Here is a 259,044-nt window from a genome sequence, read left to right as displayed (position 1 = left end):
CACATTTGGCAGGAGTTTATATCCAGCATCACAAAAGTTATATAAACGTGTGCATTTACTTTTTCCTAATAATAAGCATTGGCACTTCACCAGGAGATACTTGGTTAAAACAACAATCAAACACACAACTGGGAAGTACAAAACACTTTCTAATTTTTGGACTGGCCACAGACAGGAGACTGTGGCTTTGTGACTAAGATTACAGGACCTTTGCCTGAGTTTTGCAATAGCGGCCGGTATCTAGTAAGGATTCACTTTAAATTCACTCTGGTAAGGATTTAGCTTAAGGATTTACACTGTCAGTAGTGCCTAGCTTCGTGTCTTTGTTTGACCCGCTGCCTCCTGTATTCCCCAGCTAGTACAGATGTTTGGTTTTTGCCTAGCTACTTACTAAGGAAGGCCAATGAGGTTACGATGATCCCTGTAGGAGGGATAACCAGACATTTGTTTTAGAACCTGTCAGTGCTCTGGCTTCTGATGATTTTCTTGGAAGTTACAACTATAATGAGAAAGTAGGGCTTTCTCAACCACAGAGATAATTATGAATCACACTTAGGAAAGTGAGAAGGGGACCTAATGGGTGGTATTCACTTGATTGTCTTAATATTGCTAGATTCTCTTGCCCTACATTTGTTTTTAATATTCTTAATTAGGAAATAATTCTACCATTTTTTTAATGGAACTCTCTCCAGATTAATGGGTGTTGGCATGAATAATATTTGGTGGTTTTAGAACTTAGTAGCATAAGAAGGAGGAGGGTGCCGCTGTGGATTGAATCTAGGCCTTTGGTTCGCTTGCTTTTGCTGTTGTTTTGTTTGCATTTTTGAGTTAGTGTCTTTGTAGCCCTGATTGTCCCGGACTTCACTATGTAGACCAGGTTGGCCTTGAACTCATAGAGAATCCACTTTTCTGCCTTCTGAGAGCTGAGACCAAAGGTGTGTGTCACCACACCTGGTTGACTGTGTCTTCTGGCTCGGTATTTTGAGACAGGTTCTCAATGTGTAGCCTAGGTTTGGGCTGCTCTTGAATTCAGGATCTTCCTGCATTAACCTTTCTAAATGGGAAACTATGGGATGACAGATTTGCATCATTGATGAATATTCATTCATATTCTCTCACACACACTCCACTCAGATTATTGTCAATGGTCTCTTACACTTTCAATAAACTTCCCACTGAGTGGTTATGAGTACAGTGTGTGTGTGTGTGTGTGTGTGTGTGTGTGTGTGTGTGTGTGTGTGTGTATACTACAAGGGGTTGGAGGGGATATGCAAAAATGGAGCCCCTGAGTTTTTTGTTTAACTGCATTATTAATGAAATATTTAGCTATAATATGCTTTCTTCAGCCTTACCGCTCTTTTACGCCTGATAGGTATGAAAGCATAAATACAATCACCTAGCTGGAGAGATGGCCCAGTGATTAAAAGCACTCATTGGTTGCTCCTCCAGAGGACCTGGGTTTGATTCCAAGCATTCCCATGGTGGTCCACATGAGTTTTAAACTCTAGTCCCCTAGGATCCGATGCCCTCTTAAGGCCTCCATGGACACTGAATTCATGCAAAACATCATATACATAAACTAAAAATAAAGATAAAAAGTACAGCCATCCATATGAACATTGGTGTATTTATTCAGACAACATGGCTCCATTCTTAGCGCTTATCCTAAGTGTCTATTGTCAGCATAGTCTTCTGCTAGTTTCACAGGGATAAAAATGAACACAGAAAGTCTACCCACTGTGAACATGTTACATTGAAATTTGCAGAATTGATATCTACAAGGCACTTAGCATTTTTCAAGCAAGGAATTACATGAGAGAGCAATGTGGCTAGTTGCCAAGGTCCATTGCATTCTGTTTGTTCGATGGTACTGGGGACAGCTTAGCATACTCAAAATACAAGTCCTACTGCGAAAATATGGCCCCGGTCAGGGACCCAGTTTTAAACGCCACTTGACTTGGATTCACCACTGTAAAAATGATGTATTTAGATAAATATTTAGCAGAAGCAACAAAAGCACTGAGAAAAACAACGGAGAGATGAATGCATATGGAAGGACATTTTCTAAAATTCCTGGCCAGGACACAAAAATAGATTCCTCTAAATTAAAAACAAAAGTCTAAAGATTGAAGAGCAAAAGTGAAGAAGCAAGCGTGCTGCCCTATGGCATCCATGCCATCCGCAGGTCTGGTGGCTCACACAGGTGGGATGGAGGCGGGAGGAGTTGGTTATCCTTGGCCACATAGTAAGTTTGAAGCCAGCTTAGGATACATGAGTATCATATGCAAATGAATCAAAAAATTTAATGCTTTTAATTCATACTTCCAGACTATCAGATTCAAAGCTATGCAGGATTATTCGTCTTCCCAGCAAGAATCAACTCAATTTTTGTTGTCGTTGTTGGAACAATTTTCTACATTCTCTCATGTCATGTGACCCTCACCACCGCTTTGCAATGTAAAGAAAACAAACATGAAGAAAAATAGCTCCAGTTCAAAGTCCCCCAATGTTAGCTCCCTTCTTTTTTTCTTGTAACAGTTTAACTATGTGTCCTGATCATTCCCAGAGTGGAATCTGCCCTGCCATGTTTATTTAAGGAGAGTCAACAACCAGACTGATGAGGAGTCCCCTCCACTTGCCAGGAAGAGAAAATCTAGTGTTGACCTGCTGGGTAGGAGCCAGTGCCATAGACCTGGTGTCTAGCTATGAGAGACACAACTGTGACCCAATTAGATTTGAGTGAGTGCCATAAGCCTAAACTTAACTCGCCCTCTTCCTTTGGTGTTTCCCAATGAAACTTAGGTGAGCTACTTTCACCCTGTGCCAGCAGCCTTCCGAGAAGGCTGTCCTGATGGCTCCGATGGGTGGGTGGGTCCATGGCATTCTACAGCAATCCAATCATAGGTGCAGTACCACTGAACCAAAGCTCATGGTACAAAGCCAGTAAGTATTCATTTGTATTTGGCCTGTTTTCCGCTGTTATTTAAGGAAATAGCAATCAGCAGGCCTCTGCTGTATACACCATGCTGGAGAGTGATTATGAGCTGTGCTCGTTCTGTGGGATAGACTAACTCAGTGACAGTGCCCATCCCTAAAGAATCTGCAGAACTTTCTCCAAATCAAGATCACGAAGGCTATGTTCTCAGATCATACTGTGGCATTTATATACTAAATTAAATTTAAACTATTTGGAACATTACGTTTGGAAATAAATAACATCCACATTATAACTCTTGGACACAAAGAGGGAAGTTATGAAGATTTCAAATTGGAGAAGGGTCTTCAAACAATGACAAAGTTACGGGAAAGCTTGAGCTCCTTAGAATGGACGAGGCCCTGGGCTGACTGATCACAGCACTACATAGAAAAGGGAAAGAGAAAGGGCAGGGGGAGGAAAGGGAAAGTATCAGAAATGAAAACCTCAGAGATTCTCAAACTGTTTGTGGTGAAGAACCATTTCTTATTCACTTTCTACTCAGTTATAGATGTGTTATAGAATATAGTGAAATAAGTTACTAGATACCCAGTTATAGATGTCTTATAAAACACAGTGAAATAAATTACTAGATAAGTAAAATTAAAAACAAAACTATACAAAACAGTTGGGTGTGGTGGCGCATGCCTTACATCCCAGCACTCGGTGGGCAGAGGCAGGTGGATCTCTGAGTCTAAGGCCAGCCTACTCTATGATGTGAGTTTCAGGACAGCCAGTGTAACACAGAGTAACCCTGTCTGAAACAAACAAATAGCAAACGAAACACAAAAACCAACTAACCAACCAAGTAAACAAACAAACAGGCAACATAAAACACCGGCCCCAATTTTTGTTAGATTCAAAAGACAAAATGTTTCACTTCAATATATATCAGCTAAACAAACATGATATAGACAAAAGTTTTAAAATGATAGTCTTCAATTTTTGCATTTAATACAGATTAGTAACAGATAAGCTGAGGCCCAGTCTCTTCAGTACCACTGATTTATAGAAAAATTTCATTGTTAACTTAATACAATATATACATATAATTTATGACAAGCAGGAAAGCAAATAACGTATCATTTGTTAAATTTACTATAGTGACTGCTCATTAAGAGGAGATGGAAAAGGGAATCTGAATAAGAAAGAATCAGTAATTCTAGAGATGGACCCAGCATAGACCAAACGGAATGGTGTGCCTGGGATGCAAGTGTCTTCAGCCTCTGCCTCACACAATGGGGGAGTACATCTTAGAAAGAGGGGAATGAAGTGGAGTCCTCTAGTGCTCCTTGTTACTTCATCTTACTATCTTTACCCTTGTCACTTCACTCTCCTCTATTTTTAAATCCTTGGCTCTTCTGTTTCTCTCCTCTTTCTGTCTCTGTCTGTCTGTCTGTCTGTCTCTGTCTGTGCCTTTCCATCTGTCTCTGTCTGTCTGTCTGTCTATCTTCCTGTGTCTGTTGTCTGTCTCTGTCTATGTCTTTCCATCTGTCTCTGTCTGTCTGTCATCTGTTTCTGTCTGTCTGTCTTCTTGTCTCTGTCTGTCTGTCTTCCTGTCTCTGTCTCTCATATATGGCCATATAAGTGAGGATAATGTTCATGTGCTGTGGTGTATGTATGGCAATCACAGGACGACCTCTGGTTCTCATCCTCACTTCCCACATTATTTGAGACAGAATCTCATACTCCAGGCTGCCTGGGCAGTGAGCATCCCGATATTCTTCTTTCTGTGCCTTTCACCTCTTCATAGCCCTACAGATATGTCCTACTAAACTAACTCTCTCTCTCTCTCTCTCTCTCTCTCTCTCTCCCCCTCCCTTCCTCCCTCTCTCCCCATTCCTTTTCCCCTTGAGATACTGTTCTGTTTTATAGCCTAGGCTGGTCTTGAACTCATGATCTGCCTGTCTTAGACCCATCGCCCCAAGTGCTAAGATTATAAACATGGGTCACCACACCTGGCTAGTTCACACGCACAGTCCTGAAATTGCCCATAAATTACAGCCACATTAAAGGACTGGTGAAAGGTATAGCATCTCAGAGGTATATTCAAAACTCTCCCATTTGGTCAATAAGTCATTATTCTTGCCTGTGAACACAAGACATCTTCCTTACAGTTGTATGACTTGAAGTCATGGAACTAGAACTTTTTTTTTTTGGGGGGGGGTGCCGGGGAATGAGCCCAGGTTGTCATACAGGCTACTGAGAGTTCCATCACTGTCCTGTATGTAGTCTACTTTCCTTTATGGAAGCTTCCGGCTGTAGCTAAGGGGTGGAACTTTGGGTGCACACTTGACATTTAGCTTTTCTATTTTGAAGCTTTTCAGTGTCCAGCACAATAAATGAGACAGCAGAGCAATAACTGCCAGTGATTCTGAGCCAGCGAGGGAACCGGCACATCTGTAGAGGGTCCCAAGCTCTGAGCTCCTCTTCAAAAGTTTTGTTGATTTTTCAAGAAAAGTGTTTAATCTTGACTATTACTCACAGAGATGTGGTCTAATTGTGTCTAGAAGTATTTCTTATGTCTTATTTCTGAAACTGTAACTTTCAAGATTTACCTGTAGAAATTAATAACCAAACAAGCATACATTTGAAGTTGACCCACTTTTTGTAACTCAATGGGTTTCAAAATGAATGATAAAATGAATATGAGCTCATTTTAGTGAGTCAAGCATTGCAGTGATGTCTCTACAAAAATTTTTATTTTTAAATGAGGGGTCATAAGAATCAGGAAATGAGGGAGTTTAAAAAGAAAAAATTGTGGAAAGTAAGACATTCCAAACTAAAACTGATCTTTTCTTTTTTATTTTTATTTTATTTTACTTCCCAACCACAGTTCCCTCTCCCCCGCTCCTCTCAGCCCCTCCCCCACACTTCCTGTCCTCCACCCCATCCACACCTCCTCCTTTCCTTGTTAGAAAAGGGCTGGCCTGGTGGATATCAACCAGTCATGGCATAACAAGTTGTATGTGGTAAGACTAGGCAGCTCCTTTCTATTACAGCTGGACCCAAAGTCAGGCAACTAGTCAGAGACAGCTGTTGCTCCCACTGTTAGGTATCCCACCTGAAGACTGAGATATACAACTGTAACATATGTGCAGAGGGCCTAGGTCAGTCCCATGTAGGCTCCCTGGTTCATGGTTCAGTCTCTGTGAGCCCCTATGAGCCAAGGTTAGTTGATTCTGTAAGTTTTCTTGTGTCCTTGACCCCTTTGGCCCCTACAATCTTTCCTTCCCCTCTTCTGCAGGATTCCCCAAGCTCCACCTAATGTTTGGCTATGGTCTCTGCACCTGTTTCCATCATTTGCTGAGTGAAGCATCTCTGATGACAATTGGGCTATGCTTAAATCTATGAGTATGGCAGAACATGATTGGGAATCATTCCATTGACTACTACCACTACTACCACTACTACCACTACTACCATTACTACCACTACTACTATTGCTGCTGCTGCTGCTACTGCTACTACTAGGCATTCATGTTTGCTTCTATCCTAGGACTCTAGATATCCAGCCTGTGGGTCCTGGCCCTCCAGACAATTTGAGGAGTGGGCTTCCTTTCATGGCATGGGTCTCAAGATGGACCAGTCATTGGATGGCCACTCTCATAATATCTGTACCACCTTTACCTTAGCATGTCTTGTAGGCAGGACAAATTGTAGGTTGAAGGTTTTTGTGGCTGGGTTGTTTTCCCAATCCCTCCACTAGAAGTCTTGCTAGGTTACAGGAGATGATGGGTTCAGTTCCTGGGAGTTTCCATTGCTCTAGGTTTCCAGCTCGTCCCAGAGATGTGCCTGCCTTGAGTTCAGGTATTCCTCTCAGTACTCTCTTCCTCTATCCTCCCAACTCCCAATCCCTCCTGTTCCCATCCCCACCACCCATCTCCATCCAGTCTCCTGTCCTCATCAACCTGTGATGTCTATTATTTTCCCTTCTCAGTGACATTCTCAGATCCCTCTTTGAGAGCTCCTTGTTACTTATCTTCTTTGGGTCTGTGGCTCAAGACCCAGCTATCTCACTCCCAGGCATATACCCAAAGGATATTCCAGCACACCACAAGGACATTTGTTCAACTATGCTAATTGCAGCTTCTTATTCATAATAGCCAGAAACTGGAAACAACCTAGATGTCTCTCAACCCAAGAATGGATTTCTTTTTTAAAAAGTGGTACATCCACACAACGGATTATTACCTAGCTTTTAAAAAAAATGATATCATAAAATTTGCTGGCAAATGATGGAACTAGAAAAGATCATCCTGAGTGTGGTAGAAAGACAACATATTATGTACTCATTTATACATGGATATTAGCCAGGCAGTAGTGACATACGCCTTTAATTCCAGCACTTGGAGGCAGAGGCAGGTGGATTTCTGAGTTCGAGGCCAGCCTGGTCGACAAAGTAAGTTCCAAGACAGCCAGGGCTATACAGAGAAACCCTGTCTCGAAAAACAAACACACTCCCCCCCCCCCAAACAAAACAAAACAAAACAAAAACAAAAACCAGAAAACAAAAAAACCCAAACAAGACAAAAACATAAAAACAAAAAACAAATAAGTGGATATTAGCCATAAAGAATAGAGGATCTTTTCTTAATACAATGAATCAGGTACTCAGCACAATAACTCGACTCAAGTTTTTCCAGACTTAGTTGATCTCTAAAAGTATGTGCTAGCTGAGTCAAGGCCCCGAGATCTCAATAACTCCCACCTAGAACAAGTAATTGGTTCCTTCTGCTCACCTCCTGGCTCACCCGTGAGACGAACAGATTGTCTCTCAGTTCCCTGCTCTAAATAACAGCTCTGTGTGATATACTGGCTACAGGAGCTTGGAGCTGAAGGTTCCTCTCAAAGAATCTCCCAATAGCTTACTCTAGCAGTGTGTATTTAGTCTATGATGTGCCTTGGGTATATGCTTGGGGCTCTGTGACTTGTGTTTATGTTCTTATAGCGAACATTAGTTTGTTGCATCCATCATCCTGAGCTGCTGCATTCTGAGTGTTTCATACCCCTTGGAGGGTAAGAACCATGGACGGTAAGAGCCATGTCTTTTCTTTCCCTCCAGCTCCCCTGGGCTTGGATACTATGTAGCCATAACATGTGAACTCGGCAACTAACAGTAATTGAGGGAAAGCAATGCTTTTCCAAGGGTTTTCAAAAAAGCCACGGAATGTCTCATCTTAGGAAACGAAATGTTTATTGCAATGCACGTAGATAAATTATCGCCAGCATAAAACTGCTAATGGAGTTTGCACCATGGATCCCATTAACTCTGAAAATGAAGTGAGGTCCTGAAAGTCCATTGTCCCATAGGAAAAATAGTATAGTTCTCTGCTTGGATAAAGTCCTTTAAAAAAGCAAACCAGCTTTGAAATGTTCTTTAAACGTCTCCAGCCTATGAATATATAATAAAACAAAAGATATATTAAAAAATATAACTTGTTTTATTTCGTAAAAAAGAATTAAATATTAATGATGTCGAGATAAAATAACATGAGAAAAATATACAGGTCAAGTTCTATAATTTTCTCCTATTTTATTAGTATATACTAAAAATACTCAAGAAATAATAAAACAAAACAATAATTACAGCTGATTATAAAGTAAACAAAGAACAGTAGTTTTACTTTTAATGTTTAGAGGAAAGGTCAAACAAACTGTCTCTTCGAATAAACAATACTTAATAACTTTGACTCAAGTAATTTAGAAATACGGTTCAAATAGATTTTAATTTCCATTTAAGGCTAGGTATCATGTTAAGAAAGACAAAAATTAATAAATAGAGTAAAGAAAAATTGAGGAAATCATTGGAACTCTGTACAGGCCAATAGGAGTTAATAGTTAATTTTTTATATCTATTTTAAAAACTTCCAGGCAGATGATTGATCAGTATTCAATTTCAACTTCATGATCCACGCTGACCTGTTTGGATCCCCCCATGTGATGCTGCTGTCCTTCTCCGATGGAGAGTCTGTTGAAGGGAATTATCTTCATGGTGGTTTCCTTCATAGAATACCAGCGGCTTTTCCAGGTCGCCCAAATAATGCCGTCGTCGAAACCATTAGTAGTAGATGATTTTGAGTAAGTACCACCTGCAAGGAGCCAGAGGCACATGCATGGGTCGTTTTTTCCTTTACATTTCCTTAGCTGGTTAAAGTTCAATTCGAATTACCGTGAAGTCTACAGCACTTCCTCCTAATTGACAACATCCCTAGAGATTGATTCCAAAAGCCAATAAGCAATTTTGGTGATCATGTCAATACTTAAAATTTATCCATTTTTTTGTCAGGGCTAGAACACCTCTCTGTCTGTCTCTGTCTGTCATCTCTGTCTCTCTCTGTCTCTCTCTCTCTCTGCCCACCTCCCTTAGAGTATATGAATTTGTGATAGGAGCCACAGATTCCTGATCAGTTTGTCTGACAGCGCATGACAACATAATTGTTTGGCTAACGGAAAATGCTATCAAGGGCTTTAGGGAGTTTCTCTAGAAAGTCATTCACCATGAAGTTTCTCATCAATAGATGGGGATCACATTCCAGAACTTCTTAAAAGATCCTTTAGTATCCCTGGAGTCTCTCCATACAGAACTGCTAGGTGATGAGTGGAATCAGTGTTCTAAACTCCTTCAGCCTTACAGAAACCATCACCCCCGCCATGCTAAAACAAGCACCTGCAATCCCCGGTCTAGACCCTTCACCCAGGCTTCCGTGACTTTTCACTCTTATTACTAAATTTGTGCCTCTCACGTCATTTCTTCTGACATCTATCCACTGCCCACTGCTGTGTCTGACATACAGTTCACAGACAGCTGAGCCAGGGTAATGTATCCATCCACAAGCACAGGCATGGTGTGCTAGTTCATCTACATTATATACATGGTAGGTCCAAAAGAGACACCATGGCCCCAAATTCCAGCTGAGATAATAAGAATTTCAGTGCAATATCAAAACCCTGATGCTTCCTAGGAGTTGGGGGACCTATGGAGGTAACCACCGTAGGCAAAAAGCTTACTATTATTAAAGATAATGCCAGTTGGATAATGAGTGGTATCCAATTCTGATTTCAAATGAAGAGTGATAAAATAAAAGACTTATTGTGCTTACTATAGTGTTTCATCTCTCTGCTTCTGTCTGTTACCTTCTATAAAACACCTGTTAAACAAATACTCATAACTGAAGAAAAAAGTACCTTGGTGATAAACTCCATTGAGGTGGCCTGCGTGACATTTGTTCATCCACCAGCCGGATCCATCCTGTTCCGCACAGTTGCCTTCAAACTTATCGTTGTCGTTGTCCCAGGTACTGAACTGCATGCCGTTGTGGGATGTGAAAAACTTGTCACTGGGGTCATCGCCGAAATCGTAGCCGTCGAAGGCATCCCCGGCATCTCCACCAATGAAGTAGGCATAGGTCAGGCGGTATTTGTCAGACTCGGGACCCACCCTGAACATGGCATAGTCCGCAGTGCTGTGGGGGTGGAAAGGAGGATCTCAAGTCACAAGGCCCAAAGAGACGAATGGAAAGACGTTCTCTGCAGCTCTAGGCAATGCCGGTGTGCACAGTCCAGAGCTCAGCCCCGCCACCCAGGATGCATCTAAAAGCCTTCAGCCAATCCCAGAAAAACTAAAAGCCACTTCCTGGCTTTTTAGTTTCAGAATCTTGAGACCAAATGGAAACTTATGGGAAAATCAAATCCTTTCAGCATTCATTTAACCTTGGTTAGCACTGCAACACATTATCATAGGTCACGTAATTATCTACAATGAGTGAACCCCGTGCTCCATATTGGAAGGAGAGGGGTTTCAATATCCACCCATATCACTTAAAGGGTAGGGGCGTGAAAGGGTTTTCTTTTCCAAAGCAATGGTGTGCCGGCAAAAAGAGACTTTCTGGAATACCACAGAAGCCATGAATCCCATGTAATGCATGAAACAGGGGCCTCAGGAGCCAGAGAGACCTCCTCTGGGAAAATCAGTAAAGGAAGTATAGTTTTGCAGAGCAGAGAGAAAAATGGCCCTTTGTGACTAGAGATTTCCAGAAAATATTTAATCTCTTTCCCAATACTTCATCCTTGGGAAATGGAGGATGCTCACCCAGGGAAAGGCTGCTGTTGTCTGTGATAGGTTGGAGGTTAAAATCAAGTTTAAAAAAATGTGTTTGGAAGCAGAGCATGTTTCAGTATTTCCTATTTAATAAGAAGGCTGTGTAATTTTTTTCCCACTCACATTAGGTGTTTAAAACCCAAACTCCAGATCATTTTTCTGCCTGGCAGGGCTGCAGATTCCCCGCAGGAGTCAGTTAATTATAAGGCAGTCCATGATCTGACAGAATGAGCACTCATTACCTGAGTGGGAAATCTGAATGCTTGGATTTGACTGAATTTAATTTCATGCTCAATTTCTGACTCATTGAACAACGCCCCATAGCCACCAGGGAATGCTTCCGAGGTGTGTAAATTGCACGTGTGAATGCCCCAGCACCCACATCCACCTTGGGGGAGTCCTGGCCTAGCTCTCTCTTTGGACTGTCTGAAAACCAGATGTTAGGAGAGAGCCTGTATAGGCTCTGTGCATTTGTCAGGTTGTCTGCCATTGGTTCACCACCAGCTGCAAAGCTCCATTTAGCTGATAATATATTTGTAGCTGATAAATGTGGTAGCTGATAGCTAGGACAAAAAGTTACAGTCCCTTCTGTTCCATACCTGGTTCTGCCATTCCAGTCTTTGAGCTGTATTCTCAGTGCATATGGAATTGTGGACTGCATGCTTATCAAATGAATCTTCTCATTTCCCAGCCAAAACTCTGTGGTGCCAGTAGGCGACAGGTGTCCAAATCCTTCTTTATACTGAATCCAGTTCTTCTTGAAATCCAAACTGCCATCAATCCTCTAGTTGCACAACAGTATGGGCAAGAGGACAACAAATATGATTGGTGCTTATAAAGAAACAACATCCAATGTGTGGAGGATATGATTCGGCCAATTGCCAGCTAACTGAGCTCTCCTAAGCTGCCTCCATCTCACCGGCTGTCGAATAGAATGATGATGCTCTGAGGAACACACACACACACACACACACACACACACACACACACACACAGAGGTAGGGACATTTTTATTGTTGTTTTTAGTTTTGTTTTAGTTGCAAGTTTTTTAAAGACACATGGAGGTCTTCAGAACTCACAAGCTTACAAGGTGAAAAGGCCAATTTTTCAGTGGGTACCAGGCAGGCAGATGCCCCAAAAGGCTTTGTCATGAGCTGCCCTACTGTATCCTCAGAGAGCCTGAGGATTATTGTTAATGGCCAGCCTTAGCTCTTGATCTGAGGAAAGAGGCTTCTGCCATGCCGTGTCACTAAAGGAATAGGTTTATGTGACCATATAATGTGTAACAACAGAGCCAGCACAGTATTGCATCAGAGCACAGCAAAATCAGGCTGCTGGATTCAAATCCTGCCTGTTACTCATTACTTAGGTGGTCTCATGCCTCAGAGTCTCTTCTGTGAGTTAAGGTGAGACTAATCCTCATCTCAAAGAGGCCACGGTGAGAGCTGTGTTCACAGGGTGCTTAGAGAAGCCTCTGGAGCGACGTTGGTCAGTAAACAAACAAACAAACAAACAACATATGCAGACAGAGGCTATTACCTTCTGCAATACGGTCCAACCATTTCCAGATCCGTCGATTTCACAGTACACTAAGAACTGCTGCTTAGCTTTCAAAGGTCGAATGAAGTAAAGTCCACTTTCTTTGGCGCCCTTGTTGGCAATTTCCTGACAATCTGATGAAGAAATCGCAAATAAAACTGCTGCAGAGGCTCAAACCCCAGGCAGAGCATTAACGTGTTGACAGCCTCCCTAGCTGACCATCAGCATCCCTTCCAAATTATTGATGAACACCCAAGGAGCCTCTGGGTAGTCGGAACCCCGAGATCTAAGGTCAGGTGCTTTCCAAGGCTGCTATGCACTGCAAGGTGTACAATTGTTTTTATTTTGGCCGTCTGCTTGGATGACCGTAATCCCAGGATTAACTTCGCCTGTACCTTTTCCAGTTGTGTCATGGATTTGCACAGAGTCCTTGCAAGGCTCCTGGCACTGGGCTTCAAGCTGGGCTACCTTCTGTTTTAGGTTTGTGATCTTCTGGTTATTTGAATTATAGATTTCCTGTAAATACCTAGAAACAGAGCAATGCAGTAAGAGGGGATAAGCATTCCTTTTGGAGGGACATGGCTTTATTCTTCCCTGTTAGAAAGGCTGCTTTATTTTCTGGAGAACTCCTTTGTGATAAATTACTTCTTTCTTGGGAAATTGTAAAATTAAATTGATTGATGCTTTGGGGAAAAGAATCGAACGGGGCAGGCAGGCGGTCTCAACTTTGAACAAAGTCCCTGTCAATAAACAAAGGTCACTGCAGGTGTCTTTGCTGACTCCTGCCTTCTCTGTAAGGGGAGTTAGGTAATTGAGAGGTAGGTCTGGTTAAGGGGAATCAGCAGTAGCTGCTCATGTGCGCCATTTGGGGATTTTTATTTATCCTATAACTCGCATGGGAAAAGTACCTGGGACATTGCTATACATGACAGGGCAGATACTTTCCCTTTCTGGTTCCATATTTCTAGAAAAAAACCCGGGGAAAGTGAGAATTCTGGCTTGGTCATTCTTCACATGGTTGCTTATAAATACTGACATGACACAACAGATAAACCTGAACAATGCACAGACCACCAGGTCTGCTTTTGAAGTAAAGCAGTGGGACACATCATTGGAGCACCTTGTTTCTCTGTCTTAGATATTTTCTCACAAGAGTTTTCTTATGCTTTAGTGATGAGCAAATGAGAATGCTAATTGCAGCAGCAATACGCACTGCCTTCTGACTGCAGAAAGAGGAGAGGCACGTTGGAGGTCACTTCCCCAGCTACCGTCTGGCTGGGTTTCCAATGGTGCTGGGAGTCCAGTTTGGGGGAGAATTGGGAAAGGAGTTAAAACTATACCTGCGATGCCATGCCCAGAGTCCCTGGGAAGCTAGATGTGAGGACAGGGGACACGGAATAATTCCAGGCCCATGACCTATGATCAAGTGGCTCCAAGACACTTCCCTTCTACTTCACTTTTGACAAGATTTTTCTATAGCAGTCAAGACCCTTCTTCTGTCTGTTCTCTGATTTACTAATGTTGACTTGGTGACATGTTTGTGAAGAGGATTTCCACACCTCAATTCCCATATATTTGATTTTATATTGTAAGGGGGCTGGGGGACATTCAAGTAAATAGAGCCAGAATGGCATTCAAAGGCATCTACAATAACCTTTCTCCAATGCGATTATTATTTTAAAATTACAGGCCCGTGCAACTCATTTTTCACTAAAGAACTCCCATCTCCACTGGGAGATTTGATACTATAAATGAAAACTAAATTCCAAGGTCACTTTCTATGAAATGTGGAACATTAAGGAAAAGTTCCAGGTGCCTTGAGGAGCACATGAAAACCCAGACACATACCGAATGCTTGTCTCGTGGGTTAACAGCAGCGCTTCGTATTTCACAATTTCTTCTACCATCTTCTTAGACTTCTGAGTGGCACTGTCTATCATACCTGTAACAGGGTCAGAGACAGGAAAATCCCTTAAGCAAATAGTACAACGGAAAGCAGAGGAGGTGACTCCTCGGTGGGGTTTCCTCTCACCTGGCTTTGGGGGTTGGTCTGGGTTGTAGTAAACCTGAATTGCTTTGATCAGTTCTTTGGCTTCTGTGGTTCTGTTTTCAGCCCGGAATAAGATGTCTTCCAGCGTTCGGAGATCATTGTCCACGTCGGTTTGGTAAGAAGACAGGAAATCTGCGATACCACAGGTGGTTGGGCAGAAACTACCCTGCAAGTCAATTTAAGGAGGTAATTAAACACCTTAGGAGAGAAGTCTTAAATACAATCCATAAATATTAAACCATTCCCCAAAAGCTTAAGTTGTCAACTGATAAATGAAAGTGCTACCCTGTTTTCCCACCCTTCTCTAGTTTCAGGATAGGGGGTGACACTGAAATTACTTACGAATCTCTCATCTAGGATGCAACAGTTATCTCTGGTAGCCACATACTGTTGGAGAAAAACAAAGATATTTTGCTACTGGTCCCAGTCATGTCTCTCTCTCTCTCTCTCTCTCTCTCTCTCTCTCTCTCTCTCTCTCTCTCTCTCTCTCTCTCTCTCTCTCCCCTTTATAAAAACGTTTTAATAATAAAACAGTATGGCTTCGGAAGGACACTTACTGCCAGGCCCGTTGGAGAGAACAGTAAAAGCAGGCAGCAAAGAAGGAAACTCGGGGGCTGCAAAGACCAACTCATGGTGTCTGGGTGACCAGGTGCTCCCAGCTCTTTACAGCCAGCACTGTGACCTCTTGGGCTTCTCCTTGGTCCTTTATGTGAGCTCTCAGTCTGGGCGGGACTAAGGGTGGCTGGAACTGGTCACAGGGTCTCTTTACCAGAAATGTGAGCTCTTTCTGCTCATTCTGGCTCTCACTCGTGCTCTGAGGGATTCCCAGATTTTGCGCACAGGTTTAAGCTCCTCCCTTTGGGCTCAGCCCAACCTGTCTCCTCAGACCCACAGGTATCTGCAAAAGCCAGCAAAACAGGGGGGGGGGGGGTGCTGCTCCGAGGGCTGACAGAGGCCGCGTGTTGCAACTACTTCCAGTACACCACCTCCAGGAGAACAAACACAGGGTTCTGACCTCCCACAACAAACCAAGCTTATCCAGAAGTCTGGCCTGTTGCAGCCACAGGCATTACTGAAAGACCTGTCTTTGCCCAGGGGTGGGAGAAGGGAACTTTTCCTCCTTTCATGTCTAAGGTCTGTATTTCCAAGGGTGGATCATGCTGGAGATGGGTTCCTGTCCCTCCTCTGTGATATCCTTTTTCTTGGGTCAGTTTTGACTGAGTTTTGGGCTCAACTCTTCTGATGACTGGAAGACAGGTTCCCTCCCATCTGCCACCAAAGAGAAGGAGCCAGGAGTTTACCAGTTTGTCCCAAAGCCCCATCTAGTTCCTGGAGGAAAAGCCTGGACTCAGAGAAACCCACCTGTCACACATCTCCTTAGAAGCCTCTCTGAAGGAGAAGGGACACAGGGAGACACTGAGAAGGTTCATTGAGTTTGTGGGGAAAGGGCACTGTCACCTCTCTTTGCTAATGACAAGCAGCTGTGGCACTGTGACAGATGTGTGCAGTCACTCTCCTCCTGTGACCAAGCTTGCTGTAAACTGTGAAGAACTATGTAACTGGGAGAAACGCACTAACATGAAAGAAGTGCTAACATGCTGGTATTTGACTTGAAGTTTTGACAAAGTACTGTCTCCTTTGACATTAAAACAAAGAAATGTTTATGCTCTGTAGCTAGTCAGAAATCATTTTAAGTAAGGGAACTCATCAGACCAAATATGTAGCCCTTTCTCTTCCTGACCAGATTGGCCTCCACTTCAGTCACTTTTTGCTCCAAGCCATTTGTGATATTCTTACAGAATAGCTTGGACAATGCCACCATTCACCTGCTTAAAGACCCCGTAGCCTTTAGTCACTTCCTATCTCCTGTTTGTTTTTTCTTCCTATATGTTCTACTTTTTCCCCCCATCTTGTTTGTCAATGTGCATAGGAACTACTGCATCTCTGGCTGTCAAAACAAATAAAACAAAAAACAAACAAACAAACAAACAAAAACAAGCAAAAACCCCCAGAAGCCCTGTTTTCTGGAGGCTAGTTCCCTCTAATAGAGCATTACCCCACAGCCCCAGCTCTGGCTCCATGTTTTGTAGGAATTATAAGAACCTTGCATTATATAACCCATTAATCTATCAATGGAAATTCAGTGTTTGGCCACAGCACCCAGTAGACCGAGTGACAGTTAATACTCAACAATTATTGAGTGACTTTAGTTGATTGGGCTGGAAGGAAGTCTACTTTTAATGTTAATACTCCTGGTACTCTCAAATTTTCCAAATTGCAAAAGTAAGCGAGGTACCTTATGTGCTGTTAAATGAAAGAGAAAAACATACCAACATTTGCCTTTAAAATGATAAAAATAAAAGCACATAAAAACACAGAGGCACACACCTTTGATGTTTTCAATAGAACTCGCTGGCAGTTATTATTATTATCATCATCATCATCATTACCTTTTACAGCCAGAAATTTTGTAGTTCCTATGAATGTCAGCAAGCCACAGCAAATGTTTTATGCAACTTGTATAAATAGGAATTTCCTTATTTCCATAGACTTTTATTGGGGATTCTTATTCTTATGCTGTATTCATGGAAAATGAGCTTTGTTGCAACTACAGACAGTTCTCTTCAGTAAATGATCTGTTGTGATTAACTACCATCTAGAAGGCTCGGCAGAATCAGAGCTCTGGGTTACCCAGTTGAGGTATTGCTCCTCCTAAATGAAGCTTACCCCTCATGGATTAAGTCATAAAAAGTAGACTCTTGCCTTGAAGGAAGGTACTGGAAAGCATCAGAGCCTAATGTAGATAGATCACGTGCTTCTCCCATGGGTTTTTGCACCAAAGAGTGGGAAATATGGACTTGAATTTCAGGCCACAATCATTGCCACAGGTTGGCTGGTAGGTACTCAGTGTCATGAAGTTTGATTAGCTGTATCAACATGAATAACATAAAACCAATATGCTGAAGAGATAAAAGAATGTATTTTACTCCATAATTTTAGAATTGAAAACATTTTTAAAAAGATGTACCTATTTTGATTCCATGTACACGAGTGTTTTGCTTTCGCACATGCATAGTACCGTGTGTGTGTGTGTGTGTGTGTGTGTGTGTGTGTGTGTGTGTGTGTGTGTGGTGCTGGAAGAGTCCAGGAGAGAGTTCCCTGGAATTAGTTACAGGCTGCCATGAGCCACTATATGGCTAAGGAATAGAATCTCGATCCTCTGTAAGAGCAGCAACTGCTTTTGATCAGCAAGTCATTGCTCCAGATTCTAAATTGAAACATTTTTATTTTCTTCTTTTTGCTAGATTGGATTGGACTCTTAATTGTGTTATCAGAATTTTAGAAAAAAAAAAAAAAAAGATGTCCCTTTGGCCAGTTTTGAGCCCTAGGTCTAGTGACCTACATTGGTCTTGCATTGTTTGGTGACCATTGGTTAATTACATTTTAACTAATGGCTCCCCTCTATGTTTGTGTCAAGCTTTTCTTGAATACATGATAAATGATTAATAAATTCCTAGGAGAAAAGGGCATTTAAAAAAAATCAGATTTCCTCTACTTCCAGGTTTGTTTGTAGAGAAAACAGCAGATGTATCATGTGAACCAAGTAACTTTGTGTGATTCGGAAGGCACGGGTTTGTCTGTGAGAACAGCGATCTTCCGAGCTTCCTATCAGCTGTCTGTGTTCTGAGCTGAGATTACATCTGCTATGAGAGCCGGGCTGTGGTGGCGCACGCCTTTAATCCCAGCACTTGGGAGGCAGAGGCAGGCAGATTTCTGAATTCGAGGCTAGCCTGGTCTTCAGAGTGAGTTCCAGGACAGCCAGGGCTGCACAGAGAAACCTTGTCTCGAAAAAAAAAACTAAAATAAAAGAAAACAAATAGAAAAAACAAGACAAAACAAAAAACATCTGCTATGAGTGGTCTTCCCATACAGTGGGGACATCTGAGAGTCTCCTGTCTACTGTTCTCAGCTTGACTCCAAAAATTATCCGCTAAACTTGACTCGGAACTAGTTTACTATCAGAGATGACTCAGCCTAGCTGTTTCCACTTGTGTACAAGTGAGGCCACAAAAACCAACAAACAAAATGAAGAACAGAAACATCAAGTTTTACTCAGAAGAGTGTGCTAAGAAGCAGTCAGTCAAGCCTGTAAGACAGGGAGGAAAATGGCCAGCCCTCTACTGGGGGAAAAACCTTGTCATTTTTTCACTTCAAACATATATATATATATATATATACATATATATATATATATGCATGTATATATGTATGTATATATGTGTGTGTATGTATATATATGTGTGTATATATATATATATATATACACACACACACACATGTACACGTACATGTATACGTATATGAGGTGGAGTCTACATTAAAAAACCTTGTCATTTTGTCACATCAACTATACACGCACACATACACACACACACACACACACACACACACACACACACGTACACGTATTATGTATATGAGGTGGAGTCTACATTGAAGAAGAGTAGATGATGCAATGAATAGAAAACATCACATCCACAAAGCAGCTCATCATGTCTGCATAAAGTCCACACTTCCTTTTTTTTGTTTTGTTTTTTGTTTTTTGTTTTTTTGTTTTTTTGTTTTTTTTTCTTTTGAGACAAGGTTTCTCTGTGTAGCCCTGGCTGTCCTGAAACTCACTTTGTAGACCAGGCTGGCCTCGAACTCAGAGATCCGCCTGCATCTGCCTCCCAAGTGCTGGGATTAAAATGCATGTGCCACCAACGCCCAGCTAAAGTCCACACTTCCTTTATCCTGCCATCTTGAATGGGAACAAACACGTAGAGGATTGAATTTTTTTCTTCAGTTCTCACTGCTAGGGAGGGCTACCACCCTTCTGTGACTGCACTTCTGTATTTCAAAGTGAAATCTGTGTAAGAAGGGCTGGCTATGTGTTGACATCTTGAAATACCTGGCTTCCTGAGGTCACAAAAGGGAATACACTCCAGCCATCTTCCAAGGCAGATTGCTGGGTCTACCTGCTCTACCTCCTAGTGTGTGTTTGTGTGTGTGTGTGTGGCGGGGGTGGGGGCGGGGCTCTGACCTCCGCTTCATAAACACATCAGATTTGCAAAACTCATCGGTCAGAGGCCCAAATATTTACTGATTGTTTTGTAAGAGAGGCAGAAGTGCAAGTCAATTTGGTCACTAACCGCCACAGCTACAAGTTTACTGAGCGCGGCCTGTCTGCCACGTTCTCTGACTGGGGCAAGCTCATTTGTGAGGAAGTAGAGTGAACTCCGATGTAGAACAGTCTGTTTCACCTGTTATAACCCCCCAACAGGAAACTCTGTTACAAAGGTCCAGGAAACCCATTGCTTAACCAGGCATTTGCATGCCTGGGTCAGAAAGCACCTGGGTATCCCAACTGGGTGGTTCCCAGTGGATCTCATGGACTAATGGCCAATTTAGCCATTAGCGCATCACTGGTCTTTAATAATGAATCGTTACGAGGGTTGAAAGACATCTCTTCATAGTGGCAGGCTGACAAGAAATGACGTAAGGTTATCCTTAAAGCAAGCCTTTAAAATGCTTCTGTGCCCTTCAGTTTGGTTACAGTTTTCCCTTCAAGTGGCCACTCATCCTTACCCATACACTGAGCACCGTTTTCCAGGCCTATTCAATATGAGAAACGTGAAGACCCCGTGGTCAGGATTAAATTTGAGGAGAAACCAAGAGGCAATAAAGGACTGACGAAATGGCTCCGCAGATGAAGGCCTCTGCTGCCAAACCTGAAGACCTGAGTTTGAATCCCGGAAGCCGCAGGATAGAAGGAGAGAGAACCACCTTCCAGACAGATTGTCCCCTGATCTCCGCATGAGTCTTGTGGCACTGGCACATACATATTGAAGTTATGTGTGCATAATTTCCTAGAAAAAAATTAGATTTTTAGAAAAAAATAGAGGCACTGAACTAACAAATACCATATAACATCAAATACTGAGAAATGCTATGAACAAAACTCAAGGGAATGAAGAGACTTAGGGATGTTGTTTTGGGTAAACTGTCCAGGAAAGCCTACTGATGAGGTATATAGCCTTTGCTGGGTTTGTAGAGGAGTTAGTCAGGAGATTTGGGGCTGCTCACTCTCGCCACCTACAGGCCATCTTTGACTATAACACTATATCTCTATTTTTTATCACCTACTTTTCTATGTGCTCTCAGAGGGGCTGTCAAACACTTGACAAGCCCTGGTAACAGAGTAAAAATAAAACAAAAAGGGGGACCACGTGGAAATAACCCAGAAACACCAGTGAGTCCTTCCATATGTCACACTGATGGAGCTTAAGTGATGTGCTTATGGTCCCCAGAAAACTTCAAGGGGAGCTGGCAACGGACGGAAGGAGGGGGTGGGTGAGCCTGTGCTCAACCTATGTGGGCACTTGGATTCCATCTCCAGTACAAAACAAAACAAAACAAACAAAAATAACAAGCAGAGCCTCCAAGAACTCTGAATCTCTTGTCCAAGTAACTACAAACTGCTAGCCTTGAGGTTAAGATCCTTTCAAAGATGAATGTATGAGACCAAGAAGAGAGATAGCACATAAAGGCTCCTGCCCACATGTCTGGTCACCTGAGTTCCACCTCCAGGACCTGCACCATGAAAGGAGAGAACTCACTCTTGCAAATTGGCTTCTGATCTCCACACCTGTGCACACACACTAAATAAATTTTAAAATTAAAGAAGTGTGTGTGTGTGTGTGTGTGTGTGTGTGTGTGTTGAGTGTAACTTGTTCACCATATCTCCCAAATTGGATTGAAATGTCACTGTCTCATCAAAATTCCAGATAGTGTTACAATCGTGTAACAATATATTAACTAAGACACATTTCATGTAAGCGGCCTAAAGCAGAGGAGTTTTTAATCTCTTGTCTGAAAGTCTTAAAACAGTGTACTCAGCAAACACCTGTTAAATGAATAAGATTTAATTTCCTAATCCAGTGGTTCTCAACCTGTGGGTTGGGACACTTTTGGGGGTCAAATGACCCTTTCAGAGGAGTCACCTAACACCATCTGAAAAACGCAAGTATTTACATTACAATTCCCAACAGTAGCAATAGTAGTTATGAAGTAGCAATGTAAGAATTTTATGGTTGGGGTCACCGTAACACGAGGAACTATTTTAGAGAGTCGCAGAACTAGGAAGGTGGAGAAGCACTGAGCCATTACTATTAGATGTTACTATGACATGCACAAACCATTAAATGCAGTTTGGGGCAGAGAAAATGAACATGAATCTGTTTCCAGGACGAGTCAAAGAAAGGAAAGACAACTTATATTAGCTTGAAAAACAACTGTCCCCAGAAAATCTGTCCACAGTTACCCAGAAGGTGGCTCCCATACAAGTGGCATCCCGATGTCACCAGATGCAGAGACACAACCTGACATTGCTGGCAGTGTAGCCCAGGGAGCCACCCCAGAACCTGGGCATCTGGGTCTGACGTAGAGAAGCATTTTTGGAAGAGTCAGAGTGAACCAAATTAAGCAGGTCTGTTGATTAAGTACAAAGAAAGTTGCATGGGAAGAGAGGCTCACAGGTAGTAAGCACTCAGCAGTGAGTCTGCGTGTGGTGCCGGGGTTTGAAATGACTTAATCTACAACCAGGTCAAGATGTTAAGGAAAGTATCTGCTACCACGTTGACTTTTCCTGAACGGTGAGTTCTGGTTCGTGGCGGATCGTGCAGGGCTCCAGCGGGTGCAGGGAACACTAACCGTGCTGAACACGTTGAGCAAAGAAAGCCTTCCTTTGAAAGTAGGTCACAAAGAGGGTAGACTTGAGGCATGGTCTTTTGACAATCACGCTTGCAATGTTTCTCAGAAAAGTGGAGACAGGGAGGTCTGGTCAGTTCTGGTGAAACTCCTGGGTGTCAGCCAGGAGGACAAGAAGAGCCAGGGTGAGAGTGGGGGTGGGAGCACACCTATTCTCGTGTCTCTTCTATCTGTCCCCTAGCTATCCTGACACAGAGCAGATAGAGGCATGCACTGAAACTTTTTGACTGAAAGGGACGTTATGTGCTTATTTTTCAAAAAGGCAAAGAGAAACTGTAACATTTTAAAACAAACCCCAATAGACTGGTGCCCATAAAACAAGCCTCTGGAGCCCTAGAAGGCCGCCACGCTAATAAACAAACAAGCAAATAAATATTCAGGAGCTGCTGTTATCCTGTTCCCTTGATTTGCTGTATGAAAATAAAAGGTGAGAAGGCTACACACTGGCCTCTGGGCTGTATCTGCTTGCTTGGAATGAACGACTCTCTATAATAGTGAGCAGAATCAAGCTGAATGAACATTCTAGGCGTGGCAAGCAAAGGAATTTATAGCATGGTACTGTGGAGCTTTAGCACCAACCTAGGCAGATGGCTTTAAGTGTGTGGTTAGAGAGAGCCTGAACGGTAGAGAAAGCGGGCTGATCTTCACCTAACCCAGTCCCTGGTGGAGTCTGCCTTCGATCTTCACCTAATCCAGTCCCTGGTGGAGTCGGCCTCCGCTCCTTTACTGCAGCCCTTCTCATTCACTTGGGCCCACTTAAAGCTCAGGCCACGGCCTTCCAAGAGGTTGATTCACACACTCCCCTACTGACTTGGAGCTGAGCCTCAGGCTGCTCCCCTGCCCTCTTTTGCCCTATGAGGGGGTAGGCCAAAACCACCAGGCAAGTTCTGACCCGGGCTCAGTTTAGGGTCCAGATTCTGACCCTACTAATGCTAGCAACAAGGGGATTTTGAGAATGAGCAGCCCGTGAGTTGATGGGGGTAAGGCCGGCTTCTGAGATGTGAAAACATAAAAGAGCCCAAGAGCAGAAGTCAGATCTGAACTGGAGAGCTTAAATAGGGCTGGGAGCGTAGCTCATTGGTAGAGGATGTGTGGGTCCTGTACCCTCCGTAGCCCACCAGCTCAGTCCCCAGCATGCAAAACAAACACCGCCAACCAATTAGAAAAAGAAACAATGGCTGGCTCCTGCCTCAATTCCTTGCTGATGTAAAGACTGTCAGCCCCACAAAATAATAATAATATTTCATAACACAGAATGGATTAGTCGTTTTCAGTATTTCAGCTTCTGTGGAGTCAGAGATGGGGAGGCCACCAAGGTTTTGCAAGTTAATGTACTCTGTGAAGTGAATCTCTTCATCCGAATTTCTGAGCAGCATGGAAGAATGTACTGTGCAGAATTGCGGACGGATTGTCTAGCACATGTCATTCCAGACCTCTAGGGTTGCACAGGCTTATTAGACTTAGTGATCAGAATACCAAGAACGTGTAAGACCTATGGCAGACAGTCTAATATTTAATGCTATACTGCCACCTTCTGGTGGAGTGATTTTGAACACTAGCTACAAATGTCACCTTCCTACACCCAACCTGCTGCATAGATTGTTACAGATTAAGGAATCTTCTCTTTGTTCTTTTTGTATGCGTATGAATTCTTGTATGAATGTAATATTTCTCTATTTACATTAGGTCATGAGATGGAGCGGTAGATATCATGGCATGGCCTTTAAATCAGAATTTTGATATACTTATGCGTGGGAGAGACTAGGGTGTCAAACTGGCCCTGATGGAGTCACAGATTCACTGTGCAGTTGAAGGTCTGTCCAGCTATTGTTAGCAGGTGTGTAAAAGTGCAAGAACCCCCATTTATGTCAGCTTTTTCACTATTGATTTTCCCCCAAGAAGCTGGCACCCTCAATCCAAAAGCTTGCTGACAGTAGAGTCATGTTTTTACGAATCCAGTTGTTTGGAACACATTCCAAATGAGCATATTTTTAGCCGTGTAAAACCCACTTGCTTCACGTACAGAAAAATACACCCAATATCTGCTGGCCAAGGATAAGACCTCATTCAGCTTCAGCTGTTTCATGTTCACTGACACAGAGCCACCTGATGGGCTGATGAAGGACATCATCTAAATATTAATGCCCCCTTCAGTTTCCCTTCTCCCAGAGCTCTTTGCTCTCCTCTCCTTCTTGGTAGTGTTTCATACCCAAATGGCCAATAGTCTTGAAGGTCCCATACTGTATGGATTCGCCTGTTACCAGAGATGTTAGAATCAGAGTCTGGGCATTGGGAGCCCGAACAGGCTAGTCTCAGCCACAAGTTCTCAATAGGACTGTTAAGATGGAATAGAGTACAAATCAGAAAGAGATGACTGAGTGACTATATGGGGAGAAGAACCAATGAGCAGTCCAGTGACATCCCTGGGGTCCTGACATCCCTGGGGTCCAGTGACATCCCTGGGGTCCTGACATCCCTGGGGTCCAGTGACATCCCTGGGGTCCTGACATCCCTGGGGTCCAGTGACATCCCTGGGGTCCAGTGACATCCCTGGGGTCCTGACATCCCTGGGGTTCTGACATCTCTAAGGTCCAGTGACATCCTGGGGTGTGGGACGCCCAACTTGCCAGCAAGTAAGACGCCACAACAGGATCTTTCTGCAACACGTTTATTGGGAGAGCATGGACTGCGTAGGCGAAAGACCCTGAGCCCCAGAAATGGCGCTGCTAATATAGGCCTAGGAGTGACGTGTCCATACCTGATTGGTTATGCTACCAGTACCTCATTAATATGCCTCGGGCCAGGCAGTGACTCGGCAAAAAACTCTTATGCACATGCGCACATTGGTTGTTTACCCATATTCATGGGTGTTGGCTTATTGAAACCAGCGCCATCTTGTAATGGCGTTTGGGGCTTCCCACACTGGGGTCCTGACATCCCTGGGGTCCAGTGACATCCCTGGGGTGCAGCGACATAAACATGAGGCTTATGTTTAATGAGAAGGAGAGGCGCATGCGTCCCTAAGCAGTCCTGGCCAGGCTGTGGCTCGGCCCACTATCATCTGTTCAGCTCTGTTTTCTCCTGCAAGGTAGTCAGACAAGTTGCGAGAACTGTGTGAGGTCTCTTTCCAGGAGACAAATCCTTTTCTGTGGCTAGCACCAAGGTTGTAGCCCTTTCCTCTTCCCAACATGGAATCCTTGAAGGAAATTTAAATTCGTGGAGATCCACATTCTCTGCAGTCTGATGGCCGAAGAGCAGTGCACAGTGTCTCTCTCTTCTCCCTTTAAAATCCTGTTGCTCCCAGGATGCTCGCCCCACCCCACCGTGCAATCTTGTCAAATGCTGCCCCATTAAGCCCACCGATGACAGCTTCTTTCAAAAACATTTTTATTTTAAATCAGGATTCCACTCCTCAAGAGCCTCTAGAGACTTGCACCATCATACAAGAGAGGCCTCACCTCACGCAAGAGAACGCAGGAGAAAGCAGAGGCAGTCATAAAGAAGGTAACCTGAGCAGTTTGTGTGGTCATGGCCCTGCTTGTGCTTCCTTTCCACAGAGCAGCACTGTTTCCCGAAGAGGCACACAGAGGATTTGAGGCCACCTGTGTCCCTGGACTTCCATTCCCAGGGTGTCCTGAAAGGCACAAGAAGGATGACTCTGAGGATGAGTACTTTAGGGCCATGTCATCCTAGCCGTGGGCCAAATGGCCAATCCTAAGTGTGTGTGTGTGTGTGTGTGTGTGTGTGTGTGTGTGTGTGTGTGTGTGTGTGTACTCAAAGGGGCAATTAGGGGCAAGGAGGGACAATGTGGGTCTAACCTGGAAGCTCACAGGGTCAGTGTTTGAAGGTCAGTGTTAGGAAGGGCTCGCCCTCAGGCTACTTGGGAGACTGGGGGAGGAGAACAATAAAAGTTCAAGGACTGCCTGAGTTTAAAGCCCACTCAAGCAACTTAGTGAGATCTGGTGTCAAAATAAAAGCTACTGATGCATCAGCAGGGCTTAAAATGCATGGGGTGGTGGGATGCAAGTCTCCGTACTGGAAAGCTTTTTCTCATTGGAGAGTGAATGGTTATCTAAGGTCAGGCCTCTTTCCTTTTTTCTTTTCTTCCCTCCAGTTCCACTTAAGAGCTCTGTGGCCTGGAATAACCTCTACTCTTGTTTCTTCGTCTTTAAAATGAAGAGAGTAGTGCCTGCTCTCTAGGTTTGTTGAGACACTTCAACCAAATCAGAGGTGCGTTTAGCTAATGGCGAATGGGGGCTATTTAGCATGAACACTGGGCTAGACTGCCTGGTTTCAATGCCAGCTTTATAGGTTAACTCCCATCTGGAAGGCTTTGAGACACACACCTCTCCCCCATGTCCCTCAACTGTAAGCTCAGATAATTGAAACCTGTCTAGCAGGACTGCTTTAAGGAATTTAAAAAATGTAAAAACTTATTTAATTATAAACAAATAGTGCATTTAGTTTCTGGTGAGCAATAAAAATTCAGCAAGGGGCCCTTCCTGAACATCAGGAGTCACCCTGGAAGATGCAAAGCACTATTTGTTCTCATCTTATTACAGAATTTTATCTCTTCTAATCTTTTTCCTCCCTAAAGTCAGTCTAGGAAGAGTCACAAACAAGGGTCTACAACGGATCAGAGGGAAACTATGTGTGTGTGTGTGGGGGGGGGGGTGCGGTGGATTGTAGTAACTACAAGAGAATAGAACACTTTGTGATCCTGGGTGGCCTAGACAGAATTCCCTGGCTCCATGGTGAGAATTTGGGCTCCATCATTTTTGCCTTGCTGGATTTTCCTTCTCAGACGCTGAATTAAACGATCTATCTTATCTATCCTATCCTATTCTATCCTATCTATCTATCTATCTATCTTTAATTTTTTTCCAATTCAGTCGTTATGTTATTCCCCCCTCACGGCCCACCCTCGGACAGTTCCTCATCCCATTCCTCCTCCCAAGTTCATCTTTAAGCAGCTTTAAATTGCCTGCGACGTTAACTCCAGAGACTAAAAAAGGCCTCTAGTCGCCCAGGTTTTCTGCTGAGCCTCACGAGACTGAGACCGGTGCTGCGGACCTTTCCGCACCGGGTGCGCAGCGCGGCTGGCCAGCAGGAGGCGTGGGTCCAGCCTGAACAGGTTATCCTCCCGGAAAGCGCCTCCAAACGCCGGCCAAAGCTGAGCCTGTGACTGTCGCGGGTCACGCCCCTGGCTGGTGTGGCTATGGCCAGCTCAGGCCCCAGGGCTGCAGCGCCTCCAGGTCCTGGGAATACTCCTTGACTGTATCGGGTAAGGCGAAACCACCTGCACCCCAGGCCCACCCGCACCCACACCCACTGCGGGACCCTCTCCAAGGAAGTTGAGTGCATTTGGGACACACCAAAATCCAATAGATGGTACCTGGGCTCATAGGAACCGTGTGTCCAGCTGTGCACCCGCCTCTCACAGCTGTAAAGCGTGTGGGCAGGGCGGGCTCCCAATGCTTCTTTCCCCACCTCCCTTTTCCTGCCCAGTGACAATCGGTCCCTTCTTCCGGCCCTCATCTTTCTCGGTTTCCATTCCTGCTAGTTGCCTGCCCCTTTTCTGGCTAATCTCTTTACCTGGTCCAAAAAAGCTTGGCAGAGGCTTGGCACTGAGCAGCCACAGGGACAGTGTAAACTGTTTTGGGGACCAGCAGTTGAAAATTTGGAGAGATGGCAAGGGACTCTTTAAATTGTTTTTTTCCAAAGACATTGGCTATCTTAGGGCTTTCTTGTCACTTTTGCTCACTAAAAGAAAACAAACAGACAAACAACAAATCTAGCCTAAGGCTGGTGATCTGATGTGCGACCTCCCCACACCCATGCCTCCACGTGCCCACTTCCAGCCCTTCCTCCCCGCGCCCCCCTGCTGGTAGAGGCTCTAGGCAAGCCTGGGGGCTGAGTGCTTCTTTAAAATTCAGGTAACCTGTCAAGGAGAGAATTTAATGACAAAGTTTTCCTCTGGTCGCTGCCACTTGTCTGTCTGTCTGTCTGTCTGTCTGTCTGTCTCTTTTTCACACACACACACACACACACACACACACACACCAGTAATAAATTAGACAATCTGCAAAATTTAAAAGTCTATCCTTGTGCTCCCTCTTTGTGACAACCCTGTAAAGAAGTCAAATGAAAGGAAAAGGTTTGCCATTCAGATTGTCTTCTGCATCCATTAACATCATTTCGGTAGTTGGGCCTTTGGTGTTCTTTATTTGAATGTTCTTTATCTGCTGTAATAGAATAAACAGAGTGTTGTGAGTACTTCTTTCTGTTGAGCTCCTGGGCCTGCCCGAGGTACAATGGCTGTCCCATTTGATTTGAAGTGCCCTTGACTCTGTTCTCCTTCTGCATTGTTCTGGAGCCACTCGATGGCATACTGACGTATATTTCTTTTAGTTTAACCTCTGCGGTCTCTCTAAGTCCCCCAATGAATCGGTTATCATGGGAAGGGTGACGTTACCTGTTACTGAGTAGTCTGAGTGTGGGATTGGGGCTGGCAGAGTTCTGCTGCCAATGGCTGTGTGAGCATGCTTCCTTAGAGCATTTACTTGCTCAGACACTTGCTTTCTCATTTCAGGGACCTCCAACAACTGCTCAAGGACTGCTGAATTCTAGGGTCAGTTCAGGACACTCGCCTTCCTCGTGTTGCTTAAGCAAATCAATGCTGCTCTGTCTTGAATCTCATGAGGTTTTCTTGCCTCTGGGAACATTTTTACAGCCTTCCTGGTAGCTCTTTTCTGAGTGCTGACCCTTTGAGGCACCGGGTCTCTGGCTCCCAGCTGTTATATGTACCATAACTATAGACTCCAGGTTTGCCCCTCCAACACGAACATGTCTTCCATTAAACACCCCTGCTCAGATACCTGACTGGGTTTTGATATCTTCTGTTACAGAGGTGCTCATGAGACTGTCCTATTGAGTGGGCTGCTGTTATGATCACCAGGAGTGGGTTCTTGTGATAAAACTGGCCTCACCTTGCACTCTCACTGTTGGCCAGAGGTAAATGAGGCATGAAGGTTCTTCTCAGGTGACAACACCTTGACTCTGGACTTCCCACCTTTAGCACTGTAAGGTGAACACATCTGTTCATCATAGATTACTCGGCTTTGCGGTATTTTGTTACAGCAACACAAAATAAAACATTGCTTTCTCTTTCCATTTTCAGGCTACACCCTTGCAGCCAACTTGACCTCTACCATCACTTTAGTCAGGAGCACTTCACTAATTGAACTAAGTAATTTGTCTCCTGCCTAGTCTTCTGGCTTGTTTTGTTTTGTTTTGTTTTTCCACATAGCTTCAAGAGTACTCACGCAAGTTATTCAAGCTCTAAAATGTATGAAAACCAGTCGTTGGTTTATCTCACACAGAGACTTAAAAGCATGGTACTTTATTCTGACATCCCCTTTGCCTTCTGTTCTGTCTCCTGTCTTCCTTGCTCATTGACACTGCGGGGACACCCACCTCCTTGCTAGTCTTTATTGCGATAGGCCAAATGCATCCCCAACTCAGGGACTGCGCACACATCGGTCTTCCCATCTGAAGTCCGCCTCTTGACAGCAGCTGGTTGACCCTCACGTGCCCTGCAGTCAGTGTTCACTGCAGTCTTTGCTCCACCTTCAAGCTGCCCACCTCAGGCCAGTCTGTTCTCAAGGCTGACTTGATACAAGCTGTCCTGCCAATCCCCAAGCCTTACCTTGCTTTGTTTTTCTCTACACCCCTTGCAAAATAAGACATCTTCCTATTCCCTGCCCAGAGATGACATAGATTTTGTCAGCTTTGATTACTGTTATTTCCAGGGCATTGAGGTTATCAACACTTATTTATTATTTTTTTAAAAAATTAATGCTATTTATTATACACATTATGTTTATTTTGTATGTTTATTTGTGAGTGTATTGTGAGAGAGTATGCATGTGTGTACATATGAGTGTATGTATGAGCATGCATATGCATGTCTGTGAGTGTATGTGTGTGTCTCTCTGTGTGTCAGTCTGCATGTGTGGATGTGTATGTATATGTGTGAGTTTGTGGATGTGTGGATGTGTGTGTGGGTGTGCACATCCATGTGTGTATGTCAGAGGAAACTTTGAAAGGTAGATTCTCTCCGACATTGTGAGTCCCTGACTCAAGTTGTCGGCTTAGTGGCCGGCATCTTATCTGCTGAGCCATCCCCTTGCCAGCCATCTTTATTGAATGAGTGAGTCTACGAAGTGATATCTAACATAGTTAAATCAAAGATCACCCTGGGACTGATTTCAATATTGGGAAGAACTTAGTGTTTCTCGTCTAATCTGATTTTCAGTTCTGGTTGTGCACTGTTTTTCTGTTTGTTGGATAGACATAATATACCCCAGTCGTGAAACAAAAGAGACGTGAAGCATTTAGCCATGAGGAGGCTACACAATAACCAGCTATGAGAAGCAGGTCTCTTCTGTGCCTGGTGGCTAGCTCCCCAGAGACTAGTATTTCATAACGTTTCCCTTCTTCCAACTCTTGTGAGCACGCCTGTCTGCCCGACCACTAGACATGTCTGAGCCTGACTGTGATTACGGAGTGGTCAATAGTGTCAGATTGTGAGCTGAGCTCCGACCAACGGGATGAGATGCAGTCAGTTCCTGTGATAGAATAAACGTTATGTGGAATTTCTCGAACTGCAGTGTGCTTGCTTGGCTGGTTTGGGCCACAGAGCACCCATTTAAAAAAAAGAAATTCCGTTGCAGGATTGCTTTCGTTTTTAAAAAATGTGTTTCTTTGTGTGACACAGTGAGAGTTTCCCCCATCACAGCCTTGATGCTGTATGTGGCCCTGCATGTGCTAAGTTGCAAAGCCCAGTATCTACATAGAGAATGGGTTTTACTGACAGTAGCTAATGGATGGATGTTAGTCTCAGTGCTCATGGCTTGATAAAGATTCGAAAATTAGTAATTGGGGTCTCTATACCACATACCCTTACATTATTTTGGGTCTCAAAAACAAAACAAACAAAACAAACCCCATGTACCAACTCAGCCAGGTAAGGTAGCTCAAGGGATAGGCACACACACACACACACACACAACCGTTCACCATTTCCAGAGCATGCCTCCATATTAAATGAGTCCTCACTGCTTTATTTGAGCCCAGTGCTCAATACTATGCTGTTTTGTTATGCAGTAATTTCCTCCGAATTGAAACATCTCCTCCTGGAGGGAGGAGGGATGGCCCAGAAACTCTGGAAGTAAATAATCTTCACAAGGGAGGGAAGCTCAAATTTACAAGATGAGCAGGGGCTTCTACCAAACTAGAGGCTCCCCCCAGTTCCTGCAGGGAGCGCAGGAATGTGGCTTCCAGAGTCTTTGTCCAGATTGGACTCTGATGATATCTGTTCCTTGGTTTGTGGCGGGTGCCCTATCCCAAAAGAGTAGAAGTTGTTCATGTCGCCCTAGGGAAAGTCACATAGAGGCAATAGGACAGATCCTCCTATTTTCAGGGAACTCAGTATCTACTGTGTCTCAGCCTTTAGGCCTAGACCATATGGGCTATTTGGGGCTAGAAGAGGCTATCTAGTTACAAAAGTCTGTCTAGATTCAATCTTAAAAGCTGTAGTTGGAAGACAGCATGAAACCAGACCAAAGCTGCCCTCAGGATTTCTCTGCAGCATCCCTGGTCTGGCCTTGCTTGCTGTCTTGTGCTGGTTTTGAAAATGCAGCACATGCGGCTGTGAAGTGGGGCTCACAACAAACCATCTTCCCTCCCTTCAGGGAATCTGTGAGTAGCCCAAAACGGAAGAGGAAGGTTCAAGAACACCGAACCTGAGGAAACCAAAACCAACCAGAAGTTGAAGGAGACCTCCCTACCCCCACCCCCAGCCCCACACAGCAGGAGTTCCCTTCTTGGACCCCAGATTAGTCAAAAGCCTCTCTGTCTCTGTCTCTGTCTCTGTCTCTGTCTCTGTCTCTCTCTCTCTGTGTTTGTGTGTGTGTGTCTGCTTTCTGACTGCGGCAGAAAAACAGCAACAAATGACCCTTTAAAAAGAGGGGGGTTCTGTATTGGAATGGGCTAGGATTCAGTGCTATATCTTAGTAGGAGATGTTAATTAGAGTAGCCAGAGGGGGCTTTTGATTGTTGGACTTGAATACTTCGATAGCTGGACCTTGGTACTCAGCCTCTGGAAGGGGAAGTGGCCAAATAAGGGAATAGACCTTGGTGGCTAGCTAGCTACAGGAATGTAAGCTAAAGTTTGTAGCGAGTCAGAGGGTACGAGAAGGGCAAAGCTTTCCAGAGCCTCGCTGCCCACTCAGGAGCTGCCTGCAGTTCCTTCAGGAAGTAAATTTTCCTGAGGCTTGAGGGGTGCTCTCAGTAAAGGAAGTCACTCTCCATTTGTTAGGGACCATTTTCAGCCTAGGTACTCCTAGAATTCACGAGAGTCACACATGAGCAGGAGGCACCAGGTCCCTCTATCCTCTAGCTGACAGCTGATTTGTTTGGAATCTTCCACCAGGTCTTTGACTTGCTCAGATGCCCTTTCTTAAAGAATGCAGATTTGGTTCTAAAACTATGAAGACTAGCAGGTGTCACTGAGGAACGTGCCCACAGGAACCTCTGCAAAGACTCAGGCACCAATTCACAGTGCAGCTCAAGTCTCCATCTCGGGCCATGGTGGCCATCTGAGTGACCCGTTGTCCACAAGGCAGGCCATGTCAAACTCTTGTGGCAAGCCCTTTGCTTTTGCATGCTCTCTCTCCCTTCTGACAATTCCCTCCATGCCTGATGGAACAAATCGTTTCTTTTTTCCTTGTTTCAGTTTTATTCTTGAGTCCCTTTTGCCAACCTCTTGACATGAAAGTCTTAGTGCGAGGTTTTGCGTCTTTCTCTGAAGTCTCTGGGGGGAAAGGTTCTGTTTTGTGAGCAGGCCTGTATGACTGCCTAATTGGAGGTTGGTGGACAGAGCTGTGCTGTGTGCCCAGTCGCTTCCCACTTTAAAGTACTTGCCTACTCTTTCTGGGCACTGGTGCCCTGGGGAAATAACACAATGAATGTTGGGGCCCTTTAGTTTTCAAGTTCTTCTCCTCATATATTTTTTTGTTATTTGTTTATTTTTGAGAGTATAATATAATTACTTCATTTTCCCTTTTCCTTCTTTCCTCCAAACCCTCCCACCTACCCCTCCTTGTTCTTTCAAAGGCATGGCCTCTCTTCTCACTGATTGCTGTTAAATGTATATATATGGATACAATGAATTTCTCTACACATGTACTGTGGTGTGTCTGAGTTTACTGTTCTATGACTGCAAAAGCTATCCAACTTTCTTATAGGGTTTATTGTAGTTGCATCACACAGGAAGGAATGTAAATGTCATATCTTAGTCGTTAAACAAAACTAAGCTAAACAACCCCCAACATAGCACTTATTTTTCGTATTGTGTATGACTGTTGCCCACAGGCTTTACTAAGTAGAAAACATTTCCACTTTGGCAAATCTTTCCCTAAGATGGTTTTGAGTTGGTTTCAAGAATTTCAGCATTTCAAGACAAAGAAGCCTATGTCCATTAACAAGGAACTGAAGACTTGGGCAGTCTAGGATTGCATGATATCTTATACAAGGCGAGCACCACGAGGAAAGAAATCGTTTAAAATAGAGGGCAGCTCACAGATCAGAGGTCCTGTTCACTTATACCCCTCAGCTTTTGCTGAGGTCCCCTCTGGTGGACACACAGTCTAGATGCTGCTCTCACTTCAGACACAGCTCCTGTTTAGGGGGAAGCATCATCTCATGGCTGTCCCTTAGTTTCTCAGGCTTAATGCTCTGTATGGTTAAGACCCCCTCTGTCTGACCTTTTAAGATAGGAGGGTGACATCAAAATCATTTTAGATGGGTGCAGGAAAGGCAGGGGCTTTCCAAGAGCGAGCTGCCCTTCCCACGACACAACTGACCTCTTGGTGTGTTTGTATCCCAGCAAAAGCTGCAAACAGCAGGGTAACTTTTTTCAGAAGCATTTCTGAACTTGAGATTAAAATGAGTCACTCACGATCTTTGCCATCTGAGGGGAATCATTTCTGCCGTCGAGTACTGGCTATAGTTTCTTGAGATAGTGAGAGCAGGACAAACTGCCACACCGTGCAAACAATTTGGGGGATCGAAATTAACATTAGAATACAAGCAGCATTAGACCAAACCCACTACATATGTATGTATATATTCATGTGTGTGTGGTATGTGTATGTGTATATGTATATTTATGTGTGTATCTGTAGGTATGTATGTGTATGTATGTATGTATGTGCATATGTATATGTGGTGTGTGTGTGCATAGGCATGCGTGGTGAAATCAGTTTTCTTCTATAATCACTCTCCATGTGATTTCCATACAGAGATCCTTCCACTTTCCCAGAGCTGCTGTTACGGTGCATGCTGCTGTGCAGGTCTTTGGACCTGGGTGTCGTGAATCAGACTCAGGTCTGCATGCTTGTACAGTGAGGGCTTTACTGACTGAGCCATTTCCCCAACTCCCTGAATTGTTTCATTTTTGAAGCTATCTCAATGGTAGCTACCTGTGTGATAACCACTGCAGAAGTAAATTAGACAGTTTAATGACCTTGAACAATGTTTGTGTAATTTTCTTTTAATAAAATTGGGGTACAAGATATGAAACAAGAAAATATCTACATAAATAACTTTTCAAAAACCTTTTGAAATGCTAGATTATATTATTATTGGAAAGGTCATTATTATTAGGTCCTCTGCTTATTTATTGTCCATAAACTAACTTATCTTAATGAACTATAATACAACTAACTATAAAGGGCTTTGTTCATGACAATTGCATGGCTATTATAGCCTTGCTTATGTAACACATTCAATAAGGGAGAGGTCTAAATACCCAGCAATAAAGAAATGGTTAAATAAATGGAAAGAAGTCCAAGAGGTACAATCTTAGTCATCTGTGGTGCTAGTTACACTGTCGTTTGGTTCATGTGTAGTCACAGTGAGTGTTGTTTGGTTCATGTGTAGTCACAGTGAGTGTCATTTGGTTCATGTGTAGTCACAGTGAGTGTCATTTGGTTCATGTGTAGTCACAGTGAGTGTTATTGGTTCTTCTGGAATAAACCTTTTTATTTTAATATTTATGGCCTAGGTGCTGGACTGAGGCATGGGACATCACTACAGAAGTTCCAGTTAGAGCAGAGATTCACTCCAGTTGTGTAACTTACTACAGAATATGTAAGTCTTAATACAGTTTTCTCATCATTTTGTGTGTGTGTGTGTGTGTGTGTGTGTGTGTGTGTGTGTGTGTGATACCTAGTCTATGTAAGAAGCTGCCTTTATTGGGTGAAATTAGAAGAGCCTGTTCCCATAGTAAGATAACTAGAGTAGTTTTCTCATTTAAACTTTAACAGCAGTCTGGCCACAAAAAATCAAAAACAAACAAACAAAAACCCCCCAAAACAAAACAAAACAAAAACAAACAAAAAACCAGATACTTTTGAGTAACTAGGCCAGCCATGTTCTCTCCTACTGTGATCTTCATTTTAAATACCTGGAGTTACTGCTATAACCATTCTTCTGAATGAGTCACTGTTAGCCAGTCTAAGGTTTAGCAAATGGTCAGGATGGATAATGTTAACTTTTGTATCTTAATCAAATGGAGTTACGAGTCTTGCACATCACAGAAGAGATGTTGGTCTAGTTCATTCTTTACATTGTTACTTCACTACCATAGTAAGAAAGTCCAGTTTATAATTTGAACATATCAGATTTTTTTCATTGATTGATTTTATTTTGAGACTCACCTGGGATAGTATGTGTAAAGAACTTGACTGTTATAATTGCCTAATATTTTATATAGATTTGCAAATAATATACAGTTGATTAGCCTGTATTAGTGCCTTGAAGCTAGCCAAAGAAGAAAATTTTAAAGTAGTGTCCCATTTTTTTCAATATTTGTTTTATTTATGTGCATGTGTGTGTGCGTGTCTCTGTATGTATGACAAGTGTGTGAAGGTGCTGATGGAGGCCAGAGAGTGTGTTGGATCCCCTGGAACAAGAGTTACAGGCAGTTGTGAGCTTCCCAATGTGAGTCCTGGGCACTAAACTCAGGTCCTCTGGAAAAGCAGCCAATGCAGTGAGCTGCTGAGTCATTTCTCCAATTTCCCCAAACATTTATTTATTGTGCTTGTGTGTGTGCTTGGATGTATGCATGTGAGTGTGTGTGTGTTTGTGTGTGTGCACATGCCACAGTGAGGTTGACTACCAGAAACTGCTGACTGTAATAGATCCAGATCCAAGACCATTTCGTCTTTGTCCAGCACTTTGATGTGCTGGGTGAGCAGAGATGGTCCCTGCCCTGTGTGCTACGGTGACTCTGGGTGGCTTTTCTGAGTACTCCTTTTTGAGGCCCTGAACCTGTGTCTCTGATAAGGAATAATCTCTTCTTTAGAATGGGTTATATAATCAACAGCAGGTTAAGGTGTATCAACAGCAAGAGCAAGGGGAGAGGGAGGGAGGGAAGAGAGAGGGGAGATGAGGAGAAGAAGGTAAGAGAGAGAGGAGAAAGAAAGATTGATAGGAGATGTTTTGAATCAGCAATAGTCTTGATATAGTACATTCTGTTTACTTTTATTTCTGACAATTTCAGACCACTACAGAATTGGGAAGGGCTGTTTTTTTCTAGTTGATTGGATCTCTTAAAATATTTATTTTACATATTGACCATTTTATACATGTATATAGTGCATCTTGAACATTCACCCTCATTTTCCTCTCATAAACCCCTTCTTCCCAACAATACCCATTCTTACTTCCATGCCTTTTTCTGTTTGCATAAACATAGTTGGGAGCTCTTTATTGTATTTTATTTCTTTGATGTGTTTATTTTATGTATGTTAGTACACTGTAGCTGTCTTCAGACACACCAGAAGAGGGCATCAGATCCCATGACAGATAGTTGTGAGCCATCATGTGGTTGCTGGGAATTGAACTCAGGATCTCTGGAAGAGCAGTCAGTGCTCTTAACTGCTGAGCCATCTCTCCAGCCCCTAGGAGCTCTTTAATGAAGCACAATCAACTTGGTGGTAGGTACACCACTCATAACTCTGGCTTTTAGGAGCAGGGGTATTCTGGACAAAGATTCTCTGTGTAATAGCTCTGACTGTCCTGAAACTTCCTCTGTAGACCAAACTGGCTTCAAACTCAAAGAACTGCCTGTTCCTACATCCCAAGTGCTAGAATTAAAGGTGTGGGCCACCACCATGCTCAGCTGACTTTATGACTTTTTATTTATTTATTTTTTTAAAGCTGTCAGTGTTTATTGGATATTTTCCTTTCTTACATTTCAAATGTTTTCCCCTTTCCAGGTCTCCCCTTCGGAAGCCCCCATCCCACTCCCTCCCCTGCCTCTATGGGGGGTGCTCCCTCACCCACCCAGCCACTCCCATTTTCCTGCCCTGCCCCTACACTGTGGCATCAAGCACCCTCAGGCCCAAGGGCCTCTCCTCCCACTGATGTCCAACAAGGTCATCCTCTGCCACATATGTGGCCAGCGCCATGGGTCCCTCCATGTGTACTCTTTGGTTGGTGGTCCAGTCCCTGAGAGCTCCAGGGCATCTGGCTGATTGACACTGTTGCTCCCTCCAGGGGGCTGCAAACCCCCTCAGCTCCTTCAGCCCCTTAGGGTTGTTTTTACTATTCTCATTATCCACTAGGGGGAGTGATATGGCCATTTAGAAAATAAGCAAGGGCTAATTGTTTACTGTATACTGAAAAACAAACAACGACATTTACAAACCAAAGGAGGTGGGGATGGAGGAGAAACACAAGGTGTTCTCAAATTTGTAGAAACATCTCATAAATTACAGGAAACAGTGGCAGTTTGATATTTTAAAGCTAACTTTCATTTTGAAGTTTGTCATTTTAGAGAGATGGAATGTCAATGAATGCAGTTACACTGCTCGTGCTATCTATGTGCTGAAGAGAGCTGACATCACAGGGTCCCGAACCAAGACGCCAGTGTGCTTTAGGTGAGAAGGTGTGGTCTGAAACTAGTTGGAGGGAGGGAGCCACTTTCACAGAAGTAACCATTGAAGATAATTTGAGGCAGGATCTCTGCAGCCTGGGTGAGGATGGCTTGGAAGGAATATATGAGCTAGCTTGCTTTGGAGAGGCCTTGGAAAGGGGGCAGATGGTCATGGCACACAACTGGATAGAAACGGACAGGGAGAACCACTGAAGACATGGAGAAGAACTAGGAAGGAGGAGACTTTCAGGAAATGCCCACGGAGTTCTGGTGTGTTGGTGGTAAAGAGGCAGGGGATCTGGAGTTTGAGACAAGCCTGCCTCAGGCAAAGAGAGAGAGAGAGAAAACAGAAAGGAAGGGAAGGGGGTTGGGGGTAGAGTTGTGGGGAAGGCTAAGAGGATGGGGCTGAGTATATAATAAGCACAGAAGCAAAATGCTTCACTCTTGGTTAGAAGGGCATTGCGTTATTGCAATTCCTTATGCTTGTAGCAGTTCCTTGGCCAGTTCATAGTACAGTCCAGCAGAGCATCTAATGCCATCTGCAGACAGCCATCAGATGGCCTCCTGGTCAAGAAGTCACATGGACAAGTCCACATGGTCCATCAGGGCAGGTGACGGGGCATGGTAAGAGAGCATGGCTTTCATCTTGCCACTCTCACTCCCATGCTGTGACTATAAGAGTCAGTTAGTCTCTGTCCTCCTCCATCCCATGGCCTGCTAATTGGGTGGTTGGATTAGATCAAGGTTGCTAAGTCAGCATCTGGGGATGGCTCTCAGGGAATCTGAGGCACGTCAGAAATTATCAAAAATATTTTTTTCCACCTGAGATAAAGATCCAACGTTTGGTCACATCCCCAGAAAGGATAATTTTACCTTAACGCTAAGAACTCCTTGTTATTACAAGCTTGCTGTTTCTAGAATTCCAGAATGTTCTAGCTTTAGCCATCCCAATATATTTCATAGTTTCCCTCAGCAAGCCACCAGAAAACACTGAAATGCAGAGGAGAGGGTCTGGTAGGGGTTGACCTGCAGGCTGGCAGGATGGCTCAACAGGTAAACTCTCTGGCAAGCTACTCATTCTGGGTTGGAGTCTTCGGAGCCAAAAGGTGGAAAGAGAACTGAGTTCTCCAAGATTTTCTCTGAGTTCCTTATGCGTTCTGTGGTATGTCTGTAAACAGCCCCAGTTAAAAGAATAATTAAAAGTGTTAACTAATCATCTTGATCAGTCCTCTCTAAAGGATTGTTTTTTACAGACCCAGTGTATTGTTAAAATTAAAATTAATCATTTCATTAGTAACTCACATATACCTTTTAGAACATACACTTTTATCTTTACTAGCCACACATTGGATGGTCATAACAACCAGGAAGTCAGTTTTGTGGTCATTCTGATGATCGGGAACTTCTGTTGCCTCTAGCATGTTTGCTTCCAAGATGGGGGTGCGTCATGGTGGAAATAGAAAGAGGTCATGGAACTTGAGTGGGAGTTACACTCAGAGTAAATGGGAGTGAACTTGAATGGGATTTACCAGAAGGCTCTAGTGAGGCAGTTGTGATGTCCTTCGTAAACCCTCCAGGAAAGCAGGGATCAATTTGGAAGTGGAAATGGAAATCAAGTTGTCATTGGAAATGATGTGATGACAGGCGATTGAGGAACATGTGACAGCTTCCTGAGCAAGAAGTCTATGTCGCTGGGTAAACAGCTGTAGCCATCTGATGTGTGATTTTGGTTAACTCTGACCTCTAGAAACTGATTTCTAATCTGTTGTTATTTGATAAAATTGGTGTCGGCTGGGCTGCCAAAACTGGCAGCTATTTGGACTGTTTTCTGTCCCTATGTCTCCTTGCTCTGTAGAAATTCTCTATACACCTGGCAAGGGATATTATCCCTTTCTGCCTTTATTCATTTCCCAAGATACTGTCAGAGAAAAATGTTTTAAATTTTGATGAGACTCAATTTATACATTTTTACTTTTATAGATCATGTTTATGGTATCGAACCAAAAAAAGGAAAAACAAACAAACAAATAATAGCTTCTGAAAGCCTAATAGTTTTAGATTTTATATTTTGGCATATGATCTGGTTTTATTTTTATAGATGATGTAAGACACGAACCAGTACAATTATTTTCCTCTAGTTAAAACAAAATACAACAGTCTGCATACTTTATGGGAGGAAAGACATTTATTTCTTTGGGTTTGAAGACTTGTACCTATAATCCCAGAACTTAGAGGGCTGAGGCTGATAAATTGCTAGGAATTCCAGGGCAGCTTTGACCACATAGCTTGTTCTAGGACAGCCTAGGCTACATTTGAGACCTTGAAACAAACAAGACATTTACTCTCTGGGCTGGGAAGCCCAGAACATGCTGGCTTTGCTGGGCCTCTAAACATAGTTACTTATCACAAACATATATTTGTGTGTGTTACTGTCTGGTGGTCGTTCCACATGAACTCAGATGGTTTTATCTAAAAGAAGGAATTCTGTCTGGGTACACTGACTATGGTGGGGAGTCAGACTGAGAATTTCTCAGAGACTCCGATAAAAGGACAAAGGGAATGCTCTGTGTTCTTGTCCAGGAACAGACTTGGCACGATCTATTCTGGGGCTTGGGCCTGGGCCTCCAGTTCCTGGGAACCTTGCTTTCTACCCTGCCGGGCTGTAACCGGCAGTCCGAAGGCAGACGAGCAGCCTGTGTTTTCTTTGCCAACATAGTCTGATTAAGTTCTCTGCTGGCCTTGATCTGCTCTTCCCCGTACAGCTTGTATATAAAGGGCTGTATATTTTAATAAACTGGCTTGGCATAAGTCACTAGCTTATACGAGACCTTTTGATCCCAGCCACTGCTTTTGTCTTCTGTATTTCCAACCCTGTCCTCCCACTTGATACCCTGCCATCCCAGACCCTTATCCCTCCAGGTTTGGATCAGAGTAAAGGATGGTTGGTTTGGCAGAATTAATATCTTTATTATAATTTCATATGGCTTTGACAATACATTTTCCATTTTGATCTTGTTTTTTCCATGTTTGATCTTTAGAGACATTTTAGAATTGCTGAACTAAGGCTGCTAAGATGGCTCAGCAGGTAAAGATACCTGCTGCCAACTCCTGACAACCTGAATTCAGTCCCGGACCCACATGATGGAGGAAAAATCAGCTTCTAAAAGATATCGTCTGACTTCTACATGCATGCCCCACCCTCATATGCATGCACACACACACACACACACACACACACACACACACACACACACACACACGTAGACACACATGCATGCACTTGTGCACATGCACACTCAGAACACATGCACACACCCACACATGTAATAGCTTTAAAAAAAACAGTGAATGAAAATGCATGAGCTGTCATTATTCTTTGTCTCTAACTTTGTCATTTGACTTTTTAAGTTGTAGTGATTTGCAACAATGAATTACTGTTCCCTTATAGTCAGAGAGTAGTCTTTTTGCTATTCATCATGGTTATATTACTTAAACACTATGGTTAACCATCCATTACCCTGTATTTCTTACTGGAGGAAAAAAAAAATCAGTTCTTTTGTTAAGGACTGTCTGAAATCTGAGGCACAAGTTCTGTCAGCGTGGGCTTACAACAGTCTTCCAAGCTACTGCAAGCTGCTGGAGGAGAGTAGGGAATCTGGCCAAGCAACTAGCATATGGAATCAGTCAGGGTCACCAGAGACCAGAGGGATCTGACCGGGCAGGGATCTGATGATGTGTCATCCTCATTAGCCATCGAGGCCTCCATGGTCTTGTTCCAGACCGCTTATCCTTGAACTCTGTGCCACGCAGCTGGGATGCTCATCTCTCATGTGCAAAGGAGCCAGAGACTTCTTCCAAACCTCTGAAAATGAGCATGTCGATTTTCATACTAAGCATGTGTTCTGCTCAGTTATTTCTCTCCCAGTCACAGACAATTTCTATAAGCACTTATCACACATTGGCCAGCTGTCTTTTGTTTTTCAGAGGTATGATATTAGATGTATAAATAGTGAATATAAAAATACACAGCTTTGGATAATTGTTCAACAAATGTATTGCTTGGCATGATGTGTTTTCACGCTGGTGTGCTCATTTAAATGAGAGCTACTTATTTTAGGCTCAGGAATGCCGATATCTGGCTTCTTGTTGTTGGTTTGCCGAGGTTATAGAGCCTTTGTATAGCCTTCACGGAGGAAGTATGTTACTGAAGGCAGGCTAAAAGGTAGCCTCACCTAACTCCAGTCACTTTCTCTGCTTCCTATGTGTGGATAGAAATGTGAATTCCCAGCTTCCTGTGTCTGCTGCAACGCCTGCCCACCATGTTGAACTTTTAGCTTCCTGCTAAAATAAAGGCTTTCTCTGTAAGTTGGTTTTGGTCATGGTGTTTTATCTTGGCAACATTAAGTAAGAAATAGACCCGGCTTTCCTCCAGGCTGCTCAGCACAGTTTTGCATAGTTTCTGATCAGCACCGTCCAGGCTTTCCCAAGGAAAAGGATGCTCTGCTTTGCCATCCTCGGCCTTCCCTCCTACTGGATTTGACTTGTATCTTTTTCTCATGTTCTCCCACCGAAGTCATTTGACATTATTCTTTCAATGGCATGAAATTATTTCAATTTTGTGTTATTTATTATATTTATTTCACATTTATAGCACTGTCATAGGCCTTTTCAAGATAACAACAATATCTGATTGATTTCTGTGTCCTTTGTAATCTTTAGCATGGCTTCTGGCAAGTAATAAATACTAGGCATTTATTGAGGGAACATCTCAGTATAAGTGCTCTGTCTATTAAAACTCATTGGTAATACATCGTGCTCCAGAGAAACACACGTCTTCTTAGAGTGTCTTGTGAAGCTAAGGACCTGCATTTGGCAATAGAATTTGAGACACCATAGGATGCACTTTAGTTCATTTAGAACCCTTGGCTGAATTTTCCTGTGTAGCTGTACTCTAGAAAGGGAATATATCTGAAGTTGGCACTCCTTATAATTCAGATGAATGGCTGAGGTTTGGATATGGGTTGTTTGCCAAAGTTTCCTGTGTTGGATGTTATTAGACGCGTTCTCACGACCGGCCAGGAAGAACACCACAGACCAGAATCTTCTGCGGCAAAACTTTATTGCTTACATCTTCAGGAGCAGGAGTGCAAGAAGCAAGAGAGAGAGAAAACGAAACCCCGTCCCTATTAAGGAGAATTCTCCTTCGCCTAGGACGTGTCACTCCCTGATTGGCTGCAGCCCATCGGCCGAGTTGACGTCACGGGGAAGGCAGAGCACATGGAGTAGAGAACCACCCTCGGCATATGCGCAGATTATTTGTTTACCACTTAGAACACAGCTGTCAGCGCCATCTTGTAACGGCGAATGTGGGCGCGGCTCCCAACATCTCCCCCTTTCCTTTTAATAAGAGCAAATAGGCCACCCATATTAATGAGAGTGGAGATAGAGGTCAAATCCCCAGTGTGTAGGTAAAGGAGCCATGTACAGGATTAGCTCTTAGGCTCACAGGCTTTTACCCAGAGCAACCCTGACCTGCTCCCGTGTCGTTTTGCCTGGGGGAAGGGAACTAGGACACTGAACCTTCATGAAAGATGACATGTCTCCCTAGAATAGGCTCATATATGCCGCAGAGCCTCTCCATTGCAGTGCTTAGCCGTGCAACTCTCTCGGGCTGCTGAAGCACACTCACTCTATCCCATGCAATGAGTCTAGCCTCGTGAGATGTAAGAGCTGAGTGGCCAGCGACCTATTGCCTAGGCATAGATAACCATATATCAGGGGGAGCTCCATGTTCTAGTCCTGCAAGCGCCTGGGCAATAACCACCTTGTCTCTCCTAGTTTGGGCCTTAAGCTTACAGACCAATCAAAGAAGCAACACTAATCCACAGCAAAGTGTATCTCCAAATAATATTAATCCCACCCATTTTTTAAAGAAAGAAAATGCTGAGGAGATCCAATTGGGTAATCCTTTGGTCAGGGACAGGTCCAAGCGCGTGGAGTTGACCTGAAGTCTCAATTCCCGAAGGATCTGTTCAAATTCAGCCGTCCAATTCTGTAACATATACTGAAAAAGACTTTTTGACAAATTAGCTGCCCTAGTAAATTTAACATACTGAATGGAAGTAACACACAATCCCGGAAACTTTTGTTTACACCCCAGCTGAGCTATTTGCCATAATACATCTAGTTGTTCCTAGACAAGATCTATGAGTTGATTAACCAGCATGAGACCTCTCTGTATCTTGACATTAGCTGAGGCCTGTTTATCTATGACTGTAGTCACTGAGGCTGACAAAGTGTTAATGGTGTCAGTCGTCTGGACCTGTCCAGACAGAGCCAAGGCTGTCTGAATTAAGGCTAAACCCAGTTCCTAGTTAGTGGTAAAAAAGCAGGAGAATACTTGAGCATTATACATCACCGTCATTGGGAGTGGAAATATCGACATTATCCCCCAACGCTGCTCTCTCTTTATTATTGACGCCCTGGACATCACCAAGACGAGGGACATCAGTATTCCCTTGGTCAGTCTGGATTTTTCGGGTGAGTCTTTCTGGTATCCAAAATGGGTTGTCTTCATTCTGTGGGAAAACACAGACAGCTCCCCTGGATCTTATCAAGATAGGATCCGGGCCATACCATTTATTATCAAGGACATTTTTCCATTTAACCATCTCATTGGGCCTATCTGGCTCTGAACAATGACGTTCAGCCGCAGTATGGCCATGAGCATCAATATTTAAAAAATTGAGTGTAAAGAGTGCCAAAGACACAGACACTCTTGGTGCTCGGGGTACAGTCTCCTCAAAAGTTCCCCTCTTCTGTTTTATAAGATAGGCTTTGAGGGTGCGATGCGCACGCTCAACAATACCCTGTCCTTGAGGGTTGTATGGAAGTCCAGTCAGGTGGGTTACGTCCATCTGACGGCAGAACTGTTGGAATTTTTGAGACGTATAAGCTGGTCCATTATCAGTCTTAAGGAGTTTGGGTTTCCCCCAAGCACTCCATGCCTCAAGACAATGTTGAATCACATGTGAGGCCTTTTCTCCGGTTAACGGAGAAGCAAACATGATGCCAGAACATGTGTCAATGGACACATGGAGATATTGAAGTTTTCCAAAGGAAGAAACATGTGTAACATCCATTTGCCAGACCTGTAGAGGTCGAATACCGCGTGGGTTAATTCCCACATGAGGAACTGGCAAGAACTCACAGCAGCTTTGACATTGAGTAACAATGTCACGGGCTTCTTTTCTTGTCAAGGAGAAACGACTGCGTAATGTTTCAGCCGTCACATGAAAATTGTTATGAAAATTTCTTGCAGCCTCTACCGGGGATGATAGGGCAGCAGCCACCACTTTAGTGGCCTTATCTGCCAAATCATTTCCCAGAGCCATGGGGCCAGGTAGGCCTGAATGGGCTCTAACATGAGTAATATAAACAGGAGATCTTCTAGATAACAAAACTAATTGTATCTGCTGAAAAATATTGGCAACTCTACTGGAAGGCTTAATCACTCCAGCCACTTCTAAAAGATTTACTGCATTAACCACATAACAGGAATCTGACACAATATTAAGGGGTTCTAAAAAGGTTTTTAAAACTTCTAAGACCACTAAACATTCTACCACTTGAGGTGAATTTTCATTATATTGTTTGGATACCACTTTACCATTAGCCACATAGGCACCTATGCCAGTTTTTGATCCATCAGTATATACCACAATCCCATTTTTAAGTGGGTTTCTTACTGTTATTTGTGGAAACACAACAGATTGATTTTGGGCAAACTGTAAGATTGGATGTTTTGGATAATGGTTATCTATTTTTCCTGAAAAGGAGGTAACTAAAACTGCCCAATCATTAGATGTGGCTGCCAAGGTTTGAACCTGTGCAGCGGTATAAGGTACAATTAAAAGATATGGACTTTGCCCAAAGTGGGTGATTGCTGCTTTTAGGCCTTTAAGGGCAAGCTGTGCAATTGCATCAGGATACCAATCTATTATTTTAGCTGGGGATACGTTTGGATGGATCCACAACAATGGCCCATTCTGCCACAAAACTGCAGTTGGCAATTGTGCTGTCTTAAAGACACACAAACTGAAAGGTTGCGAATCCTCAATACGTTGTAATTGTGCATTCTGTAAGGCCTTTTCCACTTTTTGTAAGGCCTGGTTAGCAGCTAGAGTAAGAGTCCTAGGGGAGGAGATATGAGGATCTCCTTCTAAAATACTAAACAAAGGCCTTAACTCAGCGGAAGGAATCTTTAAAAAAGGTCTAAGCCAATTAATATCTCCCAACAGCTTTTGAAAATCATTTAAGGTATGGAGGTGATCTCTTCTTATCTCTACCTTTTGGGGCACAATCTTATCTGGGGACACCACAGAGCCCAAGAATTGTCCTGTATCAGAAATTTGGACCTTTTCTGTGGCTATCTGTAAACCCCACTGACTTAAAGTTTTAAGTAGAAAAGGATATGCCTTTTGTAGCATGGTAAGGTCTTTATGGCACAGGAGGATGTCATCCATGTAAAGGAGCAAAATTAAAGAGGGGAATTGTTCCCTCACTGGCAAAAGAGCTTCTTGTACATAAAGTTGACACATAGTAGGACTATTGGACATTCCCTGTGGTAAGACCTTCCATTGATACCTCTTATCAGGTTCCATGTGATTAATAGAGGGGATGGTAAAGGCAAATCTGGGCCTATCCCTTGGACACAAAGGTATAGAAAAGAAACAATCTTTAATATCTATAATAATTAAATTCCAGCCACGTGGTAAGGCGGAAAGTACAGGGAGACCCCTCTGTACTGGGCCAAATAAGTTCATTTGCTCATTAATGGCTCTGAGGTCATGGAGCAGTCTCCACTTTCCTGACTTTTTCTTAATTACAAAAATTGGAGTATTCCAAGGTGAGGTAGATGGCTCAATATGGCCTAGTTTTAATTGTTCCTCTACCAGTTGAATCACAGCTTCTAGTTTTTCAGAGGATAGGTGCCATTGAGGAACCCACACTGGGTCCCCTGTTTTCCATGGTATGGGTCGTGCTGCCCCAATGGCCGCTAAGGAAAACCCAGACCCTGTCTGTCTTGGTTTCCATTAGGTGAGATGGGCTCTATCCTTCCCTGTTCTTGATGTCCTAACCCTTTTCCTTCTTTATAACCCATCTTTGCCATGATATTTTTTGCTTTAGTTGAATACCCTCCCGATGGGGCGTTTTCATTGGACAAAATAAGGCCCAAATGCTGCATAATATCCCTTCCCCAGAGGTTAACCGGGAGTGGGAGCACATAAGGTATGAATTTCCCTTGCTGTCCTTCAGAGGATTCCCACGTCAAGGCAATGGAGCTTATAGTGGGACATGATTGATAACCTAGGCCCTGTAATGAATGAGATGACTCTGTGGTGGGCCATGCTTTGGGCCACCAATGTGTAGAAATTATACTTTTATCTGCTCCGGTATCAAGGATGCCTTCAAACTCTTTTCCGTTGATCTTAAGGCGGAGCTTAGGTCTATCATTTAAAGATACAACCAAATAGGCAGAATCATTTCCTGAGGAGCCCATTTTCTTTATCTCAGGTCCTGCAGATTTTTCCCTGGTATTATCAGGGAGGAGCAGCAGCTGAGCTATCCTATCTCCTTTACTAATAGAAAAAACGCCCTTAGGGCTTGAGCACAGGACCTGTATTTCAGGGGAATGTTGACAATCCATAACTCCAGGGTGGACTACTAAGCCCTGCAAGGTGAGTGAACCCCGGCCGAGAATAAGGCCCATGGTTCCCGGGGGCAAGGATGGTATAGGCTCCACTGGCACCGGCTGAATACTCATTTGAGGCATTAATAGGAAGTCGGAGGCGGCACGCAGGTCCACCCTTGTGGGTCTTCCTGGGTCGCCTCTCTGACTGCTTCCTGGGTCCTGACAAACCGGTTCCCATATCTTTGAGGGCCCTGGGACCGAGGGCCCGATGACCCGTTTTTTGGCACATCAGTTGATTGACTATCAGGTGGGGGAAGGACTCTGCCCTTTATATCCCTCACAGAGCGACACTGGTCAGCTCTATGATAACCCTTGCCACACTTAGAGCAAAGAGTGAGAGTCCCTCCCTGTTTATCTGGAGCTCTGCAATCTTTCTTAAAATGCCCAGGCTTTCCGCAGTTAAAACATGTCCTCTGATTATTTCTGCCCATGGAGCGGTTTTGGGATTGAAGGATGGCAGCCGCTAAACCTGCATTGCTGAGAGGTCCCCCAAGCTCTCGACAGACCCTGAGCCAGTCTTGTAAGCCTTTGTTCTTTCTTGGGGCTATGGCCGCTCGGCACTCCTTTGTGGCTTGCTCATAGATTAGCTGTTCTATCAGAGGCGCAGCTTGCTCTGACTCTCCAAAAATACGCTCTGCTGCCTCTGTCATTCTGGCCACAAAATCTGAGAAGGATTCCTGAGGTCCCTGGATTATCTTTGTTAACTGCCCAGTGGTTTCACCTGCTCGAGAGAGCGCCTTCCAGGCCCTAATAGCCGTGGAAGAAATCTGGGCATAAGCTCCCCAATGGTAGTTTGTCTGATCAGCAGAATAAGCTCCCTGACCCGTTAACAAGTCAAAAGTCCAATCTCTCTGCTCTGGAGTCAAAGCAGCTGCGTTTGCTCGGGCCTGCGCTTGTGCAGCTTCATGCCAAAGAGCTCTCCATTCCATATATTTGCCCATACTAGGGAGAGCGGCTTTTACAACCGTTTGCCAGTCAGCAGGAGTTAGTGCCATGCCGGCGAGCCTGTCTAACTGCACCAAGGTAAAATTAGCATTGGTTCCGTATTTACGGACCGACTCGGCAATTTCTTTAATTTGTAAGTATTCTACCGGAGCGTGGACACGCCCACCCTCGGCTCCTTCAAAGACCGGAAATGCCTGTTGTATTTTCCTTTGTTCCTCTCTGGGAATGAATGAGTCTGCGCACTGCCTCTCTGCGCACTGCCTCTCTGCGCACTGCCTCTCTGCGCATCTCTCTGCGCATTGCCTCTCTGCGCATCTCTCTGCGCATTGCCTCTCTGCGCATTGCTGACGCACTACGCAGGGCGGGGGCTCCGCATAGGGCGGACCTTGAAACCGACTGCCCTGAGGCCAATCAGCAAACTGGCCTTCGCCAGCCGCTTTTGGCTTCCTTAACTGATTAGCTAGCACTTTACCTGGCTGGTACCCTTTTTTCTCATAATGAGCTGCTTCTTCCTCCCAGTCTGTTTCTTCAGAGGAGAATTCTTCATCTGCTTCAGAGCTACTAAGAGCTGGCTCCCCGGGCCCATCCAGCGATGAGCACAGGCTCCTTTTCCTAGAGACCTCCGCTAATTGATCTTTCTTCTTTTCCCTTTTTCCTCTTTTTCTTCTAATCTCTCTCCAGGTATTCCTACCTAACCTTAACTTTTCCTCGGGTTCAAGACCCTTGGAAAGGCCTGTATACTTATTTTGTGTACCATATTTCCTCTTTGTTCCTACTCTCTCTCCCCACTTTACTTCTGATAGCTTGTCCTGAATTTCATCTAGAATCTTCAGCCCTATCTTAATCACTTGATAACATGTGAAAAGGAACAAAAGGGCTCCTAACACCAGAAAAAATTCAAGGCCAAACATATTCCACTTTACTTCTGATAGACTGTCTTGAATTTCCTTAGAAAGTTCAAGATCAGACTTACCTCGTAAAGCTGTACTCACTGGTACTCTCGTTCCCCAGCTGAAAAGTTCTGAATTCATACAGTTGAATCCTTCTTAACAGTCTGCTTTACGGGAACCTTTATTACCGCGACCCGCAGTTCTGGTTCTGGAATGAGGGATCTTCCTTGCGCCAGTCCCGAGTTTTTTCTCGTCCCGGAATTCGGCACCAATTGTTATTAGACGCGTTCTCACGACCGGCCAGGAAGAACACCACAGACCAGAATCTTCTGCGGCAAAACTTTATTGCTTACATCTTCAGGAGCAGGAGTGCAAGAAGCAAGAGAGAGAGAAAACGAAACCCCGTCCCTATTAAGGAGAATTCTCCTTCGCCTAGGACGTGTCACTCCCTGATTGGCTGCAGCCCATCGGCCGAGTTGACGTCACGGGGAAGGCAGAGCACATGGAGTAGAGAACCACCCTCGGCATATGCGCAGATTATTTGTTTACCACTTAGAACACAGCTGTCAGCGCCATCTTGTAACGGCGAATGTGGGCGCGGCTCCCAACAGTTGGAAGCTTGGTGCCTAGTGTGGCTCTGTTGAGATGACAAGAACTGATGTGGGGCGAAGGGGAAGATAATTATGTCAAGGCAGGCACCACCCTCCTGAATGGTCAATTCTGCCTTGTGGGAAAGGTCAGGTTTTAGGGACTCTCCTGAGAGAATGGGCTGCTGATGTGTTCAGCTGTCTCTGCTTTCTTTTCCATGCCTGCTCCTTCAGTAAGAAGTGGTTCCATTTTCTTTTTCTGCCATGTATTGATATAGTCAAGGAGTCGTCACCAAGACACAGAGACTGTGCTATTTAGAATCTCCGGACCTCAGAACAATTAACAACTGTAATCTTTCAATGTTGTCCACCATCAGATACTGTACTACAGCAATACCAGACAAAGAAACATATACCTCAGTAGTATTTTCCAGAAAACATTGATATTTTTATTTTGAGACAGGATCTCTCTATGTAGTCCAAGAACTCACTATGTAGAACAGGCTGACCTTGAACTTGCAGAGATCTGTCTGCCTCTGGCTCCCAAGCTGCTGGAATTAGAGGTATACTCTACCATGCCCAACAATTTAATGTTTTTAATATGACAATTTTACTCAAAAGAAGAACCATAACATTGGTTGCTGATCTGAATCATACTAGCTAACGCTATCAAATTTAAATACCCCAATTTTGTTGCAAATGACTATTTCCTTAGACTTTCATTTTGTGGTTAAGCCACCCATAAGTGCCACAAGAAGAGGGCACCAGATCTCCTGGAACTGAATTTGTGGATAGTTGTGAGCTACCATGGTAGATGTGGGAGTCGAGACCCAGACCAGCACCCTGTATAAGAGCAGTCAGTGCTGAGCCACTGCTGGAGCACCCATATACGCAGTTTCAATAAAAAAGTTTAATACAACATAAAATTCAACAATGGTTTTCTTTTATATATTGTACATCTTATAAACAGAGACTTACTATGGCTTCTGTAAGGACAGTGTCTTGGGCATCTCTTCCCAAACCAGTGTTGATGCCATGACATAATGCACAAGGTCTTTGAAATGTTATAACTTTTATTTATGGTGCTGAAAAACATCGTGGTCATAATGTAAAATAGCTCCAACTAGTATATTTGTTCTTTATCCAATTCAGTCTTTTAAAAAATACCAAGAAAACCAAGTAAACTCTACATGAACCTTTGCCCTGGGAATGACCTGCTCCGACATGTTTGAACTCAGGCTGAACTCGCACATGAACTTGAGAAAGTTACCAGATGGGAAATAGGAAGATTGCTCAAATATTTTTGGATGTACTACTTGACATCTTGCACAGAGAGAGAGGCCAGCTATCTATCTCCACTCTTTACTTGGAGACCTTTGTTACAGGCTGTTTTCTTTTTTCTATGCATGAGCTGAGAGGCTGGGCTGTACTTTTCTGCCTGACTTGCATTTTAAGCCAGTGCTTGTTAAATGCGTTTCAGGACATGGCTGAGTCACAAAATGTATCAAATTTTAAGGGAGTTTTATTGGATTTATTGAGATAATACTTCTTAAAAAATCACATACTAATGATTTTCAAGGACTCACATCTTGTACAGGAAGGAACTAGAGTGACCTTTACTTTGAATAGCTTGCGGCACAATGCACATATGGCTTCTTCAGGTCGCCTGGGAAAGAGTGTAAACTGTGCACTGCTAGTCAGGCCGAACAGGCTCCTGGGAGTGGTTTCAATCTCAGGCTTCTCCCTGCAGTCAGCAAACTCATGATATAGAGAAGGTAAAGGCAATTGGACTACGAGCCCAAGAAGTCACAGCTGGTTTCTCTAATTCACAAATCCTGCTCTTTCATGCTCCAACAAACAAACAATCAAACAAAGCAAACTGCATGGGAGGGGGTGGCTGGAGAGGCAGTTTGGGGCCACAAGTGAGCGAGCGAGTGCTAGCGGCTTTTCCAAAGGAATGGAGTGCAACAGTTCCCAGCACCCATGTCGGGAGGTGACCCCAGCACTGGGAAGGTTGGATGCTTCTGGCCTTTGAGGACACCTGCACTCACACCTGCACAGACCTAGGCATGGACACACAAACACACACACACACAGAGACACACACACACACACATACACACTCAATGTTAAGAGACAAAATCCACTTTGTGGGGGTCAGATAGCTGCTAAAGATAAAACTTTCATGAACCTATACTATTTGTTTTACCTTTGCTTTAGGACCTTAAAGAGTTTATTTCTGGAACTAGGTTGTAGCTCAGTGGCAGAACACATCCTGGTTATTCGGCACTGTGTCTCACACTCAACACCTCTTCACGGCCCCCCACAGAAGTTATTCGTGTTCAGTAAGTAGTATGATTAATTGACTTAGATTGAAATACGAGTTCAGAAAGTTCTCAGAGTACAGAGATAGTAACTAATGTTGCTGTTTCTCTTGAAAACTTCATGTTGTTTGCAGAAAGCCACACACCTACAGCACTGACCAAATAATAGCCGTTCTGCCGGGTAGCTGCTGATAGATATCTCCATCCCTAGAATCAATTGCTACCACCCACTTCATTCTCAGACTGTAATTTATTCACCACGGGTAGTATTTTGGACGGTATTCAGGTGAAGGAGAGATTATAGTTAATGGCCCGAGATGTGTGAAGGGGTGCACAACGGCTCTCAGAAGATGAGGATGTGAGCTGCGGTAAGCTGTAATTAATCCAGCTTTTCTGACATCTGACGATGACAGTATCATTGGTATGGCAGATAGAGATCTCTCTATTACACAAGGATGTGCGCAAAGACTTAACAGGCCTCTGTGAACCTCTCAGTGAGGTCATTGAAAGGAATGGCAAGGTGAAGCCATTTGTGTTCAGCACTTACTCTCTATTCTTAAAGGTTTAATTAACTTTTGTGTGTGTGTGTATGTGTGTCTGTGTGTGTGTGGCTGCATGTCTGCATGTCTGTGTGTCTATGTATGTGTGGCTGCATGTCTGCATGTCTGTGTGTCTCTGTGTGTGTAGTGCAGGGCTATTTAAATGCTAACCAAGTGCTCTACCACTGAGCCACATATCCCAGTTCTTAAGTTCATTGAAAAAAATAAAATGGCAAGAGCTATTTATTTAGAATAGCAGATTTTGTGTTAGGATAAATGACGTGTTCCTTTCAAGAGTCAGGTGCTGAGAGTTGAACAGCTTTAAATGGTCACAGGCTTTTTTCCTTCTTCCTTGTTATTTTATTTATTTTTATTTTTTATTGATCTGTGTCCCTTGAAATTGGAGTTACAGTTGTGAGCAACATGTGGGTGCTGAGAATAGAACCCGCATCCTCTGAAAGAACAGCCAGTGCTCTTAATCTCTGAGCCATCTCTCCACTCTCCCTTCTTCCCTTGATAGGCTTGTTCTCTCAAGTTAATTGCTTACATTTTTAGATGGGAAAGGAAGCACATACAGTTTTCTTCACATGGGAGATGGGCAAGTATATTAATTTCATATACAGAGTAAACAGAAACTATTTTGGATTAATTGACATGAGTAAATTTAACTATATGATGGCAATTTCTTAAATATGAGCATATAATTTTTTTAAAGTTAGATGATGAATGTATTATCTTTGCACCAAATACAAAGCATCATACAGAAAGATTTTCTTAATTCTAAATTCTAAAATAACACATTGAACATGTATTTGTATGGTATTAAAATAGTGAACTGTTAAAACCATGGTATAGAAGAGATAAAATTTTGGTATATATATATATACATACACACACACACACACACACACACACTGTAATGTAAATTTTCTTTGTCTTATTACTTTAACAAGGGTTCTGGGGGCCAAGAGATACTGTTGCAAGTAATATTATATTAGCTTAGAAAAACCAAATTAACAGAAACTTAAGAAAGATTGGAAATTTTTTATTAATAATTTTCATGTAAATATGAGCCTTAGGAACAGACAAGGAGCAGTCATGTACAACAAAAGCTGGTGTTAGCATCAGATGGTATATCACTTTTGCATCTTAATTTTTTTAACATCTGGAATGTTTCCTAATAATTCAGTGTTTCTTAATGTTTGAAAGCACCCTCTGCCATTATGTGCACGTTACAGTATAGTTAACTCCTCTGCCTGTTTTGGACATTTCAACAGCAAGGGAACTTAAAGCCACAAAATGTTTCTCTAAGTGAAGAAACAAAGTCCAAGCCAGACTGGTAGCACATGCCTGCACTCCCAGTTCTTGCAAGGCTGAGGTGAGAGGATCCAGTCCAAGGCACCGACGCTGGGATATATAGTGAGATCCCATCTCAGAAAAAAAAGAAATAATGATATATATATATATATATACATGAGAGAGAGAGAGAGAGAGAGAGACATTAAGAGAGAAAAACAGGGAAGGGCCAGGGAAGAGGTGGGGAAAGTCAAAGGAGAACAAATGTAGTTGGAATTATTTAGTGAGAGAGTTTTTGGAATCATCTTCTACTTCTGTGTATGAGTGTTTTACCTGCATGTATGTCTTTGCCCGTGTGCCTGATGTCCTCAGAGGCCTGGAAGTGGGTTACAGCTGGTTGTGAACTGCGTTGTGGGTGTTGGGAATTGAACCCAGGACCCGTGAAGAGCAGCCAGTGCACTGAACTGCTGAACCATCTCTCCAGCTTCAGGTGACAAATCTTAATTGTTCAGAAGACAGAATTGGTTCAGAAGTAGCTTTTGAAGGATGAACTTATTAGAACGAACTTTTCATCTCTGGTTACTTTTGCAGTGTTGGCCTTCTGGTCCTCTGTGATGTCTTCCAGTTTCTAACTGGGTGGTGCTCTTGAAAGTTTTTGTATCTGATTTTAATCACCACCCAGAAGAACAGTCCTACGGTCTGCAGCTACACTTGGAGTTGTTTTGCCAATGCACACTTGTAGGGTACAGTGTGATAATTCTGCGCACCTGTAAAATGTACAGTGATAAGTCAGGGTGGCTCACAATTCCATTTGCTCAAACAGCGTTTCTGTTTTCTTGGGTTTGAAACTGGACTCTTCTTTCTGTCTTCTTTGAGGCCTGTCACAGATTGTTGGAGAACACAGGTGTCCTGGCACACCTCAACTCCAGAGTCTTGGCTTCCTTCCAACTGTGAGAAAACTATTTTCTACCACGTGTCTTAGCTAGAAAAGTAAGGCGACTCCTTTGATAAAAATGATTTTTGGGTTTGTGTTCTAATTTTCTATAGTCGGATTTATGTTTCTGTTATAATCTTCTCAATTCATTTCAGAGCTTCCATTTACCTTCAAGTAACCATGGTTTTATTATTTCATGTAAAAGATAACCTTTTACATAAATTTATATGGACAGAGTAAATTTTAAAGCTTTTAAGTAAAACTTCTCAGCATTTAGGGGGTTATCAGGCCTCAGCACCAGAGCTCATGCCTAGCACACACAAGCCTCCCCACCCCAGCAGCAACTTCACAGACCAGATTCATTAAAAAATTCCAATAATTAGTATGACGCACTTTGAGAATTTTAGGTCATGTTTTAAGTAATCCAAGCATGGGGCAAGTATCGTATTAAGTTCTGGGCAATCTGGGCTTGCCTCAGGAGCTGTTTTCCTTACATACACTTGTGTTTACAGCAGCGTTATTATAGGCAGGCATTGTATCATTGCTTAGCTCACTATTCACATCTTTAATTCTTTCAAGGATGTGTTTAGAACTTGCAACTTGCAGTAATTTTATTCAGCATTGCATCGTTTTACATCATCTACATTCTATGTAGATATTTGTGTCTTTGGTGACCTTTTTTCCATATGGTGATCTTTATAAACAAGGAGGAAGATGTTTGGGAATGCACACTGATGGCCGCAACAGTAGCAATGGACAGTAGCCGGGAGACCAGGCTGTGCGGACACTCCTGTGACTACTCTCCCGGGTTGAGTCCTTTACTGAGCACGACAGTAGGGAGAGTCAGAACTGGCTCATGTGTTTCCATGTAAGAGGTAGAGAAAGTGAGGGAGTGCAGAGAGGCCAGTTAAAGTAGGTTGCAGAGCTAACGAGAGGTCAGGCTTTGGGTTAGTTTTAGTTTTTGTACTTCTAGCCACTAAATGTAAGAGTCAATCAAAGCACACAGTCAGTTTAGAGAGAAGCCTTTCTGACTGAGTTATGGAGACTTAGATAAGTGGGATGATCATTGGTCAAGGGCTGGAAGGGGATAAACAAAAAAGAAAAGGTTGTTCATTGAGAACCCTACAGTAAACCGACTCCAGGTATCTATGTCCTAGTCTTTATTGAGACATGTATCCATTAGACAATTGATCTTCTATATAAAAGAGTCAGCTCCACAAAAGCTTGGCTAAATATTTTAGTTTTAAATTTCAGGGGACAAGATTCTTGGCTCCACTGTTCTCAAAGACTCTTAGTCCTTTTCTGATGCTCTGAGGGGAGCAGAGACCAGGGACATCTTCTACTGTAGTTTGTATGCTGGAGTGTGGTTATGTCAGGATGTAACTTAGAAGTTATTTAGAATTACGTGGAAAAATGTGACTGTCCAGTCCAGAGTCAGAAACTGGGTGTAAAATGCAGATATTCCAATATAAGCAGACATTAGTTACCCTTGGCTGCCAGGATGGTATAATTGCAATATTTTAATTTGCCGAATTAGAATTAGGATATGAGAAGTATAGAATGAAAGACATTGACAGTCTATTGTTTATAAGGTGTTCATTATTAAGATATTTGGAAACTCTACCTGCTACACCTGTTTTTCATGGTGTGACTATGAACTTCAGTTTAGACACATAATTACATTATCAAATGCATTTATGACGTTGGATTTCTGGAGCCTGACAGTAAACATGATGGGAAAGGTAGAGATTGACTTAATTATTCATCTAATTAAGATAATTACGTCTCATATTTGTACGTGAAGATGAGTTTCACATCTGGTGCCACGTTTTCCGTCACGGATAAAGAAGTGGTTAGGAGACAGATATTATCTAAGCTTTGCTGGAAAGGAAAATTAAGTGATGAAGACATAGGCCAGCTTAATTACGGACAAGCATGTGTTTAGAATAAGGATCTCCACTGAGTTCTTAGGGTCAGATTCTGGACTCTGGGAGTCCAAACAACGAAGGCCTGATCACCTGTCCTCAGTAGGCCAACTTAACAGACAAGCAAGAATGAAAATCAGAGAAAGGAGGTTCATTCAATGTGGCCAGATCGGGAACAGGAATCAAAAGATATAGTGATCTACCTATCCACTTCCCACGTCAATCTTCAGGCTCCCGAGTTGGGGTTTGGTTTAAATAGAGAGCAAGAGGGATACATAACTACACAGTCCTGATCAAGAGGCGGGCCTGCTCATTAGCCACCTAACGTTTTGTTGTTGCAGTCTCCTCTTTAAGGTGGTGTGTCAATTTTCAGGACCCTGTGAGATCTCTTCCTGGTAGACAAATTTCTCCCCTGGATGGTATAAAACTATTCATCTTTTCCTTTTTTCTATTTCTTTTATGAGACCACAGGGGAAATTATACTTTTGGGGGAATCCATTGTCTCAATCGCCTGAAAGTTTATCTCTTTCTGCTCAAAAGTTACAAGGGACAGAACTAGACTCTAGATTTCTACTCTTTCCAGTGACCTTCCAAATGGCAAGATGTTTGAAAGAAGATGGTTGGATATATAGATTTTAAATGAAGTTAGGCTACCTGGGTGCCATGCTCCCTGCCAAAAAGCCATGGATTATCTAACAAAATTCTAAGTACCAGGTATGAGAAACCTCCTTCCTAGCTGTCAGTCAGGGGAGTTCACAAACTTCACAAAACAAATGCAGGCTATTGTTGTTGGCATTGGTTGCCTCCTCCCTGAAGTGGAAGGTAAGGACCCATTGCTGAAGTCACCACACAATGCAGACACGGGACTCAGAGAAATCAAGCTGGAGATGACCTAAAAGATTCCTCCCTACAGAGTGGCTTTTATAGTACTGGAAGATGCTATGTAAATTGACAATAGAGGAGAGCAATCAGTAGTCCTACCCAAAGTAATGCTGATGGGCCACAGCAATGACCAGCACAGCAAGTTATCCCTAAAGATGCAGTAGTGGCACTTATATCTTACTGGTAACCAATGGCTGTTTCATTGGATTTAGGGTCCACTTAACAGGATGGGAATCATACCTACTCCTACTGTGAATGTATCCAACTCTCCTTGGCTAGTCAGGTCATGGATCTCAGAGGAGAACCTACTACCATAACCTTCCTAAGCCAATAAAATTCATAACTGCATTCTGAATACTTACCTTCTACCTCCAGATAAGTGTAGCTCTCACTCCTTTTCAAAGTAGCTCCATCAAGTAGGAAATGGAGATTATTAGAGACGTCCACAGATGGTCAAACTGTGGGAAACAATAGACTGTGGAGTCTCCAAACCCAACTGATGCATCTACAATGCAGCTCCTACAGCCAAGGATCATGAAAAGTTTAGGAAAACAGGGCAGAAAGATTGTGAGAGACAGAAGACTCACAAGTGAGATTTTGTTTCTATGACAGGAAGCTACACCACGAAATCCCCATAAAATGGATATGTAGGCCAGACCTGAGCAATGACAGCTCCAATTAACAAGACAGTGCAGATGGGCAAGATCTCATTAGGCTGTGTCCCTAGATGAAGAGCCATGGGCACTTAACAACTGAGGACAAGGAACAAATGTTCTTCCCCAGGAATAAGTAGCCTAATAGGTTGTCCAATACCAAGAAGTCAGCCCTGAAATATATATACATATGAGTACACTAAATGTACTCAGAGGGTTGTAGTTATGTACTTATCTATGGAAATATGTGTATATATTATATACATATATGTGTGCGTGTGTGTGTGTGTGTGTATACCAAAATAAATTTAAATTACACACTTAGAATTCTGTTTCAGATTAGAATTGGCTCATTACTATCTGTCCATTGACTACAGACCTATTATATGCACATATCATACATATTATTTAGAAGTTGAAATATCTCAATTATGCAATACAATTTAAAGTTAAGTTATTTAAAGCCAGCACTGGAATCAATTAAATGAAGAAAAAAAAAATGAAAGAAACAAAGGGATTTGAGAAAAATAATTTTAGCACTTTTTTTCAAGTTGTTGAGTTGGATTCCTATGATAAAATTATTAATTTACTGTGAAACAAAAAGATTCACAACTTTTTTTGATAAGTTATTTTGTATATACATGTATAACTATAAAAATTTATAATATTTTGTTTAATAATGATCATGTAAGCCACATTATTATATGACTCAGAAAACAGTATTCTTACACAGCATGCAACTACAGAAGCATACCTTTTCTTGAGGCACACGTTTGTTAATGTGCACAAATAGTCTGTAACAGGGGCCTCAAACATGACATTTCAGTTCATTATAGATGCGGCAGTTAATATGTTTCCTAAGGAAATTGCTCTACTGTGGCTCTCACACTTCATGTCTAAACACTTCCTTTCTTATCAGATGGTCAATTATAATACCCATATAATACCTATGGAGAACTTGTCTATGTGGCAGCACTGGCTGGAATGGGACAGAACTCATAAATCTTCTTCAGACATTTCAATCTCTGTAATCTCTCTAGACATTTGCTAAGTCAGCCATCCACATCATATTTATTCCAGGCTTATCAAGGCATTGAGTACTGCGCTGAGTATTGTATATTCTGGGCTCATAGTGAATTAGGGACAACAATCCAAAGGGCTCTGGTAAATTTCTCCTTGGGTTTCCTCTGCTCCTGCCACCATTCCTCTCTAGTTCCTGTTGCTCCAGTGTATCTATGTTTCCATAATGGTCTCTCCCTTAGTGATCTCTACAGAGGTTTCATCATGTTTGGGGCTCATAGCCCCCAAGCACAAAGTGTTCTTTACTACAGAACACCACTTTCTGCTTTCAACCAAAAGAGAAAGAGTTTGGTTCATTCTTAGGTTGCCAAGGGGCTGGGTTTTCAAAAGCTTCAGTTTAGCCAGTCTGACCAAAAGAAAACAAAAAGGAAAGAAAAAGTTTTTTGAGACAGGGTCTCACTATGTCATGCTGGCTGGCTTGGAACACTCTATGTAGACTAGGCTGGTCTTGAACTCATGTAGATCTGTTAGCCTCTGCCTCATAAATTCATAAATGCTGGGATTAAAAACATGCACCACCATGTCCCTGCATGAAGAAAAATGCCCCACCCCACCCCCATGCACAGGGGAACATAACAGTTGAATTGCCATGGTTACAGATGGAAAAACCAAGGCTTAGAGAGAGAAAGATGAAAGATGGGAAAAGGAAAGTCTCTTTTTGTCTCCAACGAGAAGAGTAACACGTGCCAGAGTTTCCAGAGATATTGTATCGCAGGGAACATTCTTCTCTATTCCCTCCGATTATTCCTTCTGCATTGTTTAAAAATGAAGGGCAATGTGCATGTTGGCTTTGTTAGATTTTAAAGTTAAAATGATCAAGAAAGAACACAGACATATTCACCACAAAGTGAGTAAGGCCTGAAGTTCTGAGCTCACATAAACAAGATGTTTACAGAAACATTTTCTTGAGTGTGAAGACTTGGCCAATTTTGGAGGATAGTCTATGTGTAGTGCTATAAGTCTCTTTTGACGTTATGCTTTAAGCGTTCATCAAACTTCGCCAATAAGATCTGTGGTCCAGCCTGGTGTCCATGTAGGTCTTGCTCGCACAGGGATAGCCCATGAATTATCTTACCCCTAGACATCCCAGCTCACACACATGACCCTGGAGGCAGGGCCAGAAGGCTAGCGTCCCTGTCTTTACTGAGTATCACTGATGTGGGTGGCAGATGTACCACCATAGCTGCCTTATTCTTAGGGTTTGGTTTGGTTTTTGTGGTACCTGGTTCTGAGTCTAGCTAGGCTCTTGCAAGCATTCTGCCACTCAGTATCACCCTCAGCCCATCATGTTCTATTTCTGACTGCACAAAGTTTTAAAGCATCCATATCTCAGATCTACAGCAGGGCTCTTACAACCTGGATCTGCTCCTTATCTAGTAAATACCGGATCTACTGCTTGATATTCAGTGTTCACATTCCAAAATAGCAAAAGAGAGAAGAGGCTACTGGCGGCTTGCGCTGGAAAAGAAGCTGACAAATCACTCTCTAGGAATAAGACTTATCAGAGGAGAGGACCCTGAGACCACGGAAGGGCCATGAGGTGGAAAAGCATTAGACATCATGAATGGGACTTAAAAAAGGAAACAGTGTTTCTCTTCAAAACCTGGAAAATAGATGCATTGAGAAGGTTAGCTGAGGACCACACCATGGCAGTAGAGTAGGTAAGGAAGAGCAGAGGAGGGCCTTCAGAAAAACCCCAAACAAAGGAGAAATCTATATTTGTGCAGGAGGCAGAATTAGCTCCACATCACATGATTTGTCTGGGATAGCTTGAGTCACATGACAGAGTTATGGTCTGGGTAGGAACATAGATTAGAGTTTGTGAAGGCACAGCACAACTGGAGTCCTTGCCACTCTTGTCACAGAGAGCTACAGAAGGGCCCGGCCTGTTTCTTCAGGCCATTGGATCTGGCCTCTTGGGATGCATTTTTTTACAGTCAGCCCCTGTTTTGTTGGGAATAACAAGATTCTATCCTCTTGATAGAGGAGAGAAGAGAGGGAGAGGGAGGGGTGGGGAGAGAGGGGCTAGGAGACGCAGAATGTAAAAGTGTCCTTCAGATGCAGAGCAATCCTACGAGCAGCTCTGCCGTGCTGGCAGTGAGTGTGGCTGCTGTGTCACCTGCTCCAGGTTTTTGCTACTGTACTTCCTACAGCCCCCATTGTTTTGCTTTTAACTAGTGATTGTCATTTTGATTGTATGAAAGTCAGAGAGGTAATCTTTCAGAGTCCATTCATCTACATCTCTGGGCAAAGGAAGGCTGTCAGCTTGTTGAGTCACCATTTCCTCTTAGTTTCTGATGCAGCTTAATGCATAAGTGACGCTGGATTTCAGGTCAGAGAACTCAGGGTTCTCAGACTTAACCCAAATCCTATTTAGTGTTTTCTCTGGGCACCAACTTTTCATGTACCACACACAGCCTGCTTTCACAGTTCAGTCTAGGACAGTTAGCTAGCTATGGACTGCACACAGCCTGCATCCACAGTTCAGTCTAGGACAGTTAGATAGCCATGGACTGCACACAGCCTGCTTTCACAGTTCAGTCTAGGACAGTTAGATAGCCATGGACTGCACACAGCCTGCTTTCACAGTTCAGTCTAGGACAGTTAGATAGCCATGGACTGCACACAGCCTGCATCCACAGTTCAGTCTAGGACAGTTAGATAGCCATGGAACTTCTCCCTGACATATGAGTTCCCACCTTCTGGGCTTTCAAACCTGTTTCCTGGATGCTCAAAGTCCCAACATTTCCAGCCTCCAAATTCTGTCTACTGAACGCTCCTGTCCCTAAAGCTCTCCAACCAATTTAAGCATAAAGAGACAATTTTACTTAATGATGGTTCTTAGATGGTACATAGAACCCCGGGAGAATCATACAACTTGTTTTGTATGTGAGTCAAAATAGGAACACAAAACTGTAGTTGTGGGGAATCACCACTGTTCTTTGCAGGAAGGGCACTAGACTGCCTGAGAATATAGCTCTCTCTCTCTCCCTCCCCCCATCTCTCCCTTCCTCCTTCCCCCTCTCTCTTTCCTTTCAAAAGAACCATGTGATTGTACCATTATGCTTCCTAAAAGAGGTCAATGTACTCTGCTTCCCGTTTCTCATTCACATCCTGGGAATATGAATCTGCTTGTTGCTGGAACATCGGCTACATGCCTGCCCTAGCACTGGAAGACTGGGAAAGGAATTATTCTCCAGCCCCTGCAGTATAGTAAGGCAAGACCCAAAGGCATCAGAATGAGTATAGTGTGGGTGAGTTTAAAGTCAGCAGCAGTATTCTTCATTGCAAATTCATTGTGTGACTTGGGGCAAAAGATACTTAGCCTCTTTAACTAATCCATAACTAATCCATAATGCGCCTAAGGATTTGGGGCCCTCTGAATTCCGGGAGTCCTTAAACTAATTCAATTCTGTGTCTGTACTAGTTAGAATTTTGGCTTCTGGTAACAGAATCCTTATGTGAACTTGTGAGAGGAAGTCAAAGGAGTTTATAACCTCACAGCAGCAGGGGCAGGGGTGACTCTGGCTTTAGGAAAGAAGGTTGACTTTAGGGGTGTCTGACTCTGCTGGCTTCTCATTATTTCCCCACTGAACCAAACAGTGGGGAGGACTGGGGTGAAGCTGGCTTTAGGGGTCAGAGGCTGACATCGGCGTTGTCCCTCAGCCCTGGCTTCTCATTATTTCCATACTCTGCTACAGAAGAACTAGCCTGTCCATGGAGTTAGAAAGTAGTCCTCAAGAGTGCCAAATCAGAGGCAGGAGAGTGCTCAGCAGTTAAGCCAGCTTTCACTCTTTCAGAGGACCCAGATAGGCACAAGCTGGACTCATTACAGAGGAGGGAAACTCAATTGAGACTATGTCCCTACCAGAGTGATCTGTGGGCAAATGAGAGACACAGGTTGTAGGGCCCAGACCACTTAAGTGGTATCACCTCTGGAAAGGCAGTCCTGGGGTATATAAGAAATAGGCATGAGCAAGCTTTAAGGAGCAAGTCACTAAACAGCACTCTTTCATGGCCTCTGCTGCAGTTCCCATCTCCAGACTCCTGCCCTGACTTCCCTCAGTGATGGACTTAGAAGCTGTAAGGGGAAACAAGCTCTTGCCTTCCCAAGTGCGTTTGGTCATGCATTTTAACCGGACTATAACATCCGAGTTCAATGCCTACCATCTACACGATGGCCAGCTTCAGGGAGAGGGATCTGACACTCTCTTCCTGCTTCCAAGAACACTGCCTGCATATGGTACACAGACATAGATACAGGCAAAACACCCATACCAGAAAAATTAAATTCCAAAGATAAAAAAGAATGTCCACTTGTGTCCAAGTATCAAGAGTCATGGAGGAAAGAGAGCTCTGCTTCTCAGAATCAATTTTTGAGGTCCACAAGGGTGTTCATTAGCTGGACTTGGTTGCTTCTATGTCAGGGAGCCGAGAGCACTGCACAGGAAGGTTGTGTCTAGTGTGCTCTGACACATGTGCAGAGCTTCTCTGTTACGGCTGGCTTGTGCTAATGGAAGATCCAAACACCATCCTAGCTGTTGTTAGAGTCTAAAACCGAATTCTTGAGAGAAAAGTCAAGTACAGAGAATGGCGCTCCACCTGTAACTAGTCTGCAGAACAACTTCAGGGAAGGATCTAAATCTCAAAGTGGAGGCACGTGGAACTTAAAGGGACAGACTAGCTTAACATTGTCTGCCAGATGTTGTCCCTATGCTATTACCATGCCAGTCATGGTCAGCTTGTTAGACCACTGTTAGAATACAAAAGTCTTTTCTCTTGAACTTTATGTGTGTACACACAGCCCAGCCCCATATACATATATATATATTATACATATATATACATATATATACATATATATACATACACACATACATATACATTTATGTATAGACATACAAACATTCTTTGATGTTGTATTTGTATTTAGACATTTTTCTTTAGAAAGTTATATTATTGTAGTGAGATATATTTTAGTGATGACCATAAAGATGACAACATAATTGTGTAGTCCCGTGCTCTGGGAATATAACTGGATTAAGACAAAAACCAATTTACTATTTTCTCTTCGGAATTAAGGACTAAGTAGCTTACCTTACAGTTTTTCTGAGGTACAGATAGTACTTTGCACAGCAAATCACAGTTATATATTGTTGAACACGTGGGAGGTTTCAGCTTGGATGTGTCAGAGCGCAGATGTGTCTCTTGATTTTTTGAATTGAAAGTATGTGCATGTTAACTGGTGACAACCAATTGCGGTAAATCCCGGCAGTGATCTGCATGTCTCAATAACGCCACATTGTTATTCTGAATTCACTTGTAATGACATTATGTAAGAGTTTATTTGGAAACTGTTTTATTATTTGCTGGCCTCTGCATATCTAATGAATATTAGAGATCAGGTGATTTCACGGGATTCTCTACATGTGTGTCAAGTCAAGCCCCTGAGAGCATTTCACACTCCTTTCCATGTGAAGAAATCCATCCCTATGGGTATAATTAGGATTTCATACATATTCTTTTGAATCAGTCTTTCTACAAATAGCCAGCATGCATGATATATAGTTAATAAAGGGTTATAATTTGTTTTTTTAAAAATAAAATTTATCCACTGTAATAAAGGGAATGGAACTGTTTTTTTGGTTAGGTGAGAAAATTATTTTGATTGCTTAATAGCATTCATGTTATTTTTCCATGGTACGTAAAGGTAAGTGAAAGTCTTCCCCTTTTTAGGGCTTTTATCCACAGTCTTTGATTAATGCCATGCCACATGGGGAATTGTCAATACCAAGCTAAAATAATGGGATTCGAAATCCCACTATTAAATGTAATTGAGAGAAATATATTTTGAAAAAGATCCCCAAGAAATAATATCAAAATGGATTAAATAATCATAATGTCAAATGCTATGCAAAGACCAGATGAGATGAAAACTGAGAACTTCCCTTTGGATTTTGTAACAAGAATGTTGCTGGTGGCCTTCGCATAGCCTTAGAATCCAGACACACTGTTGCTTGAGAAATGACTTGGAAATAAGGAATTAGGGACAGGGGATGTGAAGAGCTTTCATTAAGAATGTCTGTGAAACAAAGAGTAAGGATAGCAAGTGGCCGGAGGATGATGGGAGGTCTGAGACAAGTTCAGCTTTTACTTAATGTGGGCGGGAGATGACTGGATTTAAACAGTGATGCTGTGAAGTTACCAGAAGTGAGCAAGAGCTTGAAGATACAAATGGGAGCCTAGGGGGAGGCCTCTGAGTGAGTGGGAGATTATGGGGTTCGCAGTCTGGAAGCAGACTTTCATTGTAAAAGAGGGGGAAGCATGGCTTCCACAGTGTACTAGTTAGAAGTGCTTCCCAGTACAAAGAACAGAAAACAAGTTCCTTAGCAAAGACTCATTTTCCCACAGGACAAGCAATCTGTGGGCACGAGTGTTTGCCCTCTCACATGGTCACCTGTAGCTGCAAGGGAGTCAGGCCAGAGAAAGCGTTGCCATGCTCATGATGTGGAAATGAAGCGAAGTGCTGCAAATGGCAGGTGGGTCCCTGAGCAGCATCTACACAGTACAGCACAGATGGGAAACCTCAGCTGGTGGTAGGTATGAAGGGCTTCCCATCTGATGAATATGTTATCTTCAAAGCTGAAGGGAGGCTTTGTATGTGAAGTGAGAAATGGAAAAATTGATTGAGATAACATCAGGACATACTCTCTGTGGCGGATTGGAGAAATTGAGGATGAAACAGTGACTGCTGAGGCACCCCAAGGATGCCAGGAATGAGAGATTCATAGGGACCATGCCTGTAGCCTGCCAGAATGTTGTTCCCTATTGAATGTTACAGTGTTCAGGGTTCGGAATGCCTCTGTTAAAGCTCTTGAGTTTGGGTTCTGTCCAGTGGAATTCCTGTTTGTTTTTTTTTAAATCATTACTTGATTATTGTTTTATACCATATAAATCATTACTCATTTGGTTTTAGATGCTTTCTTGGATTAACATATGGTAATGCTGAAGATTTCACTCTTGTGCTTTTTCAGAGCTTTTTATCTTGAAAAATGTCAAATCTTCTGAAAATTTGAAACAACATAATGGTGATAAACATGCATTATCCACTAACATTTACACACACACACACACACACACACACACACACACACACATTTTCCTTAAAGCTATCTAAAGCTTATTTTCATATAATTAGTAGGACCGGTATCTCAGGTGTTTCTGGGCTAACTACACTGATTACATTTTCATTGACTATTCTTTTCATCGACAAAGTCCTACTTCTCATCCTGACGGTCAACTGTTCTGCCTTCCATTTTTGACTATGGCTGAGCATCAGGAAGCATCTACATCATGTATCCATTCACTCAACCAACTAGAGCCTACACTCGAGTTGACAACAAAAGCCATTACTGCCATCAGTAGATATTTTCATAAACAGAGCAGCTGTTTTAGAGTATGTCAGAACTGCTAACAAAATATAGCTCAGTGCCTGAGATGCAGGCACTCCATAAAGAAAATTTAACTTATGCAAAAGTGGAAACCCTAGGATTATTGTTCCTGGAAGGGGATGCTGCAGGTCAGTGAGCTTTTCTAAGTGCAAACATAAGCCCTTTATCAAGGAACTGGACTTCTGAAACATGTAGATAACAGAACAGACAAGAGCAGAAAACATGCACATTGAAACCATTTGCCAACCATAGAGAAAGCCTTGAGGATATTTAGACAGGAACAGACTTCTTGAAGGATTACATGGTATCTTTTACATTTTCATGACACTTTAATCTTTTAATAAATAAAACAAGGTAATGGTGACTTAAATAATTTTGTGTACATTTTACCATTATGTAAGACAGTAAGATGCTGCGTGTTCTGGTGGGAAGGCCATGCTGCTTGGTGCACTGTACTGGCCTAGCCCACAGTCTCCCACATGGCACCCCAGGTTCACTGGACTGGCCTAGCCCACAGTCTCCCACATGGTACCCCAGGTTCACTGGACTGGCCTAGCCCACAGTCTCCCACATGGCACCCCAGGTTCACTGGACTGGCCTAGCCCACAGTCTCCCACATGGCATCCCAGGTTCACTGGACTGGCCTAGCCCACAGTCTCCCACATGGCACCCCAGGTTCACTGGACTGGCCTAGCCCACAGTCTCCCACATGGCATCCCAGGTTCACTGGACTGGCCTAGCCCACAATCTTCCACATGGCACCCCAGGTTCACTGGACTGGCCTAGCCCACAGTCTCCCACATGGCACCACAGGTTCACTGGACTGGCCTAGCCCACAGTGTCCCACATGGCATCCCAGGCTCACTGTAGTGGCCTAGCCCACAGTGTCCCACATGGCACCCCAGGTTCACTGGACTGGCCTAGCCCACAGTGTCCCACATGGCACCCCAGGTTCACTGGACTGGCCTAGCCCACAGTGTCCCACATGGCACCCCAGGTTCACTGGACTGGCCTAGCCCACAGTGTCCCACATGGCACCCCAGGTTCACTGGACTGGCCTAGCCCACAGTCTCCCACATGGCATCCCAGGTTCACTGGACTAGCCTAGCCCACAGTCTCTCACTGGCATCCCAGGTTCAGGGTTTCTTTAGTCTCACCTGTCTTACGCAGAGTCAGGTATGAGTCCTGGCCTTCAGCACTGGCCTCCACTGCTTCAGTGAAACAGCTGACATTTTCAGAGCTGGGATCATTTCCAATTAGGGAAAAGAGGGACGTGAGACTTCTCTGCAACATGTGCGCCATTATCCTGGGCTCTGTCCTTTGGTGCTGAATGCAGTCCTCTTAACTTTACTTACATCAAAGCTGACTGGGCACCCTCTGCACTGTTGTGCTTATACCTGGCCACCAAACCTGACTTTCTAATAGTGCCTGATTGAAACCGTGGCTGCTGTTTTGGGCCTCACAGCTCTGGTTCTGGCTCAGGGGCACATCCACTTCAGGGCTAAGTCACCATTTCTTACCTTCCTTACATCCCTCTGACTCCTCTCATCTCAGATAATGGTTTTGCATCACAATTACTGAGGTAATGGAAGAGAATTTCCTCTCTGTCTCTTTCATAATCTGTAACTGACCACTGCTGGTTTTCTTGACTATCTTCAACACGCAAATCTAACCACCTTTCACCAGCTCTACACCATCCATCCAATCAGCTTTGCAAGAGTCTCTGACAGCACTCAGTGTTTCTACCACTGCCCATGTGTGTACATCTGCAAACACACACACACACACACACACACACACACACACACACACACACACACTTATTAAAACAACAGCCAGGATGATCTTGTGGCACCAGTCAGATCTCATGTCCTCCCCTAAGAACTCTCAGAAGCAAAGACAGGAGTATTCCTAAGCCCCTCACCCAGTTCCATGACTTTAGCTCTGCAGATACTCCTCATTCCACACAGCCATGTCTTGCTTTTCCACTCATATCAAGCATGCGACTGTCATAGTACTTCTGTCAGCAATCTCTCTTTCTGAGTGATTTCTTCTCTTACGTATAATACAGCAGTTCTTTCCCTAGAGCTCCCACCCCACTTTTGCTACCCTTTGCACCCATCACTTGACATTTAGTTTCTTAATTATCTTTCATGGCCAACCCCGTTAGAATGTAAGTTCTAGCATCTGTAGGGTTAAATTTTTTGTTTTGTTTTGAGGCAGATTGTCATGTACCTCAGGCTAGCCTTGATCCTTCTGGGTACCTGAGGATGACCTTAAACTTCTGACCCCCAAGCCTTCTCCTTCTGAATGCTGGGATTGCAGATGTGCACGACCATACCTGGCTTATGGGTTTTTGAAATCAGAACATCATGCCTAGGAAGCAAGCACTGAACCAACAAAGCTAGACCCCCAGCCAACATTTCAGGATCCTTAGGAAATGGAGTTCATAATGTCTTTTAAAAATAAAATGTTCAGACTTAAACTTTTAAATATTAGCTGTAAAACACAAACATTTTAATATTTATTTAACTTAATTTCTTCCCAGCAAGTATTTTTCCTAGTGACTATAGCTATGATGTAGGACCTGGGTGGGTGTGAATCTCATGAAAAAAAAATCTCATTATGAAAGTAACTGAGCTATTTAGCATTGGTATTCTAACAAGAAAATTGGATTTTAGGTAAAAGACAGCCGCTAATGACTCAAAGTGAGAAATGAACAGTATGACTAGTCTATTGCTGTTTTAGAACTCTTCTTATAGTCAACCAAAATTTAGAGAAACTCTATTTGTTTTGGATTCTTTGTAAGATCCACCAAAGACCTGATTTTTTTTTTTTACTGGTGTATGTGTGTGTGTGTGTGTGTGTGTGTGTGTGTGTGTGTGTGTGTGTGTGTGTGTAGTGAGGTGTAGAACCTGCAGCCTTTCACATACTAGGAAGTGTTCTACCACACAGCTATATTCCTGGCTTTGATTTGCTATTTTGACATATTGGTATTTGTACTGAGACAGGGCAGGAGGATTCCCAGCCACTTCCAATAGGTCACATGCTTGTCCCCATCTGACCCTCTGTGATCATGTGGTGTCAGGAATGTGCTTTGTAAAACAGGGCTATTAGAGTAAGGCAAGGTGGTGCTTTTGTTGACACATAGGCAGCCACTGTTAAGTACACATCAGGTTGCTTGGTCTGACACATCAAGAGTTCTCGTCATACTGACTTCAAGGCTGGGTCCTTACCTGAGCTATGTAGGACTGTGTCCAAGTCACTCTCTTTTGCTGGGACGTTCGGAAAGCCCTTTTAGTTCTTGGAGTTTATTCTCTGTGTGGCACCCTGTCTTGCTTATATACAGCAACTGGAGTGAGTTTGTGTTGGAATCCTACTGCCATTAATACAGACATTGCCTGGGGGAACCTGTCCCTTTCTCTGTCTCCATCCAACTCAACTGCTCCCTGATGGTGCCATGCCCAGGTCTTTGGTTCTCCCTCCGTCCCTTCTTCCTGTGAGCTCTATTCTAAGTCCCAGGATATTCTCTTCAATTCAAAAGTAACCTCCGTAGAGAGGACCTCTGCACCCTATGATTAAAGTAGCCCACTCTAGCTCACTCTCTGGCCTCTGAGCCCACTGTTTCTGTCCTAAAACTTACTAGCACCTCAACGTGCTATTTCTGTGCTTATTGCCTGTCTCTCCCATTACAATGTAAGCTTGCAGACTGTGTCATTCCATCAGTGATGACTCTCCCACACTGAGCAGCGCAGCGTCTGGCCTACAGTAGGTGCTCAGTAACTTATGTGCCTTGGATGGATGAATAAATCAGAGGAAAAACAAACTGAATGGAAGAATGGTGCATCCAGTTAGCTGCTGCTCACTTAGGAAACAGGGATGCCTTGCAATGCTCTTTCTCATGATATGGAATGAAGAATTCAAAGCATAACTGTTTAATAACTCCTATAGTAAATTAATTCTGGCTCTGGATGCTGGTATATGTCTGAAATTCCCACACCTTGTCAGGCAAGGCTGGAGGATTATAAGTTGTTAGCTAGCCTGGGCTACACAGCAAGACTCTGTGAAGGATCGTGCTTAGTGGGTGAGTTTCCCTTCTCGTTGGAGTCAAAAGTTTAAAAATAATTTCCAAGCAAGTCAGCAATATAGACAGTAAACAAAGAGAATTAAACAGTAGACAAGGAGAATAAGCCTCAGGCATAAATAATTTATTTTTCACTCCAAAAAGAAAAAATTTCATTAAGTTTATTTTTTACAGATTCTGAACTAGGCAATAAAAGTCACCATGCATCTTCAGTTAGATATATTATATTAAAAAGACAGAAATAAATTGGTCTTATACATTATTAGAAATCAGGCTCAGATATAACTGAGTCTCAGTTAATGCCAAAAATACATACACAAAACTGGACTGTGTGTGTACTTGACTGTTGATAATTATTTAAATATCAGTGCAACACTTTTTTCCTACATATTTTCCTTGTGAACAGCCATAAAATTCCATGTGACCCAGATAACAGGCATCCGCATCAGGAACTTACTGCTGGGGCACTGAAGCAAAGCTTAATAGCTGTAAGTGATTTCACTAATAGGAAAGGAAGAAGACATACCCACCCGGCCCCCACCATTGACCCTTGTTTCACATTAAAATGACCGTAGTTTGACACCAACGTGACAGCTGGTTCAAACAGCCTGAGATTTCAAAGTGCTTGAGTACATATAAATATTATGACTGATCGCAGAAAGTGTTGGAAGACATTTTAGGAAAGGTCCTCGGCTTAACAGCTTACTGAATTCTCCCTTTCCGTTGGAAAAGAAATACCACAATTTTTGTTTTATCTTTTGGATTTACAGGAAACATAATAAAAATAATAACAAACCCCAGATAATTGAAACTCAATAGAACCAAGACTGCAGGTTAAGTCTAGATGCGAACTGCTGTTGTGTGCAGCACTTTTCGGTTCAGATTCCTGGAGTTTGATGACGAGGCTCACTCTGCTCCAGATTAACATCTACAATGAGATGTCAATAGTGAGAGCACAGACACTGCCTCCTGCTTTACGTTCTGGGCAGAGACCACGGGGCAAGACGAGCATTTGGGAGTCAAAGGCATGCGGGGCACAGTTCTGTCTCTCTTGTGCTTGGGACTCATCCTCTCCAAGGTACACCCGCCTTCAGGAGTGAGCTCTTGGAAATGCTCTTTACCTTCAAAGCTCATTCAAGGGTCGGTCTCTCTCTCTCTCTCTTTCGCTCTCTCTCACTCTCTCTCTCTCTTAAACATTATACACTAGTTCTTTAGTTTTTGGCACAGTATTCTGTGGACAAGGAAAACGTGGGATGACTGAGGAAAGTTTAGGGAACTAGAATGGTAAACAAAAGTCAGAAAGATACGGTTTGTTATTGGCTGAGATAGAAAGTTTATCAGCAGGACAGAGTTCAAACAGAAGTGTTCCCATGAGGCTCTGAACAGTTTTAAATGCCTTAGCTTCTGTTAAATGAAGAAGTAGCTGAGAGTGCCTGAGGACATAGCTCCACTGGTAGTGTTAGCACATATGGGGCCATGGATGTGATCCTAGCATCGTTATAAACTGGGCATAGTGGCACATGCCTGGCATCCCAGCACTGGAGAGTTCAAGGAAGGGAGGTCACAAGTGCAAGGCCATTCTTAGGCACACAAAGAGTTCAAGAGAGTCAGGGCTGCATGAGAGCCTGTTTCCAAGCAAAAAAACAACACAGAACAAGCAGATATAAGAAAAAAATTGAGAGAAGTTGAGAATGCCTAAGGGCATTCAGTCCATGGATTTAAGTATCCAGCAGACTCAAAGTAGAGCCATTTGAGCAGGCAGGTGAGCATGCAAAGAGAAACATGTACATAAAACAAGCTGAGATGCATGGTTTTAACTCTGTGCTTCTAATATATATAGCAGTAATGTATGCACATGGCACAGGATACAAACAACACAGCAGAAGATCATACGAATGAAGTGAGCTTTCACGACAGGTCCCAGTCTTGTGCATTACTCCAGAAGGTGAACTCATTCCTTCACATCCTTCCAGAGACACTCTATGCAGGAACAAACCTTTCGATACAGCTGTCCTTTTTCATATTAAAGGCAGCCTTCATATAGTGCCTTCACTTTTCAAACCAGGACATGTAAGTCCTATGGGTCTACACCTGCCTTTCTTTCCTAAAGAGATTTCTAAAGACTTCATTGCCTCAGTCTTTTCCCCAGATGCAGGATGTGCACATCTGCCAGGTTGCTGTTGGTGGAACACAGAACTGATTGGCAATAGGGTAGAGTGCACAGGTATGCTCTTGTAATACATTCCCGGTGGGGTTTGCGGCCTTGTAAAACATAGGTAAGGTGCTATGCTGCCCAGGCTGGCTTTGAACTTTAAGAACATTGCTGTCGTTGTCTCTGAAATTGCTGGAACTTTCGCATGTGCACTGGGCTTAGTGCATACTCCTTTACTGAACTTGCCGTATACACACACATGTAGTTCACACTTTCAACAGAAAAAAGCCCTCACATTTATAGGGCATATTATTATTTCCCCCTTGTTTCTGTAATAAAATTCTCTGACAAAAACATATTAAAGGAGAAATAATTATTGTCTTGCCGTTACAGTTCTAGGATAGATTCCATCATGGCAGGAAGAACAGTGAACAGTTAGGGAAGAGCAGGAAGTTGGTTGGTAACAGTGGATCCATACTCAAGAGGCACCAAGAGAAAGCATGTTGGGCTCGCCTGTCTATATAACCTGAAGTCCCACCCCCCAGTGACATACTTCCCCCAATGGGGTCCCACCTCCTAAAGATTCCCTAAACTTTCCTAGACAGTACCACCAACTGGAGACCAAGTCATCAAACACACCAGCCTATGGGGGACATTTCACATTCAAAACATATCAGAGGTTTAGAATACAGTCACAGGGTCCTTTGCTTGGAAGCGTTCTGAGAATTTCTTTGTATCTAGGTTAAAGCCAGGTCCTGGTTTCTATGCTCTGCTTGGACAAGGTTCTGTCTCTTCAGATCTGCTCCGGTCCACATTCCAGCCCTGCTGGGGATGCCTATGTCGCCTCTTTCACCTTGCACTGAGATGATACCCAGACCTTTGTTTATTTTCTTCCTCCCCACCAGCAGCTTCCACGGAGTCCAGCTTAGGATCTCTGATTGGTTGTTTTCACAGAAGGACAAATGCTACTTGTTTATCTGCATTTTGACTAGTGTCTCCCGTTACCATTGCTTGTCAGTCAGCAATAACAGAAGAAGCATGTCTATTGAGATTACAGAGACCAGTTCTGATCCACTCCAGTGACTGTGGCTTCTGTATACACACATTCTGTATACCACATTCAAGCATGCTCATCCCAATAGGTTTCTTGTGATGCACGCGCTAGGGATTGACCTGAGGGCCTTGTGTGTCCTTGGCTAGGCCAGCACTGGGCCACACCTGTAGCCTGTTTGCCATTAGGTTTGATGTGCAGTTGTCTTTTATCCGGAGTCTGTAGTTTGACTCTTCAGTTAATAAAAGTTTTTTATATGCTTGGTTTTTAAAATTATAAATGTGCTAAAGGGTATATAGGAGTAGACACATTTAGTCATTTTTTTCTATTTTATAACTTGTGTGAGGGTTATATTTTAAGAGAAAACTAAGATTTTCTGATTCAGCCTGCAAACTGAAACAAAGTTCTCTTCAAGAAGAGCACCCCCAAAGCAAGTACTCCCCCCAAAAAAGAAAAAAGCCTTTCTGTAACACAGAGAAAGGTCTTCAGTGGGTCTTAAACAGCTGATTCCATAAATTAGATATATTCATATTTGTTTTTTTGAGATAGAGTTAAAAAAAAAAGCCAGGAATGCCTTTAATCCCAGCACTCGGGAGGCAGAGGCAGGTGGATTTCTGAGTTCAAGGCCAGCCTGGTCTACAGAGTGAGTTCCAGGAGAGCCAGGGCTACACAGAGAAACCCTGTCTCGAAAAACAAAACAAAAAAACAAACAAACAAACAAAAAACCCAGTATTTTAAGGAGACCAAATCAAATTAAACTAACTGAATTTAGTAAACGTGGTGAAAATTATTTGTCTTCTCAGGTCTTAGCTGTCTGAGTTGTAGTAATAATTTGCCCGTATTCTAAAAGAATTCTTCATTGCTAAATTATTTGTTTCTTTACTCACTACTGCTTATTAAGCAGGGACTCTGAATTTTAAATATGTTTTCTGAAGAGCTAAGAGTGGCCCTATAAGAAAATTAATTCCTCCCATTATTTTTGATCATCCTGGAGCTTTATAAGAAATTTCCAATCTCATAAGAAGGAAGTGATTTTCTGTGTTTGGATTTCCGTGGCAGCAGTTGGAGGGTATCCAACGGTAGTTCTCTCACAGTGAGGCTTTTGTGTACTAACTCCTCCCACCCCAGGTTTACTGCAGGTTCTAGAAGCAGGGGGCAAGACAACTGTATCGACCAGCAGTCCAGCCTCCTGCTCTGCCTTGTCCATTAGCTCCCCTGCATCCTAGATGTGACTTTGCTGTGTATTTTAAGCAGTAACTTTGAACTGAAAGCTATCAGGGGCTTATCCATGGTGAACGAGGCAGGTGAACTGAGGGTAAAGTCCCGGGAGATAAGAGACTTTCCTAGCAAGTCCCATAACAGCACTTAGCTAATCAATTTCTGCAGCCACCACTTCTGGACAGGGAGATTTTGATTCATTGACATGGATACTTATTTAATGGCACATAAAATTAGAGGAAACTTGTCTCTGCCCTGGGCATCTTCCTTCATAGTACATTGCCACTGGGCAAGTCTTTCTGCACACAGAGAGTGAACAGGCTTCTTATAATTTAGTGGAACCTAGCTGCTTCGTGTTCTAGTCTGTTGAGATGAGATAAGCTATGCTATGTTTGGATTTCTGAGTTCCAGTATGTACTGGTGTCAGTAGTTCATGGAATCCTCTTTCTTTCCAAGGCAGATAAGGAAGAAGAGGCCTCGAAAGTCTTCTGTTTATTCTTTCACCTCCCAGGCCCTGAACAAGGGTTTCCCACCCACTCCCTTCCCAAGTCTGCCCTTGGCAGGGTCTCCTGTGGTCTGCATTGTCCTCAAGGCAGTAGCCCACTACTGTCTTCCTCTGACCACTTGGCATTTGTAATCACCTCTTACTTTCTCCATTTGGCTTCTGTGTGGTTGTTTCCCTGATGTCTGGTACCCCTGCCTCTTCAGATGGCTCTCCCTGTCTCTTCCTGACTTCATTAGTTGTCACCGGCAGACACGGGTCATGGCCCCTTCTTTTCTTCCTACACTTCCTCCCTCTATCGACTCTTCTTGTCCTTGACTTTAAATACCACTACTATGCAAAATTTCTTTCCCCAGCTCCTGTGTCTATCTTGGACCCCACACTCATATACCTGCTCTCTCCTTCACAAGGTTGTTCGGCAGACATCTCAAACCTAACCTGACACCAACTGACCCTACCTCCACCCCATTCATCTGGGCCCCACTCTTTTCAGTAGTGACAGCTCAGAACTGAAAGCCTCCAAGGCACCCCTAAGCCTTTTCTTAGTTTTTGTTTTGTTTTGGCCTGCGTGCAGTCCATCTAGGATAGCTGTGCTGCTATCTTCAAACTATGTCTGGCCATGTTCTGTCAGTGTGTGATGTTTAATCCTTACTGTCAACTTGGTGAGATCTGGGACCAACTAAAGGGCATGCTTCTGCAGTGGGTCTGTGAGGGCATGCCCAGGAAGTATTTAGTGATGGAGAAGACCCTTCCCTAGGGTGGGCTGTATCTCACAACAACATGTAAAATCTAAGGAGGCCCAAGGAAAAGAGAGAGATGCTTGCCCACTTCTGCTGCTTGTGGTGACCTATCAACCCTGCTGCTCTGGTTGCTGTGTGCTGTTGCATCTTCAGTATCATTAGGCTTCAACTCAGGCTAACATAGGCTGAAGACCAGCACACCTCTAGGAATCTTCCAGGCTTTTAGCAGCAGTTTGGAATTGCTGAGACATGTAGCCTTGTGTACTGAGCAGCTGTGGAGCCCTCAGCCTCTCCCAGGGCACAGGCCATGGTTGGATTACCCTGACCCTATTAGTCATAAGCCATTCTAGTAACTACATCCCTTCCAGGAGTATGTATGTATGTTTAACTACACACACACACACACACACACACACACACACACACACTGACAGTCAGCAGTGAGATTGCCCTGGTGACTACACACATACAAATGACACTACTATTTCTCTTGTTTTAGCTGCCATTACCTGTGGCTGGAATTGCTTCAATGGTCTTTGGCCTTGTTTCAACTCCCCTACTATGCTCTATTCTTAGATGAGTGACTCTTTAAGTGTGTAAGCAGCAGATGCTATTCCCTTCTCCAAAGCCCTTCACCTACAGCAAAAGCCAAAGCCCTTCAAGTGACCAGGCAGGCTCTGTTTTGGCCAAGTTAGGGCTGCTATTCTGGTCTTCTGCAGCACTCAATGGCCTTCCTTCCTGGATGCTGCTGTCACAGGACCTTCTCTTTTCCTTTGACACACCTGGTGTCGGTGCCCTCTTGAAGTCACCAAAGGGCCTACTTCATAGTGTCTAAAGCCTTCTAGGACCTCAGGTCTCCCTTCCAGCTCACCTGACCTACTTGATCTTGTACTTACATTCTATCTTATTTAAGCCTGCCTCCCCATACAGAGTCCCACTCACAGAGACAAGCCCAAGGGCAGGAAACCCTCTTACTGCTTGTTGCTGTCCCATTGATGATGAAGGGCCTGTACAGGTGTTTCTAAGGTAAATGCATAATTTGAAACTCTAGTGTTTCTTGGAACCCGGCAGGGGGTGGGGGGGGGGGGAGGCGAGGTCTGTGTGTCCATACTGTATCTGCTGAGAGCTGAAACTGCAACATTCCAGGATCTGATATGTAGGCTGACCAGTCAGCAAACACTAACTGAGTGGCTTGGAACTAAAGATGGGAGAAGGAACAAAAGATGCTTCTGTGATCAGAAGCTCAACCCCACCTCCCCTAAAATTTTTATTATATATATATATATATATATATATATATATATATATATATGAAAGATAAATTAAAATAATTTGTATTAACATATAAATACTAATACTAATTTCACAAAAGGAATGATTGCTCTTTCCCCTCCCTCCCTTCCTCACCTCTTCTCACCTCTTTATATCCTGGCTAGGCTAGAGTTGGCTATGTATACCAGGATTGGCTCCAACTCAGTTACCTGCCTACCTCTGCCCCTCAAGTGCTACTGTTAATGGTGTGTGCTACTATGCCAGCCAAGTAAGAGATTCTTCTCTGCCCCCTTAGGCCTGAGAGAAAGAAGCAGTATGGCTCACACTTACCCCACTTTTCTTTCCTCAGTTGCACCCTGTCTCTCACTGCCAGAGGTAATTGCTAGCCTAAGTTTGGTGTTTACTACTTCTACGATGATTTTTCTAAAAATGGATTCCTAAAACACAATAGGATTTTGGGTATTTAAATGATACCAGAATGAAGATTCTTTTGCTTGCTTCACACACATTATCTGTGTTCAGATATATATCTAACAGTTTCTATTCATTGCTGTATAGCAAGCCACTCACTTGTTCATTCCATTGTTAGTAGTTTCCAGTTCTCCTTGATTTGACAAGACTGTTCAACAGAATTTTCTGGAAAAGTGTATATGACTCTATCTGTATTTCAGTAGGACCATATCCATTAGACAGACAGATGTAGCTACTGAGAACTTGAGGTGGACCTAGGAGACTAAAGGCTTGAAAGTATAATTTATCTACTCTTAATTGATATAGTAATATGATCAATGAATGGAAAAGTACAGAGCTGTCTTTGGATTTTATCTTGGGAGTACTGTCAGCTGCTATATTTTTGAGGGAATCTTTCTGGAATAAGTACTCCCACAACGAGAGTGGAAGAGAGGAGATGCCACCAGTGGACCAAAGCCAGGACAGTTCGTGAAAGGCATCAATGTTGGGTCCATTTTGCACTCTCATTTCTTATTCTAAAACCACAAGGTGGGGCAGGCAAGCAGGCAAGATTTTACAGAGCACAGATGTCAGTCAGCAGGTTGTTAAGGGAACAGCTCATTGTCTCAGCTATTTCTCCAGGTCATTGTGTTCCAGGTAGCAGTGAAGTCATGCTTGGCAGACAGGCCGCGCCAACAGTGCTTTAAGTACATCATTGAATACATCGATAGCTCAGTATCTAATAATTGGCCTTTTCTGTCTTATTCTATTTCATCCTCATAACAATCATATCATGTCACATCATTTATTATCTTGAATTCATCAATAATTACTTTTGTATACATTTAAGACATTACTGTGCTGTCCTTACTGTGATGTGAGATAGGAGTATAAGAAATCTCATTTTAGTAGTTATTTCATGGTGTCAGTGACCACAAATGTGTCACTTAAAAAACAGAAGGAACTTGCTTGTGAATGCAGGCTGGTAGACATGTGTGATATGGGTAAGTCAGAACCTGTCAGGGTGTGCCGTTTGTGATGAGGACAGGTGAACACTTTTATTATTTATGTGTATGGGTGGTTTTCCTTCATGTATGTTTATGTACCATGTGAATGCCTGGAGGATGATGAGGGCATAGAAACCCTTGGAACTAGAGTCACAGACAGTTGTGAATCTCATGTGGGTGCTAGGGATTGAACTCACATCCTCTGGAAGAGCAGTCAATGCTTTGAACTGCTGAGCCATCTCTCCAATCCCAGGGAGATTCTCAACAAAGTTCTCAGAAAACAAGTCTAATCTTCTCTTTTCCAGTAGCTGAATCTCTGAAAAGATATTGCATCTGAGATGAGCTAGCAAAAATACTTAGTATCTATGTCAACCACAGCTATGCTGTACTCTTAGGTGACTACAGATAGGACTGTCAACTAGTTAATGCTCTGCTACCTGTTTAATTTTTATTTTATTTATGTGTATGGATGTCTTGCCTGCATGTATGTCTGCTCAACATGTGTGTGCTTGTTGACTGCAGAGGTCAAAAGAGGGCATCAGATTCCTGGAACTGGTGTTATGGTTGGGTTTGAGCCAACATGTGGGTGTTGGGAACTGAACCTGGCTCCTCTACAAGAACACCCTGTGTTCTTACATCTCAACCAGCAGCCCTTCGAGCTCTCCAGCCCCTGCTTGACCTTTTAAAGTCAAGGAAGGTATAGAGAAATTCCTTTTTGGATGAGACTGCCATTCAATTTCAGGACATATAGTATAGCTGATCTTTCTAAACGTAGCCTGCTCCTCACAGGCGTGGCACTGGTCGTGCTAAGACTTTTGGTATGTTGAACATACCCAGCAGCAGGCCATCAGCTCTTCTGATGTGAGCCTGTGCACATTACTGATGAGGGTTTTTGCTCTACAAAGTAACTTCCACTGACTTCCAAGGTTTCTAAGGGTCCAAATCAATTTACACTCCCACTGGCAGTGGAAGACGGACAACATCTCCAGGTGCATCTGTTTTTATAGCTACAGGTACATTTATCCTAGGTTAAAACTTTGCTAGCCTTGGTTACTGTTGTTAATCCTCATAGCTGGTTGTTACAAACCATGACTTACTTATGTCCCAATTCTGTGTGTCACCATTCTGAAAGGTACAGTGTCCCTATTTCTCTGCGTAAACCCAGATGGGCATGCCTGCTAGCCTGAATGACCCAGGTGACCTGGGTGCAGGTGTATGCCTGCCATTTTCTTAAGGTGAACCTAAATGATCCTAGTTCCTTCTCCTCACACTAAGGATGTGTATCTTCGTTTCCTCATGGGCCTCCTTAAATCCCATGTATATCTGAAAAGTGCCTCCCAGGTATTCAGAACTGGCAACTAAAATGTCATGAAATATGGGTCTGATTTTCTAGGACAAATGGAGAGTGAGGTCGGTGGAGCCAAGTCCATTCCTAGTGACAGGAGTGCCAGTGGAACAATCTGTACACTAATGGATCATAACTACAAAAGAATTCTGGTGGTCACAATGACAAAACTCTCGACCAGTCAGTGGTTCACAGTAATAGGCCGACTTATCACAGTCCTGGTTGTCTAGGGTTGGGCAGCTCTGGTCAACGTTGTGAGCTGCTGGGCATGCCTAGAGGGCTCCATACCTTTCAGTCTAAGATGGAGGGGGGGGGGGACAAAGAGGGATTTGATTTCCAGGCAGACTTGGAACATGCCGGAGACTTCTTTTCACGGCATGTTGAAAGCTGCTGTGTGATACACCTGCGAATTTTCTAGAGGTTGACACGTGTCAGGCAGCTCAGCTCAAACCCAAGATTGCATCTTCCACTTCAAGGGCTAGCAGGAGGTGAAACGGCAATAGGTCTGCCCAGCCTCTGCTGGGACCGGGGCTTCAAGGAACATTTTATTTTATTTTCTATAACCTAAACATGGTATATGTCTAAAAAAATAAATGTCAAGACTTAATGGAATAAACAGGATGGAAGTCCTTTTGTCTTTGTATACCAGTACTTATTTTCCTCTCACCTGGCACATTAATTCTGCCCACATGCTCCAGCCCTGTGTGACAGCACAGAAGACAGGCCAGGTTGGTTTGACGGATGGCCTCTGATGGCTTCCAGAAGCATACAAGCAGAGGGAGGAACACTTTCAGCTGCTTCCATGTTTTTCTACAGAGCTGCCAGACCCAATGCTCTATAATCATTTTCTAAAGCACACCAACTGCTTCAACCTAATAAATGAAAACATCATTCCAAATATTCATTGGAAGGAGGCTGTATAGGCAAAAAAAAAAAAAAAGCAATTAGATGTTGTGGCTTGTTGAAATCTAAGATTAGGATGAATATATTAGCAGTTGCCTGTTATTTCACTAGAACAGTACACAGTAATAAAAACTAACAAATTTCATCAACCTTCCCTTAGGAGTATGCATGCATCTACAACCATTCAGTAGACTGCGAGAAGTCAGGCACAAAACAACAGGTACTACAATTCCCTTAATGTAAAGTTCAAAAAGCAGGCAGAGGAAAGTTAATGTGTGGCAAAACAATAAGTAAAAACTTAAAATCAGGACCCTGGGTGGCTCTTAGGAAAGATAACAGAGCTGCTTTTGAGGACCAGGCACCAGTCTCTGTCTCTGTCTCTGTCTCTGTCTGTCTGTCTGTCTGTCTCTCTCTCTCAGTGTTGTGGGAGGCTTGTGGCTGTTGTTTTCTGACAAATCATTGGGCAGTACATGTCTTTATATGCATGTATGTGTGTGGCACGTGTTCATATGCCATGGTACACATGTGGAAATGTTAAGGACAGCTTGTGAGACTTGGTTCTCTCCTTCCTCCATCAGGGTTCTGGGGACTGAACTAAGGTCATTAGGCTTAGTGGCATGTACTTTAACCTGTTGAGTCTTCTCTTCAGCCCAACTGCATTCTTAAGTAAATTCAAGTTGAACACTATGCACATTGGGAAATTTAATTTATGATTTTAAAGCATATATTCATAAGGCAAGAGTGACCTATTATTTTCCCTTAATTTAGGTCTCAAGGTGAGTTCAGCACAACAAAATCTGTTAATGTTTTATGATTAAGTACATTTTCCCAGTATTAATCTATCTGTAGTATCAATGTATTAATCTGTGTTTCTATAGCTATTAAACTACATACGTTGTATTATGAATTCTACTATATATAAAATATACTTCCATAAAACATTGTACATTTTGTATTTAAAGAGCTAACAAGCAGTCAATAATACCTAGACTCTTGCAGCTCCCATTACCAATTTTAGTAAGGAAATTAGGCTAAATAAAACAAGAAGCAGAAACCAAAGAAAAATAATCCTTTCATTTTAGAAAAATAAATAAAGCCTTCATTAGTGAATTCTTTGGTGTAGGTGAGTGTTAGCAATCTAAATTTTATTTTTTTAAATGTGTGATTTTAAGAAACTTGAGAGCTTTTCTGCTGAGGTCAGGAACAAGGCAAGGGGGTCACCTTGTCACTCTTCATTCTCTATTACACACCAAAAATTCTAGACAATATAATATGACAGGAAGGGAAAGTGAAAATTTTAGAAAAAAATATATGCTCAAAATTTAAAAATGTAGGCAAATAAAACTGTAACAAGTAAAACAAGCGACATAATTGTCTATGTGAGAAATCTGATGGAATCGACACATATTTCTCTGACCTAATAATTAATGAAAGCAAATTCTCAGTGTAGGTGGTTGATATACATACACTACTATATAGTGGGGAAAGAGGAAGGTCAGTACAGAGCAAAAGGAAGGGAAAGATGGCAAAGTAACAGTAAGGATAAATACAGAAGGAATCACACTAATTTTAGTTACATAAAATTACACACAACACATACATGTCCACACACACACATACCCCACATGCATTCACAAAGTTTAAGTGAAGTTAGTCCACTTGGACTGACAATACTCCCCACAAGAGCCATTAGACTGTATTGAAAACCCTACTACTAATACCAGGAACACCTCTGTGTAGAGCGCATGCAGGCAATATAGGCTAGTGCTGTTGCCCTTGGTTGTTTCTCAGAGGTTGAACACAAGTCTGTATTGCTTGGTGAAGACTTCATTTATTTTGGACACAAAATCCAGAGGACATGATCTGGATCCACCGTTAGCACTAGCTTTCATAGTACCCAAGGGTGTTGTGTGAGCTTCCAAGGGAGGGGAAGAACCAACAGTCCTAGCCAGCGGTGATGCCTATGAACCACAAGACGGAGAGCCTGGCATGCAGTAGTGGCACTTACGTCATGGCAGTAACCAGTAGTCTCCAGCTGGACTTAAGGGATGCTCGACAAGATGGAAACCAGGCTTGGCACTGTAAACCCAGCCTTTGGCTGGCAAGATCATAGATCTTAGAGAAGAACCCGTTACTGCCACTTTACTAAACCAGCATAGTCCCTAACTGCATTCTAAATACTTGGGCTTACAGAGAATTGTATCTTCATCAAAGACATTTCTCTTTGCAACAGACACAGACCATTACCAAACTCCACAACTGCTCACAACGCATTGAACAGCTGACCATAAAGTACCCAGTCCCAGTTGGTACATCTATAACACAACCTCTGCACTTCAGACTCGGGAAACATAGCAGAAGAGGGGCAACAACGATTATAAGAGTGAGTCAGAGGGTCAGGGAATCTGCTGTGAGAATGCGTCTCCTAGAAATGACAGAGATGATTTTTGTCATTGATACACCTGTGATACCTCAACGGTGTGGCTGCCTAAACGTGGCTTGAAGAAGTACAAAACCAAAAGACATGTTAGCACAGAAGGGAAAACTGGAGTGTGGGCAGCCTATCAGGGGAGGTCCCACCCAAACTGACTCTCCCTCTCCCAGAAGCCATGAACTGTCAGTAGTTTAAAGGGCTTCTCTTACATACTAAGATGAAGAACTTGAATGTGTCTCTCATAGGCCTCAGGGAAACCAGGAATAACTTGAATGATAAGTTTGTTTGTAGCTGCTCCTGCTTGTGTCTGGATTGTGTTGAGAGATAGTCTCCTATCAAACACGCAGAGGCCTCTACTTCCCTGTATTTCTTAACATCTGGAAAGCGCAATCCCTAAGCAAGGCCTGGTGACTAAGGGCCTGCCTCCAACATCGACAATAGCAAGAAGAACAGTTAACCCAGAAGTCCCCTGTATATTAAAGTAATGGTGCATAGTTTAGGGCTGGAAACGTAGCTCAGTGGTAAAGCACTTGTGTAGCATGGGTGAAGAAGCCCTAGGCCCCATTTCTAGCAGTGTGAAAAAGAAGGGAGCACCATTGGCACAGTTTAAACCACTACTTTTGTCTTGCTATCCATAAGCAAGAAAAGGCCATCGTTTGGATCAGGCTAGACAGAATGGGAAAAGCATAAGGCCACCATTTATAGAGGTGGGTCAGTTTAAAGATGTGTTTACCCAGCCAGCATTTATGGCTTATCTATTCCACATGCTCCTAGTTTGAACTAGGCATGAATCAAATCAGAGGCTCATTTAATCTGCTCATTTACTGAGAGGGCAAATGTTGCATGCACTGACTGTAGTAGATTTTATAACACAGAGAAGGAAAAGTCGGGGTCTTACCCTCCAATAACCACATAAACAACTCAGTTGTACAAATCACCCTAAAAGGCATGTTGTTGCAGGCTGCCTGCTACTGTGTGATTTGACTGTCCATGGGTGCAGGAGCCAGACTCACCACACCCTGATAAACATACAGATGACAATGCTCCTTGCACAGACAGCTCTATTGTGTGGACCTGGCCTTGGAGAATACATGTTTCTCAGACCTGACTGAATTCTTGGAGGACTGGGAGAGCAAGTTGGAAGTGCTTTTCTAGGGAGATGACAGATGAAGCAGCCATCAGTCATTGATTCTCAAGACACAAAGAGCCTTTGATTCCAGGTCATCCCTGGGGGGATATATATATATATATTTGTTATATATATATATATTTGTTAGTTCTTCCACCTTGTTTGCCCCTGACTACTAGGTTCATTTGCTGTGACTGCCAGGTACCTGACTTCCACCCTACCATCAGCAAGCAGAGACAGGACCTCCTGAGAGGGCTTGCCCAGAAGCAGTACAGCAGTGGGAACAGGTTAGGCTTTTTGCACACTAAGTGGGATGACAAAGCCATTCTTCTCCCCACCCTGTTGCTGCGTGTCTATGGGTGCACACATGTGTGGGCGTAGATATATGAGAGCCAGAAGTCAGTCTTGAGTGCCCTTCCTCAGACATTATCAATGCTGAGTATTTTCGGGACAGGGTGCCTCACCATAGCTAGGAGCTCACTGAATAGGCTAGGCAGCCTAACCAGCTTGCCCTAGGAATCTGTCTGTCCCCATCCATCATGCAGGGCTGCTATTGCCAGCATATACCACTAAGTCAAGCTTTAAAAGAAAAGTTAGTCCTGAGGATAGAACTCAGGCCCTTGATGCTTGCAAAATACGTGATTTACAGAGTGAGCTATCTTACAACACACAAAGCAGTATTCACGAAGACCCAGAAAGCTTCAAAGACAGAACTTCTAAGTTGGGTGTGTAGAATATATCAATTAGTGTTGGAATTATAAGTTCAGACTTACTTATGAAATATCTTGTTTCTATATCCCAGATGAAAACAAAACAAAATAACATTTCTTTGATTAACATCCACATAATGGGAAACATGTTGCATCTCTTTGTAAAAATTGGATGTATTTATTTTTATGTTGTGTGTGTAAATGTTTTGCCTGCATGCATGCAAGTCACGCAGAGGCCAGAGGAGGGCCCTAGACCCCTCCCCGGAACTGGTGATCTGATGGATTACAAGGTGCCAGGAGAGTGATGGGAACCTAACCTGAGTTCTCTGCTGGAGCACGAAGAGCTTTTCACGTGTGAGCCATCTCTCCAGCCTCCGTGTCTTTGAAAACAAACAAAACAAAACAAAACCCAAAGGTACCACCTTTATCCTGGTGACATGGGACACACCATGTTTACCACGATGCATGCAATCCTTATGTTCACTTTGATGACTTGTGTTCTCTATAAAAGCAGTTTACTCATTCTCCCTCCAAGGTATAAAAAGCGAGCGGGAAATGTGCACACTACTTTGCAGGAAGAACTGATGTGGGGATTGGGTATGTTAAAGCCTGGGTGTGGCTCATGTGAGTTAGCTGCAGTTAAGTATATTACTCAGTGACTAAACTGATGCTCATGGAGAAAAAACTGATGAGCCTCGAGTTCTGCTTGGCCAAGGCAAATAAAGAGATTATTACTGCACAAAGGATATGCTAAGGATAGGCTTAGCATCATGGAATTCTAAGGGTTTAGCACGAATTAACAGGAGTGATCTTATCCAATCTGGGGAGCCCTCACCTTCCCATGAGGAGCAGAAGGGCATACAAAAGGAAATTACTATGGGAAATAGTCACACGGGGTGTTTTCATGAGAAAGAAAGAAGGGCTTTGGAAGTCTGTCAGTGTTCAGAGCCGGCTTCAGCCAACTCTGATCTGTCATGGTCTTCTGTGATCAGCTCGGCTTCTGACACTTTCGCTTCTCTAATTTCCACCATGTGGATGTTGCTGAGAATTCCTTTGCTGTGGTGGATGTCTGCTGTTATTGCTTACTTGGGAGAAGCACCATTTCCTGTGGGATCCTTCCTTTCCTTAATTACAGTCACTCACCTTAGTGTGAGAACTTGGTCTTTGCTATGATCTCTTAAACATTCACAGTGCCAGTGCTCCCACTCTTTTCCCTTCTTTAGCTTCACTTGTGACTGATTTGAATGGACTTATTGTCCACTTGCTGCCGCAGTCTCCTCTTTATTGCATCGCTGTATCTGTCAATAACTTATTTCTGTACAATATCACATCAGTTTATCATTGGGAGTCAGGCAACACAGTTCTCTCTTTGTGTGTATACATGACTGTGTGTGTAGTGAACATTAATTATGAAGTTGCACTCAGTTAATATGTCATGGTGAACTAGAACTGGAATTTTGTTCCTGGAAGACTCAAATGATTGCACTAACTAAATTCATGCTATTTTCATCTGTGGGAGGGAAGACTGCCTGTGTATGCAAGACACAGGAGCTTGAAGCAGTTGGTCACACTGCATATAATCATGTGATTCTATTGCTAGGCTCCAAGTCATTAGGTTTAGGGACAAGTGCCCATGTGTTTTGGTCTTGTTTGGTTTGCATGTGCATATGGGGATAATTCAGGGTTGTTTGAATTTCTGTTCATTTCTGACATCTGAAGGATTTTGGCTCACAGCACTGGAGGTTTTAGCCCATGGTTGCTGAGCTGCACAGCTTCTGATGTGTGGCAAGGCAGCACACCACGGTGGAAAGGAGTATGTGTTAGATCAATACAAAGAAGAGTTACAAAGGGGACATGGACTCCAAATGCCCTTTTATAGTGTGTTCCTGGTGATGTACCTTCCTTCCTTAGTGCCACCACACTTGTGAACACCGAAGACTGGCAACTAAGCCTTTAACATGTAGGCCAATGTGGGATGTATCCAAAGCCTGGCAAATTCATATGCTGTAATATGAACCCTTGGGGGAACAAAGCCAGTTCTAAACATCCTTGGGTCAGAAGGTCTATCTATATCTCACTTACTCTCTGCACTGGCCCCTTGACAATGCTCTCCTTCCCTTGGGTTTGCTACATGGTGCAGGCTTTCTTTGTTATCACAGAACTCTTGTTTCTTAGCCCTACAATGCACCTGCTTTGTCCTGTAAAGAGAACCTCTTGGGCTTTGAAAAGTCTCTCCTGTCTCTCACCAGATTCTTCCCCTTTAATCAGTGCTGCTAAGTAGACCGCTGTGCTTTAGTAATAGTAATAAAAACAGGAGCAGTCCTGGTACCAGTGTCTACTGAGCCTATGCACTGGAATGAAACACAGTGCCGGTATCTGAATTGTTATAAACAAGTCTCCACTTCATCCCTTCCTTGCAAGCCTTCCCATTCTGGCTTCAGGCAGTGAAGCAGCAGCTGCTGGATTCTGTTACCCGAGGTCAGCCCTTCACTACTGATAAGAGATAAGAAGACTGTTGAACATTTTTTCAGGTACTTCTCAGACATTCTATATTCCTCAGTTGAGAATTCTTTGTTTAGCTCTGTACCCCATTTTTAATGGGGTTATTTGATTTTCTGGAGTCCAGCTTCTTGAGTTCTTTGTATATATTGGATATTAGTCCCCTATCAGATTTAGGATTGGTAAAGATCCTTTCCCAATCTGTTGGTGGCCTTTTTGTCTTATTGACAGTGTCTTTTGCCTTAAAGAAGCTTTGTAATTTTATGAGGTCCCAATTGTTGTTTCTAGATCTTACAGCACAAACCATTGTTATTCTGTTCAGGAAGATATGCCCATATCTTCGAGGCTTTTCCCCACTTTCTCCTCTATAAGTTTTAATGTCTCTGGTTTTATGTGGAGTTCCTTGATCCACTTAGACTTGAGCTTTGTACAGGAGATAAGAATGATCAATTCACATTCTTCTACATGATAACTGCCAGTTGAGCCAGCACCATTTGTTGAAAATGCTGTCTTTTTTTTTCCCACTGGATGGTTTTCGCTCCCTTGTCAAAGATCAAGTGACCATAGGTGTGTGGGTACATTTCTGGGTCTTCAATTCTATTCCATTGACCTACCTGTCTGTCGATGTACCATGCAGTACCATGCAGGTCTTTTTTTTTTTTTTTTACTTTTTTTTAAATCACAATTGCTCTATAGTACAACTTGAGATCAGGCATGCTGATTCTTTTATTGTTGAGTATAGTTTTTGCTATCCTAGGTATTTTTGATATTCCAGATGAATTTGCAAATTACCCTTCCTAACTCTGTGAAGAATTGAGTTGGAATTTTGATGGGGATTGCATTGAATCTGTAGATTGCTTTCGACAAGATAGCCATTTTGACCCTATTAATCCTGCCAATCCATGCGCATGGGAGATCTTTCCATCTTCTGAGATCTTCTTCAATTTCTTTCTTCAGAGAATTGAATTTATCACACAGATCTTTCACTTCCTTAGAGTCACGCCAAGGTATTTTATATTACTTGTGGTATATTATATTATTTGTGAAATGTTATAATATTTATATTATTATTTTATATTATATTATTTTATATTATTTGTGAAGGATGTTGTTTCCCTAATTTCTTTCTCAGCCTGTTTATCCTTTGTGTAGAGAAAGGCCACTGATTTGTTTGAGTTAATTTTATATCCAGCTACTGCACTGAAGCAGGAGTTCTCTAGTGGAATTTTTGTGGTCACTTATATATACTATCGCATCATCTGCAAATGTCCAACATCCTTAGTCATTAGGGAAATGCAAATCAAAACAACCCTGAGATTCCACCTCACACCAGTCAGAATGGCTAAGATCAAAAATTCAGGTGACAGCAGATGCTGGCAAAGATGTGGAGAAAGAGGAACACTTCTCCCTTGTTGGTGGGGTTGCAAGCAGCAAGGAAATCAGTCTGGCGGTTCCTCAGAAAATTGAACATAGTACTACTGGAAGATCCAGCAATACCTCTCCTGGGCATATATCCAGAAAATGTTCCAACTGGTAATAAGGACACATGTTCCACGATGTTCATAGCAGCCTTATTTATTATAGCCAGAAGCTGGAAAGAACCCAGATGCCCCTCAACTGAGGAATGAATACAGAAAATGTGGTGCATTTAAACAATGGAGTAGTACTCAGCTATTAAAAACAATGAATTTATGAAATTCTTAGACAAATGGATGGACCTGGAGGGCATCATCCTGAGTGGGGTAACCCAATCACAAAAGGACACACATGATATGCACTCACTGATAATCAGATATTAGCACAGAAACTTAGAATACCCAAGATAAGCCGGCCGTGGTGGTACATGCCTTTAATCCCAGCACTCGGGAAGCAGAGGCAGGTGGATTTCTGGGTTCAAGGCCAGCCTGGTCTACAAAGTTAGTTCCAGGACAGCCAGGGCTATACAGAGAAACCCTGTCTTGAACCCCCCCCCCCAAAAAAAAGAATACCCAAGATAAAATGTGCAAAACACATGAAACTCAAGATGAAGGAAGATCAAAGTGTGGATACTTCTTTCCTCCCTAGAATGGGGAACAAAATACCCATGAAAGAAGTTACAGAGAGCTGAGATGGAAGGAAGGACCATCCAGAGATTGCCCCACCTGGGGATCCATCCCACAAACAATCACCAAACCCAGACACTATTGCATATGCCAGAAAGATTTTGATGACAGGACCCTGATATAGCTGTCTCTTGTGAGGCTATGCCAGTGCCTGGCAAATACAGAAGTGGATGCTCACAGTCATCTATTGGACAGAACACAGGGCCCCCAATGCAGGAGCTAGAGAAAGTACCCAGAAGCTGAAGCGGTCTGTAACCCTATAGGAGGAACAACAATATGAACTAACCAGTACCCCCAGAGCTCATGTCTCTAGCTGCATATGTAGCAGAAGATGGCCTAGTCGGCCATCATTGGGAAGAGAGGCCCTTGGTCTTGCAATGATCATATGCTCCAGTACAGGGGAATGCCAGGGCCAAGAAGTGGGAGTGGGTGGGTAGGGGAGCAGGGCGGGGGGAGGGTATAGGGGACTTTCGGGATAGCATTTGAAATGTAAATGAAAAAAATATGTAATAAAAAATTGTTTTAGGAAAAAAAAGAGATAAGAAGGCTTTGCATTCCAGAAAATACCAAGCTACTTCAGTGTGCTTGATGGTTTGTGCTTTAAGGCACAGGTGGTATAACAGGTCTTCTCCTTTGTAATGCACAAACATTGCAGCACTCAGCTCAACCCCCCTTTTGATAGTTAGCCTGTGCTATTCTTTACTCTGAACAAAACAAAAGCCCAGAGCCCAGCTTTAGCCCCCATTCCCTCTAGAACACCAGTTTGCCTTGGCCTTTTACCAAATAATCCTTTTAGCACTCTTTCCCTTGGTGTTCGCTGCATTATGTCAAGTTTGACTTGTGAAAGTTCAAGTGTATAAGGTAATGTTTCACGATTCACCATTTGATTTTCTGTTACTTTGCATCTTGTAGTTGCATGTAATAGCTACATGGTATTGTGGGGTATTCTTCAGGGAAGGCTGCTCAGATATGGGTTTTAGCCAAAAGCTGCTGGTGATGATACTGGGTATTCAGGACCCCAGGACACTTGTGAGCCTTTCTCAGAATGAGCTTTTAAGCAAAGCAAAGCAAAGCAAAGCAAAGCAAAGCAAAGCAAAGCAAAGCAAAGCAAAGCAAAGCAAAGCAAAGCAAAGCAAAGCAAAAAGCAAAGCAAAGCAAAGCAAAGCAAAGCAAAGCAAAGCAAAGCAAAGCAAAGCAAAGCAAAGCAAAGCAAAGCAAAGCAAAGCAAAGCAAAGCAAAGCAAAGCAAAACCCAACCATGTCCTGGGTTGACATACTTCATTTAACCAAGGTAGTTAGCTAGAAGCCTCAAAAGCAAAACTTTTTAAAGAGCCTTTCCCAGAACTGTGGACTGTGATGGATCGGGCCATTTTTTCATTTTTGTTAGGTGATGGTGTCTACATGCTGAATTTTACAGCCAAAGTGGAAGTTTCACCATGAAGTCAGTTGTACTAGGGTGTCGGGGCCTACTAAAGTCTGGGGCCCTGTTTCAATGGTATCTGTTCCTTTTCAGAAATTAAAGGAATGAGGATGGCTCAAAAGGAAAAAGCACAGGTTTCAACATCTAGTGACAAGAGCCCCTGTGACTGTGTGTGCTGTATGAGCAGCTGCTTTAAGCTTCTGCAGTTGTGGCTTCTCTGCCGTGGTTGACTGTACTCTGGAACTAAAGAGCCACATTACCCCTTGCTTAGGTTGCTCTTATGAAGGTATTCTATCACAACAACAGGAAAAGGATAGTTATTTGGATTCTAGGGCTTTACCTCTTGTTTACATCCTAGAAGACATGAAAAAGCAGAACACACGGTTGTTATTCTCCAGAATGAGTTGGTCCTGCTGGGCAGTGGTGGTGCACGCCTTTAATCCCAGCACTTGGGAGGCAGAGGCAGGCAGATTTCTGAGTTTGAGGCCAGCCTGGTCTACAAAGTGAGTTCCAGGACAGCCAGGGTTATACAGAGAAACCCTGTCTTGAAAAAAAACAAAAACAAAAAACAAACAAACAAACAAATAACCAGAATGAGTTGGTCCTGCCAAACAGACACTATGTACACTTGTTACATTCTTAGCATTTGGGGCACACATAAGTCAATATGTAAGATGATAAACATGCTAAATTGGGTCGTTTATATACTTAGTCTGTAGTCTGGGAAAGCTGTGTGACATGGGAAATTTGCCATGGGTAAAGTGACATGTCTTAGGGTTTCCATTGCTGTGAAGAGACTCCACGACCAAGGCAGCCCTTATACAGCCATTTAATTGCTTATAGGTTCTGAGATTCAGTCCATTATCATCAAGCCAGGAAGAATGGCAACGTTCAGGCAGGCATGTAATGGAGAAGCTGGGAGTTTTACATCTTGCTCTGAAGGCAAACAGGAGAAGACTGGCTTCTGGCAGCTAGGAGGGAGGTTTCAAAGCTCATCCCCATGATGACACACTTCCGACAACAAGGCCACACCTCCTAATAGTGCCATTCCCTGGGACAAGCATATTCAAACCACCGCACATGGGCCAGGAAGACTCTTGATTAAAAACAGTGCTTAACAGACATGTCTTCCTATGCTATTAAAATACAAATCTCAGTAGAGTTTTAAAATGCAGGTAGAGGAGAATGAAGGTTTTTAGACTTAGTGAAGAGATGGTGCATATAATGATTTATGTCCTCTGTGTCACAAACCTTGATATAATTGTGTCATATAGCAGAGAAATTCTATGAGTGACTTAGAATCCTCTCTTGGCTGCTCAAAGTGACATATAGATACTAAAATATATAATTTTTCTGAAAATTAAAGGTTTTTTTTTTTTTTGAGACAGGGTTTCTCTGTATAGCCCTGGCTGTCCTGGAACTCACTCTGTAGACCAGGCTGGCCTTGAACTCAGAAATCTACCTGCCTCTGCCTCCGAAGTGCTGGGATTAAAGGTGTGTGCCACCATGCCCGGCCAAAAATTAAAGTTTTTAAAGCTATAAAAAATATAAAGTATATGATACTATATACATACTAAAAGTCTGTGTTGTAGTTATGTTAACTGACATGATTACATTATTTTCTTTAAAACAGTTATTTTCAAATGCAAATTACCCATTATTTTTGTTTTATTTCACTATTTCATTATTATTCAACTTCATTTTCTGGAAATTGACTTACACAATTCATATACCTTAACAGTATCACCAGATGATTAAGAGAATTAGTTGTATTAGTTTATATTTTCCAGTCAATACTTAGAACACCAGAGGCTGCATGAAGTCTATCAGGCGCCACTTTTATGTAGCAATTCTTCCTGGAGGCTTTGACTTGAGGAGGACCTATTTAAACACAGCTCAAGATTTAAAACAATTCATTTGTGTTTTTTGCTTGACTAAGAGCAATGATGAACCTGTGCATAATTTCTGGAGGTTTTTCATCTGGAAAGAAAGGCTTCATATTCATTCTACACTCCATCTTACAGGAGGCCTTGGCAGCCTTGCATATTTGCAAGTGTGCTATGTATAGTTACTGGAACTGAGATGTGAGAATTCTCATTGATGAACAAGAGATAGATCAGGACACCATGTGTCGTAGCTTTATGCAAGATTTTGAGGAAGACAAGCAGGTAGCCAAACCAGACAGATGACCATCTGTGTTTAAGTGGGAGGAATGTCTGAAATGGGCTAAGGTTGCACAATGGAAGATTAATTGACAAAGTGTAATTCACTACACTGTGGTAAAAAACAGGTCAAAGCTACTGATAGGTTGAAGTCCATTGGCTTTGTCAGCAAGGTTGGGCCCAGGAAGGCAAGGTAATCAACAGACGAATTGGTTATCAAGGTGTACTGAGGCACACTTTATGCATAAAGCAGCCTGATAAGTAGGACCAGGGGTCCAGCTCTCAGACATTAGAAGTTCTCAGAGGCTATTTTGATAAGAGGCTACATTTATCTGGGTCCTTTTCTCTATTTGGCAGTTTTAAGTCTCCCACATCCATCAACAGTGATGTTTGCACATTGGACTTCTCACAGCTTTGTCTGAGGTTACAGTCAGGTGTAGGTTCACATTCCCAGACCCCATTTCTCCTTTTGTTAGATGGAGGTGGTCCTCTTGGAGACCTCAGGAAGAACTTGCCAAGAGGCCAGGGGCTCTTATTTCCTTTTGGCCTCCTTTAGCTGGCCCTGCTTCACCTTCAACATCTTGGGTGAAGAGCCAGGCCTATAAAGCCAGATGTTTTCTTGAGGTGTAGTAGAACAGAGCCTATTAAAGATCTTAGAATCAGCATCAGGTTGGTACAACTATTTAAAATGCTACATGAACGTTAGCAATGCTCATGTTGAGACTGGAACTACAGAGGTAGACTGAGAACGGTATGCTCACAACCAAGGGAGGTAATGCGGAATATTCCCACTACTGTATCTTTATCAAAGCTTTTATGATTACTAAAATCTGATCTAAGGTTCCTAAAAGTTCCTGGGGGAAGTCAGATATTACAGCAATCTGATTCTCCTGTGTTGTCTGGTTATAAAATGTCAGCTGAGTGATTCTCGACCCAAGAATTTGGAAATGAGACTGGGTGGTTTTACTTATTACAATCCCTGGGGGGAAATATCAGTATGTGAGTTTCTCACAGTATGCACTGCAAAACCCTGAAAATGATAATAATAATAATATTACCCTGGCTAATGGGGAGATGGCTCAGCGGTCAGCGGAGTCACTGTGTGAGCAGGTCAGACTTAATCCAGATCCTTAGAATCCATGGGAGAAGTACACATGGCCTCACGTTCTTGTACCCCAGTGCTGGGGAGGCAGTGAAGACAGAAACCAGTCTAGCTGAAAGGCATGCAGATCCAGGTTCAGTGAGAGACACTTTTCCAAGGGCATAAAGCAGAGAACACAGAGAACGATTCCCAACATCCTCCTTTCAGTGGAGCATCATGTATGCATGTGCACCTCACAGAAACACACACGCATACACACAATAGGATTCCTAGGCCCAGAATTGTCAGGACTGTGGTGATCTCTTGTTGGCTTCCAGGTACAATCCTAATAACTATGCCCACCTCTTCTCCTCAGACTCCCCTCCGGCGTACCTAATGCTATGGTTCCTTGTCCATCTGGTCTCCCCAGACTCTTCAGAGAAGTCGACAAAGACTTGAATCTCCCCCTCTTTCCATGATGATTCTTCATCTCTGCTCACACCGTTCTCCTTTCTCTGGATCTTCCTCTGAGGAACCTCGTGCTGAAGCCAGGCCCTGACACTACTGTAAGATTGTGGAAACACAGGTAGGGATTGGAGCCTAGGGGAGAAGTTCGGGAAGTTGGCCATAGGTGTGCCCTTGAAAGGGACATAGGACACTGGGGCTTCCTTCTTCCCTGTGCAACTCTGCAGGCATGGGGTCAGCACCTTTCTGGACCTTAACTTTGAAGTGACATGCTGTCTTAGCACAGGTATGAAGCAGTAGTGCCAAGTCACTGTGGACTTCAATGGCCCCTTTCCTCCTTCTGGGTTTGAGTACTCCAAAATGAGAGAAAAGTCGTAAAATGTGTAGCCCCTGGAATGTCTGCCTCTGCCTGGCTTTAGTTTGGAACTTGGCATCCATAGCTGCTTCCTGTGGCAACTGGCTCTGTTTCCTAACCATAGATAATCTGCCAAGTTCCTCAGAACCCAGCTTGTACCTGTAAGGGTGGCTGTCACTCACTCTTATGGCTCCTTGGACTTTTCTTCAAATTAGCCCTTCACAAAACATCACTTAGATTACTCTTGCTTCAGTTTATCTCTTGGTCTCCCACAGAAGACACATCAAATAAATGACTAAATTTCTCCAAACTCAATTTAGTATTTCTTTTCGGTCTGCTTATGTCCAGAATTGTGACTGCTCTATGTCTGGGTTCCTTTCCCTCACCTCCTCCATACACTGACAGTAGACACTGGCCCTCCTCTACCACTTCCAAGTTGACCACAATGCAATCGAAGATATTTTGTGTTCCTTCTTTTTCTCTCTCCCCTCTCCCTCTTCCTCTTCCTCTTCCCCTTTATCTCCCACGTCTGTCTGTCTGTCTGTCTGTCTGTCTGTCTCCCCCGAGGATTGATTCTGGGCTTCCCTCATGCTATATAGGTGTTCAATCACCATGCACACCCAAAACCCTGACATATTTTTATAGTGCTATAGTTTGATGATTGTTTTTATATATGACTATCTCCATGACGAGCCTAAGAACTCATTAGAGCAAAGACCGCTTTAACCTTATTATTGGTATACAGCATCTAGTAGAGTGCTTTGAAGGTGTTCACTAGAGGTTGGTTGGGGTTGGAACTTAATGGTAGAACTCTTACTTTGCATGAGTAACCCTCCCACTTCAATTTCCAGCACTGGAAAAAATAGTTGTGCAAGGAACAGGTGTGAGTGACCTGAAATTCCTTTGTGTATGCACAGTATATGCTAGACCATTTATGGGGTATCACCTCTTTGGGGGCTGCATATAAGATATTTACATTGTGATTTATAGCAGTAGCAAAACTATAGTTTTGAAGTAGCAACAAAAAATATATTTAAGGCATGGATCATCACAATGCGAGGGATTTATTAAAGAGTCACAGCTTTAAGAAGTTGGAGAACCTGTGTAGACAGTGCTTAGAACAGCTAGAGATGGTAAACACGCCTCTTTCCTTTTTTTTTTTTTTAACAGTGTCTTACACTGACGCCCAGGCTGGCCTTGAACCCTCAGCTATTCTATTGCAGTCTCCTGAGTGCTAGGATTGCAAGGATATGTCATCATGCCCAGCTTTAAACAAGGTGTCTCCCCACCACTCCCTTTTGTTTTATTTTGAGTGACTTTTTCTTATTTTATTTTATGATTTTATTTATTTATTTATTTTTAATATTTTTTTATTACGTAGTTTACTCAATTACATTTCCAATGCTATCCCAAAAGTCCCCCATACCCTCCCCCCACTCCCCTACCTACCCATTCCCACTTTTTGGCCCTGGCATTCCCCTTTACTAGTGCATATAAAGTTTGTGTGTCAAATGGGCCTCTCTTTCCAGTGATGGCCTACTAGACCATCTTTTGATAAATATGCAGCTAGAGTCAAGAGCTCCGGGGTATTGGTTAGTTCATAATGTTGTTGCACCTACAGGGTTGCAGATCTCTTTAGCTCCTTGGATAATTTCTCTAGCTCCTTCATTGGGGGCCCTGTGATCCATCCAATAGCTGACTGTGAGCATCCACTTATGTGTTTGCTAGGCCCCGGGCTAGTCTCACAAGAGACAGCTATATCAGGGTCCTTTCAGCAAACGCTTGCTAATGTATGCAATGGTGTCATCGTTTGGAGGCTAATTATGGGATGGATCCCTGGATATGGCAGTCTCTAGATGGTCCATGCTTTTGTCTCAGCTCCAAACTTTGTCTCTGTAACTCCTTCCAAGGGGGGTTGTTTCCAGTTCTAAGAAGGGGCAAAGTGTCCACACTTTGGTCTTCATTCTTCTTGAGTTTCATGTGTTTTATAAATTGTCCCTTATATCTCAGGTATACTAAGTTTCTGGGCTAATATCCACTTATCAGTGAGTACATATCATTTGAGTTCTTTGTGATTGTGTTACCTCACTCAGGATGATGCCTTCCAGGTCCATCCATTTGGCTAGGAATTTCATAAATTCATTCTTTTTAATAGCTGAGTAGTACTCCATTGTGTAAATGTACCACATTTTTTTTTTGTATCCATTCCTCTGTTGAGGGACATCTGGGTTCTTTCCAGCTTCTGGCTATTATAAATAAGGCTGCTATGAACATAGTGGAGCATGTGTTCTTCTTACCAGTTGGGACATCTTCTGGATATATGCCCAGGAGAGGTATTGCAGGATCCTCCGGTAGTACTATGTCCAATTTTCTGAGGAACTGCCAGACTGATTTCCAGAGTGGTTGTACAAGCTTGCAATCCCACCAACAATGAAGGAGTGTTCCTCTTTCTCCACATCTTTGCCAGCATCTGCTGTCACCTGAATTTTTGATCTTAGCCATTCTGACTGGTGTGAGATGGAATCTCAGGGTTGTTTTGATTTGCAATTCCCTGATGATTAAGGATGTTGAACATTATTTCAGGTGCTTCTCAGCCATTCGGTATTTCTCAGGTGAGAATTCTTTGTTTAGCTCTGAGCCCCATTTTTTAATGGGGTTATTTGATTTTCTGGAGTCCACCTTCTTGAGTTCTTTATATATATTGGATATTAGTCCCCTATTTGATTTAGGATAGGTAAAGCTCCTTTCCCAATCTGTTGGTGGCCTTTTTGTCTTATTGACGGTGTCTTTTACGTTGCAGAAGCTTTGCAGTTTCATGAGGTCCCATTTGTCAATTCTCGATCTTACAGCACAAGCCATTGCTGTTCATTTTTCCCCTGTGCCCATATCTTCGAGGCTTTTCCCCACTTTCTCCTCTATAAGTTTCACTGTCTCTGGTTTTATGTGGAGTTCCTTGATCCACTTAGATTTGACCTTAGTACAAGGAGATAGGAATGGATCAATTCCCATTCTTCTACATGATAACCACCAGTTGTGCCAGCACCATTTGTTGAAAATGCTGTCTTTCTTCCACTGGATGGTTTTAGCTCCCTTGTCGAAGATCAAGTGACCATAGGTGTGTGGGTTCATTTCTGGGTCTTCAGTTCTATTGGATTGGTCTACTTGTCTGTCATTATACCAGTATCATGCAGTTTTTATCACAATGGCTCTGTAGTACAGCTTTAGGTCAGGCATGGTGATTCCACCAGAGGTTCTTTTATCCTTGAGAAGAGTTTTTGCAATCCTAGGTTTTTTGTTATTCCAGATGAATTTGCAGATTGCTCTTTCTAATTCGTTGAAGAATTGAGTTGGAAGTTTGATGGGGATTGCATTGAATCTGTAGATTGCTTTTGGCAAGATAGCCATTTTTACTATATTGATCCTGCCAATCCATGAGCATGGGAGATCTTTCCATCTTCTGAGATTGTCTTTAATTTCTTTCTTCAGAGACTTGAAGTTCTTATCATACTGATCTTTCACTTCCTTAGTTAGAGTCACGCCAAGATATTTTATATTATTTGTGACTATTGAGAAGGGTGTTGTTTCCCTAATTTCTTTCTCAGCCTGTTTATTCTTTGTGTAGAGAAAGGCCATTGACTTGTTTGAGTTAATTTTATATCCAGCTACTACACCGAAGCTGTTTATCAGGTTTAGGAGTTCTCTGGTGGACTTTTTAGGGTCACTTATATATACTATCATATCATCTGCAAAGAGTGATATTTTGACTTCATCTTTTCCAAATCGTACCCCCTTGATCTCCTTTTGTTGTCGAATTGCTCTGGCTAGGACTTCAAGTACTATGTTGAAGAGGTAGGGAAAAAGTGAGCAGCCTTGTCTAGTCCCTGATTTTAGTGGGATTGCTTCAAGCTTCTCACCATTTACTTTGATGTTGGCTACTGGTTTGCTGTAGATTGCTTTTATCATGTTTAGATATGGGCCTTGAATTCCTGATCTTTCCAAGACTTTTATCATGAATGGGTGTTGGATCTTGTCAAATGCTTTCTCCGCATCTAACGAGATGATCATGTGGTTTTTGTCTTTGAGCTTGTTTATATAATGGATTATGTTGATGGATTTCCATATATTAAACCATCCCTGCATCCCTGGAATAAAACCTACTTGGTCAGGATGGATGATTGCTTTAATGTGTTCTTGGATTCAGTTAGCGAGAATTTTATTGAGTATTTTTGCATCAATATTCATAAGGGAAATTGGTCTGAAGTTCTCTATCTTTTTTGAGTCTTTCTGTGGTTTAGGTATCAGAGTAATTGTGGCTTCATAGAATGAGTTGGGTAGAGTACCTTCTACTTCTATTTTGTGGAATAGTTTGTGCAGAACTGGAATTAGATATTCTTTGAAGGTCTGATAGAACTCTGCACTAAACCCATCTGGTCCTGGGCTTTTTTTGGCTGGAAGACTATTAATGACTGCTTCTATTTCTTTAGGGGATATGGGACTGTTTAGATCGTTAACTTGATCCTGATTTAACTTTGGTACCTGGTATCTGTCTAGAAATTTGTCCATTTCGTCAAGGTTTTCCAGTTTTGTTGAGTATAGCCTTTTGTAGAAGGATCTGATGGTGTTTTGGATTTCTTCAGGATCTGTTGTTATGTCTCCCTTTTCATTTCTGATTTTTTTAATTAGGATGCTGTCTCTGTCCCCTCTAGTGAGTCTAGCTAAGGGTTTATCTATCTTGTTGATTTTCTCAAAGAACCAACTCCTCGTTTGGTTAATTCTTTGAATAGTTCTTGTTTCCACTTGGTTTATTTCGCCCCTGAGTTTGATTATTTCCTGCCTTCTACTCCTCTTGGGTGAATTTTCTTCCTTTTTTTAGAGCATTTAGATGTGTTGTCAAGCTGCTAGTGTGTGCTCTCTCTAGTTTCTTTTTGGAGGCACTCAGGGCTATGAGTTTCCCTCTTAGAAATGCTTTCATTGTGTCCCATAGGTTTGGGTATGTTGTGGCTTCATTTTCATTAAACTCTAAAAAGTCTTTAATTTCTTTCTTTATTCCTTCCTTGACCAAGGTTTCATTGAGAAGAGTGTTGTTCAGTTTCAACGTGAATTTTTGAGTGCCTTTTTCTAAAGCTACCATCTGCAGTCTTTTCCTTTAATGTTTATCACCATTTTCCTGTAACCCAAGTTGCAAAACTCCATTTTCCTGATCCTGTTCTGAGCACAGAATCTGAGTCACCTAGTCTGGTAATTCTCCTTCAGAGATTTAAAGTATTTCCTTTAATTCACCTTAGCTTTTAGAACACTAATAGATGCTTCCATTAAGAACAATGTTTCCCAATCAGCCTTCCTGTAGCTCACCACAGTCTAGTAAAAGATATTCAGATGAAAAAGAAACAACTACAAGACCTTCCACACTTTGTTAAACTCTTTCCTGGGTGAGTCAGGTTCGGCTCACAGAGCTCACAGAGCTCAGCAGACTAAGCCTCGGCCCCCAATTATGATGTACATTATATTTCCATTGCAAGTCAGGAGCAAGACCACTCGTGTTAGAGATTCAGTGGCTCAGGCTGATGCAGTCTGGACAGATGGAGAAAGCTTTAAAGTACTTGCCCTGGCCAGGAAGTTACACATTTGCTGGGTTTGTAGAAGTGTTTATCTTAGGCCCATGTGCTAAAATCTTGGTCCTTCACACAGTATGCTGCTGAGAGATGGTGGAGCCCTTGGTAGGTGCAGCCTAATGCAGGAGGTTAGGCTGTCGGGGCTATGTCCACTGTGAAGACAGTGACAGGTGGTTCCTCTTCCTCCTCTCTTCCTTCAAAGCATCTCAAGTGAGTAGCTCACTCTGGCATGCCATTCGATGGTGATGTGCTGGCAAGCCACAGGCCCAAGGCAACCATAACCCAAAACCATCATTCCTTCTTTTAATTTGATTATCTGTAGCATTTTATCATAGTGTTAGAAAACTACCACACATGTCACTTCTGCTCCCTACATAGTGGTTACAGTATCATATGATAGTGCCCCATCACAAAAGGTAGGAAACACAAAGGATCACAGGGCTGGAAATTCTTGGCCAGTGATACCAATAACTGTCCAACATAGCATCTATGTTCTTTATGGTCTTTACTAGCTCATTTTTGAGTTAAGCTTTCAGTGTGATGGTTAATATTGTCAACTTGTCAGTATCTAGAGTCATTACAGAACACAAAGCAGTGGGTGTTTCTGTGAGCAATTTTCTTTATTAGATTAGCTGAGGTAGGAAGATCCACCCTGACTGTGAGCAGCATCATTCCATGCTAGGTTGTAAAGCAACCTGTGACCCTGCTTAGCTTGAGCCACACACATATCCCTTCCTACCATCTGGGACCCCCACATGCACTGAGCTGCACAGAAACCTCTCCTTGAGAAAAGCAAGTAGTCACTCTTCCCTAATAACATTTAGAATCCCATAGTAACTACATTTTGGTCAAACACATCCTGGAATGTGTCTGGGAACTGGGGACAGCAGGCCAGTTCAGTCTAGACGAGTTTGGGGGACATTAGGAAAACTGGGTCCTGTTATTGAACCTTTATAAAAATAATCTCCATTATCACCTTATATGTAGCATGACTGGGTGATCATGATTAAAATTAGTTGCCTCATGGGAAAGGATATGTACATGAAAAGTGAGCAAAGGCCCAAGGCTGTCATTCAATAATGCAAGCAAGCAAACAAGCGAGCAAGCAAGCATACATCTTAGTTAAGGTTTTATTGCTGTGAAGAGACACCATGACCAGGACAACTCTTTTTTTTTTTCTTCAATTTTTTTATTAGATATTTTCTTCATTTACATTTCAAATGCTATCCCGAAAGTCCCTTATACTTTCCCCCCACCGTGCTTCCCTACCCACCCACTCCCACTTCTTGGCCCTCGTGTTCCCCTGTACTGGGGCATATAAAATTTGCAAGACCAAAGGGCCTCTCTTCCCAATGATGGCTGATTAGGCCATCTTCTGCTACATATGCAGCTAGAGACACGAGCTCTGGGGGTACTGGTTAGTTCATATTGTTGTTCCTCCTATAGGGTTGCAGACCCCTTCAGCTCCTTGGGTACTTTCTCTAGCTCTTCCATTGGGGGCCCTGTTTTCCATCCAATAGATGACTGTGAGCATCCACTTCTGTATTTGCCAGGCACTGTCATAGCCTTACAAGAGACAGCTATATCAGGGCCCTGTCATCAAAATCTTACTGGCATATGCAATAGTGTCTGGGTTTGGTGGCTGATTATGGGATGGATCCCTGGGTGGGGTAGTCTCTGGATGGTCCATCCTTTCGTCTTAGCTTCAAACTTTGTCTCTGTAACTCCTTCCATGGGTATTTTGTTCCCTACTCAAAGGAGGAATGAAATATCCACACGTTGGTCTTCCTTCTCCTTGATTTTCTTGTGTTTTGCAAATTGTATCTTGAATATTCTAAGTTTCTGGGCTAATATCCACTTAGTGAGTACATATCAAGTTCTTTTGTGAGTTCTTTTGTGATTGGGTTACCTCATTCAGGATGATATCCTCCAGATACATCCATTTGTCTGAGAATTTCATGAATTCATTGTTTTTAATAGCTGAGTAGTACTCCACTGTGTAAATGTACCACATTTTCTGTATCCATTCCTCTGTTGAGGGGCATCTGGGTTCTTTCCAGCTTCTGGCTATTATAAATAAGACTGCTATGAACATAGTGGAGCATGTGTCCTTATTACCAGTTGGAACGTCTTCTGGGTATATGCCCAGGAGAGGTATTGCTGGATCTTCCAGTAGTATTATGTTCAATTTTCTGAGGAACCACCAGACTGATTTCCAGAGTGGTTGTACAAGCTTGCAGTCCCACCAAAACAACTCTTATAAAGTACAACATTTAGTTAGGGCTGGCTTACAGTTTCAAAGGTTCAGTCCATTATCATCATGGCAGAAAGTATGGCAGCGTCCAGGCAGACTTGATGCCAGAGAAGGAGCTGAATTTTGCATCTCCATCTGAAGGTAACCAAGAGAGATTGTCTCTTCTGCAGGCAGCCAGGGGAAGTGTCTCTTCCTCACTGGGTGGAGCTTCAAGGCCTATCCCCACAATGGTGCACTTCCTCCAACAAGGCCATACCTACTCCAACAAGTCCACACTTCCCAATAATACCACTTTTTGGGCCAAGCATATTCCATGGGGGCCAAATCTATTCAAACCACTAAAGCAAGCAAGCAAGCAAGCACACAAGCAAATAAACAAACAAAAACAATTACCTACCATCCACCCCTTGCAGCCAAACTTATCCTCCTGGAGCCACAGTAAGCACTGCTCCTTAAAGGGCATCCACTCTCTGCTTCTGAATGGGCCCTTTTTTATCTTTAACATGATGCCAAGAATCTGAAAAATGAGACCATAGAGTCCCAGAATGAAGGAGAAGGAGAAAGCTAGCCCCTGCGTCATTCTTTCTGACAGAACACAATGTGATTGGATGATATCCTTACTGCCACAGTGAACTGCATCCTCCACCTGTCAATCACAATAAACTTTACATTGCTTTGATCACATGTTTTGTCACATCAATGAGAAAAGAACAGCTTAGTCAACTTTGGCCATTCCAGCAGTCACTCAAGGATAGTAAATATATGTTGCTTACTCACTGTATTTGACACTGTGATAGAGCTGAAGAAACAACTGTGAGCAGGCTCCAGGGAGGGAGACGGATGCTGAGCAGTGAAGTTCATTGCAGGTACAGGATCACAGAGAGTAAGCACCAATCCCCATACTCCTAGGCCAGTCTAGTGTGTGTGCTTGCCTGCTAGCAAGAGAGGGGGCAAATGAGTCAGGAGGGAGGGGTAGAGTGGGAGGGAAAGTAGAGAAGGGGAGAAGGAAGGAGGAGAGGAGAGAAAGGGAGCAATAAGAAGAAAGAAGGAATGAGGAGCAAGGAAGAGAGTGGAAAAGTCAGAGAGAAATAGAGATACAGGGACTAGTAAGAGAGTGAGGTGGGAAAAGAAAGAGGAAGGGAGGGGCAGAAAGACAGGAAGGGAGAAAAGGGGTAGAAGTGGGAGAGGAGGAGGGAGGTGGGAGAAAGAAAGGGAGGGAGAGGGAGAAGAAAGAAAGGGAGGGAAGGGGTAGAAGTGGGAGGGAGAGAGGGAGGCATGGAGAGGGAGGTGTCTTAGTCAGGGTTTCTATTCCTGAACATCATGACCAAGAAGCAAGTTGGGGAGGAAAAGGTTTATTCGGCTTACACTTCCATACTGCTGTTCATCACCAAAGGATGCAGGACTGGAACTCAAGCAGGTCAGAAAGCAGGAGCTGATGCAGAAGCCATGGAGGGATGTTTTTTACTGGCTTGCTTCTCTTGGCTTGCTCAGCCTGCTCTCTTATAGAACCCAAGACTACCAGCCCAGAGATGGTCCTATCCACAAGGGACCTTTCCCTCTTGATCTCTAATTGAGGAAATGCCTTACCATGGAGGCATTTCCTCATCTGAAGCTCCTTTCTCTGTGATAACTCCAGCTGTGTCAAGTTGACACAAAACTAGCCAGTACAGGAGGTGAGAGAGAGAGAGAGAGAGAGAGAGAGAGAGAGAGAGAGAGAGAGAGAGAGAGAGAGGCAGAGAGAGACAGAGAGAGACAGAGACAAGACAGGAAGGGAGGGAAGGGGTGGAAGTGGGAGAAAGAGAGGAAGGGAGATAGAGTGAGGGATGGAGAGAAAGGCAGAGGCTGGCAGGGGAGCCCATAAACCAACACACCAGAGCTACTACTATCTTGAGAAACAAGGAAAGGGCATCAATGAGAAACAAGGAGATGGCAGTGGGCAGGTATCCCAGGGAGAAGTGAACAGGGGAGGGGCACTCTCTGAACTCTGGGGACAGAGGTCACTTGCAAGTGAGGCTAACAGGTGAACCTGAGGAGGAGAGCCCCTGACAGAACTTGGAACAGTGTGTCTTGAAAGAACTTGAACTATCCCCATCCCCTCAAATGCATGTTTCTGAGCTCAGTACATCTTTTAGTTTTCCCTTCCTCCCCTTGTCTGCTTTTTACAGTGGAATTGTCATTTCTATCGCACACAAATAAACATCTCTGTGAAAGTATCCTTATTTCTGACACCCAGAAACATCAGTCTGCTTCTACACTTTCCTGCTTACCTAGTCTTTCTTGCTTCTTTTACCGGTGCCTCTTGGTCGTGTATTAAAGTTGCCTTTGGACACCATGAGCTCCTTGAGGGATACAGAGCCCCTGCTGGCTTGCCTCTAGCCAGCTTTCCAGCATCTCCTGCTGGGCACAGTCAGGTGCACAGATCACATCTCCACAGAACTTTAGCAAACACTGAAATTAGTGTGCAGCCATGAAGATAATTCCATTTTTTTCAATAAGAAAACATTTTTAGTCAATTTATTTAGTCAATATTAATTTAGATTAATAAATGTATTTACTTGGGGGGTCTAATTTTTGTTTGGGGCGCTTAACATGTTGAATAATTAAATTGAGTAGTTTGAGGTTCATTTACTTTGCATAGGACTCACAGTGTTCTATTGGTATGTTAATGGAAAGTAAAGCTACTAGAGACAGCAAGATGGTTCTGGGAGTGCAGTGGTTTGAATAATAAATGCCTTCCAGAGTCTTGGGCTTTTCAGGACTTGCTTCCCCCAGTTGGTGGTACTGTCTGGGTTAGCTTAGGAAGTGTGGCCTTGCTGGAGAAAATATGTCACTGGGGTAAACTTTGATATTTTAAACAAATGTATAAATAAGTAAACAAATAAATAAAGTCCTTAGTAGAAATTTTGACTTTTAAATTTAATTTTTGTGGGAACTCTGGGTGCTATAGTAAAATGTTTTTTTCTTTATAGATTTACTTACTAATTATACTTTTATGTAGCTAAAGATACAGTCAAGTGTTTTGTTCATGCATATGGATGCCCTTTATAGTTATGTTATTAAATAAATATATTTTAGGAAAGTTATTTTCATGTGTCTAACTTTAGTATTCTCTTAAAAAGTTCAAATGAAAACAACAACAACAATAACAACAACAACAAAAAACAAGCCCTCCATTCCTAAGTAAGGTAATTAGCATCATATAGCATTTTTTTAGGAGACAGTGATGGGGATCTGGATAAACTGTCTGGAATAAGACTGGAGGGATCTAGACTATGTTGCCCTAACATACACTAAAGGGGCATTATTATTAGTTCTGAGAAGGTGTGCACATGGCCTAGCTGTGAAGAGCAACCCTTCATTGCTGGACTCGCACTCAGAAATAGTTTGTCTGGTGTGTCAAGGCCATGGTTTGATCACCAGGGTGGAGATCTGGACTTAGCAAAGATTCTACTTTAGTAAAAGTGTCTATGAGTCACATGACCACCCTTTCCTACTGTAATCTTCCTTTTCCACCTTCTAGAGAGCCAGGCCTTTCCCTTACATCCCAGGCTGGCCAGGCAGCTCTAATCACCTGGTGGATGTTGTTCTCACCTCAATCAAAGCAAATTTATTATATTAGGCTGCTATTCTATCTCTAATTTTGTGATAGTCAATATTTGAATAAAATACATAATGGCTCCTAAGATTGCCATTATCCCTCAAGTATTCAGCCACAAAAGAAGTCTGATCTTGCACAAGTAGTACTCAACTATAGATCCTCTCCAAAGATGGGGGCATAGCGTGGGCAGAACAGCATCCTGAAGCTTTTGCGGCTCAAACTCAAGACACTTCTTAGCTTAATTACTTAAAGCAGTAGAATATGTTTATCATTTGGGGGTCCTCCCTCCTGTTCCCCACCCTCCCTGCTTGTTACTTAGCATTCATTTGTAGGGTGGTCTGGGTTGGAGCTCTATTATCTGCTACTACACTAGTTACCTGGTATTGCTCTAGCTTAGTGTTCATGACCAGTCTGCTTTAATTAACAGGAGTAACCAGCATTAGTAGCCTGAGTTGCCGAGTTTAATTATTACCTCAGAACACGATCATTTTAAAATTGATGAGCACCGTTAGTATTTGTATAATCTTGGAATCTGTGACAGACTTTTAAATCCTAAGAAATATGTAAATCTAAAATTATGATATCTGGTTTTATTAAGTAGAGCTTGGCTTCTGTGTGGTCAGCAATGCCATCACAATCCACTGCCCTCTGCAGTATCCCTCCTCACCGTGCTCAAATTTCCCAAGGACAAAGGGCATGATTTGTAAATCCTCCTAGTAACCTCCCCATTGGGTGATGCATCCGGTCCTGACACGTCATCTGTGTGCTAAGAATGACACTTGGGCTGCATCTGGATATCATGGAGGTGCTTAATGCTTGGTTAGGCTGTTCGCCAAAGCCAGATGAGCTCAATTACGTCCTGGACAAGTCAACTTGAAGAGTGACCACATCTGTCCCTTAGGATATTTGAAGACTTCACAAAGAAGGAAAGAGTATTGTTCTATTGTTTTGAGCAAATCTGTATGGTGCCAGCCATCACCAGCTTTAGTCAAAAAATAGACCTGACCTTCACTATAATGTTGTAAGACTTAGCTTCATTGGTTCCTTCCTAATGTGAGATTCTATGGAAATCTACATTCTCCTTTTCATTTATCAAACATGAACAGGAAATCCTCTTTGAAGTTTGGTTTCTAGTGAACACTGAAGCCAACTTTAAAACATTAAAGGAAGTAATTACACAAGACCCGCCTTGTGTGTACGTGGACCAGGTCAGCCCCAACTCTCTTCTGTTTTTATGAGCTTTTGTCAACATTGAGGTATGTCTATATTTTGAAACAAAAATTTTAAAGAATTTTTAATAGCCATACCATTCTATACATACTTGCTTTTATTTTCTTAATTTTTTTCATGTAACTCAAGAATGAACCTTTTAAACAAAGAGTGTTAATGTGCAAATTAAAGTACCTATTCATTTTGAAAAGTAATAAATGCCAAGACTTTCTAGTTAATTATTTATACCTACAATATGTAACTGCATGCTAGGGGTATCTGTGTGTGTGTGTGTGTGTGTGTGTGTGTGTGTGTGTGTGTGTGTGTTGTGTTGTGTGTGTGTGTAAGAGAGAGAGTGAGTGATTTAACATTCCAGGCCTGCAATACAGTATTGAAGAAACCATGTGCTCATGGGTCTCATTGCCTTACTTAGGAAGAACTGCCGTTGCATTACCCAGAACTGCGGGTAGCTGCTGGGACTCCTTGCCTGTCTTTTCTCCTTGGTCACTGCTTGCCTTTGTGTGCACCATTTGTCAGCTACTGTTGTTCTCCACATTCTTGGTCTCAACTCTGGAAACCTTCCAATAGCTTTTCTTTTATTCTTTCATTATTACCTCCAAACTCCTGTTTCTTTTGTTCCTTTGCTTCTTATTGAACCTAACTCCACCACTGACTTATTTCTGAGGGTGCAGCTCAGGGTCTGGTGCACAATACTCATGCTCTCTACCATTGAGATGCACCTTTCCTATGTCTGGCCAGGTAAGCTCTGTTGTAGTAGGTATTTAAACTTTATGGGGGTGTGGATTCTAGCCTGATTTTGATCATTCAGTTCCCTGATAAAAGACACACAACCTTTATATTTATAACACTCTTTTAATGCACTAGAGGTGGGCAGATATCTTACCATCTATGATATTATATCTACTTTCCTGCCAACAATCTCACAATATGACTTGCTATGTGCCAGTCTAGATTGCTCTTACCTCCAATTGGCCAGCCCTCATGGCCACATTTTTAAGATTCTTACCCCATGGTATCTTCTCCTCTCTCCACCTTGTTCACCTTCCTCAGACCCCAAGCCTGGGACCCAAAACCTCTACCTACTTCCTACCCTGTTGGCTGTTGGCATCTTTATTTACCAATCAGGGCTAACTTGGAGGGCAAGGTTACATAGGTCCCTTGGGTATGTCACTTGGGTACAGGAAGACTCTCTCATCCCTGGGGGCAACCAGGGCTTGAGGGCCAGTATTTAGCTTTACAATACATAGGAAAAGTCCAAACTCCAACAGAGCTCTCTGCTTCTAGTAGAATGTTGGCTGTAGGTATAGCATGGTGACTGTGATATCTTGACATTACAGCAGCTGGGGTTACCCACTGGAAACACTCAAGCCTATTAGCATTCTGTAGTCAAGGGCGTGGGGGCAGATGGTTAGTAGGACCTTACTTCAGATGCTAGCAGCCCACCTCCAGGTGTGTTTAACCCTGAGCTAGCTGCATGTGGTTTTGAAGGGGTGCTAGAACACAAAGAAGGGAGGAGAGTGGAGCTTGTTTGTTTTGGTAATTTAGCTGACCAAGACATTTACACTGCAAGCAACTCCATTAAAGTCATTGGTTTACCAAGATGAACTTGGATGGAATAATGTAATTGGTCTTTTGATCTGCTGTCTGGGTGAACAGGCATTTCTGCAGGTCTTACCAGGCAACATCACGGGAACCTCCTGTCTTCTATCCTGCCCACACTTCCTACTTTTTCCCAATCTATTCCTCCTATTTGCCTCACTAGTTCATCTTCCTGAATTTTTTGTTCCTGTCAGGTTTTCACAGTGCCTAGCTACCTGGCTAAAGTGCTTAACTAGAGGTCTTTGCTAGACAGCAAGCTTGGGAGGTGCATGCATCTTGGGAGTCGGTGAGGCTCACAGGGAAGATGAGAGCCTGCAGATTTTTGTTCATTTTATTTTGTGGCGCTGGGGAGTAATCACAGCACCTTGTACATGCTAGCAAGTACTCAACCCCCGAGCCACAGCCCTCGTCTGCCTTTTAGCTTCTTACAAAATCATTCTTACTGCGTCTTCCATTCATTCTTCTACCTGTGTGAGCCTTCTTCTGGGGCAGAGGGGCAAAGCGAATTTAATAATCTTTACACATTTTAAATCGGGAAGCCTATTTATACTTTATTGTGCAGTTATCTCTTGCTTCTAGTATAATGTACTTATTAAGAAAAACGATGGGTGTTTACTCAGCACCTGCGTGTAGTGAGCCATTCAAAGCAGACAGGAGATAACAAATTCAGCAGGATGCAGAGCATAGTGCATGCTACTAGAATGCTCTGTAAGGAGTTCAAATAAACAAAACAAGTCATATGAAATCGCAGAGAAATGCAACTTTTAGTATGGAAGTGGATCAATTCGCACTAATAGTTGAGAGGCAATGTAAAGTTGAAACAGGAACTCAAGGGAAAATAAGCGAGTTATTGGTGTTTAATTGAATTGTCAGGGTCCAAAATTCTCTGCGGGAAGATCTCAAACTCAGCAAGTAGGCAAAAGACAAAGACTGTTTATTCTGCAGAAACAACCAGCATGTAGGGGTGTCAATCATTCTCCAAAATGGCAAACCCAAAGGCGGGGGGGGGGAGCTCTCCAGAAGGATTAGGTAATTAAAATTGGGTGCCGGGGGGGGGGGTCACAGGTGGTCAGTGGTTTGCATTCCTATGTCATGAACATTTAACCATAGGATGAGATGGGGTGTCCAGTACAGACGGCCCATTCTGAGATAAGATATTTCCCAATTTTTGTGGTTATCCCCAGACTGTTCTTTGGGAGGGGGTTTTATGACCCTGTTTCTGGATTTTATGGTTTGTTTTTGGATCTGCTGCCTTATGGCCTAGTTCCTGGGACGTATGGTCTGTTCCTGGAGCTATGCCTTATGACCTTCTTTTTAAAATCAGGACTGGTCCTTAAGTGGAGACAAATGAGGTTTATGTCATCCTTTCAAGAATAAAAGAATAACCAAGGCACCCATAAGAATATGCATGCTATAGATGACAGAGTTGTTGCTTGGTACATGAACCCCTACCCTGTTATAATGGATTGTTTGTGTTGTTTGTGTCCTATCTCCTCTACTATGTGAGCTCCTGAAATATCTCCCACTTCGTATTGCCAGCATAAGATCACACATCTGTTTATTGTCAGTTAAATAGTGAAAGTGAACACACAGTGTAGATCTTGAGTGGGGAATGAAGCCATGCCTAGATCTTAGTTCCTTATGCTCACTGGGCAAGGTCACATCAAGAATACTGAAGATCATGGTGGGAGAGGCTAGAGAAATGGCTCAGTGTTTAGGAACATTGGCTGCTCTTGTAGAAAGGATCCAGGTTTGATCCCCAGCACCCACAGATGGGGATCCACAACCATTTGTAATTTTACTTCCAGGGGATCTAATACCCTCCTCTGGCCCCTTTGGGACCTTGGTGCTATTCATACTTGTGTATGCAGAAATGCCACTCATACAAATATAAAAATGCAATGGATTTTTAAAGCCATTTAGACTTTGACAGTGTATGTAACAGGACCTGAGCATGTATTGAGTTAATCAGTTGAATCAATAGGAACCATTTATTGGTGTGTTTGTGTGTCCGTCCAAGAAAGCTGAAAGAGGATGGTCAGAATGCTTGCAATTGAAGTTACCTACTTCTAGATGGTTGTTGGTTGTTAGCTGCCATGTGGGTGCTGGGAACCAAACCAAGCTCCTTTGCAAAAGCAGCAAGTGCTCTTGTCTGTTTAAATATCTTTGTATTCCAAATGGTTCATATTTTTAAGAGGAAGAATATCTAGATGAGTTTGATGCTATTTCGAACAAACAGAACCCTGGAATTTCAAGTATTCATGTCTCTGGTGTGGTATTTCTAGCACGAGAGGAAATGAAAATAAGCTAGGGAGGTTCTGTAGTAACTGTAATTCACAAGCTCACACATCTTTACATATAATTGCAGTTGTGGGACTAGAGAGATAGTTCAGCAGATAAGGGTAGTTTCCATGATGCCTGATGACTTGAATTCAACCTCCTGAATACACATGGTGGGAAGAGAGAACCAACCAGCAGTTTCCAACCTCCACAGCATGTTAGTGCCTGTGCACGCGCGTGCGCTCACGCACACACACACACACACACACACCACAGAAGGAGTTTAAAACTGTCAAAAATTTAATTCCAACATTATGAAAGTCTGCTTCATCTCAGTCCCATACTCATTCAGTTGTCTTATTAAGTCCACACACCACTTGATTAAATATATAAAAGAAAAAACGAGTCAGTTTCTATTGCTAGTCACCAGTTACAAAAGAAATAGCAACATAAAAGGTAGGTTCTTTATTTAAAATGAATCTCTTATTAAAATGACATCTTTGGAAGTTGCTCTTAAATGTGACCTTTGTAATCCCAGTTCCAGGGGATCTGATATCTCTTCTGGCCTTTGTGGGCACTTGCACACACATGGAACATATGCTACATACAAACACATATACTCAGGGACACATGTATAAACCTTAAAGAGAGGCATCCGGGGTCTGACTGAGAGTGCCAATCCCGTCTTGGTGACTCCAAGGCACTGATATTTTCTCAGATCTTGGATGTCAGGAAATATCAACATCTACAGCTAACACACATTCAAAAGGACATGCAAGCACTCCTGTGGAATTCCTGACAAAAAGTACTACCTGAAGGTCTGCATGAATAAACATCAAACCCACACTGATGTGTGTTTGAAAAATCAAGTTTTGTTTTGCTCCGGGAGAAAATACCATGACAAAGGCAGAGGACATCAGCTATGTAACAATGGATGGGCAAGGCGCCATTCAGATTGTTTCCTGTAATGGCCATTACTACAACAATCAGGAAATTCTGAGGAAGCCTGAAGTTTACATGATAATACTGCTGATAGTTCTTTGACTTTGATAATTATAAAAGTGTGATTATATACAGAGCAGGGTTGAGGGACAAGTGGACATCAAAGCTACAACTTGCTAACTGGTTGGAAAAATGTGTGTGCACACATGTGTCCATATATACAGGTGAAGGGTAAAGTGTGGGAATTCTTTGGACATTTTTTTTTCAGATATTTAAGAGATCTATTATGAAAATTAAGGACTAAAAAAGTGTCTTCCTTTCTCTATTGATTGGGTCCTTTCCATTTTAGGGTTGAACATCTTGAGTGAGTTCAGCTTTGACATTCACTTCATGTGCTTTGTTTCTGAGTTAAGTATTTAGATGCTACACTGGCCAGAATATTGGAAAAATGGTCTATCTAGAGATCCTCAGTGGCCTCTTCTAGCAAGTCTCAGAAGGAGACAGCCCATAGCTAATATACTTTAAGAAACAGAGAGGGCAACAGAAACCAAAGAATTGCACACCCATCTAACACACACAAGAGCTGATATCAGCATCTAGACTTATAATCAGCCCAAATACACATGTCTATTCGCCTGGACTTTGTGTAGAATCAAAATAACAGCCAGGACATTATATCTCTATTAGAGCAAAACAATCCTTCTACAGTGGACCCTGAAAAATGCAACTTAGCCAAAGCCCATGCCAGGGACGTCAAAATAGCTGTAATAAATATGCTATATGTATTTAAAGATGATATGAATAAATCCATTAATTTATGGAACACAAAGCATAGAATGAAATTTAAAAAATGTTCAAGACATGGCGGTGAAAAAAGAATCAATGAAGAAACCCCAAACTGATGGAAAACAAAATGAAAACTGTAGGAAGTCAAACGGGATCCTCAGAGGCGAGTCTCAGTAACAGAAGACAAGAGAAGGAAGAGAGAATCTTACACAGTGAAGATAAGATAAAAGAAATGCTGATACCTCAGTCAAAGAAAATCTGAGCTCTGGAGCAGACCCAATTTAAGAATAATAGGAACAAAGGATGCATGAGAAACTCAGGTCAAAGGTACTAGGTATCTACATAGAAATCAAAAACAAGCAAACAAGCAGACGTCTTATTAGGAACTTAATAGAACTGAAAGCTCTAGGGTAAAAAGAAATAGCACCCAAAAGGAGAAGGTGGCAATAAATAATCAAGCTCAGGGTTGAAATCAGTAAAATAGAAACAAAATATTTACAAAGAATCAATAGGACAAAGAACTGGTTCTTTGAGAAAATCAGTTAAGACTGACAAACCCTTAGCCAATTGACTAAGAGACAGCCTAAGCAGACCCACACTAGCAATCCCTGTACCCAGGAGTAGGACCAACACAAAACCAACTCAATGCAGTTTTGGACGTACTTTATCTCAATGTTTTGTGACAGCATTTTTTTTAACTTTACAAATCTTTGAGGAAATATTACATAGTTTGTGTTTTTATAGGATTCCTGTATATAAAAGGTACATGTCTCTATATTTATATATGTGTCTTGTGCTTTTTATTTGACTCTTTTTCTTCTGCTTTCTAAGGAAGACAGTAGGGTGTGGATCTTAGTAGAAGGGTAGATGGGGAGGAGCTTGTTAGGGGAGGGGAACTGAAATCAGAATGTATGAAATCAGTATTGTATGAAAAATTTGTTTTCAATAAAAACAATGAAATATATATTGAAAAATTTGTTTTCAATATAAGCATGTTTATATTTCCATTTAGTGCTCCATCATGAGGCTGAGTGTGGGCTTCCTTGAAGATAAGACTAAATAGTCCTTTTAGTTGGCAAAATTTGCAATTCAGGTTTTGTCTCTTAAGGTGATTGATGAATTAGCTGCTCAGTATTTAATATTACATGGGTTTAAATGATACATAGAAATCTACTTTTAATTATATTTTAATCTATAGTTAAGTATCACAATAAAACAGTGATTTTGTATAATAATTTTTGTTTAAAACTTTGCTGGTCATGGTGCTATATGCCTTTAATGTTAGCATCTGAGAGTCTGAAGCAAGCAGATCTCTGTGGCTTCAAGGCCAGGGCTACAAGTGAGGCCCTGTCTCTAAGTAAATAAATACATTTTGACTTGGGGTCCAACTTTTCTATATTTTTTTATCATTAATATGATTCTCCCACTCACACCTCACCATCAAACTCATTTAGTCCTAAAGACTGTCAACCAACAACGAAAGAGCTTATAAAGGCCGTTCTAATAGATGTGGACAAGTGCTCTCAAGACATGGCTCAGGGGTCTCTCACTTTTCTGTTAGCATGGCGATCAGGCCTCTGCACCCTAGTGGATGGCACCACTCAGCAGGTTTGGTAGCTTCTTCAGAAGCTGCAGGACAAGATGGGGGTGGGTATCTTCTGTTTTGTTTTTCTAGTACTAGGGACAGAACCCAGATCCTCACACATGTGCTCCAGTGAGCTACACGTCCAGTTCCAGACTCTTTCCACCCACAGCCTTACACGTTGTATCTACTCCCTCTGTTCCTGGCAGGGGAACAAAACCCTGCCTGCCCTTAGCCGTGATTCTACCTTGGTCTATGGTTTCGAACCCACTGCTTCCCACTGGTTTTCTTTCTTTTTTCCTATTTCTGAGACAGGGCCTCAACATGTCGTCCTGGCTGACCTGGGTCTCAGGATGTGGCCTCTCACTCACAGAGATCTGCCTGCCTCTGCTTTCTGAGTGCCGGGATTAAAGACACAAGTCACCATGCCCAGCACTTAAGGTGTTTTTCACTGTCGTGTGGCTTTTGTCTCCCCATCTCACCCCCTTTATTGTTCATAAAACCGCGTAGAATCCCCACTTAAAATAACTTCCATTCGAGCCTATTTCTTTTTTGCAAAGTTTCTTGAAATAGTATAAACTTTTATTACTGTGTTTGCATGTGAGGGCCCGTAGCACCCAAGTGGAGCTCAGAGAACCTCCTGCCGGTGGCTCTCGCCTACCATGGACTCTTCAGATGGAACTTGGGCGGCTTCCTAATAATCTGTGTACCTCTCCTAGCCCTTCCTCCCTATACCAGTAAGAACAATGTGTTGAAAGAGGACCACTGGCCTTAAGACAAGTAGAAAAAGCACTACAAGTGACAATGGTGTGGGAAAGAAGTACTGGTTGATTTTGTTGAACTTCCAGGAAGGGGACAGTGCATGGCAGAGCAGGTAGACGGTAAGGAAAAAGATGATTGTGGATGGGTTGATGAAAGATCATGCCTACTTCTTCTTTCTATCCATTTGAGGCAGTGGGGAGATGTGGGGTGTGCTGCAGTGAGATTTACAATCATCTGTGAAGTGAACGAATGACCAAAAGTGCAGCGACATGGACAGATTGCTTATAGCAGTCAGGGGGCAAAGGCTCAGGCCTCCAAAGAGGGGTGGCCTCAGGCCTCAGCCTGGTCTAGGTTCCATCATGGCAGAGATCTCAGCCGGGCAGTGGTGATGCATGCCTGTAATCCCAGCACTTGGGAGGCAGAGGCAGGTGGATTTCTGAGTTCGAGGCCAGCCTGGTCTACAGAGTGAGTTCCAGGACAGCCAGGACTGCAGAGAAACCCTGTCTCAAAGAGAGAGGAGAGGAGAGAGAGAGAGAGAGGAGAGGGAGAGAGAGGGAGAGAGAGAGAGAGAGAGAGAGAGAGAGAGAGAGAGAGAGAGAGAGAGAGAAAAGAGATAGGAGAGAGAGAGAGAGAGAAAAGAGATAGGGGAGAGAGAGAAGAGATAGGAGAGAGAGAGAGAGAAAAGAGATAGGAGAGAGAGAGAGAGAAAAGAGATAGGGGAGAGAGAGAGAGAAGAGATAGGAGAGAGAGAGAGAGAGAGAGAGAGAGAGAGAGAGAGAGAGAGAGAGAGAGAAGAGATAGGAGAGAGAGAGAGAGAGAGAGAGAGAGAGAGAGAGAGAGAGAGAGAGAGAGAGAGAGAGAGAGAAAAGATAGCCTGGAGCTTAAGCTTTCTTAGTTTTGTGGCGCTTGTGGCCTTTGTCTGGGGGAATTTACTCATTTACATAATGAATTAGCACAGAAATTCAGGCGGGTCTGAGCACCCAAAGCCCAGCCCTGCAGAGCCCCAGCAGCCTCCTTAGGCAGCTCCCCCACCCCCTTCGACTGTGCCTGGGTTCTGCTGCAAGCGTGCACCGCCTTGCAGAACCATAACGTTCTCTTTCCTTAAGTCTCCCTGGACGGCAGGGAGCTCTTTACCAAAAGCTACCAGTCGTTGTGTGAAGCGAAGCTGGGACCTGACATCAAAGAAACTTGGCTTGACTCCTGCTTTGCTGGAGGGCGTTGGGGTTTTTTTGATGACCGTTGGAAGGCGCGCGCTCAACAGGCACTGGAGCCTTGGAGCGTCCAGACTGTTGGGTTCCGATCCTCCGCGCTGGGGCACTGGACGAACAGAGAGCCATTCCACTTCTCCGCGTGCCACCTGAGAGCTCATGGATGCTTGCGTGTTTAAAACGACAAAGATCAGTTTAAGTAGGATCTGCAGGAATTCGCGGAGCCGGCACTTTGGCGAATCAAAGCAAATTCTTTAGTAAGCTGAGGGCCACGGTATTATTATCGGTTAGAGCGGGTCCCATACCGAAATTTTACAGAAGGCGCTTCTCACCGCCAAGAAAGGTGCTCCATTCCTGGCAGGTGCAGGATCTTTCGCGCGGCCACGCCTCTGGCATCTCTCCTACGCTGGCTGTTTAAAGGTCTCCCTAGTGAAGCAGAGCGCTCGAGGAGAAGTCAGGGTGCAGAACGCCCGTGCCCAATCCGTGTTCTCCGGCCTGTGACCGCATTCGGCCCGCCCTCTGCACCTCTATAAGAGCCACAGCGAAGAGCGCACCCAGAGCACCGCCCCCAGGCACACTACCTCTTCAGCTCCTCAAGCGCGGGTGCCACTGTTCCCACAGCCGACCGACACTACTTCCTTTCTTTGACCCCCTGCACTGGGTGGCTGAGCCAAGCACTTTGGCTTCTCCTCTGATCTCTTGCTCTCCTGGCTCTGGGCAGCCGCAGCGGTGCTCCGCAGGTGAGCAGCGCTGCAGCGCGGCGATCCGGAGAGCTCACCTCGTACAGAACAGTTGCAGCCAGTGGTTGGTTGCCTTAGGATGAAGAACCCAATGCTGGAAGCTGCGTCCCTCCTCCTGGAGAAACTGCTCCTTATTTCCAACTTCAAGCTCTTTAGCGTGAGCGTCCCGGGAGGAGGCACAGGGAAGAACCGTCCCTATGAAATCAGCTCTTTCGTCCGGGGCGACGTGTTGGAGGTGTCACGGACCCATTTTATCCACTATGGGATCTACCTGGGGGAAAACCGTGTCGCCCATCTAATGCCTGACATCCTGTTGGCCCTGACCAATGACAAGGAACGCACTCAGAAGGTGGTCTCCAACAAGCGTCTCCTCCTGGGAGTCATTTGCAAGGTGGCTAGCATCCGTGTGGACACAGTAGAGGACTTTGCCTACGGAGCAGACATCCTAGTCAATCACCTAGACGGGACTCTCAAGAAGAAGTCCTTACTCAATGAGGAGGTGGCACGCAGAGCTGAGCAGCAGTTGGGACTGACTCCATACAGCCTACTGTGGAACAACTGCGAACACTTTGTGACTTACTGCAGATATGGCTCTCGGATCAGTCCACAGGCTGAGAAGGTAGGAGGAGACTTGCAGGAGCTGGGGTCGGGATCCGGGAGCTTTTTGGACATCTCCTCCACCATACCATTCTTAGGAGTTGTAGATTAAGTAAGGAAAGCTCTGGTGTTTCTAGGGGAGATCTGGTAAACAAAGGGCAGTTTGCCTCGCAGAAAGGCTATTTCAAAATGTGCAATAAAAGGGTGTGGCCACACAGGCTGCTTCCAGAGATTCCAAAGTGCTGCTTGTTACTGCTGTACTAGTCATCTTGGTCTGCACACACAAGGTAGTTCAAATGATCAGGGGCAAGAGACTGAAGGACTTGGAACTTTTCCCACGAAGGGTAATTGGCAAGAAGGTGTCCAGTTTTCTCTTCTCCTAGATGCACAGAGTGAATTCCCTTTACTTAAATAGGCTCAAAATTCCTGCTAGAAGACATTCCTGGTAGACACCTTTTATTTCTAGTTTGACTCGGAGAGATTTTTTCCTTAGTGTGTAACTTCTTCTTAAGTGATTTTAATCCCCATATCCTGTTCTCCTTCACTGTTAAGCATCTCCTAGCCTTTAGTACCAAAGGTAGGTTGGATTTTAAGTTCCCCAAAGATTAAAACAATTCATTTTTCTGGAAGGTAAATTTTATGGCTACTTGGGGGTGGGAGGACACAAGTGGTAGAAATAAGCTACAAATCCAAAGAGGGGGGGGGAATAGATGAACTCACAAAAGATAGTTTAAGTTTTAATTCTGCACTTCCGTTAATAATTGGATGCTTTTTAGCCTTGACTATAATTAAGGGGGTATTAGCACTTACTATTCTTAATGGAATTCTGGTCAATCACACAAACTTTTGTGTTATTTTGTATGTTTAGGTGCATTTTTGAACCAAATGATCAGGTCATCACAACCTACAGCCTAGATTTGATTCATTAATACTTTGAGTAATTTTTTGACCCAGCAGAGAATAAAGCTATTGAGCTTTTATATGTAGGCATTTTAAATTTTTGACAGATTTTTTTTAAATTGAACCAGAATTAACTTATTCTAGGAATCATTTTATTTTATTTTATTTTCCTTTTCCTTTTTTTTTTTTTTTTTTTTTTTTTTTTTTGGTTTTTCGAGACAGGGTTTCACTCACTTTGTAGACCAGGCTGGCCTCGAACTCAGAAATCCGCCTGCCTCTGCCTCCCGAGTGCTGGGATTAAAGGTGTGCGCCACCACGCCCGGCTTAGGAATCATTTTCTATGGTAAATAAAACACAATTAGGATACTATGCACTGATTCAGAACCTCCCCTAGTCTAGCGCAGGCCTGTTTACAGGGAACTTCTCCACATTCACAAACCCTGGCTCCAAAAGTGTCCAAAAGGAGACCCACCAGATGTAGCTAAGAACTAAGCCAATTATTGCTATAAGAAAAAATAGTTTTCCTATCCAAATTGAGAGCTTCACTTTCATAGCACATGTGTAGCATTGCATCATATATCTCAACAGAAAAAGGGTACAAGTGCTTTCTACAAGCAGTAAAATAGTAATCTCAGAAAGAATTAATTGGGTAGTTTCTAATTTGGGGAAATGGTATGTTTCACAGCAGTGAAGTGTTATAATTAATGAAGCTTCATAGTCTCTAGTGAAACTGAGTTTCTGTGTTTCCCTTTGAATGGCCTAACAAACAATCTAGCCCCAGTCTAGACGACTAGATTTCCTCGGGGGTGGCGGTGGGGGGAGAAATCTCACCCAAATGTTCTAATTCTAAGAACATTTTTTTTAAAGTAAAAGAGGCATTAGTTATACATGATTTCTACAAACTTTTTCTACTTTGAAATTTTTTTGCTTTGCCTACATGTATGTGTGTACAAGTGCAGGTGCCCTTGGAGGCCAGAGATGTGGCCTCCTGGGAGATGGAGGTACAGGCTGGTGGTAAGCCATCCAGTCAGTGCTGGGATGAAGTGGAGACCTCTGCAAGGATAGCACAGATTGGTAATGGCTAAGCCATCTCTCCAGATCCATGCTTTTGAATTCCTAGAAACATAAACTACTATTTGTTTCTGGGTCTGATTGTTGAAGTCTTTCACAGGTATTGTATCTTACTTTGGCATGGCAAAGCCATCTCTTTTTAAAATAAAATTTTATAAAAGAAATCTCTTCAACACTTTCCCTTGGGTGAAAATTTCTTGCTAATAACAGTGCACATAAGTAGGCCAGTGAGAAGAGTCAGTGGGTACAGGTGATTACTGCTCAAATCTGATGACTGCAGTTTGATCTCTAAATCCCACAGTGGAAGGAGGGAACCAACTTCCTAAAGTTGGCCTCTTGAATTCACTCAGGTGTTACAGTACTGATATGGGTGCATGCACACCCATATTCGAGCACACAGACAAACACACACACACACACACACACACACACACACACACACACACACACACCTCTCTAATAAATAATTTAATCAATTTCTGAACCAGTGACTTTATGTCTTTGAGAGAATGCTCTTTTATTCTGTAAGTTGTTCTTTTTAATTATCAACAATTTCGTATATGCATACAATGTATTTTGATCACATACTCTTTCTAAAATTCCCTTCCTTCTCCAGCTGACCTGTTTCTACTTTACAAATTACCCTCCTAGTTTCATGATGTTTTGTGTATGTGACTCACTGAGTTTCGTTAGTGTCTTGGTCAGCATTCTAGTGCTGTGAAGAGATACCGTGACCACAGCAACTCTTATAAAGGAAATCACCTAATTGGGGTTGCTTACAGTTTCAGAGGTTAGTCTAGTATTATTGAGGAGTAGAGCATGGTGGCAAGCAAGTAGACACGTTGCTGGAGAAGTAGCTGTAAGTTCTACAATCAGATCTGCAAACAGAGGAAGAGTGAGCCGCTGGGCCTGGCTTGGGCTTTTGAAACCTCAAAGCTCACCCTCAGTGACATACTTCCTCCATCAGGGCTACTACACCTATTCCAACAAGGTCACACCTCCAATTCTTAGGCATTCAAATATATGAGCCAATGAGGGACATTCTTATTAAAGCCACCAAAACAGTTAGAGTTGTTTGAATGAGCATGGGTTGGGGGTTACTTACTGAAGTTTAGGCAACTAGCCAGTGAAAAATGGACTCTCCTCCTTAGGTACCCATTAACTTGCCATTGTCTCCTCAGGAAGTGGTAGGACCTCCCAAGACCCTTGAAGACTTGCTTCTACTCCATGCAGGAGTGGTGTCTTGGTTCAGTGAAAGCAGCTCCAATGCAGGGAGCCATAGCTGCTGAGAGTTCGTGGCTATGCTGTGACCAGGATACGGCATGTATTTTCCCCACTCTTTCTACTCTTTGATGCTTTCTCCTCGACTCTTCCAGCACTGCTTTTATACATGCTTAGAAATCACAAAGTTGAGGCATTTTATACTGACACTGAGCATCACTGTACTGTAAAATTTAAGTCCATTTGGTTTTAACTTTTACTGTTATGCTTTTTCTACTAGCAGTCTGTTGTCTGACTTGTTATTGCCAGAATGAATGCAGATAATCGCTTTTCAAGTGACTCACTGTTTGCAAAAGTAAACTTCTTGACACCTACTACTCTCTACTTAAAACAAAACAAAACAAAAACAAAACAAAACAGAACAGAACAGGGTCCTCATGTAGCTAAGGCTAACCTCAGAATCCTAATTTAGCTGGAGATAACCTTGGACTTCTGATCCTCCTATTTCTTCCTCCCGCAGTCATGCCTCACCACATCCAATGTAGACAATGCTGAGGAGCACACCTAGTGTTTCCTGAGTCCTAGGCAAGTCTTACCCACAGGGCTACATTGCCATCTTTCTTGGGCTGGTGGCCAAGTAGATAGATAGTAGGGGACTGAGAGAGCAGAGGGAGAAAGAAAGGAAGAAAGTGAGGAAGACATAGAGGGAGAGACAAAGGCAGAGACGGAGGTACTTGTTCATTTAGACATGCATGCACATCTACACACAGAAGAGAGAGAAAAGGGTCTGTGGCCTAGGTTTGCCTCTAGAGATTCAAGAACCACCTTGAACTTCTGATATCCCTACTTCTACCTCCCAAGTGCCAGGATTATAGGTATGCCTAACCACACTGCACTTACGTGGTGCAGAGAATTAAACTTATAGCATCACACATTGTAAGTAAGCACCCCAGCCACTGAGCATGTCTTCACATCCTTATTCAGTCTGATTCTAATCACTTTGAGACAAAGCACTCATTACTCTATATCTTGTTAGTTCATAGAAAGAGATTAGATGTTTGCCCTACAAAGAATACTTGGATGGCTAGTAGGCTTTCAGACTTTTCTTGATATAATAATGTGTTATGTAAATATTAAATAAATTTACATATTATTATGTTAATGTAGCACTATGTAAAACTATGAATAGAGATGACCTTACATTCAATAGTGGACTAAAACACACACAGGCAAACTTGGTTGAATGACATTTCACATGCATCACTAGGTTATTTACTTGTGCACAGAATACTCTTCTGTCACTAATAGCATCCTATACACCTAACTCCTGTATCTGTAGTTAGTCCTCAACTGACAAGTCCTCAGAGGTCCTTGAATGTATTAAACCTGTTTATTGTATTCACCAATAATTTAGAAATTCAGCCAGGCAAAGTGGTGCACACCTTTTGACCTCAGCCCCCTAGAGGCTGAGGCAGGAGGTACTTGCAGTTCAAGGCCAGCTTATTTTATATAGATAGTTCCAGACAACCAGAGATAATATAGTAAAACCTTGTCTCAAAGCAAGGAAAACAAAGAATTTAAAAACCAGGGCTGGATTTTTTCAGGATGGTTAGCAGTTAAGAGTTCATACAACCGTTGCAGAGGACCCAAGTCTGGTTCTCAGCAGCCACCTTGGGCAGATCACAATGACTGTAACTCTAGCTTCAGATGTGTCTGTGGGGGTGGGGGAGTGTTTCTGGTCCTCTGGTCTCCATGAGCACATGCTCTCATGTGCACCTGCCCCCCCCCCCGCAAAATTAAAAATTAAAATAAATCTTAGAAAGCATAGACTTTAGAAACCTTCCCAGCTCAGGCGATTCCATGAAGTCCTAGAGCTCTGAGTCAACCTGAGCAATAAAGCAAGACCTCATCGCACATACATTACAATATTCTAGAAATGGATTTTGAGTTTAGTATGAATAACAAAACTCACGTGAAAATGAGTTGTTAAATTCTAGCAATGACAAAGATAACTGTCAAGAAATACAGCAGTGATAATAATCACTATAATATCTTATATTTATGCAACTCATAGAACACCATTATTTTTTAAAAGATTTATTTATTTATGTGAGTTCATTGTCACTGTATTCAGACACATTAGAAAAAGGCATTAGATTCCATTACAGATGGTTGTGAGCTACCATGTGGCTGCTGGGAATTGAACTCAGGACCTCTGCAAGAGCCGTCAGTGCGATTAACAGCTGAGCCATCTCTCCAGTCCAAACACTATTCTTTTACTTGAAAGATTTAGTTTATCTCCAGGGCTAACCTGGTATTCCAACGAAGAAGAAAGCCTAGACTAGTTAAATGTATTATTTGATGTTGCACAACAAATACGACAGTCAGACACCTAAACATAGGACACCATTGTCAAGCAAGATTGCTTTTTATATGAAAAAGTGACACAGTAGAATGTATCCACTAGGGGCAGGGAACATATTTAATGTCTTTATTTCCAGGAGCCAATTATGTGGCACGTAACTGATGAGAGAGAGGATATGGCAACTCAGTGTGACTATGTCTTTAGACTTTAAGATTTATATAAAAATATGATCGTATCATCAAATTTTAGAGTAATAAAGTAAAAGAATTGGGTAATTTCTGTTTTTTTTTAAACCTGTATTAATTTAATGTTGTTTTTAACCTTTACTGCTGAGTAACTTGTATGAAGCTCATTCTATAGTTTTCTATAACATTTTACTTATTATTTCCTAAGTCACTTTCATGAAGTTCTCCGGGTGGACACAGAACAATCGGGAAGACTACTTGGTCTGTGGTATATGTGGTTCTTTTTAGCCATGGTTCCTAACAGTCTTAACTCTTGTTTTCCAGTTCTATGACACCGTGAAGATAATCATTCGTGATCAGAGAAGCAGTCTTGCTTCGGCTGTCTTGGGATTAGCATCTATTGTCTACACAGGCCTGGCATCATATATGACCCTTCCTGCAATCTGTATCCCATTCTGCTTGTGGATGATGTCTGGCTAGCTTCCAGTCCACAGGTCAACGTGTATGTATTTTGTGTAGAAATGTGTTTATATTTATAGAGCACAAAACATTATAAGCATTGTTGTTAAAAATGTGGCCCACAACACTGTGTTCTCGATAAAAAACAACAACAACAACAAGAAACCAAGTGATTAAGAATCATACCACGTGCTTGCCATGTAAGCCAAACAAAGTCTTTCTGAGTCCTCTCAGGCAGCTCTGCTGCAGAGCACCACGAGCCCCTGGAAGCGTGTGTCAGCCTGTCAGAAGTCAGCAGCCGGAGGAAGTGGCACCTGAGGTGACAGCCACAGGAGATTCTGTAGGTTATTCTTTTCCTCCTGTCATCATCCTGCTGTTAGGCTTATCTGTTGAGATCACTAACTTTATTGTAATGTATTCTTATTTAATGACTGACATTAAAGTGAAAGTTTCCCCTCATTTGGATGAATATATGTTTGAAAATTAGCTAAAAGGAAACCAATTAGTCTTTTTAAAAATTCGCCTTTCTTTATGTAATAATCTAATCTTAAGTAAGTCAAGAATATTATTTTCATGTTTTGAGACCATTGTTGAAAGAGTTTACTGAGAGTGACTGTTCAGAAAGCAGTTACTAGCAATGGAGAAACAGTGACAGACAGTAGCTATTTATATTTACTTTTGAATAGCCTGATACTGTATTGTTCTTCCTTCCTTTTTGTATGCCTATATGACCAATTTAAAAGATGTAAATGAATATAGGATTGAGATGATTCTGGTATTAGATATGCATATGTGTCATATAAATACACAATATCTGCACTCACATAGATTGATAGGTAAACTATATTTCTGGTTGCTTTATTACACTAGCGCCATTTATTAATGAGGATCTACAAACATAAAATCAAGCCCAGTGTCTTTTCCTGTGCCCTTGAGTCTGTATGTGAATATGTGTATAGATATATTTGTCACTGGATAGTTACTTTTAAAGCTAAATTTACTAATGTCCTTTTAAAAAATGTCAGATTTGCTTTACAGTCATTTTTCCACTTTTAGTATCATTTATAAACACAATAGAGGTGTGTCACAGCAGTATAAAAGCCTAAATAAGTAGGGCCAAAAATTTATTCTGAGAACTAGTAATGTCAAGCATTGAAGGTGTGTTTCCTCACTCCACTGGGTCAGAGTGGAGACCTAGCAGTGTTTAAAGCATGCCTCCAAGACTGTCACGAAAAATGACCCATGTTGGAGTCACATTTCTGGTACTGAACTGTTTTACCAGAGGAGGTACATGCAACACCTGTACTTAAAAGGTTGAACCAGCAGATTGAGAGCTCCAGACCTGTGTGGGCTGCAGCACAATACTGTCTGCTGTCTGTTAACTGTCAAAAGTTACACAGCAGGCATCGAAGAGATGACTCCGCACCGAAGAGCTATTGCTACTCTTGAAGAGGACCAGGATTTAGTTACCAGCAGCTCCTGGTGGCTTATAACCTTCTGTAACTCCAATTCCAGAAGATTCAACACCCTCTTCTGGCCTCCATGTGTACAACATACATGGTAGACAGACATACACACACACACACACAATTAAAAATAAAACTTAAAAAAAAATCACAGAATAGCCAAGCATGTAATCACACCCCTTGGGATGTGGAGGCAGGAAGATTGGGAGTTCAAGACTAGCCTGCTCACACAGAGGGTTTAAGACTTGTTTGCATTGCCCAGAGGGGTCGAAGGCCAGCTTGTACTACATAGGTAGTTCAAGACCAGTCTGGCTACATGAGACAAAAGAATCACAGTACAGTGACTCTTATGGCAGAAAGGAGGATTTGTTTTAGTCAGTGAGCCAACCTGAACAAAGGAGAGAACAGCGTTTAGTTTAACTGAGGTCTTATTACCCAGTGTTCTCCTACAACAAATTTAGTTGGAGTATAATGATAATTAAACTTTGTTTAATATCCAAATTAAACATTTAATTGCTTAAATGTTTCATATCAGTAAAACACTGAATGGAAAAAAAATTAAAGAATATAGGTGTTCTTTGGGCCTGTTCCAACCACCTAAATTACCTGAAGTATCTGTGCATCTGACAGGCATTGGTTAGTGCCTTTTTCCTCTTCACCATGGAAGTTGTTTACATGAATTCATTATAGCACGCCCCCCTCCAGACATCAGTATTGTAGGTAATAGGAAATGCTGTTTGAAACTAAATCTGTGTTCACAGATAGTGGTTCCTCCTTACCTACTAAGGGGATTCTTGGGGCTAGAATTAACATAAGTAATCCTGACTTTCTTCATATCATTAGACCAAGACTCATTTGTCATTCATTGGATGCTCATTCTGTGCTAAGCACTTAAGTACTGCAACGTCATGTTCTGGTATTATTTTACACTTTTTTGAGACAGGTTCTCACTCAATGGGTGAGATTTGCCTAGAAGGAATTCCCTAAGAGAGCTGTGTGCCTCAGCTTCCCAAGTGCTGGGGTTAAAGGTATGCTCACCACTCCAGGCCTAATATTACTTTTATCCAGCTATAACAGCATGCATTCACTGTGGTGGGAAATACAGACAGAAGAGCAAGCAATTCTGCCTCAGGAGTCAGGCACTTTACTTGAAGGAGGCAATAATAACCAGGAAGCTGACCCACTGAGGTAATTTTGTAACACTGACATCATTCTACTCTCTTTGGGAAGAGAGGAAAAGAAGGAAGGATCTATTTGGCAAATGTTACACAACACCAGAATCATTGAACTTGTAGATAAGAGAATCTCTTTCGTTTTTTTTTTTTTTTCCATTTGATAGAAATAAAGACGTCGGTTATGGAGGAAACCTTGGGCCAAGCATTTGTTTCCTAACCTGAGGTGGCAAGTCGTGGATTTCTCTAGACTTTATCAGTCAAAGCTTATATTATGATCCAAGTTCATGATATTATAGTACTTCTGTTCTGTCTTGTACAGTGATAGCTAAGTCATGTCTGGTGATGTTTTCATCTCTTGATGTGTTCTTTGCATAGATAGGGGCCACAGGACTTGCTGGGTTTAAGATGACTTCATGCAAGTATCAGGGAGTAGGCTGTGTATGGAATGAAAAGATATATGAGATGTGGCCTAAAATATCTGGTCTAATAGGCACAGTTGCACTGGAGTTTGAGTGATTGACATCTTAATAGAGCTAACTGAAGGCACACAGAGAGAAGGGACTAATTTTAGCTGATGAAACCAAAATCAGGCAGGGGTACTGAGAATACAATGATTGGACAAATTTGCACAGGACATTCCACACATGGGAACGGCATGGGGAATGAATGGAAACTGCCTACAATATGCATCATGAATAGCTTGAGGTATTCTATGTCAGGTAAATGCAAGTGGTCTAGGGGCTGCTGAGCAAGGGTGGTGACTAGACATACAGAAACACAAAGCAAGGCTGAGATGGTGTAAGTCTTTTGTAGATCAAGAAGTTTGGACTTTATGGATAGGCAGTAGAGAGTTGGGGGATAGAAAGATAACTTCCAAGAATAAAGCAGAAGGGTGGGGCTGGGGCAGGATAGAGAGACCTGAGAGATTTAGCGAAGTAAGGTCTTTGTCTGTCAGATAAGTGTCTAGATCAGTGGTTCTCAACCTCCCTAGTGCTGCGATCCTTTAATGCAGTTCCTCATGTTGTGGTGACACCCCCCCACACCCCGCAACCATAAAATTATCTTCATTGCTACTTCACAACTGTAATTTTGTTACTGTTTTGAGTCATAATGCAAATATCTGATATGTAGGTTATCTAATAGGTGACCCCTGTGAAAGACTTGTTAGATGCCCCAAAGCGTCCTGACCCACAGGTCGAGAATCACCGGCATAGATGGTGAGATGGCTCAGTGAGGAAGTATACCTTCTGCAAAGCCTGATGACCCAAGTTCAAGTAAGGGTCTACACTTGCAAGTCGAGAAAGCAGTATGTCAGAGAAGTGCCAAACAACTGGAAGCACTTAGATTTGACTGATGAACGACTCTGATGGAGTGTTAGGGAATATCATGTCTCCTTGATTTTCCTGAGAAGGCGTTGATTACTGCAAAATAAATTAACTTTACAACTGTGCATACACTCCTAACATTCACTCGGCTAGGTGTGCTCCTTTCTAAGGACATGTAAGGAAGTTTGGATTTGTTGTTTTCATTTTATCAGAACCTATTTCTTACTTCCCTGTTTCCTATTTCATATTGTTTATGTCCAAGACTAAAAGCTGCTTTTCAGGAACATGGTATTACTGTAATGGCAATCTTTTGTTATGGATAAGAAGCACATGGGCAGAGATTTTATTTTATATAATCTATCTAGGGTGTTAATCAACTTAGATATTTTAGTTAAACTAAGTTTATATTGATACACATGTATTTTGAATAAAATCAGTTCTACATATCATTTTCTTGTCTTTTAATTTTAAATAACTAAGGGTAGACAGCAATTTTTTTCAACTCAGTAACCTTAAGAATATTGCTTAAGGTATTTTGCTATTATTAATATAGCTTTATATATAGTCAAAATGAAAAGTTTATGTGAATCTTCCTGTGGACTGATAGGATCTTTGTTACCCACATCTTTAAGCCTACCTTAATTATGAGAGACTAAACAACAAATCCTTCATCCATCTGAAAAAAAATAGTCACTGTAACTCATTAGAGTTATGCAACCAGATTTCTAATGCTACCAATGCACCCTGGAGCTGTATCTGGCTGTAAGTGAGATGAGAATAGGGTCTAAGTTGGGTGGGGTGGGATTCCATGGCTAGTTTTAAAACAGATGGCCAATGACAGAGTTAGAATCTTAGTTCTCTAGCTTTTGGGTCTAACAAGAAAGAATAACATGGAAACAGGTTTTAAAACACCAATAGGAGCAGAGCTCAGCACTTTTCTGCCTCCTGAACACCAGGGAAGGAAGGAGTTAAAGAACGTAGTTACTCTGAGTACTGATTAGGTAGCTTATTTGAATTTCTGCCTGCCCTAATCTTTGTTATCTTTGAGGATAGAAGCTTGTAGGTTGCAAGTCTTTCTTCATGTCAGCTGGTCATTTGATCCTTTAGATCTAAAAATGTTGTTGGTCCCCATCCCACAACACCTAACTTCATTACAATCTCATTTACATAGTGAAGAACACAGTTTACTATTAACGCAGCTAGAAAAGAAGGTACTGCACAAATTTCCACAAAATCTCCACATTCCCAGTAAGACATTAAGTCCTCCCCCCCCCCGCCCCCGTTTAGATGGCTTTTCCCTCTCCTCTCACCCAATGTCTATAATCTTGCACACACACACCCACCATGGGCTGAGAAGTTGATTCCAAGTTTGTTTGTCACTTATAATTTTCTTGGTGAAGAATAAAATAACATTTTATACTCAGTTACTGGTGGCAATATTAGTTTCACAATTCTGAGGATGGGGACCTGGGTTCTCTTCTCAGCATTCACCTGAAAGCCCATAACTGCCAATAATTCCAGTCCCAGGAGATGTGGCATCCCCTTTGTATCTCATTTGGCACCAGGCATGCATGTGATGCACATACACGAAGACACTCACACACACTTAAAAGTGAAAATCAATCCTAAGACAATAAAAATTAGAAAGAAGTCTTGAAAGTCATGGAGGATTGGCCACTCTCAGGAGTTTTGAAACCCACACCTCAGGTGTCCCTGGCAACACATTAATTTTGAGAAAAAAGAAAGTATTACAAGTGCCTTTTGACAAAATTTGAAACATCTTTGGAAAGAAAGGAACATGGAGGCCACAAGGCTTTGTTGAAGCCCTAAGGCGATTTTTCTCCTGGTAAAGTAAGACTTTTTTATAGACTTTTTCTTTAATTAAAAACGATCTACTCTGTTATATGCTTTTGCTTAAAAGATTGGGATCTAAGTTATACCTCTGACCTTGGTAAAGAATAAAGATTAGTATTGTCTCTTTCCAAAGAGTTAATTAAAAAGAACAAAAGAATTAATCCTACTGGGTCTGTCAGTGATCTGGGAAGGAGAATGCCCCGAGGAAAGCTGTCTGTTTCAGAGCCTTTAGAAAGCTGTATAACATCTACCTAAACATGCAGGTCTATGTGACAGTCAGTGGCTCCTGTCCTCACTCAGTCTCTGAGAGCATTTCCTCTGCCATGGCTGCTGTGGTCACTGCCTACTCTTAGCTCCTTTTCTCCTCCAGTAAATATAGGCCATGTTCTCCACTGTGCTGTGTGTCTCATCTAAATCCATTCATCAGGGAACACAAGGGTAGGAGCCCAACGGGAGGCCAGAGGAGATCTCTATAACAGTATCAATATTGAAGTAAAAGGGTCTCACATTTTCAGGCACAGGGCACAGTAAACATAAAGGCTCAAGCCATTCGAGAGTACATAACACAGTAGAGTCCATATAAGCACTACAGGTAATTGGTGTTTAAATTATGCTTTAATAAAGAGACATTCCGGTCAGGTGGCTAAGGTCAATAAAACAAGGGATGGCTCATGATGGTAGGGATGCATAGCAGGAGGAGCACCTGCTCATTCTGTTAGGAGTGCAGACTTACAAAGCAAGTGTGGAAATCAGGGTGGTGGCTCTTCAGGAGGATGGGGGTTAGCTACCTCAATATCTGGCTGTACCCCAAAGGATGCTTCATCCTACCACAGAGACACCTGCTCAACCATGTTCATTGCTGCTCTAGTCATAATAGTCAGAAACTGGAAACAACCTAGACACCCTTTAACAGAAGAATGGATAAAGGAAAGGTGGTACATTTACACAATGGACTATTACTCTGCTTTTAAAAAGGATAAAATCGTGAAATTCACAAGTAAATGGATGGAACTAGAAAAACTCATTTTGGATGAGGTATTCCAGGCACAGAAAGACAAATATAGTATGTATTTGCTTATATGTGGATATTGGCTTTTAAGTTAATGATAACTAAGCTACAATTCATGGACACAGAAGTTAGGTATAGAGTTAGGAACTAGGGTGGCAGATGGACCTCATTAGAGAAATAGGATAGTTATGAGTGAATGAGGGTCTGGAAACGGAGGATCAAGTAGGGAGGGGAAGGCAAGGGATATGATGGAGGTAATACAGGGAGAGAAAACTAAAATTAAGGGCCATTTGAGGGGTAGTATTGGGAATCTAATACGGTAGAAGCTTCCTAAAATATATACACAGATGAAGGCAATATAAATGAGATCACCAAATACTGGGGGAGGCATTGCCCCAACTGTCCATCTCTTGTAACCAAATGAAGCTTTCTGTCTTTGGATTGGGTTATATCTAACTGAGTTGTTGGCCAAAGAGGTCCCATGAGAGTCCCCAGATAACCCAGGTTGTTGCCAAGACTATCAATTGTTCTCCACAAACTGACTGCGAAGTCCCGTTGCTTAAGACAATACCTGTACACCTCACAGAACATGGGAAAATTGATCTAGTGCCTATATCGTGCCTATGTTCTAGTGTCCTTGGCACAGGACTCTGACTCTGCATGTTATTTGAAGAGAAACTGAAAACGCTAACCTACAAACCCTGACTGACAGTGGTATCCTGCCTGCAAGATACGCTAATGCAGTGGTTGCACAAAGCTTTTGGGCATAACCTGATTTCACTTGAGGGCCACACCATAAGATGGAACTCACACCCAGCCCTGCTTAGATGACCTGACATTAGATAGTCCAGTGACACAGGGTAAAACCAAATAATGCTGGTCTAAAAAGGGAGAGAGGGAGAAAGGGAGGGAGGGAGAGAGGAAAAGTGGAAGAGAAGGGAGGAAGGGAGGGAGGGAGAGAGAATGTAAAACTACACCTGATGACATTGTGTTATCCCCACAGAACAATGCCTTCCTCAGCCATCATTAGGGGAGTTTCCTCCTGCAGCAGATGGGAACACACATAGAGATGCACATATAGACAATACACACAATGAGAGACCTTGGGCCATCAATCCTTAAATGGAAACGTCTCAAATACCTCTCCTCGGAGCTCAGGGAACCCTGTGGGGTGGAGTTTAAGAGCCAGAGGGGATGGGGACACAAAGAAAACAAGGCCCTCTAAATCAACATGATCAAAGTACATATGAACTCACAGAGACTGAGGCAGCATGCACAGGGCCTGCAAAGGTCTGTACCAGGTCCTTTGTGTATTTACTATGTGTGTATATAATATTTATGATGTTATGTATAATGAGTTAATGTAATATAATATATATGGTGTGTATATATTATGGCCTCAAGTTTAGTGTTGTGTGGAATTCCTGAGTGTGTGACCCACTCAGTCTCTGGTGTCTTCTCATGTATTCTCTTAGGTTCCTTTCCTTCTGCATTTTTGTTTTGTCCATTCTGATGTGTCTTATTTTGTTTTATCTTAATACATTTTATTATTATCACTTAGTAGTCTGATTTTTTCCCCCTAGAGACAGAATGTGAGTGGATACAGTGGAGGAGCTGGGAGGAGCAAAGGCAGGGGAAACCATAATTAGAATATACTATGTCCGAAAAAAATCAATTCAATAAAAGAAAAAATCAAAAAGAAAGGAAGAAAGACGTGCTCATCCTTTCCTAAGGCATTACTCATCTCGGTGGGAAAACTCTGACTCAGGTCCTAGATTCAGGAGACAATGCTGCAGAGGGCTCTGTCTAAGGAGGTTGAAGGCAGTCGGGGCAGCGCTTAAACATTTCACTGCCTCCGGTAACTATTAGGAATGAGCAATTAGGCTAGGGCGGGAAGAGAAATGTAAGCATTATAGGTGATTATTGAAGGATGCATAGGCAAGTGGAGTGTGTAGGAATCAATATTATAGAGTGTACTGGTTTGAACGAGAACAGCCTCCGCAACCCCATTTGTATGCTTAGTTCCCAGTTGATGAACTGCTTGGAAAGGATTACAGGACGTGTCTCTGCAGGAGTAGGGTTGCCCATGTTGGAGGAGGTGTGTCTCTGCGGGTGGGCCTTGAGGCTTAGAAAGCCAGTCCAGACCTCCAGTCTCTGCCTGCTACCTGTGGATGAGGATGGAGTTCTCAGCTACTACTCCAGCACCCAGCCTGCCTTGCCAGTAGTCGTATTCCCTGCTGTGATGATAATGGACTGACCTCTGGAACTGTGAGCAAGCCCACAGTTAAATGCTTTCTTTCCTAAGCGGTACCTTGGCCATGGTCTCTTCACAGCCATAGAATGGTGACTGAAACTCAGGGAATGTTCCCTTCCCCCTGTTCAGCTTGCTACTGCTCTTAGATTCACAACACCATTTGTTAATTCTAGGTCCTAGTGTTATAATCTTGACGAGGGCTCTGTGGAGGACCATTTGGGTAAGCTAATTCTCTAGCTAGGTAGAGCCCCAATATTACAAGCTATCCCAAACATAAAAGGGTAATTCAGTGAGGGCAGTCAATCCCCCAGCAAAGGGATCACCCCTCACGAAGACAGGCTAATCTTGGTTGTCAACTTTACTGCAAGTGGAACTAACTAAAACCTAAGTTGCTAGCCATTCCAGTGAGGGATTATTTTAGTCAGATTATTTGAAGCAAGAGGACCCTCATTAATCTGGGCCACATCTTGTGGTGGCAACCTACATAAAAGGACAAGGAAAAGGAAACCCTGCTTTTTGCCTGCTGGTCCTCACTATCATTTGTAAATCATTCTACCCTGTTGATATGGGTGATTTTAAATCCATCTTCTTCAGGAAACATGATAGACTGAAGATGAGCAGCTCTCCAGGAATCCTCCAGGACTCCATTGCCAGATTGGGTACGCAGAGACATCAACTTCATGGGCTAACAGTGATCAGACTCTTAGGCTTTTCACTGTGACAGCCATTGTTGAGACTAAGCAGATTACATTCTGTAATAAATCCCCCTTTAATATACATATTCATTCTACCAGTTCTTTTCCTTTAGAGGACCCTGACTAATACAGGCAGGTCCACCAGAAGCTTTGGAGATAAGAAGATTAATTATCATTTAATTAGGTAATGTGCCTTTCTTTGCCCGAATTCCAAGCCCACCCCCAACTTTCTCCACTTTCTCCACCAAGCTACACCTCCTAATCCTTCCAATCCTTTTAAATAGCGCCACTCCCTGGTGACTAAGCTCTCAAATACGTGGACCTGTGAGGCCTATTCTTATTCACACTGCCACAGAATTAAAAAATGGAGCACAGTATTGGGCATCATGTCTCACCTCTGCTCAATGATTAATCAAGTCTGACCTCCTAGTCTTTAATTAAGAAGCATACATCAGAAGCTGGAGAGATGGCTCAGTGGTTAAGACCATTCAGTGCTCTCCCTGAGGTTGATTCCCAGAATTCTTGTCAGGTAGCTCCCAGTTGTCTGTAACTCCAGGTCCAGGAAATCCAACACCCTCTTCTACACACATATGATACCCACTTATAAGGATACATACATGCAAGCAAATAAAAATTTAAGGAAAAAAATATTACGTACACAGACACACGATTGTGAGCATAACTGTGAGTTTATAATTCTTATGGGGCAAACACTCCGTGATATGAAAGAACTGATAATTATCAGAGGTTCAGTCGAATAAACCGACATGCTCAATTTACCAGTTTCTTTAAACAATGTATTTCCTGAATCCATTTTTACTGGGTAAGAGGAACTGAGGATCACACTTCATGAGACTCTGGACTCAAGCTGCCATTTAAATACCTCGAGTGAAATCTCTTACATTTCTTCCCTGGAATACAGAAATCAAAATAGCGCAAGTCTCAAATTCTGGCTCTTCTTGAAACTTACTGAGCAGCATGGCCTCATAAATATTCATAATAACTGATGCAATTGAATATCAATATTTTATAAAATTAAAAAAAATTTGGAAAGCATAATGGAAGATCAAAGAATCTTGGGTACTTTGTCCCCAAACTGGGCATTTCTTATTCCTTTGTTCTACTGTGACTCAGGCCATGTAAGTTTTGAAAGCATCTTTATCTTGTTCCTGGCTTTCCTACCTCTCCTTTGAAAAAAAATGTGTAAGTGTTCCTGACAAAATCTCCTTGTTTGTGTTTAGTCACACAAGTCCAGGTTGCAAATTTTATCACATCAACAGCTCTTGTCCCGTAAGTATGGATCAGCCTGAAGTCTCTCCAAGGATCTGGTCAGGCAAAAGGATTAGAGCTCTTAAGTGTCTATGTTGGTCCAGACACCTAACGTGGCTAGGTGTCTCATTGCTGGCTGAAACGAAAAGGGAGCAGTTGCTACATGCTCAATCAACACTGAGATAGATGTCTGCTCTTTCAAGCTTTCCCTGATGCCCTTCTCCACACACACCTCTTTACTTTGCCTCTGGCACATCACACACAGATGACTGTCAGGAAACTTGACTACAAGTTCTGTTTACATTTTACACATATTCTGGATGGAGATTTATGAAAATAACAAACTTCATAATTATTTCTGTAAAAAAAGGAATTTAAGGCATGAGACAAGATGGGGTAGAAATACATAAAACATGGCTTTAAAACATTGACTAAGGATTTACAGAATGTTTAAAGCCCAGGTCCTCTGTTGAGATGCTTCATTAGACCATCAAAAGTGGCTACAAGGACATCCTTGTAGAGAGTAGTCTCATTTCTCTACATTGTTAGTATTTATTCTTCTGAACACTTACTCATGCAGGGTAGGTCTTTTCTTAAATATGTGTGTGTTTGTGTGTGTGTGTGTGTGCGCGCGCGCGCGCGCACGCACGCCAAATGAGTGTATAAAATGTGCCAAAGTGCAGAGTGGAAGTTAGGTGAGTCCTTGAATGTGTGTGTACCCGTGAATGTTAGGAGGCTAGAATGCAGGACGTGTACTAGGTAGACACTCAATCACTGACCTATGTTTTAGCTCCCACCCGAGATCTTTGAGAAAATGGCACTTATTTCTCTTCACCTACAGAGTATTTTCTTAGTGGGTTTATCCTCCAGTTGAGGTTGCTTCTACAGTTAGTATTCTGTGCTTGGAAAGGTACAAGAGACTATGTCCAGTGCCTGAGCCTGTAGAGTGAGGGTTCCTCTACTGAGTTCTATCCCCGGCCCATCATAAACCACCCCTCAGATGACAACTGAACCCCACTTAAACAGTACAAGTGCTCTAGTTGAAGGACCATGATATGTTGTGGTTAACCTTGATTGCCAGCTTGAGAAGACAGAGAATCACTGTGGAAACAAATGTATGGGCATGTCTGTGAGAGATTATCTAGCTTAGATTAACTGAGGTAGGATGGTCTACTGGAAATGTTGCTCTGTGTCAGGGCTGACTAAACAGAGAAGGTAAGCTGAGCACACTCACAACTCCAAGTCTTGACCGAGGACACAATGAGAACAGCCACCTGGCTTCTGCTGTCATGTCTTCTGCCATGATGGGCTGTTGCCTCAATGTCTGTAAAGGAAGATAAACCCTTGCTTCCTTACATAGGATGCTATTTGGAGACATTTTGTCAAAACAGTCAGGTAGGTAATTACAGAGTAACTAAAAATACAACAAATGACTTAATTTCAGGTATAAAAGTCCCAAATGAAGAAAACAGGACATAAAAAAAATGAAGACAATAATACTCATTCAACAATGAGTGACTCCACAGTTAAATTTTCTAGTGAGACTAAATGAAATTCTAGACAAAGAAATGAAAAGAAGTAATTATAGGAAAGTTTAACAAAGTAAAAAGGGACAGTAACTTCTAAATTGAAAATCTGAAAATGAAAAGCTCAGCAAATTAAATAAAAAAAACTCCCAGAAGGCCCCACCCACAGGGCGTTAAGAAAGGAAAGAGAAATTAGTGTAGTCAGACAAAAGAGATGAACTAATGAGGAGTAGAAATAAGCAAGACATGAAAGATTTAGAGTGCACAATTAACAGACAAAGCTTGCAATTCACGGGCACAGAAGGGAGAGACATACAAGCTACAGACAGAAAACACACTCAGCAAACTCATAACCAGAGCCAAGTGGAGTACCACACGGCTTTAATCACAGCACTCAGGAAGCAGAGGGCGGTGGGTCTCTGCACATTCAAGACTGGTCTGCTCTACTCAGTGAATTCCAGGCCAGCCAGAACAACATGAAAAGGCCTTGACTCAAAACAAAAGCAAAAAGCAGGAAAATAAAAAACAAAAAACACCCTCCCCCCAAAATAATAGGCAGAATATTTTCTTAATTCAGGGGAAGATGCAGCAAAACTATCCTTCACAATTGAAAGAAAAATAAAAACATTCCACAGTAATCACAAACTGAAAGCTTTCATGACCACTAAGCTAGCACTAGAAAAGATACCTGAAGCAATTCTACACACTGAAAAATAAACAAAACAAACAAACAAACAAAAAACATCATGAGGTCATGAAAAAGAAGAGAGAGTCAGTAAATGAGCAAATGAGAATTGGAAATCTATCAAACATTTAAAAAAAAACCCAACAAAATGTCATGAATTAATACATACTTCATAACTCTCAATGTTAGTGATCTCAATTCTTCAATGATAAAACAAACTAGCAGAGTGGATTAAAAATAGCTCCCCATCTACTTCTTGCCTGCAAAGAAAAGCAAAGTCTTAGAGCCCAATGCTTGGCTGCAAGCATCTGCATCTGTCTGAGTCAGCTGAGGGTAGAGTCACTTAGAGGACAGCCATGCTTGGTTCCTGTGTGCAAGCACTACATAGCATCAGTAGTAGTGTCAGGGTTTGGTACCCGGCCCATGAGACAGATCCCAAGTTGTGCAAGTCACTGGTCAGTCATTCAGTCAGTCTTTGCTCCATTTTGTCCATTTTGACCCTCCATTTCTTTTAGACAGGAACAATTTGGGGTCAAAAATGTTGAAGGTGAGTTAGCATCCCCATGAATCCCCTGGGGTCCTGTCTGACTACTGGAGATTTTCTCTTCAGGTTCTTTTCTGAACATTAATTTTTTATGGAATTTTCTCCAAAATGTTTTTGGATATAAAGTAATTCTTAACAAATACCAAAAAAAAAAAAAATAGCTTCTTTTACTCTGTCTCATCATTGGGTAATCACATTGATATTATTGTGGTTCTCCAGAAAATATACAGACATGGGAGACTGAACAGTACCCCGAGGGATGGATGAATCACTGGGAAAAAAATCAGGAACTAGAACTAAAATCCCTAGAGCAGAAGGAACCTGAAAGCACAACTTACAGAAACATATGGATACAAGGAAAATAGTTCCAAGAGTTCCAGGGGGAGGTTACAGGTACAAATGCCTACATTAAAAACCAGAAATATCTTGAATAAATAATTAAATAATGTTCTTCAAATTCTTAAGAATTAATGAAACACGTAGACTTGGTTCTTGGAGTAGGACAAACCTTAATCAGTTTACTCAATGAGAAAGAAGACCAAAATTATTAACATTATAGATGAAAAGGGAGAGAGTTTAATTGATACCAAAGAAATTCAGGGATCATTAGGGCATACTTTCAAATCCTGATTCTCAAATAAATTAGGACATCAAAATGAACAGGTCAAATTTCTAGACATATATGACCTCCCAAAATTTAATCAAGAGGATATACACAACTTAATAGGATCTATAAGGAGTTAGGCAATTGATGTAGAAAGAAAAAGTCTCATGGTTAGAGAATCCTGGGCCCTGATGGATTCAGCACTAAATCACAGAGTTTGAAAGTAAAGTTAGTCCCAACTGTCCTGAAGCCAGTCCTATAATGGAAAGGGGAAGAAGGCTACTAAGCTTACTCTATGAAGTCAATATTGTCTTGATGATAAAACTGGATAAGGATATAAAAAAGAAAAACCAACCCCCCCACAAAAAAAACAAACAAAAATATGCATATGGTTGCAAGAACATTATCGGTCAATCTCAGGAATCAGCATGGATGTTAACATTCTTGATAAAGAATTCAACAACAAACTGAACTCAACAACACATTAAAATGACTATTCACAATGACCAAACTGGCTTCATCCTAGGAATGCAGGCATGGTTCAATATATACAGATCAATAAGTGCAAGCCAGAATATAGACTCAAAGCCAGCAATCGCGGGGTTGTCTTAGTTGGATGCTGAAAAGGTTTTTGAGAAAGTTCAATATTCCTTCATGATAAAGTCCTGAAACTAGCACTAAAAGAAACAGATCACAGTGCACTAACGACTACAGATGACAAACCTATAGCCAATATTACATTAAAAAGGGGAAAAAAATGAAACATCTCTAATCACAAACAAGACAACGGTATTCACCATCTCCATTCTTACTCAGCAAAGTATTTCAATCTTCCCTAGAGTCAGAAAGAAATAAAAAGCCTGCAAATAAAGATCCAGCAGGAATGTCCACTTCATAAAGGCAGGAGCTCACATTATCCTTCTGTAGCTCAATACGGTCTCAAAGCTTTAGCACTGTGGACCACGCCATTCAATATGCTGCTGCTCCTGGGAAGTCAGGGCAGAGACAGCATAGTCAGCTGTACAGGGAAAGGCCTTATAGACAAACATGCCTGCACATAGAACGTGTGTCAGAACGCAGAGTGGAAGATAGGTATGCAGAATATTTGGGATTGTCCTGCCGGAAAGCCACACAGGGAAGTCTATTCTTGTGAACACAAGCTTCTCCGCTCCATCTGGGTCTTCTTGGCTTCTCTTTAATGCCAGCCTGAAGGGTACCAGCAAGCAGGAAAAAATCAAGACAAACCAACATCACATCCTAAAGACACTTTGCAGAGTACAGTCACCTGGTTGATACAGCCTCTGTGCCCTATCTCAGTCTGCGATTATAGCATCAGTTTGAAAAACTGATAATCCAAGACCAAACTGACGCGCACACACCTGTAGCTGCAAGCTTGAAGTGGATGACTATACCTTGTATCATTACAGTTGTCTTTAGCGTCCTCATTAATAAAATGACACATTCTTCTGAGGCATTTCAAGTACTCACCTAGCTTCCACTCTGTATTCTGACACATTTTATATACTCATTTACACACACACACACACACACACACACACACACACACACACACACACGGAGTAAAATTTAAAACATTCCAAAATGCCATTTTCTTTCATTGTTACAATTACTTTTCATGTCTATAAACAAATATGAAAGATTTTTCACTTATAATTCTCTAGAGACATACATTTAAACATGATTGTACAGATGGCTGTGAGTTACCATAGAGGTTCTGGGAATTGAATCAGGTCTTTTCCAGAAGCAACAAGTACTCTCAACTGCTGAGCCATCTCTCCAGCCCACCATTCTTATCTTTTTGCTCTTCTATGTACAACAAGTTCATATTGAGCATCTAACCGCAAAGCACATGTTGAACCTTTGAGCACTGTAAAGGACAATGCGAACCACTAGACCTCGGCAGCCACAAGGGACAAGGGCAGCCCTGTGTGGTTTTTGCCAGTATTCTGCCTGACAGGACTAAGAGTGATACAGTTTGGGCTGTTTGTGAGAATAATAAGCAGGAAAGTTATGCTCTGGGCTATACATTGCACATGAACTCTTTGCCTTATCTCTGCATCCACAACCCACAGTTTCAAATTCTCACTCTAGGGGCTGGCTCTGGGCTTAAGGTACAAAAGGTGTTTCCTTTGTCCTCCTACATGTCCTGTTATTCAGATGAGAATCTTGCTAAGGAGCAGCTGTGGCTCACACCAGTCAGAACTGTCATTCCTTTCCAGGCATCTCCCCACTCCCCACGTTTCCGCAGCCCGCGCCACCCCATGCCACCCACGCAGCACACTGTTCAGGGTGTGACCACTGTCACTGCTATCATCTTAAAAAATCAGTTTCGCCTTATGTTTTCCTTTGTATCCACTGTCATGCGGGGATGCAATCCACATGATTAAGAACAAAGAAAGCCACACTTATTTGAAAGTAACTAGGTCTTCAACCTGGGAGGCAGAGACTTACTCAAAGAGACCTGAAATGTGACAGCTGTATTTAAAACCTAGAGTTGCAAGTGGGCAGGTAGTTCCATCATGCAGTCAGGATTATAAAGATGCTGAGAACACCAAGCAGCCTTGTAAAACGGGGCTGGGTGTTATCGCAAGCATCTGGAAAACCCAAGTAGAACCTGGTAAAGAAAGTCCACAGAGCTCAATAGCAGGGTTTCAGAAAACTGCCAGTCTGGGCTCAGCGGAAATGTCAGCACTCTTGGGGGTGGGGGCAGGGTTCAAAGGGTAGTTTACTAAAGCACAGGGTCTTGCTAGAAAGCTGATCCTGAGGGCCTGCTGGTTCCACTTAAATCCCTAGAACACCCGCCATTGTATTTTGGTTTTCTTCTATGATACCACTATCTAATAAGGGAGATATTATCAAAAATTATTTCTAGCTCTATAGGAGTAAAATCTACTGAGAAAAAAAGTTTGGGTGTTTCTTAATTATTTATTCAACCCACTAATTTTTGTGTGTTTCTTGATAATTTAGTTACATTGTGCTACCATATTTTTTCATGTTTCCTGGCTCTTTTATTGGGTCTTCCCTGGGGGGAATTCTTTCTGATAAAATAGGAGGATCCTGATTGGGTGAAACCATTGGCAAATGATGTCAGACTCCAGTTTCTTGAATGTAAGTAGGTGTTCCTAACTTCCAGCGAGGATCCTGAGGTTTCTACTGTGTTGTGCTGGTCAGCAGACCATGAAGATGTGCTCGGTAGGTTAATCTAGAGACTGCAGCTCTCCATCTTCCGAGCAGCAGTTTCAGGCTTATAGTTCCTCCTGCACATCAGGATTTGGTCCCCCCCCCCACAATGCTTATTATAGAAGCTTGTTGTGGTTTGAGTATGAATGAGTGGGCTCATCTGTACAGTGTTTGGTCCCAGGTGGCAGTGCAAAGCTGTGGTTGGAGGTGAGTCTAGCTAAAGGAAGTCTAGCTGGAGGCATGACTCTGAACAGCATATTGGGTCCAAGGCCCTTTCCTCTGTCCATCACAGTGAGAAGTCTTTGCAACATGTTCCTGATAGTAACTAGTAACTAGTATAAACCGGAGAAGTCTGGCTTCATCAGAACTCCCTCCAATTTGTACTGATGTTTACTGAGGCTCTGGCAATGGGTTGGATTCCTTGTCATTGATCTACATACAAAGATCTTGATTTCTGTTTTGCTGACATAAAAGCAAGGTTCTCGATCCTAGGGCAATACAGACAGGACATAAAGATACCCCATTTCTGTCACCAGAAAAGTCATTGCTGAAGCACCTACCTTCCCTTAGAGTCCTCTTGATAATGGCTCCTGGTTCAGTGATGGGGCATTCATGGCATTTAGACATTCTGTTGTAGAAAGTCTCACACCACCAAGAGAGAGAGAGTGGGCCAGTGTGCTGGAATTGTAACTGTAACGCCATCGTAAAAACAAAACAAAACACACACTTCTGAGAGGGTATCCGCTTGACTAAAGAGTAACCACAGCAAAGCAGGGCTGTTTCCTGTGCTACTATCCTGTTCTATGCTACGGCTAAGACTTCTAGAAACACACAGGCAGTCGCCACGTTTTTCGATCTTTGCCATGAAGACCAGAGACGGATGGAGGAATCTCTAGCGACACACTGACCTTTGGGTAGAAAATTCACCTTTATTTCTATCAGGCCTAAACTGGAAAGAAAACGTTTTATAAGGACTTTCCATTACTTTTTTTTTTTAACCTTTGGAAGTTTGTATATTATAGGACATTTATGAACCTAACCTCTAAATAATCCCGAAGCTTATATTTCATAAGGGGAAAATAGACGTATATACATCCAAGCTACTCTAACCAATTATTTTATACATCCTTTCCATTTTAAAGAATATTTATTAATTTTAAACTATGTAAAGGTGTGTTTGTGTGTGTGTGTGTGTGCGTGTGGGTATGTGCCCACAGAAGCCAGAGGTGGTCTATCTCCTAGAGGCAGAGTTACAGACAGTTAAAACCATTGGGATTGAATGTGGCTCCTCTGGAAGAACAGCCAGGGTTGGTTCTTAAATGCTGAACCTTTTCTCCTGGTCCCTTCCACTGTTTAACCATTTCTTTCCATTCCCACAGACAGCATAATTTCCCTTTGAGCTGCTGATAGATTTTCTCCTGTTTTCGCCATCAGCAAAGGCTTATCCCAATTCTGGCTTCTTTTCAGACAAAAGAACACCTGCATTTCACATCTTTCTTCATTTGGGTCATCTTTCCCCATAAAGCATCTAAAAATTTCTATTTTGCAGTCTATTCTTAAAGAATTCTCGTAGCATAAAGGTTTCAGATGCCCTCTTCTTGGAAACTTAAGAAATAAAGGCTATTCCTTTATGTTTTGGTTGCAGAAGGCATAAATCTTTTATAGCAGTCAATGAAAAATACATCTGCTAATAAAATTTGCTCAGTTTCTTTAAGACTTTGAGGGAGAGGATGTACCCTGTAACTTGAGTCTTTAACATTGTCTTTCTAAAGCAAGTTTCTAAGGCCTCACTCTAATGACCTTTATGAAACTCTTGTTCACTTGGTTTCCTTTATACTGGGGATGGGGTGTGAAAAGAGAACACACTGGAAATGTTAAGTAGTCCTCCAGGCTACCTCCAAGACCTCATTCACACCTCACAATAAAATATCGCCACCTACTGGCTTCTACAGGCTCCTACAACGACGCTTAAAATCAGCTAGTCTGTAAAATCAAGTCTGTAAAATTCAGACATGAAAATGAATGTGAAGAACCTTTCTTTCCTGGACAAAACAAAACAAACGAACAATGTTTAACAAACCTTCCTCTTGTAGTTTTTGAGGTTAAAAAAATCTTTAAAAACAAAGCCAAACTAGTGTATTAGATGTGGCTCAGGCTTTCAACTTGTTTGGAAAATACTGTGCAGAGCAGAGTTTAGGAATAACTGCTTTCCGAGTTACCAACGCCTCCCAGGTATTGTGCATAGCGTTCTCCTTGGGGGGCACCTTTTGGGATAGTAACATATCACAAGCCGCTTGATGCACACGTTGTGTAAACGCCCACAGCTCTCTTGAGTCGGTTTCCCTGTCTGTAAAACATGCTATAACTTAGTTTTAAAAACCCTGTGAGAACGGACGAAGATGCCCTGGAACTGCTTTTGGCACGTAGAAACATAAAAGGGCTAAAACTCTGTTAACGTTATTTACGATCCCAGTCTCATCATATCTGTTTTAAGGGGAATCAGAAATTAAGGGGCCACCCCTCCCATCCTCATTTACAAAAGTCCCCATGACTGTTTTGCACCCAACAAGGCGTTCAATCAAGATTTGCAAACTTCATCCAGCCAGACAAAGAACTTTCTCAACCTACCTACATCTCCCTTAAGGGAAGCACTGCAAGTTCACTTTGTAACTTTTGTTTAGTAACGCCTTCAAGTCTTCCACGCGCCAAACTTCACTCGCCCAGACTGGCTTTTCTCCTCCTGATTGGCCAGCGAGCGTGCCACTCCAAGTCCCTTTCGCCTGTCGCAAGTGCCTCCTCCGGCCTCAAGCCTCAGTCCCGCCTCCTCGCCCCCACCGGCGGCCGCTGATTGGTCGAGGTGGGGCCACTCCACGTGAGGCACGCTAGGCTGAGGCGAAGAGCCCGTGGCCCCGAGGCGCGAGGACAGCACGAGCGCCACTGGCCACGCCCTGCCCCGTCCGGCCCCGCGGCGACTCCTCTGACCACCGCTTCCGCCCGCAGCGCCGATCCGAAGCTCTGGCGGCGGTTTGTGCTCGTTGGTCCAGGGATTTTTAGGTCTGGCCTCTGAAGACCCGACGGGGTGAGGCGGGAATGGGAGCTGCGGGGGTGACCGGCAAACCGCTGCCAACGGCCGCAGTCGGGGGTGCCCTCGTGCGGGGTCCGGGGCGCCACCGTCGGGCGGTGTCCGCGGGCTGGCCTGCGCGGCCGCCCCGTCGACAGCGGCTCCGGGGTCTCGGGCTCCCTGCGCGGCCGCCCCGTCGACAGCGGCTCTCGGGTCTCGGGCTCCCTGCGCGGCTGCCCAGTCGGCAGAAGCTCCGGGACCTCGGGGTCCTGGCCGCTGCTTCCCGACCTCGCTGGCCTCCCGTCGCCGTTGTGTCCGCTCGCCGCGCCGCCCAGAGTTCCTAGCGGGGGCCGGGCCTCGAACTTTCCGCCGCCCCGACTGGGAAGCGGCCGGGCTGCCTAGGGGATCTGCGTGAGTGGTTGTCGGGAGCCAACTGCCCGACGGGCCGGATAACACTCTTAGTGCAGCCTGGGGTGAGGGAGGACCACGGAGCCGGTCCAGGGGCCCGGTGGATGCTGGTGGACTGGCTTCCTGGTGAATTTATGAGAAGGGGACCCCAGGGGACTCAGAAAAAGCACCTCATTTAGCCTTCTAGAATTAGGTTAAAACCAGGAAGCACTATAGGTAGCATCAAGGTGGTAACAGCCCATCATTTATGAATATGCATGTGGAAATAGGCTAATTTAAATAACTAGCAGTTTTCATTTCAAGGGATTAGGGCAATGAGATGCTTCAGAAACTTCCTTTGTAGTCATAAGAATCAACCTTAGCGCTGTGATAGGTAGATTTGTTTTTAAGTATACCTGTTTAAAATATTGTCTCAATCACTAACTGTGCCACTGAGGACATTCGGATCTTGTTAGCACTGTATTTGCCAAATAACCAACTAATGCCTTATTTCCTGCGTGTGGCCATGTTTTAAGTGCTAATTTTCATATAAGAGTCTTGGACTTTAAAATATTAATGCCAAAATTATAAAACAGCTCATGTAAGGTGCAAACATCCTTATAAAGTAAGAAATATTAAAACCAAGAATATATATTCAACTGTGTATGGGTGAAGTTACGCTTTAAGCGTTCAGTGGTATTGTTTTCATTGGTGGAAAACTTAAGAGGTACCAGAAGTTAAGAAAGGATTGCAAATAAGTAATTTGTGTAAATTAAAAATTTTTAATGCTGTTAACTTTAATATCTGTTGGTTGGTAAGGTAAAAAGATAAGGGGAAATGTGATTTCTGTGTTCAAATTAATAAGACTTCAAATGACACTACAGATGACAGTGTCTTTAGTCAGGAAAGCATTTATAGGTATCTCTCATAAACTGAAAGAGCACATCGCTTTTGGGTTTAGTATTTAACATTTGTTTGCAGTGATTTGAAACAATTTTCCCTGTGTGAGTGCAGCGGCTTGCGTGAGAGTTGGAGCAACTTTCAGGAGTTGCCTCTCTCCCTGGTGGGGTTCAGAGGTGTAACAAGTTCTCAGGCGCAGTAACCCACTGCGCATTGTGACCACAAATGATTTTTCTAAATAGTTGGTTTCTTTTTATCATCCTAAATTTAAGTCAGTTCTTCGTTCGCGAAATACCTAGTACTAAAAGTTTTAAACACTTCACCTTTGCAGTCAAACACACTCATTATTTATAATAGAAATAGTTTAAAATGAAATTGAACTGACTCGTCTCTAAACTTGTATTTATAAAATATTTTAGATGCCTAGGACCACATTTTTAAAAAGTTTTCAACACGTTTTCTAAAGTACCCTATCTCACTGAAATAAATATTGCTCAGAATTGGCACTAGGCAGCTCAGTAACACCTGAAGCAACAAACGTGGAATTTACTGTTCACAAGATACAAATCAGGAAAATATAATATGCTTTGTATAAAGGGGTTTTGTGTCTTAAATTATTAAACTACACATAATTTAAAGACATAAACTTTATATAATGCCCACATTTATAGTGTGAGAAATTTTTGTGATAATGCAGATGACATTTTAGTTTGAGTTAGAATACAAATAGAAGAAAGCCCTTTAGATAAGTAATTTTTCCTATATATTTTGAAAAAAATAGTTACTTGTCTGTTTTTTTACTGCATTCTTTTTGAAAGACAATACAAAAGTGAAGATACATAGTCCCATATATAGTGTGTGATGTTTGTGTATGTGTGTGCACAGGAGTACTGTTGCCTTAGGAGGTCAGAGGCATCAGGTACACTGGAGCTGGAGGTATAGGCCATAGACAGTCTATCCCTGGGTTATAGGGAAGGGCACACAGTTAGTGCGGACACAAGGTCAAGATCTTTTCTACTTCTGTTTAAGTTAGATGAACCTAAAATTAGTAAAGGAGAGATGAGATGGTGTCTCCTAGTCAAAGGAGGACAGTGAGAGCTGTTAGTGATGCCTTTAAAATGTAGCATTATTGTGTGAATAATCCCAGCAATTGAGAGGCTGGGGCAGTTCAAGGTCGCCTGGGCTAAGTAACAAGATTCCTCCCTTGCAGAATTTCACATAGACATTTAAAGATGAATATTCAGATTCAAATTATGTTTGTGGGTGGCTATGCTGTGTCATGATAGAACAGTGTTGAGTAAGACACTGTAGACTTTTGTTTTTGATCACTGCTCAGACTAGATGGCCTTTTTTATTTGTTTGGTTTGGTTTTAGTTTTTGTTTGTTTTTTAATTTTTATTTATTTTGTTGTCAGAGTCTAACTATGAATATCCCTGGCTGTCCTAGAACTCCCCAGGTAGACCAAACTGCCTTCATACTTACAGAGCTCTCCCTGCCTCTGCCTCCAGAGTGCTGTGATTTAAGTTAAGTGCTACCAGATCAGGCCAGACTAGAAGATTTTAAAAGTGTTTTCTGATTTTATTTGGACAGATGAAAGCTATTTTCTCTCTGTGTGTTGTTTCTTCAGACACTGACCACCATTTATTTATTTTGAGTCTGGGTTTCTTCATTGAATGGTAACTGGAGCTGTTTGGTTAGGCAGCTTCAGAGATCTATTACATTTTTTCTTTTTAAAAATATGGGTTCTGGAGATAGAACCCAGGTTCAAACAGTTTTCTGATTGAGCTGTCTCCCTGAATCATCTTTTTTTTTTTTAAATATGAAGAGTAATATCTTAAGGAAAGTTGACAAAGTAGGCAATTTGATGGATAGGATGCAAGTGGGTAGAAATGTTGAAGTGAGGGAACATTTTCATAGACAAATACCTATCTGTCTCACAGTTCATAATTTTACCCATGTTTGTTTCAGTGATTTTTAAATTAGCAAAAATAGTATTTTATTTATCTCACAGGATTATTAAAAGGAGTAAATGGACTATCATCTAAGTCATGTGAAGTCATAATGTCTCTTCAGTTTCTTTATGGAATATGCATCATGTGTCAGGGTACTATGTAGTGCTAGGGAAGTAAAGACTGTACCTTACGTTCTGGGGGAGGCCGAGGGAGGAGGGAGAGTGTAGAGGTAGAAGAGGAGGGGTTATCACAACACTCTGAGGAGTACCTAATTTCCAGTTGGAGCTTTGTCTTGGAGAGACTAGTGGGCAAGTCAAAGGGAGTAGAGGACACTTGCTCATGGTGTCAGTGACCATCAGGGATGACAGATGAGAGTGTGGCACATCTGAGAAGCCACAAATAAGTATGCATTGCTTTGGGTACATAAGAAATGAAGTTGGGAAGGGAAACTCAGAGAAGTCCATTGTGACTTTGCACATGTGTTGGAGTTTGTCTTTAAGGAGCGTTAGGAAGCTAGGCCTGCTGAGCCATGCTTTGCAATCCCAGCACTTGGGAGGGTTGCTGTGGGTTGAAGGCAAGCTTGGGTTGCAGAGGTAGCAAGATCTTGTCTCAAAACAAACATAAAGAAAATCTGCCCAAGAGAGTTCTTTAAAAAGAATACACAGAGGAGTGAGAAGAAAAGGTGTATTTTTACCAATGATGGCAATTTTTATAGTTTCTTGTAAATTGCTCCTAATTTTTATATGCCCATGAAAAAAATCTCTGAATATATACATGCTTATCTAAAATCCAAACATTTACAATTGGAAGTATGTACAATGTACAATGTAATGAATGCCTTGTTTTCTATAGAGGGTTCTTTCAAGTTTTTCTATATTCAGTACACACAAAGGCATGATATTCTTTTTTGAAAATGTTTTTAAATTACACTTATGTATATTTGGCCAACATGTATGTATGTATACATGTATATAACATGCATACTCAGGGAAGTCAGAAGAAAGCATCTGATGCCCTGGAACTGTAATTACAGATGATTGTGAATCACCATGTAGGTGCTGAGAATTGAGCTCTGGTCCAGTGGAAGAGCAACATGCACTCTTAACCACTGAGCATGTCTCGTGCTCTAGGCATGCCATTCTTTAATACCTCACCAACATGCCATTGTATAGTTGTATGATGATTTCTAACCCAGTTTGTGTAATCTGTTGACAGTTATTTGTAAGTTATTGCTTTTATGTACAGTTATCATTGAATTTGTGCATACCATTGTATACCTGGGCAAGTCTGTCTTACATTCTTGGGTTACTAAGTACACGTGTAATTTAAATTTCATAGACATTGCCAAATATTGTTATAAAAAAGTTGCTGGTTTGAAGTATAACTCCAAACAGTCAATGAAGTGTTATTTTTTTCCAAAGTTTTTGTTGGGATCTTCAAGAAGTGATGTTTTAGTGCCTGCTGTAGGCACTAGGGAAGGGTTGACAGCTCAAAGGTTGGGCAATAGGATATCTATGGCTTTTTTGTTTGGTCTATAGAGGTCTATTAATGTTTTATAGTTTCCAGTTTTTACATTTTAGAAATCTTACATTAAGAATATGAATTTATAGCTTTTAAAAAATGAGAACATTTGCTATTTTGGAGTAGCTTAGGTCCTTTATCTATAAAGTAATAAAGTATGCTGGCAATATCAGCTTACGGGGGAGTTACTTGGCTCACATGTCAGTAGTTCAGTCCATCTTTCAGGGAAGTGAAGGAAGCAGCAGTTTGCAGTGGTTGGTTACATTGCGTCTGTAGTCGGGAAGCAGAGAAGAGGTGAATCCTCTCAGTTCATTGTCCATACTTCAAACAATCCACTTAAAATTGAGATGGGCTTGTAGATCAGTTAACACAATCCAGATGATTCCTCCAGAGGCACGTCCAGAGATTGAGTTTTCAGGTGACTCTGGATACTGACAAGTTGACAATTAATACAAAGGTACTTTTCCTCATGATAACACTTTGTGGGAATTGAGTAGATATTGCCCTTTTCACGTAATAAACAGAAACTATAGTTGAACATGACTCATACTTCCTCTGGGGGGCCTCAAATTTGTCCTTTAAATATTTGTTAGACTTTAGATTGATTATTTAATAGATACTCAAATTGAATATGTCCAAAACTTAGCTATATCCATCCATAAAATCTGGTCAGTGATCCTCTTTTAGTGCTCTGCCTCAGAGTTTGCTCTTATCCTTGATCTTGACTCTCATTCCATGAAGTCTGAAAATTCTCTAGGATGTACCTTTAAACAAGACTGACTCTTAGATGTTGCACCTCAGATTTTATCTCTGTCACCTTCATCACTCCACCTACATAGTCCATAAGACTGGACAAATTATTTCTGTGCTCACAATTTTCAGTGATTCTCGTTTAATTCCGTAAGAAATCACTTGGTTACCCAGCTTAAAAGGCAAATGTGCCTTGGTGGTTGTTACTGTCCTGAGCATGTTCCCCTACTTTCATGTGTTCTTTTCCTGTGTACTGTACATGCCCAACACGTTTATCCATTCCCTTTCTCTTTCTGTGTCTTTCTGTGTCTCTGTCTCAGTCTCTGTCTGTCAGTCTGTCTGTCTCTGCCTCTCTGCCTTTCTCTGTGTGGTGTTCTTACCTATAGGTGCATGAGTACGTTCTTTGATTCTCAGATGAAAGCCTATTTCTCTTCTCCATGAGGCCGGTCCTGGCTGTCCTGTTTAAAATTGTACACTGTTCTCTAGAGGAACAGAACCAGTAGAATGAATATAGATCCAAAGGATATTTGTCATTTTGGCTTACATGATACAGTCTGGTGGTCCAGCAGTGACTAACTTCACACTGGAGAGGCCAAGAACCTGATAGCTTCTCAGTCCATGTAGCTATATGACTCGGCAGTCCCAATCTGGTGAGGAACACCTGGAGGATCCATGGAGACCCACTCATCTTTGGTCCATGTTGGGAGGCCAGTGCAGCAGTGACAGATAGCATCAGTGTAGAGGATCTTGAGGACAGGATGCGAATGCAGTCTGGCATAAAACAAAAGCTTTTTCCTCAGAGCCTCTGATATTTGGGCCACTCGTGGAAAGACTTCCCACGTACAAGGCAGAACCTCCCACTTCATAATCAGCCAGTTAACATAATTAAGAAAACCCCTCAGAGATTAACGCAGAGAAATCTTCACAATGGATGCAGAGATTGGTCTCAGTGGTGGTTCTAGAGCAGCGGTTCTCACCTTCCTAATGGTTTGACCCTTACTATAGTCTCTTATGCTGAGGTGACCCCCAACTACAACATTGTTTTTGTTGCTACTTCATAACTGCAATTTCATACTGTTATGAATTGTAATATAAACCTGTATTTTCCAGTGGTCTTAGGCAACTCCTGTGAAAGGTCATTCAGTCCCCAAAGGGATCACCACTCGCAGGTATTGACCGTCATACCTGTCTTCTCTCACCCTCCAACTGCCACATATCCTTATCCTAAACCCCTGGTAACATTGTCCTTCTTATACATTATATGACTTATGAATAGATTGGTTTCTGAACTAGAATATAAGCTTCAAGAGGTTTTGGTGATAATTTACTGTTATATCCCAGAAATAAGGGACACAGTTGGTACTCAGTAACTACTTTTACTCAGTATACAAGAAATTGTATGTCAGAATAATTTTCTTGGCAAGGGTGAGAATTTGAGATCAAGGTGATCTGGTTTTGAATTCTGTATATATCACTTTCTGGCTCTTGGATCTTGGACAGTAGAGTTGTTCTGGGTTTCTTTCTTTGTTTCTTTCTTTTCTCCCTTCTTCCTTCCTTTCTTTTCTTCCTTCTCTCCCTCCCTTCCTACCTACCTTCCTTCCTTCCTCCCTCCCTCCCTCCCTTCGCCCCCTCTTTCTTTCTCTCTCTCCCTTTCTTTCTTTCTTTCTTTCTTTCTTTCTTTCTTTCTTTCTTTCTTCCTTCCTTCCTTCCTTCCTTCCTTCCTTCCTTTCTTTCTTTCTTTCTTTCTTTCTTTCTTTCTTTCTTTCTTTCTTTCTTCTTTTCTTTCTTCTATTACAAAGACATATAGCTGTTATTAGTTGTAGGGATTAGAGAGGATAGTTATTAATGCCTTTGTATTTATAATAAACATACAAAATTAAACATTGTATTGTTCTTTACCTGTTTATAACTAGCATTGCAGTTGTGTTTTGAAGTCAGCTATTGTACAGATAAACTGAATAACTAGTTTCTATAGTTATTTGCATATATGTGTTGATAAGAACTATTTCAAGAGGCAGAGGCAGGTGGATTTCTGAGTTCGAGGCTAGCCTGGTCTACAAAGTGAGTTCCAGGACAGCCAGGGCTACACATAGAAACCCTGTCTCGAAAAACAAAACAAGAACTATTTCAATATATGCAAAAAATTAGAATTTCTGAATAATTGTTTTAAGATAAAAAAGATTCCTAATCCTTTTACTTAGTCATCAGCTGATTTATTTGTCAAGCATTACCTTTTATTTTTCATAAAATATTTCTGTGAATAATAAAGGGTTACCAGCATATTGCAGGTGAAGAAACTGAGGTATACTATAATAATTTATTATATAGCTAGTGAGTGAAAAGAAAGGTTATGAGCCCAAGCCATCTTGCTATAGATCCATGCTTGCTTCTGAAGCTCTAGATGAGTGCTCTGTTCTAGACCAGTGGTTTTCAACCTTTCTAGTGCTGCAACTTTTAAATACAAATCCTCACAGTGTAGTGATCCCAACCGTAAAATTGTTTTGCTACTTTATAACTGTAATTTTGCTACTGTTGATGAATTATAAATATCGGGTATGCAATATATATGATGTGATCTGCTGCCCTAGAGTAAACTGGCATCATCCTTTCCAGTCCCATCCTCTCCAGAACCCACTGTGAACCTGTGCTCCAGGGCATGTAGTCAGTCGGAGTTTGTATTTGTTGTTTCACATCTGCAGCACTTTGAGAAATAAAAGTTGTTTTTGTAAAACAGTGCAACCTATGTCAACACTGTGAGCACCTAAAAGATAAATCTACAGCCATTCTAATATGTATCATGGCATTTATTTGATCATTATGAATATTTTTAGTAGCCCTTTTACATACAGTGTTAGTCCACCTTGAAAAAAAAGAAGTCTTGCGAGAACTTGTGTTGGCAAGTTTAAATGAATAATGTGTGAAGAAATGAAGTTGTCAAAGTTATATAGGAAGAAAGGCTAAATTTGAGGTGTACTGGCTTAAAATTTTTATTTCTTCCATCTAAAAATACTAACTAGGCACAACTCTGCTTAGCTTCTAAGATTACACAAGATTGGACATGGTCAGGTGGTATGGCCAAGGACTAAATGGAATTCTAACAATGCTATACCACAGTGGTATACCATTTTATAATTAGGAGGATTATATTTGCCGCCAAGACATTTTTCAGTGTACTCTCCATAATATGAATTTAAAATTTTTGTAATTATTCATAATAATGCTATGTGAGAGATGACTACAGTGTTGATCATTAGGAAATACAAATATGGTAATTTTAGAAATTAAAATAGAGTAGGGAGTTAAGTCAGTTGAAAAAGTACTTGTCATGTAGGTATAAGAACCTAAGTTTGATCCAAGTTTAAAGAAAAAACAAAAACAAAAAACTGGACATGGTAGCATGTACTTGTAATTCCAGCACCAGAGGAGTTACACCCCAGGTTGATTATTGGCTTCCATATGCATACATATGTGTGAGCATACTCAGCACTGCACATGAAATCATACACATAAATATATACATTCCATATAGGATGCTGAAGAGTGCTCCTAGTCATCCAGCTAATAAAAGTCTCTTAAGCTGATGAAAACTGGATGTGGTCACATTAGCTGCTGCTGCTTCTCAGATGCCTGGTAATTATGTGTTTCTATTAATTTCTAGTAGGTACAGATGAGCAGATATGAAGGCTTTGTTCTGTAAATTGTTGAAACTCTTGAAGATTGCTGAGAACATGAAGGTCATGTGTATCTGACAAGTGTGTTATTTGTACTCACATACAGTTGGCCCATATGACAGAAGTATTTAAAACCCTGGCTGTGTAGATTGGTGGTGACATTGGATTCATTGATGAAAGTGTATTTTGTATTTTTAGTGGGTTTCTTTTTACCTGACTCTCACTTCTGATTTCTCATTCTTTCTTTATTCTGTTCTCCTTTTCCTCCCTTTCTCCTACTTAGATTATCTAAAGGCACTGCTTAATAGAAGAGTAGCTTGAAAAACAATTGTCCAGTTTCTGTGGTAGTGGAGCTGGAAACTGCTTTGGCAGACCTTAAAGGTATGATTAGTCACCATACCTGTCAGCCACAACTCTGGCTTCATGCAAGCCAAAGAAATGCTCCCCAGACTCCGAGAGCTGTGCTATGAGCTTACAGTTATTTGACTTTGTTTTAGGAATTGCAACCATGAATGAAGAAAACACTGATGGTACAAATGGATGCAGTAAAGTGCGCACTGGCACTCAGAATGAAGCCGCATTGCTGGCTCTCATGGAAAAGACTGGCTACAACATGGTCCAAGAAAATGGGCAAAGGAAATTTGGTGGTCCTCCTCCAGGTGGGGTTTTGCTTATACACATTTAAATTAAGTTTTTAATGTAGTCATTTAGATGAGGTGTAATCCCCACAAGCACCCCAACCAGTTTCAGCCGTAATTTATGATTTTGAAACATTTTATTTAAAATGTTGCTCTTGTTTAAGAAGTGGTTGAGAAATAACTTGGTTTGGATTGACAACTAAATCATGATTCAGAGCATTGGGGAAAGTATGCTCAAGGCATTGGGGAAAAGTGTGCTCAAGACATTACAGACAAGTCATGTGGGGAGGAATTTGAAGGAGCAGTAAGTAGAGGCATAGCACTTCTCTAGCCAGATTCCAGTAGGCCTAGTGCCTCCCCATTCTGAGACTGCACTCCCTTTGCTCAGCCTCTCACAGTGATTCCACAGAACTCTGCCTTTAGTGTCCTCAGCTGCTGCGTCCCTTGCCACTGCTCTCCTCCATGCAGTACACTTTAAGCAGGCAGACATCTGTATTGTCGTTTTTCTCTTAATTTCTCCTCTCCCTGATAATCATTGTACTTAACTTTTTGTTTCACTTAGGTCATTGCATAAACTTTGTGTTCAGAGATTTACCTATTTTATTAATAGCATCACCTCTTGTATAGCTTTATTTTTCTCACAGAATTTTATCATTTATATTGTCTTGTAAAGTTTTGTTACAGTAAGTTTCAGAAGGGAAGGAACTTCATTTATTTTTGTACTTCAATACATATATTACTGTTTGTAAACAATTTGTTGAGTGAGCAAGTGATTCAGTTATGAATATAGCTTTGTAGAATTTATTTTTAGTTGTGTTTATCTTTATTTTTCAGGTTGGGAAGGTCCACCTCCCCCTAGAGGTTGTGAAGTTTTTGTTGGAAAAATACCTCGTGATATGTATGAAGATGAACTGGTTCCTGTATTTGAAAGAGCTGGGAAGATATATGAATTTAGACTGATGATGGAATTTAGTGGTGAAAATAGAGGTTATGCTTTTGTGATGTATACTACTAAAGAAGAAGCCCAATTAGCCATCCGGATTCTTAACAATTATGAAATTCGACCAGGGAAGTTTATTGGTGTGTGTGTAAGCTTGGATAATTGCAGATTATTTATTGGAGCAATTCCCAAAGAAAAGAAAAAGGAAGAAATTTTGGATGAAATGAAGAAAGTTACCGAAGGTGTTGTGGATGTGATTGTTTATCCAAGTGCAACTGACAAAACCAAGAACCGTGGGTTTGCCTTTGTTGAGTATGAGTCCCACAGAGCTGCTGCTATGGCCAGGAGAAAGCTGATTCCAGGTAAGATAGACCTTTCAAAGGTTACTTTACATATTAATCCCATTATAAATTGGAAAAAAGCATCAGTAAAATTTAGAACATTATTAGCAAGCTATATAATGCCACATGAAGAGGAATAAAGAATTGTTTTATTGAGGAAGTAAATTAAGTGACTGAGGTACAAGAAATTGTTCCTGCAAAATGAGTTACATTTGCTAATTCCTGAACATGTCTACACTTTAACTGACACTTTAATGTGTACATAACTTGGTTAATTATGTTTAATAAAAATCCAGAGAGCACTATTTAATTATTAAATATTTAAAGTCTTCTTTTACCAACTCTTAACGTCCATCATAAGTTCTGTCATTAGGTTTGCTTTCATAAAAACTTTGGTGTGAATAGGCACAGATGGTTATTCAGATTATTGAAATGTTTTTGAGTTCCTGTTTACTTGGACAAACTATTATATGTCACTCTTTAGACGTGGCATTCTTTGCTCTAGTTACCTTCAAATTAATTCATGCATTTTTTTCAGGAACATTTCAACTCTGGGGCCACACCATTCAGGTAGATTGGGCTGATCCAGAGAAAGAAGTTGATGAGGAAACCATGCAAAGAGTTAAAGTTCTGTATGTAAGAAATCTAATGATCTCAACTACAGAGGAGACAATTAAAGCAGAGTTCAGTAAATTCAAGCCTGGCGCAGTGGAGCGAGTGAAGAAACTGAGAGATTATGCCTTTGTTCACTTTTTCCACCGAGAAGATGCAGTGGCTGCCATGTCTGTGATGAATGGAAAGTGCATTGATGGAGCCAGTATTGAGGTAACCCTGGCAAAGCCAGTAAATAAGGAAAATACTTGGCGACAGCATCTTAATGGCCAGATCAGCCCCAATTCTGAAAACCTACTTGTATATGCTAACAAGGAAGAGAGTCACTCCAAAAGTCTAGGCAAGCCACCAACTCTCCCCACTCGTCTCAATGGTCAGCATAGTCCAAGCCCCCCTGAGATTGAAAGATGTACTTACCCTTTTTTTCCTGGAACAAAGCTGACCCCAATTAGTATGTATTCTTTAAAATCCAATCATTTTAATTCTGCAGTGATGCATTTGGATTATTACTGCAACAAAAATAATTGGGCACCACCAGAATATTATTTATATTCAACAACCAGTCAGGATGGGAAAGTACTCTTGGTGTACAAGATAGTTATCCCTGCAATCGCAAATGGATCTCAGAGTTACTTCATGCCAGATAAACTCTGCACAACGCTGGAGGATGCAAAGGAGCTGGCAGCTCAGTTTACACTGCTTCATTTGGGTAAGTTTAGAAGTACTTGACGTGTTGACATTAGAGAATACTGTGGTAGATATACAGTCCTTGATTTGAACTCTGAACATTAGTGGTGAGTCTTCAAATTTTATCTCAGTTCTCTGAGACCAGAGCAGGAGGACCACAAGTTCAAAACTCTAATGTTTCTGTGACTTGGCTTCTGTATAATTTTTCTACAGATTGCTTTTTAAGTACTACTAACTTAGAGGAAAGTTTAGTTTGGTTATAAAGTTTAGACTCTGTTTCATTATTTTATTATTTCTTAATGGCTAATCCTCATTTAATAAAATTCTGATATATGTTACAGAATTTGTTATTTTACAAATTTTAATTAAGGACACTTTTTAATTCTTATTCTTTGGTGAAGTCTACACAATGAATTTTTGGTGGGAAAGGTTAGAGATTCATAAAAATCACAGATGTTTCATGTGGGTCATGTGTAGACATACCTTTATGCTCACCAATCTGGAAATTTGTAGTTATGACTCATGAAAGGCAAAAAGCATCATTAAGAGATATTGATGACAATTTTCTTCAAATTTCATGTTTTTAAACAACTGCATTTTCGTACATGTTGGTGGGATGACTTGAGAATTAGGATATATAAAATATGCTTGCTTGATACTCTAAGGAAAAAGGCATTATAACCCTTTAGTGTTGTCCTAATTATTGTTATGTTTATAGCATATTTTTAGATGGACAAGGGTTTACCCATCCAGTTGCCACATAAGGATAAGATTTCCAGTGGAGTCATGGGGTCAGAAGCTCTTTAATCACCTTTAACTCCCCTCTGGAGAGATTTTTAAATTTAGTCCTAGGGCTATATTTCACTATTATTGGTCTGAGAAAAGGTAGAGTATTCCTAATTTGTTTTGTTTAGTGATAAAATTAGCTGTGTGTCTTAATTATGGTTTCTATTGCTCTGATCAAATATCATGACCAAAAGCAACCTGAAGAGGAAAGGGTTTACACTTCCACTTCCACAATGCAGTCTGTCATCAAAGGAAGTCAGTAGAGGAACTCAAGAAGGAACCTGAAGGCCAGAGGACTTGAAGGAATGGTGTTTATTGGCTCTGTCCACATGGCCTGTTCAGTCAGCTTTCTTATAGCACCTCGGGTTGCCAGCCTAGGGGTGGCACCATCCACAGTTAGGCGAGCCCTCTCACGGCAATCATAGATTAAGAAAATGTACCATAATCTTGCTCACAGCCCAGTGTGGTGGGGCAGTTTCTCAGCTGAGAGACCGTTTTCCCTAATGAGTCTAGCTTCTGTCAAGTTGACATAGAATTAGCCAGTGCTCTGGCAGATGTCTAACCTGTCACATTTGACACAGTATTGTCATAAATGACATTCACATTTGAGAGCTGCACAATTGAGGTTAAACATTTTCAAAACAGTTCAACGTTGAGTCCATTCACAGTTTTATGTTTGGCTATATTCATAGTGACCCTGGTGTATATGCATTCCACAGGCCACACATTAGACACCTGCTAAAGTGTGCATGTAGATTGTTTAAATCACTTATTTTGGATTTTATTAGTGTTGTATCAGAACTTTTAGTATTTTATGTATTTTTTTGTTTCTGTTCAGGGAGAAGATTTAATAGAATATGATTAGTATCTATTTTAAAAATTGGGTTGAGATATAGATTTCGCAGATGAATGGCTCTGTGTTAAATTTTCAGGCTTTCAAAAAATATATTGTAAACCCTAGAGCTTATTAGGGCACAGTAACCGAGTCTGAGGGGGGTAAGTAGGGAACTCAGTACAGCAGTACTTACTGTTCGTGACTAGAGTCTCAAAGGAGGCTGCTGACAAGGCTGTTCAGGCAAGCAAGGGACAGGAGAGAATGGAAGTGGAAAATGTAGATCAGGAATCTCGGAGGCCTTGGTCAGAAAGCACATGTGAAAGCAGGGTCAAGAAATGTGTGTAGACAGGAGAGTTGTGTACCTTGTGGAAGTTAGGTACCAGTGTTCTTGCTTGTTCCTTCCTTTACTACTGTTGGATCCTTAATGGCCATTCTTACAGGGCTGGGCCTTCCTGTGTAGCACAGCTTTCCCTTAGGTAAAAAGTGAAGGGTTTTATGCCACAGTTGAAGCTGGTTGGTGGCACTGATGTGTTCTAGAAGGTGATAGTGGGTGCAGTGTGCCTCATACTCTTCTCAGTCTACCAAGCACTAGACTGCTTTCTTGAGGTTTGAGAGGTTATTACTGATTCTTAAGAGTGACTCAGGTAGTGTTTTTAATATATTAATGCATTTTTGGCTTTATTTTTAAAAAGCACTTCAGAAATTTAATTTTTTAGATAGAATGAGTTATTTAAAGATATTTTCTTTGGTTATATTAATTTTCTTGAAATTTGTTTTGATATTCCTTTAACCTTATCAATTTGGTGTTTTGTTTTTTTTTCAGTCATCATTATCCAGTTTTGTCTTGGTGGGTTTTTAAAATGATATTGCTAAGCTATCTACTTACCACCAAGCTAAACCCAGTGGCCAGGTGAGCCTTGGCTATCTTGAATGTGATATAAACAATCTTTTAACTGTTTATTTTTCCATCTCTTCAAGAACGTGCTGTTAATATACATAAAATTTCCATATAATCTTGGACTTGCTGTCCCCATTTTTCATTTGAAAGCTTGAGTAGGAATAAAAGATGCTATGTGTTTAAATGACCATTTGTTTTGAAACAAAAACAAAATCAGTGCAGGTCTTTAGGGATAGTTGACATCTGAGTAAGTATTAGAAGCCTTGCTATTCACTTCAAGTGACTTGATTGGAAGAACCATAGTAGTTAAAGATGGAGTTTTTGTTCTAACTAAAGCCGTCTCTCTTCTGATGAAAGTAAGATAGCTTTGGTAGAAAGAGGCCAAATTGGGCCGGAAGGAGGGTTAATCGCTGATAGAACCTTTTATTCTCACTTCAGCGTTAGAGCTGCTGCTATGTTCATATCAGAAGAACTTTCCTCTCCCCAGTCATCCAGTGAGATTAGCAGTCATTCACTTATTATTAAAGATACAATGCTTGGTTTTAAAATTTAAAAATACTTAAATTCCATTTCATGTAAAATAAGAAGGATATATTTTCTAAACGTACCTATTTATGTATGTAGGTTTCTGAGATAGGAACTTGCTGTATTGGCTCATACTAGCCTTGAAATTTATTTCTTTCTAGTTCAGTCCCCTGAAGTCAGCAAACTTAATGGGTCAAATGCAAGCATGTGGGTAGGTTTATACTTAATGTTTGGTCAGTGGAGACCTGTGAGATAATTGACTATCAGTTCCTTTTAAATGTGACTCTGTTCACACTTAAATTTTATTTATTTATTTTTTTTTGCTAGAAAACGAGAGGCAGGAGAGAGAGAGGTGTCATACATGTTGCTAGGAATAACCTTATCAAGCTGTGTACCAACAGCTCACTCCAGGCCAGCGCGCCTCTCCTTGTTTCAAGGTTTGCTGCTCTCTGATACCAGCGGCAGATTTGTTTTCTTGTGTGACCACTTGGTGTTTTTAAAAACAGATTGAGATTCTCTGCCGGAAAGATTCTTGAGGTAGCTTTGGGAAGGTTTGCTTTGGGGATCTCTGGCAGATTTTAAGAAGAATTGAGGAAATTCAGAGACGTGATATCAGTTTCTTGAACTCTCCTTCATTTTTCTTTTTCAAACAGTTTACAGTATATACTTGCTTTTTCTCTGAGCAACTAATTTTTTTAGATAATTCCAATTTGTAGAAACTTATGTGTCAATGTTCATGGTTTTAATATCACTGCTTTTCTCTATTTAATCTGCAGTTGATATGTCTTGTATCTGATTTGAAAAGAGACACAGGGTTTACTATTTTTTCTAATTGTTGAATGGAATTTTGTAAATATTATATTTTTTGTCTTCACATTAGGTACATTAGGTGTTGACTTCTCTATGTCACACAACTTTAGTTAGATGCTGAGGAAAAAGTATTACTATTGCGAGTTTGGACCTGAAAGATAATTGGAGCTTTTTTTTTCATGAGCTATTATTTCCAGATTGATGGGCAAAGTATAAGACATACACAGGGTTTTAGATTTAGATAATTTGTCAATAAATTTGTTTTGAAATAGAAGACTTTAGTTTTTATTAGAAGTAATTCTAATAGATATTTAAGCTAAATTTAAAATGATGGTTATAATATAATGAAAGCTATAATTGTAAACAAAGGAAAATTCTTTCAGAATATATTCCTTCTAGATTTAAGTAGAGATCTTTCATACTATCTCAAGTTGACACTTAAAAGAATAAAATAGATGAATTTGCTTTAAAATTCACCTTGTTAAATGAGAAGCAGCCATCAGTTCTAACATTTTACACAATCCACAATTCACTGTCACATGACCAAATGATAAGACCAAAATTCCATTAACTCAACTATGTGTCTTTGGCCCTTAAAGAGGGTCTAGTTTTTTGAGGGACCTTAATCAGTATCATTTTTACCTTGCTAGCACCTATTTTAATTAGTGGGCCACAAATACTCTGCAGTTAATATGAAGAAGCAGCTTACTGGAGGACTAGAACCAAAGCACAAGACTCCTGCAGTTTCATTCAGTATCAGCACTGAATAGAGATGTTGGAGGAATGGTTTGGCATTTGGACTTCAAAATGTCAGGGTTATTTGGTGGGCTCTTGGGATTTTTTGAGATTCTGTAGCTCTTGTTAGCCTAAAACTTGATATATAGACCAAGCTGGTCTTAAACTCACAAGAGATACTTCTGCCTCTCTCTCCTGAGTCCTGGGATTAAAGGAGCGTCCTACCATACATGGGCTCCTAAGGATTCTTTTTATCTCACAAATTTATAGTTGGTTATTAAAGGGCATGTTCAAGTATCTGTGCAGCAAGCTAGCACCTCAGTATACGTGTATCTGTCAACACACATGTTTGCGTTCTGAACATTTGAAACCAGGAGCTCTGTTTCCCTAAGAGCTAACCCAAGTCAAAGCTTATGTGTGACTGTGTAACTCTGGCCGACCTGGAACATACTGTGTTGTCCAGGCTTGCTTCAGAGTTACAGAAATCTCCTGCCTCTGCCTCCTGTATGCTGTGATTCATATATTTTTTCATAGACGTACAACAGTGTGAAAGTGAGTGAGTCATCCAACTCATGTGTGAAGGGGCAGCCTTTCGGTCACTTACTTCTCGGAAGTTTCCACCAACCTGCCTGGCTACCTACCTGTCCACCCACCTGTCCGTCTGTCTGTTTGACCATCCATCCCTAAGTCCATGCATGCATCATATCTATCTGAGAAAGGCCTTCTCTGTAGCCCTGGCTGTCTGTAGACCAGACTAGTGTTGAACTCACAAAGATCTACCTACCTCTGCATCCCAAGTGCTTAGATGAAAAGTGTGTACCACCACTGCCCAGCTTCCTGTAAATTATAGTTAGACCAAGATTATAAAACAATGATGTAGAAGTTCAGAAACATTTTGTAACAATATTAGAAAGCTAGTGTTAAAGTATATCAAGGCTATATTCGTTGTATAGTTATATTTATTAACTGCTTAAAGTGTTTTTCTGTTATTTTGCTTATAAATTAAATTAGCTTAATATTTTATAGTATAATTTCTTAGTATCTTTGTACAGTGTGTGCGTGTCTGTGTGTTTGTCTGTGTGTGTCTGCAGCCACCATGGCCATCAGAATGACCGTTTAGAATTGTTCAGAATGACTGAGTAGCCTGGATTGGCTAAAACTTCTGGAGTCTGACCCAGAGTATTTAATTTTAGGTGAAAAATTCCCTGCTGATAATGAATTCAATCCTATATGCACAGTAAAGTTTAAGACTTTATTCTGACTTTCAAGGTCACTGCAATAATATGTCTAATATGCACATAATTGAAACTCTTTGTGAAATGTGTGTGACATCTTTTACATGCAACACCTTCCAAAAAGATAGGTTCTTCTGGGTGAGGTTGCTGACCACACAGACAGTACAAATGTCACCCAGCTGTGTAAACCATGCCCACTCGCTGCCTTCTGGGCAAATAGCAGGCGACATTCCTGTTTTCCCCTAGTGCTTATTATTGGTGTTCACAAGGCCTGTGCCTCCAACATCTGTCTAACATATTCCTAAAATTCTTGCTATAATATACTTATTTTCAACAATAGCTATCTTTGTATTGATCATTGATTTTCTAATTTTGCCATTTAACTTATATAATAGTTTAAAATTTTCCATCATATTAAATATTCAAGTAGATTACAACGCATGGTGGATGTCAACAGCAATTAATAGTTCTGCCACATGGTGTCGCCAAAATACATGATTTAAAATGAGTTGTTTTTTTGTGTGTGTGTGTGTGTGTGTGTGTGTGTGTGTGTTTACTGTTATTTTTATTTTAAGCTTCTTTGTTTTCTTTTTGATTTTGTGCCTCACATACTAGTATGAGACATGAGAAATAGCTTTCTTCAGCCTGTCATTTCTGCTTAGTTATTATTTAATATGCAACAACAGTTTATGCTGAGGCAATATAATGTCAGTGGACTAGTGACTAGAGACAGATGTCACAGTAAGGGCTTTTACTGACAAGAATTTATTTTGTGATTCTTTTTTTTTCTTGTTGAGAAAGGGTTTATGAAGTGCCAGTTTGCCTTAAACTGCTATTTAGTTAAGATTGGTCTTAAATATCTGGTCCTTCTGTATTTATCCCCCAAATGCTGGGAATATGAACATTTCTTACTATATAAATCCATTTTGTGCTTCTAATATTCTAAAATTATTCTATATACCTTTGATTATATACATTTGTTTAAAATCAGAGAGACTCCTAATAGCTAGTGTCTTAATGTATCACCAACCCTAGAACTCATTTTTTTTTGTAGAGGTGTTTTCTATCCAAGCTCTGGTAGCACATTACCTCAAGAGTAACGGGATTGTCTATAGACTTACAAGGACGTGTTCTTTTAAGTGTTATTATTGGGTAGACTTGCATTAATTACATGTGGGCCTTTATTTGTCTCCTAGAAAGTTATACTTGAACTATAACACCTGCATTGGATTTTTATATAGGCAGTGGTTCATATTTTATGGAAATAATTTGCCAGATAACATAATATATGTTATATATTATAATTCTATAATATTAAATATATTGATATTAAGTATAATATAAATATTATATTACCTATATTAATATTAAATATTGGATATAGTTATATAATTATAATAAAATAACATATTATGTATTATTTGACCCAGTACTCCTTGTGTTGTTAACACACTGATAATATAATGATTTGCATACAAGTCTCTCTGTAATTTAGACAAAATGGTGTATAGGATGGGGGTAGGAAAGATGGCACGAAGTAAAGAGTACTTGCTGCTCTTCCGAGGGCTCCCAGGGTTCTAGCCTCAGAACCCTTGTCGGGGGCTCACAGCAACGTCAAGGGATCCATCATCACCCTCTTTTGACTTTCAAGGTCACTGCATCCACATGTACAGACCTAATATATGCATAACTGTAAAAATTAAAATCAAAAAAATTAAAAAAGCTCATTAGATTGGGACTAAGTGGATAGCTTAGTTTTAGCCTTCATTCTTAGTAACCTTGTCTGCTGCACAGTTCCCTTCTGCCCAGAAAAAGTGTGTAGGCCCACAATCATTGCAAAACATTAACTGGTTGTAATTATATTGCCTGATAATTTGGTAATTGTTCGTGGAACCAGCCTTTTTGCTGTGTGTTTAAAATAATGTAACGTGGGACTTGGGTGCTCTCTCAGTGGAGAGCTGTTAGTTTTGCAGAGGACCTGGGCTCATTTCCTCCATGGAGGCTCAGCCATCTCCTTCAGTCTCAGGAAGGAGATCAGCTCCCCTCTGTCCCATCTAGGCACATGGCACATGGCACATGGCACACACACCCTGTAGGGCAACATTTAATAACAAATGAAAGTAAAGAACATTCTAAGAAATACATGTTATTTGTATATGAACCTCAGTAGTTGACAAATAAACATGAATTAGTTAAAAAAAAAAAAACCCAGGATAGAGAATTTTACCTTTTTTTTTTTTAAACTATAGGAGCTGTCCATGGTTATTTTTATTTTTCTTGTCTTATAGTTTTGATTGTCCTTTATCATATTTTAAGTGTGTTATATGTATTTCTTCTAATAACTTTTTGATAATTCAGTTTTGCTTGTAGATTATTGTAAGTACGTGAGCCTCTTAGCTTATTTTTTCATATTTATTTTAGCAGTACATATTCATGTCTGCTTGTTCACTGGTACAAACTATAAAAACCATGAATGTTATACAACTGGAGCATGTGTGTCATATATGTGGGTAGCTTTCCTGCCTTCTGCTCTCAATTGTTTTTTGGGGGAGGGGCTGAAGAGAGACCAATTCTGTACTTACTAGATTTATTAAAAATTGGGAACACAGAATTAATTCATAAGATTCAGGAGAGTCATTATGCACCTTAAGTAGACAGGATTAGAAGTCTGTATGACACTAAACAAATGCAGTATTTTACAAAGTTAGAGATTGGAGCAGAGGAATGTGTGTAAACTTAATGGGATCTTACTTAGGGAGAAAATATTTGATGGATTCCATTGTATGAAATTTAGGTGTAACATGTATGAACATAGTGATGATTGCAGAACATGGGGACAGTATGTTTTTCCTTAAAATTTAGTGGGGAAAGAGAAGAGTCTTAAGCACAAATATGATTATATGCTCTGTAAAGCACTCCTAGTTGATAGGGGCTTTACAAGTATGAAAAGGTCTTCCTCTTGTGTTTTGCTTGTGATACACTTAATATACTTGTTTTTAGTTCTCATTCTGAAATAATATATAGGTAGATATCTGTCACTTTTCTCAATTATGTACCAGCATTTTTAGACTGTCAGGTGATGGCTCAGATCTTAAGAGTGTTTATGCAGTGACAAGAAACAGAGTTGGGATTCCAGCATCCACGGAATGAGCTTAGTGTTTGGTGAACACTTGTAACAGCTCCAAAAGCTCTATTTTGGCCCATCTGCATTTGCACAGGTATATGTGTACACACATGCTCACGTACACACAAATAATGTTTAAAGGGCTATTTATTTATTTATTTGTGTGGTTTGTGCTAGGGAGTTGCTTCATTAGCCAACATTGGCTGAGGCAGATGACCAGGCTCTTATACATGTTTGAAGACTCGGAAAACTGCTCAGTGATGACAAGTGCTCTATCCTGGACTAGGGAAATTATCCCACTTTCTTAAGCCTTTTTTTTTGAATGTTTTACTGAACAATACATTATGTTTTCAGTTAAGTTTGAGATTCTGAAATTCTGTTAATAATGTGATGAAAAATTTCTACTCAGCTCCTAATTATATATATTTAAGCTTGTGACATGAGTATAATGAGACTGTAATTGATATATAAGTTGATTAAGAAAGTGATTAGGAAAATAAAACCAAGCAAAACTAAAAATGTCCCATATGACTATATAAATATAGAGCAAATCCCCTTTAAAAAGCAAGAATGATTAACAATCATAGTTAAGTCAATGATTTTTTAAATTAGGCATGATTATTGTCCAGAGGAGAATTTTGAAACTTATTATAAAAGGAACTTACTTAAATTTTCTATTTATGAATATAAGTTTTTATTTTCTAGATTATATAACTTGTCTGACTTTATTATATGCATTTCTTATTTTGTGCATTTTTACTATTAAATACTTAAAGTGGAAAAGAATGAAAACCAGCAAGCAAATGCTTAGATTGTTTTTTTTTTTAAGCAAATTCAGAACAAAGTCATTCTGTTCTGCAGTCTCAAATTAATATAATCCAAAGCAAACCAGGAGAATTGCATGATATCTAGACTACATAATTGTATATGTGGCATGTTTGCTTGGAGTACCACAGTCTAGGTAAGCCTGGACAACTGGTGACTGACTGATGACTGTAATAAGAAGCAGAGGGTTGATAGTTGAAATATCCGGGACTGTTTGGTTTATAATATTCATATTTGTACAGAGGGACTACAGTGACTGTCTTCAGATGTCTGAAGAGTGGCATGTAGAAGAAAGACTTTAAAATGTATCTTCAGAGTTCCAGGAGGTGGAAGTTTAAGTCCAATAGAGGAGTGATTTAGGGAGGGAGCTAATGGCAAGATTCTAGAACTGTGGAAGCTCTTAAACCCTGAAGGCAAAGACATTGCTGCAAACTTATACCTTGAAGTGACTCACATTTTCAGTACATATTTCCTAAATAGATATGTGGAAGGAGAGTGTGGCGTTTTCTTTTGAGATAAGTTCTTGCTGTGTAGCCCTGGTTGGCCTTGAACTTGTCACCTGTCAAACTGCTTTCCAACTGCTGGGATTACAGGCATGTGTTACCATGTCTGGCGAGGTTTCATTTTAAAGTATTTAAAGGTTAAGTAATTTGCTTACTGTCTCGTTACTCTTAATAATTAACTCCCAGTCTTTGTAATTTTATCATATAATTCCAGTGAAAAACTAGTATTTGTCTAATGTTAAACATCTGATAATAGACTGAGGAATTGTGAAATTTTATTCAACAGTTACTACTTTTAAAATAAAATATCTCACTCATGTTTTGCCTTCTTTTCAGAGACAGTTGGGTCTTTACCAGCCCTCTGAGCTGTTAGCCATATCACTTCAGTTTACTGCAGATGCATTAGATACTATTCTGTTGCTGTGAAGAGACACCATGCCAAGAACTCATACAAAAGCAAGCACTTCAGGGGTTGCTTACAGTTTCAGAGTTTCAGCCCATTATCATCATGGCTGGGAGCATGGTGGGCGGCATGTGTGACTCTGGAGAAGTAGCTGAGAACTATATCTTGATCTCCTAGCTGAGAGAAAGTGAAAACATTGGGTCTGATATGGGCTTTTAAAAACCACAGAGCCCACCTCTAGTGACACACTTCTTCCAACAAGGCCACACAACCAACCTTCCTTCCTTTCTTCCTTTCTTTCTTTCTTTCTTTCTTTCTTTCTTTCTTTCTTTCTTTCTTTCTTCTTTTTTTGGCCTTTGTTCTTTTTATTTATTTATTTATTTATTTTTTCCAATTTTTTATTAGGTATTTATTTCATTTACATTTCCAATGCTATCCCAAAAGTCCCCCATACTCTCCCCCACCCACCCACTCCCACTTCTTGGCCCTGGCGTTCCCCTGTACTGAGGCAGATAAAGTTTGCACGACCAAGGGGCCTCTCTTTCCACTGATGGCCAACTAGGCCATCTTCTGATACACATGCAGCTAGAGACACGAGCTCTGGGGTACTGGTTAGTTCATATTGTTGTTCCACCTATAGGGTTGCAGATCCCTTTAGCTCCTTGGTTACTTTCTCTAGCTCCTCCATTGGGGGCCCTGTGGTCCATTCAATAGCTGACTGTGAGCATCCACTTCTGTGTTTGCTAGGCCCCGGCATAGTCTCACAAGAGACAGCTATATCTGGGTCCTTTCAGCAAAATCTTGCTAGTGTATGCAATGGTGTTAGCGTTTGGAAGCTGATTATGGGATGGATCCCCGGATATGGCATATCCAGGGATACAACCCATCTTTCAAATAGTGTCTTTTTCTGGTGGCTAATCATTCAAATGTATGAGTCTGTATGGTGCATTCTTTTTCAAACTACCATATCCCACTTCCTCAACTCATAAATTTGTAATCATATAATTTAAAAAATGCATTCCATACAACTTCAAAAGTCTCCATATTCTTGTCATAGCCTCAATATTGTTTAAAAATGAAAAGTTCAGACTCTCAGAAACATCTGGAAATGTTTTAAATGTAAACACCCATAAAATAAAAAAGCAGATCACATGCTTGCAACATACAGTGACACAGAAGATACATCACCATTCTGAAAGGGAGGGGAGGGAGCACACTGGGGAAATAAGGGCACCAAAGCAAGACATCAGCCCAGCAGGACAAACTCATACTGCACCTCCATGACTGGGGTCAAAGCACTCTTGAGGACTCTGACCCCTAACAGCTTTGTTGACTGCAGCACACAGTCTCTCTTGGGCTGGTTCCGCTCCTTGTTAGCATCTTTCCTCAGCAGTTATCCCATAACCCTGTCATCTCCAACATGTTAGGGTCTCTAACATTTGTCTAACTAGGCTTGACCTTCGTAGCTTCACACAGTGGCTTCTCTAGGCCTCCATCAGGAACACATCCTGACACATGCCTGGCCTCACTGGCTTCCCAAAGTCATGGAGGGAGATGTCTACAGTCCTTTTCTTGTATTTTTGTTTTAATTAATTAAGTAAGTAAGTAATATTTTTATTTATCTTACCCTTTCTTGTATTCTTATAAGTCCAGAACCACATGGACAAAGCATCCAAGCTCTGCTGTGTGCTGGGTCTGGAGCTTGGCCTCTTTGTTCAATTACATTTGTATCAGTTTTCTGTTGATGTATTCTTTCACCTCTTATGCTTGTCTTTATTCCCTTTTTACTAGTTGGTAGCTTAGCTGGGCAGGGTCTTACCTGAGGACCCTACTCCCTTTGTTCTGTTTACTGTCATTAAGCTTTTTATCTCCTTGAGCTCTGGAATTCCTGTCTTCTATGTTACATTTTCTGGGGCTCCCTTTCTCCTCAAACTGTATATTTTGTACCTCTATTTGTCCAGTTTGCTCCTTGTCATTATACATTAGAGTGACCTCTAATAACTGAGTGACAACAGTCGATATTAAGCTGTCTTGAAATCTCTCTCCCAAAAGCATTAATCCAAAATGCTTCTATTATGCCTCAGGCAAGTTTTTAGTACAAGGGCAATAATAGATATATTCTTTGCAAAAATATCACCAGAACGGTCTCTAGTCCACTTACTAATAATCTTCCTCTCTGAAACAGCTTTAACTCGGCCCCACAGTTCAAGTTTCCCTCAGGACTGTCTTCCATCTTGCTACTAGGATGACCCCCTAAGCCCTATTTAAAGCATCCAATCACTTTTCTACTCCAAAGTTTATTCCTCTAACAAACAGCATGATAAGGCTTTTCTGAGCAGTACACCACTCCTTGCAAGAAACTTCTGACATATGAATAGTTGTGAGTGGTGGCTAGTACTGGGTGAGGTGTATATTCCACTGAAGTAGAAATTCTATCAGCATATAATTTTCAAAATGATCATAAAATGGGTGTTTTAGTTATTAGCAATCTTGAACACATATTGAGACATAAGGGCTTGGATATGTGTATATAATATATAAAATGGACATATATAATGTGTATAGTGGGAGAATGAGGGATTATGGTTCTAATAGTTTTAAAAGCATCTCAGGAAGCACGTTTTGATATAGGTCAACAAATGTGGTCTAGAGTAATATAGTCCATTTAGTATGTAATTTATAATAAATAAATTGCATGTCTATGTTGTGTGTGTGTGGCTGGCTGTGTACATGCCTCATGTGTTTGCATATGTGCTTAGGTTTTTTTCTTCTTTCTTTTTTTTTTTTTTTTGTCAAATTGACACAAGCGGGGGTTATTTGGGAAGAGGTAACCTCATTTGAGAAAATGCCTCCATTACATCATGATAAATGATTAGTGAAGGAGGGCTGAGCCCACTGGGTTGTGCCATCTCTGGACAGGTGGTCCTGGGCTATATGAGAAAATAGGCTGAACAAGCTTTGAAGAGCAAGTCAATAAGCAGCAGCCCTCCATGGTCTTTGCTTCAGTTCCTGCTTCTCTGTTCCTGCTTCTCTGTTGCTGCCTTGTGAGTTCTTTCCCTGACTTCCCTTCCTGATGGACTGTGATTGATACTGCAAGCTGAAATTTACCCTTTCCTTCCCAAGTTGCTTTTGATCATGCGCTTTTCTATAATAGAAAGCAAGCTAAAACCATGTAATTGGAATATCAACACCACTAACATTTGTTTAAACTGAAGAAATAATTGACAGCTTTTTGTATGCTATCTCTGTGTGTGCATGTGCGCGCACATGTGTATGTTTGTGTGAGAGAGGAAGGAGGATGAGGATGGGGAGAGAGAGAGAGGAAGGGAGGGAGGGAGAGAGAGAGAGGGAGAAAGAGAGAGAGAAAGAGAGAGGAAGGAGAATACGAATAAATATGTGCTTGAAGGCTAGAGGAACAAAACCAGAGATAAGATCCTATATAGTAATATTCTACTTAGTTTATCTTTCTGTTACATAACACAAAATTAAAAGTAACACATTTAGTGATTCTGATTATACAAAAAACAGGTCCAGTTCCTGGTTTTGACTGTGATATTTTTCCACTCTTGAATTTTTGGCATTCCTTTTCTTTTCACCAGTCAATTGATAACTGAAAAACTCTTTAAAATGTTTCTCAGAATATATTCATTAGCAATTTCTACTTTTAAGTAAGAAATGACCCCAATAAATTGTGAATTAAATTGGACTAGCACACCTGTAAATCATAGTCTACTACTTGACACTAAATTCCTCATAGTATTTGGTTTTCCTTTAAATGATAATATAAGAATTGTCATTATCTTTTTTATGCTAAAAGCATAGTTGTAATTCATGGTGATTTAAGTTTAAGTCTCAGTTAGTTTTCTCTGTTCTCATTGAAATTAAAGATTTAAACTAAATTATAAGACTCCAGTTGAGTAAATATCAGGGGTATTATGGAGAGAAAGTGGTTTCTGTATTGTATTTCCATTCCACACCTGCATGGAAAATAACCAATAGAGTTTAAATAGCTTTTATAGTTGGGAAACTATCTTTATATTTATTCATTTTACATCCCAGTTCTATTTCCCACTCCCAGTTCTGCTCTCTCACAGTTACTCTCCCATTCTCCTTCCCTTCTCCTCTAAGAGAATGGATTCCCCCAGTATCTCCTCACCCAGGCACATCAAGTGCTAGGCACTTCTTCTCTCACTAAGGCCAGACAAGTCAATCAAGTTAGGGGAACATATTCCACAGTCAAGCAACAGCTTTAGGGAAAGCCCCTACTCCAGTTGTTTGGGACCCACCTGAAGACTGAGCTGCACATCTGCCAGTTATTTGCAGGGAATTGGGGGTCAGTCCAGACTATGTGTGCTCTTTGTTTGGTGATTAAGTCTGAGAGTTCCCAAAGGTCCAGGTTAGTTGAATCTGTTGGTCTTTCTGTGGAGTTCTTATCCCCTTTGGGACCCTCAATTCTTCCTCCTATTTTTCCATAAGCGTCCCCAAGCTCCATCCACTGTTTGGCTCTGGATCTCTGCATCCCAGCTGCTGGGTAAAGCCTCTTAGAGGATAGCCATGCTAGGCTCCTGTCTGCAAGTGTAAGATTAATAGTGTCAGGAATTGGTTCCTGTCCATAGGATGGGTCTTTATTTGGGCAGGTTATTGCTTGGCCATTCCCTCAGTCTCTTTTCCATCACCATCTCTGCATTTCCTTTATGCTAGATAAATTTTGGGTGGAAAGTTTTGAGGGTGGGTTGGTGTCCCTGTCAGGTTCTATATCCCCACTCCTGTGGGTTTCAGCTAAGGTCACCCTTACTGATTTTTGAGAACCTCCCTTAATCATAGGTCTCTGGTACTTCTTGAGATGCCTCTCACTGTCCACAATCCCTGCTAGCTGCAGATTTTCTACATTCTTAACAGTCATCCGACCAGTTTCTCTGTCTCTCCCTACACCTACCTGATCCCGATCTCCCCTCATCCCCCAGTTACCCTTCTCACTCCCTCTCCCACCCAGTTCCTTCCTTTCATCTACCTCTTACAACCATTCAAACATTCTTGCTTGGGGCATTCTTCCTGTTTAGCTTCTTTGTGTTTGTAGATTGAAGCATGGGTATCCTGTATTTTATGGCTAATACCCACTTATAAGTGAGTATATACCATGTATGCCGCAGACCCTTTTTGGTCTCTGTCTGTGTAGAAGAGGTCTCTGGTTGCAGGTGGACAAGGAGTCGGCGAATAAATGACAAACAGAAGCAACACATGAGATTGTGTAGAATCTGAATGTAGTTTTTCAAATTTAGCATCAAACTTTTTATACAGAAGAAAATAGGGAAGTTAGGTGACATATCAGCAAGGTACAAATGAGGTTACCAATGCTTAATGACTCTTACACAAAACAGAGGAATGTAAACACAAAGACTGGCAGGAACTGGGCAATAAAACAACTGAGACAAAGTGAGCTCTATCTAAGGTCAGCTATAGTCTTAGAATCCAGGAGTGAGGTCTTTACACTCCTAGGGCAAGGGCTTTCACACCCAAGTCATGGTTCTAATTAGGGAGTTCTGCTCTAGCTAACCTTCTCATGAATAATGCAATACTCTAAAACCACAGCCCGATCTACTTCCTAAACCATTGTAAATTCCTGTATATGGGAGCGACTTGGCTTTTATTCTAAGTGATAGTGTGGGGGGACATCTTACTAATAACTAATGTAGTCTGCCATACATAACTTTAATAAGAATTCTAAACTTACATTGCTAAGCTTGCCCTGAACTCTATGTAGTAGATAGTAAAGCCTGATTTCTTTCACTGTCTCTTACAATACTAGAGGCAATTCTGAATGTCACTGAATAAGCAACATTCTTACTGAATTCCAAGCCCATGGTCGACTCAAGGACTTTTCTAGGATGTTGGAACACTGGCGAAGGCTTAGCTATGTCAGAATTCAATCCTTAAAGGCACTTAAAATAATACTAAAAGAGAGCATGTGGATCCATACACCAGACTAACGCAGGGATAGGGTATGAGTTTATGGGTTATGAGAATGCCTAATTCCAGGAAGTTGAATTTCCTTGAAACTCTGCCTCGTGAGTGCTTCCAGGCCTCTTGGCCTGTCAAGCAGACTTCACTGGAGTGTGCGTAGCACATACATGTCTTTTTGGTTCTGGATTACCTTACTCAAGATGATATCCTCAAGTTTCATACATTTGCCTGCAAAATTCATGGTATCTTTGTTTTTGATAGCTGAATAGTTCTCCATTGTATTGATGTACCATAAATATCCATTCTACAGTTGAGGGACATCTAGGTTGTTTCCAGTTTTCGGCTATTACAAATAAAGCTGCTGTAAACATAGTTAAGCAGGTGTTCTTGTGGTATAGTAGGGCATCTTTTGGTTATAAGCCCAGGAGTTATGTATACCTACCTGGGTCTTGAGGTAGAACTATTCCAAGTTTTCTTAGAAATTGCCAAATTGACTTCCACGGTGGTTGGATAAATTTTCACTCCCACCAGCAATGGAGGAGTGTTTCCCTTCCTACGCATCTTTGCCAGCATGTGCTATCACTTGAGTTTTTCATCTTAGTCATTCTGACAGGTATAAGATGGAGTCTCAGAGTCGTTTCGATTTGTACTTCTCTGATGACTAGGGACTTTGGACATTTCTTTAAATGTTTTTCAGCCTTTTGAGATTCCTCTGTTGAGAATTCTGTTTAGCTCTGAACCTCATTTTTAAATTGGATTATTTAGGTTGTTGGTGTTTGTTGAGTTCTTTATAAATTCTGGATATTAGCCCTCTGTTACATGTAGGGTTGGTAAAGAACCTTTCCCAATCTGTAAGTTGACATTTTGTCCTAGTGACAGTGTTCTTTGCCTTACAGAAGCTTTTCAATTTCATGAGGTCCTTTTTAACAATTGTTTATCTTAAAGCCTGAGCCATTGGTATTCTATTCAGAAAGTTGTCTCCTGTACTGATGCATTCAAGGGTATTTCTCACTTTGTTTTCTATGAGATTTAGTGTATCTGGTTTTATGTTGAGGTCCTTGTTCCACTTGGACTTGAATTTTGTTCAGGGTGATAGATAGGGATTTACTTGCATTCTTCTACATGTAGACATCCAGTTAGACCAGCACCATTTGTTGAAGATGCTTTCTTCTTTTCCATTGTATGTTTTTTGGCTTATCAAAAATCAAGTGTCCAATGGGTGTGTGGGTTTATTTCTGGGTCTTTAATTTGATTCTGTTGAACAATCGGTCTGTTTCTATGCCAATACCTGATTTTATTACTATTGCTCTGTAGCACAGCTTGAGGACAGGCGTGGTGATTCCTTCTGAAGTTCTTTTATTATTCTGGATTGTTTTGATATCCTGGATTTTTTTGTTGTTTTATATGAAGTTGAGAATTGCTCTTTCAAAGTCTAAAAATTGTGTTGGAATTTTGATGGGTTAGTTTGGCTAAGGGTTGGTCTATCTTTGTCTAGCCAGGCCATCCTTGAACTCCCTCTGTAGCAGAGAATGATGACCATGGCCTTGTGCATGCGAGGATAGCACTTTACCAAACTAAACTTATTCTTTGCACTCTTACATTACCTTCTTTCCATGTTTACTTTATGTGCATGGGTATGATGTATATGTGAATGTGGCGATGAGAACGGCATGCCTTTGGAGGTCCTTTGAGAGCTTTCAGGGGTTGGATACTGTCTTAGGGTCCTTTAAAATCTTTGATGGTTTCTGCTTTCTGCTAGCTATTGTGAGAGCTGGGTGGTGATGCCACTGTCTCTCTCTGCCACCAATTTCCCCGTATCTCTGCGCTGGAGTTACAGAAGCTTTTGCTATGGCATCCAGCTGGTGAAGGGGTCTGGGTATCTGAACTCAGGTAACAGGATTACAGAGCTGCCCTTTACCCACCAAACGAGCTCATCACTCCAATTGTTTATAATTATGGAAAAAATTGCCACGTTCCCCATGATTCTACAGTGTCCCATCAACATAAATCTGTGGCATACGTGCACACATGTACTGTAAGAAGAATCACTGTTATATTAGCATAAATTAGTGGCATATGTGCTCACACTATACCATATGATGAACCAGGTAACAATGGTCAGTTTTGTCTTTAAACCTTGAAAGTAAAACTTCCATCTGAAAACATTCTGATTGTGTGTGGATATACTGATGAAATCGTTTTAGCTTCATGTTTTATATACTTGGTATTTGAAAGATTATTTTTGTTACACTAACAGGTTTTATTACTTGTCTTAGAAATGTCTAGTCCTCTCTTCAAACACTACCATTCTCCATTTTTCCTTTGCTTGCCTGATTCTACTTAACATCTGATACTTCAGTACTTCCCACTCTGTTGTAAGTTTAGTCTGTGTATTTCTTTCTTAGCATGCAGATAAGAGACAATGATTTGGATTTCTCAGCTCTGAAATTATATTTGACTTTATTTACTTGTTTTGATGATGCTTTGCTGCATAGCTTAGTCTGCCTCCTCCAAGCTGGGATTATATCACTATACCTACCTCAGTTTAGGATTTCTAGCTGCTTAAAATTTTAACCTTCAAATTCTTGAATAGATCAGGCATAGCTACTTTTTAATTGCCTTTTATTTTTATTAGTGTGTTTGCACATGTGCTCTGCATGTGTGTATGTATCTTTTCACTAGGGGTGTGTGTGTGTGTGTGTGTGTGTGTGTGTGTGTGTGTGTGTGTGTATGTATGTATGTGCATGTGGAGGCCAGAGGTTGATATCTGGTGCCTTCTTCAGTTGTCTGTACTTTATTTACTAAGGCAGGGCCTCTTGCTCTCCAGTTTGTCTCCTTGCTCTGCCAGCTTGCCCTGAGCATCCTGTCTTCAGTTTCGGAGCTCTGGGATTACATGCTTTCAGACTTTGATGTGTATGCTGAAGATCTCAACTTCAGTCCTCATTTGACAGTTTTTGGGATTCCATCCCAAGCTATTTAGAAAGTCACTTCCTATCCCTATATCTTGACATGTTTCCCCTATAGTTTAGACATTTTAGCTGCATTATTTATTTGACCCATTCACTTTTTGTGCAGTATGGAAGTGGATTAGCATTATATTATAACATAGTTCTCTAGTTTTTCATCACTGTCTTTCCTCAGACACCCACTAGCAAGCACCTCTGTTAAGAGTGAGCTTATTTCTGGGTCCTGTATTTTTCCATTTATCTACATGTGGGTTTTTGTGCCACTGTCAAGACATAATTATTTTATTATCCAGGTTAGAAAATGTATTGTCTAACTATCTAGAGGTCTGTTTTTGTTGACTGCTATTTCTGTTGGCTTTAGGTGATCTAGTTTATTTTCTAGTATTATTAGTTGTTATTGAATGCCAGATACTGCAAATGAAAAATTATAGAGAATTTAAAGTCTACCCGACATTGCCTTTATTCAGAGAAAGGTGTAAGTTCCTTACTATGGAGGTGGTTTATCACATCACAAAATGTCCTTGCTCCTAACCAGAATTGAAACACTTCGTCAGTTCAGTTCAGTTAAGTTTGCTGTCTCCTTGAGTTCAGTACAGGCTCAAGGTCAGTCTTACAGGGCAGCTCTTCTCCATTTCCTTACCTCTGAGCTCGCTCATTTCTCTGCGTTAGAATTCCTTGCTGTTTGACATCTCCCTTTGGAGAATTGACCAATCCTTACAGGGACGAGAACTTTTCTCAAACAAAGGGATATTTCTCTTCTTTTCTTTTCTTTTCTTTTCTTTTCTTTTCTTTTCTTTTCTTTTCTTTTCTTTTCTCTTTGGTGTTTGGTTTTTGGTTTTTGGTTTTTGGGTTTTTTTGTTTGCTTGTTTTGTTTTGTTTTTCGAGACAGGGTTTCTCTGTGTAGCCCTGGCTGTCCTGGAACTCACTTTGTAGACCAGGCTGGCCTAGAACTCAGAAATCTGCCTGCCTCTGCCTCCCAAGTGCATGTGTCTTAAGATCATGACTCTATAATTCATTACCCTCATAGCTGTTGCCAATGATTTTAGATAGGTGTTTTGTGTTTTAAAACAAAATTGATTGTTACCTAACCTAGTTCATCCTGTGGTAAACAGTTATTATGACATTTTTATACTGTACTTAAAGTATTATTTAGAGCTATGTGGTGTGTACTTGTATGCAGTCTCTTAGCATGGAGTTGGATGTATACTCTTGATGGGAAGGTTCCAGGCATATGAAATGACAGCCAAAATGAATTGATGTGACACTGGGACCATGTGTGCTTTTAGTAGTTTCCTCAGGAAATTGACGTGCCAAGTAGGCTTTTGAAGTTTAATATTATTTTGGTCATCTATCTCTTCTGAAAACAGGAAGGAAGTGATACTTCATGTATAAATAATTATACCTACAAGACATTGATAATTTCTGACTTTGCTTAAGTTTCTCATCTTTCTTGAAGTCATGCAGCCTTACTTATTTTTTTTTAAATCCTTTATCTTTGCAGCATAGGATTTTCGAATACACTGATGAGTAAGAACTTAATTGATTTAGAAATTATTTTTCTGATGATGTGCTAACTCATGATTTTCATTTAGATATCAGAATACTGTTCTCTTTGTTCATCTTTTCAGAGTCCAGATATGACACCTGTTTGCCAATTGTCCCCTTTTCTCCATTTTTCTTATTTACCAGTCAAAAAGTTTTAAAGTTATCAAGGATTCCATGCACTTCCAAGATAGGGATAACATCAATCTAAAGACTCAACTCTTTTCTGTCTTCACTGCTTACAGACAGGGAACACAGTCTCTTCAGCCTGGACCTGTGTAGAAGAATTTGGAGGAAATAAGCAGGTAAGAAAACATCTCTTAGGAATATTGTGGTATATTTAGTTCTCAGGAAATCAGTTTTAAGCTAATCATCTCATGACTACATGGGGAAATGCATAGAATTATCTGCTTAAGCCATGTATTTCACTAGCTGCACTAATAGCTTTCCTAGGAATAGACTCATTAAGGAAAAAATAATAACGTTAAATGGCTTTCTGTAATTCAGATGCTTTCAAACTTTTGAGGAAGACAATGTTCTGATATCTAAAACGAACCACTAGGTTTTTAAATAGTTCAAATCAGATATGGAGTGAATACTATCTATGTTTTGATTATCTGGGGTTCCTCAACATAAGCTGAGAATGATACTATTTTTACACATTATTAAAACAATATTTTGACTCTATTTCTATAACAATTCACTGTTTAGTTTTCTCACCAGGCTACAAGAAAAAAATTTAGATGGGGGTTGGGGACTTTATGTTAGTGTGTGATTTGCCAAAACTTTTTTTTTTTTTAACATGTAAAGGAATCAGCCCCTGTAGACATAATTCTGTGTTCCCGGGGAAGTTATTTCACCACTGTGTACCTTAATTCACCATTATCAAAGGGAGTAATGCGAGCGCTTGCAGTGCTTTTAGAAAGGTTTCGTTTGTCTGATCTTGTATGGTTATTTTTGGCATATACTAAGCAATAAATAAGTATTATCTAACATTATTAATGCCTATGAGAAATCTGTTTATTGTTCTTAACACTTAAATCTTAGACTGTAAATTTATCCTCACAGATTTTAGCAAAACTGTAGTTTCTAAACTTACAGATTTGAAATGTTAGCTAAATTTTAAACACACAGTGCAATTTAGAACTACCTTCTTTTAGTGTCTTAGATTTTAAAGCTTGACTTTGTGAGGATTGGTTTACTGGCAAAAATGAACCTTGAGAAGATTTGTAGCCTTTATTTAGTCTAAGTCTGTTTCTTCATTCTAACCCAGACACTTTATGTTAGTGAGCTGCAGTTCTTGCCTGACCTGAAGCATTGCTCTCAGAGGCTGCTGTGCTGATGGTTAGGAACTAGCATTAGGAGGAGTCTGCCGTTAGGATCTTCTAGTACACAGAGCAAATAGACAACTTACAATATGGTTTATGTGGTCTTCTTGCTTCTTTGGAAGGAAAGCAGCTGGACTAATTTTAGTGGCAGGGCATGATTTCTTTACATGTGGCCCTCCTTCATCCCTTTGTTTCTGTGCTAAGTTTTGGTCTCTAGAGGACTTTATTGGTCATGATCTCTTATAATTTACCATAATGGGGAAGAAGAGGGAAAGGACCCAGAATCAAGCCCATCCTTGTGTAAATGGCAAGTGAAAGAACAATCTGGGTAGGATACAGGAGACACTGGGGAGGGAGAGAGGGGAGAGAAAAAACAGAAATTTCGATTATATTAAAACATTTCATGGTTGATCTACAAATGCAAATGAAATTACAAAAATTTTAGTACATAAGGAAATAAGATGCTGCATGCATTGAGACTAGAAGTTGTGGAAATAGATTAAGATCAAGTCACATCCAGCCCACTTAGGAGAATAGCACCGTGGACTTGACTTTTGTACCCCTGCCCATTAAAAATGGAGACCTTTGTGGGTATTTTGAGGTGCTTTCTTTCAAATTTCCTGCTAAGATTTCTCTAAAAGCTTGGCCAAATGTAAACAGTACTTTCCTAGGAATTAGGAGTTCTAAAAGTTTTAACTTTTTTTTTTTAAATCTCTTTACTTGTGAACCTATGGATCTGTCTTACCTAAATCAACTGTTGTGTTTTGTCATTCATATGAATTGAAATCATTTGATTTAAAGATTTGTAAAGCTTCAGCTTGTTCTCGGTTTTCAATTTGGAATTAGATTATTAAAAAGTTTATTAGAATCAATAGTCAAAAGACAAAACTAATATACATAATATTATGCCAAGAGATTTAGCATATCAGAACAAATATATGTATAAATATGTAATGAACACATTATTAATCATAAGGGAATCTAAATTAAAACCACAGTGAAATACAATATCACATGCACTGCATAGATGTCATTAAATCTGCAGGCCAGTTTGGTAGTGCATACTTGTTATCACATTTGGGAGGGAGAAGCAGGAGGAACAGTGCAAATTTGAGACTAGTCTCTTCTCCAAAGTGAATTTCAGGCCAGCCAGTCAGAGTAAGACGTGTCCAACACCATGTGTATGTCTGTATGTGCTGGCATACCAACTGTTGTAGAAGATATGACCAACAGGCAGTTTCAAATTTTACTATTTGAATATAAAGTGGACAAAGTGAAGAACCCAGGAGCATAAATCTCTACCCCATACACCTGCAGCTCTATTCTCAGCTATTTACCATTGCAGAGAGAAACTGCCACAAAAGGTTTATATAAGAATGAGCATAGAGCGTATTTTATTTGTAAGAGATCCGTGTTAGAAAAGTTTACAGGCGACTGCATAAAAATCATGGTATATTCTTAACCACCAAGTAGTACTCAACAATGAAATGTAAGAAATTACTCAAATAGGTAGTACGACTCTTAGAGGTTATATTGAACAAAAGAAGCTAGAAATAGAAATTATTTTTAAAACAATGAAATCCAAAAACAGAGGAATTAATCCAAGATGCTAGAAATCAGACTGCGAGCTTGTCTATAGGACCATTAACTGAAGAGACAGGTGATTTGGTGGTTTTTTGTTTGTTTGTTTTTGTTTTTCTAAATCTGTTCATTGTGGATGCCATTGCTTATATACTTATCAAAATTAAATGAAGGTGTATGCCTTTTACTGTTTGGAAATTGAACCTCTGTTTTAAGTATCTAGACAGGAATTACATGAGTATAACATTTAAACTCTGAAGTTGGCTCTCTAGCACTCATTATAAAGGGGATGCAGGCCAGTTTGGGTCTGGAATAGGGCACTGAAGAGTTGGGATGTACTTGAAGAGGAAAAACTGGTATGGGGTGGGGTTGAATATGAACATGCTTGGAAATTTAACTCGTTTGCTCAATTTTCTTCTTATGCATTCTGTTTGCTATATGTAAATTATATATAAGGAATGGGTACCTACTCTTAGGTTTATTCACCCATACAGTTTCTCTTTACATTTGACTATCTTATTTGACATGTGTTTTGTTTTCTTATCACCCAAATGTTTTTTTTTCTGAAAATACTCATGTTCATAGTGGTTTTAAGAATAGGGGTTCACTTATGAAGTGCTTGAAAATCTTTACAAGCATCTAAGTGAATGAAGGCTTTCTCTTGCCCAATTCCCATAATAGTTGTCTCATACCATCTTATACAAATATTTTGAGTAAACTTTTAATTTGGGATTTATGTAGTTTTAAAAATGAGAATATAGCAGGTAATGTGTGTTTGTATAAAGCTGTACGGTAGAAGACTGCCAGAAATGCTAAGTGTTATGTTAATAGCCAGCTATTGAGCTTGCTTTTAAATCTTCTCTGGAAATATCTTCTGAGCTCACATTTTATAAGTAGGCTCCGTTATCTCTTGAATGGATGTAAACTCAAAGCAAGCATGATATCTATTTGAAAAGTATATTTCCTGTCTACTGAAGTCACGTGTAAATCATGCTGTTGATCACTACATTGGTGAAATTTAAAGAGCCAAGTGCATTAGAAGTGTGTGACGCTGAGGGACTGGATTTGCATAATAATCTTCAGCAGGATTTTAAGTCTTCATTAATACATAGTAGATCCAATGTTTCAGATAATATTTTAGTATTTAACCCTTGGGTAAAGCATAATCTTTAAAAGAAGAAATGAAGCTGATGTTAGAAAGGCAAATAATTTCAAAGTAATTTCTCATTTCAAAATACCCAAAATATTTTGACCATTGCTTTGGACATTTCAAAACATGTTTATATTTTCTTAAAACAAGCTGCTTTATTGACCTTGTGGTACCATTCATTTAAATTTAGAGTTTTACAATGCTAGCAATTAAACCTATTTACAACTGATTTTCACTTTTTTATTTTTTTTCTTAAATAGGTCCTTTCTGATGTTGCTTGAGCTTATTCTCCTGCAGTTGGTCTCACTCCTGTTCGTTAAACATTAAGTTAATCCTCATGTGTTGTAGACCTCATAGTGAATGTTATTGGAGGCTGAAAGCTTGACCTGTATAGTAAATGATCTTATTCAATTTTTTCCATTTCAACAATAGCACAACTTTTAAAAATGATCATTTTATAGACACAGTCAACCACTTTGACTTATGCTATAGTAAAGAGCATAGTTGAGTTTTTGGAAAGTCCAGGATCTACAAATTTGGTCAATAAAACACACACCTACAGAATTACTACAATTAAGGAAACAGGAAATTATTGGTGCATAAGATGAACGTTTGTTTGAAATTAATATTTCAAATATAATTGTTTTAATAATTTGGTTAATTTTGGATAATTTTCTATACTATTAAGTTGATAATGGTTTTTGACGTTCTTTTGGTAGAGATGATTCATTTTACTGTTTTGTGGTAACTGTGAGACTCTAATGTTAAATTGATGTTTGGTTGTATGAATGTTTGTGCCAGCATTTAAATAATGAAATTTTGGACAGTTAGTTTATATCAGAAGTCCAAGGGCAAATGCTTATGCTGGTTTGATATCTAATATGTTTTTAAAAAAAAAAAAAAAAGGAAAAAAGAAAAGAAACTGAATTCACTGTTCTTTTATCTTTTTCTTCATGATCTACCCTTGGTGTCAGATCCAATTTAAGAGAAACTTTTTGTTGATTAAAGAGAAATCAGAGGTTCTCTTTTTCTGTGTTAAAAAGAAAAAGATACCCAAAATGCACTGTAGTTAGACCGTTCAAACAGTGTTGGGAAGAACCCTGACTTGATGTAACTGCTGGTGTTTGCACTGCAGAGATAGTAATCCACCATCATTACAGTAGCATCAGGTATTTAAATGTTAGAACATTATGTTAAAACGTGATTGTCTTTTGAATGTTTTGTCTTTTGAATTAAATTTGTGTCCACAAAGATGTGCAGCATAACTGTTCATATATTTATTTACAGACTTCAATTTCCGTCGCAGCTCAATAAATAGTCTTTCCCCTGTTAGCACTACCCTCTCTTCTGGGACTCCCAGCATGCTTCCTTACACATCAAGGCCTTCTTCTTATCCAAGCTATCCCTTGTCACCAACAATATCACTTGCTAATGGCAGCCATGTTGGACAACGACTGTATATCTCCAATCAGGCCTCATTCTTCTGAAGAAAGTCTGGATATAGTATATAAACTTCCCTTTGTATAAGGCGTGGAAATTAACATACTGTTGTATTTTAGAATTGGGTTTGCACATGTGACTTTAAAAGCAAATATTTTAACATATTAAACAGCTATAATTCAGAATGACAAGAGTGGTAGGATTTGCAGAAATGCAATTAAAAGTTACTCAGTGATAGCAAACTACTACTGTTATTTTTAAGCTTTGGGGGTTTCCAATTCCTGAGCTTGAAAGGATTCCTGTTGTTTATGATTTTTGTATAACAACTTTGTAAAACAGCATTTTACAAATATTGAAAGTACTTAAAGACAGTGGTTGTACTAGATTAGATTACCAAGGATCGCTATCTATAGTGGAGTTTGAAACAGTTATGTAACCAGAAGCATCTAACTATTATGTAAAAAGAAATGATGAGACAAAAAAGATTAAGATGCAAATTTTTGGCAGAAGTAATGAAAAATCAGTCTACCTTTGTGGTCCTTGAAAGTAAGCAAATATTTTAGTTAATATTTGTTACAGAAATAAATTAAAACTTTGCTGTTAATATATTTAAGGTTTTTATAGTTATAATTCATTTATGTTTTGATATTCATTACATTGTTTACATAAGAAGTGTTAATGTTTTTTAAATGTTGAAATCATGTGTTGTTTAATTTTTATACTTCAAATTCTTCAACATTAAATATATGGCACTACTAATGTGTGTTTTGTTTTTATTAAAATTCACGCACACAAATATCTCTCATCTTTTGAGACTATCTTTTTCTTTGCCAGGTCAACAGCAGTTGCAGTGTCTTAGGTTTTCCATCTTCATGAGATCAAAGTGTCAGATAGAAAGAGAAATAAGTTTGTAAAGACAAAATCCCTTTCAAGTGCCAGTAGAAATGTTGGTAGATTCAAAGAATTACCCTTTTTTACTAAAGAATAATTAATGAATTTAGACCATTTTGACCTCATCAGTTTATTAGCACACATAGACAATTATAGTGATAATTTTCATAGTTGTTATCAGATATTTTATATTTCAAAATATTACATTTGTTCAACTCATTGTACAAGCACTTCAGGCAGGATTTGCATGCATAGAATTTAAAATAGTTGAAAATAATTTTCCTCTCAGCTTAATTTGAAATTTCTAGCAGAGAGTTGCAAGAGTAGTGAGTGCCAACCTTTTCCCTGCTAAAGAAGCCATTCGCCACGAAGCTGTGTGCTCCCTGTGCAGGTCCCTGCTTCAGACAGTCTCACTCAGCGCTGCGGCTAGTTCTCCGCACAGGTGCCACAGCTACGCTGGGCTGTGGTTGCAAATCACCACTCAGAAAACATGCAGTGACTGCTTTCATTTGCTAAGAGGCCACCCATGGGAAGAAGAGACACGTTTAGTTTTTCATAGAAATGTTTGGAATAGCTCAAATAAGAAATTATTACACATATTCTCACAGTTTTGTTTTTTTTTTTTTTTTTTACTTTGGCACGAACCCAACAATTGGAGAACTATCAACCACACAGTATTTGAAGATCCATGGTGACATAATGTTAAATGTGTAAAAACTTTCGAATTAAGCTGAGAGGAAAATTATTTTCAACTATTTTAAATTCTATGCATGCAAATCCTGCCTGAAGTGCTTGTACAATGAGTTGATCAAATGTAATATTTTGAAATATAAAATATCTGATAACAACTATGAAAATTATCACTATAATTGTCTATGTGTGCTAATAAACTGATGAGGTCAAAATGGTCTAAATTCATTCATTATTTGGTAACAATCCTTACAGTATTAAAGCTAAAACTTAGGCAAGTGTTGAGAAGTCACAGAGTAGCTGATTTGGGGGGACATATTTGTATTGGTTCAATATTTGATTTTTTGCACAACTTGCATTACTTTCCCCTCAGGCACAATTACAGCGTTTATGTTAACCAGTGCTTTGTGCAGTGGTATGGATGAGTAGTAACTTGTTCATATTGCATGGGACTCTACTAGACTAGTGAATGTAATTAATTGCATGCTACCTTAATTTCTGTAGCAAAGGTTAATTATATATGGCCCTTGCCCCAAATGAAAGCCTTTTTAGTAGGTTACCAGCTGTTGACAGATCTTAGACATGATCTCTCTCATGGGGCCGAGAAGCAGGCCAAATGACGGCCTTTATGAAACCTTGTATGCAGCATTTATAAAGGGCTGCCGAGGTTTGGGTTGGAAACCCATCTTTTAGTATTCCTTAGAATGAATAAGGCCATTAATAGCAACGATTCAAAGTTTAGAAGCTGTAAGTAAAAGTCTGGCGAAGCCAATCTTAAAAGAGCACACTTGGCAAGAAAGAGCTATAGCTTGTATCAAAATGCAGATATGAACTATAATATTGACATACTGAATAAAAAGCTAGTTTCTAATTCAGATGTCCCCTGGGTATCTAAAACTCAACCTACCTGTAACCAAGGTAACTCTATGTCTTATCTCATAGGCCAATTATTTTTACAGCAACCCACATTAACAGGATCGGTTAGATTTTATTGTTGCTGTGATAAAATACTTGAGAAATTTAAAAGGGGAATGCTGTCTCTTGACCCATGTTTTCAGAGTTTCCAATACAAATCCAAGGTCACTTGGGCTCTTGCTGTAGGCTTGAGTGTAATATGGTTGGGTGGTGGGTAGAGCAAAGCTGTTCATCTCTACAGCTGGCGTGAAGGAGTTGGGAGAGAGATGGGATGAGGCTGATCAGCTCACTCCCCATGACAGGAAAGTACTCTGGAAGAAGTAGGAAATGAACAGTTGCTGCACACAGATTTCATGCTGGCTCCGGTGGCTTCTGGGAATTTCAAAGGTCCCATATCTCATCCAGTCAAGTCCCTACTGTCAGATATTCTGCTCAGTCCTATTCAAGAAAGAGAAAAGGAACCCAGCACTGCCCCACACCATATAAAAAGCTGTATAAAAGCCAGACTCATAGGGCCAGAAGGTGCTTTCTCTCTGGACACCTCCTGCCCTGTGTTACACAGGGGGCTCTGGCAGTGTATGCTGTAAGCTTATGCACCATCATTGCTGCTACAGATCTTGTATGTGGTGCAATGCAAACTTCTCATTCTGTAATTCCTTTCTTGACAGAAATAGTGTCTTAGTGACAGTTTCTATTGCTGCATAAAAAAAAAAAAAAAACATGACCAAAAGCAAACTGGGGGAAGGAAGGGTTTGAATGTACACTTCTACATCACAATCCATCAATGTAAGGGCTGGAATTCAAGGCAGAAACATAGAAGCAAGGGTTGAAGTAGAGGCCATGTGAAGGAAACTGCTTCCTGGCTTGCTTGGCTTGCTTTCTTATACAACTCAAGACAACCTGCTCAGGAGTTGATGCTGCCCCTCCCCATGGCCTGGGCCCACCATCATTAATCAAGAAAATACCCTATAGGCTTGCTCACAGGAAAGTCTGTTGGGAACCCTTTCCTTATTAAGGTTCCCTCTTCCCAAAAGATTCTAACTTTGGTTAAATTAATAAAAATCTAGCCAGGACCAATGGACTCCGGGAAGAAAAGCTAACGGTTTACTTCAACCATGGTTTAAAAAGAATGGGGCATTCTCAGACATGACATCTAAGTGGATCCCTCCAGCCCATCTCCAAAGCTTTTCTCCCTGTTAGTAACTCACACTCAGAAGACTGCAGAGTCAGCTCTTGGGAGACATGACAGCATCACCCTCCTAACAACCACGCCTTTGTATATTTCCCTCCAAGCCTTCAGTTCTAGACTTACCCTTGAATTTCAATGAAACCACATAATCCTGATTCTGCAGGATGTAGCACATCCCTGTAAGGAGCCATAAAGGATGAATGTGACGGGTTTTTAAAGGGCCTTGATCAAGGAGGCTAGTCGAATAGGTTGGTCTATGAACATTCTTCAGTGATAGAAGTTTTAATACCATGGTAGGATCTCAGAGGATGGTCTGAATTTGCTATGAAGATGGCTTCTAGGTGAGGTGCCAGGACCAAAATGAAATGTGTGAAAGGGCTGAGTGGTAAGTAGCCCAGCTATGGGCGGCTGTGGGCTGGCACACTGGGACAGGGCTAGCAGACACTTGCAGTGCTGTTGCTGCCACACAGCTATTGCTGCCGACATCCCTGTGGCCCTTAAACCTGTTTCCTAGACACAGGTAAGCTTTTAAGAGTCAACAGTAGGAAGCCCTCTCCCAGATTTACCCAAATGTGCAGAGGTCAAGCCTTCTTGGAGTTTCTTCAAGACGTAACTTCCAGTGGGTCTCTAAGAGGATACTGTGGAGGGAACTGAGGTCTCAGCTTTGAAAGCCTGTACTCTACTTTCTGTTGCTGGCCCAAAGACCAGGGCAAAAGCAACTTAGGGGAAAGGATGTGAAGTTCTGTGATCCAAACCATGCAAGGCTGTCTGCAACCTGGAGGGCCATTTCCTTTCTCATCCTTTCTTAGAGTTCTGTCTCGATACTCAGATACCAGCTTCTCCAAAGTCCCCTGTGATTGCAAGTTGGGGTTGAGCTCAGGTCATTATTTGTATATCTGTTTTACTATCTAACTCATTCTACAGAATGCAGCTGTTAACATGCAATCCCTTCTTTGTTCAAAGCAGAAATCGTCTTGCCCCCAAATCCCAGTTTTGTTGTTCTTTTAACAGGATCTCACTATGTAGCTCTGTCTGGCCTGGAACTTACTCTGTAGACCAGGCTCGCCACTGACTCAGAGATCTGCCTGCTGAGTGCTGGGATGACGGTATGTGCTACTACATCTGGTTTGCTTGCCAAAATTTTACCTTCAATCACTGGACATAACCCATAATGCCTAGGAAGTGTTTATGAACAATTTATTAATCTAATCAGAAAGTGATTCAAACCCGAGGTAAGTATTTACTATCTGGTGGACTTCAAAGAAAATTTAAGTTCCTTAGGGCTCTTGAGGTCCGTGGAGGCAGAGCAGGATAGAGTTGTAAGCCCTTTACAAGGCCATTTACTAAGATCTGCGTGATGGTTTTGTCCCTCAGCACTGATTTTTCTCTTTCTAATTAGTTTAATAAAATTGGCTTTTGGCAAGATTCTTCAACTTCAGTGAAACAAGGCAAACAAGTAACATTTGAAAACATAGCTGTTGGAAGTAACACAATATATAGGCCTTTCCTGGTAAAGTCTAATACTGTGAAAAATGCCCATAAATAAGGAAAACTGATTTGTGTTAGATTTTCCTATTACTAAGGGTAGTCTTTAGAGTTTAGAATGTATTTTTGAACAACTCTGCAAAAGAAATAAAGGTCAGCTTCTTCTTTCTTTCCTCCCTCTCTCCTCCTTGTTCCTGCTGCCCCCCAACCCCCGCCACCTCTATGTAGAAGGCAGTCTGTAAAGACAGTGCTAGGAACTTTTACCGAATTCTTATGTTTGCATGAATTAAATTTCCGTCATATTTACAGGATTGTTGGTAATGGCATATGGTGTGTAGTAGAGTATTTTCATACTAGGAGAAAACATTATTTTTTTAACTTTAGTGATGTCCTAATCAGGTCCTACATAGTTTGAGAGGAGGAAGCAAGTTTATAAAGTGTCTGCCAGCTGTTCTGTCACACCCTAGGTCAGGTTCACAGCTGGACTGCACTTTCTAGACTGCAGGGAAAGCAAGGGCACAAAGCATGCCTAGAAAGAGGATGGCTCAGAAGCTGTCAGTTTCCCTTTTCTCTCGCTCTATTTCAAGGGACTCTCAAATAAGGATGCTTACATTTAAAAACCTTTATATTATATTGAGGGTAAACCATGGCTGGAGTGGAGATGTCAAGACAGGTTGTGGGAGTTTCTTCTCTTTTTCCACTAAGTGATATCTGGAGATCAAACGCAGACTTAGGAGCAAGTGTCTTTGCCCCCACTGACCGTTTTTTCCAGCTCAGGAAGGTTTTGTGGGTTTTCTTTTTTTTTTTTTTACTTTTTTTTTCTTTTTAATTTTATATTTCTTGTGATGTCCTGGGAGGCTAGAAGGCCAGGACTGGAATTATAGATGAATTGTTACTGGCCATGTGGTTGCTGGGAACTAAACCTGGGTTCTCTGGAAGAGCAGCCCCAGTGCTTTTGTGCACTGTTATCTCTCCAGTTCCCTCAGATTTTTTTAAACTAGTGTATATTAGTTGTACAAAGTAAGATGTTTTGCTGCCGTATCATATACATATATGTAGTTACTTAATGATATTCATATTTACCCCATTAACCTTGTTTGTGTGTTTGTAGGTGTGGTGTGTGTGTGTGTGTATGTATGTATGTTTGTGTGTATGTGTTTGTGTGTGTGTGTATGTATGTTTGTGTGTGTGTGTGTGTATGTGTGTTTGTGGTGTGTGTGTGTATGTTTGTGTGTGTGTATGTATGTATGTATGTTTGTGTGTGTGGTTTTGTGTGTGTGTATGTATGTATGTATGTATGTATGTATGTTTGTGTATTTGTGTGTGTGTATGTATGTATGTTTGTGTGTATGTGTGTGTATGTGTGTTTGTGGTGTGTGAGTGTGTTTGTGTGTGTGTATGTATGTATGTTTGTGTGTGTGGTTTTGTGTGTGTGTATGTGTGTTTGTGGTGTGTGAGTGTGTGTGTGTGTGTGTTTGATTGGTTGGTTGGTTGAGATGGCCTTGTGTAGCTTAGGCTGGCACAGAGCTCCATGTAGCTGAAGCTGACTTTGGACCCTTCTCTGGCTTTTACTTCCCAAATGCTTGGATTACAAGCACATGAAGCACATCAGGCTCAGTCTCTGTTCCTTGCCTATTAATTTTTCTTTTGCTTTCATTTCCATTTCATCCCCAAACCCTAGATCTTACAAAGTGAAAAAAACATAAACATTTGTCTTTGGGAGGTTGGGTTGTTTCACTTAATATGAGATCTATAGCTCCAAATGTTTTCCCTCAACATAAAATTCTATAGCATATATAAATATATATAGCACATTTTCTGCATCCAGCCACCTACCCATGGGTACTTAACACATTCCATTAGAGCATCTTCAGAGTCAGGCGACCTTTTTATTCTCAGTGTAGACTCGGGCACTGTTTAGCTATATCCAATGGTGGTAGTTCTATTTTTAGCTTTTACATGTGGGTGTATGCAAACTTTATACTCATTTTCACAATGGCTTAACTATTTTACATTCTACTTACAGTATATGAAAGTTGACTTCCCGTCTTTTTATGCCAGCTAGCATCTATTGTTTTCAGTTGGTAGCCATTCTGTCTATAATGAGATGGACTCTCATAATTTTGAGTCCATTGTTTCTCTGTTGAGTGGAGAAGTGAAACATATTTTCATGTGTTTATTGGCTGTTTGTAGTTCTTTGAAAAATGCCAGGCTGGTGAAATGGCTCAGCAGTTAAGAGCACTGACTGCTCTTCCAGAGGTCCTGAGTTCAATTCCCAGCAACCACATGGTGGCTCACAACCATCTGTAATAGGATCCGATGCCCTCTTCTGGTGTGTCTTAAGACAGCTACAGTGTACATTAAATAAAATAAATCTTGAAAGAAAAGAAAGGAAGATGCTCATTCAGTCTGTTTTTGCACAATCTTTACAACCAGCACATCAGTTTAGTTGATTTAGTATTTACATGCTAAGAATAAGTCATTTCATACAGGAAGTAGAAGTTTCATGATCACGGATGAGGAAATGAGGAAAGCGAAGCTATCAATGCTGACTTCATCTGGAAGTGCAGGAACTCGCCAGGTAGCTTTTGTAAATCTCAGGACTCTTCATGAACCTCTTCACAGTCACCTCAGTGGGTAGCAGCAGAGGCCATGACTCTCGGGAAGTCACACTCTGTGAATTCAGTTGTGCAGGCTGCTGAAGCCTGCTACTGTTAGTAAGATAATGTAAGAGAGTCCTATGCTTGCACTCAAATTAGCTTCCTTCCTCACAGAGGAAGAACTCAAACTCCAGAGATTTGTGGCAAGTGTGGTGCGATTGGAAAGCTGATGTGTTTTCCCCTCTCCACCTCAAGCACGCCTCACAAACAACCTTTCCATGGACCCTCTCTCCGTTAGGAAATTTCTCAGCCAAACCATGGCAGGCAGCCCTGAAACAAAACAAAAATAACAGCATTTTCTTTATAAGTTTAGCATTTAGATACCTCAGTGTGTCTGCCATTAAGTGAGAAGAAAACTATGGGCTTTGTAACAACATGCAACATGCGCTTAGGAGTTCATGCAGAATAGCAAACTGACTATGGTTTACTGGTATAGGAACTGACAGGAGGCAAATCAAGTCAGCAGCTATTGCACATCTGATGGGCTTTTAAGGCCATAGAAATTATAAGCTTTACTTGATACTGTTCACAGGAATCCATAGGGTGAGAATTATCTCCAGGTATCAATTCAACTGGATAGTAGTAGCCGGTTCCTTGGTTAGGCATTGTTCGGTATGTATTAGGGAGGGTAACTCAAGAGGCTGTATTTTCCTTTCTAGAGTGCATAGAGCTCTCCCTAGTAGACTGTGTGAGTAGAATAAAAGAAGGAGTAAAGCAGCCCTCACTTCTCTGTTTGGGTCTCTTTGAATATGACATTAGCATTTACTGTTAGAGTTGCATTGAGAATCACTCCATTAGCTTATCTGGTTCTTGGTCCTTCAGAACTGTAATGAATCTATGCCATCTTCTCTTCACCTTTTATTTAAAGTTTTATTTTAACTCTCAATGTTATTTTTATTTTTCATTATGTGTCTACCTATGTGTGGGTATGTGCACATTTGTGCAGGTGCCCGTGGAGGCCCAAACAGAGCACCGGATCCCCTGGAGCAGGAGTTCTAAGTAGTCGTGAGCTGTGAGATGTGGTTGCCAAACGTAGGTCCTCTGGAAGAACAACGAAAGCTCTCTTAACTCCCAAGTCACCCTTGTTTATCCCAAGGAACATTTCACACCTTCATTTCTCGGGTCAACTTAAAATTTTGTTGATGTTTGGTCCTTTTTGATGGTTGCTATGGTATCCTAAGGCACACACACATTAAAAAAAAAAAAAAGCTCCTGGTCACACAAGCATTTTCCTCAGTGATTTTCATTATATAATTTAGAAGCAATCTGATAAGGAATGAAGTTTGCATTATGTGGCCTTCGCTGGTTATGTCCATCCCAGTTGGAAATTGCATTTGCAAAAGACAAACCCTGCTGTGGCCTTTTAATCTCTGGTGTCCCTTGGCTTTAATCCTGGTCTGTTTGCTTAGTATCATTTTTTTTCCATCTCTTGTTTACCTTCTGAGAGTATGAACTTTGATAGAAGCAAAATTGCAAAATAAAAGCCCAGAAATGGTAGAGACAAAACAGTTTCTGAATATGTGGTGCAGATGAAAGGGAAGAGGTCTTACATCTGGGTTTGTCCTCTTTCATCTACCAGTTTCTTGTTTTTGACTTTAGCAGCACTTCTAGAACATCGTGCTGTAGAGATAACATGACTGAAATCCTCTCGGGCAGACTCACTTTTCTCTGTGAATTTAAAATCTAGGCCCTGCTCTTTTTCTTGAATTATTTTTATAATTTTCTCATATCTTAAGGTTTCTTAAGGTATTTGCGTGTATGTACGTAAGTGCATTTTAACAGCATGGGTTACATACTGTCATGTTGAAGTATTTTAATGGGTGAAGTATTATTTACCCAACAGTACCACAGAGTTCTCAAAGGGAAACCTATTGTGTTCATCTGTGGAACTGTCCAGTGCAGGCTTTGGCGTGTGATAGGAGGTAGAAGCCAGAGGACCCGATCAAGGCTCATGTGCTGGTTGCTGAGAGCAGATCTGTCACTTTAAGGAAGTTCACTGGCAGAGAAAATAAATTCAATAGAAGTAATTGCTCTTTTAAATATCCTACAGATGTGAGAATTTAAGATACCTCACAATAACTTCTGGAGACAGGTTTAAGAACACACATACAGAGATATCCTGTAGATAGGTTGGTTAAAAAAATAGATTCAGATAATAAAGTATAAATGGATAAGCTTTCCAAGATGTCAGTTATTACTGGCTAATCCACATTAACAGAAAGAAATAATTTGTTTTGTTTTGTTTTTTATATAAATGGTTGTGTTATTTCTGCTTGTATCAAAGCATCAAAAAAGGAGAGAGTAGTGAGTCTTCGTGGATGGCGATATTACTAATTTATACTCAGTATCTCCTCAGTTATAATTCCATATTTGTAAGAGTAAGAAAACCAGAATTCTATAGGAAAACATGTACAGAAGCACCCAGCACCGTATCAGCCACATAACAAGTAATCAACACTGTGCATTTGCCGTGTAGCAAGCAGAGATAATTTAGGGAGTTTATTGCAGTGAATGTTAATTAGAGTGAGGCAGAGGCAAGAGTGAGAAGGTGGCAAACCAGCGTCTACACCTGTAGCCTTGGACAGGTGCTGAAGGTTTCTGCACGCTGGTTTCATTGGCTCATAAAATGGAGATGCTAAGACCTTACTCGTGGGGAATATTAAATCATTCATTGCACAGAATGCATTTGGAATAGTGGATGGCAGTGGCAAACACTCAATAAATTTCAATGACTCTTACATTACATGCAAAGGACTGTGCTAAGAGTTGTCAAGGGTCATGACTCTCAGAGATAAATGTAGTTTGGTTCCGTTTGCAAGCTTCCCACTGTGTATGGTGAGAGGGAGGCGAGGGAGGCAGCCTTTATTACACGGGTCAGTTCTTAGTATTACAGGTAGAATCACCCCATGTGAGCTCCAAATGTCTTTCCTCCCTCTTCTGTGCCTACATTTTCTTCTGCCTCCTACATTCCTTGGAAGTAAGAGCCAGTAACATCCATCTTTGGTACTTATTAGCCCCCACAGCCACCAGTGCAGTAAATTGTACTCAGATGGCTTTGAAAGTTTGTTAGGAGCAGAAAGTAAGGTAATTCCACTGGTGTTGCAATGTGTCACTAGAGAGTCTGAGATGTGGGAGGTAGGGGGAGACTCCTGGATCTTGCCTTACATAAGAACCTTTCCGAGTTGATTCACTGAGGCAGACCCTAATGGCTGTCTGCTCATGCAAGGCCTTACCTTGGAACCTCTCCTGGTTGTCTAGCTGAGGCTAGTCTTGATGGCGGCCTGCACAGTATTTTCATCTTGCTGATAGAACTCTGAATTTGTTTGCATTTTGCTTAAGTAGATTTTTGAAGCCAAAGGACAATTTTATTAGAGTTTGAAAGAGAAACAACAGGGCCGCCAAAGAGTTGATCTCTACAGATTCAGGAAAGATGGAGAGGAGGCAAAGAGGAAGTCAGGACTTTTTTGAATTGGCAAACAGCCACATGGTGGACAGAGATGGGGCTCAGGGAACAAGTGAGATTATCCAGACCCCTAGAAAAGCACGCTTGTGTTTTAACCAATATAAGGAAAGAAAAGAGAGAGAGAAAAAAAGAAGAAACAGAAAAGAAGGAAAATGAAAAGTGGAAACTTGTTTGTTTTGTGTGTTAGAATTCACAGCCAAAACTAAAAACAAGAAAACAACAACAATAACAATAACAAAAACCCCAAACAGTTTAACCAGAAATGGGCAGGATTACCTATGCTGTTTGGTGGCAGTTATATAAGTGGCTTGGTCATATATTTTGGGGTCTAAGGTCCATAATGTGGTTTCCACTTGGCATCAGGAGTGAATGGAGATTAGCTTTAGGAGTCGCCATAAGACACGCTTGGGGAATGGGATCTTGGGTAAAGTTTCACTGCTCCCAGAAGGACTTTCTTCGGGGAGCTGTTTCCGTCCTGCTCTGAGGTTATCTGCGTGTGGCCATTCAGCATCCACAGCAGCCTGAGATCCTGAGAGGAGGCAGCCTAGAATAACAAGCAGGGACATTTGCTTTTGTATCTGTGCATGAATATTACTTACTGCTGGAACGAGACCGAGCTCATTGACCATTCTACCCACATTCCTCCCTGTAATCGACGTAAGTGCTGAGCAACCTCTTTATTTGCATAAGTGGAGGGGAATGGAAGATGATTATCTAACGGTGCTTCATTTATTCCTTCTGAATAATTGCTCTAATCAGGGATTCATTTTTGGTGCTCTCTCTGCGGACATTGGATCCTTTGGTTTTATCAAAGCAAAGATTTGAAAGTCACCTAAGTCCAACAGCAAGAGAGATGTGTAGTGCTCCCAGTAGGGTCACTGACTTTCTCTACCTGAAAATGACATGTGTAATGGTCTCCTTGGGTTACAAAGATGTTTAACATCACAAGGCTGGGCTTGAGAAATGCCTCTCTTCTATGGAACAATAGTGAGAGTATGAAGAAGGAATTATGGTGGGGAAAAGAAACAGAATTATGCTTAACATTCAGTTATCTCTCAGGGTAGTTATGCTTAAGAAGAGTTACAAATGAAAACCAAGGAACAGGATGCGATTACTACAGTACCACACACGTTCTAATATCCCCTGAGAAGCCTGCATTCTCCCAACCTTTTATGACATTTCTGTTCTTTAAAGGAAAGGGGAAGTACTAAGTTACCAAAGACCTTTTGGTCATGTCTGATGAACACAGTGGTTCTTTAAAAGATTGAATTTTTGAAGAGATCTTATTTATTTTTATTTTATGTGTATGAGTGTTTTCCTGGTGCCTGTGGAGATCAGCAGGAGGTGCCAGGCTCCCTGGAACCGGCGTCATGAACATTTGTAAGCTGTGTGGGTGCTATGTGGGGGCTGAGAATGAAACCCAGGTCTTCTGGAAGATCAGCCAGTTCTCTTACCTGTTGAGTCATCTCTCCCAAGTCCCAAAATTTAATTTAAAAAGTATTAATAAAGAGCAATAGATATGAAGAACAATGGGACTTTTTTAAATTCATAGAATCATCACCCTTTGAATGATGATCAGGAATAAGGAATAACGTCTTTAACATTTAAGCTTTTTAAAAAGCCCCCAAATTGCCTCACTCTCTGACTTCTCTATTGGTATAACCAAACTCAGCTCATTACGTTTGAATTTATTCTCCCAGGACAGAAAACTATCTGTCCAGGAACGAGAGGTTCTGTATTGGCTGAGTCTTAATGTAGAGATTAGAGGCTGTGAAGGCTTTGCTTTGTTTGCAGTTTGGGACATATCTACTGTCATCATTGTCCCATTTTTATATCTCATGTATACATGTAGAATTAATGTGGCACTGCTACTAATATATAAGAAATATGATATAGCAACTTTCAGAAAATGGGAATGTTAGTAGAAAATTATATTAAAACCTAGAAAGAGCTTACATTAACCTTTTCAGGATGATATTTCTTTGGTGAGAAATGAAACAAAACAAAACAATTGGTATGACCACATTACTAAAAGTCAATTTCATCAAAGACATACAGTCCAATGTCAAGGTCATGGTCAATTCAGTGTTTCTCCTTTTCGTTAAGGATATATCTACTTGAAAAAGATCGAAAATGCTTTAGTTTTATTTAAATAAATCCCTGTCATCAGATTTATGTTCTAATGCCTGCCAGCATTTCCATGTAAATTATTTCCATTACGCTACACTCCAGTTAGTCTCAAAAGATTTAGGATTCCTTTAGCATTAGGAATCTCACGGACTTTTTATTTCTTGATATCTTAAAGCATTCCGGTTTCAGTCCTGGAGGTCACCGTGTCGTATTTTCTCTCACCTCAGTGGCTCTCTGGATGCTCACCTAATGAATCCATCAAGTCTCTCTGGCAGTCTTGTTTCTTCTATTTGACCTCATTCTCATGTTTAATGTCTCAAAGCACACACTTGGCTATATGCTTAAACAGCTGCATCATCAAGGGATGATGTTTGAAGAGCTTTTCAAAGGGCAGTGAAACAAAGGTGCACTCACGGTGAAGGCGCCCAGGAGGAACTGGACATTTAGAGATCCAGGAGCTTTGGTAAGGACCTTTTCCATCCTGCAATTGAAGCCTGAGGTGGCATCCTGCAAGCCAGCACTTCCACCGATCTAACGGGGAGACAGTTTACAAGGGTTCTACTTCCACTTTTGCTGCTATGAAGAAAAAGAAAAACCTGACTAAAAGCAGCTTAGATGAGAAAAGGATTTATTCAGCTTCCAAGTCCTAGCTACTGTCTTGTCACTGGAGGGAAGTCAAGGCAGGAAGTCCAGCAGCTAGTCCATCATAGCCACATTCAAGGGCTGAGGGGCTGAGAGACAAACGTGGTATACCATTCACCTGTCGCTTTGCTCAGCCAGCTTTCTTCACTCCCAGACTGCTCAAGACCCAGCCCAGCAATCGGCACCACCCACACCCATGGTGGATCTGCCCACTCCAATTAACAATAAAGATAACCCAGACAGACATGGGCACAGGCCAACATGATATAAGTAGTTTTACAGTTAAGCATCTTCCCCCAGGTGATTGATTTTATGTTGTGCCATGGCAACATTTAAACTAACCAGCACAAGAGGTATTAATCATTCCTTTAGGATCCTAAAAAAATAATAGTTATATCCTGCATTTGATTTAAAACCTTGACATTGTAATTAGAATAACACATTGTATGAAGTTATTCGAAAAATCTAAAACCAACCAGGAAAAGACAATTAGAATAAAAAGGATTTCCTGAGAACAGATGAACCAGAAACACAATAACGTTAATGGGTAGTTAAAAGAAGATGAAACCGGGAAATTCTCACACAGGTGCATAATGAAATCCATAAATGTTGAGTAACGTTTATGGTAGCAGAGAGGTGGAGGTGACCTAATATCCACTCAAGTGAAGGGACGGGGCAGTTACAGAGATGGAGAGCTACTACTATGGACTGACTTTAAAGCAGTTTGAAGCTGCCCTTTGACACGATGGCATGAATGGATGGTAAGAACAAAATAATTACAATTATGTAAGAATCAGGATGTGGAACACATTTTCAGCCTCTCAATGGAACCTTGAAACACATGCTCAGAGAGCAGCTGTCCATGTTTCACAATGTATGAATCTGGAAGGAGGATGGAGTACTTTATAGACATCACTGAAGCCTCCTTAAACAAGACCCACGGAGACTGGGATGCTCATTACATTTTCTTTAGCAGAGAGGAAAAAATTTGGTAACATTTTGAAATAAAACTCACCATTTTAGCAAGAAATAAAAAACTGATATTCTCCCAAATATCTGAAATTTAACTGTTGTAACATTATAATTACTTCTATAGTAATAGGCACCAAAAGGCAACTCTGGTTAAGCACGCGGGCAGTGACAATAGTGGTTCCAGTGCCATTGTAAAGAGGTGATATCAGTCACGTAGTCTTTCCCTCGTATCAGTTGTGTAGCATCCTAGCAGATGATTGACTCTCCAGCTGCATCACTGAATGCAGTGGACTTGTCGAAGTAAGACAAATGCTTTTAGAGAAATTCTCTCCTGTCACAATTTCATAATGCACCCCCCAGGCTCATCAAGCATGGGCTTGCTTTAGAGATTCTGGTCTCTTGGATGGAATTGTAGGCCAAGTCTTAACTCAGAAAGTTCACCCCTCCAATGATACAGATGTGTCAGTTGGCAGCTTACACAAGAGATCATCCTCTCTCTAAACCACTTTAGACAGTTATATCCCCGGGGCTTTCTCTCATTATTACTCTGTCTAGTAAGTCTGTCACCAATACTGATAGCACCACCTTCTGGCTCCCATCCTCTTGATAACATTTGTTATCGTCAAATATGGAGGGAAGCAAGAAGGCTTTCCCATCATCACACAAGAGGTCTGTGGCTGTGTCTAATCTCCAGCAGGAGTTTGTTAGATTTCCCTATTTAGTGTAGGTCTCTTGGTAGTGGATAAAATGGAGGTGTATCTAGTTCTGTCACTGTTATCAGAATTTTAAAGTAGGCAGCATAGAAAACTGGTCTTAGACGATTCTGCTAGGTAGCAATGCTGCTAACTCCTTGGAAGGATGCACAGTAAAATGGACATTTAAAGCCCCTGCAGGCTGGTATTTGAAAAGATGGCAGCACAGTTAAGAACCTCGCTGCTCTGAAAGAAGATCTGGGTTTGGTACTCAGCAGCCAAATGGGAGCTCATTACTGTCCATAGGTACTGGACATTTCTTCTGGCCTGTGTGGGTACATCCTGCACACAGCACATATACATATATGTAGACAAACATTAATAGAATTATTTATAGATCAAATACACAATTTTCTCCTCATTGTCTTTCTTGCTTCTGTTTTATTTACTTCTTTCAGTAGTCTGATTTTTGTCATGGCTTGCTCTGTTTACAGTTCCAGAAGTTGCAGCCCATGGCTAGTTGGCTTTGGTTTTGAGCTTGAACACTGTGATGGGAAGTGTGTGGTGGAGAAAGCGCCCACCTAATGGGAGCCAGGAAGAAAGAGAGGAGACTCAACATTGTTTTTAGGGCTCCTTTAATTATTTGACTCTTCCCAGTGTGCCCCACCCCCACCTTCTAAAAGTGCTTGTGACCAAGCCTTTAACCTGGGCCCAAGGGGATCTAAACTAAAAGGGACACTTGTACTATTTATTTTCTGATAATTCTGTTTTGAGGTAGGAAATGTCCAAGCTTACTAGAATTTGATTTTACACTTGTTTCTTCTTCTTTGACAAGGCCCATTAGCTTTTGGAAGTGGAGTCTTATTTCTCTCTGCTTTTGCTCCTCTGGTCTCAGATTTGCAGCATATGGAGTGCTCTTATTATTTTGAAAATAAGGGACTGCAGAGAATGTGTAGCCCTTCATTCAAGTTACTCAGTCAAAAATTGTGCTGCTTTTCATATTAGTCACCTATAGATTACGTATCAGTTGCTAGCTGAAAATTAAAATCTATGTTTATGAACATGGTATATTCTGGCAATATATAATGAAATATAGTTTAATGAGGTTACATAACAAATGGGAGAAGACAATGTGAGCCTTTATTTTTCATTATGTTGTATCAAATATCTGCCTGTCTTATTTATGAGCCTTTGGTATGCCCAAAGCCTTGCACTGTGGCCCATTGTAAGCATTAAATAGATATAATTGAAATAAATATTGATCAATGACCACAAATGGGCAAAGCTATGGAAACTTAAAACAAGAAGTTTTAGTGAATTGCATATGCTAAATGCCTTCTGTTCTTGGTTTTATGAAAAGCCACTTTCCAGTGATTGCCGTGTCTGGTTCTCTCCAGCTCCGCTGTCTGTCTTACATGATTTCTGCTCTTTCTGCCTCTGCCTATGATGTTCTTCTTGCTTTTGCTTTAAAATAAAATCCAATCCAAAAAATTTTTTTCTAGCAATTCCAGGAATACAAGGTTGTTCAATTCCAGTAAAAACAAACAAACAAAACCCCAAAAAAACAAAAACAAAACAAAAAAAAGCTATGCCTCTGCTCACTGGTACCACTTACAGCTCTTCCTGGGCTGCAGCAGTCTAGGTGGAAGCGAAGCCTGGTGATTCATGCAAGGCCATTTCTATGGGATTCTAAAACGGTCTCTGCACAGGTGAAGGCATTTCCCGTCTAAGCAAGATCCAGTTGTAAATACATTCCATACCTAAAAGGGCAAAATAAAATCCCTTCAGTCTCTTGCTTCTGCCTTTTTAAAAGTAATTCTTAAACTCTAATCTAAAAGGCAGCAGGATTTAGTGTAGACTAGACTGTTCATTCACTTATCTATCCATTCACTCAGGGCTGTGAACATAAAAACTGAAGAAGAGCAGGTCCTTATTGTTGAAGTATTTTATTACTTACTTGTTCTTACATTTCAAAATCAGCTTAATTCTAAATATGTATAATTATTTTATTTATTTATTTATTTATTTATTTATTTATTTATTTATTTATTTATTTTGTAACAAAGTCGTGTATATATAGCCCAGGATCACTTGGAAACTCAATATTTACCAGAGGTTGGTCTTGAATTCTTTTTTTTTTTTTTTTTTTTTTTTTTAGGTATTTTCCTCGTTTACATTTCTAATGCTATCCCAAAAGTCCCCCATACCCACCCCCACCCACAATCCCCTACCCACCCACTCCCCGTTTTGGCCCTGGCGTTCCCCTGTACTGGGGCATATAAAGTTTGCAAGTCCAAAGGGCCTCTCTTTGCAGTGATGGCCGACTAGGCCATCTTTTGATACGGCCTTGAATTCTTAATCCTTCGCCTTCCTTTCCCAAGCCCCGAGATTATGAATGTACTTCACCATAACAGGCTCAGTTTTATTTTCAAGGAGGAATCTTATGCAGTAGAATTTTAAAAGACTCAAGCCCCGCTGGCTTGTCATGGGCTAACAGCCTATGTGGGATGGTTGATTTGGGTAAATTCATAGCGGATCATCTCAATGAGTCACACGTTTGAAACAGGATATTTCCTCCTATGTATGGTGTGTGCCGTTATGCTGAGCCCTTCCTGGCCACAGACATCTGAAACTGTGAGCTAAATAAATGATTCTCTTTCAAAACTGCTTGGGCCAGATGTTATTCTCACAGTGCGGAGAAAGGAACTATGAACAGAGGTATACGCTGGGAAAGCAGGGGCCATGTAAACAGAGGGTTTACCTCCAAGGAAAGAAAACCATCGGTTTGTCAGAGGAATGCACCAAGTCTGTCCTCGCTGCTGCCCAGATTCATTCCCACCTTTCACACCACACACCAATCAGCTCCACAGATGGTCCTCGGTCTCTCACATCTGCCCGCCTCTTTAAGCAATGCTGGAGAGGCAGGATGACATGTTCTCACTTGCTCTGTCACCAGAGGGGTTTGAATCCTATTGCTCAAGAGCCATGCTGTTCAGCCTTCCCTTTTCTCATGTTTTACTGAGGACTGAAGTGTGATCACATAAGTCATCTACCAGAGACAAGAAGGGCAAGGTCAGCGTGGGTCCAGACCTGGCTTTCTAGCCCTTTCATGTTTCTCTACGCATCTGAGCTTTCAGGTAGGTTTAAAGTCTCCGTTTCCAGTTGTTTATAGAAAGCTGTCGTTTTGGAGGGAAGCTGCGTTTGCTCACTTAAGCTTCAGATTGTGGAAGCCAGAGGTAAGCAGTATACCCAGTGACCGACCATCATTTACCCAATGAGCATCACACACCTTATTTACCTAATTAAGTACACACGTTTGTGCAGCTTGACCTGTGAAAAATGGTTGATTTGCATGATAATAAACTTGATTTTAAAATACATATAACTATATTGTCATTGATTCATTAATTCTACTAGTATTTATTTAACTTTGATACAGTTTAAGTTCTGTGGTAAGTAGTGATAATATAAACACACTCTATGTTTTAAAATAATATTTTATTTATTATTTAAGAATTTTATACGGTATATTTTGAACACATCCATACCTCCACAACTCCTTTGTAACTACCCTTTCCACTCTCCCATCCTTTCCCATCCAATTTTGAGATTTCTCCTACTGCTTGTCCTTGGGAGTGGGGCCTGCCCTGGCCTGTGGTTGACCTATCAGGGGTCACATACTTGAAGAATCTGACCCTCCCTCTGCTCAGAAGCTATCAGAGGCCAGTAGCTGCTTAGCTAGGGGTGGGATTGCATGTTTACCTTCCATGCTCCATGCTGGGATGTTGTCTGTCAGGAACTTGAGCAAGTCTTGTGCATGCTGTCCCAGTTGTGCTGTCTGCTCGCTCTGTTGTGGGTAAAGGGAGAGATGCCCTAAAAACCAGCAAGGAGTTAATCAAGGTGAGTTGATAAGCACAGCAGGAGACTCAAATTCATTTATCAGTGACAATGAAGACATGTCTCTATTTCAAGAAGCCAAAAGAATTTGTGGTTAATCACTGTTACCTAGTGTCATTGGTGGGAGGAGATGAATGTAGTAAAGAAACAGCTGGGCCTTTCTCTGAAGAGATTCTGCTAGTGGTGTTGGGAGGAGATTAACAGAAAACAATGGGAACACAGTTAAATATCTGTGGCAAAGTAGTATACATGGTCTTAAATGAGCTGTCAATCATATGTACTCTTAGAGTGCAATTCTCATAGTTTTGGCTGATTGATCACTTTTCCCTTTGGCTGTCTAATAACTCCATGAAGCTCTGCCTACCAAAAGTACAATCCTTGATATCCCCCTTTCCGAAATCATATCCTTTCATAATCTTCTCAGCAAAGCACATCATTATTCACTTAACAGTTATGCTGGTAACCTTAGATCTGACTCATCCCAGGCTAGCAGAGAGCCCCGATCTGACAGCATCTCACTGTGCCCACGGCTTCTATTCAGCTCATCTGAAGCTAGCCTTGGAATTGTTTTTATTCCTGCTTTTCCCCCTTCAATCTTCTTTCCTTTCAATATTCAAAATGTTCTTTGTCAACAACACAGATAGATTATATGCTCTTGATTAAGGTTGTTTAGCATAGGATACCTGTTTTACTAGGTCTTGCATATACAAACAATCATTTTAAAAGTGTGGTAACAAGCCAGGGTATGCTTAGTGATTCAGTCCAAACAAAACAAAACCCAAACAAATTCCAACAAAATTGAAACTCCCTTAGTATGGTCAACACACAGAGTCATCAGGCTCCTTTCCTGAGGTCCCCTGGCTACAGGCTCCACACTGCTTTACACCCGAATATCAGCCCTTCACTCCTCCCTGTACCCCCTCATGTAAGTCCTCCATGCATTGGGAAGCCCCTCTGGATGTCAAACCCCATATCTCTTTTGTTTCCCCTTCTGAGAAAGATTCAACCACTCACCCTTGTGCTCTCCTTGTTATTTGGTTTCTTTGGGCCTGTTGATTATAGTCTGGTTATCTTGTAATTTATGGCCAATATCTATTTATAACTGAGTACATACCATGCATGGCCTTTTAAGTCCGGGTAACCTCACCTATGGACACTTGATTTTAGACAAAGAAGCCAAATGGAATAGGGAGAGCATCTTCAACAAATGGTCCTGGTCTATGTGAATGTCTGCACGTAGAAGCATGCAAACAGATCCATTTTTATCACCCTGCACAAAACTCAATTCCAGATGGATGAAAGACCTCAACATAAAACCAGACACACTTGATCTCATAGAAGAGAAAGTGAAAAACACCGTTGAATGCATTGGTATGGGGAGGCACTTCCTGAACAGTACACCAATGGCTCAGGCTAAGGTAAACAATTAATAAATGGAACCTCATGAAACTGAAAAGCTTCTGTAAGCCAAGGACACCATCATCAGGACAAAACTACAGCCAATAGATTGAGAAAAGATCTTTACTACCTCTACATCTGATAGAGGGCTAATATTAGAAATATATCAAGAACTCAAGAAGTTAGATAATGACAGTCCAAGCAACCCAATTAAAAAATGGGGTATAGGTATACACCAAGAATTTTCAACAGAGGAATCTTGAATGGCTAAAAAGACTTAAAGAAATATTCTACAGGATCTTCCTTCTGCTCAGCTTCTTTTATTCTTTCCTAATTCAACAACAGGGGTCAGCTGCTTCTGTCTATTGGTTGGGTGCAAATATCTGCATCTGACTCTTTCAGTTGCTTGTTGGGTCTTCCAGAGTGCAGTCATGCTAGGTCCCTTTTTACGAGTGTTCTATAGCCTCAGCAATAGTGTCAGGCACACACAGTAGAGGGCTTCCGGTCTGTGTTCATTCAGTGATGATGCACCTAACGCTCAAGAGACTGGAGGCCCCAGGGAGTTTAGAGGCCAGGTGGGGTGGGAGGTGGGGAAATCCATGTGGAGACAAGGTGGGCTGGGGAGGAGGTATGGGATGTGGAACAGCCAGAGGGTGGATGGGGGAGGGAATAAAATGTAGAGTGTAAAAAATAATTATTAAACCACTATTTAAATTTGACACCTCATCTATAAGCAGAACAAAGATAAAGACATTTTATAATTAAAAAAAAAGCAATATTCAACATCCTTAGTCATCAGGGAAATGCAAATCAAACCGACTCTTATATTTCACTCATCAGAATGGCTAAGATTAAAACCACAAAGGACAGGGAGGATGCAGAGCAAAGGAACAGCCCTCCATTGCTGGTGGGAGTGCCAACTTGTACAACCTCCTTGGAAATCAATTAGGAGGTTTCTCTGAAGATTTGGAATAGTCTACCTCTAGACCCAACTGTATCAATCCTGGGCATATACCCAAAAGGTGCTCCACCATCCCACAGGGACACTTGCTCAACTATGTTCATAGCAGCTTTATTCATAATGGCCAGAAACTGGAAACAACCTAGATGCCTCTCAACTAAAGGATGGATACAGAAAATATGGTACATCTACACAATGGAATACTACTCAGCCATTAAAAAACAAGGACATCATGATTTTTTTCAGGCAAATGGATAGATGTAGAAAATATCATCCTGAGTGAGGTAACCCAGCCTCTGTTTCTTAAGTCAGTGATGTTCTCTCAGATATCCGCATGGCTGACTCTTGTCATGTGACTAACAGTTTCTAGTAGGAAACCGCTCCTTGTTCTCCCTTCTACACCACCCCCTTTCATTTCTCCATAGTGTTTATCATTTTGCAAAATCATCTTAGTATCAATTTATTTTCTGTCTCTCTCAATAGAGTGTGGGCTTCCCAGGAGTTAGTATTGCTCCATGCTATTCTCTGTCACACTCAAAATTCAGAATAACACAGGCACATAGTGACTCTCAACACATGCATACTGAGTGAATTCCATCATGCCTATACAGGTTAATTGCATTGGTTCATGGGGAATATAAGCATGTAAATGAAGAACCCAATCATTTTTACACAAGATTCATAAACCTAATAGCATAGGATGCCTGATTTATTAGGCTTAGCATATACAAACAGGCCTTTTTAAAGCATGCTAATTGGCCAGGGTGTGCTCAGTGATGGGCCCCAAACAAACCAAAACCAAAACCAAACAAACTTGGGAAGAAGAAAAACAACATTGAATGAAATTTTTTTTTTTGCTGCATTTTAATAATTGAATATTTTAGCTATTGTTTTCAGGGTCATTGGTCCATGAAATAGGTGATTAATATGGAAAGTAGTTCATACATTTTTATTAAAGCAGCAATGTACTGTTTCTCTGTTATTTATCTTTCTTTTCTGCTTAACAGCCATAAATCAAGTCAGAACTCCTACATAAATCAAATGCTTCGGAAATGACTCAAATGTTTCCTTTTTAAAGATTATTCTGGTTTTATTTAAAGCAAAGCAATATTAAATGCATCTTTGATACTCAGTTTTGTTGTTGTTTATACAAACTGCTGTTGCCTTTACCATTCAGGCACAGGAAATAAAATTCAGTAGTACATATTTACCTATGATTTTAAAACTGACAGATACTTCCTTATATTAGCACAAATGTTTTATAGTTTATCATATTTTATAAATACACAATATTATTAAGTTATGTCATAGTTAGAAATTACTTCCTGTGTCTCAGAACTAAAAGGAAGGACTATGTTCATAAAGTCGTGCTGTTCAGTTACTTTGTAGCAATGATTTTCCCATCAGGAAGTTCAGAGGCAAGAGGAGAGGAAAGGAAAATTAAACAAACAAACAAACAAACAAACAAAAAAAACGATTTTCCTGTTGCCCTAGGGAGAAATACAAAGTCCAAATAAAGACTGTACCTTAGAAAATAGATTAGACAAAGAAAACACATGGTGGAAACTTGTTCTAGCTGTATATGTAGCAGAGGATGGCCTAGTCAGTCATCAACGGGAGGAGAGACCCTAGGTCCTGTGACGGTTCTATGCACCAGTATAGGGGAATTCCAGGACTGGGAACAGGAGTGGGTAGGTTAGGGAGCAGGGGGAGTGGGGAAGGGATAGGGGATTTTTGGAGTGGAAACTAGGAAATGTAAATAAAGAAAATATCTAATAAAATTTTTAAAAAAATAGATTAGAAAATATTCTATGAAATTATCCTGGTTCAATTTATAGGTGTGTAGGAAAATAGAATCTAAGGAGTGAATAACTATTTCAAAGGTGAAGGGAAAGGAGATTGCAGGTTGGATCTACATCCAAGGAGATCCCATCCCAGGCCAGACCTACACCCCAGGATATCCCAGGCCAGACCTACACCCTGGATATCCCAGGTCAGACCTACACCCCAGCATATCCCAGGTCAGACCTACACCCCAGGATATCCCAGGCCAGATCTACACCCCAGGATATCCCAGGTCAGACCTACACCCCAGGATATCCCAGGCCAGACCTATATCCTAGGAGATGCCAGCCAGGTCAGACCTACTTCCTGGAAGATCCCAGATGAGACCTACATTCCAGGAGATGCCAGGTGGGACCTATATCCTAGGAGATGGCAGGTGAGACCTACATCCTTAGGATTTTTCAAGTGAAGTGAACTGAGAGCAGTTAGAAGGGCTTCCTGATCCTAAAGGGAAGCTTGGGTGTTGTGTTCTGTCAGGAAATGCTGAAGATGGGATCCATGAGAGCTTAGGTTTGGGCAACAATTGGACTGAGAACGGAGCTTCAGGACCTGTAACCTCCTGCAGTAGACCAGGTGATGCATGGTGGAAGCAGCAGAGAGTTGAAGAGATCTGTATTTGATTAGTGAAAGAACCTGGAGCCCAGAGAGAGTGAGTCATCTGCTCTAGGTCACAGAGCACATTAGTGACATACAGGGCTATAGCCCTGTATCTCTTTCAGCAGTGACTCCAATTACACCGGACTCTGTTAGTTTGCAGTAGGAAACAAATAAGCCCACACAGGAAGAAATCATATGCAATATGCTTACACTTTTTAGCCATTATGAATTGAACACAAGTATATATACCTAATGGTGAGGGTGGTAGCTGAACAGCCAGTTATACAGTCTTCTTTGTCAGGGAGAGAAGTAAAAGCTCTATGTTTTTAGAGAAAAACCTATACTTAAGTATTTTATTATAAACCCATATAAGTTACTATATTATTTCAGAGTAAAATGGGATTTTCAAAGCACTAACAGGGAAAGAGCACTAAAGGGATACACGTTCCCTTTGCCTACAAAGAGGAACTAGTATGACACATCCTTGATCAGATGTGGGCTGTCGGCCGTTGCTACCATCTTCTTTATTGTTCAGGCACAACTGAGGCTAATAGGCAATTCTGCAAAGATTGCCCATTTCTGCTCACTGAGAGCTGTTGAGCTCTTCAGTAGTTCCACCTGAGAAATTTGACTGGAGCTTTAGGAAGGAACAGACTTTGTGTTAGCATGCCCAGAGCCACAGTCATTGCTCTGGAGCCACGGGGCTCCAGATTCTTATAAAAGAATCACAGGCAGCATTTTCCATGGCAAATCGTTGGCCCCAACTGAGCCTTTAAATAAATCTCTGGGTTCCTGTCAGCATGACCTTGGAGTTGTTGAACACCATTCAACTTTGACTCACTATGACTTGTAATCCAAGCACCCGGCAGCTGAGGTAAGAAAATCAAGATTTCCAGGCTAACCCAGTGGGACTCTGGCTCATAAAACAAGAGCAAGAGCAAGAGGCACAATGGAAATCTTAACCCTCTCTTATAATACCTACTTGCATTTTTTAACTAGGCAGATTATTCAGAACTTCAGATGTGAGACTCATGTTCTGATGAGAATCTTTTACATTTGCCCAGTGAGTAAGTCCAGGAGTGTCTCACCATCAACCCATGTGTCTGATTGCTCCCCCTTGCACACCAGCTGTGGAAGAGAATCCGTTCATTATTACTAAAATAATGAGAACCTCTGACCCAGGAAAGCATGGGGAGGTTGCACTGCAGATTCTGAAACAGGTAGAGACAGATCCTTCCATCTGTCCCATTTGCTCTTGTTTCTGTGATCTTTGTTTGTTTTTTGCAATAGTTCCCACTTATAGGCCAAGCTGGTCATAAACATCCTGTATAGTCAAAGTTAGCCTTCAATTCTTGATCCTTTTGCCTGTCCTGCAAGGGTTATAGGCATGTGCCACCGTGCCTGGCTTTGCATTCTTGTTTTCACTTTCTTTTTACTAGGGGCTTTGATGATACTATCTATTAGAAGAGATACGCAGGGACAGCATCCTGGTTCTCGCCCACCTGTGGATGCTGAAACAGAGAAGATGCAGGAGGGTTGGAAGTGTGCCTCACTGTTTTGTGCCCAGTGTTTATATTATGGTCATTCTTAGTCCTAAAGAAGAGTTCCAGCCCAGGAGATGCCCAGTCAGCTATTATTTGCCACATCTCTAGGGAATCTGGGTTCTGAGCCACAGTTTTTTGTGTCCTGATGGGATGGGATGTTGATATACCAGATAAAATATTTTTAAATGGTGTCTTTTACTGAGAGAAAAGCCTAAAATGAGTCTCAGGAGTCCCTTTAATCCTTCCATCTTTTAGCTATAAAGAAAGCAACAACACCCTCTACTTCTCTTCCTTTTAGTCTGTCAGTGGCTTCTTCCAGGAAAACTCCGGATCAAAGTTCTTAGCTGTAAACAGAGGTGTGGGAGCTCATCCCCAGCCTAGCGAGCTGTTGCACCTGCCTGCTCTTAGCAGATAGCATTTGTGTGTGCTTCATTGATAACATGGGGCATCAGAGCAGAACACTGTGACTTGTACCTACCAAACATCCCAACACACGCAAGCTTTTCTTAGCTGCTTTCCTTCCACTTTCATTAGGGGAAGCAGCTACGTGCAGTCCTGCCTTCTGTGTTCTCCCAAAGAGTTCAGCTCTATTTTTCTCCTGGAAGCTTCTCTTTCTATGTGTTTGGTTATACTCTTCCTCACTGGAACAAGCATGTGATCAAACACCAGCCGTCTCTGAAAAGACTTTGAGTCAAAGCCTAACCTGGGTGCCATCTCTGTTCTCTGACTTACACTGTAATATGTTTATTGTATGTGGTGACTCACATCTGTAATCCCAGCACTTGAGAGCTGAAGCTTGAAGGCTTTGGTGAGGCCTGAGCAACATAATAAATAGAGAGCAACCTGGGACTCTGAGGTAGATCTTGTCAAAAACAAAAGACAACCTCAAAGTTCAGGCTAGTGAGTTGGCTCAGCAGATATAAATACTCACCGCTTAAGCCTGGTAAACCGAGTTCTATTCCTGAACTCACAGACAAGCCTGATGCAGTGATTTTCAATGGTAACACCAGTGCTCCTGTGGGGGACGTGACAGGTGGAGACAGGAGACTCTCCTGGAGGCCCACAGGCCAGATATACTGTAGTATAAGGTACAACAACAGAAACATCGTGCCCTGTATCAAGGTGGAAGGGGAGAATCATCGCCTGAAAGTTGCCCTCTGACCTCCACAAAAGTGGTCCACAGGGTCCAGAGGAGGAAGAGCAGCGGAGATGGATGTGCCATGTGCACATACAAGGCCTTCTATCAGTTCCTTATGGCTGTTGTCAAGGCGTGTTTTTTAAATTAATTTATTGCTTTGTGTGTGTTAATTAATTTATTACTTTATATGTGTACGGGGTGTGGACACACTCATGCCGTAATGCAGGAGTAGAGATCAAAGGACAAGCTGGGAGACTGTTCCCTTCTACTCTGTAGAGCTCAGGGATCAAACTCGGATTTTCGTCTTAGAAGCAAGCACATTTGCCTGCTGAGCCATCCTTTTTGCCCCAAACCATTATGACTGAGATGCAATTTGTATATAGGGGAAATGCAAAGACCTTAAGGGCACAGAGGAAATGCTATCATTTTTCATTTTTGCTTCTAGACTTACTCCTGAACTCTGGGGTCAAGTCTGGTATTTATTGATGTTTCATTAACTTCTGTGAGTTTCTACTCATATGAGGAGTGTCAGGGGAGTCTGAGTTAAAAGCACTGTATGCTGACAATAGTGAAGTCCTTCCTAAGCATTTTCATTAATAGTCTTTTCCCATTATTCTTATGATCATTGTAAGGACTGAGCTTTTCTAAGTTGGATACAAGTCTGTAATTTGTTATCTACACCTTGCCCTGTTACACAACCTTGACTGATGGGACTACTCAGCAATCAGGATCTTACAAGTCCAAATCAGCAGCTCCCCAGGGCACACTCAGAAGTGTGAAACAGTGGCCCAAGGCTTGCTGAGCCTGGAGTTCTTCTCCAGATTGCAAAAAATTAGTTATTAACCGCCTTGGGTGAATTTCCACATCTGGGTTTTGTGTCATGATCAATCAGAAGTAATCAGGCGTTGTGATTAGCAGAATCACATTTAGACAGCAAGCTGCCTAAGACCTGTCCAATCCATTCATCAACCAAATTGATTGTCCATTATGAACCCAGTCGATGTGCTTGCTACCTCAGCATTTTTTGCCCACAGCAGCCTTTAGTGACAATGACTCCTGCCTCTCTGTGCTATGAGTATAACTCCATCACATGAAGTCTTTTACCATGTTCCTTGATGAGGGCAATGTCCACCATGGAGAAACACTAGTTTCATTACTGTTTTCCTTGAGGTATAACAATACTGTTTACTCCTTAATGGCTGTATAGAACTATGATCAATTCAGTAACTATTGTAGGTGGGAAGGAACCTGAATATAAGAGAAAACTTTCTGACAGTTACAAGTGTCTACCAACAAGGTGGCTGTCCCAGCAGACCAGATATTTTCCAAGATGCCATTCAAGCCAAAGCCACCCAAGTATGTTCAGTGATAATGTGATGGAAAATGGTCTAGCTGCACTCTAAGTCTGCTAACAGAGGTTGTGGTTCATGTGTATTGTTAGAGAGCCTGACTTGTCACCAGCTCTAGCAGAGGAGCTGGGGAAATGAGATGCAAAGCACCTGTTATAGACATACAACACTAGCAACATTACAGTTAGGAAGTAGCAATGAAAGTAATTTTATGGTTGGGGTTCACCACAAAATGAGGAACTGTATTAAAGGGTTGCAGCATTAGGAAGATTGAAATCCACTGGTTAAACACAAAGCCAGTAATCTTATTTATCTTCTTCCCTTCTATAACTTCCTACAGTATTTGAGGTCTGACCTATCTTCTCTCTTGGAAGATATTATGGCCCTTTGGAGGCCAGATATCTAGTCTAAGAAAAAAGGAGAAGAAAATCTTTGGAGACCGGTGTGCCAGAGGCTGAAAACTGTGGTGAAAGATTATAGAATGGTAATCTTCAGAGACACCAAAAGGGGACAGTCAGGAAAGCAGTGATCTGAGACATAAAGTGAGTGGGGACTTAGAAGGAGAACGAAAGTACACATAGGCTTTTATCTGTGTGTTGTATTCAGGAAACAAATAATGACATGGTTTGGGAGTGGTCCTGGGGTAAAAGATGTGTCTACATGAGTTTGCAAGGAATCTGGAGGAGAGCCCACGACTGTGAGAGAAGCAGAAGGGAGGACGATGTATCAGACATGCCTCCCAATTTATTGACTTTATCCACCTAGAAAATATTAATGACTCACCACAATAATGGTGTCTCTTGTCTTGCTCTGTTTTCTTTTTGATCTTTTCCTGTAGTTCTTTGCCCTTGCTTCTTGGGTAAACGGAATCACAAAATGACAGAAACTGCCTTTTCTTGTCAAAGCATCTTCTCTGTTGTCATGGGGCTCCCTGCAGTTTTTCATTATGACAATTATTATAAAGATAATGTACACCAGAAGATCAGATGAAAGATCTCATTAAAATTAATGTGTAATTACTTTTTAAAAAACAATACTTTTTTTTTTAAACAGTGGGAAGTATTTGTATTTCAAGTATTTGGAAGAAAAACATAATTAGTCTAAACTGTGCTGATTCCTTCTGCAGGATTTAGATGCCTCATTTTGATAAACTTTCTTTGATTTTTAAAGAGGACATAAGCACAATAATGATGGGCTCATTCATTCATTAAGCAGATACATCCTGACTGGGTAGACTCTAGAGATACGGGATGAATAAGAGTAACTCTCCCCTTGTGGGACATATTCTAGATATTTTGCAAAGGCTAAGTAGACAAAAAAATTTGTCCTTTTAAAGTAAGTTCTAAAATCTCCTTACCCCTTTTCTTCATCTGTAATGTGGGATTGTGGTGAAGACAGAATACATGGTAAGCAGCTAAATCCTGGGCAACTGTCTTAAGGACAAAAGATGATGTGTGTCAAATCTTAGGAAATCTACAAAACAGGTCCTGATATTGGATTTATCACCATGGGTTGGACAACCTTGGAGGTCCCTCACTTTGTGAATTTTATGTTGTTTTCTCTTAGCTGTAGGTAAAGGAGCCTTGGCCATATCTAGCTGATAAACAGTTCACTATTTCCCACTTCCGGTTAAGTGGTATGAACTGGACTAATCCTGATCAAATGCTACTTGCCACTTAAGGCTGTGGACAAAGCAGAGTCTAGTCCTGCACCTTCCCACTTATGACTACATCTTTTGCTTTGAACTTTTGCATCTCTGCACACATTTTCTTAGGCATACATCTCTCTGTACATGAGACTATTTCTCTTAGGGAAAAATACACAGATGTGAGATTTACTACTCCACTGAAACTTTGGAATGAAGGGCAGGTCCCCTAAATTCACTCTTCCTGAAAAGGGACATGAGCCATAACATGGACGATGAAAAGGTCAGGTGAACTCTGGGCATTCTCTGTTCTGCTTGGAACATGGTACAAGACCCAAAGATAAAGACTAACCAGTACCCCCAGAGCTCGTGTCTCTAGCTGCATATGTAGCAGAAGATGGCCTAGTCGGCCATCTTTGGGAAGAGAGACCCCTTGGTCTTGAAAACTTTATATGTCCCAGTACAGAGGAACGCAAGGGCCAAGAAGTGGGAGTGGGTGGGTAGGGGAGCAGGGCAAGGGGAGGGTATAGGGGACTTTCGGGATGACATTTGAAATATAAATGAAGAAAATAAACACATACACACACACACACACACACACACACACACACACACACACACACACAAAGATACAGAGTCGCCAAAAGGATAATGATTGGGGAACAGTGCACAGCTCCATCTTGCTGGTTGTCCAGTGGATAACAGAGCAGGCCATATGGTCCTTCTGTTAGACAAGTCCTCTTCTAGTTACATGTCCACTTCAGTGGCTGGAAGTGACCAGTTCACCAAGCAGCTGCCTTGTCTTGCTCACATGGGCTTGTGCTGCTGTTGGCCTGCCTCATGCCTCAGCAGCTTGGGGTTTTGTGTCTTTCCAGACATGGCATCTTCAGGTATAAAATTCTCTCCATGGGTTCTATGCAGGAATGTGTCATACCATTTCAGTGTTGCCACTAACAACACACGTTCCTAACAGTTCCTTTGCTTCTGTTATATTCTGCCCCTGTTCCAACAGTCCCTTCTCCCCAGCTGCCAGAACTGTGGTTAGCCACAGCCATTTTCCATATTATCATTTCAGGAGTTCACAATTTAGGTCAATAAATCCCCCGTGGTGGGTTTTATTAATATATACTGAATCCAGATTTAGATTAATGGCTACAGACACATTACTCACAAAAGGAAAGCACACCCTACTTTTTGGGAATAAACCTTTACCTTCAGATTCTTGTAGCAGTGAAGTTTATTATTCCCTTCACTGTGGAATGCCTAATGATCACCTGGTGTGCTAACCAGAGAACTTCATGAGTTTAATCACCCGTGAATTTTCTGACAGAAGAAGCAGCAATATTTTATGGCACAAAATGCATTGGTTAATGTACTTTTCTGTATTTTATACTTTTGTGAATAATACATTTTTCTTGGTAAATTTTTCCGTGCATCATTTGAAGTGATGACATCCTGGACTTGGTGTATGGATAACAGTTTATAGACACCACTGTGGCACGAAAAGCATCTTCTTAGAGGTTCCTAGGGATCATTACGTTAGAAGATGAGAGCACTAACTGTCTAAAACTCCAGAGAGAAAGCCCTCTCTAGATCTGTTCTTGGTTAACCCTCAAGCACTCCTCAGAATGCCCTTAAGCCGCAGCCGTCCTGTCCAAAGCTGGGACTGAGAGCTCTAAGGGATAATACGAGGGAAATGTGGTTTAATGTGAAAGCCAGTGAGCTTCCTTTATTGTGTGCTGAGGCAAGATAAAGATGGCGAGTCTTGTCTGGACTCAGCTTGGCTGCTGACTGAATGAACACAATTTGCATTTCTCTTTTGCTATTTGTATTTCTTGGGAAAATGTGTGTGTGCGTGTGTGTGTGTTTTATTACCATTTTACAAGGAAATAGAGGCCCTTTAACACATAAGTGGGTCTCCTTGGTCCCATAGTGAATGACAGAGTTGGACTGGAACCCATATCTCTTTGCCTCCAAAATCCATTTTATCAGTGTCCCTCTGCAGAAGATAACATTATTCTGACCTTACTCTGGCTGTTTTCTGACCAATTAGCTTTGGAAACCTTTAAAGTATAAGGAAAAGCCTTTTAAAGAAACCCGTCTTAGTATTTTATTGCTGTGAAGAGACACCATGACCAAGGCAACTCTTATAAAGGAAAATATTTAATTGTAGCTGTCTTACAGGTTCAGAGGTTCAGTCCATTATCATCATGGTGGGAAGCATGACAGCATGCAGGCAGACATGGTGCTAGAGAAGGAACTGAGAGTTCTACATCTTGATCTGCAGGCAGCAGAGGGAGACTGTGCACCACACCATGCATAGCTTGAGCATGTATGACCTCAAAGCCCACCTCCATAAAGACACACTTCCTCCAACAAGGCCATACCTCCCAATAGTGCCATTCCCTATGACCAAGCATTCAAACACAGGAGTCTATGGGGGCCATTCCTATCAAACCACTATAGTATCTATGACTCATTATCTCATTCCCTCTGTATTTAAAGTGTTCAGTTGTTTGGCCTGAGCTAAGCTCGATGCTTTAGTTGCTCTGAAATTGGTTCTTATTTTTCCCCAGTGCTGGTGACTGAATCCAAGACTTCATGCAAGCATGCTCTAGTGTCCTTGGTAATCTGGATAATTCTTAGCTGTGCTGGCCCTGCCCTGCCTGGATTTTTCTGTATCTAGTCTCTTCTATATTCTTTGTATGAGCTAGGCTTTTGGCCATACATTTATCTTAATGATGTATTTGATAACTGGGTTCTCTATGGCTTCTGCTGACCCACAGGTGGGACAAAGAAAGATGAAAGAGGATCAGTTCAGAAAAATAAACCCAAGAAGTGTCTGACCTGCCCCAGCTGCCCTGCTTCCAATGCAGAAAGACTTTTCATTCTGTGAACTGTAGGCAATTCTGTGGGTATAGATCCTGCTCTGGAATTATGTATCTTCTTCATGGGAAGAGATACCTACTCTAAACATTATGCAAATACAAGGTTTGATTAGTCTTGACTTTTCTTTTCTTTTCTCTTCTCTTCTCTTCTTTTCTATTCTTCTTCTTTTTATTATTAGATATTTATTTCATTTACATTTCCAATGCTATCCCAAAAGCCCCCCACCCACTCTCCCACCCACTCCCCCACCCACCCACTCCCACTTCTTGGCCCTGGCATTCCCCTGCAGATAAAGTTTGCACGACCAATGGGCCTCTCTTCCCAGTGATGGCTGACTAGGCCATCTTTTGATACATATGCAGCTAAAGACAAGAGCTCCAGGGTACTGGTTAGTTCATATTGTTGTTCCACCTATAGGGTTGCAGATCCCTTTAGCTCCTTGGTTACTTTCTCTAGCTCCTCCATTGGGGCCTATCAAATACTGTTTATTTTATAATACTTCAATGTGAATGTTGTGAAGTATAGGTGGGAAGATATTGATTCTATCTCCTACAAAGAGTTACCATTAGAAATAACATAATAATGACTCCTCTTTGGGAATTTTACTGTGTATTTAAATATACAAATCATGGATCTACATTCTATCCATGGTTACAATACATATTTATATTTTTTACATATTTATTTTAATGTTGCCTTAATTATTGATTCTAGTTCCACTCTGGGGGTTCTCCAAATAGCACAAGAATTGTGAGGGCTACCTTTTCTCTGTGGAAAGGCGTCTGGTCTAGTGATGAGGTTAGGGAGACACCTCCCTGGGTTCAGAACTGCACTGAAGACGATGCCACTTCATTCTGCTTGAGGAGACTATTATCAGAATGTCACTGCACAAATTTTGGAGCTGTTCTTATAAACAGTGTCTAATTTTGCTTTAAAATGGGAGCTGGGCCCGGCTCAGCTGGCAGGTAGACTTGAGTATTTGCTTTTTGTCTGTGAGCTCATGAATCATCATCTTATGCCTAATGATGTGACTTAGAAAAGCTTACCCCGTAAGCTGAATCTCAGTTTCCTCACATAAAACACTGGGACGGGTCCTGCAGAGAAGGCTATGATTTTTAGAAGACTGGTTGCTCTTCCAATTAAGAAGTTAAAGACTGGGCTATTAAAGTCTATCTAATTGACTTTGGTAAGGATTAAATATGATTATGTGTGTTCATATTTTAGCTTGCATTCATGCTCAGTAGAATTCCTTTTCTCTTCTCTTTTGGAGTTTTGGGCTTCCAAGGAATTTTACGATGCTGAGACCTTGTATCAATTCTTTTGGACATCAATGGTAGCTTTTTTCTTAAGTTTCTTTGGCAAAACCAATATATGCCTGGAACAATTTTGAATTCCTGTGATGCCCCCTAAAGTCATCATTCATATCTCTGCATCATACAATGTACCAGAAATGCTCAAAGTAGAGCAGGGGAGATGTGGGGAGCAGGTGTGGCGGCAGTCCCAAAGGCGCCAGGGACTGCAGCTAAGTCATATGACTTGCACCTGACTTCCTCATATAAGACACAAACATCTTGAGTGCTGCGCAGGTGTACCAGGATACAGGTGAATCCAATTTGGTGGAGATTTGCCCCTGCTGCCCTGATTAGCTGAAGCCTCATGACTGGCGAGGGGGCGTGGCCTGCGGATGAGAGAGAGTATAAAAGGAGTGAGAGGCCCAGGGTTCGGGGGAGATATAAACAAGAAGAATCAGGACTGAATAAACTGCTGTTAGAAGGACTGGTGGTCGCGTCGTTCTTGCTGGTCGAGAGCGGGCGCGACAGGGAGATGGTGTGCGATGCCATGAAGGACTTAGCACAGAAGTTAAGTCAGCAGGAAGCTCTACTTCTTGTACCTTTCATGTGTTCTTTGTGTTCCTCTGCACTGTCAGTGATCAGTTCTGAGAGCGTGGTATTAATTTTTCAATTTCTTCCTTGAATGCAACCAACTTCACCCACTCACTTATAAGTCTAGACAAAGTCTTTCACTTCTTTTTCAGTGGTCAGAAAACTTTGGATTACTCATGTTCTCTTTCTGCTGTTCTGTGGAACATGTAGTTACTGTTTCAGGCTTGATTGCTTTAAGCACTCACAGTACAGGTTTGATTTTTAGATTACCAGATGTGCCCCTCTATTTATGTTGTTCCCCCTCATACTTTCTGCACATTGCGTTTAATTGAATTTGCCTAGGTAAAATGCACAGGGACTCATGACTTGTGAAATTGTTAAGTATGACGCTGTCTTTTGTGTGTGTGTGTGAGAGAGAGAGAATTGTTATGATCCATGCTAATTTTGAGAGTCTTGCTCAGGATAGAGAAATGTGCATCCTTGGGGTCTAGACTTTTAGGATGAGAAAATGCAGCTAGCAGATGGACAACTCATGTGTAGATGCTGTGGCAAAGTTGCTTCTTCCATCCAGAACCAATACCAGTCATGTTACCCAGGGAGAACCCCTTTAACTGGGGCCCCAGATAAAGGGGAAAAAGTCACATTGGATAGTTATTTTACTTGGTCCTTGGAGAGCAGTGATAGAGCCCACCAAAGGCCACCTCTAATGACAGAGCACTGCATCGAGTCCTGGTATGTCCACCGAGTAAACGAGTCTTTGAATGAGCAGCCCCTGCTCTGCAGTTGGGTGACCTGGGCTTGATCAGACCTATACTGTGCCTAGGACTCAGTGCCTGGATCTTATGGCCCTGAAGTGAGGGGCTTTGTGCTAGCAGCATGCCGCAATCCCACATTCCTTTCCTCTTTGTGAGTTTGTGTATAAGATGGTGTGGCACCAAATCCTATCCTTACTGGGAAAATGTAGCCAACTTCAATATAAACCACTGGAAAGGTGCTTAATCAATGATAACTTGGGCTGTAATGAAAACATTTGAAATAACACCAGTGACATAATTTATAAAAAAGTAAAACAATCAGTATAAAATATACAAATATACAATACAGATCATCAGATTGAGAGGCTAATGCAGAAAAGCTAGTGTCTTTTACATCTCCCTGCCGACATTCTGTGCTATTTAAATTTTTCTTTTTTATACATCTAGAAAGTTTGAGTCCTATGAAGATGTGAATGGCACTTATCTATAGTCAGCATGATGGAGTCTTTCCTAAAATTAGGATTAGTGTTGGTCCCAAAGATGATGTGATATTTATCACTTAATAAGTACTTAAGTTAAAGGGAGGAGCCAGTTACTCTCAGAATCAGTTCCCTGTAATTCACAACTGTATTAGAAATGCCATATCATCAGTCAAAACACCTCCCATGGTTCTGAAGAACATCACAATCCCACCACTCCTTCTAAGAACCTATGATCTCTTGAGGATGACAATGTACTTGAACTTTGACCACATTCTCTGGGACAGTGATAAATCAAGTGATAGCTGCCTTGGGTTGATAGTTTATTCCATGTTCTATGTTTTCCAGGCACAACCTGGAACTTTACAAGCATTTTGATGCGTTGTATTATCTTCATTTTTATGGACGAGGACACTGAGAGATAAAGTGACTAGCTCAAGATGTAGATTGGAACATACACCGGTGGTTGTCCCTGCCCTGTTCTGGTTTCCTAGTCATTTATATGTCAGTGAATTACACAACACACTTACATGTCATTGCAAGAGCAAATGGGGAAGGACTGGGTGGCTGACTACTGTCTTCATCCAGGACCATGCAGTAGAGATGGGAATGGGGAGGCACAAACCTGCTACAGGATATGATCCATTTCACAGCCTCACTCAGCTATTGGCTCCCAGTGACTCTTCAGATGAGACTAGATGCTAGTACTGTTTCTACAATACCCCACTTTCCATGAAAGTTGTGCCCAAAGGCTGAAGAGCAAAGACTATCTTTTGCTGGAAGATCATCTAAAGCCCTTTTTTCTTTCATCCTGCAGAAGCTTTGAAGTTAGCTGTGCTCACTGAGTGGCTTTCCTGGCACTGCTAGATTGCCTGTGACTACACTTGACCATCTGCTCCATGTGAGGTGCCCACTGATGACAAGCACAGCGAAGGGCCTGCTAGGACTTACATAATCCTCTGAAAAGAATGCTCTAGATTGAATTTGTAAATGAAGAGAAAACAACATTGTGCCACTGGAAATAGTAAACTTATTTTGAAATTCGAAACACACGATTAGGATATTTTAAAGATGTTTATTTCAGTATTTGCCACCTGATAAGTATTATTTTAAAAGGGTTTTTGAAAACAGGAAAATGCATCTAGTATAATTTCTAAATTATAAGGAATGTTAAAAGCCAGTGGCCTTTCAGTTCCCGCATCTTCCTCTTAGTTTGTAATGCTCTCTCAAATGGGGAACCTCTTAGTCCCCATGACCACAGTGCCCATCAGCTAATCTTGTTCTTAATGGCACACAGGAAAAAAATGTTTCACCATTAGAGACACAAAAGACACAAACCAAAGCTGGTTTCAAATGTTCTGTACTATTCCAGCTACACCTAATCAATGCATCCAGAGCTTAGTTTCTTGCCTTAGGAAGGGTAGGCAATACACTATGAATGTGGAAAGCTCTGTTGTATATGGCTTATGTACATTTTTAGATAATAACGTTTCCCTCTTCTTGTCACATCTAAATGGATCTTTTGTATTGCCTTGCTTTAAGAGGCATAAAGCCAAAGTTTTCTTCTTTGTCTTTTCTTTTGATTGGAATTGAAATATCTTCCTTGTACATCTGGCTGCCTTTCATCCCAGCCCCACTTGATGAAGTGCATTGCTTGGCTGGACAAAACCCAGCTCTCAGCTGTCATTCCCACAACTACTGTAAAGTGCCAACTGAAGGCTGTCGATAGAGTCCTTCTCCAAGAATTGCTGTTGGCTGAAGAAAGCACCCTGATCTCCAGCATTCACTCCCTCTGCTAGCTGTCACCATGGAATTAAAGGTCTGATTCCTTACATTTATCTGAAGTCCTCCCAGGCATCCTCCTAGCCCCAAAGTTCCCAGTGCATGAGCAATGGATTTGTCTGGTGCCTGGCAGTCCATCCACCCCTCTGCCCAGTCCTTCCCATGAAGCACACGATCATCCCAAAGAGCCTCCCAATAAGCCTGCTGCATATGCTAGAGAACCTGTCTTAGGTAGGGTTGCTAATGCTGTGAAGAGACACATTGATCACAGAAACTCTTATAAAGGAAAACAGTTAATTGGAACAGAGGTTTAGTCCATTATCATCATGGCAGGAAGCATGGCAGTGTGCAGGTGGACATGGTGCCTGAGAAACTGAGAGTTCTACATCTTGATCTGCAGGCAACAGAAGGGGATTGTGCATCACACTGGGCTTAGCTTGAGCATGTAAGACCTCAAGACTGGGACCCTCAATGACACACTTCCTCCAACAAGGCCACACCTACTCCAAGAAGGCCACACCTCCATATACTGCCACTCCCCATGAGCCTAACATTCAAAGACATGAGTCTATGGTGTGTGTGTGTGTGTGTTGTACCTATTCAAACAACCACAGAGCCCTAACTGTGGCAGTTACATAGTTGGCCATTTTGAATAACTATAACAGTAGTGATGAAGATCCCCATTAGACACAATGACCTTCAGTACTCATGTATACATATTCATTTGTCTGAAGAAGTATGGAAGAAACATGGAAGGGAAACTACACCCAATAGAAACATAGATCATCTACTTATCACTTCTTTACTTATATGCAATCTGTAAAGCTTGCATACATCTAAGATATATACTGAGATTATTGGTGTAAATATTTCTTGCAAAATGATTATTAGTATTAAGCTAGTTGATATGCATCACATATCAGTTACCATTTTAATTTTTTTTTTCATTTTAATTTTTTTAGTTATATTTGTATGGATGTATTGTGTAATCTGTGTGTAAGACACATGCTCATATGTGGGCAGAGGCTAGAGGAACATGTTAGGGTGTTCCCGATTTATCTTTCACTATCTAACTTATTTCTTTGTTTCATGGTCTCTCTCTGGAGACAAACTGATGGCCAGCAGGATCCAGTGGTCTTCCTGTCTCTGCCCACTACAGTGCTGGGCTTGCATGAATGTGTCTGGCCATGTGTACTATTTTTCTTGCGTTCTGGGGATTCAAACTCAGATCTTCATGCTGGCGCAGCAATCATTCTTACTTATTGAGCCACTTCCACAGGTCTTATTATGTTCATGTATGTTTACCTGTGTATTTGTGCATCATGTGTGTGTGTCTTGTGCCCATTGAAACTAGAAGAGGGCCTCAGACCCCTTGGGACTAGAGTTACAGACAGTTGCGAGCCACTGTTTGGGTGCTTGGAATGGAACCTTGGCCCTTTGCAAGATCAGCTGATGGGTGCTCTTAAGTGCCATGCCATCTCTTCCTGCCCTCATGGGTATCTCTGCTGACTGTTTCTTATGCTGTGAAGCTGCATTTTGCCTTGTACCTTTATCTTGCCATCTATCTATTCTTGCTCTCATTGCTTATGCTTTGTGGGTCATCATATAAAAAAAATTCCCTGGAATAATGGTAAGAAACATTTCTAGGGTAGGATATGGCTATTTCAATGAAGTGCCTGTCACAAAAGCATGTACGGCTGAATCAAGATGTCCAGCAGCCAAGGAAAAAGCCAGGCATGGCGGTACAGTGCTGACGAGGTTTAGACGAGAAGATCCTTTGGCCTTGCTGGACAGCTAATCTAGCCAAATTGATGAACGTCGGCTTCAATGAGAACTGAGGGGGAGAAGTGAGCTCATCTGACATTGACTTTGAAGTACACACACACACACACACACACATGCACGCATGCACACATGCACACACACACACACACCATAAATGTATGCATGCACACACATACACATATACCAAAACCAAAGAAAGAAAGAAAAAAGAGAAAAATAAACAAAGAAATGGTTTCCCCTGTTTTTCTCTCCAGTAGTTTTATCATTTCGGGTCTTATAGTTAAGGTTTTAGTCAATTTTGAGTTAATATTTATATACAATGAAAGGAAAATGCCTGGTGACATGTTTATGTATGTAGATCTGCAGTTTCTGATACAATTTCAAATTTTATTTATAATTTTGTTCTCATTGTTTTTAAAAAATAGGGTTAAACATGGCTATTCATGTTTAGCCATGAATGTTAGTCTCATGTTGCAGCCTGTGGAACATTATCATTACTGCACACACCACTATGCCTGGCTCCCAACTACACTTGGAAAGGGACTATTTCTTCCCTATTGAGTATTGGCAACTTCATCAAAAGCAAATTAAGTAAATAGATTTATTTTGGAGTTCATTTTTCTCTTCTACTGGTCTAGGTATCCGTTTTTATGACAGTCACTATGCTATATTCATTGCTATATCTTTGTAATAAAATTTAAAATCACAGCTGATGACTACAGTTCAATTGTTTTTACTCAAAATTGCTTTGGGCATTTGGGAAGTTTATGGTTCCATGGCCAAATTGATGATGGTTTTAGGATTTTTTTTATTTCTGTAAAAAATATTATTGGATTTTGATAGGAATAATAATAAATTTATAGATTACAACTTTGGTAGAATAGGCATTAAAGTATATTAATTCTTCCAATCTATGAACACAGACTATCTCTGCTTCTTTGTACAGTATATAGATCTTTCACATTCTCAATTACATTCACTTCCTATGAAAGAGAGGAATCTTTCAGATAGTTATTTTGAATTCCTTGCCAGGTACTTTATAGATTTGCTTTGGTGTAATTTTTTTCTTTTGGTTCTTTGTTTTGTTCCTTTAGGAATGTCCTGGAGCTTAAATTATGTCTGAATAATTCCTCGATTGTTCATGATTCTGTGTTGCGGTCCTTCCCAGATGACTGAGCAGCGGAAGACGCAGGTGCCTTTCACCTCATAACCGGCTCCAGCAGAACATGCTTCTGATCTGTGAGTCTGCCCGGAGGTTCTGAGTGGCCTCGATGGTGGAGTCCATGGGCTGACTTGCTGAGACTTGCTGTTAGAGTCCTAAAGTGGGTTGGTCTGGTGTATGGGCCACTGGATTTATTTTTTTCCCCTGTCTACAAAGTGGGCTTAGAGCCAGATCTAATGGTATAGTAGTAGATTCTGACTCTGAAGGGATTAGATAGGCACTTAGTACATTGGGTATTTCTGGTGTGTGGATTTGAAGGAATGAGTAAGAATCCTGTGTCTCTGGGATCTTATCTTGGTCTGGGAGAACACTGGTGCCTGGGTCCATGGCCTGGCACAAAAACAGCTCTACAGTGAGGATTCTAGGTGCTGGCCTAGAAGCTGCTGTGTGTAGGCTTGGAAACTGGGGCTATCCTGGCTTCTGGATGCTATGGAGAGCCTGGAACCTGGGGCTCTGGTGCTCACCTGATCTGTGAGATTGTTTGTAATGGTGCTGGGATCTGTACTGAGGTCAGTCACAGGGTTTCTTCTCCTCTCAGCTCACAAAGGGTTTCTTTCTCTGTCCTGGGCTTTGTGGAGAAGTGACCTGTAATGTGAAACCTTTGCCCTAATTCTTCAATGCCTGGGTTTCTATTTCTATTTCTGTGTTTTCTTCGGTGCTTATTAGTCTCACTCTTAGAATCCTTAACTCTGAAAGTATTTTCACCTTAGATGATTATCCCTCTTGATGATCGTGTGGAAATGGGTACTGGGAGCTCCATCCTTCCTTTTTGCTCATGTCACCCTGTGAGTGCAATTGCTTTTATAAATGTATATCATTGCGCTGCCCGTGCTGATGTGAATGAGAGGTGTGCTGTGCTAGACCAGGCTCCATATTGAAAGCTCCCTCTCCCCTGCTCATGTTTCTGTTAGCCACAAAACACTTGTTGAAACTGGCCAAGTTGACCAGGGTAGAAGAAGGATTCTGTAGCTGAGTGTAGTTCCTTGTCCTCGAATTCTGTGTTTAAGAAACCTACCAGTTGCCTTCCCAAGGAGAAGAAGAAACATTGAGATTCTCCCCTTTAATAGCAACATGCTATTAGGTCATAGAGAAATGAGGGAAAGTAGGATTTTTTTCTCCATTTTAATATGCATTTCTAATAGGAAAAAGACAATTTAGTTAAGGCTTTTCAGCTGTTTTCACAAATGAATCTCCATTTTTATGTAAAATTTATTAATATAATAGGGTTTATTTTCCAAATGTTTTTAGAGTCTGAATTTTGATTTGTCTCATCTGCAGGTTTTCCAGGAGAAATAAAAAGGAGGACCTCACTGTTTACAGATTAAAGGTGTTTATCTTTTGTTATTGGTTATAAGAACAGTGTAGGTTCAGAGTGGAAAGGACATGTGTTGACTTATGAGAGAATTGGAAAGAGAGATAAAGTTTAAATTGTGTTCCCAATAAAGCTGCTCTTTTTGTCACATTCAATCTTTATGCATTTGAACCCACTATGGATTTGTTTCCCATTGGCATGGAATAAATTGATTTTGGACACTTGTCTCTGTTTATTCTCCCCGGACATTATATTATTCCTGAAGAGCACTCATAGTATGATGCATAAAATGAGATTTTTGTATTGAAATAAAGGAAGATTAGACTTTTATGTCACCCAGTAATCACACCCCATTTTCCTTTATTAAGAAAAAATACATCCACAAATGTCTGATTTATTCTCCCCACTGTTCTAAGCAACATGTCCTACAGGTTGTGACCTTTTCTCTGTGGAATGGGATGGTAAGACACAGGCTGTGCTTCCAGCACAGCACAGATTGTGAAACTGTCCTTCCTCCCCAGCTCTTCAATGCCTGGCTCCCTATTTCTTTCTTTGCTCGGATACCTAGTCTCTCCTAGACTGCTTCACTCGTGTATTTCCATGCATGAATGGCTATTCATGTGGATGCTTGTGTGTAAATGGGCACTGAGTATTTTCAGCCTGCTTCCTTCCTGATGTCACCCGGGAAACACAATTGCTTTTATAAAATTATAACGTTGATCTGCAGGTGCTAATGTGAGGGAGCCATGGGCTGTGCTAGACCAGGCTCCTTCTTACTTTAAAGCCTCTCTGCCTCTAGCGCCTGGTTTTGCTAAAGGTAGCCCCACAGCACTTGCTGAAACTGCCCAAGTTGACATCATATGAGGTTGTATTGAGCTGAGCAAGAGGAAAACAGAAAAATAGCAAGATTTAACTGTTCTGATGCTCAGAATTCATAGCAGAACCTGGGCTGATTTGAAACTTGGCCTGTGTTTCTATGTATGTGTTGTTCCATGCAAGTCTTTTTGAAGAACACATTTAACTTGCTCAAAAAGAGACATTCAACCTGGATCTTGATAATTATAAACTGACCTCATCAGTTAGGAAGTCCAAGCATAAAGTCTTCTTGGACTTGTAATATGAGATGTGAGTCCCAATTACTGTTGCTTTAAACTACATTGCCAAGAATGTAAGGGTGATCTAGCCGCAACATCTGTCATTCCCTTGACCACTAGGGTGACTCAGCTGACCTAGCTGGCTATCTTCTTCCTTCCCCAAAACTGTGCCCTAGGTCAAAGAGGATAACCTTCCTCAAATAAAGGAGAACTGTCCTTCTGTCAAGAGTCTATGAGTAGCTGTGTTTTTCTGTTAGAACCCCAAGCAAGTTACATTACCAAGAGAACTTAAAATGGAATAAAATAAAATAAAATTACTGCTAGGGTCTATGAATAATTACAACTCCAGTTCCTCTTCCTGCAGAGTGGGATAATGGGAAGGAAGAAAATGACTGGAGTTGTAAAGAAAAAAAATCTCTAAAAGTATCAGGGGTATGGGGAGACTGCTGTGCAAGTGAGGACCACAAACTCTAAAATCCAACAAAGGCTGCATCCTTTCCTTCCCAGTACACATGGTAGGAGAAAGCCACGTGAACTCACTCATCAGGGCACCAAGCCTTGTCAACTTTAGAGAAGGAAAATAACAAGAAATTGCCCTTTTTCAAAGAACTGATTTGCAAATGCTGGGATAGTCTGGGGTACCTCTTCACTAGCACTTCATTTTGCCTTTTTCCAAATGCCAGTTAGTTTGTTGTGTGCCTGGGACACTTAAGTGGTGGACAGGGTCAACTTTAACCCTGATATTGCACCCTTTCCTTCTTTCCTGTACACCCTGACCATTCCTGGGCATGGTTATTCCTTTTCCTAAAGCAGTAAAAACACAGGATAAATGTAGGATTGAAAGGATGAAACCTTACAAGTTTCTAATTAAATGAAGAAGAAAGAAGAGGAGGAGGAAGAGGAAGAGGAAGAGGAAGAGGAAGAGGAAGAAGAGGAGGAGGAGGAAGAGGAAGAGGAAGAAGAAGAAGAAGAGGAAGAAGAAGAGGAAGAGGACGACTAATCTATAAATGAAATTTCCTTATATCCTTCCCTAGATTCCCAAGTTTCTGAAAAGGATTTGGGTGTAAAACTTGAGCTAATACAGCCCTCATTTTTGTGTATCCTCTGCAGATACACAGAAAGGGCACAGGCGACATTTGCTATGGCTATGGGAAGTTGATTCAAACACACCATTTTACCTGAGTCTTAGCTTCTAATGTGTAAAATGATTGTAATTCATGATTTTGTTGTGAGGATTATTAGACTCAAAGATGTCTGTTGGATTGGGGATGTAGCTCAATTGATAAGAATGCTGACCTGGGATGTATGAAGCCCAGGATTTGCTCCCCAGCACTGCATGAACTAGGTATGGTGACACCTGCCTGTAATTCAGGAAACAGTCAGGAGATTCAGAAGTCCAAGGCTATTTCAGTGGCATGAAGCTAGGCTATGAGGTTCTGACTCAAAACAAAGAAGCAAATATGAACTGCAGTGCAGAATAAGATTGCTCAGGAGGAGTTTCTCTCTCTCTCTCTCTCTCTCTCTCTCTCTCTCTCTCACTCTCTCTCTCTCTCTCTCTTCTAATTAGAGGAATCTGTCTTTTCTTATTAAGCTATAATCTCTTCCCCTGGTCCTGGTTCTACTGGTTTTACTTGTTTGTTTATTGGATATTTTATTCATTTACATATTCCCTGACTCCCCTCTGAAAACTCCCTCCCCCTCCCCCTGCTTATATGAGGGTACTCCCCCACTCCCCCATCCTCTCCCACCTCACTGTCCTGGCAGTCCCCTACACTGGGGCATTGAGCCTTCACAGGACCAAGGGCCTCTTCTCCTATTGATGTCCGACAAGGCCATCCTCTGCTACATATGAGGCTGGAGCCATGGTTCATTCCATGTGTACTCTTTGTTTGGGGGGGTCTGGTTGGTTGGTATTGTTGTTCTTCCTATGGGGTTAAAAACCACTTTAGCTCTTTTAGTCCTTTCCCTAACTCCCTCATTGGGGACCCCGTGCTCAGTCCAATGGTTGACTGCGAGCATCTGCCTCTGCACTTGTTATGTTCTGACAGAGCCTCTCAGGGGACAGCTATATCCGGCTTCTGCCAGCAAGTACTTCTTGGCATCTGCAATAGTGTCTGGGTTTGGTGTCTGTATGTGGGATGGATCCCCAGGTGAGGAGGAGTTACTCTTGCACAGCATGGGTAAGGTTTGATCTCTATCACTGGAAAGCAAAAGCTGAATGTCCTATATCAACCAAACACAGAACAAATGCCATGTTTACAGTAGCTGTTTAAGAAACAGAAAGTACATGAATTTGCTTCCCAGTAACCATAGGGTGTCTTACAACTATTTGTAGCTCCAGTAACAGAGGATAAGAGACACTGTTTGTGGTACACGTGCATAGATTCAAGCAACACGCTCACATAATATAAACTAAATAAATCTTAAAAATAGCAACGATCCCTCCATGTCCTTATTTATAAATTGGGGCTTATTACATATTTATTATATAATCACTGTAGAGTTATAAGCGTGTAGTATCCTATAGAATGACAAAGTACTACTTTGGGCTACAATAGGGTTTGCTATACAGAGGTGTGCTTTCTGCATCTCACGAGTGCTTAGCATCCTCTGGATGGCAGGGTAAGGTGTGTTTGGAGGTTCTAATCCTGGTTGAAACGACTTGTGGGGAGGAGCACAGGACTGGGGAGTTCTGACACACTCGGTCAACAACTGAGTGGAGAAGCTCATGGTTGGTTTGCAGAGTTGTTGTCTTGAGGTGAGGAAATGGGGCTACATATGAAGTCCAACTGAGAAAGTGAAGCAGAAAATGACAGCACCTCTGACGTTAGTATTTGCCACATTTCTGTCATGTTTCTCACTGGCTAGGGAAGGTGCATGTGGTAGGTATGGTGTGTGTGTATAACTTGGTAGATCTATAGGAACTTTTTTTTTTGGTTTTTTGAGACAGGGTTTCTCTGTGTAGCCCTGGCTGTCCTGGAACTCACTCTGTAGACCAGGCTGGCCTCAAACTCAGAAATCTGCCTGCCTCTGCCTCCCGAGTGCTGGGATTAAAGGCGTGTGCCACCACACCCAGCTAGGAACTTTTTAAAATTAGATATTTTCTTCATTTACATTTAAATCACTCTGGTGGATGAATCTCTTTAGGGTGTGATGCTGGCCTGCTGGTCCCACAGATGAGGACTCCCCCTTACAGTGGACACTCCGACTTTCTCCACAGTATTCAGTAACACCCCTTTCCTAGTAAGTAGCACTTTTGTAGTGCCAAACTGATCCTTGTCCAGACTAGCTTTATAGTAACCATGAAGGGTGTCTTAGTCTGATGTCTATTGCTGTGAAGAGACACCACCACCATGGCAACTCTTATAAAAGAAAGCATTTAATTAGGGACTTGCTCACAGGTTCAGAGTATTAGTCTGTTATCATTGACAGGAAGCTTGGCAGCGTGCAGGCAGGCATGGTGCTGGAGAAGAATCTGAGAGCTCTACAGATCTTCAGGCAGCAGGAAGAGAGAGACTCTGGGCTTCAAATGGCCTTTTTGGATCCTCAAAGCCCATCCCCAGCCACATACTTCCTCCAACAAGGCCATACAACAGAATGCTTTCAAATAGAGCCACTCCCTGGTGACCAAGTATTCAAATCTGTGACACTTGGAGGCCATTCTTACTCATGTCACCACTGAGTATTATCTCTGTGATTTATGCTCTTAGTCTATGGGGTTTTGTTCTCTGGGGTAACAATCATACCTTGTCTCGTGCTGGTGGGACAGACAAACGTCAGCAGTTTTCCTACAGCCCATAGCAAGTCAGCTGTGGATAGAGCTGATTATGAAGGACACTTTGTCCTATGGCACCAGCTCTGAAGCTCACCCACTTCTGAACTTCTCCAACAAGATTGTCTAACAAGCTCCTTTACGGTGTGACACTTACTGTAAACTGCCATTGCAAATGTATCAGTCGATACAGTCATGATGCCTTCTTGTGTGCACCAGCATTCAGGAATTACTCAGAGCACAGGAGAGAGCTGGTTTGGCTGACACACCGTGGGTCAAGATGACATCGAGTTAAAGAAAGATGCACAGATTTTGTACTGCATAGACTTCGGAAGGCTGCAGGGAAGCAGGCTCCTCCCTCCTGCAAGGATGGCTGATAGTCCACAGGACTGGAACAGAGCTCTGTTTCAGTTAAATGATAAAACAAAATGAAATCAAACAAGTTAAAGTTTTTGGAGAAGTAGTTATTCGTGTATCTGGCCTTACAGTTTTAAATTGAAACACTCCCCTTTTCAGCCAGACTTTCAGTTTAATGGTTTATGCATATACACACATACATACTCACACACACATGTACACACACACACACACACACACATGTACACACACATATGTATACACACATGTACACACACATATATACATATATACACATATACATACACACACATACATATGCATGCACACAAAACAAAATAAATACAAGATGGATTTCTTTGGTCTGGGAAGAGCCGTTCTGAGTTTTGCATGTGAATTCATATAGTGCAGTTATAAAGTAAAACAGAAATAGGAGACAGGCTGATTGACATCTGTGAGACTCCATGTTTTGATTGCAGTGACCAAAGAGAGCTATGAGCTATCTTTCCAGGGAGCCACACACCATGAGACTGGGTTCCAGCCTACTCAATTTGGCCAAAGACAAGATCTGGGGATTGAAACCATTTGAATTCAATACAAGGGGCAAAACTGCATTGCACATATGTTGGTGTTGTTGACTTAACAAAACAAGTCTAGACTTTGAAAGATTAGGGATAGTACAGTGTTCAATTCTGAGTTAGAGGTGGAATGGAAACAATGATATTTAAGCTAATAATTTGAGTTTAGGTTTTTAACAGTATTGTTGGCTCATGGACACCACTCATTGCACGAATGACAAAGATTGCACATTTGTCTATGCTCTCATACTGTATGATCCTGTTCTCTGTAGTTTATATTTAGGAAAGTAGCCATATCCTTATGAACCCAAAAACTCCAAGGTGAGTTCTCTTTGTAATAGGGCAACTACCTTTATAAATAGCAAAAGAGCAGGTCTTAGTTGTAGAAAGAGAAAGACAGAAAATGAGAATGTCAGTTACAAAGTTTTACTTTTCAAATGCATTTTCAGATTTGATATAGAAAAAATAGCCAACTATATTTTTCTGCATTACTGGCTTTTGATAATGCATTTTCTCTTGGAAGAATAAGTTATAATAGAGATGGAAACTGAAAGTGATTTTTTTTCAAGTTTAAATTAAACATGGTAGCAGAACAAAATGAAAAAGAGAAACGTCAATCTTCAAGTATACCTAGGTTAGTCTGGCAATATTATCTGATCTCCTTAATTCAATCCAGATTGTGGTGAGGGGGACTGAGGTATATGCCAGTGTCCAAAGTGCTGGTCTGGCACAAACAGGGCCCTGGGTTCCAGCCCAGCAAAAGATTGATCTGACAGTATAAGGGACAAGCTGAGGTTGGAGTGGTTGTCATCTTATTTCCAAAGCCAGCTTGGAGCCACTCCTGATTCTCTCACGACCCTCAGGGCCTTCTGCCCTCCTCAACCACATCCACAAGCCACGTCTGCCCTAGTGGGGAAAGAGGGAGGGGTGGGGTGGAAGGCACAGTGAAAACCACACAGAGACAGATTCAGTAATGGCAGCATGCCCATATAATGGATTCCAGGGAATCACTGAGTTATGGCGCTAGAGGTTAATATAGGGAAAGCACAGGGCTGAAACAGCCTGCAAATGATATGATTGGGCTCCAGTGGCTGAACTAGATCCTGACTGCCTGTGAGAGAAGCAGGGGGTAAACATGTAGCAAATGAGCAGTGATTTTCCCTGGAGCATGGAGTCATGAGAGATACTTAAGACAGAAGTCTTTCTGTGCATACTGATTTAAAGAGTTCACTTGATTAGGTTTGGGTTATATATTTATTAACAAACCATGTAAATTCCATTTAGTTAGACCACAGAATATTGAAGATAGCAGTAAAAATCTGAAAGGACAACTAGCTTACATACCCATTTGGATCAGAAAGGCTTAGGGGTCATAGGTAACATACGGCCTTCAGAGACCACATTGCTGTGGATCTGGAGGGCACTGGACAAAGAACAGGCTGCAGGGGATAGAGACCCACAGCCAAAGGCCTTTGCCAGGCCCAGGAGCGTGCAAATGTGGCTGATTTTTCCTTGTCCACTGCAAGAAGAAGCCCAAACTTGATTTCAGGAGACAATTTGGAAGCTTTGCAGGGAAGATAAACGGGATTTAACCTGTGGTCCTTTGAATTAATTTTGCAGCATCAAGTTAGAGTTCTTTGGAGTTCCTCACACACTGGGCATTAGTTTAAGGTCTTTAATCACCTTCAAAACTGTTGTCCATACATAGGGTAACTTAGGCACCCGGCTTGCTCTCAGTGCTCTGGAACAGAGGTCTGGCTGTAATGGAGGCTCATGGTTTATTTTATGGAAAACTTACGGGAGTCTGCAGCTGCCACTTCTGAGTAAGAGGATGGCAGGAGCTACCATTTGGATTCTCCAAATATTTTCTTACTGATATCACAGGACTAAGAGAATACTGATATAGGTCTGGGTGTTTAAGTGTCTTTAAAACAAACCCCATTATAACATCGTTTTTCCAGTAAGCCCTTAAAATGTACTACAAAAGATTTAACTAGGAGGGAAAAACCACGATCCCTGTGCAGCACAGCCCCTTGGTCTGGGCAGAAGGTGTTACTGTCAGTAACACAGAGGCATGGGCTCTTTAAGTATCAAGTATCAAGTGTAGTGATGGGCACTTTGAGGATCAAGAGATGATCTACTTGATTGGTGAGGCAATGGGCTATTTTTTCCTTAGAATATCAAACAATACAATCAATATTTATTAAAATGTATTTATTAATTTATTTGTGTATGTATGTGTAAGACAGAGAGGGAGGGAGGAAGGGAGGGAGGGAGGGAGGGAGGGAGGGAGAGAGGGAGGGAGAGAGGGAGGGAGGGAGGGAGGGAGAGAGGGAAGGAGGGAGGAAGAGTGAATAATGTCAGGTTGCACACGTTCTTTGGGATTATTGGGGGAAGTTGTCCTCTCAAACTTTCAGGAGTCCATACTCTCCTTCCCCATTTTGTCAAAGGTCACCTGACATGCTCAACAGGCCCTTTGGCGGACTTGTCAGCCCAGGCACCAGCGGAAGTGTTCAATGAAAATTCAGGGCATTCTATGTGCATATTATGTGGGACCACATCAACCCCAAATCTTTACTCTCTCCTCCTTTGCAGCCTTGCCCATTGAATCAGTGGGGGTACAAAATATGTCTTTGCAAATTTTGTAGATGGATTCTAGGTCTCTGTGCATGCTAGGCAAGCACTCTGGCCCAAAGCCACTTTCAGTTTTTGATTTTTTTTTAAACAGTGTCACATCATATAGTTCAAGCTGGCTTAGAAGTAATTATGGTTCTCCTGCTGTAACCTCCCAGTGCAAGGATTATAGTTATGCCTTCTATACTGGGATAATAGACATATATTCAGTGTCCAGCAAATCTGGCCTTGTTGTAAAGAAGGATGGTTCATTCCTATGGCCACTGACGGAGACCACAGTCTTCTCTCGACCTTTCCTGCCTTACCTCAGTTGCCTTTCCTCACGTTATTACAGGTCTGTCTGAGAGAAGTCAATGAACTTCCTACACAGTCACCTGGTCAGTCTCTTGCCTGGCACCACAGTGAGCAGAAAGCTTACACTGAACAAGTAAATATAGACAGATCTCCACCTGGACATTCTTGTGTGTCTGCTTCGGACATATCAAAACAGCACTTTATAAAAAGTTTGAAGGCAAAACCCCAGTTCCAGCAGTCACTTTAGGGCAGGCTCAGCTGTCCATTTTAACATGCCAGTTAGAGAGGTGAAAAATGATGGGCAACAGAGAAAAGAAATTTAATCTATGTGCACTGGAAAGAGGATCAGCTAAGGGGCAACCGCTCCATGTTCAATATGGGGTGGAGAGGAAGATTTGGAGTAGCGGGAAGAATTAAGTATAATTAAGTCGTCTTGGTGAAGACGTGGCCCCTCCCTTAGTGGTTTCAACTCTGGTTCTACAAGATGGTACAGTAAGAAGTTGTTTCATCTGGTGATCAACAAACTGATCATCACTAGACGGGACATACGAGATCCTTCCAAGATGACCCGTTTAGGGTTGTAGCCTTCTCGTGACGGGAAACTATTCTTGCAGCTTACCTTTCCTGTCTGGGAAGCCTCACTATTGCTGAGATTTAAAGTGACCACAGGTTTAGGACAATGGCTCCGTGGCATTAGCCTTAAAGGGACATGAGATACCTGAGGTATATCACTGGTGCCTTGGCAGATAGTTCTTAAGTGATCAACCTGTTGGCATGCAGAGCTAGTGAGACAACCTACAGCAAAAGATATATGAAATGAAGATATATATATACTTATATATTATATTAAATCATAATAATTTGTATTTTAATATAATTTTATATTATAAAATTATATAATGTAATATAATTGAGATGTAGTATGTAAATATCAAATATTAATTGTTATTAATTATATTCATTTTAAGATATGGATTATTTCTATATTTTTTGTTATTTCTGAATATATAAATATATATTTATATATTTAAAATATAATGAGGAATTGTTGAGAAATTAGATTTTGAGAAAGGGAATTTTTTTTTGGTATTCCTGGCCAGAGGCTTTCCATCTTCATTCTGTATGGTATCCACACTTCTCTCACCAGGATCAGTAGTTACCTTATTGATGTTTTTGCCTTTCAGACATTCTTCAGTTAGGTTTCAGAGGCAGAAGCAGTCTTTTATCTAAGATGACAGGCACCATACTTTAATGCTCTTTAATGTCTCTTTTCACCCTGTGTTCAATGATAAATCTTGCTTTTCCTAAATATGTCATCTTGCTCCTCCTACCACATGTGCAGACCTACAGCAGAATGAAATAATTAAGACTGCCAGTCCTGGGGCCAATTGCATGAATTGAATGCCTACCTCAGCACTTTTAGCTCAGTTATTTAGAGCTGTTACTACACAGCTCTGTGATGTGTGTTCCTTACCTGTGAAAGCATTTGCTTTCTATTGCTAACCCAGGGAATCAGTGTGCTATTGACACACTGGAATAGTGATCAACATACCATAACTGCTGTAATGTTAGTTAACAGTTACTAACACTAGTTGTTCTTAACTCTCTGAGGTGTCCCAAGGGCCATGGAAATGGGTAAGGTACAAGAAGTTAGGCGTGTTCATGAGAGGGCATGATGTCTTACTTCCACGCATCTTCTGCTGTCACATTTCACTTTCATCTTACGAAGACGTCATAGAGAACTCATTGCAGTGATTGGCCATGGGCTTCCAGAGCATTCCCATCTGACCTTGGTTGATTGGCATGATCTATGAAGTACATTCTTTACTGTGAGCCCATTCTGCTCCTGGGACTTTACCATTGCCTAGGTGGATGCTGAGACCCTATGGCTCCTCTCAAGCCCTCATTCCTTGTTCACGCTGGCTAACTAAGGCAGTTTCTTCTTAACAGTGAAGCTCAACAAACTTTTTGATAGAACCAAATTATTGTCAGGTTGGATGCCTTTCTTCATCCTTCAGTATAACTGTAAGTATTATTTACCTCAATTTTTCTTAAAATGGGGGGGGGATTCTTTTAAGAAATAGAAAATATTGCATAAAGGAGAAGAACCAGAACACTTATGCAAATAGTATTTCCACAATCATTCTGTATGAAAAAGATCCTTCACTGCTGACACACAAAATCATTTTCCTTTTATGATCCTGGGCACTCGAGTATACTTCTGATGATAGAAGCTATGCATGGAAACAGAAGGCAATTTAGAAAAAGAGAGGAAAAACATGCAAGTCACTCCTCAAATCCCGTCACAGCTAGAGACACCTGATATTTTCATAATCTTCTTTCTTTCTTTTACTTCAGGAAAAAAAAAGATAGTTGATTAAAGAAATTTTGACTGCATTTCCTTTCATACGTCTCTTAAGATAAATTTAACTTCTCATTACATCTATTGCTTTTAAATCAATCTCCCTCACTGTGTGCAAAGAGATTACGATATATTTACTTTCTCATAGACAGTGATTGTTCAAATCAATGAAGTGATGAGTTGGTGAGGTTTGAGGGATATTACAACTCAGTGTTTTAGAAGGAATGAAATAAGAAGGCACAATGGACAGCCTTTCCTGCTATCTTCCCAGACAACTATGGAGTCTGAGCTGTCATATTGCTCACCCAATCATGTTATTTAAAAAATGATGATCAAAGCCCAGTTTATGTACCTGCCCAGCTTCATACTTTATCTTACTTCACTGTGGTATTGAGTTTCCCTGTCCAGGATCACCATCATTTCCCACTCTAAGATGCCTGGGTTCTGATCTTTCTGATGTGCAACGCGCGCAGCGGGTTTCCCTGGACCTGTGATGCAAGTCTTCTGCTTTCTGTGCGTGAGGTTTTAAAGATCAGCTCTGACAATATTTACTCAATCTTAATGATTCTGTTTTTGAGAATTTGACAGTGTCTAGTATGATGGGAACATAGAAGATCATCATTTTGAGAACCATCATGAGGTCATTCAAATTCAATCACATTTCTTTGTGAAAATCTAACTAAGATTCCATAATTTACTATGTTTTTTTTAATTCAACAGACATATAACTGAATAGTCATGACTTAATAGTCATGATTTAATTAGGAGAATTCTGCCTGTTCTCCCAAATACCAGCAGAACTCCTGAACAGAGTTTAGGCAAAATTCTTCATGACATAAGTCAGGGAAAGCACAAAAGTACCAGATTCTCTTTCATGCTATAAATCCCAAGTTTTAGGTTAAGATCCTCCCTTCCCCCCAAACAGAGTTTTTCTGTGTAGGCCTGGCTATTCTAGATCCACTCTGTAAACCAAGCTGGTCTCAAACTTACAGACCCACCTGCCTTTGCCTCCTTAGTGCTGGGATAAAAAGTGTGTACCACACTAAGTGAGATTAAAACATCCCCACTTGGGCCTTCCTTCTTGTTTAGCTTCTATACGTGGGTCCCAAACAACCAGAGCTGGGGCTATCCCAAAAACTGTTGCCAGAATGTGGGAGGTGTTCTTCTAGCTGGGCTGCCTTGTCTGGTCTCAGTGGGAGAAGAAGCGCCTAGCCTCACAGAGACTTGAAGTGCCAGGGTAGGGGGTTACCCAGGGAATCCTCACCTGCTCAGAGGAGAAGGGGAGAGGATGAGGGAGGAAGGATTGTGGCAGGGGTTGACCAGGAGGTCGGTAGTGAGCAGGATGTAAAGTGAATGTGATAGTTTGCCAAGGAGTGGCATTACTAGAAGGTGTGGCCTTGTTGAAGTAGGTGTGTCACTGTGGGCATGGGCTTAAGAACTTCACCCCAGCTGCCTGGAAGTCAGTATTCTGCTCACAACCTTCAGATGAAGATGTAGAACTCTCAGCTCATCCTGCATGCTGCCATACTCCTGCCTTGATGATAATGGACTGAACCTCTGAACCTGTAAGCCAGCCCCAATTAAATATTGTCCTTATAGGAGTTGCCTTGGTCATGGTATCTGTTCACAGCAATAAAACCCTAATTAAGATAGAAGTTGGTACCAGAGACTGGGGTATTGCTGTGACAGGCCTGACCATGTTTTTGATTGGAAGAATTTGGATTTGTAAAGTAGTGGAATGCTTTAAGTGGGGCTTAGTGGGTTATTCTAGTAGGACCATCAAAGACTTTGTTACTGAGAGTGATTTGAATTGTGCAGCCCTGGCTCAAGAGGTTTCAGTGGAGGATTTCAATATGTGTCCTAGAGACTGTTTTGTGGAATTTTGGTGAAAAATGTGGCTGCTTTTTGCTGTTGTCTGAAGAGTCTGCCTGAGGCTAAGGTGAAGAGATTTAGATAAATTGCTTTGAAAAGGGAAGTCTCAAAACAGCCTGGTTTAAATTCTGTTGTGTGGTTACTAAAGTTCACTCTTATGAAGAGCATTTTAATGAAAAATGGCAAGTTGAGAAAGGAAGCATATAAAATACATAGTTTGAGTATTGAAGGAGGACCAGGAAATGAAATAGAACTAAATCCTGTGTTCAAGGAGATAACAAATTAAGGGAGTGGGACTTTGGGGCAAGATCCCACCCAGCTAAATTTATATCCAGGCATGGAGATAGGCATGCAGGTCTCTGAGTTCAAGGTCAATCTATACAGCAAGATCCAGGACACTTGAGCTTATGCAGTGAAGAAGTTAGAAAAGAGGAAGCTGGTGATAATATATTAGAACAAAGGGGTCATATTCCATCTCCTGCAAGCAGCAGAACTTGGCAGCTTCAGCTATGTGTTTCTGGCTTTATAGTTAACAGGAGAAGGAGACTACTAAGACAATTGATGCTGGTTAGCTGGAGCTAAGATATTAGTGTTGTTTGAGACCAGCATCACTGAGGTAAAATCTTTTGGGAAACGTATTCCAAGAGCACAAAGAAACTGTGTTCTAGAGATAGCAAAGGTTGCATCTCATGCTGCAGCTGTACTTGGTAATGTGTAAGAGTCACCCAAGTGGAACAGGTTTTGAAGGCATGAAGGGGTCATGAAGCATAGCTGAGGCTTGGCACTGTGAGATGCCATGGAAGGCCAGTTGCAATTGATGGCTCAGGACTGAAGGGGTCATGCAAAGGATTTAAGGTTTGGCATTATGAAGAGAGCCTGTGAAAAGCTATTGGTGAAGCCTAGTTGTAGCAGAAGACCCCAGTGTATTGGAGATGCCAATACCATGGGATGATCACCAAGAACAGCAGCTGCAGTGAAGTCGATCAACCTGAGCTTAGAGTGCTACAGAAGGCAGAGCTGGAAAAGTGAAGCAAGCCCTTTGGAGGAGCCCAGAAGATCATGTGGGGATCCCAGACACTGAAACAAGAAGCTGTAACATTGAAGTTGCCTTGGAGAACCCAAGATTTTCAAGATGACAGAGCCATAGAATATCTGCTGAGGAAAGCTGCTAGCAGAGTTCTTTTTTTTTTAATATTTTTATTAGGTATTTTCCTCATTTCCATTTCCAATGCTATCCCAAAAGTCCCCCATACCCTCCCCCCACTCCCCTACCCACCCACTCCCACTTTTTGGCCCTGGCATTCCCCTGTACTGGGGCATCTAAAGTTTGCAAGTCCAAAGGGCCTCTCTTCCCAGTGATGGCTGACTAGGCCATCTTTTGATACATATGCAGCTAGAGTCCAGAGCTCCGGGGTACTGGTTAGTTCATATTGTTGTTCCACCTATAGGGTTGCAGATCCCTTTAGCTCCTTGGGTACTTTCTCTAGCTCCTCCATTGGGGGCCCTGTGATCCATCCACTAGCTGACTGTGAGCATCCACTTCTGTGTTTGCTAGGTCCCGGCATAGTCTCACAAGAGACAGCTATATCTGGGTCCTTTCAGCAACATCTTGCTAGTGTATGCAATGGTGTCAGCGTTTGGAAGCTGATTATGGGATGGATCCCCGGGTATGGCAGTCTCTAGATGGTCCATCCTTTCATCACAGCTCCAAATTTTGTCTCTGTAACTCCTTCCATGGGTGTTTTGTTCCCAATTCTAAGAAGGGGCAAAGTGTCCACACTTTGGTCTTCGTTCTTCTTGAGTTTCATGCGTTTAGCAAATTGTATCTTTTATCTTACTATACTTATAATGCCACAGTCACACACAACAACCATCCATTAGCAATGACAAAATAACAGTTATTTATTCTCCTTTGTTTTCCCACTTTAAACACTCCCAAATTCACATACATTTAAAAAAGAAATTTATTAAGTTAAATAGCATATAATATCATCACTATTTCTTGTAACTAATTCTGTAGGCTCAGTGAAGTCTTCCCTCTGTGTGGGTTGGGTTGCTTTGAGCACCACTTGAGGTGGGCACAATGGTATTATGGAGGTACAGTTCATTTCTTCTTGGCATTGGCCTGTCAAAGCTCTTCCCAGAGCTGTGAGTGGAAAAAGAACAGATGAAATAAAACTTCTAAACTCTACCTTTAAATGGGAAAAATAAGAGTTCCAGAGGATTTCTATAGCTATTTCCTACAAGGGTAGGAACCATATTGAATCTCTTAGGCAAGCTACAACAAGAACATTGGAGTGGGTGCTGCCTGCTACCACAAACACTATTGGGTACAAGTAGGAGTTCAATATGTAAGTTAACACTTTGATCAGAGAGTATGCAGACTGAGATGGGATGGGTTCACACCCTGAGGGGTCAATATAAATTTCACATCTTACATCCAGCCAGTAGACTAAATAGAGAGGGGGAAAATAGGTAGCCAAACTACTCCAAAGTTCAGTCTTGCCCCTCTGCCAGGCAGAACATGAGAGTCACAGTAGCAGTGCCTCTGTTCCGTCGATGTCTGATTTCTCCTGCCTTGTCTGTGCAGCTGGCTTGGATATTCCCAAGGAATATCCAATATCTTGCTTGATTCCAGTGACATGGGGGCTGGAGTTTCACTCAGCACTAATAAACATTAACATGAGTATGTGCTAAGCTATTTATACTTTGCATGTGTGGATCCCTCTCTACAACATGAAATACAAACAAGGTCTTATAAAGGTCATCTATCCCTCTAGTACCCTCTTCAAAGTACAGAGTGAATATGCTTATTTCAAATACCAGAGTTAACTTCTGACATTTACATAACAGCCACTGAGCCATGCATTTCAGTTTGACAACCAGCATAATTACTTCCAGATGTATTGATAATTGACCAATTTAGCATTAAGAAAGTCACCTAGAAGTAGCAATTACTAAAGTATGGAACTTTTTGTATATAATGCAAGTCTTTCACCTTGGACCATACATTCTTTATTGGTATAACTACCCTTTGAACTTAAACTTGAAGCTATGACTGGATGCTGCATATACGTCATTATATAGCCGGTACAGATGTAGTCACAAATTCATTAAGGTCAATGTAATCAACTGCAGATTCTACAAATAGGTCTCCTGATGTTTATTGAACAACGTGGTAAGTATTACACTTATGAGAACTACCAGAGCATTTCCAGACCAGCTGTGCCACATACCATTCTCATTAGCAGCACACAAGTATTCTCAAGGCAGCAGAGATGGCCTCAGTGGTCAAGAGCATAGACAACTCTTTCAGATGACTAGAATTCAGTTCCCAGTACCTCCAGCTCAGAGGGTCTGATGCCCAGTTCTGGCTTCTGTTGACATCTGTACACATGTGAACATATATACACACCTATACTCCCCACAGAGAAATAGAGGCATAAATAATAAAAATACATCCTTAAACAAACAACAGTACTTGAAAATTCTAGTTTTTTGCATCCTCTTCAGGATTTGATAGCAGTATTGGCAAGGAGCCCCTCTTCCCAAATTCAAGATATACAGTGGCATCTCACTGTGGGTTTCTGTAAGTTTTCCCATTAGCTAAGGACTATCACATCTTCCCACTTGATCATCTGTTGTCTCTTTCCTTGTTTCTGTATAAAGTTTACTCAGATATTTTTGGCCATTTGTATTTGACTTTGTCTTTTCATGTTGTTGAATTTTAAGAATATTAAATTTTTTATGTTTTTATCAGACACATTATTTATTGTGATAACTACTTCTATCAGCCTGGGTTTATCTTTTTTCCTATTTATTACCTGTCTTTCTTGGAAAGTAACATTGATTTACTTATTTCAATTGGCATGTAAAATTTGTACACATTTACGAAGAATCACATGAAATCTCAGTATTTGTGTTCTTTTTCCATTAGAACAAAAATTCTAAGTCCAGTTTAGTACATTTTTATAATTTGGTCATTCTTTACTTGTTGTGTATAAGAAGTCTGTGCTTATTCAGAGTCAAAAAGAAGATCTGTCATTTCTACAGAGATTTTATTGACTTACTTTTTTTTTTTTTTTTTGGTTTTTCAAGACAGGGTTTCTCTGTGTAGCCCTGGCTGTCCTGGAACTCACTCTGTAGACCAGGCTGGCCTCGAACTCAGAAATCTGCCTGCCTCTGCCTCCCTCGTGCTGGGATTAAAGGCGTGCCCACCACGCCCGGCTTTGACTTACATTTTATGTTTCAACCTATGATTCATCTTGAATTAATTTTGTATGTATGTAAATGCTTTATATGGATGGATAGATGGATGGATGAGTGCTTTTTCTAAAGTAGGACAAATAAATTCAAAATCCTTGCTTTATATTTTTTCTGCCAATATCTTCTGGAAAATTTTCCATTGAACTATCTCAGCATTTTTTATCAAATTAAGTGTTGGTTTTCTATTCTGTTCTATTGACTTAATCTTCTATTCTTTTATTAGTACACAGTGTCTTTTTTCTTGAATGTTTTAATTTTATTTTTATTTGTTGTGTGTTGCATAAAAGTGTCTGTCTAAGCCAGAAGAAGGCATTTGATACCCTGGAGCTGGATTTACAGGCAATTCCTCCTGAAGAGCAGCTCTTCAGACAGCATCTTAATCACGATAGCTTTAGAATGTACCTTGAAATCAGGTAATTTGAATATATATATATTTTTTTCGGCCAATATCTTCTGGAAATTTTTCTATTGAATTGTCTCAGCATTTTTATTAAATTAAATGTTGATTTTATTCTCCCCAGTGTACACAAAGCATCATTAATTGACCTTTGTGGGTTAAAATAAAAAGGACATGAAGTTGGGAGGGTATGTGATGGGGGCAAAAAATATATATACTTATATGTTTATGCAAATATATATTTATATACTTATATATTATATTTATATACACATGTATTTTAGATAGTTTTGTCTCTTTTTTGTCATTTTGCCTTTCTAGAGTATCAACTTGTTGATAGCTACAAACAATGGTGCTGGGTTATTGGGTGTAATTCTATTACATTGATAGACATTTTGAGGAGAATGGCTATGTTAACAATACTGAATTTTTTATTTATAAGCATGACATGCTTCATCAATATTTATGTCTTCTCTAGATTCTCTCATCATTGCTTGCTCCAGTTTTCAGTGTACACATTCTGGAAATACTTGGTTAGATTGATTGTTGTGTCTTTTTATTATTTGTTGTTACTATAAATGGCATTGCTTTCTCTTAATTTTGGATTTGCATTTTTATTGCCACCATATAACACAATACTACATATGTGTTTTCTATGCAGGGGACTTGTTAGTACCATGGACTTTAGTAAGTTGATGCATTAGTTAATTTCTAATTTCCCCCATCATATGCCCTCCCAGGTTAATAATGTCCTTTCTATTTTAACCCTCTAAGGTCAATTAGTGATGCCTGTGTGTACAATGGGGAGGACTGTCCACAGGAGTATGGGCAGCCTACTTGGGGTAATTTCCCTGAAGGAAACTAACTCTCCCTCCCTAAACAGCCATCCACTGCCAATAGCTTTTCAGCAAGGGTAGGTGGGGTAGGTGTTGGGAGTTCCACACTGCCCATGGCAGGATATTAATGAGCCTTGTCTTCTGAAGGTCTTGTGAACACACTTACAGCTGCTGTGTGTTCCCAAGTGCAGCGAGCTCCCCAGGTCCAGAAGGCTCTGTCTTTCAGCACGCCTCTCCAACTTCTGACTCCTAGCACTTTCTGCCCTTTTCCCATCACATTCCCTGAGCCTTGACATGAAAGCAGATAATGTAAATTTCCCGTTTGGGGATAAGAACTCTATAGTCACTTTTTCTTTGCATTTTGACCAGTTGTGAGTCTTCATTAATGCTATCCACTGCAAAAGGAAGCTTCAAGATGGTATTAACTTGGAACCGTCCTCTCTACTAGTCAGCTATCATTGTACTGGAAGGTTTGGTCAGGCTTCTGGGGAAGAGAAGTAATCAAAACTCCTACCAGACTGTTAACCCTGCAGCTATAAAGACAAAAGGCCTGACAAGGTCAGGTATTCACAGTGGCATCATATTGGCATGAACATTATGGGAGTAGCTTACTACTCTCTGAGTGGATTAAAGGCCAGCCCCACAGGACACAACTCATCTCCTCTTCATAGACATCTTTGGAATATACTTATCTTCCATGGTTAGGCAGAAATTTAAAACATTCAAGACAATATTTTCTGAACTCCAAGTGCTAAGAAAGTAAGTTTTAAAAACTGTTCAGGATAAGAAGTAGGAGGTTTTAAGTAGTTTTAATACATTTAAATTTTTCTCTTAATGGCACATTTAGAAAAAATTCTAGCATTTGAGACAGAATTTAAAGGCAGGCAGGAAATAAGAAGTTGCTCTCAATTGCTCTCAGACTGCAGGGCAAAGAAGCTTTCTTCCACATTAAAGATCCTGATCCAGCTAGCCTAGAGTGAGTCCTAAGTATCTATAATTTTAACAAACACTCCTCACCTCTCCATGTGAATAATTTTGAAAGCAAACTCTGAAATGAGTCGTGGTTCTCTGGCATGCCTCTGACATGGTGGAAGTTGAATTCTCTTTGAAGAGGAAATATTTGGATGGTTTGTAAAAGATGACTTGAAACAACTTCAGCTAATGTAAGGGCAGAGTAAACAGCTCAAGAGACTCAGGCAGGAGCATTTACCTTTCCCAACAGCCCACTGACTTTTGCTTAGTAGGAAATCATGCCTGTACAGACAGTAATAATTTGCTTTGTGTCTGCACTGTGATTTCACTTCTGCACATTTCTGTCCTCATCTCTCAGCTGTGACCACTCGTACCAGAGTCACTGTGTTCCAGGTGGTACTGGAGACTCTGACCTTGCTCACCACTTCCTTCTATAAGCTTGTATATACATTTTGTACTGCTTGAAAGAACAGAGTGGACCAGGAGTCAGGGGACCTGGCTGGTCTTTCACTAAAGCCTATGATGGCTTTTGGTTTGCAACTTCTAACTCAGTCAAAATAGGGGATAAAGAGATGGCTCTGAAGCACTTGCTGCTCTTAGGGTCCCACCACCCACATGCCCCCCCCTCCCCCCACAACAGACTGTAACTCCAGTTCCAGGGGACCTGACACTCTCTTCTGGCCTCTGTGACACACTAATGGTGCATAGACAGACATGCAGGAAAAAAGACCTATAAGCATAAAGTTAAAAGTCAATTATTAGCGGTGGTCTGCTGTTCTACAAGATGCTGGTGCTGATAGCTTCTCAAAGCATCTTTGCTTTTTAAATTATGGTCTAGTGTGCTTTGGTCCTTGTGTCTCCTCTAGTCCTGAAAACATGGGGGCATTGTGATAAACTAAAGGTTCTTCCAGTGCATCACTGTTTTGACTGTTTGCCACTGAAATGTGAAGTTTGATTTCTATCTCAGCAAATTGGTCATTAGGTTAGTATGCCTTTCAGATCCAATATCCAAGATGGCAAGATTGTTAGGAATTTTGCCTAGCAGAAATCTTACTTGAAGTCTATTATATTTAGTTTTTAGATTTAAATTTAGAAACCAACTCTGAAGTTCTTGGCCAATGTTTGCTGGCATTGTAATGAAGCCTCCGGGATGGACCACCCTGGGAGCAGTTACTAACACCTTGGATGTAGGTACCACTCCTTTGCCCTGTGAACTGAGCATACATTGTGGTCTCTGTAGTTCTCAGCAGGCAATCAAAGAGGTTAAACAGTGCATCCTGCAAGCTGCAGAAGACACTGTGTCTCCTGTGATACTCTGCCAGAAGGTTGTGACCTTTCCTTTGCTAAAGGGACTTCCTTTCTAAGGAAGAGATAAAGTGTTCCCACCTTCATCTTAATTAAAGCAAAAGTTAACAATAAAGGAACACAGAATACTTTGGATAATGTTCCTCCCATTCCCTGATTCAAACTCCCTGAAACTGTTAACTGGCTAAGACGTTAAAAGCATTTTAAAACATAGATCACAGGAAACCAGGAAAATTGTAACAATTTTAAGGAAACCGCTATTCCACTTCACAGTTCTCACAAAACATTGACTTGACATTTTCTGCTCATTTTACTCCTTGGATTCCTAATCACAACTGTTTTTCTCTCCAAAAGCCTTTTACCATGAGGCTTTATATGCGGCTCCAGTAGCCTGATATGGCTGTCTCCTGAGAGGCTCTGCTAGAGCCTGACCTATACAGAGGCAGATGCTCGCAGCCAACCATTGAACTGAACACAGGGTCCCCAATGGAGGAGTTAGAGAAAGGACTGAAGGAGTTGAAGGGGTTTGCAACCCCATAGGAAGAACAACAATATCAACCAACCAGAGCCCCCAGGGCTCCCAGGGACTAAACCACCAACCAAAGAGTTCACATGTAGTGACCCATGGCTCTGGCCAAATATGCAGCAGAGGATGGCCTTGATGGATATCAATGGGAGGAGAAGCCCTTGGTACTGTGAAGGCTTGATACCCTCGTAGAAGCAAGGGGATGGGGGATGGGATAGGGGGTTTCGGAGGAGAAACCGGGAAAGGAGATAACATTTGAAATATAAATAAAATAGAAAGGAAGAAAGAGAGAGAGAGAGAGAGAGAGAGAGAGAGAGAGAGAGAGAGAGAGAGAAGGAAAGAGAGAGAGAAGGAAAGAGAGAGACAGGGAAAGAGACAGACAGACACAGAGAGAGAGAGACAGAGAGAGACAGAGAGAGATAGAGAGAGATAGAGGAAGGAAGGAAGGAAAGAAGGAAGGAAGGAAGGAAGGAAGGAAGGAAGGAAGAATTACTGTGCTTTGCTTTGGTCTATCATTGCGATATTACATTCAGTTTGATATTGGATTCCTGTTATTTTCTGGGTGGTGATTATTTGATATTTTTAATTACAGGTGTATTCTGTATGATGAGCATGGTTATTCATCATCCCACTCTTCTGGCCCTCCCACTGCAGGTGAGGCCCCTTTGTTCCTCCACACACTTTCACTTCTGTGCTCATTAAATATGTACGCAAGTGATTTCATGCAACTAGATAGAATGTTGGGGACACAAAGGAGAGAAAAGATGGTATTTGTCTCCCTACCATTGGATTAATTCACTTACTAGGCTTATTTCCAGACATTGATTTTCTGGCAGACAACTTAAACTTATTCTTCTTTATGACTGGAAAAATTCTATTGTATACGTCCATTTTCCTTGAACCTTCATTGTTGGACACTGCCATTGCTTCTACACTTGAGCTATTGAGATGCTGCTGGAAGCTTTGATGGGCAAGATTCTCTCTGGTGCATTCACTTGGAGTGACTGTGTAATACTCAGGGATGGTGTAACTGGGCCACATGGTAGATATGCTTCTAGTTTATTGGGATAATCCTGTAAGACTTCAGTAGAAGTTCGGGCTACTTTACATTCTCACCAGCAGTGTCTCAGGGCTCCCCTCCCTGTCCTCATCCAAGGCAGCACTTGTTATTCTTTTATTAATAACTTACATTTTAACTGGAGAAAGATGGAATTTTAAAGTTCTTTTTATTTTGCATTTCTCTATCAGCCAGTCAGATTGAATTTTTTTTCCTTTACAAAATATTTTGTACGTGTTTAATTAAAACAGAATTATATTGCTTTCCCCTTTCTATAACCCCATCTATATTCCCCCCACATTCAAACTGATAACTTATTTTTCTTTATTATTGTTACATACATGTATGTATGCACAAATATATAAATAAATCCAGCTGAGTCTGTTTTTGCTGTTTTCATTTGGTTTCAGGAATGACAACTTGGTATTGGACAACCAGTAAAGAGACTTATTCCTGAGAGAGGCAAACTCTCTTCCAGGATGGACCACCCTGGGAGCAGTTACTAACACCTTGGATGTAGGTACCACTCCTTTGCCCTGTGAAACTGAGCATACATTGTGTTCTCTGTAGTTCTCAGCAGGCAATCAAGGAGGCTTGTAGCTCTTAGTCTAAGCGTCAGACGACGTGAACATTTGCCCTTGCAGAGTTAGCTTATCTATTGAAATTGCCATTGCTCCAGTCTTGCTCATGCAGTCATTTCTAGAAGAGACCATTTCACTGCAGACTTCTTGGTATCCTGGCTGTCAGGATCTTCCTACCCCTCTTTTGCAATGTGCTCTGAGCCATGCTTGCCAGAGCTGTGACATAGATAAATCCATTGCCGCTGGGTTCCCTTCCATCCGTTTATCCTTATGTTCTTTCTATTGTGATTTTTCTGTGTAGTCTCCATTTTCTATAGAGAGAAACTTCTTTGATGAGGGGTGGTAAGATATATTTATCATGTATATAAAGATAAGATGCAGTTAGGAGTTATGTTGGTCTAACAACTTGGACCTTTTCTAAGGTCCATGGCCTCACTGGCCTGGGGAAGTTGTCTAGGTTTCTCCTATGAGGCACAATCTCCATTCTGTTGAGTGGGTCTTAAGTATAGGTAGACAGCTCTTGGTTACCACTAAATACATGAGCACCACTCACTGCACCTTTAGGGATACCTTGACATGCTAGTCAGTGTTGTAGCTTATGAGTATCACTGTTGGGCAGGAATATTAATTGCTTCTCTCCCTTAGTATATTGCATAATATCTCATGGTCCCATGGAATCTAGACCTCAGGAGCAAAGCTTTTGAGTTTGATTAGCCTTGAGTCAGCTGAGCCCTAAATGCTCCATTTGAAAAATGGGCTAGGGAGAATTATCAATAGAGGAAATAAAATTATCGAAGAAATACATTAAAAGTGTTTGTCAAAGCAATTAGAAAAAATGCCAATTAAAACAACTATGATGTTTTATCATACACCAGTGGGAGTTGTTTTAACTGACAACACACACTGCCAAGATTGAGGAGAAATGGGAACATTCATTCGCTATTGGTGGGAATGCAAATTGCTACAGGCAATGTGTAAATCAGTATAGAAAATCCTTAAAAAGCTAAATATGAATCAACCAATATAATTTAGTGTATCCTTTGGCATATAGCCAAAGGACTTGCCATCCTGCCCCACAACTGCCGACTCAGCAATGTGCATTGTCACCCTACTCACAAGCAACAGGAAATGGGAACATCCCCCAAATCCTTCAAAAGATGAATGGATAGTGGAAATGTGGTACGTGTACACAACGGAGTACTACTCAGCGGTGGGAAAGCTGAAAACATGAAATGTGCAGTCTTCCAGTCTGGTGGCTACTTGGTGGCATGCAGTCCCACATTGAGCCCTTGGATGTGCTACACGACTCCCACCTCATTGTCAGATGCATAGACTCATCCGCTCCTGGGTGTCTCTTACTGCAGAGTCTCTATGCACCCGCTCAGTGTGGACCTATGAAGGTCTGCCTCTTTGTGCCACACAGTCCCTCTTCAAGCTACTCAGCCCATTCTAACAGTTATCTTGGTCTCAGAGCCACAGACTCACTTCCTTCTGTGTGTTCAGCACTGCCAAGTCTCTGTGGTTCTTTGACTTGGCATATTACTTCCATAAGAAGATAACACTTTTAAACCTGATGACAGTTTAATATATTTTACAGGTAAATAAATGATTCATTAATCCAAGAAAAACTTAATATTCAGACATTGTTGTACTGGCCAATGAAACCGGATGCAGTTAATTAGCTTTGCAAAGTAAAGGGAAATTTAATCAATTAAAAAATGACCAAATAGTAATCTTTCTTTTCTGTTAGTGTGTTTATGTGTGTGTATGTATGTTTGCCCGTATGTAGACATATTACATATGGGGGCATGTGCGTGTGTGCTCATGTATGTGAAAGCCAAAATTAATATCAGGAATCATACCCCATTGACCTTCTGCCTTAGTCATTATGAGATTGTCCAGTGTCTTTCAATCAAATCCAGAGCCACAGATAGATCCTGCTTCCTCTGTAGATCCCTTGTCTCTACTTTCCGAGGCTGGTATTAGTATAGATGAGCTGCTGTATTTACCTCATGAATTCTGGGGCAAGAACTTTACTGAGCCATCTTCTGAGCCTATAACCTAGTATTTTTAAAGTAATAATAGTTAATTTCTCAATAAGACATTCACCATATTAGTTGCCCCTCTTCCTGGTTTCTCTGCATTTTGTCTAATATCACTTTGGATTTGTCATGGGTCTATTTTATTTTCTTTCTTTATTTGGCAGTTGAAATAATTTTTCATTGGTAGATTTTTATGAGTCAGTAGATGCCTCAAATTAAGTTGTGTCAGAACCCAACTCTACTTTCTACAGTATAGAGATTATCCATCCTTGCCCCAGGGCTGTCTCCACTCACCCACCCTCCTGACTCTCAGGTAGGCAGGGATAAACCTCCCCTTTCCCAGGTCCTATCATCCCAAACTAGAAGGGGTCTTAGGGTAAAAAGGGGTCTCTTAACTCTAGATGGGCCGAGAAGATTAAACTGGGGACAGGAAGATGTGTTTGGGGTGTAGGATCAGGGAACAGTACATCAATCACTGTGTACTGTTTGTTCAAACTAAGCCAAGAGGCCTCTCCTCATCCTGATCTGATTGCCACCTGGGACTGAAGGAAGGCAAGTGCTTAAAAGGATCCTTGCTCCTTACATGCAAAAGCTAAGATCCCAGTTTTCTGTGTAGAAGGTAATGTGGCCCTGGGGTAGTGCACTGTGGGTAACCCCTACCTGAACACCTGTGGAGGGGGCTTGGAACACAAAGGTCTGCAGAGGGGCCATCCAAGTTCCCTACACACTCCCACTGTCTCTGTTGTTTTATGGATGGGCTCCCTAAGGCATCTAAGGACAACACTTGTGGAAACACTATTTCTTGGGTAGAAAGTCTTTCTTGGGATCTAAAGTCTATGGTAGATAAAGTAATTGCACAAAGCCCAGTGTGGTGCTATATGTCTGTAATCCCAACAACCAGAAGCTAGGCAGATAGGTGGCTACTAGTTCAAGGGTATCCTGGGCTATAGTGAGTTCCAGGAAACGCTGAGCTACAAAACCTGTGCCCATCCCTCCCCCTCCCCCCAATCCTATGTATATAAAGGAAAACAGCATTACAGAGTGCCATCCCCACTGTGGCATGGAGGTCAAAGTCTACTGGCTTGCTGGCTGGAAACAGGGATGAAGGACCAGCTTCTCTGAGCTCTGAGATGACAAGAATACACACTTCTACTTGAGGAATAGCTACATCTGACTCCTGAATCAATCTAAAGCAAGGTAGACTGAGAGAAGTTCAAGGACATCCTCAGTCCAGCCTGGAAGAAACTGCCTTGAGAAGGTTGGAACTAAGATGTCTCCGTTCTCCCTGAGAGCTCTAGGAGATGGTGGGTTACTTTTGGAGCAGTAGTTCACAACCTTCCTTAATGCTGCAACCCTTTAATATAGTTCTTCCTGTTGTGATGACCCCCTATCCATAAAATTATTTTCGTTGTTACTTCATAACCATAACTTTATAGGGAAACACTGTCTCAGTTCCTAAGTCCATCAGAAATACGTGTTTTCCAATGGTCATGACCCACAGGTTGAGAACCACTGGGCTTTCCAGCAGAGACAGGGCCACATGTAGAAAAGAACCCACACTAATTCAAAAAAGGCTTTTTGTTAGGTAATTTATTATGTGAATAGGATATTTTGTCTTATGATAAAGTGATCCTTAAAAATCTTTAGACGGAATAGGATAAATGCAGGGAAAGAAGAAAAAATATATACTTGTATTTCGAGTTAAATCTTTAAAAAGTTAGTTTGCTTGGACTTATGTTCTTTTTCCTCCGGTACTTTTTTTAGCGGCGTGGGCTGGGACACTGTTTGCTTATGGAATGGGATCCTGGATTTGATGGTGGATAGAGGTGTTGGGGGAGTTGGGCAGGCCCTTCTGGGGCTTCTACTAGAAACTAAGTTTTCACTAAGTGGTCTCCTTCTCCTCCCCCTTGGAGGAGATGGCAGAGTCAAACTAAGGAAGTAATTAATCAGAAAGGGAAGAAACTTTGGGACTAAGCAATAGGGGTCAGGAGTGTCCCTTCTTTCTGCACCTAAGATAATGAAGGGGAAAGCCAGAGCTAAGACCTACTAGGCTCTTGGGACCCCTCAGAGGTGTCACATTTAAGAAAATAAGAGTTCTCTTGACCTTATATTTTAACGAAAATTTGTGCCCAAGGTTTCTGTCTATACAATATGTTTAAATTACAATAGTTCACATTGTCATTAACTTAATATTCACCTTATATTCATTTACCTTGGCTCTCTTCAAAGCTATTTTATATAAAGCTGGCATTAGCAGTTTGGATATTCCCAGGTATAGTTTGCATATGAAAAGCTACATATTACATTAGAATTAGCCGCTCAGTTTGAGTTTTCTTTGAGTTTCTAGCACAGCGTGGGCGGAGCTTAGAAGGTGCTGTTCCATTCTGAGAACAAATGGGGTGGCGGTGGGGGAGCAAACTGAAAACATCTGTCCTAGATCCAGCAGAGAAGTGGAGTCTCAAGGCAGGCCACTGCAGCCAAAACTAAACAATGTGTCCAGATGGTTGGACATGGGCTCTCACTGCTGTCTACAGCAGATCATGAGCCCGGGGGAGCCAGAGCAGGGGAGAAGCCTCACTTGTTGATGAGTGGCCAGTCTGGAAGATCAGTGTGCACAATGGTTAGAGACTCCAGGCACTGAGGAGGCCTCCAAATTTGTGGCTTTCATCTTCAGGAGGCCAATATAGTTCTCACAGCACTCATCCTTTTGTGCTTCAAGTTCCCTCCACCCTGACTTTTTTTGCCACCAGAGACTACTGTTTTGAATTGGGAACGAAAATAACCCCCTTTGTCCCTTACGTTGCTTTCTCACAGCAACAGGAAACTGATGTGGCATTTTTACTGTTATTCCTTTTACACAGTCCATCATTTCTACCTTTCAACAAAAAACTTCAAGTAACAGTAAAAGACTGAACACACAAATTCAAAATGCAAATCACAGTTTGAAGAGACTGAGCAAGTACCACGCCATCAGAGCCTCATACAAGAGGGGTATTCAATTCAATGCCGGGATAAGCTTTTAGAAATATGAATATTATACTGTGAATAAAGCAAAAGAAACAGTATATATGAGATATATAAGCAGAGATTTGGAAATGATTAGAAAGAATAAAAATTAAATGTGGGAAATAAAAGGACTCTGACTGATGCAGAAGATTCCTGTGATAGCATCATTGATAGGCTACATGTAGGTGAGAAGAATTCCCGTGTTTAAACATGACAGCATCAACTTCTGAGACAGAAAATACAAAGAGAAAAGGAAATGAAAACCTTCCCTAACACCAACAGAGCAGACTATGCAAGTTCATGAGATGGCTGCGCACTGTGTAACATTCATACAGTGTAAGGGCCAGGCAAGAAAAGAGAGAAAGACAGAAGCAGCATTTGTAGGGACATTGAGAGAGGATGTACTCCAGAGAACAAAGACACAGGCACACATGGATGCTGTCTTAGTCAGGGATTCTATTCCTGCACAAACATCATGACCAAGAAGCAAGTTGGGGAGGAAAGGGTTTATTTGGCTTACATTTCTTTTCTTTTCTTTTTAAAATTTTTTTTATTAGGTATTTTCCTCATTTACATTTTAATGCTATCCCAAAGGTCCCCCATACACCCCCCCAATCCCCTACCTACCCACTCCTCCTTTTTGGCCCTGGCGTTCCCCTGTACTGGGGCATCTAAAGTTGGCAAGTCCAATGGCCTCTCTTTGCAGTGATGGCTGACTAGGCCATCTTTTGATGCATATGCAGCTAGAGACAAGAGCTCCGGGGTACTGGTTAGTTCATATTGCTGCTGTTCATCACCAAAGGATGCAGGACTGGAACTCAAGCAGGTCAGAAAGCAGGAGCTGATGCAGGAGCTGATGCAGAGGCCATGGAGGGATGTTCCTTACTGGCTTGCCTCCCCTGGCTCACTCAGCCTGCTTTCTTATAGAACCAAGACTACCAGCCCAGAGATGGTCCCACCCACAAGGGGCCTTTCCCCCTTGATCACTAATTGAGAAAATGCCTTACAGTTGGATCTCATGGAGGCATTTCCTCAACTGAAGCTCCTTTCTCTGTGATAACTCCAGCTGTGTCAAGTTGACACAAAACTAGCCAGTACAATTGACCCCTTGTCAACTTGACACACAAACACATCATTAGTAAGCCTCAACCCTTACAATCTTATTCATCCCTAAGATCTAAATAACTTTAAAAGCCCCACAGTCTTTACATATTCTTAAAATTTCAATCTCTTTAAAATATCCATCTCTTTTAAAATTCAAAGTCTTTTTACAATTAAAAGTCTCTTAACTGTGGGCTCCACTAAAACAGTTTCTCCCTTCAAGAGGGAAAATTTCAGGGCACAGTCACAATCAAAAGCAAAAATCAGTCTCCAACCGTCCAATGTCTGGGATACAACTCACGATCTTCTGGGCTCCTCCAAGGACTTGGGTCACTTCTCCAGCCATGCCCTTTGTAGTACACGCATCGTCCTCTAGGCTCCAGATGCCTGTACTCCATTGCTGCTGCTGCTCTTGGTGGTCATCTCATGGTACTGGCATCTCCAAAACACTGGGGTGTTCCACTCCAACTAGGCTTTACCAATAGCCTCTCATAGGCTCTCTTCAGGGTGCCAAGCCTCAAATCCTTTGGATGACCCCTTCAGTCCTGGGCCATCAACTACAGCTGAGGCTTCACCTTCTCCAATGGCCTTCCCTGGCCTCTCACAGTGCTAAGCCTCAGCTTCTCTTCGTAACCCCTTCATGCCTTCAAAACCAGTACCACCTGGGTGACCCTTACATATTAACAAGTCCCGCTGCAGCAGGAGTACAACCTTGGCTATCTCTGGAACACAGCCTCTTTGTGCTTTCAGAAAACACTTCCCAGAAGATGTCACCTCAATGATGCTGGTCTTTTCTTAATCACTGCTAATTTCTTAGCTCCAGCTAAACAGCATCAATAGTCCCAGTAATGCCAAGTTTTTGCTTTAGTAGTTCTGGTATCTTGTTAATCATGGCTGATTCTTCAGCCCCAGCTAACCAGAACCACAGAATTTTCACAATCAAAACAACAATGTCCCTGAAAAGAGTCTTTAATTTTCCCTCTGAAATTTCACAAACCAGACTTCCATCTTCTGCACTGTTCTCAACATTATCTTCCAAGCTCCTACACAACATCTGACAGAGCTCTTAACAATGAATGGATCTTCAAGTGCAAAGTTCCAAAGTCCTTCCACAGTCCTCCCCAAAACATGGTCAGGCTGTCACAGGAATACCCCACTTCTGGTACCAATTTGTCTTAGTCAGGGTCTCTATTCCTGCACAAACATCATGACCAAGAAGCAAGTTGGGGAGGAAAGGGTTTATTTGGTTTACACTTCCATACTGCTGTTCATCACCAAAGGAAGTCAGGTCTGGAACTCAAGCAGGTCAGAAAGCAGGAGCTGATGCAGAGGCCATGGAGGGATGTTCTTTACTGGCTTGCTTCCCCTGGCTTGCTCAGCCTGCTCTCTTATAGAACCAAGACTACCAGCCCAGAGATGGTCTCACCCACAAGGGGCCTTCCCCCTTGATCACTAATTGAGAAAATGCCTTACAGTTGGATCTCATGGAGGCATTTCCTCAACTGAAGTTCCTTTCTCTGTGATAACTCCAGCTGTGTCAAGTTGACACAAAACTAGCCAGTACAGATGCTAAGCAAACTGCCAAACAGAAACAAAAAAAACTTTGTCTCTGTAACTCCTTCCATGGGTGTTTTGTTCCCAATTCTAAGAAGGGGCACAGTGTCCATACAGAGACAAAGTTAGGAGCTGTGATGAAAGGATGGACCGTCTAGAGACTGCCATATCCAGGGATCCACCCCGTAATCAGCTTCCAAACACTGACACCATTGCATACACTAGCAAGATTTTGCTGAAAGGACCCAGATATAGCTGTCTCTTGTGAGACTATGCCGGGGCCTAGCAAACACATAAGTGGATG

The 259,044-nt window shown here is 41.4% G+C and overlaps 3 protein-coding genes and 2 long non-coding RNA genes across 14 annotated transcripts; 3 read left to right on the top strand and 2 right to left on the bottom strand.

Annotated features, from left to right (window-relative positions):
• Nucleotides 1–8,147: 8,147 nt before the first annotated feature.
• On the bottom strand, nucleotides 8,148–15,480 carry Fgg (fibrinogen gamma chain). 2 transcript variants are annotated; one of them, NM_133862.2, is made up of 10 exons: nucleotides 15,222–15,480; nucleotides 15,007–15,051; nucleotides 14,647–14,830; nucleotides 14,463–14,556; nucleotides 13,010–13,140; nucleotides 12,615–12,748; nucleotides 11,675–11,859; nucleotides 10,163–10,440; nucleotides 8,897–9,066; nucleotides 8,148–8,369 (listed from the first exon to the last, which is right to left on the bottom strand). In NM_133862.2, exons 1-10 carry the CDS (start codon nucleotides 15,294–15,296, stop codon nucleotides 8,355–8,357), a joined length of 1,311 nt encoding a protein of 436 aa, NP_598623.1. In that variant the 5' UTR covers nucleotides 15,297–15,480; the 3' UTR covers nucleotides 8,148–8,354. The 2 variants fall into 2 exon arrangements, with proteins under 2 accessions (NP_598623.1, NP_001304034.1); NM_001317105.1 differs by lacking the exon at nucleotides 8,148–8,369 and having other exon boundaries at nucleotides 8,487–9,066.
• Nucleotides 14,789–41,739, top strand: Gm30097. 2 transcript variants are annotated; one of them, XR_375748.2, is made up of 5 exons: nucleotides 14,789–14,850; nucleotides 25,875–25,977; nucleotides 35,603–35,688; nucleotides 38,368–38,483; nucleotides 41,518–41,728. It is a non-coding gene; the product is annotated as a predicted gene, 30097 (long non-coding RNA). The 2 variants fall into 2 exon arrangements; XR_003954503.1 differs by lacking the exons at nucleotides 14,789–14,850; nucleotides 25,875–25,977 and adding an exon at nucleotides 27,476–27,757 and having other exon boundaries at nucleotides 41,518–41,739.
• Nucleotides 41,740–79,565: 37,826 nt separating this feature from the next.
• On the bottom strand, nucleotides 79,566–146,499 carry Rbm46os (RNA binding motif protein 46, opposite strand). 2 transcript variants are annotated; one of them, NR_040382.1, is made up of 4 exons: nucleotides 146,446–146,499; nucleotides 144,378–144,507; nucleotides 105,463–105,620; nucleotides 79,566–82,475 (listed from the first exon to the last, which is right to left on the bottom strand). It is a non-coding gene; the product is annotated as an RNA binding motif protein 46, opposite strand (long non-coding RNA). The 2 variants fall into 2 exon arrangements; NR_040381.1 differs by lacking the exons at nucleotides 144,378–144,507; nucleotides 146,446–146,499 and adding exons at nucleotides 106,051–106,117; nucleotides 118,599–118,727 and having other exon boundaries at nucleotides 105,463–105,617.
• Nucleotides 119,230–130,622, top strand: Lrat (lecithin-retinol acyltransferase (phosphatidylcholine-retinol-O-acyltransferase)). The gene is made up of 2 exons (NM_023624.4): nucleotides 119,230–120,031; nucleotides 126,076–130,622. The coding sequence occupies exons 1-2, from the start codon at nucleotides 119,492–119,494 to the stop codon at nucleotides 126,229–126,231; spliced, it is 696 nt and encodes a 231-aa protein (NP_076113.1). The 5' UTR covers nucleotides 119,230–119,491; the 3' UTR covers nucleotides 126,232–130,622.
• Nucleotides 146,500–146,691: 192 nt separating the features above from the next.
• Nucleotides 146,692–186,683, top strand: Rbm46 (RNA binding motif protein 46). 7 transcript variants are annotated; one of them, XM_011240188.2, is made up of 7 exons: nucleotides 146,943–147,289; nucleotides 153,499–153,557; nucleotides 156,343–156,440; nucleotides 156,557–156,718; nucleotides 157,532–157,999; nucleotides 158,517–159,299; nucleotides 185,772–186,683. In XM_011240188.2, the coding sequence occupies exons 4-7, from the start codon at nucleotides 156,568–156,570 to the stop codon at nucleotides 185,969–185,971; spliced, it is 1,602 nt and encodes a 533-aa protein (XP_011238490.1). In that variant the 5' UTR covers nucleotides 146,943–147,289; nucleotides 153,499–153,557; nucleotides 156,343–156,440; nucleotides 156,557–156,567; the 3' UTR covers nucleotides 185,972–186,683. The 7 variants fall into 7 exon arrangements, with proteins under 7 accessions (XP_030108603.1, XP_017175169.1, NP_001264099.1 ...); XM_030252743.1 differs by lacking the exons at nucleotides 146,943–147,289; nucleotides 153,499–153,557; nucleotides 156,343–156,440 and adding exons at nucleotides 146,692–146,871; nucleotides 180,671–180,730 and having other exon boundaries at nucleotides 184,745–186,683; XM_017319680.2 differs by lacking the exons at nucleotides 146,943–147,289; nucleotides 153,499–153,557; nucleotides 156,343–156,440 and adding exons at nucleotides 146,692–146,896; nucleotides 180,671–180,730 and having other exon boundaries at nucleotides 185,772–185,853.
• The last annotated feature ends 72,361 nt before the right edge of the window (nucleotides 186,684–259,044 follow it).

Source organism: Mus musculus, chromosome 3 (assembly GCF_000001635.26).
Source record: "Mus musculus strain C57BL/6J chromosome 3, GRCm38.p6 C57BL/6J".
In the NCBI taxonomy this organism is placed as follows: Eukaryota; Metazoa; Chordata; class Mammalia; order Rodentia; family Muridae; genus Mus; species Mus musculus.
The sequence above is the reverse complement of the archived record's forward strand: the minus strand, read 5'-3'. Positions and strand labels throughout refer to the sequence as shown.

What these genes read in the sequence shown, in the direction of transcription:
- Fgg (NM_001317105.1), bottom strand. Translation starts at nt 15,296, where the DNA reads ATGAGTTGGTCTTTGCAGCCCCCGAGTTTCCTTCTTTGCTGCCTGCTT. An exon ending in AGACCAACCCCCAAAGCCAG is followed by an intron (nt 14,557 to 14,646) that starts GTGAGAGGAAAC and finishes ACCCTGTTACAG; the next exon opens with GTATGATAGACAGTGCCACT. An exon ending in CCATGACACAACTGGAAAAG is followed by an intron (nt 12,749 to 13,009) that starts GTACAGGCGAAG and finishes TTTCTTCATCAG; the next exon opens with ATTGTCAGGAAATTGCCAAC.
- Lrat (NM_023624.4), top strand. Translation starts at nt 119,492, where the DNA reads ATGAAGAACCCAATGCTGGAAGCTGCGTCCCTCCTCCTGGAGAAACTG. An exon ending in TCAGTCCACAGGCTGAGAAG is followed by an intron (nt 120,032 to 126,075) that starts GTAGGAGGAGAC and finishes CTTGTTTTCCAG; the next exon opens with TTCTATGACACCGTGAAGAT.
- Rbm46 (XM_006501850.3), top strand. Translation starts at nt 156,568, where the DNA reads ATGAATGAAGAAAACACTGATGGTACAAATGGATGCAGTAAAGTGCGC. An exon ending in ATTTGGTGGTCCTCCTCCAG is followed by an intron (nt 156,719 to 157,531) that starts GTGGGGTTTTGC and finishes TTTATTTTTCAG; the next exon opens with GTTGGGAAGGTCCACCTCCC. An exon ending in GTTTACACTGCTTCATTTGG is followed by an intron (nt 159,300 to 185,771) that starts GTAAGTTTAGAA and finishes ATTTATTTACAG; the next exon opens with ACTTCAATTTCCGTCGCAGC.